This window comes from Neolamprologus brichardi, chromosome 1, assembly GCF_056152115.1.
Source record: "Neolamprologus brichardi isolate AB-2024 chromosome 1, ASM5615211v1, whole genome shotgun sequence".
NCBI lineage: Eukaryota > Metazoa > Chordata > Actinopteri > Cichliformes > Cichlidae > Neolamprologus > Neolamprologus brichardi.
Window position 1 is genome coordinate 43991332 of NC_142104.1, and position 269141 is coordinate 44260472.

Here is a 269141-nt window from a genome sequence, read left to right on the forward strand (position 1 = left end):
TTGTCCCATTTAGGATGTGGCTAAAAAACAAAACCCAGCTCTACCTCTACTCCAGTTGTCCATAACTGATTGGTCTTCAGCAACCCGACTCCAAGAGCAGAGAGGGACTAGAAATACAGAGGGAGATCTTCAAAGGGCGATCGACGTGTTTATTTTTTGCAGTTCAGTTTTATATGAAAATCTGTAAAGATTTTTTATGATAAAATGATTTAGTTAAGGGTTAGGAGCGAAGTGACTTCTCTGAATAATGAAAGACGGAACCTCTAACAAAAGCCACATAACCAATAAGAATTTATTGTCACAAGCACAATTTGTTACACAAAAATTATGGGTCACATTTACACATTTTATACAGATCTAGAACTCAATGTACAATTAACCTACTAACTAAATACCAATAGTTAAATATGCACTCACATTGGACACGATATCATTAAAACCTACACAAAAATGTACTGTGTGAAAGTAACACGAGTCGACATAAAAATCACATTATTTACAACAACATAAAAAAACAAAACCCATCAATTTGAGATCTTTAGCAAAAGGATGTTTGAAGGTTCTCCCATCTGTCTGAGACATTATACAAGCATGTAAAAGCTCCCCCACTACAAAGTTTTAGTCAGTCTCTTAATCGTTGAAAAGATTATAAAGTAATAAATTCAAGTAGCGAGAGCTGAAGAACACCGAATACACTAGTTTATACTGCGCTTTGCTAGGACGGTATGGCGGTTTTTCCCTTTTTAAAGCAGGCTGGTGTGATTAGCAGTTAGCTTCATGAAGTGCACTTCAAGCCTTAGCAACTTTCTGCAATGAGATTTTTGTAAAAAATTTAGTTTTATGTATACAGAGAATCCTTCTATGGGCGCATCGAGTTTTCTTTCTAGAGATTACGACATCACTACATATAGGGTAATACAATAAAGTTGATGAGAGAGCGTTTGCAGCATCAACTGGAGGCGAGCGTCTCATCTCCCGCTGCTGTTTGGCAGAGTTGGTAATGATGTGCAAGAGGCCATTTCAGACAGATGGAGGTGGACATCGTCAACCCTTTATGCACCTGTGATTCTGCCGTTTGTGTGGCACTGAGACATTTTCTGTCATGTTGAGTAGTGATACATGGAAGCTAAAACTGAGGCAAACAGACCCGGTTAAAGTTACTGCCACGCTGGTGTAGAAACTGTCACCGTATAAACGATGACCACAGGCTCCGGATCTTAAACGCAGAGGCAGAGCAAAGATGCCAGACACTTGCATTTTTTCCCTAATAACCAACAGTTGGAGTGTCCACCCTGGTGACAAACTAAAGTGAGAATGTGTAGACGTCGAGGGGGAAACGGCTTTCATTTCCCTCGATCTGTCAATTCAGCATAAACACTTCCCCTGTGATCTCAGTTAATAATTTCAAGTTATATCAAGCACAACAAGATGCTGATTTTGTAAATTATGGTCCTCACAAGAGTGAAAAAAGGAAGAAAAAAAGTGTCCTGGCCAATAACTTGTGGCTGTCAACAGGTATGCAGTGTTCTCAAAATCAGACGGATGCTTTGCTTACTTACGGTTACAAAAAAGGGAAATGAGAAGAGTGCTGGGACTTTTTACAGTCTTCCACATGGATGCAGCTAAAGCTTGTGTCAGTAATGACCATTTACACACAAGTCTGTAAGATAGGAAGTATAAAATCTAATATAATAGCAATCCTTTCTGACAGGCGTACCTGTAATCTGGTTTTGCTAACACTAATTGCAGAAAGCAGTTTTAGACACTTTTTGCGAGCGAACCAAAAACAGAGCAATGTTCTTCACGCCTGACAGAGAGGCGCCTCTCTGCAGAGATGAGGTATGTTCACTGGTACATACTGCAGACCCTGGAGCCTAACCAACAGTGCACTGTACGTTTGTATGTGTGCAAATGACGATGTCCACCCAGACATTCATCGTGACTAACATGGCTGTGTTGGTGATTTAGCTATACAGAAAAACGAGACAGAACATGAGATAAATGCACACATCAGTCCAGTTCTGAGCAGGAGCAAGATGGAGAAAGGCGGATATTACTCAGAGAAGGGCGGGAACATCCCAAGATCAGCAAAGTCCTCGATGTTATAGTTGGCTGTTCCCTGGGTGGGATCTCCAGCCATGGGTAACATGTCCTGCAGAGACACACGGGGATGGAGAGTCAGAGGTTAGAGGTGTGCAGAGGACACAGCTCTTATCAGACATATTACATATCTGTGTACACTGGTCAGCAGCCAGCAGCTGGAAGGCTGACCAACTAAACAGAGTCCAGCAGCAGGACAGTCTCGCTCAGTATTACCTGGAAGACTTCTGTCTGGCTAGGGTTGGGGTGTGTGTGCTGTTCCCCAGTCTGCTGGGAGTGATGCTGATTCTGCCACTGGGACCAGACCTCACTGGGGCGACCCTGGAACTGGGCTCCACTTTGACTGCTTTCACCAGACACATCTGAAAACACATTTATTTATTCGTGAAAACATTTCTGACAGATCCTTTGATGCACAAAGCATTTAGAATAGAATAGAATAGAATAGAATAGAATAATCCTTTAATTGTCCCACAAGGGGAAATTTGGGTGTAACAGCAGCCAGAAAGACAAATATACAAACAAACAGAACAGAAATATTTACATTGAGGACAGTGGTTACCACAAACAGAGTCCTGTACCGTAATTAAATTAAATTAAATTAAATGCAGATGAGAGGCAAACCCTGGTTCTAGTGTGAATCGGTTGATAAAACAGTGCAGTTACAGCGCTGATGTAAACATCTGTTTGTTGGGAGCAGCTCTGTTTGTGCAGTCTGACAGCTGCAGGGAGGAAGGAGCTGCAGAAACGCTCCAGGATTTAATAATGGTAGAGAAGGCACTGACTTATTACAAGATTTAATAAAAATCTTAAATCCAAGAAGAACTTCTTTGACATCATTTGATCGGGATTTGAAAACACTCTACTGTAAATGAACCACAGCAGACCCGACGGCAGTTTTGCTTTTCAGCATCTTTATTGTTCTGGTTGCTGTTTTCCACACAGAGCTGCAGCTTTCCAGCCGCCAGTCGAACACATCACCAACAACAACAACTGACAGGACCAGTACAGACTTTTTATGCTGGTGAGGCGTGAATGCAGATGCCTCCCCTGCAGCGGCACTGCAGGCCACGCCCTGTCACACCTACCAAAGCAGTTTGTGGATGGTTAGCAATATTGTTATCTTCTATGCTAAATACGTACATACAATATACTTAAACAAATATATTTAAAAAAACCAAATAAATCATGTCAATGATCTCAGTTGGCTGTTCGGTTAAAACATTGTTGTTTGATCAAATCTCAATATAATATAAATATATTTAAAAAATCCAAACCCAACAAAGCTAAGCAGCTTAGGTTTGTCTGTTTTGGCCACATGCTAAGATAGACAAGATGCTTTTCAGATAAAGCTCATTTTAGTTTTAGTTTTTTGGAAGCACACATTCTTTGTTGAAAGATTGTTCATTCTAAAAAAGCCCGACACAAACCCCGCCCCCTAATGCATGTTGAGAAATGCTGCTGTTAACAGGAGTATTATTGAAACTCACCAACTATGCTGTTGTGATTTCAACAGAAAAAATAAAATAAATGAAACAATTCTACAAGAAACAAAGAGATTTCCAACGTGTAGTTACATTCTGTGTTTTAATCTAAAAACAACACCACACTCCATTTTAAGCCCTTCACCACAACCTTATTCCACAGGGAGTCACGGTGCCCCCACTACAGGATGAGCATTTATTTGTATTTTCCTGATTTTTCTCCATAAGACGCAGCTACTGTGTTTGGTCAGTTTTTTACTATAGCCCTAGAGCGGCACGTTAATGTTATAGGAAAAAGACCAACGCAACAATTTCAGATAAATCTTTATTTATATAAAGCACTAAATCACAACGACAGCTGCCTCAAGGCGCACAAAGCTCCCGTTACACCCTAAACAGATGGACTCGACATTAACACTGCTAACTACTGATGGGTCGTATTAATCAGGGCAGCATGTGGTGCGCTGGCCTCATAGGAAGAAGGTCCTTAGTTGGGATAGCTTAACTAACCCTGATAAGGACAAATGGAAGAGACTGGATGGACAGGCTTAATCATACTGTGGCATTAACAGCAGTGGATTCAGAAGGAATGATTGTATTATAGTGGATTTTAAAGAGAGATGTGCAACTAAAATCAGACATTTTCCAATGAGGTGTGTTGCATCTACCAAAGATGGAAAATTGAGTCGGAGCTTTGAAAGATAAACTGAATTGTGTTCAGTATCTGATGTCTGATGTCGATTTCAAAGTATTACCCAACTGCTATATTTTATGATGTATGTATTTAAAAATGTATTTTATTTAAACTGATATGGGGATGCTACATTCAGGTAGAGTAGAGTAGTCCACTCTGTGCCTGCATGTGGTGGGGACACTGCAGGACTTGCCTCTGCCCCTTTGGGAGTGTTTAGACCCGTTGATAAGGGTCAGACAAAGATAAGTTTAAAACACCAGTTAAACCCATAACAGGATGGATGTGGATACATTAATGTATATACATCTATAACATATGCAACACTGACACCGTCACTGACTTCATAACCGAACAGGTGCATGAGGTTAAGACAGTAAATCTTTTCCACTAGTACCTACTTGGAGGACTCGCCACGACTCTACTCTGATTGACTTGTTTTCCGTTACAATCCGGTACAACCTAACTGCGTTGTTGTCGTCATAGCAACGCGTATGGATGTTTTTCAAAGTAAAACTGTAAAAATTACATTTGGTAACCACCAAAATAATGCGATACAATGTTTTTTCTATATTCTGTCACTTTAAATAATGAAATCTATTATCAGCCCAGGTGAGCCAACATTTTTATTTTTTTTGTGCTAATATTAAACCTTCATTTCTTGTACCCCACTTAGCCTGTTATTAGACATCATGGCAAAAACCTCATTCATAAGTATTCTGGTCAATAACTGTAATCTTAACACAGTTATTAGCACCTCTGAAGAACCAGCACAGCCATGGTGAGAGTAAGGCTGCGTTCACTCTGCAGGTCTTGATGCTCAATTCCGATTTTTTGATCAAATCAGATTTTTTTGTCTGCTCGTTCACACTACAAATAAAATGCGACAGCAAACGCGCTCTAGTGTGAACGCTCAAAGCGGCCGCATGCGCAAAAGAAGACGTCACACACAACGCGCTCTGTTTAGACCCAGACCAACAGTATTGTTTGACTGATGGCCTTAATATAAAGACTTTGGACTTCACGTTTCCCAATTTTTGCTTTAAGTTATTTTGTTATTTACATAATAATGTAAATAACCTAATAATGATCCTTATTGCTGTTTTAGAGGAGCGCTGCTTCAAAGGATAGCTGCAGATTTCTGTCAGAATCTGCAGATTATACAGTACAAATAAAATGTTCACGTTTCTCCAACGTTGTCTTCCCAACAGTTTCACCGGATGGTCAGGAAGCGTTCGCGATGTCTTCTCAGGCGCTGATAATTGGCGTCTGTCTTGTGTCAGTGACGTAAAAGATGGATTTAATGCGACATGACCATCAAACAGCAGCTTTCTGAAACATCAGATATGTATCAGATTCAGCACCACATACGAAAGTGATAGCAAGCAAGATAGTGATTGAAAATATCGGATTTGTGCCGTTCACACTGTCACACCATGATCGGATATGAGTTGCTTAGGGTCAAAAAAATCGGATTTGATGCGCTTTCGCCTGCAGTGTGAACGTAGCCTAACAGAGCCAAAACCAACAAGCAGCAGACCCACAGAGACCAGGAGGAAACAAGTGCTGCTAATGATTCTTTCACAGCTTTACTTATTGAACCTTTTATGACTGGTTTCACTGGTGTCCGGCAGCCTCGCCTCAGCTGTGGCTACAATGTAGCTGCCATCACCAGTGTGTGGATGTGTGGATGACTGAATGTAGTGTAAAGCGCTTTGGGGTCCTTAGGGACTGAGTAAAGCGCTTTACAAATACAGGCCATTTACCATTTTTGGTTTTCATCTTTTGACAAAAGGATCAGTTCTTGTTATCTAAGATCCAATAAACAGTGTAAATTATACAGAAAGGTGGATTAAAGAAAGGCGGTGTGCTTAAACAACTAGAATAAACGGGAAGATCTTACCTGTTTAAAAAAAATACAAGATAGTAATTTACTGAAAAAGCGGTCGATGCATTGGCATATCAAATGTTGTATACTTTAAAGATGCCAGTATATTGCAGACTGCTGTCAGCTGAGTTCTGTTTTCTTAGTCCTCCCAGTTTAAAAGCACAATCCTGGCTCTGCCTGCACCTGCTCAATTATAAGTTTAGGAAAATGCATCAATTTGTTGGAAAACATAATTACACATTAATGTGTTTTCAAAGAACGTCCACACGTTTCAGGCTTTGGTGCAGCTACAATAATAATACAATATTAATAGACCTACAGATTCTTATTAAACACTACAAACACCACACAACATCTCAGCATGGAAAAAGCTCAGGAAACCAGAACTTCATTGAAACCAAAAACAGCTCTGCTGTGTTATTCTTCTCACTTTTAAAGTGGCTCAGAAAAATACTGATGTCTATGAATGGCGGCTGGGAAAGCAGTCAGACATCAGTCTACTCCTGTTCTGTCTGCACTGTTTTCCCATCCATGTAATTACTTCAAAACCACGACAGGAAATTGAATCTTAATTGAACTGAAATGGAAAACAAGCCATGACAACCAATCATTGTTTTTTCTTGAAGTTGGTAATCCATTATCTATAATATACAGATCTTTTGTAGAATACATACAACATGATGAGCATTACTTGCAATTAACATGGTAAACAGACTGATTCTTATATTGTGCTTTTCTATTCAAAGCGCTCTACACCTGTTCACACAAACCTTCTTCTTTTAGTGCTTTCTAGCTAACATTCATGCATGTTCGTGCTCCCATGGATGCAGAAGATGCAACTTATCGTTAGTATCTTGCCCGAGGATACTTAGCATGCAGACTGGGGGAGCCGGGGATCGAACAGTAGATGATCTGCTCTACCTCCAGAGCTACAGCTCGCTCACGTTAAAGGATCGTGCTAAGCTGAAACTAAAACTACTTGTGGTGTAACTGCATGTAGCCTGTATTGTTTTGCACACATACAGTGGTGTGAACAGGTGTTTGCCTCCCTCCTGACTGAAAATGGCACCAAGATCTAGATTATTATGTTTGGTTCATTATGGAAATGGTTGTAAAGATTTATGCTTTCTTTTGAAATCTTGAAAGCAACTTTAACGATCGTACTTTCATCTCTATGTGCAAATGTTCCACAAAAAAAGTTCCATCAGTAAAGACACTTTCAGACTTTTTCATCTAGTAAGTGTCGGAGACAGAGCGACCTTTCTCTATATGTGTGTCAAAGAAGAGAGTTTGTGAAGCTTTTTAGGATGTTTTTTTATTTAGCTCCTGTTACACTGATAGTAAGTACTTTTTCAGCATATGCTGGTTGCCTAGATACATGCTATAAAAGTAGAAATACTGGTAAAACATTAGTGGCTTAATGTTTGAGCCTATTTGTGAGGTAAGAAATACAACCTGCTCATCAGGGTTAGAAACCTGAAAACATCCTTCAAACTAGGCCTCTAAAATACAGTCGAGGCTCAAACAGTATAAAAGGTTAAAATACAAAGTATTAGTTCACAGTAAGCCAGCTATTCCACTGAATGGAAAGAGCTGCTCCGATTTATCGAGAGCTCAAAGCTCTTCCTGCTACGAGCCACATTTTCCCTCTTCTCCATCCTTCAGCTGCTTCATCTACATCTACACATCTGGTTGAAGAAAAACATATGCTGACATGGAGAGGACAACGGTCCAGGACGTTGGAGCCAACATCACTTCACGCGTCCTATTGGGAGAGGCGAACTATTGGAAACTACATGTGGGACATCTTCAGCACTGAATAATGGAATAAAAGTCTTTCCTGTGATCACCTCAAACCCTCCACTCTTAGTACAAATACAGTAATGACACACCTCCCAGACTCTGCTGGCATGTTAGTCTGTGAACACACTTTAACCCTTTAAGACCTACCATAGAACCAAGTCCGCCAGAGCTTATATTATATGTTTACATGCTGTGGAGCCATTTTTGGGAGCATTTCAAGTTGATATACATCAATACAACCATTATAGCCCAAATTTTAATAATATGTCTGCATTAAGTGCATAGTAATTACATAAATTGCAAAAAAGTGCAATAAACTACAAAAAAATTGAAAATCATTTTGTTTTTTTTAACATATATTTCTAGTTAGAGAAATTTAAGAGGCTTATCCCTCAAAACTGTAAATACAAAAAAGTTGCACAAAATAGTTTCCCACCACAGGAAATTTATTTTGAGTGTCTTCATAGTTTTATTTTTGAAATACACCAATTTTTATACACTGCAGGAAAAACGAAAATAAATATTATAATGCAAATTTGCATCAAAATAAACTATTTCCAGCAGTGCAATATGAGTCCTAAGCATCCCAGAAACCACACAGAAAGTCATAAAGTCAAAGATAACTTTTAAAAACACCAGTATAGGCTCATGAGGCCCTGATGGTAAAAACTACATTTCTGCAAAAATGACGTCACTTCCTGTTTTGGGGTGGCTGTAGCTCAGGTGGCAGAGCAGGTCAGCCACTAACCAGAAGGTCGGTGGTTCGATCCCAGGCTGCTCCAGTCTGCATGCCAAATATCCTTGGGCAAGATACTAACCCCGCGTTGCTCTCCGATGCATCCATCGGAGTGTGAATGTGTATGAATGGTAGATTACTTAGCACTTAGATCAGAAAAAAGTGCTTGTGTGAATGGGTGTGATTGGGTGAATGAATTAGTTGTATAAAGCGCTTTGAGTGCTCAGACAGAGTAGAAAAGCGCTATATAAGAACAAGTCCATTTACCATTTAGGTCACGGCGGACATGCAAAAGTTCGCGCTGATGGACGTAGGAAGTGTTGATCAGCTGATCGGATCAGCAAAGCGTGTTTCTGGAATATTATGTTTTTGTTGCTGCAAGTGCTTTTTATGCAGTTTTTGCAAAGTTATATGTGGAAGGAAACTGTGACCGAGGACAAGCTGATGGCATAAGATGTAAGTACAACTCCTCCGGTTTCATATGCAAAAAAAATTATTGCGCTAGCTCACGTGGTTACAGAGCTACCGGGATTTAAAAATAGTTACGCAAAACAGAGCGTGCTGCTCTGACCGGCTTTAAAGGGTTAATAAGGTTCAGTCACAACAAGCACAAACAGGACTCCTGAGTTTATATCATAAGGTCCTGTATCAGAGAAGCTGTCTGACTTTATCATCTGTAAGCTGTCACAAAGAAGCATTACAGCCTCTCTAACACTTTCTTTCTTTAGCAGCTTCCACTATGCAGAGAAGTCTTTTTTTTTGCAAATTATTTTCTTCAATTACACAACTGAACTGTAGTCGATTCACTTCTGCATTCTATTTTTCGAATGCTTTCAATGCTGAAATGTTTTCAGACAACATCATTTTAATAGGAAGAAAAACCTTTTGACTCAGTCTGGCATTAAGTGAAGATTCATACTGTTATTTAAATACTCTGTGAAATAGTCACTAATCATCACTTAATAACAAGTCAATTTGAAGAAAGTAACAATGAGCTTTTATGTTGTCTTTTGAGAGATGGTGGACTGTGGAAACTCGCTTGCTCGTGTGGAGGGAGGATGGAAATCATGGAACAGTGGGCTGCACCTTTATCTGTACCACATGAAAGGATGTGAACATGCCAGTAAAGACCAAGTTACACATGTAAACACAACACAATGAGAATAAGAGGTAAACAGACGTGCATACCAAAAGCTGTGCTGCGGTTTGTCAGTCCTGAGTAGGCGTTGCCGCTGGGGGAGGAAGTGGCCGGGGAGGACAGCGGACTGTAGGAGGCTGGATCAGTCTGGTAGCTGTGGCCAGAACCAATACCAAAAGGACTGGACTGGGCTTTACTGGACTTTAGAACAAAGACAGAGGTTAAAATCCACCTAACAGTAAGAATAATTATGCACATATCAAACCAGCATATTACTCTCATAGCTCTTTGCACATAAATCTATTTAACACTTCATTTTTTGTTTGTTTATTAATGCTATTTGTATTTGATCTATTTGTACACATTAACCTGCGTCTGTGTGGACAGCAGAGAAACAGTTTCATTGTACAGAGAAATGCTTTTACTTTGCAAACACGACAATAAACGCTTTGAATCTTGAAACAAAGCAAACCAGGGTTGTTTATACATCTATTTCACACATACTGAATACCGACCCTTATAATAAATTTACTTATTTATCCGCCTTTGAATCCAAATTTAGCTAAATGACTTAGTACAAATTATTTTCTATGGCAGTTATACATAAGCCCATTTCACTTTACCAAACTACTGCATATTCTGTTATTTGGGCAATAATTTCCATCCCTAGCCATACAGCGTGTTAGTGTGACGGGTCGTGTGTTTGTCCTACACGACTTTATCAGGAAGTTTTGCCCACTTTACATTCTGGCTTCAATTATTTGAAGTTTGGTCCAAACACAGCATTTTAATTGGGTTGAGGTCTGAAATTTGACTTTGCCATTGCACCTCGAGTTTTCTTTGGGTCCAGCCACTCTGTTAGAAATTGGCTGGTCTGCAGATGTGATTTCATGTTGCATGACCGAAGCTTTAGGCCTCAGACACACGGCCTCACATTTGACTCTGGAAACGTGCTCGACTCAATGTCTGCAAGGTGCTACTGTGCTTGACCTGCACCTGCCATGACGACCAATTATGCTGAGGCCATTAGTGTACAGGAACCGACTGTTGCTGCTGATCAGTTAATAATCTGCCTTTGATCAGCAGCACCTGGCAACTACTTATCCTCTTAGTTCTCATGGTGATGCTTCTCCGTTTTGCCAGTTTTCCTGAGATACATAACGACACAGCGTGAGCTCGTGGGATGATATGTAAGGAGCTTATTGTAAGAGCTTCTGTCTGTTAGCAGTCCCCACAGTGTTCAAGGTATCCTGATCAAATTTGATACGATGGAACAGCTCGAGTTGATTTTCTTTTGGGTGAAAAATGGGTCAAAGTCAAGATCACAAACTAGTAATTACATGATTGTACTTATATATACTGCATCTTTGATACGTATTTGTTCTTATTTAATGTTGTAGCTGCCCAGCGACAGGAGATTTAGAACAAGAGGTCTTTTCTCTTATTAGGTAATGATTGTGATTGTTTCATCCAACAGTGTTTATCTCTTGTATCATCTGGCTGTTTTCTGAGGTGCATGTAGAGAGTGGAACGACCTGACGAGTGTGGCAGTGCATGTGGAAGACGGATGAGCCTATTAAGAAACATATGCTGCGAGTCACTTAGCAAGAATGTGAAACAGAGACGGCAACAAGTCCATCTGTTAACAAGCACCAGAGACTGGAGTCAGGATCAGGGAAACCATGGAAACAGCTGATTCTAGGTATTTATTTAACTTATAAACACTGTGTGTGTGTGTGTGTGTGTGTGTGTGTGTGTGTGTGTGTGTGTGTGTGTGTGTGTGTGTGTGTGTGTGTGTGTGTGTGTGTGTGTGCGTGCCTTCCATTCCACTGTTAGAAATTCCAGCAACCACAGCTATCCATCAGTAATAGAGAGCAGTGTGCTGTATCAGGACAATACGGTGCTATCAGGTCTTTAAAGTGAGGACCTGGTTTCTTAAACTGAGAACTTTGGGTTAGTATTTAGTTGTGAGGGTGAATTTTAGCGCACATAGTCACATAATAATAGTGTGTGCGTGTCAGAGTGTGTGTTACCTGTCCAGAGAAGGGGGGGCGGTTCCCTGACCACGCTACCTGGCCTGGATTAAGCTGCCTGGAGATCTGAGCTAGATTTTGATTGGCTGAACCTGATGGCTGGATGTCGTTCACACCAGGGACATGGATCACAGAAGAACTGCTTACATGAAAACATGCACACACACACACACACACACGAAACAAAAAACAGGTCAGTTACACTCCACCTTTCTATAGGAATACAGTGCAATTGGAACCAGACGATGCTCCCAGTGTTCCCAGTCCAAGGAATGAACCATGTACCATGAACATGTACCTGAAAGTTTTGCCCGAATGTCCCTGCTGAAAGGGAGAACTCTGGGAATAGAGCTGCTGTCCTCCGGCTGTAGAGGAGGGAACCATCATCTTCTTATCGCCCGCTTCACACATGGACAGAGAACAAACAATAGATGATCACACCATGACGTTAATAATGGGTTTGCTGAGTGTGATGAAGCCTCTGCTAACACCTAACTGTGCTGTGCACTTGCAAACTGTCTGCATGTCATTGCCATGAGGCCCTGCATGTACTCAGTTAGTGATGCAGGGAAACAAACAGACGGTGTGTCCCGTTAACAACAGCTGGAGTTTGTCAGGCTGAGAGACCAGGAGCTTTTTCTGTCTGCGCAGGTGATTCATCACTGCAACAAATAAGCCGTGTCTCACTGACCAGCAACAGAAATGTGGTCCAGTTTGTCTTGTTAAACAGCAGATGTGTGTGCGATATTAACATCTTTGTGGGGACCTAAAATTGGAAGTTTACTATAATTGTGGGGACCAAAATCCTGGTCCCTGTGAGTTTGAAAGCATTGTTGAGCCTCAAAATGTTATGCTCAGGTTCAGGGTCAGGCATTCATTTTTGATGGTTAGGGTTTGTGAAAAGCAGCCAGGCAAAGGGTGACATGTCCCCACAAGGATATAAATACACACGTGTGTGTGTGTGTGTGTGTGTGTGTGTGTGTGTGTGTGTGTGTGTGTGTGTGTCATACAGCCGGAGATGCTGGTGTACATGTCAGCAAAACGTGGATCTCTTTCCTGGGAGAACAGGGCTTCTGTCTTGTCGATGTTTTTTCCAGCCTCATGAACTCCACTGCCGACGCTGGCCACGGGGACCTGAGGGTACAGTTTTGCGTTTCAGGCACGATTTAACCAACAAAAAAAATGCAGTAAACACGTATCTCAGGCTGGATGCTGATTGGTTTAAAAGTATATTTAAAAAAACAACTGCAACCTAGACAAAATGAAGACAAGCTGCCGAGGTTTCTCTTATCAAACACTGCAAACATTTTAAGAAAAAAGAACAACGTCAGCAATAGGGCTGGGTTTTTATAATTGATTATAATCGATTATAATCGATTATAATCAATTATAATCGATTATAATCGATTATAAATCGATTCTGGCTTCAATAACGTGAAATCGATTCATTAAAATCCTGAATCGATTTTTTAATATAAACTTATTTTGCCCGAAACGCCAGAATCTCTGGTGAAATCTCACAAAATTTCAACAACCACCAAACAGCTAAAACAGTAAATGAGAGCAGGAACACAGATGCTGCACAGAGACGTAAACACAAAGCGCCGACCCGCCGAAACATCAGAATCAGCGCGCTGACGCCTTTCTCACCCGACGGCCACGGACACAGTCGGGGCTGAAAGCCAACAGCTCGCTGATTCTGATGTTTCGGCGGGTCGGCGCTTTGTGTTCACGCCCTTTATGCGCCGATTCTATAGCTGTTCGTTTGATGTCTCTCCAAACAATAAAAACAAAACTGACTGAACCAGCAGCAAAAGAAGATCCAAACTACGCTTCACATAAACATCGTCATGAATTCACTCTGACTTTTCCTGTTTTGCTTCGACCACGATAAAATCACACTTCATGCACAGCTCTCTCTGTACTGTTTTCTGCATTATTCGCTTGCTTGTTACACAAGTCTACCGTTGGTTACAGCGCTGTCGGCCGACGTTTTTTTTCCGTTTACATACTTCTGAAAAGAAAGCCTCATTTCTGCCGTTCAATACTGAACAAATTTTAACTTTTTAAAATTATTCAAAATGCAAAATGCCGTGTCTCTAATCAAACCGCTCTAACTTCAGAGGTGATGTTCATGTGTTGGTTAATGGTTTTCTTTCGTTTTTGATCACCTTCATGTTTTTCTGTTTTATCTTCAGCTACTTTGACACAAAGGCCTCTGCTGTGATGCTCACACCTTTGATAAAGTCTTGCGTGTGTCAGCTTCATTTTTTTATAGATATAAAAATATGTAAATGTACTGATCTGAATTATAATATTTCTGACTGTCAAAATTTACCATATTCAAATCGAATTGAATCGAATCGAATTGTGGATCGAATTGATTCTAGAAATCAGTGACGATACCCAGCCCTAGTCAGCAACCATCTCAGTTCACCTCACTGCTGTCATGTTTGTCACCTCGCAAACAATGGAAACAGGAAGCCACAAATGTCCGATTTTTATGTAAATCCTTTCACATAAAAACCCTCAAAACGTTTCAATAACTGGGTCTAACTACATCGAATCCCAAAGAAGAGGGTTACCTGGGAAAGATCGTAGGCAGTCAGTCCATCTCTCTGTTGGACCTCGAGCTCTGCCTGCTGCTGTTGTAGCTGCCTGAAAGCACCACACAAACACTTTAGACACATGTTGTACTCACCACATGATGTAATGATCAATTACATCAACTCTAAATTTAATACAATAAGAACAATAGAAATATTCATACAGAGTATAAAGTACAGGCACAGCCAAAGACTTCATATCAGTATTTTAGGTTGTTGACAAACATACAAACATGTTTCTCCTGAAGACTCGAGAACCCTCAACTCAGCGTCTTGCTCTGTTGAAGAAGACCTACAACGAACAGCGAGTCCAAAGGCTGCCAGCAAAATGTTCAGTCACGCAGTGTGTGTCAACACACAGCAGTGCGATTTACTCATAAGTACATTTTGCTAAAGAACATTGTGACTGAGTGACACATGATTTCTTCATGAGAGAATTTGTTAAATAATGATAGATCGATGCTTCCATTATTCTCTGCTTTATGAAAGGAAAACAGAGAATAATCCATCCCAGACTTCATAAAACAGTCATCACGATTGACAAGTGATTGGTGTAAAGAAATAGGATTATACAAACTGCTCTGTAGAGACTTTATCATTATTCAGTTTAGCTCCATCCTCAGGTTAAGGGTTGCTGCACTGCAGCATTATTTGATTTCACTTCAGTCAGAAAGCCTTAATAAACGCAGGATCGTCTCCACAGCAGGAAGAGGAAATACGAGCTGACAAGATGAGAAATAATCATTTCTTCTCACTCAATATGTCAAAAACTGTTTTTTTTAATGAAATAATTGTTAATTTCAAAAGAAAATTAGCATGTTTAGAAACAATGTTAAAAATCCCTTGTTCTGTTACTCTGTAACTAACACCATCGTCAGCTGAAGGACGCTGGTTTGGTGTAACATTGGCTGGTTGAGCATTTATTACATTTATGATAAGACAACATGACCTTGATTGATCTTATTAAACTAGTCTGAATATAACTGACAGCTCCATGCACTCACTGACCAGCCTGAGCTGAAATTAGACCAGTGCAAATAAATTAGATGAACAACACCGACCCACTGGTGCCGTTTTTATCTTTAAAAAGAGAAGTGAGGGGAGTGTCTGACAACACTGTGAACTCCACTCCTCCACATTCCTGCGCTGATGCAGCCTGTCTGCAGAGCAGTGAAGAAACGAGCTAATATTAACCTAACGAGTCCACTATTTACTAATCTTAACAAAGGACCAGTACAGCAGATATTCTGTACAACCACACAGGAGGGCAAAACACAGACTCTGCTTGTTACAGTGAAGAGACCCTTAATGTTTTGAAGGAGCCAGACTTTCTTGTGATGTTTATAGTGATGTTCTCCAGGCGATCTGACTTTCTTTCTGTATTTTTCTTCAGGCAATGGCAGCTTTTTCCACTCATGTTCAGATTTATTTCCCCTTTTGTTAATTCAAATTAAGGAATGAATGACAACTTATCAAAGAACCACTTTTAAATTCTAACTTTAGGCTTTGTAACATTTAGCCTGTTCCAAAAACACATCATTTCTTCCCATTTCCTTAGTTGAGCATCAAGAAGGTGATTCCCAAAGAGCTATAGTCAAAACTAGGGATGCACCGATACCGATACTGGTATCGGGTATCGGGGCCGATACTGTAAAATGTGTGTGTACTCATACTCGTAAAAGTTAACCGATACCAACTTATTTCATAAATCAGAGGGTGGCTTGTCATTTCTGTTGTAGTTTTTTAGATTGGCCACTAGGGGGCCAATTATTATTTTATTTATTATTTATTTAATAATAATAATTTTGTTTGTTTGTTTACAATATGGACACTCAATAATTTAAAAGTTTATTTTATTCGCAAACCTAATTTGTATTTATTTTATTCCAAACAGAAGTGTTTATTTATTATTCTGAAAGCTCGAGACAGTGCCAATAGTTCAGTGATATTTTGTTAAATTACAATGTGGAGACTCTGCAATAATTTAACAGAAGTGCTTATTTTTCACTTGAAATTTTTTTTGTGGTCATTTTTATTAAGATTTTATTTTTTATCGACAGGGAATATAATAAAACCTGTCTTCCAATTCATTGTATTTGTGTGTGTGTGTGTGTGTGTGTGTGTGTGTGTGTGTGTGTGTGGTAGAAGTATCGTTTTTTGTACTCTGTATCGGCAAGTACTCAGATCCAAGTATCGGTTTGAAAAAATTGGTATCGTTGCATCCCTAGTCAAAACGTGTCACGTGTCAGCTAGCTATGCAGTAAAATTTGAGTAACCTGTGCCGATGGAGGACAACAGAAAAAGCGGCAGGCCTAAAACAGTATGTGAATTTCAGGTCCTTAAGGAATAGGAAAATGAAATTCAGCAACAGGACCTTAGAGACACATCTGGTCTTTCAGCTGATCCATCTGCTGTTCACTGAATCATACATTGTGTCAAGGAGCCATTCTTGACACTAGAGCCATCAGGACGGGTCATTTTGATCCCATCTTGCAACAAGATGAGGTCAAAATTTTATTAGCAACTTTAAAAACCCTCAAGGTTACATTAGTAGTAATGTCGTTCCTTGAAAAAGTTCATTTGTTTAATCTAGTTTGACACACTCCCTCATTCTGACTCACTCTGATCGCTCTCAAACTTCAACCCGTGACCTATCAGGCCCTGCAGTAATTATTCATGTTTTATCTAACTACATATATTTATTTAGCAATCACATCCAGCTAGTTTTGGCTCCTTTTACACATATTTTGACACAAAATATGTGTAAACAATATTTTTTTCCATCCACCCCAGAATTCAATAAGTCATGAATGAGCACATTTTAGGCTAAATCATTAAGGAGAGGATGGGGTTTAAATTTAACAGAGTTAAATACACTTTTAAAAGATCAGGGAGTTAAAATGACCCCTGTAGTGGGTCATAAACATGGTGCTTGGCATCTTGTCACAATTGATGAATGCAGGAAATTACCACCAGATTTTGATCTACCACGCAACGTCATCAGGCTTAGTGAAGGCATGACCCTGACATGAAGGCCACAGAGTAATAAAGCTCTTCTTTTACTACCAGTGTTGCTGGAGCTTCAAACTCTTTACAGTTCTCCTTTTATCCCCCCTGATGGTCTTAATACATTTGAATTATTAGATAAATAGTGGAACACAGAAAGAACATACTTCACATTAGTGTTGGTGCAGATGATGTACTCGATCTCGTCAGAGTATGGGTTCTGAAAGGTGAAACTGCTGGTTCGGATCAGCATCCACTCTCTGTTTTTCATCCGGAAACGATACATCACTGACAGGACCTGACCCTTCAATTTCACCACCTACAGAAGCAAGACAATCACAATTTAATACAGCATTGACCGTGTTTTACGGGCGATTGTGGCTCAAGAGTTGGGAGTTCGTCTTGTAATCGGAAGGTTGCCAGTTCGAGCCCCGGCTCAGACAGTCTCGGTCGTTGTGTCCTTGGGCAAGACACTTCACCCGTTGCCTACTGGTGGTGGTCAGAGGGCCCGGTGGCGCCAGTGTCCGGCAGCCTCGCCTCTGTCAGTGCGCCCCAGGGTGGCTGTGGCTACAATGTAGCTTGCCGTGAATGGGTGGATGACTGGATGTAGTGCAAAGCGCTTTGGGGTCCTTAGGACCAAGTAAAGCGCTTTACAAATACAGGCCATTTACCATTTATCAGGTGAGTTGGAGACAAGTGTGTCAGAAAATCAAAATAATATGACAACAGCTTTTTTTGTGTTTCATCTCAGAACAATTCACTTTAAATTTGCAGTTGAGGGAGTGTGAAACCTTCAATTAGCCTTCCTGTTATCAAGCATGTAATTATACCATTTTAGCATGCCAGTATTCACCAGGCCAAGAACAAAAGGGGGAACCTATTTATTCCATCTAAGTGCTTCAAGTTGTCAAGGAAATCAGTTTGATCTGGCAGAAGAATGTTAAAATATATCATTTGCAGCTGTTTTAAAATGTCATTTAATAATAAGGTTTTGAGTTGAGCTGTCGTAGTAATGCTTTCAGTGTGACCCAAGTTTCCTTTCTCTGAGGAAATCACTCGGCCTATAGTCTGAATAATGAAAGCTCTCCAATTCTTCTCAATGTGAAATGCATCCAAGTTGACTTTGGGATGGAGGGAGGCCAGAGTAGCCCAGGATTAGTTTCCACCCCCAACAGACATGGGGAGGAAAGAGGAGACGAAAACATTTTCATCTTGTAAAATCCAGCCATGAAAAACTCAGTGATATGTTGTTGCTTACTGGGGTGTCTCTATCAAAACAAATGCACCACATCACAAAGTGAAATGTACCACATGGCTTTATCAATGAGATCCATCAATAAACCACACGCTCAAAATCAAATAAAGAAGTTACCAGATATCCCTCCCCGTCCGTCCGGTCCCTCCGGCCTATTTTATTGGGCACTTAGAGAATTAAACTTTACTTCATTATGTTATTTAATCTGCACGATCCGGTATCCATTTGTCACAAAGCTGATTTTTAAACGTTGGTATGTAAACACAGAAATAAAGTGACGTCTTTCTCATTCTGTGGTAGAGAATATGGAAAGATTTTCTTTGATCTTTGGAGGTAATCATTATTGATCTCAGAGTCCTCACCCAATAACTTTGAGCAAAAGGCGCTTCTACCCCGTATTTTGATCATTTATTGACGTACGTACATCATAAGCACATATACCCAAATGCAGACTGGTGACTGAGATAACAACACTGCCTGTGTGAGAAGGGAGGGAACAATTAAATTCATCCATTTTGTTCTGCTTATTCGGGGGCTGGTTTGTGGGGGCCTAAGCAAAGAAGGCCGGACCTCCCTCTCCTTAGCCATCTCTTCTAGCTTGTCTGTGGGAACACCGAGGGGCTAACAAGCCAGCCAAGAGATATAGTGTCTCCAACATGTCCGGGGTCTCATTTTTGCTGTTTGGCTGGACCATTCCAGTGTGAGCTGAAGGCCAGCACCTGATGAAACCAACAGAACCATATCAACTGCAAAAAACAGAGGTGAGAATCTGAGACCAACCAAGTGGAAGCCTGCCACTTGACTATGCCTAGAAATTCTGTCCATTAAAATTATGAACAGAATCGGTGAGAAATGGCAGCTTGGCGGAGTCCAACACCCAGTGGGAACGAGTCCGACTTATTGCTGGAAATGCTGACCAAGCTCTTGCAGAGATTGTATAACGGTTGATATATGGCCCATAGCAACAGGCCTAACGTACTCCCGAAGCACCTCCCACAGAATACTTTAAGGGACACTGTAAAACGTCTTCTCCAAGTTCACGACATGCAGACTGGTTGGGCAAACTCCCATACAACCTCAAGTATCTTTGAGAGGCTGAGGAGCTGTTCCAGTGTTACGCGATTTGGACAAAAAGCACATTGTCCCTGAGGTATCTGAGGTTTGACTAACGGACAGACTCTACTTTCCAGCACCCATGCATAGACTTTCCCAGAGAGGTTGAGGAGCGTGGCCCCCCTCTAGTTGGAGCACACCCTCTGGTCCCTGTTATTAAAGATGGGAACCATCGCCCTGTTCTGCCAATCCAAAGATACCGCCCCAGATCTCCACAGAACATTGCAAAGGCGAGTCAACCAAGACAGCCCTACAACATGCAGTGCCTTCAAGAACTCAGGGTGGACCTCATCCACTCCATGGGCCCTGCCACCAAGGAGTTGTTTTACTGCCTCAGTGACCTCACCCCCAGCGATGGACAAGTCATCCCCCTAGTCCCCAGATTCTGCTTCCTCTATGGAAGACGTGTCAGTGGGATTAAGGAGGTCCACTGCCTGACAAAATCCTCAGTTGAGTTGTGAAGTCTCCCAATAGGACGGCAGAGTCCATAGGTGGGGCACCCTCAAGCACCCCACTCCGGGACTACAAGAAGGCCAGGGTTCTCTGAACTGTCATTCAGCACATAAGCACAGGCAGGAAGTCAGGGCCGTTCCCCAACTTGAAGGTGCAGGTAAGAAACCCTATTGTCCACCAGAATAAATGCAAACATACAGGCAGGAAGCCGAGCAGATACCGAGATACCCACCCCAGCCTGCTGCCTCTCACCAAGGACAACTCCAGACTTGGACAGATTCCAGCCTCTCTCCAGGAGACTCTATCCAGAACCGGGTTCCACAGTCCAGGTGTGTTGAGGTGAGCCAGACCTTATCTAGCCAGTACCTCTCAACCTCTCAACCAACTAGCTCAGGTCCTTTCCCACCACAGAGGTGACAATTTATGTCCTAATCACTTGTCTCGGTAGCTGGAGATCAGTCCGCCAGGGTCCCGCCATTGCCAATCACCTGGCATACACTGCACAGACTCCTACAGCGCCTTCAGCTAAGGCCTGGCTCCAGGGCAGGGTAGCAGAATTGTTCCCTTGATTTTTCACTCATAGCGGTCTTCTGAATCGCTCTTTGTCTTGTCCCTCAGCAAGGACTAATTTGCCATGGGAGAAAGCCCCCCCAACAACATAACCGCAGGGATCCCTGGTACACGCAATTCTTAGAGGGGCAATTAAGTTTATCAGAAAAGATTTTGTACAAGTAGTACAAACTCATAATACAATCATAGTTTGGAAGTTTGGGATCTTAACCCTGTTAGAGGTATCGTTAGTGGCTTTTCTTAGTATCCAAATCCATGTGTCCATGCATGTGGAGTGTTTCCTCTGCATCCATCCACAAATGTGCCCCATAGTAGAGAGCGGTAGTTGGAAAACTTACACTTTGATGTTTTCCGAACTTATGTGAACTATGCACCAATGGGTTAGGCCTAGAACTCTGTTAGAGGCAAAGGTTTTAATCACCAAGTCATGATATGATATTCCACTAGAGTATGTAACCTTTCAGAAAATTAAAGTTAAGCCCCTACATGATCACAATCAGTTTTACTTGTGACAGAGAAATGAAAAAGTGGTCGACATAAGCACAATACACGATCAGTAAACCCAATCATCTGCTGAGAGACAGCTTATGGATGACTGTGTCTGTAAAAGAGTTGTTGATGTACTTTGTATTTGTGTGTTACTGGATTTCTCCTCTCCCCATTACTTATCTTAGACTGATCAAGCCTGACCTTCCTGATCAAGTGTTTGTATTGTACTTGTGATAGTGATCAGTAACTAAACACCACAACTGCTGTGTTTCATTGTTTGAGCTAAGCTCAAAGGAAACAGGAACACATGGAAAAATCCACAGCAGATGAAAAAAACGTGTTCGTCTAGAAATAAAACATGTTGGATGACTGATGCTGACAGCTTCATGAATATGATCAATGGATGGATGAGCCTCTAATGACTGCTTCAAAGTAATATCCAAATTTCCTCTAAGAATGTGTTCAGCTGTGTTTATAACCTCCCTGCCAGCCCTGGTAATCTGATGTAAAAGCTTCTTCTGCTGACGGTGAATGAGTACAGAAAGACGTAACAGAAGTGTTGCGTTTAAGGAAAAAGCTACAGCGCAGTCTTACCTGTTGAAAACTTTCTCTCAGGTGGCTCTGGTCTTCGGGATGGCAGAACTCCAGAATATCTTTCCCCAGCAGGTCCTGAAGGACAAGACAGCAGTCAGCTGTTAGGAGCTTATTCTTGCTTTATCAATTATACCAAATTAATTCGGAGTGTATGCATTTCTTTTCCTGGCAGATATTATAGATGTAATTATATTTGAATAAAGTGACTAAAAAGAAAAAATATCAACAACAATATAACAGTTATATTAGAGTGAGATGACCTTCAACAAACAGGATGTGTTTTTGTATCTTAATATAACAAACAGATGACTCAGTTGTATTTCTTAAGTCAGTCAGGAGAAGCAGTCAATAAAAGTCTAAACGGGCTAGCAAGTAGTCGTGAAATGAACGTAAATTCTCTGTTCTCCTTCTTCCTGTTTGTACTTTTGTAAAACAGTTCTCGAGTGTTGTGCTGGGTCACTCATCAATCATCCATCCATTTATTTTCTTAATCATCTTCTTCGGTGACATGGCAGGGCTGGAGAATATGCCTGATGTCACTGGGTGAGAAACAGGGTACATCTTCCAGTCCAAACAAAGACAGACAACTGCATACGCTTAGATTCATACATAGGCAATCGCCCTAATTTAAAATAATCAATGAACTTAACAAGGATGCCTTTGGACTGTGGGAGGACTGAATCAAAGTTAAAATCTAATGGTCACTGTTGGTGACTTACTTATGGAATGCCAGGACTGCCATAATGAATTAATTAAATACACCATTAAATAATTAATTAATTTTCTAAACACATTAATTAATTATTGCCACATTTAAATAATTATTTAATGGTGTATTTAATTAATTCATTTTGGCACAGTTGACTCCTTCAGGTCTCACCATAAATTTATTTTATCTGTCAACCTTACTCATCAAACGCAGGGGGCGGGGTTAACGCTGATCGAGTCAAAACTTTGTCAAACCATTGTTTTTAGCACACAACAACCGGCATGTTGAAACTAACAGGACTGAACTTTGAAAAACCCTTTACACTGCATAAAACACATTAACAACATGATAACACAACTGTCGTCTTTCAGAGCTGGGCGATATAAGATTTTTTCATATCACGATATGTTTTTTTTTTTCATTTCAGGCGATAACGATATATATCACGATATAAGCCAAATAACTATATTTGTAAGATTTAAATGTGCCGTTGCTCACAAGTAAAATGTGAAATAATCAGCAGCTTGTTTTGATTTAAATATTTATTTCCCATAATAGGTTCAACAGGGTAGATGTACTTAAGGAACATGAGACTTTTTCAGATAAATAAAGGCAAATATTGCAAACTACACAAAAGGCAGCCGCTAAAGCGTTTAAGTTTCAAAACAGAACAAACAAAACTACTAAACTGTCAATTCCACTTAGAAACAAAATATTAATTCTAAAAATAAATCTTAGTTTGTTTTACAGAAGAACAGACAAAATTGAGTAACTTTTGTCAATATCAAATAAACTGAGAACTAAAAGGAAATTCTCGATCTGTCCTTGTTGTACAGCTGAGCTTTTCAAACAGTTTAACAGTTACTTTAGTCTGACAGAAGCCGAATGACGAATTAGCGCTTCCAGTCAGAGACTGAGCATGCACCGCTTTATTGGATTTCCAGACTTGCTTTCGGCACATTTACAGTGCGTGCTACTCTGTTTTTGTCAGACTTGAAATAGCAGAAATACCGTCACACTACAGAACTTCTGTGGCTCTTCCGTTCGACAATCTCTCCGGCGTTGGAACCATCATCTGTTTTCTCTTCGGTAACCTTCGGTCACGCTCTCGGTTGATTTTTCTCTAGTCAGCGCACTCATTTCCTCCATTACCCGGACGGCACGGCGGCTGGCTGCTTCCCAAACAAATACACATGTGCGGCTTGGCACTTGTGCTGTACGTAACAAGTCATGTGACGTGACGCTGCGGCTGTGATTGGTTCGGCTCTGCGCTACTTAATTTGGATTGGCTGTTCTTTTTTTTTTAAGAGGACAAGAGCGGTGAGGTCTATCGCAATAGTTTAATTTTTCTATCGAGAAAAAGTTATTTCGCAATACATATCGTTATCGTTCTATCGCCCAGCTCTATCGTCTTTATACGTTTTCAGGACATTCACAGTACAAAGTCTGACCTGAGGCTGATAACCAATGACACTGATGCAGCGTGGATCCACAAAAGTGATGACACCATCAGAGTTGTGACGTGACAGGAACTCTGTGGGAACTGACAGGCCGTTCATATCCATTGAGACTGGAGAGCTGGTCACCTGAGGAAGCCCCACACACACACATTCAAGATTCAAGAAGGTTAATGGGGGTTATTACAACCTTCTATTTGGTGATCTGACTGCCAAACGTGGTAAAGAGAAAAACTAAGCAATTTGTAGTGCTTCAGTGAAAACAAAGAACAAAATATTTATGATTCAATATCAACCAAAAGTTTGAAAAAACACATTGCGTAAAAGTTACAAAATGATTTACATGTCACTAAGTGAAATAAGTATTTGATCCAATATAACACAGCCAGGATTCTGGCCCCCAAAGATGACAATAAATCAATTACAGATACTCCTGATATCAAAATATTAGGCATATACATCAAACTTGATCACAGAATTGATTTCTTTTCCTCTGCGCCACCATGGGCATGACCAAAGAGCCGTCAAAGGACGTCAGGGACAATACTGTAGACCTGCATAGCACCCTGAGCACGCCTGAGCTTGTCTGATCTCGGAGGCTAAGCAGGGTCGGGCCTGGTTAGCATTTGGATAGAAACCGCCTGGGAATTTCAGGTGCTGTAAACTTGGGGGTGGCTTAGGGAAAAATCCCTGGCTGCTCCAGTCTGCATGCCAAATATCCTCGGGCAAAATATTAACCCAAAGTTGCTCTCCGTATGAATGTTCGATAGGAAAAAGCGGATAGAAAGTGCTTGTTGGGTGAGAAGGTGGCAACTTATTCGTAAATGGAAAAAAATATCAAACCAACATCAATCGCCTTCAGTCTAGAGCTCCATGCAAAATCATGGCGCATGAGGTGGGACCACATTCATTAAGAACACTGTTGACCGAGCCGTCAACTTTCAGACCCCTGTGGAACCAGCGTCCAGTTTAGACTGGAGACAGACACCCTCTACTTTTAAGATTAGAATTTAAACTTTCCCTTTTGATGACGCCTACAGCTACGGTTGGATCAGGTGACCCTGAATCCCCATGTTGCTGGTGTCTTCCATGATGCACTCACAAACAAGCTGTGACAGATGGCTGCCCCTCCCTGAGTCTGGTTCTGCCTGAGGCGTCTTCTTGTTTTCCTTCCCAACATTACCAAGTGTTGTTCATAGGGGGTCATTTGAATGTTGGGGTTTTCTATGTGTCATTGTAAGGTCTTAAAACAGAAAATGTCTTGAGGCAACTGTTGTGATTTTGTGCTATGCAAATAAAATTGGATTGAATCATAATGTTGCAGTGTCTGCAAATTCCCCAGTCTCAAGAAGGCACATGAACAGGCCTGTCTTAAGTTTGCCAGTAAACATCTACATGAGTCAGAGAAGGCTTCAGAGAAAGGGCTGTGGTCAGATGGAAGAAAAATCTAGCTCGACCTGCCATGTTTGGAGGACAAGAAATGCTGAGTATGATTCAAAGAACACCATCCCCATAGCCAAACTCGGAGGTGGGAAACATCATGCTTTGGGGTCGTTCTTCTGCTAGAGGTCTTCATTGCATTAAGGGGCTCAGGGGGTTGGGAAGCGTATCTGTAACCGGAAGGTCGCCGGTTCGATCCCTGGGCTCTGTCGTTGTGTCCTTGGGCAGGACACTTTACCCGTTGCCTACTGGTGATGGCCAGAGCGATATGGCAGCCTCGCTTCTGTCAGCCTGCCCCAGGGCAGCTGTGGCTACAACTGTAGCTGCCTCCACCAGTGTGTGAATGTGAGAGTGAATGAATAGTGGAATTGAAAAGCGCTATATAAATCCAATCCATTATTATTATTAAGCAGTGGGCTACCCAGTTTCCAGACCTCACTATAGAAAATCTGTGGCGCTGAAGTTTTGAGCTTCCGTTTGGCAGCCAAGAAATCTAAGTGACTTCAAGAGTTCCTGTTAAGAGGAGTCCAAATCAATCCTAAAATGTGTGTGGCGTGGTGCGGTCTGTGGCTCAGCTGGTTGGGTTCAAGGCTGTTTGGCAGCCAGTCATGCCTCCCGTATTTTAGGAGGACGGCAGAACCTGGAAGGGAGGTGAACTTGAGGAGCAGAAGCAGACAGTGAGAGCGAATGAAACAGCTGGAAAGCTGCTCCATGATGAGTACTGGTATCCAAGCAACCTTAAATAAAGTGTCACATTGGTCAGAGCTTAAGTGCAATGCCGTATGTCCACAGTGTGTAAAGCTGGTGATCAAATACAGGAAACATCTTACTGCTGGGCTTGCCAACAAAGGTTTCTCCACCAAGTACTTCGTCATGCTTCGTTTGGGGATCAAATACTTCACACAGTGAGACGCAAATCAATTTATAAATTCTATGTAACGTGTTTATTCTGTCTCTCTTCATAGCTATTGTTTGATACTAGGGATGTGCTTAACTAATTGTTACTACTGTCACTAGTCGGTACCAAATCTACTATATGTTTAATCTAATTGGGGCGATCGTGGTTCAAGAGTTGGGAGTTCGCCTTGTAATCCTCGCCTCGCCTCTGTCAGTGCGCCCCAGGGTGGCTGCGGCTACAATGTAGCTGCCATCACCAGTGTGTGAATGTGTGGATGTGTAAAGCGCTTTGGGGTCCTTAGGGACTAGTAAAGCGCTATACAAATACAGGCCATTTACCATTTTACCATTTAATTGTTTTACATTCAATTGATGCCCAGTGTCGGAAAAATGAGATTGCAGATAAGAAATGGCTCTGCCATAGCGATAGGGTGAGGAGTTCAGTCATTCAGGAGTCATTGCTCCTCCACATTGAAAGGAGCCAGTTAAGGCAGGTGTCTCCTGGGTAAGGTGTTCAGACCAGGGAGGTCCTATCGGGAGGGGACCCTGGAGTAGACCCAGGACTCAGTGGAGAGAATATAGCTATCGCATACCTGGGAACGCCTCGACAATACAATATAATATTAAAATCAATGTAAACATCTCCCATAAATGAGGATGCTACGGCAATTCAATGAGAATTTAAAATAACCCCTTAAAAAAACGAATGTATTTCACTGTACATTAATTTTAAGTTATTTGTCTAATCAACATCGTTTGCCTCGTTGAATACGAAAGACAATTATATATTTCATGGTGCTGGAAATACCTCCTCTCGCTCCCTGCTCTCCTCTGTTTGCTTCTTGTTTTTGTGCCTGAGTGAAGTCCATCAACTCATCTGCAGGAGTACATCTATCCCAGTTCACTTTACATTGGATCACTCTTCCCACTGCTGAGTTTAAATACTAAAGCTATGCTAGCTAAGCTATGCTAACATACACCTGTGATAAAGCTCTCGGCACACATTATTCATTCAACAGATCGTTGGAGAATTTTATGCATGCTATACATTTACATAGTCTGCCACTTTCTGAACACTTTACAACAATATCACTTATAGTTGCAGAATAATCCAGGAGGGAAGAGTCCTATTCATCTTACAATAACTCAAATTAAGTGAGCTTTTCAGAACAAACCATTCTTTCAAACATTTCTAATGGCAGACTCTACGGCGAGGTGCTTGATTTTATACACCTGTGGACCTGAAAACTCTGAGAGATGTCCATATGGAATACATAAAAACACACAAACACAGCCATTCCTTCCATTTTATCAAAGTGTTTAAATTGTTTGTGTCACCACACACCTGCAGTCTGCCAATAGCCACTAGGCAGTACTTTCCAGTCTGACCCGCCTCTGTGTCTTCTTCTGGTATAGTCATACCTGAGCACAAGAGAAAGAAAAAGAGCAAGGTGTGAAACATGATGTGTGTTTTTTGTCAAGTACTGACGGATCCTTCTGTGGGAAGTGTTTACTCAGGAGAAGAGATTTTTCAGTGCAACAGATTTGCTCTGAAGGCATGGTGATGTTAAGCCCATCATGGGAAATGTCTCTGCCAGCTTAAAGTGATGTGCTGGAGATATTGGTTGAGACTTAGTATACTGTGAGTGCAGTCTGTTTTACTGAAACATGGTTGAATCATCGCCCGACTCCAATGTGGATCTAACTGGTTTCACCCTTATACTGTGTGGTAATGTCAAAGATTGTCTGCAACTAAACTCCCAGTCAGGAAACGGACACCTGATGCTACTGAAGCTCTGAGGGCGCCTGCTCTGAACGTGCTGGTGGAAACAGATAGATTGACATGAACTTCTGTAAACACACAATAATACCCACAAAGACTGTATGCTGTTTCCACAATAACTAACTAGTGACATGAAGGCAATTTCATGTCACTGTGAGGAACCTTGGAGTCATTTTTGACCAGGATATGTCCTTCAACGCACATATTAAACAAATATGTAAGACTGCGTTCTTCCATTTGCGCAACATCTCTAAAATTAGAAATATCCTGTCTCAGAGGGACGCTGAAAAACTAGTTCATGCATTTATTACTTCCAGGCTGGACTACTGCAATTCATTATTATCAGGATGTCCAAAAAACTCACTGAAAAGCCTTCAGTTAATCCAAAATGCTGCAGCAAGAGTCCTGACAGGGACTAGAAAGAGAGAGCAGATTTCTCCTGTTCTGGCTTCCTGTTAAATCCAGAATTGAATTCAAAATCCTGCTCCTCACATACAAGGTCTTAAATAATCAGGCCCCATCTTATCTTAATGACCTTGTAGTACCATATCACCCTATTAGAGCACTTCGCTCTCGCTCTGCAGGTCTACTTGTTGTTCCTAGAGTATTTAAAAGTAGAATGGGAGGCAGAGCCTTCAGTTTTCAGGCCCCTCTTCTGTGGAACCAGCTTCCAGTTTGGATTCGGGAGACAGACACTATCTCTACTTTTAAGATTAGGCTTAAAACTTTCCTTTTTGCTAAAGCATATAGTTAGGGCTGGACCAGGTGACCCTGAATCCTCCCTTAGTTATGCTGCAATAGATGTAGGCTGCCGGGGGATTCCCATGATGCATTGGGTTTTTCCTTTCCAGTCACCTTTCTCACTCACTATGTGTTAACAGACCTCTCTGTATTGAATCATATCTGTTTTTAACCTCTGTCTCTCTTCCACAGCATGTCTTTATCCTGTCTTCCTTCTCTCACCCCAACCAATCACAGCAGATGGCCCCGCCCCTCCCTGAGCCTGGTTCTGCTGGAGGTTTCTTCCTGTTAAAAGGGAGTTTTTCCTTCCCACTGTTGCCAAAGTGCTGCTCATAGGGGGTCATATGATTGTTGGGCTTTTCTCTGTATCTATGAAGCGCCTTGAGGCGACTTTTGTTGTGATTTGGCGCTATATAAATAAAATTGAATTGAATTGAATTGAATTGAATTGCCAACTAGAAAAGGGTAACGTTCAGAGATGGATGGGGAATCGGTGCCATCTCTGGCTTCAACAAAAAGAAAAGAGCCATTTAACCCTTTAAAACCGGTCACAGTGGCATGCTCCGTTTTGCGTAATTATTTTTAAATCCCGGTAGCTCTGCAACCACGTGAGCTAGCGCAATAATTTTTTTTTGCATATGAAACCGGAGGAGTTGTACTTACATCTTATGCCATCAGCTTGTCCTCGGTCACAGTTTCCTTCCACATATAGTTTTGCAAAAACTGCATAAAAAGCACTTGCAGCAACAAAAACATAATATTCCAGAAACACGCTTTTACCGATCCGATCAGCTGTTTGTAACACTTCCTACGTCCATCAGCGCGAACTATCGCATGTCCGCCATGACCTGCCCGAAACCGGAAGTGACGTCATTTTTGAATTTAGTTTTTTACCATCAAGGCCTCATGAGCCTATACTGGTGTTTTTAAAAGTTATGTTTGACTTTATGACTTTCTGTGTGGTTTCTGGGATGCTTAGGACTCATATTGCACTGCTGGAAATAGTTTATTTTGATGCATATGCTGCTTTTTTGCAAATTTGCATTATAATATTTATTTTCGTTTTTCCTGCAGTGTATAAAAATTGGTGTATTTCAAAAATAAAACTATGAAGACACTCAAAATAAATTTCCTGTGGTGGGAAACTATTTTGTGCAACTTTTTTGTATTTACAGTTTTGAGGGATAAGCCTCTTAAATTTCTCTAACTAGAAATATATGTTAAAAAAACAAAAACGATTTTCAATTTTTTTGTAGTTTATTGCACTTTTTTGCAATTTATGTAATTACTATGCACTTAATGCAGACATATTATTAAAACTTAGGCTATAATGGTTGTATTGATGTATAGCAACTTGAAATGCTCCCAAAAATGGCTCCACAGCATGTAAAAATATAATATAAGCTCTGGCGGACTTGGTTCTATGGTAGGTCTTAAAGGGTTAAGGAGCTGATGGACTCAACCAGTTCTTCAACGGATTTGACTACATGGTCACACCCAGTCCCGCTGCTTCTCTGTTCACTGAAACTATGTCTTCTCCTCCTCCTTGCATTTCTAATATGGATCAGGTACTTCCCTCTCACACCTGTGCCTCTTTTACGTCACAGAGGCACGGGTGAGACTGGAGCTGGGAAGCCTAAGCTCTGGGAAGGCTGATGGCCCAGAGGGTGTGTTCAAAGCTGCTTGAGGACTGTGCTTCCCCCCCTACCTGTGTCTACTTCTCAACAGGATCTTCAATCTGACTCAACACTGTGGAAGCATCCTGTGTTCTGCCGGTGCCAGTGTCCGCTTGAACTGAACGACGACAGATCAGTGGCCCTTACATGGCACATCATGAAATCCTTCCTCATCTGGGGGCATTCGGAGCTGATGTGAGAGTTATGTTCTTTGATTTTAGTGCTTTTAATACCATCCAACTAAATATGCTCAAAAACAAGCACACAGACACAAGACTGTATTCCTCTGTTTCCTGGATTACAGATTAGCTGACAGGAAAGCCATAGTTTGTCAGGTTGGCTAACTGTGTTCCACCCACTAAACCCTTTGGTTTTTAATCCTCATACAAAGAGCAGATGAGCTACGTCAGACAAAATTCGAGCAGTGAGAAGTAATCTACTGGCTGACATCCAGCCCATCATTAATCACAAACCCCAAAATGCCCAGACTGGATCAAGGAAGCGCTTTCAGCTTTTCTAATGCATGCACTTTGTGATAGCCAGTTATGGACAGCAGCTATAATATCCTGGATCAGCCATTGTTCACTACTATTTTGCTGTGTCACCACATTTTAAATATTCTCCGATGCTTTAACCCCAATCATAACTAACCAATCATAAAATGACCTTTAAAACATTGTTTTCCATTTCTGCAAATGCCACATGTTTGGATGGGCTGAGATGTTTTGACTGAAATCAGTTCAAGTGAAGCCTTTCATGTCACGTCGTAATTCCAGTTAAAAACAGAAGTTAGACCACAAAAAGGCAAAAATAAAGAAATTAAATCAATTCCTCCTTATTTTTGCCAGAAGTTTGCAAATTTGGCATCTATTTAACATCAGCTTCAAACTGACTTCAGTGACCTCCACATTTATGTTTTATGTTTTGTTTACGTGGACACAGACAGTGAGCAGTATGTTCTCAAAGGAAGAGGGTCCTGGGAGAAGCAGTATACAATAAACCTGCCTATTAACTATAAGCTTAAATATGCAAGACTGGATGTAACACTAATAATGCACCATATAAATGCTATTCTCACTGATGAATGAACTTTGTACTGTGGGATGAAGCCAAATACCTGGACTAAACAACAGCAGGAAATGTAAATGCACAGACAGACAGAAGTTCCAAATAAGACACCGACTTCATCGTCATCTGTGGCTACATTTCTCAATGTTCAGCCAACACCAAACGCACGCTCATTAAAGTGGAACTGTGCGTGTCTGGACGTTTCATAGCGTGTCTCTCTGTTATCCATCTGAAATTTATAAGCGTCTGTATGTCGCTCGATGCCCGATGTATTGTGTCCAGAACATTCCTAAGGAGTATTTTTAGCTCAAGGAAGTGAGACCATATGTCCCTGATTGCAAAACACATGTGAATTATTCCAGTGTGGCCCAAGAACGCTGCGAGGAATTTTGTTGTTTTTATTTGGTGTTGCTCAGTCTCATCGCTCTACTTTGTCATCAATTTAGACACCTGGTTTGAGACCAAGGCAGCATACCACGCATGTGCGTGTTACATTGTAAATACGGGGTTTTCCCCTCATGATAACTTACGGTAATACAGCTGTAAGAAACTTGATTTATGAACAAATTTCATATAAATATACACGGAGTTCGACCAACATTTGGGAGAAGCAGAATTGTTTTTAGCTGGATTGATTTTTTAAAACTCCTATATAGGGATGGGTATCGTTTAGGTTTTATCCGATACCGGTGCCAAACCAGTACTTTTGAAACGGTGCCGGTGCTTAAACGGTGCTTAAAGAATGGAGAACACAAAATTGGTCCAAAAACCTCTCATGTTCAGCTGTTTTTTTGTAAAAAGATAACAATGTTAGCCTTTTCTGCAGCTATGGGGCATATATGGTATCACTCTTGGCTGGAAGCAGCTTAAACAATGGAGAAAACACAAACTTTGTCCAAAAACCTCTCATGTTTAACTGTTTTCCACTTTTTCTTTGGTCATTTTAGCCTTTTTGTCCAGGGTGAAGGGAGCATCTGCCATCACACAAGAAGAGATACCGGTAGCCATCCCTACTCCTATATAAACTTTTGTGTCTTTGTCAATCTTCCTTTGCCTCTTAAAAATTACCACATTACCACCACCACTAGTTGCAAGGAATGAGCAGTGGTTCTCTTTTAATCCTCACTTGGCATCGGACCCAAACCTTCTGGCGTCACCAGTGGTAGTTCCTCCACGGTAGGTCCGTAAATGCCCGTACATGTAAAGACCAGTCATCGTGCGATCGTGGCTCAAGAGTTGGGAGTTCGTCTTGTAATCGGAAGGTTGCCGGTTCGAGCCCCGGCTCGGACAGTCTCAGTCATTGTGTCCTTGGACTAACACTTCACCTACCGCCTACTGGTGATGGCCAGAGGGGCCGATGGCGCGATATGGGAGCCTCGCCTCTGTCAGTCTGCCCCAGCTGTGGCTACAACTGTAGCTGCCTCCACCAGTGTGTGAATGTAAGAGTGAATGAATAATGGCATTGTAAAGCGCTTTAAGGGGTCCTGAAAAGTGCTATATAAATGCAATATATAAAGGCCCTTATTTTAACCATCAATCGAGCTTCTGTTTTTGTTTGCTGCTATTAAAGCTTAGCAATATTAGCTACGACTATCACTGCCTCTCAGGGGAACACCGAGTTTAAAGACAGGTTAACAACATCACTTGCCCAGCTGCAGTTAGCGATCTTGAAAGAGATGGTTAACACTCCTCCTTCATCGTTGGCAGTTTTCAGAGAGCCGGGGTTACATGGTAGGCGCCATCCGAAAACATGATGTACAAAATTAACTTCATGGTGTATTCAATAAGGCTTGAAATTAGTGAAGACCATCAACAGCAGTGTTTACCACGTTTACACAGTCGGGACACCAAAGACAATTTTCAAATTCACACTTTTACACAGTCGGATTTCATTTGAAACCAGATGACTTGCCCCTCGCTGTCTGTTAGGATGAAGTTTCGACATGAAGCACTTCATGTTATAAAGGACAATTCACACTATGGGGCCCTGCTCTCAAAAACTGACACAGAAGTAACACTGTCTGTATTGGATTTAAGAAAGAAGTGCTTAAAAGTAGAGAAACATGTCTAGTGCCATCTTGTGCGAAGTACAACGCGTGACATCATTGGCTGGTTGATTGGCTGGCTGTGGGCAACCAACCAAGGTGCAATCTCCTCAACAATCGAACCAAAGCGGTCAAGTGTCTTTTGATGTTACGGCACATGCTTGAAAAAAAGGCCAGACATGAAAGAACATATGATTGCCTTTATGGGGAAGATCTTTGAGGCAGGGCATGCTGAACCAGCCCCACCACCCACTGGTGAACAACAGTGCTGGTACTTTCCAATCTTTGGAGTTTATTACCTGCGTAAACCAGGCCAAGTACAGGTAGTACTCAACTCCAGCGCTAAGCATGATGGTGTCTCTCTTAATAACATCCTGTTGAGTGGAACCAACTTAAATACACTTTGGCACTTTTAACCCTTTAAGACCTACCATAGAACCAAGTCCGCCAGAGCTTATATTATATTTTTACATGCTGTGGAGCCATTTTTGGGAGCATTTCAAGTTGCTATACATCAATACAACCATTACAGCCTAAATTTTAATAATATGTTTGCATTAAGTGCATAGTAATTACATAAATTGCAAAAAAGTGCAATAAACTACAAAAAAATTGAAAATCGTTTTTGTTTTTTTAACATATATTTCTAGTTAGAGAAATTTAAGAGGCTTATCCCTCAAAACTGTAAATACAAAGAAGTTGCACAAAATAGTTTCCCACCACAGGAAATTTATTTTGAGCGTCTTCATAGTTTTATTTTTGAAATACACCAATTTTTATACACTGCAGGAAAAACGAAAATAAATATTATAATGCAAATTTGCAAAAAAGCAGCATATGCATCAAAATAAACTATTTCCAGCAGTGCAATATGAGTCCTAAGCATCCCAGAAACCACACAGAAAGTCATAAAGTCAAACATAACTTTTAAAAACACCAGTATAGGCTCATGAGGCCTTGATGGTAAAAAACTACATTTCCGCGAAAATGACGTCACTTCCGGTTTCGGGCAGGTCATGGCGGACATGTGATAGTTTGCGCTGATGGACGTAGGAAGTGTTATGAACAGCTGATCGGATCAGCAAAGCGTGTTTCTGGAATATTATGTTTTTGTTGCTGCAAGTGCTTTTTATGCAGTTTTTGCAAAGCTATATGTGGAAGGAAACTGTGACCGAGGACAAGCTGATGGCATAAGATGTAAGTACAACTCTGGTTTCATACGCAAAAAAAATTTTTGCGCTAGCTCACGTGGTTGCAGAGCTACCGGGATTTAAAAATAGTTACGCAAAACGGAGAGTGCCCGCTCCGACCGGCTTTAAAGGGTTAAACTGACAGTTTTATCTTTTTTGTCTTCCAACAGGAGAAGCCTTTTACCTGTGGGGGTATTTTTTCCACAGTCAAGCACAGCAGCACAAACAGCATATTTGATCTTTCGGGATTTGCGACCCCATTAGCAGTACAGGACTAGCTGTGCACTTTGCGAATGGGCCCCAACACCAACTAAAAACGTGACACAGTGAAAGAAAAAAACCCTCAAAATATTATGTTTATGTCCTCAGAACAAAGTTAAGAAATGTTCTCATTTACAGCGAGGAGAACATAAAACAAAACTCATATATTCCCTCAGTTGCGGTCCACATATGCTCCAGTGCAATTAATACATAAATGAGGCTCAAATATGGATCTGATGATGGATCTGCAGCTTCAGTGTGGTCGTTACATGAGATGCAGCTGTTTGTTCATCCACCATCTGCCACTGGGCAATTATCTAACAGAAATGCTTATGGACTGAGTTGGTAATGTGGGTCATTTACTTTAATCAGCCGTGTATATCTGACATTTTTGACTGTGCTTCATGGTTTCACTAACTGGTTTTACTGGGCTTACTTTTGTCTTTTACAGCTGACTTTTAAAAAAGCAGGCTGTTGTGATATCACCGTCGCTCTTCATTTCTGCCATACAGAATGATGCAGTTGAACATATCTGGAACTTTGACGTCTTGAACAGGTAAACAGTGAACATTGGAAGGATGGGACTGCTTCTGTTAAAACACCATCAGTAGTAAGAGCCGACTGAAGCTGTAAAGTTTCAGTTTCAGTGTAAGTCAATGTTACTGCTGAATTGCTTGGACCCTTCTGATCAACAATTTCCTCGTCTTTTGAGCCTTGGTATGTGTTTGTAGGCTTTCATAATAAGTAACGCTACTGCTCATCTCACTCGTGTCTGCGGCCACAGCATACCCAAACCTTTGTGGACATGATCCTCATGTTTTCATGTGTTTCAACTTAATCTGAAGTGGCTCTAACTCTGTTCCAACCACAGGATTGGCTCAGTCCTCCTCTCACTGTCGTTGGACTTTTGTGTTGTCTGTCAGAACACAGAATGATTTGTACTGACTTTATATTGGCCATCGCTCATTTCTATCAAAGAAAATCAATTTTGCAATAATTAAGTTTAACATTTTGTCCCCCAGTCCAGCTGAGCTGTAGAGCACTGAGTATGTATCATTATGGCTGTGACTCACCCAGGTAGAGCTGCTCATCTGCTAATTAAAAGGTCACTTGTTCATTCACCAACAGATGGAACCACCAGCCCTGTTTCCAGTCTGCATGCCAAAGTATTCCTGGGCGAGATACTGAACCCTGAGTGGCTCCTGATGTGTTCATCAGAGTGTGAATGGGTAAATAACATGTTGTATAAAGCACTTTGAGGGCCAAGGTAAAGTAGAAAAGCATAAGAACCTTTTACCATTTACAGTGAGAGTGAGAAAGGGAGGCTAAGACACACAAGCTTGTTCGTATTGTAAACACCCAACTGTCCGCTGGGAAACCCACCAGCCAAAAGACACAGTACAACACCACTCCAGCTGTCAAAGACCTGAGAAGATGTAATGTTTCCTTTGGACTGTATTTGAACATGAACTTGACAGGAAAAAAGGTCTTTTGTCATAAGACACCAAGAAACTGTTTGAACTCTGTAGATACAGAGATACAGACTGAAGTCTTGATCCAGAGCTCAGCAGAGGCCACCACCAGCTCTCACTTTAGTTGAAGTGTGATATGTATGAGTGTGCTCTTGTTTACCTGCAGGGGGCCAGGCTTTGATGTAGCCAGTGCAATGCACCACAGAGTACTGAGCCTCTCCTTCTTTCGAGGGCCCGAGGCCATTCCTGATAAACAAGGGAAAAACCAAAGCATGTTAGCAAGACAGACAGCGCTACATTGTGGTTTCATTTTTCCGTTGAAAGAAACAAGTTTTACACCTAAAAATGAATACAACATAAAGATGAAGCGAGTATTTCTGATATAACTTTTTAGTTCCTTAAAAATGTTCCCACAACTCTGAGTATCAGGTCGCTTTGGTGGAAATATGATTACACTGTTGTATTTAAATCTTTAGTACAAGAAGAACTTGAAGTCTCTGACTCTGTTACAATAAAAGTTACTTTTTAGGAAAATATTTACTGTATGAAGGTCTAGTTGGTAACAGCTACAAAGCTTATGTGTTTATGTTCCATTTAACCCCAGAAACATCAGGAGTTACGCCTGGATCACAACCATGGCCGGAATTAGAGCCTCAAACATACCTGTAGCGCTTTCTCATGTTAGCCAGGCGGTTTAAGGAGATGTGATCCAGAGGAGCACTGCCACATCTGCACACAAACACAGACAACAGTATTACACAACTTTGCAACGACTGCAACAGAACAAAGTGTGCACATCTTGATCTACAGATACCAAAATGAGACAATTACAGAGTACTCACTACTCACAGAGCTGTCGAATAATTCATCCATTGAAACATTTCTGTGCTGATCGTTGACTATTTAAAAGCGGTCCCCAACCCCCGGGCCTCGGACCGGTACCGGTCCGTGAGTCGTTTGGTACCGGGCCGCGAGAGTTGAGGTTCAGGTGTGAAATGTATAGTTTTCAGGGTTTTTATCGGTTTTCAGCGTTATTTTGTTATCGTTTTTATCGTTTACTCAGTTTTCCTGGGTCTTTTCACGTGTGTTATGAATAAATCTTCTTTTTTTCGGTACCGGTACTGGTTTTATTTTGTTGTATTTATCCGCGACACCTTAAAGGCCGGTCCATGAAAATATTGTCAGGCATAAACCGGTCCGTGGCGCAAAAAAGGTTGGAGACCGCTGGTTTAGTATATTAAGCATTTGTTTAAACTCAGAGAAACAAGCTCCTTCAAATGTAGCTCATTGTGGAGCTGATTCCATGCGTAAGTGCAAACCCTTGGCACCAGATTTTGTGAACGCATGTTGTAAGATCACATATTGGAAGACAAAAGTCTTTTCAAGAGTCATCAGTCAAAATTCTGAAGTATTTATATTTCAATACTAAATCAATCTTCAAACCAAGGAAAATTCAATCAATTTGATTTAGTGTTGGAAACATTGGAAACTAATTTAGAACTGAAGGTTTGCTGAACAGCATTAAAGGATTGTTGGAGCTGATGAAGTGTGGAGCCAACAGAATACATCACAGTGTCATCGGCATAAAAATGGAAATTGATACTTGTTGATGGCCCAGAACTGATCCCTGGGGAACACCTTTAACCACACCAAGGAAGCTACTGCCTTCAGTTCTGTTGGAAAGATATTTTTCAAACCACTCAACCACCTGTTCTGTCAGTCCAACACTGATATGTTTTTGCTTTAATAGCGCATGAGCATCAAAAGCCTTCCCAAATAATTATTCTGTCACAAGCCCATGCAGGCCCACGCCTAAAGTTTGCACAATCACACATTACCACCACAACAAAGAAGAAGAAGGAAAACAAAACAAAAAACAGTGCACGGTAAATGGACTGATTCTTACATGGGGAGTTTTTACTGTCCCTGTATACGATATGCCTCCAGTCCAGTGGTCTTTATGCTCGCCACGTCACTTGCGTCTCAAGATGATTTTCACATCACATTCTGTGTCACGACACAATCTTTGTGGTGCATCGGCCGGTCGTGCACATCTTAAATGTCATAACTTGGTGCGCTGTGACACGAGCGTTTTTACCGCCACTTTAATAGTAATCCTACACAGAAGCTACACGGACACACAGAAAGAGATGTTGCAAACTTGATTTTGTGAAAAGACCCACTTGGCTTTCAGCGTTAACTTCTTCATATGGCGATATTGTCTGATTGGCGACACCTATCGTTTAGGAGCGGCTTTATACAGAGCAGCTAATATAGTGCAGCAGATTGACTGCATCTGAGCGATGAAGGCACAGCAGAGAGAGCATTGTGAGGGTATATTAGCAGCTTCAGTCACCTTTTTAGACGTATTCATACGAGCACTTTTTCTATGCTTTCCTAAGGTGTTTCTAATATCTACACACATTCATACTCCAATGTATCGGAGAGCAACTTGGGGTTAGTACATTGTCCAAGTTAGGGATCGAACCGCCAGCGTCCAATCAGCAGACGACCCACTCTACCACCTGAGCTACAGCGAGCATTATGAACTGAGAGTTCAGCAGCAGCATATCCAACATGTAACATCGGTGTCATCTGACAGATGGCATATTCTGCACAGTTTTGGGCACACAATACGCCACTTTACCAATATTTTACAGGTGGATTTCCTACAATAGTCAAAGGAGCTTGCAAAGAAAAGCGTCTGGACTTCTTTAAGTTGCTTGAAGACGTTTCACCTCTCATCCGAGAAGCTTCTTCAGTTCTAAGGTCAAATGGTGGCGAGTCCCAGATATAAACCTGGTGGGAGTTTCCCCCCACAGAGGGACAAAAGGACCCCCTGATGATCCTCTAATCGCCTGAGCCAAGGTGTGAAACTGGGTGTGGGTCCCAATCAGCCAGAGTTTCGGGTGAGTTCATTGTGAAACCTGGCCCCACCCTATCATGTGATTTCCTGAGGTCTGATGGCCCAGGATGTGAGTGGGCGTTAAGGCGTCTGGGAAGGATCTCAAAACTGGATTATAGATGGCAGAGAGTTGGTGTCGTAAACCACCGCCTCCGTTTAAAGATGGTCGCTCACAGTGGACATAGATGCTTCTTTCACTCCTCTTTCAAACCATCTGTCCTCTCTGTCCAAAATGTGAACATTGGCATCCTCGAAAGAGTGACCTTTGACCTTTAGATGCAGATGGACAGCTGAATCTTGTCCTGTGGAGGTGGCTCTTCTGTGTTGTGCCATGCGCTTGTGAAGTGGCTGTTTGGTCTCTCCGATGTAGAGGTCTGGGCATTCCTCGCTGCACTGTACGGCATACACCACATTGTTAAGTCTGTGTTTTGGGGTTTTGTCTTTCGGGTGAACCAGTTTGTGTCTGAGTGTGTTGCTGGGTCTGAAGTACACCGGGATGTCATGCTTGGAGAAAACTCTCCTGAGTTTCTCTGATAACTCAGGATGGAAACGTCTTCAAGTAACTTAAAGAAGTCCAGACGCTTTTCTTTGCAAGCTCCTTTGACTACGATGACCTGGATGACTGAGAACCTTCACAGACATTTCCTACAATAAAATATTTCTGTCGTCATGGTAGTGCCCTTTTCCATCCATATGAACCTTCAGTAGATTCTACTTCCTGCTGTGAAAGGACTGTGTCTGTCATCTGCAGCGATGCCTAGACTCTGCTTCTCTTGCAGACATGGACAAATGGAAAGTCCAAGCAGTCATTCCTGTTATATCTTTTTCAGCCCACTCTAAGTCTAGGGGCATGTGTAGTATTGTAATGTAATGGGAATTCTCTGTGGAGACGTTCACTGACGATGACCTCTGACCTTAGCAGACTTGTGGATACTGTCCAGTGAGTCTGAGCTGTGTGGAGATGCTTCTCACACTGTGGTTGGTGGACGGCCCACTCCACTAACCAAACCACAGGAAGCTCAAATCACCAAATAAGGTAAAGCGTTTTGAAATTTGGACATAAATCGATATTTGCCTCAAAGCTGTTGCAAATGTGCGAGATATGATCCACAAGTGTAAACTAAGATTTGTGTGCACAAACAATAAGTATTTATTCAGCTTTGGATGGAAAATAGTTTGTTAAACAGTTTTACGTGTCGTCAGATTGCTGATTATTTCTGTGTGGATTGAAGCACAAGTTCATTAGTCTTTAAAGGTTACCTACAAATTATTGTACGCATTAGTAAAGTTCATGCTTGTACATCATCTCACACATTTGCAACACTTCTGAGGCAAATTTCTCTCCATAGGTTAGTTTTGCGGATGAACATTACATAAACGAGACTCAATCTAATAAAGGCTCCACAGACATGTTAGCCTGGTGATCGTGCTGTGTTCTCCTTTAGTGCTGTTTCTGCATGTGTCACAGATGCGTTTCAGTGTTTTCAACATGCTGTTTGAATTACGAAGAGCCAGAATAGCAACAGGAAAAAAGTCATCTCGACAGATTTCTGAGAATATAACACACTGAGTCCGTGCAGCTCTCAGGCCTTTGTGACAGATCCAGACCAAACAAGCTAAGAGCACACTCTGGCAATAACAGAAACAGCATGTTAGGGAAAAATGGAAAAGGTGAGGCTTTTCCAAGCTCTCAAAGGAGCCAGTGCTGCTTTCGTGTCATTTCTGCCAAAGGGTAATGAGGGCTGTGGGGCAAACCGAGTCACATGGTGACAGGAAACACAGAGAAAAAGACTAATTTAGAAACAAACTGGATTTGCAAAGAGTCTGAAGCGATGGAGTGGAGAGAATATCCACAGAGGGAAACTCTAATGATCTGTATACAGAACATCAGCCACCTGGTAAGAAAACTCTGAGACAACATTTCTAGTAATATTACTTAAGGATAAAAAGGCATAGAGCTTGAGGATATGTGGTGTGAAAAAGGTTATTTCAAAATCAGGTATGAGCCATATATTGGATTTTTCTTTTGTGGCATTTAGAAGCCTGGTGAGTGCACTTTCACAGCTGACTGGGTACAAATCTAATGTTACAGAATCAACAAGTCATCACTGTAAAATACCTGATCGACAAAATATACACACACTTCCAAGACTTGATTTAAACCCACTGGATCCTGATCTTAGTAAAGTCAGGATATGTTAACAACGTGTCAAACTCAAGGCCTGCGGGCCACATCAATAATACATCACAACAATAATAAAGATTTATTATTATCGTTATGTATGGCCCGGCGAGTTTAGGTGCTAATAACAGACAAACTACAGATCCCATAATGCAGCGCTGCAGCCTCCTTGCTGAACTCTAAGCTAACTGGGAACATTCCTGCGTCAATCAAGTCAAACTTCTGTTATTGTGAAGCTCGCCGCTCACTATGGTGGAGAGAGAAGTTGATTCTGAAAGCAGAGACTGAATATATGTTTACAGACATGCTGGTAAACCCGTGTGTCTTATTAGTGGAGCTAATGTGGCTGTAATTAAGGAATTTAATTTAAGACAGAACTACAAGACAAAACGTCAGGATAAGCTGAAAAACCTAAATGCAGAAACTACAGGAAGTAGACGAGCTAAAGAAGAATCTGACATTTCAGCAGACGTTTGTCACCAGAGCAAAATCACAAAGTGAAGCTGTTGTGAAAGTTTTATTGTAGCAGAGGAGCCAAATCAGCTGGTACCACTCTGAAGAGCTGCAGGATGAAGCTGTGCGACGTCTTGTGTCCAGACAAAACGCAGAGTTTGGCAAATGTGAGCCTGAGCAGAAATACGATTGCTGATCGGGTTTGTGAGATGGCCACTGATTTAAGAACACAGCTGTGTGAAAGAAGCAAAAACTTTACTGCATACTCTCTGTGGATGAAAGTACAGACATGATGGACATTGGACAGCTGACCATCTTCATCCGTGGAGAGGAAATATTGAACATTAATCGATGCACAACGACAGGAAAAGACATTTTTTTAAACGTATGTCAAAGTGTAACCGACATGAAACTGTCCTGGGACAAACAACAGATGGAGCGCCGGTGTCGTGTGGTGAAAAAGTGGACTAGTCAGCAGGATGTGAGTAAAGATGCAGGAGGAGAACTGTACCGGTGAGTTAACAGCACATCACTGATCACACACCAGGAAACGCTGTGTGGTAAAGTCCTAAAAATTGAGCATGTAATGATCACCGTGACGCAAACTGTATTTTATCTGAGCTAAAGGTTTAAATCACCGTCAGTTTCAGTGTGTTATGTGGGAAATAGATTCAGAGTTTGCCGACATTCCTCATCAGGTCCGCTGGCTGAGTCAGTTCATGGACATGTATGAGGGCATTTCAAGTGAAGCCGTCACAGATGCACCAGTGCAGCCTGCCTCACTTTCCCTGCAAGTAATGTTGAACCAAGTCGGCACACCTTGCTGATAAGCTGAGTTCACTGAGTTCACGCGGCACTTTGGTGACTTTGAAGCACAAAACGAAAACTTCAAGCTGCTTCGCAAACCAATAATAACCAAAGGAATAATATTCCCGTCTGTTTTTATTCATATTTAGATATCAGGCCTTATTATCACATTGTCTGTGTTATTAGCAAATCCCTACATTAATGCCCCACAGTGAATCTCTACCTTATCGTGATAAGGTTTTGTCTGTCCCAGCGATCCCAGGGGCTATGCTGTCATTCAAGTTGATCCTGGGTGAGGGACCAGACAAAGAGGGATTCAGAAAAGCCCTATGAATGTAAAATCCAGGGAACAGTTCACCCATCGTGGGATAGGGTTACCAGGCTCCTGCCCTGGAGCTCGGCCTGGGGAGTTTGCCCCGAAGGAGAGCACCTGGTGGCCATGCCTTAGCCTATGGGGCGCAGCCAGGCATAGCCCGAAGAAGCGACATGAGCCCACCCTCCTGTAAGCCCACCTGCAAGAGGCACCGTAGGCAGGCTAGCATCCAGCGGGAGACTGGTGACATTAAGTGGACCATGTTCAGCACATGAAACTGCTTCACTGAGCTGTGGCAGAAATGTGGCTGCTGCCTGTCGTTGTGGTAACCCTAAAACCAGACGGTGGACACTGGAGATGGAGGGAGCTATCATGCTGAAGGAGGAGTCCTATCAGGCTCGTGGGACTTTGGAGGCAGCCGATCAGTACTGGCAGGCCAAGGCATTCAACTACGTTCCTCTGAGGAGTCTGTGGGTGGAGCCTGATCCACTGCTAGGAGCCATTCGGTCCTCATACAACCGTTGCAAGAGTTTGGACCACATACAAGAAATCAGACTCATTGCCAGTGAGTGTTGGACGGCCCTTTGTCACTGATTCTGTTCATAATTCTTATAGACAGAATTGCTGTCTATGAGAAACACCATTTGCATGAAGTCTACCTGAGCAACTCCAAGTCCAATGCAATAAAATAAAACCATAAAATATCATTTGCTGGACTGTTCAATTGGAATTGCGTGAGATGCATGACAAAAGGTCAATAAATAAACCTCACAAGATCAAAGGTTTACACTGACAGGCATGACATTAAGAACTGTGAACAGACTCCTGATTTTTAGTGTTAAGTATTCATCAACAGGAGCAGTGGTGGTGCCATAGTTGAAGGTTTTCAGTGGGAGTGAGCAGGATGGACAACATAAGACATTACAGAGGGAAGGTTGGGATAGTTTGGACATATGCAGAAGAGAGAGAGAATCTACTGGACAAAGGAGACTGAATATGAAGCTGAAGGCAGGAAAAAGGGGAAGACCACAAAGAAAATTCATGGATGTACTGAAAGAGGACGAGTGGTGTGACAGAAGACGATGCTAAAGATAGGGGGAGATTGTGGCAGATGATTGGCTGTAGTGACCTCTAAAGGGAGTCAGTGGAAGAAGCTAGAAAATTCTCCAACAATGTCAAATGTAACATTTTAAGTAAATGAGGCCATTACTGCTGTTCCTACAGCTGTGGTTCTGATTGTGAATTATTATTGTAGAGTCTTTTCTTTGGGGTGGCTGTAGCTCAGGTGGTAGAGCAGGTCATCTACTGATCGGAAGGTTGGTGGTTCAATTCCTGGCTTCCCCCAGTCTGCATGCCAAATATCCTTGGGCAAGATACTAACCCCAAATTGCTCTCCGATGCATCCATTGGAGTATGAATGTGTGTGAATGTTAGCTATGAAGCACTTAGAAAGATGTGCTTGTGTGATTGGGTGAATGCACAAGTTGTGTAAAGCGCTTTGAGCTCAGATGAGTAGAAAAGCGCTTTATAAGAACCATTTACCGTTTACCTTTCAATATAAAGTACCTTGAGTTGCCTCAAGGTACTTGTTGCGATTTGGTACTATGTAAATAAAACATAATTAACTCAACACATCATTCATTAATTTAAAAAAAATAATAATAATTGATAAAAAGCCATTCCTATTTGAAAAAATACACATTTTTGAGGTTTGACCATAGTTTTACATGGACTACACCTCCTGTAAGGTGTCTCATAGGCACATTTAGACAAACTGTGCTGTCAGTAAATAGCTTACCAGTGGTAATAAATAGGGCTGGGTATCGTCACTGATTTCTAGAATCGATTCAATCCACGATTCGATTTGAATCTGGGAAATTTTGACAGTCAGAAATATTATAATTCAGATCAGTACATTTACATATTTTTGTATCTATAAAAAGGAAGCTGACACACGCAAGACTTTATCAAAGGTGTGAGCATCACAGCAGAGGCCTTTGTGTCAAAGTAGCTGAAGATAAAACAGAAAAACATGAAGGTTTTCCTGTTCTGGGATTTTATAAAAATATTCTGCAGTAGATCAAAAACGAAAGAAAACCATTAATCAACACATGAACGTTATCTCTACGTTACGGCGGTTTTATTAGAGACACGGTTAAGCGTTTTGCATTTTGCATAATTTTAAAAAGTTTAAATTTGTTCAGTATTGAACGGCAGAAATTAGGTTTTCTTTTCGGAAGAATGTAAAACGAAAAAGAAAAAAAACGTCGGCCGACAGCCTGTAAACAACGGTAGACTTGTGCGTAACAAGGAAGCAAATAATGCAGAAAACAGTACAGAGAGAGAGAGAGAGAGAGAGAGCTGTGCATCGTGGTCGAAGCAAAACAGTAAAAGTCAGAGTGAATTCATGACGATGTTTTTGTGAAGCTAGTTTGGATCTTCTTTTGCTGCTGGTTCGGTCAATATTGTTTGGAGAGACATCAAACTAACAGCTTCAGAATCAGCGCATAAAGGGCGTGAACACAAAGCCCGACCCGCCCACAGATCAGAATCAGCGAGCTGCCGGCTTTCAGCCCCGACCGTGAGAAAGGCGACATCTCACTGATTCTGATCCGCGGTCGTGCTGTGTGTTTAAGTCTTTGTGCAGAATCCGTGTTCCTGCTCTCATTTACTGTCTTAGCTGTTTAGTGGTTGTTGAAATTTTGTGAGATTTCACCAGAGATTCTGGCGTTTCGGGCAAAATAAATTTATATTAAAAAATCGATTCAGGATTTTAATGAATCAATTTTACGTCATCCAAGCCAGAATCGATTTTAATCGATAAATCGATTATAAAAACCCACCCCTAGTAATAAAGCAGAGCTCTACTCTGCCCACATTGATGTAAAAATCTCACAACAATGACAGATCCCCAACCATTTCTGTGACTGCCTAACTTCTTTCTGATGTGACGTTTATGTGATCTGCTCTGCAGCTTGATTTACATCTTATATTTCTGGTATAAACATATCCATTAACTGCCCCTGTTTAAATTAGATGTTGTTACCTTTTTATAGCTGCTAACACAGCAGGGAGGCTGTTGTGGTTGCAGGATTAGTGACTGTACTCTGCACTTAACAGGCTGCTATTGTGTGGACTAACGCTGCAGTGATTAGAGGGAGGCATAGAGACACATCATTATAACCAGGCTTCCATTTCCTTTCGTCAGCAACCACGACATCTCAATAGATATTACACTGAACGTAAGTCTCAATCTTGGTCTCACCGCTGCCCTGTAGGTCTAAGATGGCCTATTTTTAAAGGGATCCAGGGGCAACGCAGCAAAGGCTACAACAACAAAGCAGAAAAAACAAAGACGCTCCCTTCCTGCTACAATACATCAAACGCTGCTCAGAATCACTGTAACCCATTTCATCTGTGCTTGCTTGCATTTCAACAGATTTCAGTCTCAAGCTCAAAGCAATCAAAGAGCAGATTTGGCCTTACATCAGACTACCCTGCTTTCCCCCAACACTTTAGCATTACCCAAATAAATGACTGATGCAGTGATGAGTAAAAGTAACCAGTTGAAAAATTCCATGGATCACATTTACATCATATATTTAAACAATCTGACAAATAAAACTGAAATCAAACCCAGAGAAACTAGTAAAAGAAATTTATGATCACACTAACGGCCAAGCTAAACTTTCCACGATCTACTCCATAAAGCTTAACCCATTCGTTACTATAATATCATTTTGAATGTCCGTCTTTGTCTTATGTGCTGTGTAATATAACTCTGAGTTCAACGCGCTGTTCTATAGTGCAGTCATGTGTGGGCTGGGCCACAAAGGTCGCAGCTGAAATTTACTTTGAAATGACTAAGTATGTATATTGTAACTTTGTTGCAGTTTATTGTTTGATAACAGCATTTTGGTTATTTTGTAAGTGATTTAAGTGTTAGTCACATGTTTAGTGAGAGCTGTTGATTATAGATTTAATTTTCTGCTAAAGCGGAGCATTTAACAGGTATTTTCATTAGAAAACTGCGTTTCCCAGAATCCTTTGTGGTAGACGAAAGTTACTCTGGGTTTTAGGTAGCAAAGAAAGTTTCGGGAAGCCATTATGTTGCTCTGATGTCGAGAAGTTTATTTGTTGTACATTCCCCTTTTTGAAACCTTATATAAAGACTATCGTTTCTACAACTGATGTCCGATCCAATTTTTTGGCTGAGTGGATTTGCCACAACAATGTATATTTGGGTGGGCCCACTGGAAGTTTTGGCTTTTAGGTAGCCCACAGCACTCTTGACTCTTGGGTGCTCGAAAGGCACAAAATCTAAATCCCCCCCCTGGAAAACAACTTGGTCACACACACCTCATTCGGCATATGAACGAGCGTCGGGAGCCCATGCACATTCTCATGGAGGATTGTTGTCCTTCCTTCTTCACCGTTCCTGTCTTCAGGTCCAGAATTCTCCCTGTTGACACACAAACAACATCTTTAATAATAATATTACACATGTATAGTCTGCAACAACGCTGCCGTGGTCCTGGGTAGGGCTGCCACGATTAGTCGACTAGTCACGATTACGTCGACTATCAAAATCGTCAACGACTGATTTAATAGTCGACGCATCGTTTGAAGCTTTGTAAGATCACAAAAGACGCAGGAATAAGTAGTAGGATTTAAGAGTGTAATAACGGACTGAAACAGAAGATGGCAGCACTGCATGTACAAGGATGCCAGCTGCCGTTAAACCCCGAAGAAGAAGAAGCTGTCCCAGAATTCATAGCGCAGCCCAGCTCAGTTTCCAACAATGGCGGCAGCTACTTAGTTTTAATATTACTCTTATTATTCTTTCTGGGTCACAAAATAAACGTTTAACATATTTTCAGGCGAGAATGTAGCTGTGTAAACCTCAAATATCTGCTCAGTTTATCAAGACACCACATATTTTCAAAAGCGCTCCGACGTTTTCGGAGACGTCTGTTACCCACTAGCTCGATAGCTAGCCGGGGGCTAGGCTAACTAGAGCCGTGAGAACACCGGACCCACCGCTGTCTTTCGCTACTCAGGTTAAACATGATATATAAGTCACTTAGATAACTTAAAAATGTTATTGTTTGGCTTTTTTCAGTATTTTATTTGTTCCTGAGTAAATCGGTTTGGCTGAGATTAAAGTTATAGTTTTTACACAGCTGAATAAACGTCAAGCAGACAGCTGATTATCAGAAGTGTGAGATGCTCGAGAATTTACTCCGGTGTCCTGTTATATTTTAGATAGCAAGGAGTTTATTAAACTTCACCGAAACAATCTGCAGATTTCATTAAAATTTAATAAACTATCATCTTGTCTTTATTTTTAGTTAGCACATACCTTAAACACTTAAAGCTGTAAGCTAATGATAGTTATATAAGAGCAGATGCTGCTGGTGCAATAAGCTGTACGTTTTACGTCCAATGGATGATGATCTGATTAGTCGACTATCAAAATAATCGTTTGTGGCAGCCCTAGTCCTGGGGCTTCTGCCCAGTGTTTTACGTTCGGTCCAGCACTGCTTTGTTTTTTATTTTGAAATCAGCTTTAAAGCTGTTTGTAATCCTGAGTGCACACAGTGTTTCATGATCAAGTGGACATGTAGTTTTATCTATTTATCTCTATTGGAGAGAACTTTAGATTGTAAGTGATGGCTCGAACACAGTGAAGCTAAGGTGTACTTGTGTACTTTTGCTTTGACACCAGCAGTGAGTACTGGCTCATCCTTTATCACATTCAAAAGAACATTTACTGATTTCCTCTGTGGCAATGAACCAAACAAATGGCACTGGGTCAGTTTCTGGGGAGTAGATCCAAGCAGGATCATGAGATCAGAACAGAGTTCATCAATACTGCCATTTTAGCAATATCCAATCAGTCTGTTGTATCTAGAATGACACAGTGTTTTAATAAAGCCTGATTACTCGTCCTGTGACTGACATCAAACCACTTGTGTTATCTAAGTGCACATTAAATCCCTTGACCAATTCTCTTCACTGAGACGGGGCTGAAAAGAGCGACATTCGAATTGAAGGCTTGAAAAGAAAGCTGATTACTGAGACGGACAGAAAAAAAGCTTCACTGACCTCAGAAAGTTCAGTACTTTTAGTGTCCAGAAACCATGAAGCTGACTGGATATTCACACTAGGCGTTATATATTTAATATACTCAATGTATCGGGAGTTTTTCCCACATATGACGGCTTTATCGTAAACATCAAGTATAAAGTGCTTAAGGGGGAAAAATTCACGTGGAGTTTTTTCCCCTCATGCTGCAAATGCATCATTATGTCACGGTCCTGGGTCAGTGACCCAGTGTTTTGAGTTTCTTGTGCCTCTGAGTTTTTTGTATTATGTTCTTAGTTCTCTTTGTTGTCCCAGCTTATTCTTTAGTGTCTTAGTTTGGTTTTCTTGTCTTCTGTTTAGTTCTCTGAGTATTTAGTAGCTGCCCTCTGTGTCTCTTTGTTGTTGGTGTTGTCTGTGTTTCTTAGTTGCTCTGTCTCCCCTAGTCTAGTTTGCGTCTGTGCTAATTCCTGTTTTACTTTGAAGGTCTGTGTCTCATGTGAGTGTATCCTACTTTGCTTCCTTGTCTCGTCAGTCCTGATTTCTCCCAGCTGTGCTCTCCTTCTGTGTCTCATTCCCCTCGTTACTTCCCAGTGTATTTAAACCCTGTGTTTCTCTGATTTAATGTTGCGTCGTCCCTCTTGCTGTGTGGATCTCCCTGTGTGTTTTAGTTCATCGTTTCCCAGTTTAGCTTAGTTTACTTTGTATGCTCGTTTTTCTGTGACCAGCAAATAAAGCTGTGATTTCGAGTTCATCCCCTGAGTCTGTGAGTCCTCATCTCCTGCCTGCCACACAACGTTTCATGACACATTAATTATGTTGGAATTTTTACGATTACGCAAGCTGTTCAAGAGTTACGGTAGTTTAAAGAAGCATTGGACAAACCTCTCACAGTGACAGGTTAGTGGCTTACACAAAGAAAAAGATCGTTTTTATTTCGCTTTTAATTTTGTCTCATGAATTCTTGCTTGACCAACTTTTTTGGTGCTATGATTTTGTTTCTTAAAGGTGCTGACCACAGGAAGTCTGAGTGCAGCTGATGGTAAAAAAAAAAAACACATTTCAATTCATTCAGATTTTGTTTTTATTCAAAGCAGAAAAAAATAATGAAGGGTCAATTTGAATGAGTACAGCAGAGCAACTTTAGGCAGTAAGTGGTTGAAGATAATAGTTTTGGAGGTTATGTAAACATATTGTGATATTAGATGTTTTACACACAAACTTAATGATCCATACAGAAGGTTAAGCACCATAGTAAACGTGGACCAACTCACTCATCACAAACGAACCCAACAACGTCTCAGTTAAGGACCAGGGCAGAGATTCAGCCATCATAAGGTACAACACACCTTCAAACTGCTTTATTCTGTAAGGTATTATATCAGACACACAAATAACCAGCTGATGCCCTGTGAGCAGCACCACATACAACAAACAGGACAAACTAAAAACTACAGGTGCAGGAAGTTTGCTTTGAGCCCTGGGCCAGATGTTACCGGGTGAGCAGCCGGGTCCGTCACAGGGAGGCAGACCATCACTCACACCTACAGTCACTTTAGCACCAGTAACCTAACCCTCTGCCACGCATGTTCATGTCTGCAAACTGCACACACAAACGCCGCAGGAGCTTCTTCCTGTGTAGCAACCGTGCTACCCTTCGAACACCACGCTGCCAACAGCATTTTAATAATCATAATCAAAGACTTCTCTTAAATCCAAGCTGGGAGCTGTTTCCACAAGCCTGACAGCCGAAGGCTCTGCCTTCTGTTTTACCTTTAAAACTCTAGTAAGGAAAAACAAGTCAGACTGAACTCTAAGAGTAAAGTGCTCTGTTGTGATCATATGAGCGTGTGAGCACTTTATCCTTCTGACATCCTCATGTCTGCGTTCTGGGTCACCTGAAGGATTTTCAGGGAGCTTTTAGAATAGTGAGATAACAACAGATGAGTATTTGTTGTATTTCAGCATCGCTCAGAGACAAAAGTATTTGTATGTTAGAAATACTGGCAGGTCCTTGTTAAAGGACATATCCTCATTAAAATGACTGGTGTGTGGTTCTGGGGACTTCCACAAACTGTACTGGGATAAACATCTGTGATAAAATATGAATAGAAAAATAGCATTAATATTTTTGTGTGCCATAATAAAAAAAAAAACTGTACTACGACCTTCTCACCAAAAATAATCAACTCATTCTTTCTGCAGCTACAGACATCAGCAACTCCTCTGGAGGAGTTTTGGTCTACTGGGAGCTGACGCATGTTGTTCAGTCCTTCCACATCAACAAACTGGAAAACCAAGCAGCCACGCACACGACGAGGAGGAGAAGAAGAGGAGTCAATTAAACGTAACCCAGTGACTTCATAGGCTGTGCTTGTGTACGCGTGCATGCTGGTGTGTTTTCATCTGCCAGAGCTCGACACAGGGATTACTGGGTTACGTGGATTACACAGCACTGCTGGGTGCTCAGAGGCTCTGGAGTCAACGCACAGAGCAACAGGCACACTCTGTGGTGATCCAGACTGCAGTCTGAAGGAGGTTTAAGAAAACAACGCTGCCCTCGAGTGGGCAATCCAAGTATTGCAGAGGTTTTTACATTTCAAATGTTACAGTCAGTCTTTCAGCTTTAAATACATCATATGTATGCAGCTCGAATTATAATGTAACACTAAATATAATAACAGCAGATTACAACAATACTTACACAATAAAATACCAGATTTAAACCAGACCTAAACCTTAATAATAGTTTCGGAGTTCAATTTCTAAATGCTAAATTAAAACGCCTTCAATAAATGTTCCTAATCTTAAATGACTTCTCCTTTTCTCCCCATTTCGATTCTTCCTCTGTGTCTAATGTTACAATAATGACACTCAGTTCTGCGAGGTGGCAGATCAGAGGTAGACTGAAGAAAGCTGCTCATCTTCCAAACAACAAGAACCCAGCTGTGATCTCCCTGGGTGACTGTGGAGCTCCACAAATAAATGTCAGCACCATCTAAACCCAAACACAGCTGTAGGACGGTTTCAGTTGGACCTGAAGCTTAAATGGTGGCACGAACCAAAAATGAACAAAGTGAGAAGGAAACCCAAATGTTTGTGACTCGAGCCTCATGCCGCTGGGTTGAGATGATCAGCTGGTCACTTCTGTCGTACTGTGTTATGATGAATCCAGTCTATGACGTACACGTCAACAAATCTTTAGAATAAGAGCTAACCCTTCAAACTGTGAAGGATATCAGAGTGTTACTTATTTTAAAAGGTACGCGTAGTGCAGCCTGACAAGTGGTCATAAAGACGCTCTGCTGCTCAAATCGTTTTACGAAACAACAATGATCAAAAGTACAACGCTCAAGCTGCAAGACTCATTTGTGACGATCTTTCTCTACCTGTCATGGAGTTTTCTGAGGTGCTGAGCTGTTCCCTCAGTTTGTCCACATCATCGGGGTGGACCTGCTCGTACAGAGTGCTGCCAAACCACTCGGACTGGGGATGGTTCAGCACTGGTGTCACCGAGTCCGACACGTAGATGACCCGACCCGTCTCTGCAGCAACCACAAACAGGAAGCCATCCGCCGCCTCCAAGATCAGGTGCTTTAGTTCCTACAGGGAAAGAAAGATTTATTACCAAGAAGCACGACCAAGTAGAGCAGCGGTCCCCAACCCCCGGGCCTCGGACCGGTCCGTGAGTCGTTTGGTACCGGGCCGCGAGAGTTGAGGCTCAGGTGTAAAAATGTATAGTTTTCAGGGTTTTTATCGGTTTTCAGCGTTATTTTGTCATCGTTTTTATCGTTTACTCTGTTTTCCTGGGTCTTTTCACGTGTGTTATGAATAAATCTTCTTTTTTTCGGTACCAGTACTAGTTTTATTTTGTTGTATTTATCCGCAACACCTTGAAGGCCGGTCCATGAAAATATTGTCGGGCATAAACCAGTCCGTGGTGCAAAAAAGGTTGGAGACCGCTGAAATAGACAAAGACAAATCAAGCAAACTTCAACCAAACACACAGTGAAAATGTGTTCAACGCAAATTAAGATGTAGGAAGTAAAAGTAAAAGTTAATAAAGCAAATGTACATTTGAGTAGATATAAATGTTTATAAGAAGATGGAAACTCTTGATTAACTTAAAATAATTACACCTCTGGTAATGCTGAAGAAATATGTTTTCAGTCACAAGACGACTGTCACTTTAAGCTATCGTCATTGAGATCTAGCAGCTCTGTGCTGCTGCTCCATCTGCATGTATGGCCGCAGGCAGGGAGAACAGCAGCAAGGGCATGACTGTCAGTAGATGCAATATTAAAGTCAGAGACAGCATGAAGGAGCTGCTCGTTTCTAGCTTGCACTTGGAATCTCTCACACTTGTTGCCGTCTCTTAATATAGGTGTATTTTCCATTACAGCCATCTTCCTCTTCCTCTCATCTGGTTAGCCATCACCAGTTTGTTTACCGGTATCTGGAAGTCCCACAGGATTAACTTGGTCATCCTCAACCACCCTAAGGGGTGTGTCCCATTTAGACTTCCAGGCCATACTCAGTGCAGATGTTTCATAACACCTGGTTATGGCGTCCTATGTATGCCCTGCCTGCTAGCATCTAGCACCCTGCTCTTATGTGCTGCAGGGACATCGAATGGAGCAATCGTGATCATTTGGCTGAGGGGGGTTCAGGCCTATGCACACAGAGAGAGCATCTCCTTGGTAAATCCACACTTCATGCCGACTTTTGGCTTAAAGTTGTCCTCTGGTGTTGTTGGCCACATCCCCATTGGATTTCTAATGAAGGCTCTTAGTGTCCTTTTGGTCTTGTATAGTTTTAGGCATTCCAGGGTCCATGCGTGAGGAACTGAGTCATTGCCTTTTTTGTAGTCAGTTCAGGCAGTGCACAGGTTGGTTAGTCTAGTCTTAAACTCTTGAAAGTGATAGGGAATACCGACAGCTCCATATTGTTATCTCTCGTCTTCTCAACATGTTTGTGGTTTGCAAGATTTACGAATCTTGAAGCTGCTGCAAGAAGCTGTGACTGCAAGGTGGTTGGTGCCTCTTGTGAAGCTGTAGAGGTGTCCTGTCAGGTTAAGCTTGGTTAAGCATCAGGTGGTTGCCTCCAGCCCTCACTGGAATCACCACCTCCAAATTTGTGGCCGTGGTCCTCAGCCAGAAAGGGTGGAGTGCCCGCTCTGCATTAGTGTGCAGCTGCTACTTCTCCACATCGAAATGAGTCGAGATAGTTCGGGGCATCTGACAAGGACGCCTCCTGCAGGCATGTCCCAGGACACATGCTGGAGTTCCCCTGGATAAACTGGATGAAGTGGCCAGGGAGGAGGAGGTGCTTTGGCTGGTAGCCTCCACGACTCAGATAAGTGGAGGAAAATGGATGGATGGTTGTTTATATCACATTGACAGTATTCTTTGGGAATGGCATAATAATGCATTTGAAAATGAAAGTGGGCTGATTTTAACTCCATCACAAAACACGTTAATTATTGTTTCTGAATCATATTTGTTTATATTAAGTGTTGTTAGTTCAAGGATGATAAAACATCGTGTGATTTTGTTGCGTTTACTTTGTGTGTAAGCAAAATTAAAAACAGGAAGTAGCCACGAATTGTTTTTAATTTAGTAGAACTTGAAATGTTTGTCAGTGGGTAAACAAGTTGTTCTTATTACTGTGTACTCAGAATGGCTACATTGCCCAACTTAGTTATCTTAAGTAAACTTTACTTGGTTTTTTTGAGGCAATGAGTTTGCATAATTGTTTTTTTTTTAGTTCTGGGAGCGAACGAGATTTTACAGCGTGCAGATTTTTGGTCACCGATTTAAAGACGTGCAGTTCAAAGACTTCTTTTAACAAAAGGGGTCTTTGTTGCACAGTAGAAGACATTCAGTATATTTGCTTGTCTCCTTTAACATAGATATGAACTTGAGTGACATCCCATTCTTAATCCTGTCCGTCCATCCTTTGCAGCTAAAACAGCTTTCCACAAGGTTTAAGTGCCTGTTTATGGGAATCTTTGACCATTCTTCCAGGAGCACGTTTGTGAGGTCAGACACTAACATTGGCCAGTCAAGTGGGGGCGATCGTGGCTCAAGAGTTGGGAGTTCGTCTTGTAATTGGAAGGTTGCCGGTTCGAGCCCCGGCTTGGACAGTCTCGGTCGTTGTGTCCTTGGGCAAGACACTTCACCCGTTGCCTACTGGTGGTGGTCAGAGGGCCCGGTGGCGCCAGTGTCCGGCAGCCTCGCCTCTGTCAGTGCGCCCCAGGGTGGCTGTGGCTACAATGTAGCTGCCATCACCAGTGTGTGAATGTGTGTGTGAATGGTTGGATGACTGGATATGTAAAGCACTTTGGGGTCCTTAGGGACTAGTAAAGCGCTATATAAATACAGGCCATTTACCATTTACAGGTGCACACTAATGTTGGAACAGCAAGGGGCCCAAACTGTGGGAGCATGAAATTGTCCAAAATGGACAATTTTCATCCCCACACCATGATCCCCTCTCCACCAAACTTTGCACCGTGTAGTCCGACAAGTACCGTTCTCCCAGCAACTCGTCCATCTGATTGCCAGACGGGGAAGGATGATTCATCGCTCCAGAGAATACGTATCACTGCTCTAGAGACAACTGGCAGTATGTTTACACTCCTGCATTCGACACTTTGCGCTTTGTGATGTATGCTTGGTTTCAGCTGCTTGGCCATGGAAACCCAATCTGCAACACTCACTCTTCTCCTCTACGCTAACCTGAAGACCACGTGAGGTCTGGAGGTCTGTAATGATTAACTCTGTGCACCGCCCACCTCAGCATCCACTGACCCCATTCTGTGATTGTATTCGACCAACCACATCCTTGCTGTTGTTCCCACTTCAACTAACAGTTGACTGCTGAATATTTTGTTGTGATGAAATTTCACAATAAAAAAATATTTGTTCTATGCCCGTTCCACTGCCATCCATCTTTGCTGTGAGCAGCTAGAGCTCTGCTCCTCTGACAGTGCAGTACCTGCTCCGTGAGAAAGGAGGGCTTATAGGCGCCATCGGTAGATGTGTTGCCGGTCCCCCTCATGGATTTCATATGGGAAACAGCCATACGCAGGATGGTCAGCTTATCAGGTTTTCGAGCTAAAGCACTGCAGGTGGGGACCATGTCCGATAGCTCGGTGATGTATTGGGTCATTTTGTTGCGCCGGCGTCTCTCGATCTCACTGTGGTTCTCTCTAAAACAGAGAGAAGATCAGTTACAGGATGGAAGATGCAAGTTGAGAAGCCCTTGCAGCCTCGGGATGCATCTTATCAGGATGTTTTGGAACTTTAGATGAAAGACTGTACAATCTGATCTCAAAGATACGCTTCGCTGTCAAATTATTCTTCTTTATTTTAACAATTCTGTGTTTAAATATTCATGTAAGAAGAAAGCAGTGACAATAACACAGGACACTAACAGTTAAGGACTTCAGTGGCTCCTCCAAGTATTGTTAAGTACTCTATAAAAACACCTATGTGTCTTAATCCTGGACATAATCTCCTCCTCTGACCATTATTATACAAACAGACACCAGTCTGAAACGGCCAGATTAGCTGGTCCCACTTTATTTGGGGAAGACACAAAAACAACCAATGAATCTTTAAGTTGTGTGAATGTCAGCAGGTTAAGCTGCAGACTTTACAGATTTACCAGCAGGTATGGATAGGGATGGGTATCGAAAACCGGTTCTTGTTCAGAACCGGTTCCCACTGTTTCAATTCCTTGGAATTGTTTGCCATTTTTGCAAACGATTCCCTTATCGATTCCAGTCGCCCCGAATGACGTCACCACGTTGCGGAGCGTCATTTACCTGGCAAACATGGCGGCTCAAACGCTAAAAAGTTTGGTTCTACTTTACGAGAATGGATGACAACAGGGCAACTTGCAATACTTGCAAAGTAGATATTTCATTTAAGGGAGGAAACACGACGAATATGTAAAAGCATTTGCTCACAAAACCCGCGATGACCTTAAATAAATGTCATGTTTTTAATTCCGCTCCGGACTCGTGAATCTCAACCCAGCAGCAGCGGTAACGTTTGCACGTCCTCTCCCGTTAATGCGGCAGGTAAATAATCAACTAACAGTGCAGATTATGTTAGCGCGATCTGCCTTATTACAAACCTGCCATTACTGTACATTTAGGTGACCATGATGAGACAGAGTCTGGCTCAGATGCTGGCAGCTCTCGCTGCAGTCTACCGTAGCGTCTCCTTTCAGGCAGGATAGACGAATGTCACCGAGCAGTGACTCAGTTTGTGGTAAAAGGCTTGCAGCCGTTTGCCACAGCAGATGCCCCCGATTTTCGGTAAGTGAATGTGTTTAATTGTAGGCAGGGACATTATTGGATATTCTTGTGTAATTGCTACATAAGAATATTTATTTTATTATTTTACATTCACAATTTTTTTCCCTGGGGACCCTGTGACACCCCATTGAAGAGTCGTAGGTTGGATCTGTTAAGATCTCACTGTTGGGTTTGTAAGGCCATGTTACTCCTAAATTTCTATCTTGTTCAAAGAGAAGATATAAAACAAAGATCTAAGCTAATTGACCTTAGTGTTCTCCTTTTTTTAAAAAAAAATAATCGATAAGAGAATCGATAAGAGAATCGATAAAGAATCGAATCGTTAAACAGAATCGAAAATGGAATCGGAATCGTGAAAATCTTATCAATACCCATCCCTAGGTATGGATATACATAACAATCATGCTAGAGTCCAGTTGGTCGTTTTTATTGACACAGATTCTCATAAAACTCGCAATTCTCTGAAATATTTGGGATGCAGTCAGAAGATTTTGGGTAAAAATTGAAAAATAAATGGATAAAATAAAATACGAGATAATTGCACAATACCAAAATAAAACATACCAAGCTCTGCATAAGCTCAGCATACAAGGGAAGCTCTCGGCTTCGCTTACATCTGTCCCACATGTTGGGAATCCAAGTATGGAAAAAAACATCCTGGAAATCTTGTTAGATGTAACAGTAAAGGTATAACCAGAGTACAACTAAGGCTCTGTGGCTTCAGATCATAGTTATATTTTACATTTATGGTTTGGGTGTGCTCATGAAGAGCGAACAAAACACACAGTGAAGCCAAATCTTAATGCGAGGCTGATAAAAAGTCCGGTTCTTGCTCGTTTCTGTAGCAGAAACGTCGACCATGCTGTGACGCACCTGTGAGAGGAGATAAGACACGCAGAATAAACCTCATGATTCTGGAATTGGCTTTTTATTTCTTATGATTATTTTGGATTATTTTAACTTCGTATGAATTCATTACTGATTTTACTTTTCTTTTTCTCCTAATTCCAGTGTCTAACTTTACCTTTCTGTTTTTAGTTTGTTTGGTTCCCTTTTGTTTGTCTAACAAAGACTTCGTGTTCTACACATCGCTGAGTAAACAATCCTAAATCCCATTATATCCAGGCCACAGGATATAATGCTAAAAGAGAGACTTTGGTGCTGCCATCTTGGATGCGGCGCTCCGATTACCTCGCAGTAAAAGAATGTGTTTATGACCTGATGTTACAAAAACAAAACCTACAAACTGAGTGGGAATTATTAACTCTTATGTCTGTGCTCACCTCTCTCATACTAAAGCACCTCATTGGGTGTGTTTAACAAACTCAAAGCTTCCAATTTTATTTTTAGCCATCTTCTTTTGCTGTGAGCATTTCTAACAACACACAAATGTTTGTGTTGTTGTTCGGATCAAAGTGTCTGTTGATCCCTGCATCAATGGAAATCCTCTTGCTGCCCAGCTGGCTAAGCCTACCTGGCATATCTGTCCTTATCCCCACCAGGATTCTGCTCATCATCATCATACCTGCAGAGAGGAGAGGACACAGCATGTAACACTCTTAACATGTACATACAGGAAAAGTATCAAGAGCAGCTTCACTGTCCATATTTAGCTGCCATGCAACACTTCATTACATGTTCATGATTTAGGATCGACAAAGTCTGACGCACAAAAATGAAAAACAAGATGATTTCTCAGGTCATGTGCGACTCACAAACACTACTACTGCCACGTCAAGGCACCAACGAACTGAGACCAGTTATAATTAAATTAACGATCTTTTTAATTGTTTAATAAATTAAATGAGTTTAACGATCCACTTCATGTTACAGCACGCTAACATACACATACAGTGGGGCAAAAAAGTATTTAGTCAGCCACCGATTGTGCAAGTTCCCCCACTTAAAATGATGACAGAGGTCAGTAATTTGCACCAGAGGTACACTTCAACTGTGAGAGACAGAATGTGAAAAAAAAATCCATGAATTCACATGGTAGGATTTGTAAAGAATTTATTCGTAAATCAGGGTGGAAAATAAGTATTTGGTCAATAACAAAAATACAACTCAATACTTTGTAACATAACCTTTGTTGGCAATAACAGAGGTCAAACGTTTACTATAGGTCTTTACCAGGTTTGCACACACAGTAGCTGGTATTTTGGCCCATTCCTCCATGCAGATCTTCTCAAGAGCAGTGATGTTTTGGGGCTGTCGCCGAGCAACACGGACTTTCAACTCCCGCCACAGATTTTCTATGGGGTTGAGGTCTGGAGACTGGCTAGGCCACTCCAGGACTTTCAAATGCTTCTTACGGAGCCACTCCTTTGTTGCCCGGGCGGTGTGTTTTGGATCATTGTCATGTTGGAAGACCCAGCCTCGTTTCATCTTCAAAGTTCTCACTGATGGAAGGAGGTTTTGGCTCAAAATCTCACGATACTTGGCCCCATTCATTCTGTCCTTAACACGGATCAGTCGTCCTGTCCCCTTGGCAGAAAAACAGCCCCATAGCATGATGTTTCCACCCCCATGCTTCACAGTAGGTATGGTGTTCTTGGGATGCAACTCAGTATTCTTCTTCCTCCAAACACGACGAGTTGAGTTTATACCAAAAAGTTCTACTTTGGTTTCATCTGACCACATGACATTCTCCCAATCCTCTGCTGTATCATCCATGTGCTCTCTGGCAAACTTCAGACGGGCCTGGACATGCACTGGCTTCAGCAGCGGAACACGTCTGGCACTGCGGGATTTGATTCCCTGCCGTTGTAGTGTGTTACTGATGGTGACCTTTGTTACTTTGGTCCCAGCTCTCTGCAGGTCATTCACCAGGTCCCCCCGTGTGGTTCTGGGATCTTTGCTCACCGTTCTCATGATCATTTTGACCCCACGGGATGAGATCTTGCGTGGAGCCCCAGATCGAGGGAGATTATCAGTGGTCTTGTATGTCTTCCATTTTCTGATGATTGCTCCCACAGTTGATTTTTTCACACCAAGCTGCTTGCCTATTGTAGATTCACTCTTCCCAGTCTGGTGCAGGTCTACAATTCTTTTCCTGGTGTCCTTCGAAAGCTCTTTGGTCTTGGCCATGGCGGAGTTTGGAGTCTGACTGGTTGAGGCTGTGGACAGGTGTCTTTTATACAGATGATGAGGTCAAACAGGTGCCATTCATACAGGTAACGAGTGGGGGACAGAAAAGCTTCTTACAGAAGGCGTTACAGGTCTGTGAGAGCCAGGGATTTTCCTTGTTTGAGGTGACCAAATACTTATTTTCCACCCTGATTTACGAATAAATTCTTTACAAATCCTACCATGTGAATTCATGGATTTTTTTTTCACATTCTGTCTCTCACAGTTGAAGTGTACCTCTGGTGCAAATTACTGACCTCTGTCATCATTTTAAGTGGGGGAACTTGCACAATCGGTGGCTGACTAAATACTTTTTTGCCCCACTGTAAACCCAGCATTCAAATGTCATCTAGTGTCAAATTCTACATGAGGCTAGAAAACTGTTCACTAGATTGAGGACATCTTGATTGACCACTCATGCTAAACATTTACTAGAATTTCAGTCAAACAATAGCTCATAAGCAGCTAACAAGCAAGTTGCAAAAAACCCACTAGTGGATATTGTTTCTATGATTAAATTAAGTACACAACATCTGTATAAAAGTCTTTTTAAGTTGTTCAGATTCCAACAAAAACAAAGAAAAGTTAAATAATTAAACTGGTGAATCTGCACCGTCCAACCTCAAGGTGAGTGTGGCAAGAAATGTGACGTATCTGCTTGAGAGCTTGTATTTTGTTTGTCCCCACCCCCCCTCCAAAATAAAAGTGAATTCGTTTTTTCAGCTCGTTTTTTTGTGTCATGAAATAAGATGCAAGGTGAATGAAAGCTGTTGTGTATGGGAGAAAGCAATGATGAATATGCTGGAGTGGAAACAGCAGATGTACGATGTGCAGCGGCACATCCTTTCATGGTATGCCTTTCTCAATCCACATCGATCACACATGAAACGTGTCCATGAAAATGCAGTTCCTCGTGTAGCCAGCAGAGAGCAGCACCTCCTCTCCATCGTCACTGTTCAACTTAACAGATCCTGCCAGCTCTAAACAGCACTGACTATATTTCAGAACTATCCTACACACTCACACATACATTGTATTAGAAGGAACGAATGAAAGACAGGCTGAAATGAAAGGAAATTGTGAGAGGACACTTGAGATGCAGTGAGAGGAAGACTCGATGTGTCCACATCAGCTACAAACAGGGTATCAGGAGGATCCTCAAAACAAAACATGAATTTTTAGAACGATACCTCAAATTAAGCGGCCAATTTAAACCTACTTTGATCCAAGTAAACATTAACAACTCATTGTACCTGCCGATACCCTGAAACAAAAACTGTGTGGTTTTCATGAACTATGTACTAAACACTTTCAGACAGTATGTGCGCCATCTACTGTGAATGTTCTCACCTTGAAAACTTGCTCGGCCCCTCTCCATCTTCATCATCAAAGTCCATTCTGAGAAACAACAACAGGAAACAGAGTTACCACTTCTTAATTCAATTCATATGTTTTTAATAAAAATTTAAAATATTGCATAAACGTATCAGAACAGAGCCACAAACTATGTTTGGAAGACAAATTACAAGCAATTTGTAATTCGCAAGAAGAGGAAAAGCTCCTTAGTCACTGATAGAATTCCTACCAATGGTTGGACAAAGATGGACTCAAAGACAGCGGATGGTAATGAAGAGGAAACGTAGGCAGAAATGAGTGGACTGAAAAGACTTCCACAGCATGTCTTTATCCTGTCTTCCTTCTCTCACCCCAACCAATCACAGCAGATGGCCCCGCCCCTCCCTGAGCCTGGTTCTACTGGAGGTTTCTTCCTGTTAAAAGGGAGTTTTTCCTTCCCACTGTCGCCAAAGTGCTGCTCATAGGGGGTCATATGATTGTTGGGTTTTTCTCTGTATCTATGAAGCGCCTTGAGGCGACATTTGCTGTGATTTGGCGCTATATAAATAAAACTGAATTGAATTGAATTGAACTACCAGAAGGCAACACTGCAGACATTGAGGACAGCTACAAGTACCTGGGAATCCCACAGGCAAATGGGAACCACAAAGAGGCCGCTAAGAAAGCTGCAACCACCAAGTACCAAAGGGTCAGGCAAGTCCTGAGGAGCTGAATGGTAAGAACTGTCAACACCTAGGCCCTGCCTGTGATCAGGTACCCTGCCCCCGCTCCCTTCACTTGTGAACAAGACCCCAAAATACTTGAACTCCTCCACTTGGGGCAAGAATCTGTCCTTGAGACAGAATGGACACTCGACCCTTTCCTGGCTGAGGACCATGGCCTCAGACGTGGAGGTGCCGATTCCCACCGCTTCACACTCGGCTTGAACCGTTCCAGTGTGAGCTGTAGGCCATCACCTGATGAAGCCAACAGAACCACATCATCTGTGAAAAGCAGTGTTGAGATTCTGAGACCACCAAAGTAAAAGCCTTCCACTCGGTGCAGCAGCTTCAGCAATCAGAATCAGAAAGGCTTTATTTATCCCCAGGGGGCAATTAAGATACACCAGAGCAGATGACGCTGAAGGACAGGGCATAAACAGGCAATAAGAGTGAGATAATAAATACACAGAATATACAGTATACACCGTTTTAAAATTAAACTGACTGAATAGGTAAATAAATAACTGTAAGTGAGTAAAGTGTCACTTACAGTTATTTATTCACTTTAATTTGGAGATGCTGAACTCAGGTGCAGACTCAATGTCCACAGTCTCAGATGCTTGTTGAAGCTCTGCCGGGGGTGTGAGTTTAAGATCTAGTGGGCCGGGCCTCTGCTAGGTGCTCCCAGCGCCCTCACTATACGTTTAGCTGCGCCAGGTCTGTCCAGCATCCTTCCCCACCACCTGATTCAACACCCCAGCAGGTGGTGATCAGTTGACAGCTCCTCTCTTCACCTGAGTGTCCAGAACATTAGGCCACAGGTCTGGTGATTGAATTTATAATCATATGACCAGACCTGCGGCTGAGGGTGTCTTGGTGCCACGTGCGCTTCTGTTCAAATACGGTGTTCATTATGGACAAACTGTGGTTTGCAAAAACGTCCAATAACAAAACATTGCTCAGGTTCAGATCCAGGAGGCCACTCCTCCTAATCACGCCCCTCCAGGTCTCACTGTTGTTGCCCACATGAGCGTTGAAGTCTCCCAGAAGGACAACAGAGTCCCCAGGCGAAGTGCCCTCAAGCACCCACCCAGGAACCCCAAGAAAGCTGGGTACAGTGCAGAAGTGCAGGCAACAGTCAGGACCTGTTCCCCAACCAAAGGCGCAGGGAACCAGCCCTCTCATCCACTGGGAGAAACCCCAACATTACAGGCAGCAAGATGAGGGGATGGTACGATACCACCCAGCCCGTACCTTTCACCAAAGTCAACTGCAGACTGAGACAGAGTCCAGCCTCTCTCCAGGAGAGTGGCTCCAGAGCCCAAGCCGTGCACGGAGGTGACAGACTATATCTCGCTGGTAGCTCTGTCAAACTCAGGCACTAACAGGCTCCTTCCCCACCAGAGAGGTGACATGTCTCAGTCACTAGTTTTGGTAGTTGGGGATCGGTCCACCAGGGCCTCCGCTTCTGGCCGCCGCCCAACACACTTTGCTACCAACCCCTACGGCGCCTCCTGTGAGTGGTGGGCCAACAGGAGCATGGGCCCATTTCCCTTTTTCAGGGTTAGGGTTTGCTGTTAAGAATACTTGCTGGAGAATTAAAACTGTTATGCACCCTGCAGGAAACAGAGAAAACTTTAGCTGTTCGTTACCTTGACATCATTTCGAAACCACACAAACACGTTCACATACACTCTGAGCTGAGCACATACAGCAGGAACACCACAGACAGGAGTAAACTGCAACCTTGTGCCATACCTTACTCTCTACGTTGCCTGTGCATGGGTTAAGTGCACTGTTAGTGTAAACTGACCAACTAATGTACAACAAACAGAAATATACAAAGTCTAGAGCGATCGATGTGTATTCCAGATCATTCTTTTAATTCTGTGACGTCCATGCTAATGCAGCCTTCAGTATGAGATCTGGTTCCATCCTAAATCCTTTTTAAAGTTGAAATGACAAATTCAAACAACTTCTTCCATTTTCCATTGGCCACTAGAATATTCTTCATATAAAGAGGTGAGAAAATATCCTCGCACGTTTTATACTCACAGAAACTGTGAATGATAGAACAGTATTAACAGTAGGGCTAGTAGTAGTAGGGCTGCACGATTTTGCATAAAATGAGAATCACGATTTTTTACTTAGAATTGAGATCACGATTCTCTCACGATTTTCTTTCCCAGTATAAATATTTATTGCACTTATTAACTGCACATCAACTTCGTAACAGTTGAGACTGAACATAAAAACAATAAATAAACATAAAAACAACAAATGTCTCACGTTTTGTCGTTGCTGCAAAATGTTGTACTGCTTGAAATTGCGTCTCCACCGTTGCTCGACACTGCGTGTATAGAGCAGGAAGTGCAACAATAGAAAAATAGTTGCGGGACGGCACTGTGTAGCGTTTGTCTAGGGTGTTGATCGTTCTCCTAAATCCCTCGTTTTGCACAGTGTTGATGGAGCCATATCTTTGGTCAGCTGATAAGTGATAGCCTCCGTAATTTCTTTGTGCCTGCGGGAGTTCGACGGGTATAGGGAAGCGCTGTATAAGGTTCCCGTTATTGATGTTTGGGTGGTTGACCGGGACGGATTTCCTCCTGTCACTTTCTCCGTTGTTTTTTCCTGCTAATTTTAGCAGCCAGCTTCTGTATCACGTGGTATAAGGCTCCGCCCATTTGTTGAGCAGGAAGAGTGAGCGCTTGTTTTCATGCAGATTACGTCCCGGATCAAAATGCAGTACAATCGTCGTCTTTTTTTTTTTTTTTTAAATCGTCATTTGGAAATGAGATCGCACATAAGTATGAATCGAGATCGCGATTTTCTAACGATTAATCATGCAGCCCTAATATACTGTTACTTTTTCAGTTAATACAGCTGGACCTCACCAATAGTATCTTGTGTGGAGAAACTATTCTCATAAACAATAAGCTTTCAAAGTTTGAGACGCCCACAATAACTTCTAGGTTTTCATTTAAACCTTGATTGTCTTTCTGGTATTGAGATTGTGGGATGCAACTACGTGAGCACCCATGCTTCTTAGAGAAATCAATAATTATTATCAATAGACACAATGTGTTGATAATTACTATTGATAATGGGAAAATGCTGAACTACTGCATTTTTCCATTATCAATAGCAATGAATCAAGTTCATGTCCCACAGTGGGACCAACTCCACTGAGCAGTTTGCAATTAGCAAGTTTACTGCAGCGAGTTGTCCAGTGAACTGTGTAATCATACCGCTGTGAATTAGAAATACCAACGAGTTAAATCTTGCATGGTTTCAACGAGGATGAGAGGCTTAGCATTGTTCCCAGAAGTGATAGAAATCGCTCTTTGATGGTGTACTCACTGCCCAAATACAGACAAATTTAAAAGCAGAAGACAATAAGAACATTTGTCTTGTCAATAGTTATGCTGCAGTATTGAGGACACTGCGAGAGTCCTAAACCTCAATACAATTACACTGATTGCATTTACTCCTTCAGAATACAGTAAATTTAACACTAATAGAATTTAAAGGACTGATGACCCAACACAGCGTTTTTGATCCTTTAATTTTAAAGCTAATTTCCACAGCATATCAGCAGTAAAGACACTCACCCTCCTGATCTCCTCTTGCCCCCACGACCTGGGACGGCTCCACCCATCCTCACCGGTCCAGATCCAACAGCTCCTGGCATTGAAACTGTCCCTGGCAACTCACTGCCCATTTCTGGAAGATATAACAGAGGGAGGACTAACTATGGTTCTAATCTTAAAGCAATATAATTTGCAGATGTGTGGTGAGCTATAACACTGTTTAGAATAGTATTAGAATAGAATTCAACTTTATTGTCATTGCACATGCACAGGTACAGGGCAACGAAATGCAGTTTGCATCCATCCAGAAGTGCTTTAGTGATATAGATATATTACAATATATATTAGCAATAATATAGATATGTAAGTATATTACAGAAATGGGTCTATTATGGTATGTTATAATGTACACGGTATGAAGTATGTTATGAATATTCTATAACTATAAGTATGTACAGGCTGTAGTGAGTACAAGCTATGTTTCTATGCTTGTGTGTCCTCTGTGAGTGTCACCAGGGTCTCTATGTGTCTTCTCCATTGCTTAATATAAACTGTAATTTGCAAATGTGCATTTAAAGTACTGTAAGATGTGTCAAATGTTCTAAACTACTCACATGTATGTTTACATTGCTTTTATGTTGCAGTGCTGTTAAAAATATTTGTCACACTTTCAGATTATCAAGCACGTTTTTAGACAAAGATAACTTATTTAAATACAAAATATGGTTTTTAAATGATGATTTAATTTATTAAATTACTGCCAAGGGTGGCAGCAAATACTGTAGCTATTTAAATACAACCATAACAGCCACGACAGCAGAGCTGATGAACAGCAGCCCAATTAAAGTTCCTGACATTCACACAAACATGACACAGAGGCTTTTTACCTACTATCATCAAAACATGACACGATGGAAAGACCTCAGCATGAATGTTAGTCTATCCCTCAGAGCTCAGCAGCCTTGGAGAGTCAATATCAGTGCAGTATGATGACTTGTGCACATGGGAGTACATCACCTTATCAAGAAACTGTTGATTTTCCTTGTAAAAAGACTTTTATCATTAGAAAAACCTGTTGTCTTTTTGTATGCTGCAATAGTGGTGCTCTGCCTGAGATGTGCAGATGAAAAAGTAGTTTTCCTTGACCTAACCTAGTTTTTAGTTTTAATGCGCCAAGCTGGCTCAATAGCTGTGCAGCTTTCATGCTACCAGCAGCATGTCGTGATTTTAATCATAGTATTGGTGGCCTACACACACACACACACACACACACACACACTTTATATATATATATATACACATATTAGGGCTGCTCAATTAATTAAATTTTAATCTCGATTACGATCTTTCAACGATCATTAAAAATGACGCAGCCGATTATTAGCCCCTCCCTCGTGCTTTACTCTCGCGCTGCTCCGTGTGGCAAATCGAGCGCACCTCTCTGCATTTCGAACACGTGTCACAACAATTAAGAGCAGCGGTCTCCAACCTTTTTTGCGCCACGGACCGGTTTATGCCCGACAATATTTTCACGGACCGGCCTTTAAGGTGTCGCGGATAAATACAACAAAATAAAACTAGTACCGGTACCGAAAAAAAGAAGATTTATTCATAACACACGTGAAAAGACCCAGGAAAACCGAGTAAACGATAAAAACGATAACAAAATAACGCTGAAAACTGATAAAAACCCTGAAAACTATACATTTCACACCTGAGCCTCAACTCTCGCGGCCCGGTACCAAACGACTCACGGACCGGTACCGGTCCGAGGCCCGGGGGTTGGGGACCGCTGATTAAGAGGACCGAGGGAAGCTCGGAAAGCTAAGCAGAAGTTATTTGGAGAGGAGAGTGACTGCTGTTGGTTGAACAGAGGTAAAAAAACTTGAGTGGTGTGGAAACATTATGGGTTCATGAGTCAGACGTGGATCAAGTAGACACAGTGTGTAAACTTTGCTACAGTGTCGTAGCTGCACCACAGAGCAACACTGCAAAGTTCACTAAACATAGATGTTTACATTTTTCATTTGTTTCTTATATTGCAAACATTTGCACTGTTATCAGTATTTGCACTATTTTATATTATTTTTGACAATCTTTAAAGTCATTATTCAACACATTGTTATTGTTAAATAAATATCGTCAAATAATCGAGATCTCAGTGAAAATAATCGTGATTATCATTTTTGCCATAATCGAGCAGCCCTAATATGTATATATACACACCAGTAAAAATACAGGCTTCCTCTTTTACTCAACATTAAGCTGGTACAGTGTGAGGACCATCTATCGTCACTCTGTGCCTCCACATCTTTCTGCTGCACTCACATTAAGCCAGGTGAAATGGATAAGTGAAGCAAACCTGCCAGTACGGCCCAGTGCACAAAGTAAATGAATTAAAATTTAATACAGTATGTGTTACTGCACCCAGAGATATATACATACACAATCTCACATGCACACAGACACAAACACTGCACTAAATAAAGCAGGCTAAATGTCTCCTCATTGTTGAGTGCCATAACAAAATGATAGAAACCTGATCTATACAACAAAAAGGAACCTAGGAAATTAAAAGCCACTAGTAACACCAGTACAAACATCCCTCATATCAAATAGGTGTCTGTTCTCTGTTTTTAGCCTCCGCCATCTTCTAATCTACTCTTTTCACTATGTTGATGAGACGGTCTTACAGAGAGTCAGTGAGAAGTCTGCAGCTCGACCAGCAGCTTCAGAAAGCCAGAAGTAAAAAAGCCCTGGGGTTAAATCCAGTAATGAGCCTTTGGGGAGACTGAAGGAAATGCTGCCTACTTTCTCCTTTTCAATCACTGCACACCCTTAACCAAGGTTGTTTCTATTCCCGCTCTTCAGTCACGCTTTATTTCTGACCTCCATAGTTTTTCCCTAGCCACAAAGTTTAACAAACAGCCCTGAAAAAGGAGGATTATTACACACTAAAATACCACGATACACGTCTTTCAAGTTTAGAGAGAAGCTAGCTAAATAACAAAAAAACAAATGCTGCTAAAGACACATACAGTGGGAGTGGAAATGATATCCTTAGTTTTAACTAGAGATGGACGATCCGATATTACGTATCGGTATCGGTCCGATACTGACCTAAATTACTGGATCGGATATCAGAGAGAAATAAAAAATGTAATCGATCCATTAAATATCAAAAAAGCACCTCACAAAACTTGCTACACGGCGTAACTCGCCTCATAACCGTAGCTCATAACCTCATAACTCTCCCTCTCCTGCTGCTACTTCAATCATAAACTGATCAATGATCAGCTGATCGTCTCTCTTCTTTGTTTTTGTCCCACTTCTCACCAGAAAGAGGAAACCAGCGGCTGAACAACAGCAGCACGTTTAAGCTTGATCAGCTGTTGTTAGAATTTATTTAATATTATTTCTACACCAGGATCTTTTTCTACAGCTGACGTAACTGTGCAGGGGCGGATCTAGCAAAGTTTAGCCAGGGGGGCCGATAGGGCATGAACAGGGAAAAGGGGGCACAAAGACATACTTTTCTTTCTTATTCTCATTTAAAATGTCGAGCTTTTAATAAATAATTATCTGAATCTTACACCCAAAGTTTTAATCTGATGTAAAATGTATAGAAGTCCATTACTGTATATAGTAACTGTTAAGTCTAATATACCCTAGTAAGCTGTAGTACTTTTTCCTTTGGGAACCATCTGTGCAGTCTGCAGTTCTGTTGAAGAAAGATGTTGAATCTGTTTAATTATTCTTGAAAAATAATTTATTTCTGTGCATTTTTTTTTCACACTGCATCAAATTAAATTTGATTACATAAATTAATCATCATGAGGTGGAGGGTGGTTCCCTATTTATTTTTTTTTGCTGGAGTTTGCAACCCTATTAGTTAGGTTGCTTAATATTTCTGCTAAGTCCTCTTTAAAATAGCAGAATAGGGAGGATGGAGCAGGTTTAAGTTTGATCAGTTTTGCTGAACTATGAAATATTTTGGGTGCAGTGTATTTTTTACATACAGGTATAACAGAATAGCTTTAGTGTTGTTGCTTATTTAAATTTGAGTATAAACTTATACAAAGTGCAGCAAGATATTTAAAAAAAAAACAGTTTTATTGATTAAAAAACAGTTTTATTGATTAAAAAACACTATATCAGATTCATATCGGTATCGGCAGATATCCAAAGTTATGATATCGGTATCGGACATAAAAAAGTGGTATCGTGCCATCTCTAGTATCTACTGCTCAATATGTAACAATATGATCTTGATGATTCCACTCAGCCGCTTACATACTCTCAGCACTACCAGCAGCACATGGGGATGGAAGGTACATAAATAAAAACTCCATTATTTTTCCGTTTCAAAATAAAAATCCCTTAAAAATGACATTCTCTGCACAGGGCTGAGTCACAACTGTTATGATTTAAATAAAATATCCGGCTCATGAACTTTCACATGTCAGAACTCGTGTGGCTATGAAACAAACTTTACTTGGAAGGTTTATGAATTGAATAAATCAAAATCAACTGACCTTAGTACAGGTGTATAACAACTTCCTGTTTTCTGATCACTTAGTTAATGGAAAATGATTTCAGCAATAAATAAGACTAGTTTAACTGATAAATGAACAAGTCAACAAGGTTAAAGATCTGACCAAGGATGGTCTGCTACATTCTAGCAATTACTCTTCTGTGAGCTGCAGTTTCATTTATGGCCTGATTTTTTGTGTCCTCTCAAAGCACACAGACCTCATCAGATCATTTCACTTCTCGTGTTTCTCACCCTCTTACACCAAATGGGTCTGAGCCACAGAGTTATGGAATAACCCTGCAGTGACCAGCCCGTCATTACAGCACATAGCATAACATGAAGAGAGAACAGTCAAAGTCATAAGTTTGCTGGCCTGGACAGTTGGATGCAGCCTCCATACAAGACATCTGCACTGACTGAGATCTTCTTTGACTAAGAATAAGAAGAGTTTTGTTTTGTCTGCTCCCGTCATCTTCTTTTCTTTCGGCTGCTCGATTGACCACATGCCTAGAAGGCACCTCTGTCACACCAGCCCTCTGCATGTAGTCTTCTCTGAGATCTCTTTTCCTTCTGCCTGGTAGCTTCATATTTAAAAGCTTTGGTCCAGTATATCCACTCTCCTCATCTGCATGTCCCTCTGATTTACTCAATTCTAATCTTGTCCATCCTGCTCACTCCCAATGAAAACTTTAACATCTTCAGCTCTGCCTCCTGTCATTTTCTCAGTTCCCCCCTCTTCATCACTCTTGCTTCATCCTTCTGTCAGAAATGACTCCTGAAATCCCTCCACCGTGCCCGTTCACGCTCCTTCACCTTTTTTCTGCAGTTTGTCTGCTGACAGTGCCCTTTCATTGTCTGACAGGACTGTTCATTTTTCATTCTGATTGCACCTCACTTCAACACTCTGTATGCAGCAAAGGTACTAATAACCAGGCAGTTCTTTATTTATATTCCCTTTTCATTTACACTGTCAATGAAGTGACGCGAAGCATTAAGGCCGACTCGTTTCTTCAAGAGTCTCTGTCATCCGCACAGGAATAATGACTTTGCCGCAGTACTTTTTCAGATTACGTCAACTTGAATTCATTTATGCTACAGTGACATATTATGTGTGACAAGAAAAAATTCTTAAGGGTGCTCCACACTCACAACTAGGGCTGGGCCATATCATACCGTTCACGGTGATACCGGTGTAATTTTGGGCAACGATAGGAAAATGAAATATGGCGATAGAATGTGGGTAAACCGCGCATGCGCAGTGCCTATGTTTACATACACACAAGGCGGCGACGCAGAATAAGAAGAGCGAAAGCTGATTGTTAAATGAAACGATGAACCTGAACTGGTTTGTAAAAATGCTGCAGCTTCAGTGGTGGAACTGGTTTAGCTTTCGTCAGATACACAACAAAGCACTATTTTTGGTAGCGCATGCTAGCGGGCCGTCGTTATTACCGTGTTGTTTGGAAAATACGGCGAACTTAAAATCAATCCTTTGATTTTTCTGAAAGTCGACAGAGCCCCTTATAATCCCGTGTGCCTTATGTATGAACTCTGGTTGTGTTTACTGACCTCGAGACGATTTTATGTGCACGGCGCTCGAACATCTGTCAGATGTTTCAGTACGACTTTGCTAAGCTACAAAGCCGCACTGCTTGATGGATTGTTGGAGTATTACGGCATCGTAGGCGGAGCCTCGCGGAGTGATACGTACTGTGCTTCAACATAATATTACCGTATTGTGTGTGTATAACCTCTTTTTAAGTTTTGTGGATATTCTACATGGTTATGCTGAGGATATGTCGGCCAGTTTCCACTGGAAATGCCTTTTGGTTAAACTGTCAGCGAGGAATTTGCATTTGCACTGTTACATTTTTATATAATTTTAATGCACATAAAAACAGCTGCTTGTTTAAGTGAAAATACATTGATGGGTTTTTTGCACTAAAGTTGTGGAGTTGTAAAGTATTTTGTCTAGTGTCAATTATATCGTCAGTTATGTCGTTATCACAAATTTTCAAATGTACAGTGGGGCAAAAAAGTATTTAGTCAGCCACCGATTGTGCAAGTTCCCCCACTTAAAATGATGACAGAGGTCAGTAATTTGCACCAGAGGTACACTTCAACTGTGAGAGACAGAATGTGAAAAAAAAATCCATGAATTCACATGGTAGGATTTGTAAAGAATTTATTCGTAAATCAGGGTAGAAAATAAGTATTTGGTCACCTCAAACAAGGAAAATCCCTGGCTCTCACAGACCTGTAACGTCTTCTGTAAGAAGCTTTTCTGTCTCCCACTCGTTACCTGTATGAATGGCACCTGTTTGACCTCATCATCTGTATAAAAGACACCTGTCCACAGCCTCAACCAGTCAGACTCCAAACTCCGCCATGGCCAAGACCAAAGAGCTTTCGAAGGACACCAGGAAAAGAATTGTAGACCTGCACCAGACTGGGAAGAGTGAATCTACAATAGGCAAGCAGCTTGGTGTGAAAAAATCAACTGTGGGAGCAATCATCAGAAAATGGAAGACATACAAGACCACTGATAATCTCCCTCGATCTGGGGCTCCACGCAAGATCTCATCCCGTGGGGTCAAAATGATCATGAGAACGGTGAGCAAAGATCCCAGAACCACACGGGGGGACCTGGTGAATGACCTGCAGAGAGCTGGGACCAAAGTAACAAAGGTCACCATCAGTAACACACTACAACGGCAGGGAATCAAATCCCGCAGTGCCAGACGTGTTCCGCTGCTGAAGCCAGTGCATGTCCAGGCCCGTCTGAAGTTTGCCAGAGAGCACATGGATGATACAGCAGAGGATTGGGAGAATGTCATGTGGTCAGATGAAACCAAAGTAGAACTTTTTGGTATAAACTCAACTCGTCGTGTTTGGAGGAAGAAGAATACTGAGTTGCATCTCAAGAACACCATACCTACTGTGAAGCATGGGGGTGGAAACATCATGCTATGGGGCTGTTTTTCTGCCAAGGGGACAGGACGACTGATCCGTGTTAAGGACAGAATGAATGGGGCCAAGTATCGTGAGATTTTGAGCCAAAACCTCCTTCCATCAGTGAGAACTTTGAAGATGAAACGAGGCTGGGTCTTCCAACATGACAATGATCCAAAACACACCGCCCGGGCAACAAAGGAGTGGCTCCGTAAGAAGCATTTGAAAGTCCTGGAGTGGCCTAGCCAGTCTCCAGACCTCAACCCCATAGAAAATCTGTGGCGGGAGTTGAAAGTCCGTGTTGCTCGGCGACAGCCCCAAAACATCACTGCTCTTGAGAAGATCTGCATGGAGGAATGGGCCAAAATACCAGCTACTGTGTGTGCAAACCTGGTAAAGACCTATAGTAAATGTTTGACCTCTGTTATTGCCAACAAAGGTTATGTTACAAAGTATTGAGTTGTATTTTTGTTATTGACCAAATACTTATTTTCCACCCTGATTTACAAATAAATTCTTTACAAATCCTACCATGTGAATTCATGGATTTTTTTTTCACATTCTGTCTCTCACAGTTGAAGTGTACCTCTGGTGCAAATTACTGACCTCTGTCATCATTTTAAGTGGGGGAACTTGCACAATCGGTGGCTGACTAAATACTTTTTTGCCCCACTGTATATGGTGATAAATATTTTTGGTCATGTCGCCCTGCTCTACTAACAACCACCTTTGATCATGGGACGAGTGCACAGATCGCCTGAGAAGACGCAACGTTTCCACAGACAGTCGCTGTCTCACTTGGACTGTTGGAAGGTTTGCAAATGATTTGTGTCCAACGAATAAATGTAAACAGATTGCAGAGTCTGTGTCCGTGAGAGAACTCAACTCTAGTTGTGCCAGCTGAGTCGAGTCCAGGCTATTTCCTTGTACAACAGGAAAACTTGCTGAGGACAAATGGACTTTTTAAATGGGAATTCCTACCTGTGTAGACGGCAAAAAACATGTGACTTTCAATGATTTACCACAGTTAATTACTGTATTATCAAAAACAGATTGCTTGTAATTGACTGCTTGGCCCCATTTAATCTCAGACTGTGGAGGGCTCTCGTCTAGGATGACAGTCAGAGCTTGAAATCTGGTTTGTTGCTGATGAAAATGGTTCAGCAGCATCCTGAAAATTGCTGAATGAATCCCAGTGAGTCCTGAAGCTGCTGTGTAACTTTATCATCATTTTGTGGTTGTTTTCCCTTTGAATTGCCATCAAAATTAAAAAAAATTCAACCTATTTAGTAGTATAGACTTTCTTTCTTTACCAAGTATTAATGTAGCAAACAGGTAGAACTTCACATACAACTTATTTAATAAACTGGCAAAATGAGGACAATGTATCAGAATTGCAGTGAAATTTTTAGGACTGATTTGAGCAGCTAACGTCTATTAATGCTGATGCTTAACATTTGGTGCTGCAGTTGTGTCCGTCTGCATATCTGCAAGTATTTGGCAACAACAAGCATGTTGAGAGGGCTTTTTAACCAACTTCCATGCATGCTGCAACTGCCAGAAGCTGACTGGTGAACGGTGGAGTTCACCAGGAATGGGAGAAAATAATACCAAAGATCAGGACAGCATGATGAAAGTGAGACACTGGCTACAGTGGGCACTTTTTATTGTTTTTAGCATTTTGTTTCAGTTCTTTGTATCTTATAACTTCTCCGTGCCTGGCTAAGGACCGACAACAGCACAGGCACCAGTAGCCCACAAAAGGTTGTGCATCATATTTCTGACACCTGATGTTTTCTGCATCAGTTGTCAGATGGACACTCGTGTCCACGCACCGCCAACGCGCCACCGCCGCTGACCCGTAATTTCCCCTCGACTCTGCAGCATGTTTGTGGTCTCTAAAAGTTTAGATATATGGATTCAGCTCACTTGTTTTCACCGTGGCTTGCAGTTACCTTTCAGTTACTTGTTTATTTACCCCAAACCAAAAGGGAATCCCAAAGTGCAGGGGCAGACTTTTGAACAGCATTCCGCTTTGTCCAAGCGGAACATATTTATCGGCTTTCTGTGCGATAAAGAATCAACAGGCTCGGAACAGAGATACACGAATAAGGCGAATGCCGATGTGAGACTGCTCTTCTTTGATAAAAACAAGCATTTAAATATCTTAGAGGCAACACGGAGCATAAAAAGGGCAATGGGGCACGGCAACAATATGCAAAATAACCTTTTGTATCACTGAGAGAGGAAAGCAACGGGCTGGACAGGCAAAGCCACACAGCTAGTAGCTCTACGGGACACGAATCGGAGCAAAAGTATGACAACAAATGGGCATAAACCCGTAAAATCACACAGCAACCACGTCATTTCGACAGAAGTTGGCTGCAAACCTGGGAAGAAAAGCCTGAATGTCGGCTTGGTGGGGGAAGGGATATGGATGCTGGAGCCAGGCTACGGCGGCCTGTCGGAGCTTCGACCTTCTTCAGCAACAGTCGAAACAAAACCCGGCTGCTTTTTCTCCTTTACTGTCGTGAACATATCCCGTTTTATCTCCACCAGCACACTATAGCTGCTCACTTACCGGACGGGTTGACCGCAGCCGGGGTTGCCATGTTTCCTCGGCGGAGAAAAATAACAAAACGGCGGCGATGCAGATGACGCACAATACGGCTCGAAAGCCCCCGTGAGAGACTGTCTCTTCTCCGCGGGATTAGCACGCGAGACTCGGTCTAGCCACCAACTACACATCCGCTAAAGCAGCGGGAAATAATGTGGACTCAAGCAGCTAACAAAGCCCGTCTATATAAATATATAAAGAGAGAGAGACAGATGGGTAGATTTAAAAATATATATGTGACGTATCTTTAATGAAAAAGAGTGGTTTTAATAAAATTCAAGATGTCTGAATGGTAACACCGCGAGACTTTCGACTTGCTTGAATAAATTAATGTTCTACAGTGTGGATAGTGTACGTAATGCACGGTGAAAGCAGGCATCAGTGGTTTCAGTGGGCTTGTTGGGACGCTTGGAAGAATACATTTCCGCCTACGGTTGTTCGCTGCTCTGCCTCTCGGCACCGAGACGTGCAGTCGTGGACTTATCACAAGATCGTCAGTTGTTAAGCTTTGCATTTGTTCTGCCTTAAATATTATCTCCCATTAAGTATTATTGCAGTATCCGTATCACTGCAGGGTCCTGACTGATGTTCGCGCTATATAATACAACTGAACTGAGTTTAACTCCTCATTGGCCTTTTTATATTAAATCAATCAATTTTGGCAAAACCTGAAACAGTTAAGACACAAGTACAGGTCTTATTTTCCCTCTACGCACGGGATAATGCAATCTTCGACAACTGAAAAGATTTCACACTTATTACTGATAATAATTAAGAAAAATAATTAAGAAAAAGACCACCAACACACACACACGGATATATATATATATATATGTATATATATATATATATACATATATATATATATATATATGTATATATATATATATATACATATATATATATATATATATATATATGTATGTGTATATATATATATATATATATATATACATATACACATATATATACATATAGCATATATATGCTGTGTATATATGTATATATATATATATGTATATATATATATGTGTGTATATATATACATATATATATACTTGTAACGGATTTTGTCAACATTCACATTATTTTCATCTACTAAATTACATTAGATGAAAATGATTTCATCAGTAAATAATTAAGTTGAGACGATGTTTTATTGTGTGAATGAGAGAAGTTGGACAAAGTAAACACCTCAGTCTCAGCAGATCCTCTGATACTATTATGATCTTCAGTCCTTACTTATTTCACTGCTTCTTATCTTAAATGTAAAATATGTAGGGACGGAGTGGTAACATTTCTGTTTTTAAGAAAGTTGATTTAACAGTTATATAACAGTTATATACACTTAATGACAACTTCTTTTCTGTAATACTAACACAGCAAAAGAAATTACTACAGTGAGCTTTTAGATGAAAATAAAAATAATATGAAAAGCATATGGATCGTAATCAATAATATTGTAAATAAAGGAACTAAAGGATTGGACTATTCAAATAACTTCCAAATGCAAAATACAATAATCAGTGACGTAAAAAAATTGCAAATGATTTGAATGATTTTTACTCGCTTGGCTAAAGTTCATAACATTTGGGAATCACATATATTCTACCACACTGACAATAAATAACATATTCAATGTTATTGAATGTTATTGTGTAGCTATAGAGACATTCATGAAAAATTAATGCCTTTAAGTGTTTTTCCTTTTGTTATTTTAGTTATATTTACAAGTTTGAAATAAATTATTCACTTCTATTCTAGGGTCAGAATTTGGCATAATGACATAAAAACCTGCTTTTAACAGTTCAGCCTGATGATTTTGATGTACTGGTGCAAGGGATATTTTCTTGGCACACTTTCCACACCCAATTTAGCAATTTTCACTTTAATATAAACACCACCTCCTACCCAAGTGCTAATGCTGACCATCATCTCTATCCCAGAGAGTTCCCATCTTTTGGCTGTTTCCAGCAGGAGAATGTGGCGTAAGATCAAAAAACTCGGATCACCTCTGATTGGATTCTTGAACCTGTCAATGAATTGGCTGCACTCAGATGTCCTCCACAGCCCCTGACCAATTCAAGAGAGTTGGGGAAATTCATGTGAATGTGTAGCTGAACGTTCTGAAGGAAGTGTGTAATGCTATTGTATGCCAGAGTTTGGATACACAACTCTTATTAGATAAGGTGATGTTTTGTTTGCATCTTTTTATTGTTGATCAAAAGAAAAACATAGATTCAGACAAACATCCCCAGTTCATTTAAATCAGATTTAACTTTTAGCCTGATTAAATAATACATCCTCTTTTCAAAGTGTAAATGCACATCATCAAATGGCGTAATTTCTTCAGTTGTAGCATATGACACCAGAGCTTTTGTTGGCAGTTCAGCAAATACAGTGCCATAAATGCTTGCTGCATCTGTTAGGTGGACACACATGCAGCTGCAGTGGTAGGGTTGTGTGCTGCACTCTGCACTGCTATGCTTATAAGACTCAGATGCAGAGCGGAGATGCAGCAGCCACCAGTAACTCTTTCCCCCTGCTCTCTGCCCATCTGCCCCCAACATCATCTTTTCCTCTGCCCTCCCTTTGTACTTCCTTTCCATTAACTTCTCATCCTTCCTCGTCTCCTCATCCACTCCTCTGTCCCATTCCCCCGACTCTCAGTCATAGCAGCTCCTCAGTGCAGAGCAGAGCCGTCCTACCTTCAGCAGCTGCAGGATGTGAGGAAAAGCAGGTAAGAAACCCCAACTGTTGTCAGTGCTGTATTTGAGCAGCACTGAGATGTTTTTTTGTAGAAATTAAGGAAGCAGTGGATTGTAATTGCAGTTCTCCATTCTTATTTCCGTACCAGACACTAGAACAGATGGGAGAAATAGAAAACAGGGGGTGTGTGTGTCTGTGTGTGTGTTGGGGGGGTAGTGAGGGTCTGCCTGTTACACCTGCACCAGCATAGTGTCTATGTCCAAAGAGATTAGGTTAAGTTTGCCTTTGCATTTGTCATTTCTGATGACGTGTGGAATGAGAGAAATACTTGGACAGGTACTCTGGTTAAACTAAAAACTAACCTTTAATTAAGGTTGCATGCAGAAGTCATGAGTGCAGGTCAAAAAACAAAAGAGTGGTGCGTATCTGAAATTAAACATTTACACTGACTGATCTTGAAAGGTCCATTTTTTCATCCGTCACCTGGTTCAAACTATAAATGGCCTTTTTCTTGTTACTGGCTGTTTGAGAAGTCTTCACCTTCCTTTCCAAAAGGTTGAAAACTGCACTCTGTCCTTTTGTAAGTGTTCCAGAATCCATCGCCTCCCTGCGTAAACTCTGTTTCCTTCCTGGATCTCTACAGAAGTTGACTGCTGTTGATGTTGCGCTGCAGATAGCCTGTTCACACTCCTTGTTTCTGTTCAAAATAAAACTCTGGTTTCTGATTTGGCCCTTTCATGACTTACACTACAAGTCAAAAGCTTGGGCACACCTTCTCATTGATGTGTTTTCTTTATTTTTACCACTTTCTACATTGTAGAAAGATAAATGCCACACAGAGTTCCAGTAGCAGACACATCTCTACATCAGCGGTTCAGAGGAGACTGCGCGAATCAGGCCTTTATGGTAGCTGCTAAGAAACCACGACTATGGAAAAGCAACAAGCGAAAGAGATTTGTTTGAGCCAAGAAACACAAGGAATGGATACTGGACCAGTGGAAATCTGTGCTTTGGTCTGACGAGTCCAAATTTGAGATCTCGGGTTCCGTTGTGCGACACAGAAAAGATGAACGATGGTCTCTACATGCATGGTTCCCACCGTGAAGCATGGAGGAGAAGGTGTGATGGTGTGGGGGGGCTTTGCTGCTGACACTGTTGGGGATTTATTCAAAATTGAAGGCACACTGCACCAGCATGGCTACCACAGCATCCTGCACCAACATGCCATCACATCCAGTTTGCTTTGGACCATCTCCATGCTGTGTAAGGACTATTTGACCAAAAAGGAGAGTGATGAAGTGCTGTGCCAGAATGCCCGGCCTCCACAGTCAGCAGACTTAAACCTAGTTTGGGATGAGATGGGCCACAGAGTGAAGTCAAAAGGGCCATTCTCCGGGAACTCCTTCATGACTGTTGGAAAACCGTTTCAGGTGAAGACTTCATGAAGCTTATCAAGAGAATGCCACGAGTGTGCGAAGCACTAATGAAATTTTGAAGAAGCTAAAATATAAATCATGTTTTGAGTTGTTTCACACTTTTTTAATAATAATGGATTGCATTTATATAGCGCCCTCAAAGCGCTTTACAATGCCACTATTCATTCACTCTCACATTCACACACTGGTGGAGGCAGCTACAGGTGTAGCCACAGCTGCCCTGGGGCAGACTGACAGATGCGAGGCTGCCATATCGCACCATCGGCCCCTCTGGTCATCACCAGTAGGCGGTAGGTGAAGTGTCTTGCTCAAGGACACAACGACCGAGACTGTCCGAGCCGGCTCGAACCGGCGACCTTCCGGTTACAGAACGAACTGCCAACTCTTGAGCCACGATCGCCCACTTTGTTTACCACATAATTCCATATGTGTTCATTCATAGTTTTGATGCCTTCAGTGAGAATCTACAATGTAAATAGTCATGAAAATAAAGAAAAAACATTTATTGGGAAGGTGTGTCCAAACCTTTAACTGCTAGTGTACATCTCCAGGTTCAGATAAAAATGAGAGCTTGTCCAGGTTTGGTCAGTTTAGTGCATTTGAGTTTGTACTAATTAGCTCATTTGATCCTGTTGTGCACTAAGCCAGGTTTGGTTTGGTTTTTGGTGGATGCACCAGGTGTTCAAAATAAGGTGTGTTTGTTTTCCATCAGAGATTCGATGTTTGGACGGCTTGAGAACAATGATTGGTGTTTGCTTAGATGAGCTTTAGTCGTGCATCGTTTCTCTTTCCCACATCCTGGTTGTGTTGTGGTGTCATGGTTAGTGTCAGCTGCCTCTGGACAATTCTACATGTGCACAGGAATTTGTGGGGTTGCCAGCTTGTAGGTTGCTTTACAAACCTACTTGTGTAAACGGCACATAAAGACTAGGGGTGTAGTGTTAGTTGCGGTTATGCAGATAGTGGAAAACTCTAGTGGTTGTGCTCTCTTTGATGTTTTGTGTCATCCTGTGCCGTGGCTTCAATCGCAGCTTTTGTTGGCTCTCCTTCTTGGATCCTGTTAGAAAATATACCAAGGAACAGCTGTTGAAAATAGCTGGACACTATGGACTGACGTTAAGGTTATCGTCTTCAAGACGAATGGTTATTAAAGTTTTAGCTGAGAAACATAGTTTGGGTTTAGAGCCAGTAGTTGCTCCTCTGGTGACTACAGGGATAATTTTGAGCAGCAGGAGTTGCTGTTGATGCAGGGACAGTGTGGCCAGGATAAGTTTCATATCAGGACGAACTTGTGTCTCATGTTTGATTCGGTCTTTATTTGAGCAGGTGGCTAATTTGAGGCAGTGGGTGAATTCAAAACAAACTTTGTTGCTCAATAGTTTATTTACTGAGAAAGCTCAGGCCGTTCACTTTGCATTAAGCACAGAGGTTGAACTAAAGTCTGAGTTAATGTTACAGACATCCAGCCAGCACGTTCAGTCCTGGCAAGCTAATGTGGAATTTGATGAGGATTTGTTGGCTAATTTTAATCAGTAGTGTTCTGCTGCAAATACTTTTGAAAGGCCTTTTGATTTATTTGTCTTGTAGTAATTTAAGAACTGAATATCAGAGCACAAAATTACTAATGTTCTTGAAAAAGCAGCTTTAGTCGATGACAAAATATTGACCCACAAGAGTCATGCTAGGGATGTACACGCCCATTGTGACAGGAGAAACCTTAATAGTTGGCATTGTGATAGAAATAGTGTAATAGTGCATCAAAAGCTCTGCAGGCTGGGTTTGATTCAGTTGCACAGTTGATAACTTTTTCATTTAAAACAACAACAACCAGGGGCGATTTTAGCCCATTTTTGGGGGTGCTTCAGCACCCCCAAAATGAATCAAAGCACCCCCAAAGATTTCTTACTTTTTTTTGACAATATTTGTTGTTTGTGTGACACACTATTAAAAATATAAAAAATATACAGTACTTAATTGAGATGGAAGATTTAACAGCAAAAGTTTAGATAACCACCCCCCCCTCCCAAAATGGTTTGTTCCAGCTCGGCTCTCCCCTGCTCTGCAGCGCCGTTGCTGCCAGAGCGATGGTGGCTGTTACGCAGCGGAGCGGAGGGGTAAGTGCCTGGCTTAAAACAGGACATATTAGCTGCATTTAACCTTCAGTTACTCTTTATATAGTTTGGTAGGAGTCAGACCATGTTTCTTTTTAGCTGAAAAACATTACACCAGGTAACCTGCAGTGTTGAAAATGTCTTTTCCGACGATGTTTGCTACCCTACAATCCGTCCTGCTCTGTAGTAAAATCAGTGATATTTGACCGTCCCGTTGCGCCCATTGAAATTTATATAGCCTATTTAAAATCTAAAACTTAACATTATCTAGCCTGCTGTTGTTACTACTGTCCTGTTTGAAATGTAATGAGAGAAACTGGTTATTTTGTCATATGTGCATGTGCCGATATTGAACCCAAGTTACTAACTAGCTAACTGACTGGATGCAGTACAAAGAGGCAGCCAGGTTCATAATGGATATGAGGAAGTTTTTTCAAAAGAAGGAGCCACATTTAGGTAAAAGTGTAAAATCAAATGATCCATCAATAAAGGATAATGTTGGATCAGTGTTTCAATATTTGTATCCTTTATTAGATGTGCATGTGGTTTGGTTATTTGCGTTTTGGTTGAAAGTACACTGAGAGAGGACTTTTTTTTATTAGTGATCTTAATAGTATTTTTTTTTTTAAATCTAATTGAATACAATCTATTTGTGTATGATTGTCAGTCCAAAGAGGGAGAGAGGAAAGAGGAGAACATGAGGAGAAAGTACAAGATCAGGAAGAACCAGGTAAGGAAACAGACAGGGAGTACTAACAGGCAAGACAGAAACTAATTTTACTCATACAATCTGGAAGTTGTGTTCTCCCTATATTAAAGCTGCTATACAGAATCTGCTAAACAAACTGGGTTGTCAGCCCTGGACTGCATTACCATATTGAGCTTCAGTCAGAGGAAGTCGGGTTGCCAAAAACTTTTTGAAGCTCAAGAGTGAGGCTGGTGCCATTCCAGATATGTTAACATTGTACAATCTTCTGGATAATCAGATCTTCCCCAAACTGAAAACTGTTATTCAGGTTGCCCTAACAAACCCAGTTAGCAGCTGTAGCTGTGAGAGGTCTTTTAGTGTCTTGAGTCAGCTCCATACCTGGCTGAGAAGGACCATGGGTCAAAGCAGACTCCAGCACCTGGCTGTGATGTCAGTTGAGAAAGAGATGCGTGAGAGACTTGACCACCAAAATGTGACAGATTTACCAACCTCAAGGTGAGGCGACATAGGTTAAAAGACAAGAAAAAATCTGCAGAGCCATAGTAGTATCTGCAGTAAAGATCTTTTCATATATTGTATACATTGTACCATAGGCCAAGGTCTCTCAATTTTCTAATTTTTTAATAATATTTTGTACATTTCAAGGACTCTTCTATTTTTGGAGTGTATTTTTTATGTATCTATTTTATATTATACATACACATTAAAAGTGAATCTCTGTCCAAAAAATGCACTGAGTTTACTTTTTACTCACTATGAGCATCACTCATTATTCTCCCGCAGTAATTAAGGTTAGGATATGTTTTTTTTTATTCCAATCCATTCTTCTTTAGCAGCATTTAAATAACCTTTATCAGATTTGATGGTTTTGTTACAGACTTTTCAAAAAAGTGTTTTGCTTTTCTTTCAAAAATGTGGGGATTAAATTGTGTTAAAACGTACAAAACAGTGATGTCATGTTTTGTGACGAGGACCCAGGCACAGAGAGACTTGATGAATTTAAGAATCTTATGATTTAATAAAGAAATTTGCAGACTTGCACAGAGAGGGTAAAATTATGATGACTGATAATGGAGATGAAGTCAGCAGACGATGAGGACAGAGAGGAACAGGGGTTTAAATGCACCAAGGAGACATTCAGAGAGAACTCGGGACAACTGGAGACATTTAAGGATGCAGGGACTGACAGAGACAGGGAAGACGTCTCATTATGACGAGTAAAGTTTATCTTGCCTGGATGGGCAGCTCTCTGGGTGCTCAGCACCCCCAAAGCTCTGATCCTAGAATCGCCCCTGACAACAACAACAACAACTTCCTGAGCACAGAGCAAAGCTTAGCCCTGGTGATAAGCTTCTGGCCCTCCTGTCTATTGTAGGATCTCCCGTTCCAGATAAGATTTATGGATCTTTACTCTACCGTATGTTATACAGGCAAGTCTATATCACTGGTTAAAAAAAGGCAACCCAATTGTGCCATGTACATGCTGAAGTTATACCTGTGGTGCATCTGCTAAGATGTGTATGGGGAACTCTTTTTTTTTCTGCTCTTTGGTGGAAGCCAGTTTGGACTTTGTGTGTTGGTGTAATACATTTGTCAGTAACACAGTAATGTAATGCTTAACGTACTCAATTACTTTTATGATAAGTAATGAGTAATGTGCAATGCATTATTTTTCTTGAGTAATGACCCCAACACCTGGCTGTGGCAGATCATAACTCACAAGATGCAAGGGTTTAGATGACCTTATTATATATAGTCGCCTGAAAATTGTGAAACTACAGAATCTAGATGTGTTTGTTAGACGTTTGCCTGCATCCAAATGTATTTTAGGATTTACAAATCTTTCATGGGGACACCATGATTTACAGTATATATAATACATAAACATCTCTATAAAGATTCAAATAAATAATACATAATAATACATTACATAGCAGTTTGGTTTCATCTGCAGCACTGACTGTAAAATGCTTCACACAAGTTGATCAAGTTGTTTTGGCTGGTGCAGGACCAAGAGGTGCTCAGCAGCAGCAACACTCTTTTCCATTTGACACAACAGAAACATTGTTTTATCCTTTTAAACCGAACTTTAACGTTACTCTGTCAACAGCCTATTGTCTAAATCCCGTCCCCAACCTTTTTTTTGCACGGACAACAAAATAAAACGAGTATCGGTACCAAAAATAAATAAATAAAAATATGTATTCATAACACACGGGAAAAGACACAGGGAAACTGAGGTAACGATAAAAACGAATAAAACCCTATAAACCATAAATTTCACAACCGAACCTCAAGCCAAGCCCGGGGGTTGCGAACATGAGAGACCCGACTGCACACGTCAATAATGCAGCGTAATGGAATAATCTCCTGATCCTCGCTAAAGTTATAAACTGCCTCCGGAACCCAGTTAAGGTCCAAAAAATCTATTCAACAAAAACAGTGATGCAGTTCAGTCACCGAGTCTTCTCTGCTGCGTGGAGCAGCCTGTGTCAGTCACCTTTTACACGCACTGCGGTCTAATAAGGACACTCAGCTGTTTGATATCAAGTGTTTATTGTTCCTGAATACAAATATTTTTTAAATATTTATTCGAAATAAGTATTCGTAAAAAAACACGATATTTGTGTCTATCCGAATACCGTATTCGGGTTCAGCTCGCTATAGCCTGAGGAGGCAAGTGTGTTTTTGTAACACGTTAACTCAGCTGTGAACTGTGGAGGGACAGAGGCGCCAAAATGAATGAATTAAATATGCCACGAAGTAATTAATTATTTGTTTAATTAATTAATTAAATTATTGCAGAGAGTAATTAACACCACCCAAAAAATCATCGGCTGCCCTCTGCCAGATCCTCCTGTCTCAGAAAAATCAGGACCATCACAGGTGACCCCCAGTGTTGCCAACTCCTCAGTAAGGAAAATCGCTATTGGCTGTCCTAAAAGTCGCTAGAAGTCGCTAAATGACGTCATCGCCTAATTTGCATAATTGGAGTTGGAGAGAGAAATAACAACGTGGAAGAGACATAAAGTGAGTAAAAAAACGCCCTAAATGCATTTAGTGTTTATTTAGAACTACGAATTAAATTTATTTTAGCAATTATTGTTTTTTTTAATGTCACAATTCCAACCCTGCTCCTTTACCCGGGCTTGGATCGGCAAAAGTGACCCGAAATAGGCGCTCTGGTGGAGTTACTTTGTGTGTGTGTGTTTATAAGTAGTTTTAAACCTGATCCACAAAACAGCATAACAGTAAGAAAAGAACTGACTGCATTACTGTCAGTGTGGGAGCAGCGGCTTCGCTCATGCGCGATTCATTTGCAGTTTGGACGCACAGGTGTGAACATCTCCTGCCCTGATAGCAGCTGGGGGAGGACTATCCTCCACCTGTGAGCGCTTTGGCACGGGTGAGGTGCCCACGGCAGCACCGCTGCTTGTTGAGAGTAAGAGCGATACGCGCTTTCACGTCAAAAAGTCGTCATAAATAAGTCTCCAATAATACCAGAAAAAGTCGCCAGATTTGTCGCTAGTTGCTATTTAGAAAAAAAAAGTCGCTAAGGGGGTCTGAAAACTCGCCAACTTAGCGACTTTCGCTAAGTTGGCGAGTTTTCAGACCCCCTTAGCGACTCTGTCTGCCAAAGACAGAGTAACACGTATGTACCATATAACTCCCACAAGTGCATACAGTTCGACACAACAGAAGCATTGTTTTATCCTTTTAAACCGAACTTTAACGTTACGCTGTCAACAGCCTATTGTCTAAATCCCGTCCCCAACCTTTTTTGCGCCAACCGGACTTTAAATACAACAAAATAAAACGAGTATCGGTACCAAAAATAACACAAGGGGAAAAGACACAGGGTGACCCCTTGCACCCCGCCCACCTGCTGCCCTCTGGTCTGCTCCTCAAGTCAATCAGGTCCCACCTCCAGACTCACTAACAGCTTCTTTCTCTGGGCCATTCAGACTGTTAACAAACACTATCACCCCACACCACACCCCTACCCACCCACATCACCAATCTGAGCCATGGTCTCAGTAACCCTCATCACTCAGGCCTCTCACATATGGACTCTATACTCCTTACTTCTTCCAAGCACATTGCTGTCCATTGTGTGCCTTTCTCTTGTTGTGTATATATTCACAGCGGGGTGGAACACCCATAAGTTTGTTGTACATGTAAACAGGAAACATAATGAGATGCAGACATGATAACACGAGCTTGACAGCATAGGACACACAGACATGAAACATGAGAGACCCGCAGACTTACCATGACGAACAGACGAGGAACACACTGCAGATATATTCAGAGGGAAAAGGGGACATGAGACATGGACATAACGAAGTACAAAAAGAACATGATGGCTGGGGGAAATACACATGATAGATGGAATGGGTCATTTGGGGGGGGGCCAAGTAAGCAAGAGGAGGAGACATTATTGAAACACATGAAGGGGCGACTTAGACACGAGGGAGTCTAATAAACAAAGAACTGGGAAACAGGAGCTTAAGATGACTAAATGAACTTAAACATAATCCATAAACATCAAATATATTAAAACTCAAAGTCTTGTGCTGAAGGTCTTATTACCTTTTGTGATTTTTAATGTCCATTTCATGTTGATTATTTCAGTGGCTGGATCGGCTTCCAGGAGGATAAGCCTGAAGCCATGCGAGCTCCATGCAGGTGGTCCTTTTCCACACCCCCTTTGTTTCACAGCACCTGGGTGTAACGTTGGTGAGTTAGTATTTGCTCCTTTTCTTCTTCATTTTGTCCTGAGCGACTGGTGAGTCCAGCTCAGCCTTCCTCTTGTTTTTACTTGATCATTGGACAGATTTATCTGCTTCAGTCGACTCTTGATTGTGCTCCAGCCTGCAACTGCTTATAATTTATTTTTATACATGTAATAAATATCTTAATATTTAAATGTATCTCACTGGGTTGCATTTTAAAACCTGTGCAGCCCTCTATTTAATTTGCTTAAATATTCCATCTTTATATTTCCTAGGAGTGAAATTCCCCTGGGTGGCATAAATTATTCTGTAGCAATTACACAAGAATATCCAGTAATGTCCCTGCCTACAATTAAACACATTCACTTACTGAAAATCATCTGCTGTGGCAAACGGCTGCAAGCCTTTGACCACAAACTGAGTCTCTGCTCGGTGACATTCGTCTATCCTGCCTGAAAGGAGACGCTACGGTAGACTGCAGCGAGAACTGCCAGCATCTGAGCCAGACTCTGTCTCATCATGGTCACCTAAACGCACAGTAATGGCAGGTTTGTAATAAGGCAGATCGCGCTAACATAATCTGCACTGTTAGTTGATTATTTACCTGCCGCATTAACGGGAGAGGACGTGCAAACGTTACCGCTGCTGCTGGGTTGAGATTCACGAGTCCGGAATTAAAAACACGACATTCATTTAAGGTCATCGCGTGTTTTGTGAGCAAATGCTTTTACATATTCGTAGTGTTTCCTCCCTTAAATGAAATATCTGCTTTGCAAGTATTGCAAGTTGTCCTGTTGTCATCCGTTCTCGTAACGTATAACCAAACTTTTGAGCGTTTGAGCCGCCGTGTTTCCTGCCAGGTAAATGACGCTCCGCAACGTGGTGACGTCATTCGGGGCGACTGGAATCGATAAGGGAATCGTTTGCAAAACTGGCAAACGATTCCAAGGAATTGAAACAGTGGGAACCGGTTCTCAACAAGAACCGGTTTTCGATACCCATCCCTAGTCAGGGCTATTACTCTGGTTAGTTAAGTAGCAGAGGGGATTGTTGATCAGGTTTAGCTACTTTGGTGTTAACAAACTTCACAACAGGTGCACTAGAGAGGCAACAATGAGACAACCCCAAAAAGGGAATGGTTTTACATGCTGCTAACATTGTTGCCCTCCTTATCTTTCCAAGTGTTTTTCACTATTTTTGCCTTTAGTTAGGGTCAGTGTCACGAGCTTAAAGGTTGCACAGATAGATAGTCCAGCTCCTCCAGGATTGCACATCAACACATGGCATTGTCAGCTTTGCTGTGTCTCCCAGCACAGTCTCTATACTGAAGGTTATTTTAACATCCATGGAGATACTGATATCCTCAACATGGCATTTAATTTATAATTCGATGAAGTTGGGTTCTCTCAAAATGTAAAAGAACCCTCCCTCAAGATGTTCAAACTCTACATCTATTCCTTAATCCTTTGTGCAGTTGTGGAAGAAGCTCAGTCCACGTTTGTTTTAGCTTTTACAGCATTGACAGGAAGAGGGAGCACACGGCCCCGGTGTATCTTGGCGGTAGCCAACTAGGTGTTGTCTCCACAGTCAGCCTGGTGCGGGTCAGCAGAGCAGCTACTCCATTACAGTGTGGTACCTGGATCTTGCATCTTTGTGTCAGTTTTGTGTCTTTCAGACTGAGAGCTCCTCTGCTTCTTAGGGTTGGCTTCATTTCTGGCAGGGTGCTGAGCTGGTGGCCATGTGAATGTGCTTAAGGTGTTGGACCACACCGTCTCCCCATGCGCTGTTTTACATATGGAAATGTAAATGAGTGGACAGAGAGTCTTGATGTGATAGAAAGCATGCTGTTATTTTGCAACCTTGGTTCTCTGAGTGAGAAACTCTCTCCCCAACTTTAAGGACACGTGGAAACACAATGAAACTATCAGCGATTTCATGTCTGCACAGCTGTTTTATAGTTAAGCTGTGAGGTGTGGCAGTAGTGTCTTCAAGAATCTTACGAGTTACGCAGTAACCGTACATATCCTGGTTTCTCAGATTCATTTTGGTTGTTCTACTTTTGTGTTTACAAGCTACAGTATTAAAGCTGCTGCATTTGGGTCCTGTCTAGATTTCATCTTTAAATCCTTTTGTTCTCTAATAAATGCCCTGTCATTGTGCTCGGTTGGTGACCCAGCGTTTTGAGTTTTGTTCTGATTTGATTTTCTCATTTCATTCATTCTCTGTTAGTGTTCAGGTTTTGTTCTCAGGGTTTCTAGGTCTTAGGCTTTCTTCCTGCGCCTCCTCTGTTTAGTGTCTAGTTATCCCTGTCTGGGTGCTTTCTCTGTTTCGTGTCCCTGAGTCTGTGTCTGTATCCCAATTCAGGGTCTGCAGCCTCAACGGTCCTCAAGGGCCGCGTACTCAAAGACCGCTAAGGCCGGAAGTGCGAGGCTTGTGAAATGGGACGGTGTAGCCTCTGTTGCGCTGCCCAGGTTGCCTAGCAACCATGACACTAACAGCTGGAAACGTTTCATACAGCTTTGTTTGACAGAAATGAAGGAGAAAATCTTTTGTTCATTTGTTTGTTTCTACATGAGCTTTGATCATTCTCTGATTAAGCTCAGCTATTGAACGGCGTATATTTTAAAGTAAAGGCTTTAAAACCAAGTTAGTACAAACGTCACTAATGTCATAACTTTGCCGACATGTGGCCAACAGGAATGTTTTAATGTTCTTCGTTATTAAACATTTGCACATAAATAAGTGACGTCATGTTCAGTACTTACTTAAAGTTTACTCTTCGGGCACCCCTCATCGTTTTTTTTCGGCAAAATTATCCACACCCACCGCTGCGCTATGCATTCTGGGATATGTTGGGCCACGAAGTCTACACCGCCACGTCCTTAAAATTCAGGGAAATGAAGGACGCATTTGAGGGCCGCATTTCGAGCAGCCTTCGAATTGGGACAGCCTTCGTCGCGTCGCTGTGACGTAATCGGCCTTAAAATGCGGCCTTTAAGGCTGCAGACCCTGAATTGGGACACAGCCTGTGTCTGTAAGTTCAGTCTGTGGATTTCCTGTTTTACTTTGAAGGTCTGTGTCTCATCGTGTTAATTAGGATCAGCTGTGCCTCCCTCCTGTTTGCCATTCCTTGTTTCCCTCCGTGTGTCAGTGTGTGGTTGCCTGTGTTTCCTGGTGTCTCTTCGTATCTCTTTTCATCATCCCGTGTTCTTGCATGTTATGGTTTCAGGTTTGTTCTCTAGTTTTCCCAGTTCAGATTTTGGCTTAGTTCTGTCCTCGCCATCCTCGCTGTTGTTTGTTTTCACCTCCTGTTAATAAAGCTTACTTTTTGGGCCCTTCTTAATAACTCCACACGGCTTGCCCTGCGAACCTTGACATGCCCCTTATTAAATACTTAGATCAGCTGATGAGCAGGTGTTCATAGTTCATGTACCAGACTCGCTGCTACAGGTAATTCGACTTTTACCTTTGCAGCTCTGAAACACAACAACATGTCCTTTAAATATGCTATAAATAAACATTTTTCTTTCCTTTTTTATTTGTTCAGTTTTTAAATAAAATAAAATAAAAAACTTGTGCATAATAATTTATGATAAAACACACGTGTCAGAGTAGAAACTGCTTCTTAGTCTATTAGTCTTTGTTCTGATGCGTCCGTATCTTTTGCCTGATGGCGGCAGTTTGAAGAGATTATGAGCAGAGTCTGAGGAGCCTCCACACATCTATAGTATAACACTCACCATGTCTCTTTGTTGTGCTTCCAGTCAGGTCTTCAGGATGGTAGCATGGTGTGTGGGCGTGTCTGAGGACAGCAGCAGTGAACAGCAGTCATGGAGATGGAAGGCACTGCTGAGCCAGCCTTTGTGGATGTGGACCAGGGCCTGACGTTAGCCTGTGTCGCCTTCCTCTGCCTGCTGCTGATGGCCATGATCATCCGCTGTGCCAAGGTCATAATGGACCCATATAGTGCGATTCCTACCTCCACATGGGAGGAGCAGCTCTTGGATGACTAACAAACTGAAACACATATATACATATCATAACACGAGTGGCACCAACTAGAGTAAGAGGGTAGTGGTGGTTTTTCATTTTTCATGTCACTAAATGACAGTGTGTGTTTTTCTCTAACATGTTGAAGCTCCAGAACACATGTACTGCTGTACAATGGAAAATTGTATAAAATCCAGACATAAACATGGAATTTACACATCAGCAAAGATTGAAGGAAGTGCTGCTATTTGAAAAAACATTGTTGGAGTGACACTAATACAACCAATACAATAACCTTGGCTTTTGTGCCAGGGATGTCTTCCTGAGCCTGACTTCTTGTTTGTGTAATAAACACAGTTAGTATTTACAAGTGGACAAAAACTTGACTGACCGCACATTTCCCTTTACAACATTACAGACGATGATATAAAGAAGAGAATCCTTTCACAGAAGTGGAAACAAAGAAAAATACCAGATAGTGATAACACAAAACTTAAGCAAAGTTTAAGAATAATCTAAAGTATCGTTTTAGTTTATTGCAAGTTTTGTAATGCTGACAAATATGATGTAACTTCTGAAGATATTGGAACAGGATAAATCAAAGTCATCATTTGATGACTGATAATTACATGTAGTCATCAACCACAGTTTATTACAGTTGTACAAAATATTGTTTTTCACTGTTTTTGGAACTTTGGTAGAAATTAGCAGTAGATAATCATGAAGCCATGAGGTTAACCTTATGGACACCTGATTGAGTTTCTTTTTAAAAATTTTATTTATTTATTTAAAAAAAACTAAAATATAGAGATTTGCCATTACTTTGGAGATAATAATAATAATAATAATAATAATAATAATAATAATAATACATTTTATTTATAGGCACCTTTCAGGTCACCTTACAATGACACGTGAACAATAGCATAAAAAACATAAAAAAAATGTATATATAATAAACATGGTAAATAAAATTTAGACATAAACAGTCATAAAAGTATAAAGGCAAGTATAAAAACTGAGCAGGTAAAAATGGACAAAGACAGATCAGGTGTATGCAATTCTAAATAGATGAGTTTTGAGACGTGATTTAAAAGTGGTGAGACAGTGTGAGGTCTCGGGGCAGAACAACTAAAGGCTCTGAAGATAAATGAAGACAGAAAAAACTAAACAACAGCAATGTTTGGTTATTTAAGTTGGGCCATGGGATGGTGTGCTACCTGGTCCCCAACAGCAAAGGGAAAGACACTGAAAACTGACCAAATTTCAGTCAAGAGATCACATGATGTGATGACACGAGGTTAACCATCAACCCTCTGCGGCCCAGGGCATAATTTGCTGTTTTTTTTAAATACTTTTGATCTTACTTTTATATTTATTTCACCTTTAAAAACTATTTGTCTTGCCTTGTTTGCTATAATGTTTTAGCACAACCTCTCATCAATTTTTCATTTTGCCATCCCGCGTTAACACAACTGATCTAAAATCACACATAAAACATAAAATCAGAGTCGGAAAAAACTCACAAACATGTTTAGCGAATCATTTTTTAAATGCAAATATAAATCGAACATTTTTAAAAACGTATGCACAAATTTTGCCAACAGCAAAGTAACATGCTGTTTACCTAAAACTGCAGCCAATTTCTCAGGCGTGTTTGTAGAACCCTTTAAAACGACTAAATTAAAGAACAATCTGGTTTCACGATAAGATGCCACACAAATTTGACCATTTCTGTCCACAACAAGACAGAGGAACAGTCCTGGGTCTAAAAACTGCAGGCCTGACAACAGGTGCATCACTCGTTTACAATCTGCCTTCATCAGTGGCTTCATTGTTTTGACACTCAAAACAAACAAATGACTACACTACACATTAACTACATAAGACAACAATACACACAAACTACACACTCCTAAAACGCTAAATGTCACATGTCAAAATTCGCTATCTTCCTCGCTCGCTCACTCTCTCTCTCTTGCCTGATGTCACTCCCAAAACGTTCCCGTCTTCCAGCCGAATGCCTTGTTTTGCCACATAATTCCAGGGAACGAATACCTAAATAATCATATTTTTGACTACAGGCCAAAGTTTCCAAGTAAAAAATTAAACAAATCTTTCTTAAATGTTGATTAATTCCATGGCAGGTCATGGTTTTAACAAACCTTTGTGTTGGTCCCAGGTCTCATTATTACTATTGAAATGATGGCCTACAAAACTACCTGCAAAAATAAAACAAGTTGTGTTAAAGAACATTAGCCATGATCTCTGTTATGTGCTGACAGTATATCGTATGATTTTGACATATGATGTAATGTTATTTTGGCCATCCACAGTAGAAGTTAAACAAATGCAACAGCCCCAGTTACTTAAATATTCAATGCTGTCATCACATAAGAAAAGGTAGACTAGCACAGCGGTCTCCAACCTTTTTTGCGCCACGGACCGGTTTATGCCCGACAATTTTTTCACGGACCGGCCTTTAAGGTGTCGCGGATAAATACAACAAAATAAAACTAGTACCGGTACCAAAGAAAAGAAGATTTATTCATAACACACGTGAAAAGACCCAGGAAAACCGAGTAAACGATAAAAACGATAACAAAATAACGCTGAAAACCGATAAAAACCCTGAAAACTATACATTTCACACCTGAGCCTCAACTCTCGCAGCCCGGTACCAAACAACTCACGGACCGGCACCGGTCCGAGGCCCGGGGGTTGGAGACCGCTGGACTAGCATACTTTTCTGGACAGAGACAATGGCACTTAACTGATTAAACAAGTTTACTAATAATTTCAAGTACTAGTCAGAACTTAATAACGGACAACGAGATAACATATGAGTGGTTACCAGGCTCTACAGAAAACAAATTGCATTACTGGAGCTGTAGGGTCAAAGGTTTTTAAGGTTTTCACCAATACTAACAGATACATTGTAGCAATTTCAGTCTTTTAAATATGACCCTTGCAAGTTGACTTATGGAGATGAAAAGCCAAATCACCAGAGTGCCCCTTTATATCACTTATTACACAAATACAACATAACGAGGCCTTTGAATATTACTTTCGCTATCAGCCACATGTGAAAATTTTATATGTTTTTTTAAATAACTCTGACTTGACAGAATTATAGCTTGTTTTTGATGTAGTGTCTGTGAAGATGAATGCTCAAACAATCTGTAGCCTTTACAACAGCAGTCTTGCTTGATTATGTGCTGATGCATGTTTTTATAGGATTTCCTCTCCTGGTGGTGAAGGAATGCACACACCGTATCCATGCAAACTCCAAAGCAGAGATCGAATGTTGTCAGATGTGTCCCGGTTTAGGGCGGTATAGCACTGACAGCTTTGCCTGCCTCAGCCACTAGTTTAAAATAAGCTGGGTGTTCTTGTTGCATATGTCTGACTTATGTTTGTGCATAGACTGCATTTATCATGTATGAAATGTAAGTTGCATGTTATGAAGTGCCTATGCTCATAATAAACAACAGAGGAGCCATTTAATACAGAGTTCTAGATCCGCTCCTCAAATCCTTTAAAGTCCTCGGACAAGTTTTCATTCGGGTTTCAAAATTGTGTAGTGTGTTTCTCCACAGACAGCCATCTACCAGAAAAACATATTCATACTCTGATACATGCATAAGAGCAACCTGGGGGTGGTATCTTACCCAAGGATATTTGACATGCAGCCTGGAGCCTCCAGGGACTGAACCTCTAACCGTCCAATCAGTAGATGACCTGCTCTACCTCGCATCCCAGAGTCTGAGGGCTGCACTCTATAGGCATTAACTACTGGTAGAACTGGTCATCTACCACTGAGGGGTTAAGTGTCCAGCTACTACAGTAGGCATGTCCAAATATCTTTGGGCAAGATACTGAAACTGAGTTGCCCTTAATGCATTTATGTGAATGTGTGCGCGATTGTTAGTTATTATGCCTTCTACCAAGAAACAGATAGGCAACAAACTAAAAGAAAAACACAGATGATTACTGACAGGATCAGGTGATGCTGCAACATTTTGCGACAACCGATTGGATATTTACTTCATTTCAGTTCAATGTTATTTATATAGCGCTAAATCACAACAACAATTGCCTCAAGGTGTCACGAAGTGGGATGGACTCAAGCGCAGACAAGGCAGCTTACTATACAACACCAGGTGCAAAGATATACAAGTGAGAGGGCGGGGGGAATCCAGGGCACAGGGAAATCCGGGAAAGGAGCTCTTCACACACGAGGGACTTCACAAAAAACACAGCACACCAGCAAGCCCGCACACCAAGGCTTCAGGGAAACGGAATTCCTGTTTACAGACAACGAGGGATTAATCCAAAGGGTCAGCGATACGAAAAGGCAACAAGAGACTAGTACTCCGGAGCTTACTACTGAGGTTACTCAATAGTCCAGCAACGAGATGTTTCCAACCACTGCCTTAAGTAGTGGATGAGTTTAGGTGATGAGCCTCAGGTGTGTGATTAACTTCAGGTGCGAGGGCCAGGGGCAGGAGCCCGCAATGAGCTCCGCCCTGGCGAGACACGGCAAGCGTGAGAGAGGTAGATGTAAACAAGAAACATATGTAGCCAACCTGAGTCAGCCGGGCAGACACGGGGACCATGACACAAGGTGCTTTATATTGTAAGGTGAAGGTCCGGCAATAATACAAAGAAAACAGATGAAACCCCAAGGATCATATCACCTCCATGAGCAAGAGTTTTGGTGATAGTGAGAAGGAAAAACTCCCTTTTAACAGGAAGAAACCTCCAGCAGAACCAGGCTCAGGGAGGGTCCGTTATCTGCAGAGAGGCCTAGTAACACATAGTAAGTGAGAAACGTGACTGAAGAAGACACATTCAATGCATCATGGGAATCCCCCAGCAGCTTACATCTATTGCAGCATAACTAAGGGAGGATTCAGGGTCACCTGATCCAAACAAAACTAAATGCTTTATCAAAAAGGAAAGCTTTAAGCCTAATCTTACAAAGAGCATCTGTCTCCCGAATCCAAACTATAAGCTGGTTTCAGAAGAAGAGAGACCTGGAAACTGAAGGCTTAATATGTGCGTTGAAGGACATATCCTGGTCAAAAATGACTCCAAGGTTCCTCACAGTGTTACTGGAGGCCAAGGTAATGCCATCCAGAGGAAGAATCTGCTTAGATACCAGATTTCTAAGATTTTCAGCACTGAGTACAATAACCTCAGTTTTAACTAAATTAAGAAGCAGAAAGTTAGAGGTAATGCAGGTATTTGAGTCTTTAAGACATACCTGCAGTTTAACTACTTGGTGTGTGTTATCTGACTTCAAGTTCAACCTACAACAGGAGCTGCTAGTGATCTTCTGCGCTGCCATCATCATCATCATCCAGTCTATCCTGTGCCCACTACTCACTGTCCAGTTTGGCTCAGCTACGAAGCAGGACAGGAACAGACTGCAATGGAGAATCAGGTCTGCAGAGAGGATTGTCGGTACTGATCTTCCCTCCATCCAAGACCTGCACAGGTCCATCTCTGCAGACCCCTCACATCCCGGAAAACTATTCAAACTGCTGCTTTCAGGCAGGTGTTTACAGAAACCAGCAGAGACAGTTTCTTCTCTCAGGCTGTCACTCGGAAGGACACTGAAATAACTCACTGCTGTATCATTCAGGTTGTATACCCATATGCACAATGAACTACACAGTTTTGCATTTACAAGCTATACAAACTTGTGTGTATAGTATCTTAAGACTTTCTGCAACTTGTTTGTTCTTACTTTTTATCTGCTGGAGTCAAAGTTCTTGTTAGTAGCTCCAACTTTGATTATTCTGATCCTGACATGGTGAGCTCAGCTAAAGTAACGGTCTGGTTCTTATGTAGTGCTTTTCTGCTCTACCTGAGCCCTCAAAGCACTATATACAACTTGCCTCATCCATTTACCGCTGCTCCATCCACCACTAGGGATGGGTATCGAAACCCAGTTCTTGTTGAGAACCGGTTCCCACTATTTCAATTCCTTGGAGTTGTTTGCCATTTTTGCAAACGATTCCCTTATCGATTCCAGTCGCCCCGAATGACGTCACCACGTTGCGGAGCGTCATTTACCTGGCAGGAAACACGGCGCCTAAGCGGCTCAAACGCTCAAAAGTTTGGTTCTACTTTACGAGAACGGATGACAACAGGGCAACTTGCAATACTTGCAAAGTAGATATTTCATTTAAGGGAGGAAACACTACGAATATGCAAAAGCATTTGCTCACAAAACACGCGATGACCATAAATGAATGTCGTGTTTTTAATTCCGCTCCGGACTCGTGAATCTCAACCCAGCAGCAGCGGTAACGTTTGCACGTCCTCTCCTGTTAATGCGGCAGGTAAATAATCAACTAACAGTGTGTATTATGTTAGCGCGATCTGCCATTACTGTGCGTTTAGGTGACCATGATGAGACAGAGTCTGGCTCAGATGCTGGCAGTTCTCGCTGCAGTCTACCGTAGCGTCTCCTTTCAGGCAGGATAGACGAATGTCAGCGAGCAGTGACTCAGTTTGTGGTCAAAGGCTTGCAGCCGTTTGCCACAGCAGATGATTTTCAGTAAGTGAATGTGTTTAATTGTAGGCAGGGACATTACTGGATATTCTTGTGTAATTGCTACAGAATAATTTATGTTATACTTTGTTATTGCTGCAGAAGAATATTTATTTTATTATTTTACATTTACAATTTTTTTCCTGGGGACCCTGTGACGCCCCATTGAAGAGCCGTCGGCTGTGGATCTCTTAAGATCTCACTGTTGGGTTTGTAAGGCCATGTTACTCCTAAATTTCTATCTTGTTCAAAGAGCAGATATAAAACAAAGTTCTGAGCTAATCGACCTTAGTGTTCTCCTTTTAAAAAAGAATCGATAAAGAATCGAAAATGAAATTGGAATCGTGAAAATCTTATCAATACCCATCCCTAGTGATCACTGTTTCATACAGCAACATATCAACAGCAAACAGACGTTATACTGAAATATACAGATGAACTGTTAACTTAGTTACGAAGTTAAATTAGGCACCAAACTAAAGGCTGATGGCAGCCTTCCCACTTTCTGTAATACCTGAAACAACCGGCAGTAAATGTGTATGAATGTGTGTGAACGTTGGAGCATGTGTGTAGAAAAAGTGTTTGTATAAAACGGTGTGAAAAAGTGAAAGAGGCAAGTTGTATAAAGCACTTGGAGTGTTCACAAAGAGCAGAAAAATGTTATACAAGAACCAGAGCAGTGAGTGATTTAAAGTGAAATAAAATAAAAAGTATTATAGCAATAAAACTGTAAATGACATTTTGTTGACGACAAAATGTATAAAGACTTCAAGACTTCAGCCAATAGAGAAACACATGAAGGAGGAAAATGATCTGATGGAGACTGGAGAAGATCAGCCAGATGGACAACAGGTGTGGCAGAAACCAGGAAGCTCCACCATGAAGGAGAATCCCGGCACAGCTTGAGACGTGCAGGCAGGGAGATTAAACAACAGCAGCAGACCAGCATCCAACTATAATAGTATTAGTAAAAATGCACACATGAAAGTGCTTTTCACAGATCAATAAAAATGTACATGGGCCAATAAAACTCTGAGCTGAGGGGCTGTTGGTTGGACAGCGAATTAATATTAACATTAATTATTAACATCTACACCATCACAATGAGTCATCTTCAGCAGTATAACATGTTGCAGCAGAGCACAGGGCAAACTTTTCTTTACTGCAGCATCCACATACTCCTTTAAAGCACAAGTACAGACACAGACTCACTCATTCACTAACACTTACACATGCAGAAACACATGCACAAAAATACACACATGGACACACACAGGAGACAAGTATACCTTATTTTATTTGACATTACTGCACATTTGATATGCCATGAAAATACACTGAAAGGGTTCGTTTTTAGTTGTTGTATGCAGTTGAACTATTAAACATTGGTTTCCATTTGAGAAATTGCATTATTATTATTATTATTATCATTATTATTATTATCATTATTATCATTATTATCATTATTATCATCATTATTATTATTATTATTATTATTATCATTATTATCATTATCATTATCATTATCATTATTATCATTGTCGTTATTGTTATTATCATTATTATTATTATCATCATCATCATCATCATTATCATTATTATTATTATTATTATTATCATCATCATCAATATTATCATTATCATTATCATTATAATAATAATAATAATAATAATAATAATTATTATTATTATTATCATCATCATCATTATTATCATTATCATTATGATTATTATTATTATTATCATTATTGTTATTATTATTATTATTATTATTATTATCATTATCATTATTATTATTATTATTATCATCATCATCATTATTATCATTATCATTATGATTATTATTATTATTATCATTATTGTTATTATTATTATTATCATTATCATTATCATTATCATTATCATTATTATCATTATCATTATCATTATTATTATTATTATCATTATCATTATTATCATCATCATTATTAGTAGTAGTAGTAGTATTAATTCCGATCAATTACTCACAAACACACCTCTCTAACTAACCATCCCCTGACATTTCAGAAGACGTATGTTATTATTGGGAATGTTCAAACGCTCCCTAACTGCTGGTATTTTTCACCTTTTTGGTGGCTCCGTAATGTGCTCACAGTCTCCTTGCAAGCTCGTGATGATCCTCAGAATTACCTCAGATCCAGTTCACAGAAAAAGAAACTTCCTGTGTCTTTTAGACAGCTTTCACAGAAACAGGGTCTTCTTTATCTTTGGTTATGTGATATTCTCAAGAACTTCTTATAGACTTCAGCAGGCACAGACAGGTCCACTCGTGTCTCATTATGACTGAAGAACAGGTGGAATCTGTCTCCACTTTCAGGTTTCTGGGTACCCATATATCAGCCGCTCTCACCTGCATGCACTACACTCACCTGAGTCCATCAGCAGCTGCACTTCCTCCGTGTCCTCAGGAAGAATGACCTTGACCAGAAGCTGCTGCTGGCCTTCTACTGCTCCTCAGTGGAGAGCACACTGTCCCACTGCCTGGATGGTCGAGGTAAGTGAAATGCAGGGAAGGATTTCCTTGCCAGGATGATAGAGGATGCATCAAGACATTCCAGTCTGGATTACAGCATTTGTCACTGGCCTCTGTATGGCGCCAAAGAGCCTTGTGTAATTTGCTAATTATTTGTAATCAATTTAAACTTTCATGAATACCTGGACCCTATCAATGTTGCACAAGTAGTCCAACAAAATGCCTCCAGCAGGCCACTGGTGTGACCAAACAATGAGAAAGACATTTCATGAGGGTGGCCTGAGGGCCCCGTGCCCTCTACTGTGTTCACTGCCCAACACCACAGAGTCTCATTGAGATTTGAGAATTGGCAGGTCCACCATTGGGTCCTGGGTTCCTCTTGGTGCATAACAGTAGCCAGGACAGGTGCATCCTCTAACACTCAGAAAAACACATTTCAGATTTTACTTCAAGTTAATTAATTAATTAATTAAACAAAAGAAAATGAAAGAAAGAAAACAGAACAAGGTTTTAGGCTTTATGTGGTCAGACTTTGTTTCCAGGTCAACATGTGATGTCACACAACATCATGTGGCTGGGACTGGACCAAAGACCTGGACTGAATTAGCTTTCAAACCGAGTGGATTTCTGCTACGTGTCTATCAGCATGTTACCCTCAGCAGCTCTTTTTCGTGTATTTTTCTATATATACTTAAAAAACACATTTTCTAGTCCTGTCAAAGGGCAAAACCCCATCTCCACAGAGACTGTGTCAGCCCCCAAACAGACAAAAAACAAACTAAAAACCAGCAAAAAACAACGTAAACAATCGCAAAGAAAGAACAATACAGTATCCACATCTGAACCAAAGAGTAAAACAGTGAAATGTGGATTATGAAATATTAGGTCTCTATGTACCAGCTCACTCCCGGTGACTACTTGGCGGGGCCTGGCGTCTGTTGCTCGGTCAGGCCTCTTCCGGGGCGCGGGGGGCCTCTGGGCCTGTGGATCGGTTCACTCTGGCACAGCTGGCTGTCGGCAGAGCCGGCGGGCACGCCACTGCAGCCCCCTCTAGCTTCTGCTCCGTGGCTACTGGGTGACCCCTCATCTGGGGCTCTCCTCAGCTCTTCCCAGGAGGGTGGCACTGATGCCCCTCTGGTGGTCCTCCTTGGGCTCTCACACTCTGGGGCCTCTCGATGTCTGGGGCCTGGATCTCCTCCATGCCTGCTTCATGCCCTGGGGGACAGGGCTATGGCTCTCTACACCCTCGAGCAGACCATTACATGGGGAAACCTTTTGAATACAAGCGCGCTGATCTGTGAGAGATCTGTGATCTGGAGAGGCTCTGTGTCCTGTCGGTGGCGCTGTCACTTGGTGTTCGCTCGCTCGCTCTGTGGTATAGTATCGCTTCCTGTTCCTGCTCAAACACAGTGGTGTTTCTGAGTAGCTTATTTGCTTAGCAGTTTAATTAACAACTTTTAAATACATTCTTTTTTCACAGTATAATCTTCACGTGCTTCATCCGAAGCACACTTTCTGTGTACTCACTACCTAATTTATAGTATTCACTCACTGTCTCTGTACTGTTTCGCTAGCTTAGCTCGTAGCCGACCCGTTAGCACCATGGCTACTTCACCTGTCCTTTCTGCACTTTCTTGCTCATTGTGTCAGATGTTTAGTTACTCCTCGGCCTCCTTTAGCAGTAATGATATCTGTAACAAATGTAGCATATTTGCAGCTCTGGAGGCCAGGATTACTGAACTGGAGACCCGGCTTCGCACCCTTCTCTCACCCTCAGCTAGCCAGGCCCCTGTAGCTGGTGCAGCCGAAGATAGCGTAGGCCCCGCTAGCTGTTCCCCGGCAAATCCCAAGCAGCTGCGGAAAGACGGCTGGGTAACGGTGAGGAGGAAGCGTAGTCCTAAACAGAAGCCCCAGGTACACCACCAACCCGTTCATGTGTCTAACCGTTTTTCCCCACTCGGTGACACACCCGCTGGGGGTCAAACTCTGGTAATTGGTGATTCTGTTCTCAGACATGTGAAGCTAGAGACACCGGCAACCATAGTCAATTGTCTTCCAGGGGCCAGAGCAGGCGACATTGAAGGAAATTTAAAACTGCTGGCTAAGGGTAAACGTAAATTCAGTAAAATCATAATTCATGTCGGCAGTAATGACACCCGGTTACGCCAATCGGAGGTCACTAAAATCAATATTGAATCGGTGTGCAACTTTGCCAAAACAATGTCGGACTCTGTAGTTTTCTCTGGTCCCCTCCCCAATCAGACCAGGAGTGACATGTTTAGCCGCATGTTCTCCTTAAATTGCTGGCTGTCTGAGTGGTGTCCCAGAAATGATGTGGGCTTCATAGATAATTGGCAAACCTTCTGGAGGAAACCTGGTCTCGTTAGGAGAGATGGCATCCATCCCACTTTGGATGGAAAAGCTCTCATTTCTAGAAATATCGACAAATTTATTAAACCCCTCAAAATATGACTATCCAGAGTTGGGACCAGGAAGCAGAGTTGCAGTCTTACACGCCTCTCTGCAGCTTCTCTCCTCCTGCTATCCCCCCAAAAACCCATCTCCATAGAGACTGTGTCTGCTTCCAAAAAGACAAAAAACAAACTAAAAACCGGCAACAAACAACTTAAACATTTACAAAGAAAGAATAATACAGTATCCACATCTGAACCAAAGAGTAAAACAGTGAAGTGTGGATTATTAAATATTAGGTCTCTCTCCTCCAAGTCTCTGTTAGTACATGACTTAATAATTGATCAACAAATTGATTTACTCTGCCTTACAGAAACCTGGTTGCAGCAGGATGATTATGTTAGTTTAAATGAAGCAACACCCCCGAGTCATTCTAACTACCAGAAATCTCGAAGCACAGGTCGAGGGGACGGTGTGTCAGCAATTTTTCACACCAGTCTATTAATTAATGAAAGACCAAGACAGACTTTTAATTCATTTGAAAGCCTGATGCTTAACATTGTCCACCCCAGCTGTGAAACTCAGAAACCAGTCTTACTTGTTATCATCTATCGTCCACCTGGGCCTTACACAGAGTTTCTGTCTGATTTCTCAGACTTTATATCTAATTTAGTTCTGAGCTCAGATAAAATAATTATTGTGGGTGATTTTAACATCCATGTTGATTCTAAAAATGACAGCCTCAACATGGCATTTAATCTGTTGTTAGACTCAATTGGTTTCTCTCAAAATGTAAAAGAACCCACCCACCACTTTAATCACACTCTAGATCTTGTTTTAACATATGGCATAGAAACTGAACATTTAACAGTGTTTCCTGAAAACCCTCTCCTGTCTGATCATTTCTTGATAACATTTACATTTACAATAATTGATTATGCAGCAGTGGAGAGTGGACTTTATCAAAGTAGATGTCTTTCTGAAAGCGCTGTAACTAAGTTTAAGAATATAATCCAGCCACTGTTATCATCGTCAATGCCCTGTACCAACATAGAGCAGAGCAGCTATCTGAACGCTACCCCAACAGAGGTCGATTATCTTGTTAATAATTTCACCTCCTCACTACGTACGACTCTGGATACTGTAGCTCCAGTGAAAACTAAGGTCTCTAATCAGAAGTACCTGACCCCGTGGTATAATTCTCAAACACGTACCCTAAAGCAGATGACTCGTAATCTGGAGAGGAAATGGCGTGTCACAAATTTAGAGGATCATCATTTAGCCTGGAGAAATAGTTTGTTGCTTTATAAGAAAGCTCTCCGCAAAGCCAAAACAGCTTACTACTCATCACTGATTGAAGAAAATAAGAACAACCCCAGGTTTCTCTTCAGCACTGTAGCCAGGCTGACAAACAGTCAGAGCTCTTTTGAGCCAACCATCCCTTTAACGTTAACTAGTGATGACTTCATGAACTTCTTCACAAATAAAATTTTTATCATTAGAGAAAAAATTACCAATAATCATCCCACAGATGTAATATTATCTACAGCTACTCTTAGTTCCATTGATGTTAAGTTAGACTCTTTTTCTCCAATCGATCTTTCTGAGTTAACTTCAATAATTACTTCCTCCAAACCATCAACGTGTCTTTTAGACCCCATTCCTATAAAACTGCTCAAAGAAGTCCTGCCATTGATTAATTCTTCAATCTTATATATGATCAACCTATCTCTAATAATCGGCTATGTACCACAGGCCTTCAAGGTGGCTGCAGTTAAACCTTTACTCAAAAAGCCATCTCTAGACCCAGCAGTCTTAGCTAATTATAGGCCAATCTCCAACCTTCCTTTCATATCAAAAATCCTTGAAAGAGTAGTTGTCAAACAGCTAACAGATCATCTGCAGAGGAATGGTTTATTTGAAGAGTTTCAGTCAGGTTTCAGAGCTCATCACAGCACAGAAACAGCTTTAGTGAAGGTTACAAATGATCTTCTTATGGCCTCTGACAGTGGTCTCATCTCTGTGCTTGTCCTGCTTGACCTTAGTGCAGCATTCGATACTGTTGACCATAATATCCTATTAGAGCGATTAGAACATGCTGTAGGTATTACAGGTATTGCACTGCAGTGGGTTGTATCATATCTATCTAATAGACTCCAATTTGTGCATGTAAATGGAGAGTCCTCTTCACACACTGAGGTTAATTATGGAGTTCCACAGGGTTCAGTGCTAGGACCAATTCTGTTTACATTATACATGCTTCCCCTAGGCAGCATCATTAGAAGACATAGCATACATTTACACTGCTATGCAGATGACACCCAGCTCTATCTGTCCATGAAGCCAGATAACACACGCCAATTAGTTAAACTGCAGGAATGTCTTAAAGACATAAAGACTTGGATGGCCACTAACTTTTTGCTTCTTAACTCAGATAAAACTGAGGTCATTGTACTCGGCGCTGAAAAGCTTAGAAATATGGTATCTAAGCAGATTCTTACTCTGGATGGCATTACCTTGGCCTCCAGTAACACTGTGAGGAACCTTGGAGTCATTTTTGACCAGGATATGTCCTTCAACGCACATATTAAACAAATATGTAAGACTGCGTTCTTCCATTTGCGCAACATCTCTAAAATTAGAAATATCCTGTCTCAGAGTGACGCTGAAAAACTAGTTCATGCATTTATTACTTCCAGGCTGGACTACTGCAATTCATTATTATCAGGATGTCCAAAAAACTCACTGAAAAGCCTTCAGTTAATCCAAAATGCTGCAGCAAGAGTACTGACAGGGACTAGAAAGAGAGAGCATATTTCTCCTGTTTCGGCTTCCCTTCATTGGCTTCCTGTTAAATCCAGAATTGAATTCAAAATCCTGCTCCTCACATACAAGGTCTTAAATAATCAGGCCCCATCTTATCTTAATGACCTTGTAGTACCATATTACCCTATTAGAGCACTTCGCTCTCGCTCTGCAGGCCTACTTGTTGTTCCTAGAGTATTTAAAAGTAGAATGGGAGGGAGAGCCTTCAGTTTTCAGGCCCCTCTTCTGTGGAACCAGCTTCCAGTTTGGATTCGGGAGACAGACACTATCTCTACTTTTAAGATTAGGCTTAAAACTTTCCTTTTTTCTAAAGCATATAGTTAGGGCTGGACCAGGTGACCCTGAATCCTCCCTTAGTTATGCTGCAATAGATGTAGGCTGCCAGGGGATTCCCATGATGCATTGAGTTTTTCCTTTCCAGTCACCTTTCTCACTCACTATGTGTTAATAGACCTCTCTGTATTGAATCATATCTGTTATTAATCTCTGTCTCTCTTCCACAGCATGTCTTTTATCCTGTCTTCCTTCTCTCACCCCAACCGGTCGCAGCAGATGGCCGCCCCTCCCTGAGCCTGGTTCTGCCGGAGGTTTCTTCCTGTTAAAAGGGAGTTTTTCCTTCCCACTGTCGCCAAAGTGCTTGCTCATAGGGGGTCATATGATTGTTGGGCTTTTCTCTGTATCTATGAAGCGCCTTGAGGCGACATTTGTTGTGATTTGGCGCTATATAAATAAAATTGAATTGAATCGAATTGAATTGATCCACACAGGTGTGCACTGTTCATAGACATAAACTACACCTCATAGGCTGCTATTTCCAATCACATTGTGTGCTGTCTGTCCTGCTTGCTGCACAACAACATTCAATATTTACTGCTGTTTACACTTAGCTAGATTAACGCGATGGTGTTGTGTTTAGTATGTTGCTTTGTTTGTTTTTGCTTGTTTTCTCTTTTTCTCTCATCAGGTGATCTAGGAGATTTTTTTCTCTTCTTTCTCTTTTTAAGTTTCCTTTCTCACTGTCCCTCTTCCCTTCTGTTTTTCTTTTCCTTCCTCTTTCTTTCTCCCTTTCCTATCCCTCACTCATGTCTGTCCCGTCTGTAACTACTGAAAATAAAATAAAATAAATAATAAAAACAAAGGTCGATCAAATGGACCAATACGGCAATGCCATGATGATCCATTTGGCAAAATAAATCCATTGGGTCTCCTTGTTGGTCTTCAGACAACAATTCTGACGGTTAAAGAACCAAATGGGACAGGCAAAAAAAAAAAATTAGGTCTCTCTCCTCCAAGTCTCTAGTACATGACTTAATAATTGATCAACAAATCGATTTACTCTGCCTTACAGAAACCTGGTTGCAGCAGGATGATTATGTTAGTTTAAATTATTTAGACCAAGACAGACTTTTAATTCATTTGAAAGCCTGATGCTTAACATTGTCCACCCCAGCTGTAAACTCAGAAACCAGATCCTTACTTCATCTTACTTACTATCATCTATCGTCCACCTGGGCCTTACACAGAGTTTGTCTGATTTCTCAGACTTTTTATCTTTTTAGACTTTTTTTTTTTTAATCTAATTTAGTTCTGAGCTCAGATAAAATAATTATTGTGGGTGATTTTAACGTCCATGTAGATGCTAAAAATGACAGCCTCAACATGGCATTTAATCTGTTATTAGACTCAATTGGCTTCTCTCAAAATGTAACAGAACCCACCCACCACTTTAGTCACACTCTAGATCTTGTTTTAACATATGGCATAGAAACTGAACATTTAACAGTGTTTCCTGAAAACCCTCTCCTGTCTGATCATTTCCTGATAACATTTACATTTACAATAATTGATTACACAGCAGTGGAGAGTAGACGTTATCACAGTAGACGTCTTTCTGAAAGCGCTGTAACTAAGTTTAAGAATATAATCCAGCCACTGTTATCATCGTCAATGCCCTGTACCAACACAGAGCAGAGCAGCTATCTGAACGCTACCCCAACAGAGGTCGATCATCTTGTTAATAATTTCACCTCCTCACTACGTACAACTCTGGATACTGTAGCTCCTGTGAAAACTAAGGTCTCTAATCAGAAGTACCTGACTCTGTGGTATAATTCTCAAACACGTAGCCTAAAGCAGATGACTCGTAATCTGGAGAGGAAATGGCGTGTCACAAATTTAGAGGATCATCATTTAGCCTGGAGAAATAGTTTGTTGCTTTATAAGAAAGCCCTCCGCAAAGCCAGAACATCTTACTATTCATCACTGACTGAAGAAAATAAGAACAACCCCAGGTTTCTCTTCAGCTCTGTAGCCAGGCTGACAAACAGTCAGAGCTCTTTTGAGCCAACCATCCCTTTAACGTTAACTAGTAATGACTTCATGAACTTCTTCACAAATAAAATTTTTATCATTAGAGAAAAAATTACCAATAATCACCCCACAGATGTAATATTATCTACAGCTACTCTTAGTACCATTGATGTTAAGTTAGACTCTTTTTCTCCAATTGATCTTTCTGAGTTAACTTCAATAATTACTTCCTCCAAACCATCAACGTGTCTTTTAGACCCCATTCCTACAAAACTGCTCAAAGAAGTCCTGCCATTGATTAATTCTTCAATCTTATGTATGATCAATCTATCTCTAATAATCAGCTATGTACCACAGGCCTTCAAGCTGGCTGTAGTTAAACCTTTACTCAAAAAGCATCTCTAGACCCAGCAGTCTTAGCTAATTATAGGCCAATCTCCAACCTTCCTTTCATATCAAAAATCCTTGAAAGAGTAGTTGTCAAACAGCTAACAGATCATCTGCAGAGGAATGGTTTATTTGAAGAGTTTCAGTCAGGTTTCAGAGCTCATCACAGCACAGAAACAGCTTTAGTGAAGGTTACAAATGATCTTCTTATGGCCTCTGACAGTGGACTCATCTCTGTGCTTGTCCTGCTAGACCTCAGTGCAGCGTTCGATACTGTCGACCATAATATCCTATTAGAGCGATTAGAACATGCTGTAGGTATTACAGGTATTGCACTGCAGTGGTTTGTATCATATCTATCTAATAGACTCCAGTTTGAGCATGTAAATGGAGAGTCCTCTTCACACACTGAGGTTAATTATGGAGTTCCACAGGGTTCAGTGCTAGGACCACTTCTGTTTACATTATACATGCTTCCCTTAGGTAGCATCATTAGAAGACATAGCATACATTTACACTGCTATGCAGATGACACCCAGCTCTATCTGTCCATGAAGCCAGATAACACACACCAATTAGTTAAACTGCAGGAATGTCTTAAAGACATAAAGACCTGGATTGCCACTAACTTTCTGCTTCTTAATTCAGATCAAACTGAGGTTATTGTACTCGACTATGAAAATCTTAGAAATATGGTATCTAACCAGATTCTTACTCTGGATGGCATTACCTTGGCCAGTCAGACACTATCTCTACTTTTAAGATTAGGCTTCAAACTTTCCTTTTTGCTAAAGCATATAGTTAGGGCTGGACCAGGTGACCCTGAATCCTCCCTTAGTTATGCTACAATAGACGTAGGCTGCCGGGGATTCCCATGATGCATTGAGTTTTTCCTTTCCAGTCACCTTTCTCACTCACTATGTGTTAACAGACCTCTCTGCATTGAATCATATCTGTTATTAACCTCTGTCTCTCTTCCACAGCATGTCTTTATCCTGTTTTCCTTCTCTCACCCCAACCAATCACAGCAGATGGCCCCGCCCCTCCCTGAGCCTGGTTCTGCCGGAGGTTTCTTACTGTTAAAAGGGAGTTTTTCCTTCCCACTGTCTCCAAAGTGCTTCCAAAGGGGTCATATGATTGTTGGGCTTTTCTCTGTATCTATGAAGCGCCTTGAGGAGACTTTTGTTGTGATTTGGAGCTGTATAGATAAAATTGAATTGAAAAGTGGGATTTTAAATCTTTTAGAAACAAACATGATCATCAGGGGAGATCTCATTTCATCCGTTTTGTTTTCTTCCATATGACTGGTTTATTTCCTCATACTCTCACCTCTCAAAGAGTTGGGGTCCTAGAAGAAATCTACAAAAATTTGTGAAAAGAAAATGCTTCATTGCTCTTTCCTACTTTTATCTGGAAATGTACAATATGTCCAATCCTGGTCCAGATTACAGAAGTTTGAGTATTCCTTGTGATGTTAAAGGTATTATTTTCTTTCTAACCTGGATTCAGTGTAACTTTGGGTGAACACATCTGATTCTGATCTTCTTATATTACCTGAAACCTTGCTTACACAAAGCAATAATGAGACAGTGTGTCATGACGCTGTTTCTTCTTCACTGCACACTGATGCAAACACACAATCACCACCTCCAGACAGCTTTTTTATTAATTTTTTATTCAGCTCTTCAGAAATGATTGTCAGATTTTTGGAAGCAGTCATTCTTGCATCATCATCTTTACCCTCTATTCAAGTTTACCAATTCATCTTTTTCCTATCTTTGGTCATATCCTGTTCCACTGGAGTTTCAGATAATAAGGTCAAAATGTTTACAAGTCCTGAGCGCCAAAAAAATCAGAATGACCTGAACATTTACATTTAACCATTTTTAAGTTCTCTGTAAGGTGACATAGAGAGATAATATATTCATCTCAGATCAACGGCTATGGAAGTGGGGAGTTGAAGCTCCAGTTGGATCATTCTGAATGCAGCTGTGTTCCTGAGGTGGCTGAGTAATGACAACAAGACAACAACACAACAACACAACCAAATTTAAAATGGATGATTTCATCATAGAGGGGATACATCAGTAACACTGATCCTGGTACAGCAGTAACATGGTGATATGATACAGGACAATCTCTCTGCTGGATGGTTATTTCATTATATATCAGTAACAAGGTCAGAAATCTGCATTCATTCTTTACTAAAGCCCATAGTGCCCTTTTAAAGAGAAGAGGAGAGTGAGGGGGAAGGTCCATGTTGCAGTTTTCCATTGTTGTTATCAAAGCCAAATACTTGTGTAAGTAGACATCTGTTTTAGAGCAGCAAAGCTGGAAGGATTGTTCCCTGGCACGTCCCGAAGCCCACCCTGTAGCCATCTCCTTCACAGTAACCTAAACAGAGGAAGCCATCGGACACGTATATGATCAGCGTCATGATGCTGTGTGAGCTCGAAAGCTGAATTTCTGTTAAGCAATATAAAAGTAAACCTTTCTCTACTTCAGTGAGCCATCTGTTTGTAGCCATGCATTTGTTTAGGGCTGTGCGATATGACCAAAATCTCATATCCCGATATAAGACATTTATTGTCCTGACAACGATATGTATCAGAAAAATTTAGATTTTCTGCTAATTCTGTGAATCTCAGGCAGCTCGACTTGCATGAAATGTTTCCAGCTGGGCGTCGAGTGTTTTGACCCATGCATGAAACGATACATTTTTAGATATAAGTTGTAAAGGCCACTTATATCCAAAAAAGCAAGAACTTTAAGACATTAATACAGCCACTACAGTGACCATCACAACGCTGATAAAATGTTGCTGTAAATAGTTTATTTGCAACACCATGAAACAAACGATAGCGTGATATGAAATGATGGATGTTTTCATATCATCATCCGAGCCGATATCGTTATCTCAAACAGCCCTACATTTGTTTATGTATTATTGTTATTATTTAACCCTTTAAGACCTACCATAGAACCAAGTCCGCCAGAGCTTATATTATATGTTTACATGCTGTGGAGCCATTTTTGGGAGCATTTCAAGTTGCTATACATCAATACAACCATTACAGCCTAGATTTTAATGATATGTCTGCATTAAGTGCATAGTAATTACATAAATTGCAAAAAAGTGCAATAAACTACAAAAAAATTGAAAATCGTTTTTGTTTTTTTAACATATATTTCTAGTTAGAGAAATTTAAGAGGCTTATCCCTCAAAACTGTAAATACAAAAAAGTTGACCAAAATAGTTTCCCACCACAGGAAATTTATTTTAAGTGTCTTCATAGTTTTATTTTTGAAATACACCAATTTTTATACACTGCAGGAAAAACGAAAATAAATATTATAGTGCAAGTTTGCAAAAAAGCAGCATATGCATCAAAATAAACTATTTCCAGCAGTGCAATATGAGTCCTAAGCATCCCAGAAACCACACAGAAAGTCATAAAGTCAAAGATAACTTTTAAAAACACAAGTATAGGCTCATGAGGCCCTGATGGTAAAAAAAAACTACATTTCCACGAAAATGATGTCACTTCCGGTTTCGGGCAGGTCATGGCAGACATGCGATAGTTCGCGCTGATGGACGTAGGAAGTGTTATGAACAGCTGATCGGATCGGCAAAGCATGTTTCTGGAATATTATGTTTTTGTTGCTGCAAGTGCTTTTTATGCAGTTTTTGCAAAGCTATATGTGGAAGGAAACTGTGACCGAGGACAAGCTGATGGCAGAAGATGTAAGTACAACTCCTCCGGTTTCATATGCAAAAAAATTATTGCGCTAGCTTACGTGGTTGCAGAGCTACCGGGATTTAAAAATAGTTACGCAAAACAGAGCGTGCCCGCTCCGACCGGCTTTAATTAACTATTTGTTTTTAACAATAATAATAAAATATTGAAATACACTTTGAAACTGAACAGATTCCTTTCATAATGTTCAACAAGTCCAAACTTCAGCTGCAAAATTAAGGTAAGAGTTTATCTGGAAATGCCTGAAGCACCGAGAGTCCGACAGTGTACCAGCATGCAGTTATGTTCTTCAATCCTTGTGTTTTGTCTATTGTAGTTAACCTTATCTTTATGTCCATGTTGGCATTATGTAAAGATGTAAAACTCTTATTGCTACTTCTAAAATATTGTCACATAAATCCAAATGATATGAAGTGGAAAGCGTACGTTTTAAACAGACCAACCTGATATAGTGACTTCATCTCCATCATTCAAGAAGGTTCTAGTTCCTTCTCCTCCCAGGTCAATGTTCTTAGATCCGTTCCACGACAGCTCAAGCATGGAGCCAAAGCTCTCTGGATCCTGCCATGAAACAAACCAGTTAAGGACAATGGAAAAGCAACAACGCTCAGTGTGAAAAGCCCACAAGAGAATTTGTTAATGAGTGATATTATGTAATCTAGCCTACAAACTGAGAACTGACAGACAAAAAGGTACACATCACAGTCATCAAGTCCTAAGCATGTTGTGCATGTGGACACTCACAGGTCCACTGATGGTGCCTGAAGCGAGCAGATCTCCTGGGTTGACATTGCAACCATTGACCGTGTGATGGGCAAGCTGCTGCTTCATGGTCCAGTACATGTACTTGAGTCAGAGACACAGAAATAAAACATTAGTGAATTCAAGATGGGGACAGTCATGGTATGCAGCGGCACAGCACGCTTTTCTACTGTGCACCTTATTTTTTATGCCTTTTTACTGCAGCTTCCTGCAACGCTCAGTCGTCAGACATCAGCCTGAACCTGGGCTTTACTTCAGATTCGACCGACATTATCCCACCTGAGATTGTGCGACCACCCAGCGCTCTGTGGTACACTGTCAGAAACAGCAAGAAACACAGACAGCGGAGGGGGATGGAGAACTGATTATCATATCCAGCGTCAAAATAACATCCTCATCCTCCTCATTAATGACAGATCCCTCACAAACATCCCTGATCCCTCGGTGGAGTTACCCGATCAGACATTACACTACCAGGACCGCAACAAAGACTCCTGTAAAGGAAGGGGTGGGGTGGTGCTCTGTGCTTATGTGCTTCAGGACTGGTGCCATAACAATAGGATTCAGTCACTACTCACATGTCAAATAAGTGCAGGCCCTTTAATTTACCTCACAAGCTAACGGTGCATCACACAGCAGAGAGAGCCCCGGAGAGAGTCCATAGTCTTGTTGGGACTTTCAAAAGTCATGTTTATCTGTTCAAATTCCAACAACATGTTAAATGTCCTTGAACTAGCTGGTGTTCAGAATATAGCCTGAAGCTGAATGTCTATAAAACAAAAGAACTCATAATAATGATGCATTTTATTAATTTATTAATTATTATTATTATTATTAATTATAATGGACTTCAGGAGGTACAGACTTCCACTCCCCTCTCATAACAAATGAACGGGTGGAATCTGTCTCCACCGCTAAGTTTCTGAGCACCACATCTCTGCTCATCTCACCTGGACCTGCAGCACAAACCCATTGGTAAAGAAGGCCCAAACTGGCTGCACTTCCTCGGTGTCCCGAGAAAGAATAACCTGGACCGAAAGCTGCTGCTGGCCTTCTACAGCTCCTCAGTGGAGAGCATGTTGCAGATGGTAATTAACACAGCCCCAAACTCGTTGGCTTTCCTCTGCCACCCCTGGAGGACATCATCAGATCCTCCTGTCTCAGAAAAACTTGGCCCATCACAGGTGAATCCACCCACCACCTGTTTGACCCACCACCCTGGTTGGGACCACAGTCAGTCAGGTTCCACATCTCCAGACTCACAAACAGTTTCTTCCCCAGAGACATTTGGATTTGGGCAACCCTTACAACTCATGCCACACAAATATGGACTCGATACTTCCAAGCACATGGTTCTCCAGTGTGTGCCTTCCTATTGTTTTCTATATATTCCTGTTGACTGTATATATTTCACCTGTTTGTTATTTATTCCTGCTGTTTTTCTATTTACCTTTTATTCCTATACAGTTAGCATCACCCATAATTTTGTTGTAGATTTACATTGGCAATAAAGGGCTATTCTATTCTATTCTATTCTATTCTATTCTAAAAGAGAGCGACTGAAACTTTTCCTCCATTCTCCTAACGAATAAAGGCCAATCCTTCCTTTTGCAGTCTTCTGACCAGCTGAGAGAAATGAAGTGAATTGCTACAGCTACACTAAATAGATAAAAATGTCAGAAAACACATTTTACACAACATAAACATTTACCAGAGAATTGGTCTTTCTAAAGAACTCACGGACTTTGAGTGTGACTGTAATAGGATTCAAATCAGTTCAGAAAAATGCCCTTATTCCATGTCTGGAAAGGTTCTCCAGGTTCTCCAGGTTCTCCAGGTCATTGTAGTCTAAGAAACTTGGTAAGAAAAGCGTCTGAACGTCTTTAAGTTTCCTTGAAGACGTTTCACTTTTCATCCGAGAAGCTTCTTCAGCTCTAAGAACAATTGGTGCAGAGTCACAGATTTTAGGCCCTATGGGAGTGTCCCCCCAAGAGAGACATGGACCCCCTCAGATGAGAGGTGAAACGTTTTGAGGGAAACTTGAAGTAGTCCAGACGCTTTTCTTACCAAGCTCCTTAGACTTCCCTTATTCCGTGGCCAATTTTATGTTGTTTCTTTGCTGCAGCAACTCAAGTTGTCAAGTTAAATCAAAGGATTGCTGAGAGCCGAGGCTTTAAATGACTCAATAACTTCAAACCTCTGGCATTAACATCAGCACAAAAACTGTGCTGAGAGCTTCACAGCATGGATTTCCATGACTGAGCTTCTGTTGCATATATAATGTGTAGATGGCTTACTACTTTTGTTTATACATGCTGTTTTTCTTTAGCGGTGATCACGTGCAGCCAAAAATATAATAAAATATAATCATTTAAGAATAAAAGCAACCATAAAATGCTGGCAAAACAGGCACAGCTGAGACAGCAACACGTCAAGTCCTCTTTAATAATCTTTAATTGTATTTTATATAATAAGGTTTTTGTTTAAAACATGCATTAATATTGTTGTTCTGGCTCTGCACCCATGAATCTTACCTTAAAGTTTGATCTGCAGATGTTCACAGCTTCAGCCATGCCTTTGCCTTTAACAACAGAACAGATATTCATTTCAAAACATGTTACTCTCCTAACCAAGAGCATTATTATAGTGAACTAAAACTAAACTAAAAATGTGGGGAAAACTGAAATAAAATTGCATCCTTCCATCCATCTTCTTCTATTTAGTAGAAATAAGAACTATCCTTAAAAAAAAAATTTATAAAAGTAATTAAAGCAGCATTGTGTACTTTTAAAATAACCAAGTTCAAATGAAAGTATATAATAAATGAGCTTATTTTAGGGTTCGGTCAATTGTGTTTGTTGCCTGACCTGGACTGTCAGACTGTCAGTGTGTTTGTTGCAGGTTCAATTCTGAACCTCTGAAAAATTGGCCTCTGACAACTTCCTTTATGTTATAATAGCAGAGTAGACCTGACACTTCTAAAAGCAAACTAAAATAAAATGTTTTGACTAAAAAGACTAAAAGCTGAACTGAAAAGAATAAACTTACTCTGGAAACGAACTGAAGCTAAACTGAAGGGAAAACAAAATCTCCAAATGAAACAATAATAATAATAATAATCTAGGATCAAAGTTATTGTAGTCTTGTAGTTTCTCATTTTTATTTTTGTTTCATTTGGAGATTTGGTTTTCAGGCAACCACCAGTTTACAGTAAATACAGAAATAATGCTTTACACCAGCCCTTCCCAAAGTCAAGCGTCCTGCGGCCCACTTAAAAACCAGAAACTCCAACGGGGTCGACCCAATCTTAAACTTTTAAGGCCAGAAAATTCTCATTTTTTGAAAAAAATCTGATCAAACTACGAGAAAAAAAATTGTATTTCTTTGAATATTTTATTCCCAAAGCAAACAGCAGAAGATTGTTGTCTATTAAGTGCTAATGCTACCCAGTCGTTTGTTTAGGCCAATATGTGACTCACCTGCACTGGGACAGACTTCAGCTATACATAAACACACCCAACGACAGTGAAGTTTACAACTCTGTTATTAACATTCATTAAAGTATCAACAGTATGTAAAAGGTTGAATGAGACTCAGGATGCTGCCTACTGCCTATTGAAACATCACAAAAACTCTATTACTATATATTACTTAACACTGGCAGGGACAGGGCTACTCCTCATGAGAGAACTTGACCATGAGTACAGTTGATATCATGCTAGTTTGTTGATGGTACCTTTTAGTGAAACAAACAGATTAATATTGAAAGTGTACGCATCACGGTGCTGCAGGTATGGGAGGGGTTCTGGATCCTGTTGGAAGACACAAAATACAAAGCTGAAAAAGAAAAGTGAGCAAAAAGAGATGAGAAAGAACATTTTCATTTCACAGGTTAGATGAAAGAAAAAGGTTGTGAGGTGATGTTAGATGGGAAGGTCTGTCTTTGCTCTAATTCATCGCAAAGGTGTTCAATCAGGTTGAGATGAGGACTCTGTGCAGGTCAAGTTCTTCCTTGTCAATCTCACCAGTCAATCCCATCGTTATGGACCTTGATTTGTGCGCTGCTGCAGTCATGTAGGAAGGGATCAAGTTGGGAACATGAAACTGAACATGAATGACTTGGAACGCTGAAGCATTAAGAGTTCCTTTCACTGGAAGTAAGGGGCTGGTCCCAAAAAGCCCACACCATAATCCTCCCTCCTTTATTTGGCACAATGGCAGTGAAGCACCACTCTTATGGCAACAACCAAACCCAGACTCCTCTATCAGACTGACAGAAGCACGGTTCATTACTTCAGAGACACATCTCCACTGTTCTAGAGTTCAAGCTCCTGTTCTGCTGATGGGTTGAGGACCTTTAGCGCCTCGTCGAGCATTATTTTAATTAATTTGTTTTTTTTTTGCCTGTCCTGTCCAGCCATCAGAATTATTGAAGACCAAGAAAAATGCCCAATCGATGTATGTTCCCTAATGGACCATTATGTATTTGCTAAACTGGTCTTGATTGACTGGTCCACTTGATTAGGTTTTTCTTTATTTTAAGTTATGACTAGAAAGAAGATTAAGAAGAAGGAAAGTGAAGTTGGGGAGAGAGTTAAACGAATGAGAGGGGAATAAAGGAGAAGACGGGTAGAGAGAAAGGACACTGAGAATATACTCGACCACCTGCTGGAAAAAAACAACCAACAAGAGAACAACACAGCAGGGAAACCACGGCAACAACCAACATGAGCATAATAACAGTAAATAATAAATACTGAGTGTTGAGTACCTGTTTCTACACCTGTATGAACACTTGTGTGTACACCTGTGTCAAAAAGTGGGTGTGGGAAGTCATAGCCCCGCCCCCTAAAGAAGCAGGCATGGAGGAGATCCGGCCCCGGACATCTGGAGGCCGCCCAGAGCATGAGGACCACCGCAGGGGCAATCACACCACCCACTCAGAAAAGACCTGAGAAGTGTCCCGGACAGAGGTCACCCATCAGCCACTGTACAGAAGCCACAGAGCCCAGAGGCTCCACTGGCAGCCGGCTACGCCACCAGGAGTGAGCCAGTACTCACCCAGTTGTAGGCATAACCACCAATGCACCGGCAGCTGGGGGCACCAGCCACTGGGAGGGTGTGTGGTGGGAGGGGCCTGAGATGAGAGAGGTGGAATCTGAGACCTGACCTAACACCTAGATATAGATGAACAAGCTCACACAGACACAATGATCCGTTCCCACCCTCATGCACACATACACAAATACTCACTTGCCCAACATGGACCCACACAGAAATAAATGTAGTACACACACTCCCCTCGACATACTCTATGCTCCCCGGTCCAGGCACAAGCACCCCAGAGGAGCAATCCCATGGACATGGTTCCCTTTACGCTGGGGTGGAGAAAGGAAAACCACCCCAGGTCCTGCAACAGCAGGGAAGCCCACAGCCCAGACTCAGACCAGCTTCTCCTCCCAACCCTCCACCCCAGATGGCAAACAGAGAACGGGGTGTGTGAAGAAAGGAAGCCCCTTCCTGGAGTCAGCTCACCCCCTGACCCCCATGTGTGACCCGTTCCCTGATACCCACCAAGGACAGTGGGTGCCTGGGCCCATCCAGACTGAGGCCTACAGCAGCAGCACCACCAAGCCCCACAGAGCCTGAGGAAGCCCCATCCAACCCAACAGCAAACTACACCCATGCAGTTAACTCTGCATAAGACAATAGACGCCCAAGTTCATCTTTTGACTCGATGCTATGGTCTGATTCAAATGTGCTCCTTAATTATTTTGGAGCGATGTACTACATGCCCCTACATGCCCCTCGTCTTTGTTGTTGTTAATTGAGAACCTTGTGTTAACCTGAATGGCGTTAGGCTCAGCAAAGGGTAGCAGCGCCTCCATGGGGACGACCCAAGGTGAAATAGTTGTCCCAAAATTCTTCCCCAGGAAAGGTCCCAGTGGAACATACTCCCAGGCCTGGATGTCTCTAGCTGAGAATAAACACAAGTGAGAGAAGAGAGAAAATTAGGAAGGTTTGCAGATTATTCAATCCACTCTTGTGGCAAAGCTTTAATTTAATAAGTTGTATTCCTGGACACAAATTTCCACCTGGACCAGGTGACCCTGAATCCTCCCTTAGTTATGCTGCAATAGATGTAGGCTGCCGGGGGATTCCCATGATGCATTGAGTTTTTCCTTTCCAGTCACCTTTCTCACTCACTATGTGTTAATAGACCTCTCTGCATTGAATCATATCTGTTATTAATCTCTGTCTCTCTTCCACAGCATGTCTTTATCCTGTCTTCCTTCTCTCAACCCAACCAATCACAGCAGATGGCCCCGCCCCTCCCTGAGCCTGGTTCTGCTGGAGGTTTCTTCCTGTTAAAAGGGAGTTTTTCCTTCCCACTGTCGCCAAAGTGCTGCTCATAGGGGGTCATATGATTGTTGGGTTTTTCTCTGTATCTATGAAGCGCCTTGAGGCGACATTTGTTGTGATTTGGCGCTATATAAATAAAATTGAATTGAATTGAATTGAAAGTGCATAATTATCAGTTAATACAAGAGTGAAAATATGGTTTTCCATTCATAAAACTTTGTGTTCTTCGTTGCCACATTGACAAGTGTATACTGAGACTTCTTTATAGTCTACACGTTGCACAAAATATACGTCCAGATTAAATATCTTTGTTTCCAAATCATGCAGAGTGTAATGATTTGTGTATTTATGTGAGTGAACACAAACAAATACATGGCCTTGTCATGTTCAGCCATGAGAATTGGTAGTGAGGGACAATTCATCCATTCTATTTATTTATGAATCGATTTTTCAAGGGACATTTCTAAAACACACGCACATGTTTAGTCTAAGTAATGTTTTATATTTACTAAAACAAACTGTTGAAAAGTTACATTTAATCTTGATCTTGAAAGGTTAGTATATACAGTTCATACCTGGTACCATAATTCATTGTTGTTTCATATTTTATTCAATTCACTGATCCTCAGATTCCACTTCCTTTAGAACCTGATTCAATCTCACAACATTTTAATGTTTAAAATTACATCTATAACAAATCAGTGATTAGAAATATATATTTTTCATTAAATTAAGAAACATTTTCTACAATTTACAGCTGCAGTGGAGACTGTCTCATTAAACCGTCTAGATGATCGTTTGGTTCAAAGTTGCATTGGCGACTGTGATACCAGCATGGCCGCCTACAGGTTTAGTTTTAATGAAGATGGTTCCTCTCATGAAATGTAGCTGCAGTTCATAAGTAGACAGTGGATTTTGTTTAAGTATATATTTTCACAAACAATGACTCAGATGGCGCTATGGCAGTGTAACAGGACTGTTACTTGCGAAGAGTAACTGACTGTAGCTCAGGAGGTGGAGCAGCTCCACTAACTGAAAGCTTGGTGGTTTGATGCCTGGCTGCTCCAGTCTGCATAGCAAATATCCTGTGGCAAGATACTAACCTCAATTTGCTCTCTGATGCATCTATCAGATTAAAAATGTGTGTGAATGAAAGTACTTTCTTTTTCTTTTTGGCTTACTTATTCTTTAATGTTCAAAAAATGTATGGGTCCATTTTGAAATGTTTGTTTCGTACTGGTTTAACTCGAACAGTACTTTGACTGCAGGCATTCTTGGTTCCTGGCAGGAGTACCTATCATACATTTGCATTCATGCTTGCACATAAACCACTACACTGGACTCTGATGTGTCCCTCCATACCTGCCTCCCACTGGTCGTTTAATGTTACTATAGATGTGTGACGTGTTTGATTGTAATGATTGTTATTTAACCCTGTCATGCATGAATTATGACAACCTCAATCAGGACTTTTTTCATCTTTTCATGCCTAAAGATGAATAAAAATACTTAAGAAAAAAAATTCTGATTGAGGTTGTCATAATTCATGCATGACAGGGTTAAACCATCTTCTGTTACTTCAAGTCCTGTAGTGCTCTTTATCAATCCATTATTATTATTATTATTAAATAATGACCCATCAAGGACTGAACAGAAAATGAAGCCTATCCATAGGTTCAGTAAGGAAGATCTTTCCTGGTTCTTTGGCTGCTAGTCCATCATTTACTTCACTACCCGTTTCCCTCGCTGTCTAGCTCAGTACTGTCATCATTACTCTATCCAGTCATCTTCTCTGAGTCAATCAGCCTCCACTCTGCATGGTTTAAATCTGTGCTCTCCGTCATTCAGCCTCTCATTCCACTCATGAAGGTCGGTGGTTCCTTGGCTCCCCCTAGTCTCATGCCAAATATCCTTGGGCGAGATATTAATTTGCTCTCAGATGCATCCATCGGAGTAGGAATATATGTGAACGTAGTTAGTCAGCACTTAAAATCACAGAAGAAAGTGCTTGTGTGAATGGTGCATGTTGTGCGCCAGGGGAATCATTCAATTTATCTTTAGCATTCGTGCAACCCACCACCTCCCAATCTCCAACTCGCAGGCACCTCAGTCAGAGCTCAGGCTCATCTTCACCAAAACCAGCATCTAGAGTCCAGGTTGGTTCTGCCTAAATCACTGGAGTCTAATTGTCAAATGCATTCATTTCTCTATGTCAATCAATCATGTTCAGTTCTGTCAAATCGTCTCCTTAATGAAATAATTTCCAAAACTTAAAACCCAGAAGCATGACACAGTAACACAGTGTTCCCAGAGGTGCTAAACACTGTGAAGCTAACAAAGCAACATATTGTGGCATGCAGAGGAATCTTAACAAGGAAGCTGCACGCAGAGACTGAGCTTGCTGTTTGATCCCAAGCTTGTAGGAAAGAAGCTTTAACATTTGCTGATGCTACACTGTGCTTCGAGTGTCAATAACAGCATAACAGAACTCACTTATGGTCCTGCGTTCTTTCTATAAAACAATAACTGTCAGTGACTTTGTAATGCAGTATAATCACAATATTTAAGATATCAGTTAAAAGTAACGTAACCGCAATGAAACAAGAACATCTAAACAGCAGCACATGTCCCAAGGCATGATGGGAGAGAACTGCTCCCCCAACACGCCACGACATGCATGGCAATAGTTTTAATGTGTCTTCTTTCAGAATCTTTTTCTTTTCTTGCACACAGGTACATTTCATTGCCTGAGCTTTCTCCACTTAAAAATATACTTTATAAACAAGAAGAAAGCATTGCATTTAGCTTATGTGCAGTTCTATAGGAGAAGTTTTAGATGGCAAATATTCATAGAAAGTCTGTGGTGAAGTCTGCAGCCTGATCTCCTGAGGGCATCAGCAGTCATGTATAAAGTAAGAGTGACATCAGTTCAGCTTCAAGCTGCATATTCAGCAGAAATGTCACAGGCTGAAAAATCTCTTACCACTGTACTGTTAGGAGGAACAGCTGGGGACTAAAGTGAAGAGTCCAGTATACACTAGTAAGACAGGATGTGCTTGAAATATCAGACGTCCAGAGAATATGTTCCCTAACTTACAAGACAACTCCCTACTTACTGGATATTTTTTAGAGTAAATTAAAGTAAAATTCAAAGGTTTTGTACATTTAGCTTTTTATTGTTTTTCTACAGCTTGTATCTCTCTGACACTCAGACACGAGAAGGCCTGGCTTACAATCTCCGCTCTGATTCACTCAATCTCAGCATCCACGGACCTGTGATTTCACATGGCCCACCTGTCAGGGGTTTTGAGTTTATTCTGTATTTTTGAGTTGCTTGTGTAAGGTTTGTGTTATTCTTATTTAGGGTCTAGTTGAGTTGAGCCATTACTATCATCTGTCTCCTTGGTTTTTGTGTCTTGTTTCTTGTCTAGTCCGTCATGTGTTTTAGGTCTGTGTGTTCCATATTGTCAAGCTTGTGCTGTCATGTCTATCTCCATGTTTCTTGTTTTATTTTGAAAGTCTTGTGTTTCTATGTTCAATGAACATCTTGGGATAACAAAGCAGCAATATCTGCTCCTGTACTTTAGACACGTGGGATTCATGTAGCCTCTCTCAAAGTACCAATAAAAGACAAAGCTACAATAGTAGTTGTGTTGAAAAGGCAGAAGTAACTCACCCAGTGTTGTGCAGAAGACTACGGAGTGCATACATATTAGACTAAACTGCAGACTTGGTTTGTTGCGACCGTAAAGATGTGGAGGGTGGAAGTTCATGACTTATTTTTTCACTTTACTTTAACCGGAAATAAAAAGGAACTTTCAGTTACACTTTTAGTAGCTATGAAAATATGAAAACAGCTTGCAGCATTCATAGCATGTAAAATTACATTCTATGAATATAAAAGGACAATTAGCTTTTACAACCAGATACAATGTGTCATTTGAACATAATTGAGTCTCATAGGTGTTCTTATTGAATAGCGTCACAACCATATGTGAAATGTGAGATTCTGTGTAAACCTTAGGTGTGTAGTTAATTTCAGAATGAAGACAGTTTGGCATTGCAGTTGGTGGCGTACCAATGTGTTCTCTAGTAACGTTTTGGGAGTCTCCCCTTCTTCTCCTGCAGATGATCTACTATAAACATTCCCATTTCTGTTGCATAGTAAAACCATCTTCAAGCATTTACAACATGAAAATGTTGGTGTGGTGTATTGTTTAGAAACTCTTACCACTCCAGTCATTCATGAGCACCATTCCAAAGATGTGTTCATGGGCTTTCTGGATAGGAATGGGTTCCCCGAGCGGATTACCTCCTCCAACAAAGAATGCCTGATCACAAACAGAAGCAGTTGTGAATATGAAAACAACTAAATACTGAAGTACAATACTGAATATTCTGACCAGAGGAACTCTGATCTTTCTCTCAGTTAATTCAGATGTTGAAATTAAATGAATACAATTACAAATAAAATACACCTGGGCTGTTAGATTAAATAAACACATTAATCACCATCTCCAGTTCAATGTCCAGCTTCTTAGACGGGCCAAACACTGGGGGTTTTGCTAAAAAGAAGAACAAAGGCAACAGTTATCGTCAGCTATACGAGGTGAGACTGTGCCAAAGCTGCTCAAAGTCACGAGCACATCACGCAGTCATATTTGTGGACAAGTAAATGGTTTCTATACAGCATATGATTGAATTTAGATGCTAAAGATGCATTAATTGATATTCTGATTACTAATAAAACACAAATTAGTTAAGCAGCATACAAACAAAAATAAAATAAAGTTATTGAAACTAGATCAGGGAAAGCCTTGAGGATTTTTAGCACTTATATGATGATGTAATTTGGATCCTTTAACTCTGATTTGGTCCTTCGGGGTAATATAGATCAATCGAATTTAGTTCACTTACTGGTCTCTAACTTTGCGTCTTGCTGAACATATAGTATAAAGTGATTTATCAAAACTTTTTTACTATTTGCTGCTGCTGTAAATTCCTTAGCATTAGATATCACTGCTGATTCGTTAAATTAGCACTGATTTAATTTACTTATCCTGTTTGATGAGTAAAGGTTTACATGAAATCTTAAGATGTAAATGGTTTGATTTCACAAGACTTGAGACTACTTTATTACTTATTACTTGTTATTCTGTTTCTTTTTAATTCTGTTTCTTTGTCATTCTGTTTCTTTCGCTGAGGGAACATGTGCACATAATTTCGTTCCACCTCATGTAAACATGTGATGCGAATGACAATAAAGAATCCTTGAATTATAAGGCTCTTACTCTGGTCAGGCCTCATCTGGCCTGAAGGGCGGCGGATGGGAGTCCCAGAAACAACCACTGATGATGCCCGACCATGGTATCCCACAGGAAGCCTCAACCTGCATAATACAGAACCCAAGTTACTACAACAAGCTGCTGTGCCACTTTAAGTCTGCAATGTGTAAAATGGATAGGAAATTGATTTCTGGCAAATAAGCTGCATCATTTCCAGTTATCTTCGAAATGTACAGTTAGTGACAACAAGAAGAAGATAAGGGTGAAGGCATAACCTACAGAAATGAGACAAAGGCACTTATAGCTGAAGATGAAATATTAACCATAGTAAATAATGACTCATTTAATTATGTAAAAAAGCTCAATGTACGCGAGCGTGTGGGTAATTCTTCAAAAGATATTCCAAAAACAAGCATTTTTAGGCATGTAAATAATGTTGAATACTAAGAAATTTCAAATCACATATGTTGCCAAATGGCAAAAAGTCTGACTTTGAGATGATAAAACTCACGGTAACATTTCTGTTTCAGCAGCATCGATCGTTGGTCATGTTCATATTTTGATTCCTGGTTTTCTGGATTTAAATGTTTTCTGAATCATATTTTCAAAGTGTTTATATGCAATAAAATCCAAAAATAATTTTGCTTTAGTAACTTTGACACAGTAACATCTGCTGTAATATTTACACAGATTACTGTGGTTTACAGAAATACTCATTTTGGGCATGTCATTTTCAAGCAGTAACCTCAGAAAGACTGTATGGGCGTTTAGTTTGGCAGGTGTTTTGGTAGCAACCAGGGACCCTATACAACATGTTGTGGTTTACCATTTGCCCTTTGGAGCTTTTACATTGCTTCATTTTATAAATGAACTGTTAAAATGAAGTGTTAGGTAACTTTATGCAACCTTCACTGCCTGAGATGAAATTATCCAGTACAGTGTGTCAGATTCAGAGGGGCACACACTTATACTTGGCATCAGTCCCATGAGAGCTCACGTGTTCAGTGGGGATTCCTGCAAGTCCACACCAAAGCTCTGAAGTACAAATTAATTAGGCAAACCTTGTAGCGGCCCTCAGTATACCACAGTTTGTGGACAGTTTGAGATGATCTCTTTTAATATTACTACACATTAAGGCCTCCCAGTCAGCATTTTCTTCATTGTATCAAGTGTTTACTGTTGGTTGGATTCACAGTGTACCAGTTTGGCATCAGAGCATTCTCCTTTCCCCGGAACATGATCCCAACATTAGTGGCGTGATCTCTGGAGGAGTAGAAGTCCGTGTAGTCTCCTATGAAAAACAGACAGTTCATGAATGGCATGGATGCTTTCTTTAACAAATATTTGCAGGAGCGGTCTGCATGCCTAGGCACTTGATTTAGTGTACCATTTCGAGATTAAGTATAAAAAAGCTTATTTTTGTTTGTACTCTCTGCCTCCTGCATTCTGGGTCCACTATATGGTTCTCCACCCAGTTATATTTGCTCTGTCACAGCTGTAGTAGGCTCATTATTTTCAGCTCAGTAAAAATGTGTTCTGAATTTTACAAGTGTCTTGAGCCACTCCTATAGAACCAGCAATGTGCTTGTAAAAGCAAAAACAGCATTATCTGATGTGTGTGTGGCGGGGCGTGGTTTACGATGCTGCTGCAGGTGCGCTTGATCCACCTGCGTGGCACCATTACGCCTCGCCTGCTTAAAAGTTTGGAGATGTGGTTAACAATGTGGTTGTTGGTGTGTTGAGCTGGTAGCGGGCTAGCTGCAGCTGTGTGTGGATGTATAGCAACCGTGTGAGTGTTAATAAAGTGTGTTGAAAAGCATGTTTATGCCATCGGGTCGGCCACGGTCATTTACAGTGTGAAATTAATCAAAAAAGGCTTTGTACACAGGTGTGTTTATATATGACATCAGAGCAATGCAGAAGGTGCTTGCAGGCACCGTTCTTCCCATTTTCTTTGGAAATAATGATATTTCTACATGACCTTGAAATTTTGAGAGGAAGTTTATATAAACTCGTCAAGCACAACATTAAACTCAGACAGGTCAAGTACAATGACATTAAATCACATTAACTCAAGTTTGATAAGCGGTTAAGAAAATGTATTCATGAATAAATGGTGTATACAAGTGTGTATAAGTGCACTCTGAAGTTCTTTGGGCAGTCAGTAAGATTTAAAGACTAGGAAAGTGCTGCAGCCAAGAGATTACAAATGACTCACTTCCTGCGTCCAGACTCAGCAGCTATGATGCTGCCAGAGACCCACGTATGCAGTTTAACAACCGTGTTTTGCCTTTGCTATCAGAACATCATGATAGTGTGATTACCTGACAGACAAGGACAATGAATCCACATTTTTGCACATTTTTGGCCTGTGGTCCTAAACTTTTGATCAGCTGTGAAACAGCCTGTTTCAATTTAAGTGTTGTTTTCAATAAATTGCTCCAAAAATATTTTGTCTCACTCCCAATTCTGCTTGTTGCATGTTGAAGCTCTACTTGGAAACTTGTTTTACAATGCCATCTCTTCAATAATCGTGCAAAATATGTTTGTTTTTTGCCATTTTTCAAGTTTACGTTTACGTTTAATCGTGACTGTATACAAAAGCAAGTCCATTTTCATACAACAAAATCTCTGATAAGAGAAGTTTAGGTGAGGCTTACCAATGTTTGCAGGAAGGTGCATGATGACTGCACTTTGATGGATAAATGCTCTGCACAGTCAAAGGAAAGAGGTGGATATTAGCAAAATAAGCTTTCTCAAAAGAGGATACACACACTTATGGACATAAAATCTCCTGAAGACTAAATAATGCAAAGATAAGTTTTGCTTTGTTATATGTGGCTCAAAGGCGATTAAACAATACAAAACTGCATTTACAAATACAGAGACACTTGTAGAGTGCAAACAAATCCAGAAAAAAAACCCTTAATATTCTGGCAGCTTTGCACCAGAAAAATATCTGAAAATAACAAAACTTACCATCACATAAAACTATGGAAATTTTCTGTAATTTAAATACAATAAATGTGTGTGACCTTGTGGGATACTAAATTAGACTGCAGTTGTTTTAGCTTTAAATTTACTAGAATCACAGACTTTGTATATTAAAAATAAATGTAGTAGTAGTATTAAAAACAATGACATTACCTGTTAATATGGTAAAACACTGTTCTAACACAATTAATCAGGCCTCTAACAGCAGAAAAGTTATTAGTTGGGCTTTATTATGTAATTTTATGTGAACATTTTTGTACTTTTTATCCATAATTAATGCAATAACATTCTGTACTGCCCATTAAACAAAAGTCACAATATTTTTATTAAACTGGTACAGTGGTTTAAAAATACAGCAATCTACTGTTTATTTTTATACATCTGTATAATAGGTTTTTACGTGTATTCTAGCATAAAGTTCATGGATTTACCCTTTAAAAATTATCCTTGTTATTGTAATCATAATATATTGTTAACTACAGATATTATAATGCACATACTGATCAATATGAATATTGAAAGACACCATTTTATCACTTTATATAATTTTTTCAAAAATGAGAGAATAATGAGATTTTGTTTTAAGTGCCATCTCTTCAATAATTAGGACACACTTACTTGCTTTGCCTCAGCATTTAATTCTGTTAACAAACAGACCACAACAGAAAACTTCTAACAATCTGTCGTAAAAAAACCAAAGTGCTTTGTTCAAATGGCTGTTAATGAGCCATAAAAAACAGCAAGTAATTAAACCAGGGGTACACTAAATTTAGAGTCACACTGAATATGGAAAGTTTTCCTGGTGCTGCAGACACCTAAAGATATTTAGACACGTGCAGACAGCAAAGTTATTTTTCAGTCTAGTTGACAACAGGCATAGTTTCTATGGTGGTCTCGCTCTATCATTAGAAAATAACCACTACAAACTTCACTGGTGGTGGATAGTTATATTCTGAGTACACCACATCTCCAACTTCCTCACCTAAACTGTTAAAACTAGGGCTTAAATTTTGGGCGAATATTCTAAATACCATTAGTAAGTAAGTAAGTAAGTAGGTAGGTAGATAGATAGATATGAGCACTGTTGGTGCCTCAATTCTTTTCCTCCATCCTGGGCTATAATAGAAAATGCAGAGTCCCAATAAGCAGCAGTCTGCCACCTGCTGGCAGCTGGCTCTTTGCAACAGTGTCTAGTGTTGAAGTGGCAATTTAAAGGGATGCACACTGACTATTGCCCTAATTAACATAATTTCATCTTAATGTTAATAAACCAAAATAATCTGTGTCCTTTTTTTTCACTGCCGCAGCAGGACGGTGGTGCTGCACACCTCACAACCCTGAATTGGACAACTGGGAAAACACAGATGGTATCTTATTTTTGTTTACTGGAAATTTGAAACATGTGTTTCCCTTCTTTCCCACCTGAAATACTTTTACCATATTATGTATTGTCATCCAGATGCTGTGAAAGAGCAAATCTAATATATTCATAATTCTTTTAAACCTAACTATTAGCATTTTGCATGTGTTTCCAGTTTATTCCAGACTTCCTGATTCTTTCTGATTCGTGTTTTATTCAGTTGTCATTGCCATGGTATTAAATTGCTGCTTATTACACCAAAACTGCCAGTTGTTTCCTGGTCATCACTATTCTTTAAGCTTGTTTTAAAAGCTTATTAACATGGGTATTAATGTGTTATTAAATAGAAGCAGTTTTGGATTTTGTAGTTGTTTCCGACTTGTTACATAGAAACTACCACAGTTGTTTCCACACTTTTTAAGCTTGTTTTAATATGTTATTAAACCGGCAGTTTTGCGGTTTCTTTCATTTTGTTACTTTACTGTAACCACTTTATCACCGAGCTGTATTTTCACATTGTTACCCCCAGTTTTTGGGCACTAAAAGTTACATAAAGTTACATATGTTACATAAATTTATGTGTAATATTACTCAACTGTAACCACTGTTGCAACCATTGGATATTAAGTGGTCATTACTTTGGTAATTAAGTGGTAATAACTTAGAAATCACCACATTTTTATGTTCCTGTTTCTGCCTTGTTACCCGACTATTACTACTTCATTACAGAGCTGTAATAGAAAGTGCTAACAAACATATGTATTTTCTAAGAGAAAAACAACACAGTAGCCTGAGGATGAAGATGCAGTGTACACTATGCTTGTACACTCCTGTAAACTGTAAACAGACTGACCTGCTCCGAAGGCTCGTATCATGTCTCAGTGTGCTCTCATTGGCTGACAGCAGCATTTGCACTGTCCTTCTGGCTTCCCTCCAGGCCTCATAACCCAGAGCCATGAATGCATTCAGTGTAGGCTTATAGGGACACAGATAAACGTATAGGATGTGACTAAATGTACACAGGAAGCACATGATCACTTCCTGCTTTGTCTATTGTACTGTGAACAGTAATGACAACCCTTTTGTTCTAATGAAAGCTGCTTAATTAATGAATATACTTTAAAATATTTCTACTGTCCTGTAATTTAGGATATCTAATATATCTGATCCACAGAGTTCAGAATGTGATTCTTCCTGACTGATCTGTATACAAAGGAAAATATAAATATTTACATGAGAAAATATTTGCTCCCCTTTCTGTTTGTCATATTTGTCCCACTTACATGTTTCAGATCAAATAGATTTTAATATTTTAATACATTTTAATATTATAGAAAGACAACCTTAGTAAATACAAAATAGGTTTTAAATGATGATTTAACTTATTTAAGAACTGCCACCAATGGCAGCATTTAAAAAACACCATCATCATTTGAAAGGTTATTATGTTTTAAGAATGCATATTTGTCTTTCTAAATGATGTTTAGGACGAGAGTCTGTCATGTTACTAACAATGCCAAATGTGTAAAATCTGAAGCTGCAGACTTGCTGGAATCTTTATTTTCTTGCCTTTTTTAAGGCATAAGATTGTCTATTAAAGATCTGATCTTTAACTGACACAAAAATTAACTTGCTGGACTGTATTGATATTCTACTGTATGATGAAGAGACATGTAGTATGGCAGTAATACAGTGGCTTGCAAAAGTATTCAGCCCCTTGAACTTTCCCACATTTTGTCACATTACAGCCACAAACATGAATCAATGTTATTGGACTTCCAGGTGAAAGACCAACAAAACAGCTCCAGCTCAGTCAGATTAGATGGACAGCGTTTGTGAACAGCAGTTTTCAGATCTTGCCACAGATTCTTGATTGGATTCAGATCTGGACTTTGACTGGGCCGTTCTAACACATGGATATGTTTTGTTTTAAACCATCCCATTGTTGCCCTGGCTTTATGTTCAGGGTCGTTGTCCTGCTGGAAGCTGAACCTCCGCCCCAGTCTCAAGTCTTTTGCAGACTCCAAGAGGTTTTCTTCCAAGATTGTCCTGTATTTGGCTCCATCCATCTTCCCATCAACTCTGACCAGCTTCCCTGTCCCTGCTGAAGAGAAGCCCCCCCAGAGCATGATGCTGCCACCACCATATCTGACAGTGGGGATGGTGTGTTCAGAGTGATGAGCAGTGTTCGTTTTCCACACATAGCGTTTTGCATTTTGGTCTCATGTGACCAGAGCAGCTTCTTCCACATGTTTGCTGTGTCCCCCACATGTTTGCTGCGTCCCCCACATGTTTGCTGTGTCCCCCACATGTTTGCTGCGTCCCCCACATGGCTTGTGGCAAACTGCAAACGGGACTTCTTATGGTTTTCTGTTAACAATGGCTTTCTTCTTGCCACTCTTCCATAAAGGCCAACTTTGTGCAGTGCACGACTAATAGTTGTCCTATGGACAGATTCCCCCACCTGAGCTGTAGATCTCTGCAGCTCGTCCAGAGTCACCATGGGCCTCTTGGCTGCATTTCTGATCAGCTCCTTGTTCGGCCTGTGAGTTTAGGTGGACGGCCTTGTCTTGGTAGGTTTACAGTTGTACTCCTTCCATTTCTGAATGATGGCTTGAACAGCGCTCCGTGGGATGTTCAAGGCTTGAGAAATCTTTTTGTAGCCTAAGCCTGCTTTAAACTTTATCCCTGACCTGTCTGCTGTGTTCTTTGGACTTCATGGTGTTGTTGGTCCCAATATTCTCTTAGACAACCTCTGAGGCGTCACAGAGCAGCTGTGTTTGTACTGACATTAGATTACACACAGGTGCTCTCTGTTTAGTCATTAGCACTCATCAGGCAACGTCTATGTGCAACTGACTGCACTCAGACCAAAGGGGCTGAATAATTACACACACCCCACTTTGCAGTTATTTATTTGTAACAAATGTTTGGAGTCATGTCTGATTTTTGTTCCACTTCTCACGTGTTCACCACTTTGTGTTGGTCTTTCACCTGGAAGTCCAATAACATTGATTCATGTTTGTGGCTGTAATGTGACAAAATGTGGGAAAGTTCAAGGGGGACGAATACTTTTGCAAGCCACTGTATTTCGTTTACTGAAATTTTGTTTAGTTAATGTCAGATTAAACAGGTAACCTGTGTTATTGGTTAATGTTTAGACTCACCTGGTCAAAGACATCTTGATGTTTGGAAAGCACAGGTCCAATAAACAGAGACTTCACTGCACTGAGGTCTAGGATCTGGTCCCCAATCGCAACACCAATGCGATGTCTGGGCTTGGGAAGCACATACATCCACAGAAATACACGTGACTAAATATTATCTACTATGCTTTCACATACATCATAGTTCCATCAGGGCAAAAGGCTCCCTTTAATGCAAGTAACAGTTCCCTACTAATGCCACTGTTCTCTCTTCACATTAGTTTAATTCTCATTGTGTCCTGTAGATGGAAGCATTGTCATCCAACCCCACTTGTAAAGGGACAAGTGGACCCATACTGAATGTATGCATGTGTGTATGTACGTATGGGGTTGAGGTTTTTCATTCAATTTTAATCAACTCTCTTTGTCTGTGTGACTAAACTAGTGTTTGTGAGCAGAACATTCCCATGGATCAGGTTTTTACTTGGAGAAAAAGAGGCTCTGCTGTCATCTCTATCTGTTACTAAGGTTACACAATATTCCTTCATTATAATAGTAGTAAAAAGCAAACTACACTTACATTGTCAGATGTAGAGAATATTCCATAAGGAAGGTTGTGGAAGGAGAAGTCAGAAGTTGGATCTACAGCTATGAAGGACATCTTCTCTTTGGCAGCTGGATTCAACTGAAGCTGACTGACTAACCAAAAGACTGAGCACTAAGCTCTTCCAGATGTTTAACTTTAGAAAGGCCCCACCTCCTACTGGACAGCCAATCACATGTTGCCTAGAGTATCCACCTCTAGCTAAGGTCCCTGGAAGTTAATGCGAAACAGCCACATAATGACTCAGCAAAACTGTAGCCTCGTCTGTTGGTGGAGAGAGGCGAAGTTTCTGCAGCTTAGTAGAAAATGTTAAAGATCTCTCAGGTGTTAATGTTAAAAATGACCTGATTAACTTTGAATGAAAAAGCCACAAGTAAGTAACACTTATATGATCGTGACAGATGCCATCGTTATTGTTTTAGTATTATTGATAGAAAATGTGTCGTCAGTCTTATAGAGTTTAAATAAAGTGTTACCAAATGTTTTTAGTTCAATAAAGTTCACACATAATTTGCTTTGATGTCTATGCTTTCCATCAGGAAGATAAATGAATGAGTTTGAATGAGTGGCACTTCACAGAGGCAATTACTTTGTGTTTAAAACATTTAGTCCCAAAAGTTGATGTGTGTAGTTCTCTGGTAGTGGGTCAAACAAATAAACTGAACTACACAATGATAGTCTAATACAGTGAAAATATAACAGATAACACCAAATCCCTTCTTACCCTCATTAAAACTGAAGTTTTGTGTAATCATACGTGCATTTAGATTTTTCTTCTCCATGAACAGACTTTCACTCGTCTGTTGTATTTATTGCTGGATTGTCTATCAGGAGTTTCAGCCCAAAGGAAAGCAAAACGTTTGGGCTTCAAATTTTATCACAAAATTATTTTGCCAGTGGTGGTCAAAACGTCTGCGCTTAAATCTTTCAATCCCCCTTCCTCTCACAAACACACTCTCACACATTTCCCTTTTAAGGTTTGACAAATTGACACACTCAAACAGAGAGCCTTTTCTTAATGATGAACTGAAAACAAAGTGAAGTTTATCTCTCTTGTCACTGTTTACACGGTTTCCCTGTCAGATGGATCCCTTTGTCAAGTCTGTGTCTCTGTGTTTTGCTTCCTGTTTTACTTTGACAGTCTGTGTCCTGTGTCAAATGTCTTCTGCTTTATTTCCTTTGTCTCGTCAAATTAGCCCCAGCTGTGCTTACCTCCTGTTTTCCATTCCCCTGTTACTCCCTGGTGTATTTAAGCCCTGCGTCTTCTGCCGTTTGTTGCTTGTTCGTCTGTGTTTTATCCATGTTATATGTCTCCTCTCAGGTTTTTGGCTGTATTACTTTCTGTAACTTCGTTTTGGGACGTTCTGCTTCTGTTTGTATCTCATCCACTGTAAATAAAGCTCCCTCAGATAAAGTCAGTGCCTTCAGTTGGTCCTTTTTTCACCACTCTGACATTCATGCTCATGATGAGTGTATTTAAACTTTTGATCACAACTATAAGTTGTTGTCTCTGCAAACACATGTTTCCATTAGTCTTAACTTTCAGTCTAACAGGCAGAAATACCTTCCTGATTTCTCTCATTGTGAAATAACGATCAGAACAGCAGCTCCCTGCACACAAACATGTGCAGAAGCATGTGTTGTTTGCAGAGATGCTGATGTGAAGATAATATTTCATATGAATCTCATAACAATAAAAATAATAACTTTACTGCATTAAAGGGAATACAAACAAAACAATAACTTGATAGTGAGCTGCTGCATTCATACTGACCACTGCTGATTTCTAGCATCCTGTTTCCCCGTCATGTTTTTTCAACAATCACTACGATAGCGACCTCGTCTCCTGTGCATTACGTTCAGTTTCTCTTCCCTTTGTCGCATTAGATAGATTTAGCTCAATTGTGTTTCCCCAGGTGTCTCTACTTTGTAGTCATTTTCTGTTGTGTATTTAAATCCTCAGTTTTTTTCTTCTTCATGTCCTCCTCTTTGTTTTTCTTTTTTTGTTTTGACCTGCGTTGATTATTTTCTACTCAGTTTATACCCCCCTTAATTTGAGTCCTGCATTTGGGTCCAACTCCTGCCTGCACAGTCCTGAGAGAAGGATCCCAAAGGACCCAGCAGACTCAGGTTTGCTAGAGTACAGTGAGGAACTAGGTGAGGACACAAGTCTATCTCACTGCAGCAGCAAGTGTCCTCCTGCCTCCTTTCTGGCGAAATTATAGGTTGAAGAAGAGGAGCCTGCTTCCTCTGTTTCTGCTGCCCCAGTTTCATTGGCTCCATCTTCCCAACAGAAGCAATGTTCTTGCCCCCGGTATACAAAATTGGACCCAAAAGCACACTTAAAACACTGTAAACTTTGAATTTAGTCTTTTATTTAACACAGGGATTTCTAAAGCAAAGTAGAGAGCTAGTCTCACTGGACGGGGGGGCACTGCAAGGGAGAGGTGAGTTCATTACGGAGTTTTTGATGTGAGGAGTGATATTGTTCAAGGAAATAAGGCGAGGTTTTCTCACTTGTTGTTAGAGCGACGTGGACAGGATGGGGCGGGTGATTCTCGAGGTGCATGAGGGAAGCAATTTGTCTGATTTCTGATCTTTCCTTTCTAGAGCGGAGGTGAACTAAGGCGTGCAGGAAGGCAGGTACGCAAGGTTTCTGAGCGGCTCAGAGGGAAGTGCAGTAGCAAAGAGCAGGTGTGCTACAGGCAGGCAGCAAGCGTGAGGGGATCAGCATCAGAGGGGATCAGGTTCTTGGCTGAGATGAGCGACTGGTTGGAGCGTAAATGTAACACTAACGATCTGGCAGGGAGTGAAGCTCTGAGCTGGTTTTAAATACTGCCGTGCTGATTCTGTCAATGAACTGCAGGTGAGGTGGACCTGGAGTCTGAAGCTGGAGCTGAAGTCAGCGGCTGTGTCCGAATTCAGGGGAAGGATGCTCATAAGGACACTACCTACCTACGTCACAAGGTAGTGTCCTTAGACGGACGGGTAGTCACGAAGTGAGCGGCTGTGGACAGCCCCCTTTTTTTCTCCATAGAAACTTTATTGAACAAACAATGAGTATCCAACATAACAGACGGGCTGTGGACAGCCTCCTAGCCTTCAACTCCGCCCTTACTTGCGTGTTTTTCCGTCGCTAGCGCCACAGCGCGAAAACTTTAAAATGGACCCAGAAATGTTGCTCCGTTGTTTGGACAATTTTAATTCTCGAGGAGCTACAAAAACATTATCGTCGCCACCTTTTGAGCGCTCTTTGAATTCGGACATTGCCTCCAAATGTTGCATTGGCGCATCCTTCCCCTGAATTCGGACACGACTAACCCTCGCAGAGAGGTAGGACGCATTTGTCGCCACATTTTGAGCACTCTTTGAATTCGGACAGCCTTCGCCGCGTCGCTGTGACGTCATTTCCTCCAAATATGGCATTTTAAGCATCCTTCCCCTGAATTCGGACACAGCCAATTTCTCTCTTGTGAGAGAAATGGGAAAACTACTCCAGGAAAACCAAAACACATCCGATTATGACAGTAGGTGTTACCACTCTCAACTGCTTTCCAGCCTGTGCCTGCCTCCAATTGCATCAGCCAATGTCAGGTCTCCGTGACCCAATAGAAGTGTGAATGAAAAAGACTTGTGCCTCCATGGTCACTCTGAGCCTGACAGGATAAAGATGGGCTTTTATTTCTAGTTCTGGAGAAACAAAAACTGTTCTGTGTGATGCTATCCCAGCTGAGGTAATGACTATGATTTCTATTTTTGAAACCAACAATATTGTGCTTGCTTCTGAGTTTTTAGTTTCCAAGCCAGTCAGTGTCAGTGGGTTAGTCAGTGTCTTCTCTGTTCATGAGTCAGTTCACTTGAGAACTGAGAAAGATGTGTTTGAGCTGGCCAAATAATAAAGGTACAGATGTTTGTGCTACTGTTGCCACAAATAGAACACTACCTGGTGTTCTTGTGTCGACAGGTAATAAAAAGAATGTGGAAAGAATTGTGTTTTGTCTTCCCCAGCTGGCTCACTCTGATACTTTGCCCCAAGACTGCATATTCTGTTTCTGAGCTTACCCCATCAGGGACTTGTGCAGAGTCTATTCCCCAGCTGGGATTCCCAGTTAAATCTGGAGCATCGGTGGATCCCATGCCAGAAAAGCCACAGTCGTTGTCACCTGTAACGTTGGTTGCCCTACCGAGCAGCCATACCCTCAAGCGCCAGCTGGGTGTCCCACCAAGCAGCCCCAGTCTCTTATGTCTCCAGAAAATCGTATCTGTCCTGTGTTCCTAGAGTTTTTCATCCTGCCTGTTTAATCCACTTCTGAGCCCATAGGGCATGTGTCACCTAACCCTGTGGGTTCCCTCCTCTTTCTGTCATAGCCCCGCCATCGCTGCCAGGTCTCTAAGGGGCATGTCCTCTACGTATGTATGTGTATGAAAAAACAACAACAACAACAAAAAATGTTGTTGACCCATTAGCCCACTAGTGCGTTGACCCACCAGGCAAATGCCACATTACCATCCCATTCCTGGCTTCATGGATAGATAAAGCTGGGTATCATCTACATATGCATCATCAGGGCGAGCCAGGGATGTCCCTGCAATAACTTAGAGCAAACTCTAAGTTATTGCAGAGATTACTCCACTGTAAGTGGCAGCAACTACCCAAACACAAAATTCTCTGTTTTCATGTTTGTGCATTAGATGGACGTGTGGAGTTTACAAAATTTGGCAGCTGTTTTATAATTATTCTCGATGATCAAGGTGATTGCAGGAGTCTGTGTTTTGGTGGAATTCATGAGGGAACCATAAATCCTATGACACTGGCTGAAAGAGGACAACACTGGTTACATTTTGATGCGTGTGTTATGCATGGAGCTCAAAAGGTTTGGGCATGAAACAAAAAAATTATTAGTAATTGTATTACATTGGCACACACAATTATCAAAATAATAATTTGGATAAATTATATACAGACATTTTCTAGTTGAGTTATTGCATTGAGACACTCAAACTTTCTTGTATGCTACTGATGATAAATTGTATCAGAAGCCAATAAGACCTGTCAGGTTGTATGAAGAGTGTAAGATTTGCTTATTAGAAGTGCTGGGTGCATGGTATATATCTGGAAACAAAAACACATGGAGACCAAGTGTTTAACCCTCTCAGGCTCAAATTAAATTTTTTGTTGCTAATGCACAACCAAGTCCTGCAGTGGTACTTCTGAGTAAAAAAACTCATAAAATATGTATGTGGGGTAATCAGGTTGTTAGTTTTTAACTGTTGCAAATCGGCAACGCCTGCCTCGAGAGGGTTAACAGTCATCACTGGAATTCTATTTTGATACATTAATACACTGACATCCTGTTCACACAGTAGTAACAGTCATAATTCAAGCTACTGTGGCAACCACATGATACAGAATTATGTATACTGATGAAAACTATCATTTTATACAAGCCCTGGAAAGCAACTTTAATACTTTAAGGTCAAATATAATTTGGTTAAAAATATTATAAAGTGAAACAAAATGTAGAGATTTTGTCAGTCACTACATGTCCATGAATGAGAGAACTAGATAGATATAATTTATTAGGTGGACATGTTAAACAAAAGCTTGTTTTGAAAATGTTCAATTTAACTTTTTATTGGCAAAGATAAGCACTGAAAACTTAACAGCATTACAAGAAGTGATTAAAAGAATAAAATGTAAAACAAGGTAAACAAAACAAACAAAAACAATGAACACAGCTCAGGCAGGACTGATCAACCTTCAGCTCTAACAAACCACAGACAACAGTTTCTTATAGAGGTGCGTTTGCATTGTTCCACTTTAAGTAGCAGCGTTAGACATTTAGCTTTTCATTGTTATGCTGAAATACTCGTTTTCACACGTCGAAGTGTATTTGTCTGGTATATTAACCAGGAAAACAATATGATGTAATGAACATGTTTTATTCACTGCTGGTATCACTGCGGTCCTTCATAGTCATTTCTAGTTCTACTTGGAGTGTTTTCATTTCATGCTCCTGTAGACTTCAACTTGTGTTCATGAAATTCATTAGCCAGCTTTTCATGGGTTGTGAGTCTTCAGTTCCTGTGAGCAGTGCTTGCAGACATCATAGCTGCTGAGGATGTGGAGGGTAAACTGCCTTGCAACTCTGTCCATTTGGCTTCCACCTACACACAAGAACAGTTTATATGATCAAATGAACAAATTAAATGAGACAGTTGTTGATGACCAACAATGAGAGAAAGGCTAAATCGGTGCATTAATATATTCAGTTCAGGTGTGCGTGATCCCTCGTCTGAACTCTCGATCTGATATGTTCTCCAAAGGTTGTTGGTTCTCCATTATTCCTGTCAACAACTCATCCAACTGCTCCGTCTGCTTATTTGCAGGTCCGCCAACACTATTTCTGCAACAGTCTTTTTTAAGTTTATTTGTATATTCTTCCACAAAACAACTTGATCTAAAGCAGCATTGTAAGTCTGAGCTAAAAAGATTTTTCCCGTATTAGTATTCTGGAATGTGGCAAGGTGCTAGAGATCGCAATTGTCTATCCAGGCTAGTTGTCCTGACCCGAGCGAGTGTCCAGCGTTTTTCTGGTTTGGCTCTGCTTTTCTTGTGTCCACCCATTGGAGCAGACCCTGGTTCCACACCTGCATCTCTACCCGTCGTCCATCAGCAACAATCAGCGTTTGTCAGCACGGTTGTAACTACATGGTGCTTGTTATACAAGTGTTGCCTTGTACCCACTCCTGTGTCTTTATGCCTCTCAACTTACCTGTAACTCAGTCCTCTGGATGCTGGTCACTAGTTATGTTATGTCTGACATGTGTGTGTGTGTGTGTGTGTGTGTCCATCTATAGATAGATAGAAAGCTTAATGTGGGTATTCTGTAATTCGTACATCATACATTTACATATCTGGTATGTAGCACACATGTAACACCACAGCAGGGCTGCTGTACATTGAATAACCAACAGATGTCAGTACTTTCAAATGAGCTGTTAAAAAGGGCTTCGTGGGATCTGCCTTTTGGCAAAGCAATTGGCTGGAAAGATTAGACACATTCCTCATGCTAAACCTTCCAAGTAAGCTTGCAAAATCATTCTTTGGAAACTCAGCTGCTCCCACCTGCCTGCACTCCTGCTTGCTGCACCATCGCTGGACCTCTGGAAACAAAAGGTTGTAACTGCAAGCTCACTTACGTCGTCAGCCAGACGCTCACTCGGTCATACTCTCGCCTAGAGCAAACTCTCATCCACCTACAAGTAAGGCTTCATCATCCCAACTCTTACTTGCCTTCAGTCATCCTCACAGAATTAACTATTCTCTCCCTCTGTTCCAGTTGCTTCCTCAATGGGGACTCTCACCACCACACCTACAGTTCATGTCACTAATTTGAATAAGGCTTCGTTTAAATCACAACCTAACTGTCCGTTGAGTCTGCTCTTGGGTCCACAGTTACAGTGTAGCAATAGATGACAGTATCCAGGGTCAGGGATCCATTTACTTTGTATCAAATAAATGTTTCAGAACCAATATTAATGTAAAGCCATTTCTGTTTTAATGTATTTTGAAAAGAGGTCTAAGTGATTAAAGTACTTATTGTGCATCTGGAATCTAATGTGGACTGGACCATTATTTACATGATCAATACCATGTTGTGTTTAAAAGCCTTAAAACTAAAAACTGAGCTGTTATATCACTGATTAATAAGGGAATGTATCAAGGGAGCTAAGGGCTATTTCACCACTGATTTCTATATCGCTGGACTTCTTTCAGTAATCATAATTAGCAGTGTTGGGAAGGTTACTTTTAAAATGTATTCCATTACAGATTACAGATTACATGCCCCAAAATGTATTCTGTAACGTATTCCGTTACGTTACTCAATGAGAGTAACGTATTCTGAATACTTTGGATTACTTAATATATTATCATGCTGTTTACAACTACATGAATGTACTATTGCTGTGATTTATTACTGTTACTGAAGGTCCGCGGCTCCGAACCGTAGTAAAGGGACCTCTGGCTAATACGGTGGGTTCTGTGTCGGCTCGTAGCCGAAAACTAGCTTTACTTTGTTGTCTGGGTCAACTTTGCTAGCAGAGACAGAGAGAGGCGTTGAAAGGCTGCTCCAACAGAACTTATTGTTTCAGAGGAAAACACGAACACGGTGTACAGTCGAGTCTTAATAGCTTACTTACAGCTGGGCTCATCAGGCACTCTTCTTGGCTGCAGTGGTTATTATTATATTTACATGCTTCCAGCTCCCGTTTCTGCTCGATGACAGCTCGTACTTTTCCTTTTTCTCCCTCCCTCGCTCACGGACACATAACGAGTATGGCAGTCCATTCTCCCTGCAACACGGACTACACTGCCCATGATGCTACATTCTTTAGAGCTATACCTGTAGCATTCTGCCTATTAGCTTAGCACAACAACAACAAAAAGGCCTCTCTCACCCAGGAAACACGCAGAGAGAGAGCGTCACCCTGTAACCATGGCAACCGTGACGCTGCCGCCTGGAACAACAGAACGTAGCTGTCAAACAAAACCCAAACAGTCCTGACCCGCCACAATATGAAACAGGGAAGTACCGCCGTGTAATCCATTTATTTCAACAAAGTAACTGTATTCTAAATACCACCTTTTTAAACGGTAACTGTAACGGAATACAGTTACTCATATTTTGTATTTTAAATACGTAACGGCGGTACATGTATTCCGTTACTCCCCAACACTGATAATTAGTAACAACTAATCATTCAAAAGAATGCAGGTTAAAGGGATTTCCATATGAACAGACTCAAGGGCATATTTTATATACAGCAAATGCAACAAATGAAGCAACTACCTGCACTGTTCTCACACATATAGGACATCATACAGATGCTGTGTTAGGAGGCCAGCAGGCTAAAGACTGTTTAGTGTTCAATTCTTGATGGGTAACTTCTACAAAACTTTAGAGCTGGAGTGCATCTGTTGAATCATTTAATTTTGTGTGTTGATTATATAGGTTGCCTCCTCATGGGGCAGCTGTGACTTAGGAGATAGAGTAGGTCATCTAATCCAGAGAGTGGTGCTTCAATCCTTGGCTCCTCCAGACTGCAATTCAAAGTATCTTTTGTGCATGTGTGACTGTCAGATGAGGCTCGAAATAAAACGTTTTTTGAGAGCACAATTAGAATATAAAAAACTATTTAAGTATAATTTATGCAGTTACTCCTAAAAACTCTGGTTTATGTAGTTTTAAAAATGATCTCCTTTTTATTTGTATTTTTACTGTTCAACAATCACATTTTTCCTAAGTTGCTACTCTTTCGTTTGTTCATCCCGTCTATGCAAAGTTTTCTCCTAAAAATGAAAAGCAGAATACAAAAACCTTTGACAATTATCAGCAATTCTCCCCACTTGAAACCACGTGTAGGGTTTCAACCCACGACACTTTCCAACAGCTTTGCCGGCCAATGAGAATAGAGAGATTTCTCGGCCTCGGTCGCCTTAAGCTTTAACGGACCCAATCTCACGCGAGTGGAGGCGGACTCCAGCTGTGTGGGCGTGTCCTGCGCTGCAAAGTAATTCCAGCCTGAGTTACTGAAGCTTCTCCTACTTTGGAAAAGTAGAGTTTCCGACCTATGCCTCGCTAAGCGCTTCAGTTTCCTCAAAATAAAGCACTTTTAGTTTTTCCTTCTGCGCTGCTTTGTTTTTATCATGGTTAACAGCCATGTTGTCCATCTGCTCTTTCTGCTCTGCATCGGATTTACTGGTAAGTACAACAGCTCTTACGCATGAACTCATTGCCTTGTACGACGGCTGACACAGGGCAGCTGAAGAAATGTCTTTCTGCAGTTAAACATCCAAATGTTTCTCACCTGTTACTCGCATTCTGTTACGAATAGTCGAAGGCTTTAGATTCTTGAGCTCCACAAACTGAGCTCGGGTGTTGAACATGTGTGCTAAGAGTCAGGGAGCACCGGAGCAGACTGTTTCCTCACTCAGACTATTTTTGTCCAATGTGGTCGCTGTTTGATGGAGGCTGTCTCTATCCACAGCCCAGTCTGAGCTGGAGACAGATGAAGTAATTCCCAGGCTGCTGCATGGCCAGGAGGCGCACCTATCCGACCACACTGCCCGCACCCTGCAGCGCCGCGGTCAGCGCTCCCTGGAAGGACGCTCGGAAGCAGAAAACATCATCGTCTTACTGCCCGCTTTCGGAAGCAACCTGCATTTAAATCTAACGCGGGACAGCACGTTTCTGTCCAAGGACTTTGTAGTGGAGGAGAGGTACACGGGGAAAAGCGCTGTGGTGAACAGCTTATCCACGAAGCAGCTATGCTTTTATTCTGGAGCCATCATTAACCACACAGACTCTCTGGCATCAGTTAGCACCTGCGGTGGTCTGGTAAATGTGTGCAGTTTCTCTTTGTGTGTGTGTGTGTGTGTGTGTGTGTGGACTTGTTAATAGGTGTCCTATGATTCAGTTCAAGCAGTTGGGGTCATATTATTCATTTTCATAAAACTGAAGACTACGTTACAGCAAACTGTGGGACTTCAGTCGACTAGTGAAGCACCTCTGAAGCATGATTTTGTAACAACTGCTAATCTCTTAAACCCCACTGACCTGATGCTGGATCAGTCAGTTCAAAGTCGCACACTGCAGCTTGATGCTAACTGCATATTAAGGGCTTGGCTAAACACTGTAATTCAAGTTCCACTCAGCAGGTCTCAGCTGCATCTCCTCAGTGAGTCAAAGATTAGCAACTTCCACTGTGAAACATATCTGTAAGCTGAGCGAGCAGGCCGGGAGTTAAGACTTTGTGTTTCTTTCATGCTCTGTGTGTGTTGAGTGGTGCTACGTAATCACTTTGTCCACATGTTGATTAGTGACAGAGGAATGAGGCGATTGCTTCAGTCTTAAAGTATTGCAAGGAAAATCCTGCCGAACTACAAAATACTGGATTTTAAATAGTCAAATCTGTTAATTGAGATCAGTCGTTTGCCAACATCCATCGGAAACGTTCACTTTAAAATGTTTTGAGTCACTTACTTTTACTAGCTATAGCAGTCTGATCTCTGAGGCACTCGTGGAGGAATGGGGTGGGGTTAGTGTTTGGTATTTTGATAATACTCTTATGTAATGGGACTGTGCAGGTAGGGGTCCGGGTTCAGCCCTGGACTCCTGGATTCAACAGCCTGAGGTCAGTTCTTTATTTTCTCTGTATAGCCTTAGTAGCCACATTAAACCCACCTACACCGAATGAGAAGATCTTTGTCCAGCAGTGAACAGACACGTAGTGTGTTCATATGGAAAAACAGAGACTTTGGCAGCTGCAATACATGAACTTCCAGCCTCACATCCTCCTGTGTTAGCTTATTGTGTGATTCTAAATCGGTCAGTAAGACCAGAAACACGTTACTCACTGTAAATGTGTGCTCACATTCACATTACATTACATCTGACTTACAAGCAAACCAACCCTAAATGGGTTACCTGAGGGGATGATGACACAATATCACTTCAAAGTTAAATTTTTCCAGGACAAGCAGCTGGACGAAGGTTGGAGAACAGGTTAAAATTCCCATTAAAGACGCCACAGTTCAGTTAGCACTGCTTTTACTACTGGAAGAAATTATGTTCCAAAGTAATAACACAAAAGTTGTAAGCAACAAAGCAGAAATGCAATCTGCATGAAAATGTTTCAGTTGCTTGTCCAGTGTTTATAAATGTATTGCAAACTTCATCCATGATTAGTGTTTTGTGGAAATTGGATAAAAACTACCGGCTGACTCCACAGGGGGACTGTGAATGGTTTGCATTTGTACAGCGCTTTACACATTCACACACTGGTGATGGCAGCTACATTGTAGCCACAGCTGCCCTGGGGCGCACTGACAGAGGCTGCCGGACACTGGCGCCACCAGTAGGCAAACATGGGGTTAGTATCTTGTAATACACCCCTGCCAGGTTCCCAGTTTATGGTGTGGCTAACAAATAGAAGAAGTGAGCTGGTAAATTACAACCAACGACCCTTTTGTGCTGTTAGGTGAGAGTGCTAACCACTGCCCACTGTGCTGAGAGAAAGAGAAACAAAAATGTATTTATTTCTAAATTGGGACCCATGGCAGTGGATGTTAACCATGTCAAGCTCTGGGACACGTGTCAGTTCCACTTTACTGTGTATATGTGTATGTGAGATGGCCTGGCCTACACACACGTGCACAGTTGATTTAACCATGTTGCTCAGTTGATCTGGTAGTTCAACTGTTTGTGGTTGGATACATTCCATAAGAGTGCGAGCCCACTTTGCCCTGTGCGACCAAGAAGCATAAATGAGACTGATATCTGCAGCCGTCTGTTAGGTCTGCTTGGATTATTGTTTGCTGCGTTTCTTTCTTCTATTTTTTTAAACATGTATTCAAAATTCATCAGTGCAGAGTAGACAGGATGGAGGGCAAGGGAAGACCGAGCAAAAGGCCACAGATCGCACTCAAACCCCGGCTGCTGCTTTCTAGCAATAAGGCATATGGGCACACGTTTGACCAGTGACCTAAACTGGTTCCCTGTTTGCAGTATGTTTGTTCTGTATTTGCAGTAAAGATGAGTTTGTTCCTTTGGTGTGTGACACTTGTTGAAATCAGATCATCCCACATAACTTGGATAAAGCATTACTTGGGTGATCAAATCTCCTTCAAATATTCCAGGACAAGGAAGAAGTGGGAAGGTGTTTTGATGAGAATTAAGGTTTACTTGAAGTTTGGCTGCAGGTCCCTGCCTGCTTTCAGTTGGATTTTTTTCTGACTCACTGACTACTGGGGCTTTTGTGGACCTGTCCAGTCCTTCTTGTTCATCCAGACCTTCCTCACTGGCTGATGAAGACTCCTCTCCCTAGACATTGAATTACAAAACAGTTCCTGGTTGTTGGTGATTCGTAACTGTTGTGAATCCAGACCCTTGGCCAAAGAATTTCAAGTCAAGCAGACTCAAAGTGTACAGTTGGATAAAATGTCATCCTCCTGGGTCGAAGTTACAAAGTGTAGAAATAAAAATAAAATTTCTTAGTGCCGATTTAAAAGAACAAAAAACAAAACTAATTAATCTCACAATTTTTCTGTAATTAATCGCAATTACTTGACCAATAGCCTGCTTGCAATTACATTTTTTCAACTTTATATTTAAGCTTGTAACAGACATTTATGCAACATAATGAATAGAGGTGGGAATCACCATACATCCCACGATACGATATTATTGCAATTTTTAAAAATATTTTGCGATATTCAGATTCTGTACATAAAGGTAAACTTTATCAATATTCATTTTCTCTAATATCAAAGTCTCACACTCAGTCTTTCTCTCATTTCAGTTTGATTGTTGACAAACTGAACGGTTTGTATTACAGTCTAGTCCAACTTAACTGAATCAACCATCTGGTACAATTATAGCTATTCTGAACTATGCAGTTTATGAAAACTATGCAGCCCCTTCAGCAACTGAAGAATTTGAAAGTAAATTAAAACAAAATATAATTTTACATTAAATAAAAAAGTTTTAAACTTAATTAAAATAAAACATGTCTTAAATTAAAATAAGTAAACTGTCATGTTTATTGCTGCCAAAAACAAGTTAAACACATTTGGACAGTGAAGGAATGTCAGGATTCTTGCTCAGAAAAAGGATCAACATGCTCTGAAGTCAGAGCACAAAAACCTTTTTGTAACAAAATATCAATTTCTGCTGTCCCTGTATCCATACATTATTAGCAAACAAAATATCACCATGCTACACAGTATCCATTTTCCCCCACCCCTAATAATGAAGCAGAATAAACACAAAGAATGTTAAATGCTTAAATTCAAAGAGAATTTGAATAGTTTCAGTCTTTTAACACAGCTTCTCTCCTGTGAAATACAACTTTTTAAAAAACCCTATATACTAATAGGTAAGTATACACTCATATATAATATATATTAGTGCTGTCAAACAGTTAAAATATTTAATCAGATTCATCACAGGGTTACTGTGGATTCATTTTGATTAATCACAATTAAATATCATTTATTTTTATTCTATATTAATCGCATTTCATTTTGCGTGAGCAAACAGAAAAAAGGAAAATATACGAACTTAACATGTTTATTGAACATCTTAAACCTTCATGTAAACAAAAAACTCTGTAAACATTTATCCTCTCTCTCTGTCACTCTTGGAGAGGCTTCAAGTCCTTGAAACGAGGAACCAAAGCGATGTAAAGCGCCTGTTCTCAACGACATTAACAGGTCTGCAGTTTGTTGCAATCCACTTGGCATCAATCAATATGTCCGAGGTCGACTTACTGAGGCCTCGATGCTCCGTCAGTGGTTTGTTGCAAGCTGGGTGACACGTTAGCCAAAGTGCTAGCAGCATCCTGACTAACGTAGGCTTCGCTTCAATGTGATATTTTAAGCTGGAAGTGCTTCGGTGAAAAGAAAATTCCTTCTTGCACAATGTGCAAAATACTTTATGTCGGTCGACTGTTCCATCTTGTTATTTATTAATACTGAAATTTCCCATCGAGAGCGCCAATGTGTGTTTATCATCCTCCATATTGAGTTGATTGGTTCAGCTGCCCGACACTTCCAGATCAACAGCCCATTTGCACATGTGCGAGGGTAACTCTACTTGGACAAACTGCTCGAAATGCGTTAACAGAAACATTTCAGGGATTTTGAGTCATTCTGCAGCAATATATTAAAAAACAGTTTTATTGATTTAAAAACACACTATATTGGATTCATATCGGAATCCAGATTTCTCCAATTTATCCAAATTTCTGATATCGGTATCGGACATAAAGAAGTGGTATCGTGCCATCTCTAATTTTGAGTCATTCTGCACTCCAGATGCGTTAATTGCGTTTAAAAAATGTAGTGGATTAATTTGTGTTAACGCATTAATTTTGACAGCACTAAAAATTTCAAATACAACAATACAGAACTAAGATAAACTAAGAATAAGTACAGCAGTATTGTAATTGAATAGAAATAGAATAAAAAATAGAAAAATGAGAATAAATAAACACAAGAGTGGAACAGTGTAATATGGAATAGTGCAAGTATTGGAAGTGACAGGAGAGTGTTTTATGTGTGATGGAGGGCAGCATGGTGTTGGTATTGGCCAATCTGGCTGACCTGCTCCTGATGCTGCAGAGTCATCTTCCGGATGGAAGAGGAGTAAACAGTTGGTGGGAGAGGTGATGCGGGTCAGCCATGATGCTAATGGCTTTACAAATTCAGTGTGAGGTGTAAATTCCCTGTAGACTGGGTAGAGAGCTGCCAATAATGCGCTCAGCAGGCCGCACAGTCCTCTGGGGCTCTGTGGTTGGACGCGTTTCAGTTTCCATACCAGACTGTGATAACGCTGGTTAAGACGCTCTCTATGGCGCCTTTGTAGAAGGTGTTAAGGATAAGGATGGGTTTGGGGAGGTGCACCTTCAGTCGCTTTTTGCTTGAATTTCTTAATCCCCTGGGGTCTAGTGTATAATTGCCCATTTGTGACCTCTTTTGATTTTACCTTTGTCTGAAATTACAGTTACATTTTCATTTTGACATTCTGTGTTAACACAATCGATCTAAAAGTACACGAAAAATATCAAATTTAAATTACTTATGAAGTTTTTTTTACTGTGAAAACCACAAACATGTTTCTGTTTACATTTTCACAACTTGAAATGCAAATATAAACAATTAGGCGTCACAATAAGATCCAAAAAATAGTTTCTCTGCATCACAAAACAGGGTTTGCATTGCAATCTGCCATTGGTCACTTTTTGGCTAGCAGCTGTGACATTCACTAGTGCCCTTTTTGTTCTGACTTCACACTAATTAACATAAATGCGACACTATATACTCCAAACACGCTAAATGTCACAAATCTCTCACATCTCAAAACTCTCTCGCTGCCGTCACTCCAAAACTTTTCTCTCTTCCTAAACAACTAAACGCCACATGTTGGCATGTAATATTTTTGATTGGTTGAAATTTGTAATTTTGTTTTACACCAATAGGAAAGAAATGTCATGGATTTTTTTTCTTTTCTTAGAAAATGCAATTTCTACTGTATCTTGCCACACTAAACCTGATATTTATTTGTCTTGTTTTACATGAGCTATCAACACAATTTAAAAACTGTTGTGTACATAGTTTCAACTCTGCACTTTCAGCACAAGTTGAAATGGAAACTCAGTGTGGGTGCATCTTGTTGCTATGTCATCTTGAATGGGTCATATGATTTGGGTGTGTCCGTTGATCCCAGAGGGTAAATCTAGTTAATCATGCTCCGATAGCTTTCAGAGGCACTCCTTTGGGTGAGGTTGGTCAGAGGGCTGGTCAGCTCCACGAAATTTGGGATGAACCTACAGAAGTAATCAGCCAAGAACCGCTGCATCTCATTTTCTTTTTGGTCTTGGGATGAGAACAGGATGCAACAGCTGGAGTCTTCTCCATCTGCATCTGCACACTTCTGTGGGTTGGTGGTGAACCCCTGCAGCACTGCGGCATCTCGCTGCATATGCTTCGCCCAGGTGTCACTGCAGATCATGACATCATCCAGGTACACAGCAGCATGTTGATGCAGCTCTCCATCAGACACTAGACAGAACTGGTAAAAACAAGCGGTGGAGAAAGCAAATTTTCTTGTAGACTTTGGAGTCAAGGGAATCTGCTACTAGCCAATGATCAAGCAAAAAAAAAAATACAATAGCAAGGTGATTAATACAAGGATTTAGTACAACTGCATGTATATCTGATAAAGCTTAAGTTGGATCATATACACATTTGACGTGATGTGTCACTAATAAAGAGGAAAACCTTTTAGTAATGGCTAAAGTCTGGGTCAACAAGACTGAAGGTATCTTGCTGCTCAGCAGAGCTTTTGTGTGATTTATGCATGAATGCTGGTCCAGTGTATATATAGACTGCATCCAGCTCAAAGCCAGTGAGAACTCGAAGAGTTATATCGGCAATGGAATCGAATTTCCATCCATAACTCCAAGGCTGTCTCCTCGACAATAAGCTCTTCCCGGCAGTGCTGGCTGTGGAAATTGCTGAGGTCTAATCTGGGTATGGTGGTCTTGGTTGTTTTGAGGTATGCTGCAGCACCGATGGCCTTGGTTGAAGCATCTGAGAAGGTACAACTCTGGTCCAGTGAGTAGAACATTGTTCAGAGAGATGCCGCTGTTTTGTGCGAGTCAAAGGCTACGTTCACACTGCAGGCGAAAGCGCATCTAATCCGATTTTTTTGACCCTCTGCGACCCATATCCGATCATGGTGTGACAGTGTGAACGGCACAAATCCGATATTTTCAAATCTGATCTGGGTCACTTTCGTATGTGGTCCTGAATCCGATACATATCTGATGTTTTAGAAAGCTGCTGTTTGACGGTCATGTCGCATTAAATCCGTCACTGACACAAGACAGACGCCAACTATCAGCGCCGGAGAAGACATCGTGAACGCTTCCTGTCCATCCAGTGAAACTGTTGGGAAGACAACGTTGGAGAAACGTGAACATTTTATTTGTACTGTATAATCTGCAGATTCTGACAGAAATCTGCAACTATCCTTTGAAGCAGCGCTCCTCTAAAACAGCAATAAGGATCATTATTAGGTTATTTACATTATTATGTAAATAACTTTATAACTTAAAGCAAAAATTGGGAAACGTGAAGTCCGAAGTCTTTATATTAAGGTCATCAGTCAAACAATACTGTTGCTCTGGGTCTAAACAGAGCGCGTTGTGTGTGACGTCTTCTTTTGTGCATGCGGCCGCTTTGAGCGTTCACACTAGAGCGCATTTGCTGTCACATTTTATTTGTAGTGTGAACGAGCAGACAAAAAAATCGGATTTGATCAAAAAATCTGAATTGAGCATCAAGACCTGCAGAGTGAACGTAGCCAAAAACTACTCTGATCTGGTCTGGCTTTCTCGGTTCATAGACCACGTGTTGGTAAATGCCAGCACTCTGTGGAGGTGAAGCTCTGCATGGTTGTCAAATACTGCATTAAAGCAACAAACTGCTCTTTCTTGCTTGGGTTGTGCTCTAGGGTGTATCTAAGAAAAGAAAGACAAGTCACAGCTTGCTCTCAATTGTTTGGCAGAGGTGGCCTTGGAGATTAAACGGAGGAAACTGTGTCCCTCAGCCTCCAACCTTCAGACAGAGCCCCCGAACAGCAGCCTAACAGTAGCAGAGGAGCTCAACAGCTGTTTGAGACCGCCCCTCCCTAGCACCTCCTGCCCCCCACCTCCACCCTACCTGGTACACTTCTCCTCTCCCTGCAGGAACATGAGGTGAGGAGAAGACAGAGCGGTGAAGCCCAGGAGAGCTGCCAGCCCCAGCAGCATCCCAGTAGTTGCGGTCGAAGCCTGCGTGCACCAACGGGCAGTGATCCTCACCTGCCTGTTCAACCTGTCTGACTCATGCCACTGTTCCCACCCGTCTGAAGGCCTCCACCATTATTCCCACCCCACAAAAGACTGCAATAGACAGCTTCGATGATTACAGACTACTATAGCCCTCATGCCTGTAGTCATGAAGTGTTTCGAGCAGATATGCGTCAGCACATCAGAGACTGCCTACCACCCTCTCTTGACACCCACACATTTGCTTACAGAGCAAATTGGTCCACGGAGGATGGCATCACCATCACCGTGTGGAGAAAAGGAAGAGCTACGTGAGAATGCTATTCATGGACTACAGCTCACAGTGTAGCTGTGTGGATGGGGAGGAGGCACAGTCCATTTATCAGTCTGACAGCTTGTGCAAGGTAATGGTCAGATTATTACCTGAAGACTAAAGCTATAAGCATAAATCCTTTCTTAAAAAAACGAGCCATGAACTAACTAAAAGTGAAACATGAACGAACAACTCACAAACTGTGTAAAATACCCAGAACCATGACATTATGGTCGTGTCCAAATTCATGGGCTGCATCCTCCTGAGGACCCGGCCTTCGCGGTCTACGTGGGCCGGGTCCTCAGAAGGTCGGGTAGGCCGGAAGTAAACGGCTGTGAAATTGGACGGTCGAGCCTTCTGATTAGCGTCACCGCTGTCTCGGTGGAGTTTAATAAACTCAGCCGTCTGCTCCTTGCTGTCTAAAATATAACAGGACACTGGAGTAAATTCTCGACCGTCTCACACTTCTGTTTAATCAGTTTTCTGTTTGACGTTTAGTCAGCTGTGTAAAAACCAAGGAGGAACCCACCCGAGGGATTAATAAAGTTTTATTTTATCTAATCTAATAACTTTAATCTCAGCCAAACCGATTTACTCACGAACAAACAAAACACTGAAAAAAGCCCAACAATAACATTTTAGGTTGTCTAAGTGACTTATATATTACGTTTAACCTGAGTAGCAAAAGCGATCTGAAAATGATGAGTTGGGCCGTTCTCGGCCGCATCAGTGACCCTCGAGCTCCTGGCTAGCTATCGAGCTGGTGGGTAGCAGACGTCTCCGAAAACGTCGAAGCACTTTTGCAAATATGCGATATCTTGATAAACCGAGCAAATATTTGATGTTTACACAGCTACTTTCTCACCTGAAAATATGTTAAAAGTTTATTTTGTGACCCAGAAAGATTAGTATGAGTAATTTTAAAACTTAGTAGCGGCCGCCATTGTTGGAAACTGGAGTTTGGCTGGGCCGCGCTATGAATTCTGGGATATGGTGGGCCACGAAGGACACACCCGACCCATCCTTCAAATTCGGGGAAAAGGAGGACGCATTTGTCGGCTGCATTCGGAGGAGTCTACGAATTTGGACAGCCTTCGGCGCGTCGCTGTGATGTAATCGGTCTACAAATGCGTCCTCAGGAGGAAGCAGCCCATGAATTTGGACACGACCAATGTCTACCCTTTTAAGCTTTGTTCTGGCATGTTCTTCAGTACAGAAATGGCAAAGAAAATGTTGGTTTTCCTTATTGAGATGCAACTTGACATTTTCATTAAAACTGGATTTGGTGATTATTTTTATGATTAGAAAATCAATGTATCCATGTTGTAGACAGTGGCACTTGCTAATAGCACCACTTTAGCTCTCTCTATCATCAGTTCTTTTATTTAAAAAAATCTAAATACTGATATGTGATTCTAATTGAAGATCATATAATCAGACTTATTTGGTTTTGGATTGATCAGGTTTTAGTTTATATTGTTTGATGTTGCTCTATCAAAGCCAGAGATCTTGACTCCAATGCCAAAAACTTTAATTTTGTCTAGTTTAGTTTAATATGCTCGTTTGGTCATTTGCTAGCTAATCAGAAACATCCAACCTTTCATGTATGGCATAGCCACTCACTTACATACTGGTAATATTAACATGAGGCAGAAGGTAGGTTATTAAAGTGCTACAAATCGACATGTAGTGACAAAGAATGGGAACTGAGAACCGGTTCTTGTAGAAAACCGATTCCCAGTAGTCCAATTCTTTGGTATTGTTTGCCTGCTTGTCGATCCCACTTATCAGTTCTTGCACTTCCACAGCAATCAGCTGATTTCAGTTCGCGTGTCAGAGGAGAAAAATAGCAACGCAGTCGAGAGCATGGAAACACAAAAGGACGAGATAAATGGCAAAGGGGAAAACTGCATCCAGGACAGAAACGGCCTCATTATGCTGCTAACACAACTTCGTTTATTTGGAAGCATCGGCCAAGACAGCATGCTAATGGTAAGCTAGCCATGAACCCAGAGCGAAAGCTGAGTGCAAGCCAAAAGCCAGATCCTTAAGTTCAACAAGTAAGAAGCAGATGAGCAGTCAGGCTGCAGCCTCTCTACCTGTTCATGTTTCTGATCGCATGTGCTGGTTTATCTTTGCTTTGTGTGGTCAGCTTTGTATTCTACTGAGAGAAAGATCTTAGAGATGGATGTCCTCATCAGGAATTTGTGTTGGTGTGTGGGGTTGGAGCCTCAGGTTTATGTTGTTAAACGCTGATCCTGATACAGTGTGTTTTAGCTGTTTTACAGAGTAACGTGAAAGATCAGATTAGATGAAACTCTCCTCCAGAGAGGAGTTAAACAGTCTGATGGCGTGTGGGACAAAGGAGTTTTTAAGTCTGTTGGTTCTTGTCTTTGGGAGAAGCAACCTGTCACTGAACAGACTCCTCTGGTTGTTCATGGCCGTGTGCAGAGGATGCCCAGCATTGTCCATAATGTCCAGCAGTTTCTTTAGTGTCCTTTTCTCTGTCACTGACACCAGAGTGTCCAGCTTCATGCCGACCACAGAGCCAGCCTTCCTGATCAGTTTCTCCAGCCTGGATGAGTCCTTCTTTGCTGTGCTGCTCCCCCAGCACACCACAGCATAGAACAGTACTCCAGCAACCACCGACTGGTAAAACATCCTCAGGAGCTTCCTGCAGATGTTAAAAGACCTCAGCCTCCTGAGGAAGTACAGTCGGCTTTGACCTTTTTTATACAGGTGCTGAGTGTTGCATGACCAGTCCAGTTTGTTGTCCACCCACAGCCCGAGGTACTTGCATGTGTTGACCACCTCCACCTCCTCCCCCTCTATCTGAACCGGCAGTGGACCTTCTCTGGACCTCCCGAAGTCCACAACCAGTTCCTTGGTCATTGAGGTGTTGAGTTGCAGGTGGTTTGTGTGACTCCATGTGACAAAGTTCCTCACCAGACTTCTGTACTCCTCTTCCTGATCATCCCAGATACACCCCATGATGGCTGTGTCGTCTGCAAACTTCTGAATGTGGCATAATTCAGAGTTGTAGCAGAAGTCAGAGGTGTACAGGGTGAAGAGAAGAGGGGACAGCACAGTTCCCTGTGGTGCTCCTGTGCTGCTGACCACAGTGTCAGACGTGATGTCCTTTAGCCTGACGTACTGTGGCCTGTCGGTGAGGTAGTTGGAGATCCAAGCGACCAGGCAGGGGTCCACCTGCATCCTGTTTAGTTTTTCCTGGAGCAGACAGGGCCGATGGTATTAAAGGCACTGGAAAAGTCAAGAAACAGGATCCTGACCGTGCCTTTTCCCTTGTCCAGGTGTGAGTGGGCTCTATGCAGGAGGTACAGGATGGCATCCTCCACTCCGACATCCGCCTTGTATGCGAACTGTAGTGGTTTCTCGGCATGTTGTACCTGTGGTCGGAGGAGGTTGTAATATTTGCAATCATGACTTTTTTGAGTAACGACTCCAACACAAAAAACACGCACAAACATTTAAACCACAGCATGATTTCATTTGCAAGAGAGGAATTTCTTTATTGCTACTTCAGGCGACTGTCCAAACAGAGCCAAAGAGAACCCAACGACAACTGATAAGAGACTCGATACAGAATCGAAGTGAAATCGATAGTCGCTGAATTCTTATCCACTTTCCATCCCCAGTAGTGATGAGACTGTGATAAGAATTAAACATAGGTGATTCAAATCTCTCATACTTTAAAAACCCTCACAAATTAGGTTGCTGAATGTCTTCTGGGCCATTTTAGTTGAATTAAAATGTATTGGGGAATAACAACACAAGATATTTTTTTGGTGCCAACAGGACTGAAACCTGAACTTTGGTAAGCAATAGGGTAGGGTAGAGTCTCTTTATTAATTAATTCATTGATGTTTTTGTATTTATGTTTATTATAGTACATAGCGAAATGGTAAGCAAGCTACATTCACTTCATTTTATAAGACAAAGTATTCAATTATTGGCAGGACGAGCACCACTGAACAAATATCTGCATAGTGACAGATTCCAGGGACCCCAAAATGCAACTGCACAAAAATTGATAATAGCAAAATGTATTCACAAACAGCAATGTACACATACACGTAATGTAGTCTTTAATTTAGTTTAATGCTAGTTTCAGTCATTTTGCTAGAGTACTGTTGGGGAAATCTAGTAACATGTATATACATATATTTTTTTAAGAATTTGAGTATTATAAAAAAAAGATTTCTCTATAGATTTTGATAATATTGGTACTCTTCGCAGTTCATATATCAAGTTTTATCCAGATTGATTAATGTGTCTAGCACAGGTTAGGGAACAGATGCTGCGATCATTGTAGTGAGATTAATTTGTACCCATGTAAGTTCAGCTGATGAACAACTTGTGACTGAAGTTTTATTTCTTCATTAATTGAGACAAAGGCTGCTGGGGGCTTCCTATGATGCACTGAGGTTTTCCTTCACTCATCTCTTTTTACTCTCTGTGTGTTTATACCACATTGATAACTAGTGAATAAAGGCCATCTCTTGCTCCCTCCCCTCAACCCCAGTCACTTGCAGCAGAGGGTCTTTACCTTACAATATAAAGCACCTACAGGCATCTATTGATGTGATTTGGTGTTATATAAATAAAATTGAACTGAATTTAGAGGTTTTGTCGTGATGTCTTTTGATGTCTGTTTTTGATCTAGCAGGTGTCTGATCCAGAATGATCTTATGGGAGACAGTACAGTGATCTCATTTTGCTTACGTGGCATATGGCCTCCCTCGCTGCGTCTTGTCCTGCTGGAGTTTTTATCCTCTTGGGAGATTGTTAGCAAGTGCTTGGTTATAGGAAATCATTAGCTCTCTCTCTCTTTCTCTCGGTTAGTGGCTATACCTTGGTCCATGTGACTTGAGATCACTGTTTTTGTTATTTGACATTTTTGAGAACAAATTCTCATGTACATGGACAAATGGTCAAGATGTAGGTGTGCATGGTTGCTATCCATCATTCTTCACTGTACACTGTAAATAGTATCTTGACCCTTTAAAGCCGGTCGGAGCGGGCACGCGTGTTTTTAAAAGTTATGTTTGACTTTATGACTTTCTGTGTGGTTTCTGGGATGCTTAGGACTCATATTGCACTGCTGGAAATAGTTTATTTTGATGCACATGCTGCTTTTTTGCAAATTTGCATTATAATATTTATTTTAGTTTTTCCTGCAGTGTATAAAAATTGGTGTATTTCAAAAATAAAACTATGAAGACACTCAAAATAAATTTCCTGTGGTGGGAAACTATTTTGTGCAACTTTTTTGTATTTACAGTTTTGAGGGATAAGCCTCTTAAATTTCTCTAACTAGAAATATATGTTAAAAAAACAAAAACGATTTTCAATTTTTTTGTAGTTTATTGCACTTTTTTGCAATTTATGTAATTACTATGCACTTAATGCAGACATATTATTAAAATTTAGGCTGTAATGGTTGTATTGATGTATAGCAACTTGAAATGCTCCCAAAAATGGCTCCACAGCATGTAAACATATAATATAAGCTCTGGTGGACTTGGTTCTATGGTAGGTCTTAAAGGGTTAAAGCTGTGCTAGTTAAACCTTACCTTTGGCATCAGGTAACTCTACAGATATTAGACAAAACAACTGGATATTACCATATAAATAAACTGTATTTCAGTGTAATAATGTAAAAAAATATTGTACATTATTGCACTGAAAAATTTTATATTCTCACAGTTACAGTATAACTTAACCCATTTCTCACTTGCTTTCGCTGTGCAGCACTTGATAGGTTAAATCAAACTTCAATTTAATCTCTTTAAAAGTATTGAAACTCTGAGAGAAAGTTTTAAAGTACCACACATCCCTCCAAATACAGCTATCTTTACATACTTTGCATAGTTTTGATATATTTACTCTCCAGTAACTATGACTGGTATCATATTCATATGTTGATGGAGCTGTAGAAATCCTTTAATCCATCCTCCAGACCACATTCTGCTGGCTAACATCATTTGTTAGTCCTGAGCTTCAGCTGGGAGTGGAATGTCTGCACAAATGCTGGAACAGGCTGAGCTGTATTTTATGGCATACCACACCATTATAGTCAGAGGAGGCCTGTTTATAGTAAATGCAGACTATAATTGTCCATTGTGTTTATACTATGCTAAACCTTATTCTGTTTTACTGATTTGAAGCCGTTCAAAATGGAAAATAAAACTGTCAAATGCTTCTTGAAAAAATCTGTAATACTTCAAACTAAACAGGATTGTGTAGGAGGCTAACCAATGTAGTTAGCTCGGCTATTAAATGTGAATTTCTATTGTATACTAGTAGCACCAAATCAGGTGATCAAGAAAAAAGGGTTACTATTAATTAGGGATGGGAATAGTCCAATTCATTGGAATCGTTAGTCTACCTGCCTATCGATCCCGCTTATCGGCTCTTGCACTCTCGCTATGATCAGCTGATTGCAGTTTGTGTGTTGAAGGAGGAAGATGGTGGCACAGTTTTCAGCGTGGATATAGACATTACTTTTATTTTTATTGGATAAAAGCGTGAGACCATGAGAGATGGTAAAGTGGAGACTGCTCCAGGACAGAAACAGCTGCATTATGCTGCCAACACAACTTCAGCTTTTTGCAAGCACCTGCACAGGCAGCATGCTAACGCTAAGCTAGCCAATAATGGTCTTAATGTGCCTCATGACAAGCCTCTCAAAGGACTTCATCACAATGGGTGTGAGTGTAATGGGTAGTCGTTGAGGCAGGACACCAGAGACTTCTTTGACACAGGAACGATCATGGTGGCCGTGGTTGAAGATGTCAGTGAGGAAATCTGCCAACTGCTCTACCTCCGTGGAAGAGTGATCAATCTATATCAGCAGCCTTGCGTTGGTTAAGTCTGCGAAGTGTTTTTCTCACATCAGCCGAGGTCAGTCACATAACCTGGTCATTGTGAGGAGGGGTAGTCTTCCTCACCATTATGTTGTTCTGAGCGTCAAATAGGGCATAGAAGTTCAGCGCATCTGGTAGGCAGGTGTCACCATCACAGGGAGGTGTTGGCCTCGATGCCCTGCCGTATGTGCCGCGTGTCGCCGCTGTCCTGGAAGTGTCCGTGGTTCGACTGCTCTGTACGCGTGGTCTCGAGTCTTTAGCAGCTCACCCACCTCTGCAGCCATCCACAGTTTCTGGTTGGAGGGTATTGTGATAGCCTGGAAGACAGTGACATCATCAATGCCCTTGTTGATGTGGCTGGTCACCGATGATGTGTACACCTCCAAGTTGGTGTGGTTGGTTTGTTGCAGCCTCCCTGAACTTCTGTGTCAGTGAGCTGAAAACAGTGCAGAGAGAGCTGAGTGAGCAAGCGTTTGAGAGCTTGGATTTGCTCTTAGCCTAGCACAGACCCCGGCGCATTGACCGCGCTTCCGTTTCCTCACACATCGCTTTCGGCGACCCATCCCTCGGCCACTGGCATCAGGTGATGCCGAGGACTGGATGCCTGGTTTCCGTAGCAACCTAACGACACACAGCGCTTCTGGTCCTGGTCAATTTTTGTATGATGAGTGTTTGCTGTTGGTAAACACGAACAACCCTCGTTCTGGTGTCCATGTGGCTCAGGAGTCGTGATGAAAAGGTGATTAAAAAGCCAATTAGTTAAACCACAGGAATTTCTTAAAGACTTAATTACCTTCAAGACCTCTAATAAGAAGGAATTTTGTCTTATTGATGAGCAATAATAAATATTAAAAAGAGAAAAATCAGTTTTCAGAAGTTTTCAAGCCCAATGCTTCCTTCAGCAGTGCCGAAACAGGGGATGCAGAGCAGGCGTGTGTCCCGGGAACCCTCATTATCCTGATGTTTTTCCTTCTTGATCTGGCCTCTAAATTTTCACACTTGTTCTCCAGAGAAACAGCCACATCTGCCAGGTGTCTTTTTGTGTTTATCATCATTGGACATTTTTGAATCACACTTAATCTGGCCCCAATCCAACGTGTTAACAAACTTTTTGAATGTGGGGAAAAATTGAATTAACATTACAGCAAAATGTGAACTCTTCTCAGAAATTACTTAAAAAGTACAAACAAATACCTGCAATTATTTTAACATTCCAAAATTTTACATTATTTTTATTCTGTTTTTATTTTAAAAATGTAGAAATAATAGAGCTCTTTCAAATGTAGTACTTTGTTATATCTTCACTATGTTGGAATTATTGGTTGTAATAATAAACAATGTAAATTTACAATAAATACAACTTTTAAAATCGTGCTTTTCTTGCTCCAGGACCAGATTTCCAAACACAGTCATAATAATTTCAAGTATTTGTCTTGACAGATGGGTTTTATCCAGATGGGAGAGGAGAGCCTGTTCATCCAGCCTGCTGTTGTACAGGACCCATCCCAGTCATTCTCCGGTCTTAAACACCAGCTTCTGCGGCAATCACGTTCAGCCAAGACCAAATCTGGTCTAGATTTTAAGCGGTCCAACTACTGTGGGGCTGTACAAGGTGAGTGACACGTCGAGACTGGATAGCAGAGGACATATGGTTATAGTGGCACTGACAGCAGAAGTGTTTTAGAATGATAGTTCAGGAACTTGGAGGAGGTGGACAAGATGATTGGTCACGGTTAAAATTATAAAAATGCATTCATGTGTATGTGTTTTTCCAGGTACAGCACTGTTTAAATGTACATTCTGTTAGAACACTCTAAAGCAATGACAAAAGCTAACTTTTCAAGTTTGAAATTTGTGGTAATTTACGGAGCCCCGCAGGGGACACGGGAGAAAAAAAAATTAAGATGAACTTTTGCGAGATCTCGCAAAACAAACTCAGGATCTCGCAAAAGTTTTAGCCGCATTCTTCGGAGGCCGCCAGCTCGAAGCCGACCGGGAGGTCGAGGCACGATGTGCCGGGAAAGCGGTGTTCCTCCCGGCTGTAGTAGGTCTCGACCTCCCGTTAGCTTCGAGCTAGTGGGTGTCAGATCTCCGAAAACGTCGGAGCACTTTTGCAAATATGTGATGTCTTGTAAACCGAGCAGGTATCTGACGTTTACACAACTACATTCACGCCTCAAAATATCTTAAAAGTGTATTTTGTGACCCAGAAAGAGTAATATTACAACTAAGTAGCTGCCGCCATTGTTGGAATTCAATTTTTGCGAGATCTCGCAAAAGTCCGTCTTATTTTTTTTTTCTCGCATGTCCCCTGCGGGGCTCCGTAGTAATTTGCAATTGGGGGAAAAAAATCGATTCACCAGAAAAGACCAAGAAATTGCAAGTGATGAAATTACAGCAATGAGAAGTCCTTCTTAGAGAAATATGTGTAATAGCACTCAAACCACTTTAGACAACATGCCGCATTTGCTCAAATTAGTGAATTCATATAAGCACGTTGCCTAAATGCTTCTTATGTAAACATCCACACACTCACAGTATCTTGCCCGAGGCAGCACTGCTGACTGGCTGCCAGGGAATCAATCCACCAGTTTTGTAATTAGTGGATGACCTGCTCTTCCTCCTGAGCTACAGTCACTGTAGGGTTTTTCATGAGAGAACACAAATATGCTCCAATTATACGTTTTCACCATTTATTATCAAAACAGTTAGAACTTTAATTTAGTTTTTCATGTTGCCATGGAGCTTCTCTCTCTGGCTCAGAGACAAAAGGCTGCCGCGCCCGGGCACTGAACACGTTTCTATTGCATGTCACAAAAACACAACGATAACATGATTGGTGGAAACAGTTTGGGGCGGCCTTGGGTCTGATGTCAGCTCACGTTTCTTCTTCTGCAACTTTCTGGGCATCTCCTTATTTGGAAATGCACTTCGTCCTTCTGCCAGCTACATTCCCGTTACCATGACAACCACCTCTTGCCCTCCAGTCAGACCTGCATTTAACACATGAGAGGAAGTGTCCTATTTCAGTATCCTCCTTCCGGTTTCCTTGATCTCATCCTCACTTTCCAGGTCCAGCGTACTCCAAGAGTGGCATCTTAACCTGTTTATTTAAGAATGAAAGTGCAGGATACAGGATACCACACTTTTTACGTACAGGGGAGGTGTGCATACCTAACACCTCCCTGTTCTGTACCACCCTCAGTCATGTGAAAACAAATTGTTCAAACAAACCTGCAATGGTATTTTCAGAGTACAGTAGACTTTATTAATGCGGTACAGTTTTATGGAAAGTTACCCAACAGTATGAATTTAAATCCATTTGCAACTTAATTAAGAATAACACCAATTTAGATCAAAATCTTTATTGAATCAAGATCAAAATTAAGAAATCATCTTAACCACAAAACCAGATTAGGTCAGCGCAGGTATGGTTCATATGCAAACAGTCAGAGTATAAAATGTTTGAATCTTTAAACATTTTCCTCAGTTTTCTCTGAGTAAAACTGCAATAGCAATTTCTGGTGATGTTCAGTAACAGTCTTGAAGTATCAAGGAGACAGTCGTGTTCTGTAATGTGCAAAACCAGAGTTATGAATTTGACCCTCTAACATGTGTATGCTGTTCAAATGCCAATGCTGCAAAACAAAAACCAAACTCAAACTGCAATTACTCCACTTGAAAAACTGAAAAAGAAGATCTCGAACTGCTTCTCTGTTCAGTCGTGTTTTGTAAATTGACTCTTCTTAGAATAATGAAAGTGTCACGGTCGACAGCGGGACTCAAGCAGGTTGACGTTCCAAACACAGTTTATTTACAACAGCAGTGCAGAATATGTGCAGTGAGGGGAAAATCCAGGGTCCAAGGGTCCAAAGGTCCAAAGGGAAGCTCTCTCACACTCGCTCTCGTCTCCACGTCTCACACACGTCCACGCAGCAGGAAGGTCACAGGTCCGGGGAGGAAAACTATCACACAAGAGAGAGAAATTACTCAAAGGTCACAAAGTACTGAGAGGATCACTAACGAGTCTCGCACAATCATCCAGCAACGAGAAGATCTGCGTCCCAGCCTCAAGTAGTGGACAGGTAACGACAGCTAATCGCGAACAGGTGTGTGGGCCAAGGGCGGAGCCCACAGTGAGCTCCGCCCAGGCAGAGCGGTGAAGGAGAGGGAGAGAGAGAGAGAATACAAAACACATGTAGCCTTGCAGGGCCGGCTGGGCAGACATGGGGACCATGACAAAAAGATAATGCACTGTTGCTGGGTGTTTTTTTTTTTTTTTTATTAAAATACATCATTGTAATTCACTTGTAAATGGACTGGTTCTTATATAGCGCTTTTCTACTCTTTTCTACTCTTTTCTACTCTTTTCTACTCTTCTGAGCACTCAAAGCGCTTTATACAACTTGTGCATTCACCCATTCACACAAGCACATCTTTCTAAGTGCTTTCTAGCTGACATTCATACACATTCATACACATTCATACTCCGATGGATGCATCGGAGAGCAATCCACTCATCCTTTAATGGATGTTGTGTAAACTATTTCTGTCAGATTTAACCTAAGAACCTGAATTTTGTGTAATTACCAGACAAAACTTAACACAAGTATAAAAAAAAGTATTTTTCATAGTTTCATCGAAACGATTTTATGTACACGGCGCTCGAAAATCTGTCAAATGTTTCAGTACGACTTTGCTAAGCTATGAAGCCGCACCGCTTGATGGATTGTCGGAGCATTACGGCTATCGTAGGCGGAGCCTCGCGGAGTGATACGTACTGTGCTTCAACATAATGTTACCGTATTGTGTGTGTATGACCTCTTTTTAAGTTTTGTGGATATTATACATGGTTATGCTGAGGATGTGTCGACCAGTTTCCACTGGAAATGCCTTTTGGTTAAACTGTCAGCGAGGAATTTGCACTGTTACATTTTTTATGTAACTTTAATGCAGATAACAAACAGCTGCTTGTTTAAGTGAAAATACATTGGTGTTTTTTTTTTGCATGAATAAAGTTGAGGAGTTGTAAAGTATTTTGTCTCGTGTGAAGTATATTGTCAGTTATATCGTTATTGCAAATTTTCAAATGTATATTGTGATAAATATTTTTGGCCATATGTGGCATGTGTACCTCGGGAGGAAATCTCTGAGCTTGTTCGATCTGTGTCTGAGATCTTGTGAAATATTTTTGTGGTATAAAAACATATATTTTGTGGCGCCTCCCTTGTCTCCTAAAACTCCACCTGTCACCATGATGAGTGGGGCTTGCATGGGTGGTTGCTCAGGAGTTACACTTGTGGAAGTGAGCTTGCTGACAAAGATGGATGTAAAAGTGGAGCCTTATGTTCGGGCTGTAGCTGCTGGTCTGACCTCAGTTGCTTTGAGACTCTGGCTTTGTGTTTGTGTTGATTCTTCCCTTTAACAACTGTTTGACACATTATTGTCATCGGAAGAGCTCTTGTTTTATTCATGTCAACTTTCCTTGAGCCCCAGGTTTCCACACGTGTTCCTCTTTTGCTTTTTGATGCAGGGCTTTTGTTACATCATTAGTTGGGACTTGTGTTTCTGGATCGGTGAAAATCAATCCTCCTTTTCCCCGTTTGTTTTCCATACTTCATCTCGGGGTCTTTCTAATTTAGTCTGTTTCTTGTTCTTTACAAAGCCCTTCAGCTGTCTCATATTGCTGGGAGATTGTGTATTCTTTATTCTCTGGTCTCATAATGAATCAAGTATTTCTCTTTTTTATCTCCAAATAATTCTCTATAACACATCCTGTTGACTGAAGGCGCACTTTTCTTTGATCATCTTGACTTGCACCTGACGAGTGTTTCTTAACTTTGTAAATAAAACCTTGATTAGACTCTGTTGCCAACATAGATATGGACCGCTGAAAAACACAATGGAGCACTTAGATAACTTTGGCTGGTCCTTGAGTGTGATGATATGCTCAGCTCACCAGAACAAGCCAAAGTGTTGGTCATTAGAAACATTGAACTGGGCAAATACTGATGTTACTCTTACACTGGCGGTATGAACAAACGTGACACACAACACACCACATGGCACAAACTGAAAGAATTTCATCTGAATCGGACAACAATAACAATTTAATTCAATGGACTTCTGTTCATGATAAACTGAGAACATTTCAATACACAGACCATAATGTTGTGGACTTGGAAATGGATATAGACCCAGAAATAATTTCTTCTACAACATCTGCTGCTACTTCACTGATGAACGGTGTCACACCATCAACACGGAAAACAAACAATCAATAATCCATTTAATAGCAGACGTCTGTGTGGCAATTTCAATAATATAAAGCAATATTTTAATCAATTCACAAAACCATTTGGGATTATTGCCATATCTAAAACATGATCAATGCAGAGAAACGACTGGATTTTGAACTGGAGGGGTTGAATTAATTATAAGGTGGTGAAAAGTACGACAACTACAATTGATTACTTATTAGAACGTTTATAACAACTGAAGTTTATAAGGAAAAAGTGAAAAATGTAATAATTAGCTGTTTATATAGAGCACCAGGCTGAAGCATACATGTATTTAATGACTTCATGTTTATCATGGTGATTTTAACACTGATCTGCTAAACGCGAATAAGCATAAAATTACCAATGAATTTTAAACACTACATACAGTCTGAGTTTACATCTTAAAATAACCAGGCCAAGCAGAATTACACCTCATTATGAACCTGCTTCTGTTGTTTAGGTCAACTGGTCAAAATGTGTTGGCCTTTGCCAGAAGAGTGGATTAATAAAGGGAAACCAAAAATGCCAGCTCTGCTACAGTGGGACAGGGAGGGGATGAAATGTTTAAGTGTGTTTCTGGGAAGGGATGACTTCCAGATGAAGAAAATTGGAAGGGTTTACTAAAAAACTGGTGAGATCTGCTGGACCCGAGCCCACTGCTTGTCTCGTGGGTGCCTCTATGTGACACACAGCTGTCTTATAGAGGGAGGACCTTGGTTTTTAATAACTGCGCAAAGCAGTTATTAAAAACCACGTGAGGAGCATTGACTATGACAACCATCTGTAGAGCCAGGAACCAAATAATGACCATCTACAGCATTGGTGTCAAACTCCAGTCCTTTAGGACCAGTGTCCTGAAACTTACAAGTGTCCCTGCTACAACACACCTCAATAATATTAGTAGGTCATTTGCAAGACTCTATAAAACACTGTAGATCAGGGTGCTGAGGTGGCAATTCAGCCATTGAATTCATGTTACAGCTGCTCATGAGTGAATGAACATGGTGCAATAAAAAGTACATTTTTCTAAACGCTTACATTATTCTCCAAGAAGGCTGGGTACTCAAGACCGGTTCCCCCGACCCAAAGGCGCTGGGAACAAACCTTCTCATCCACAGGGAGAAACCCCAATATACAAATACCTACCCCAGCCTGCTGCCTCTCACCTAGGGCAACTGTAGACTGAGTCCAGCCGCTCTCTCGGAGACTGGTTCCACAGCCTAAGTCGTGCGTTGAGGTGAGCCAGACTATATCTAGCTGGTACCTCTCAGCCTCACGCACTAACTCAGTAACCCTGTCCTGGGCAGGGTGAATTGTTCCCTTGGTTGTATACTCATAGGAGTCTTTTCGGTCTTTGTCTTATCCCTCACAAAGGACAAAATTGCAATGGGACACCCTACCAGGGGGAAAGGCCCCCCAACAACCTAGCCCCTGGGATCCCTGGGACACACAAACCCCTCCATCACAATAAGTGCTTAATAATAACAATTCCATGTATCCAAGTGGAACCTATTTAAACGTGAAAAGTGCTTCCTTTATTTGTGCTGTACTGGAGCAGAATGCCATACATACATAGTGACATAGTGATGAGAATAACGGCATTATTAGTAACGCTGTTACTAATGCTTTAAATGTTTCAGCTTTCAGTAACTAGTAATCTAATTACTATTTCTATCACTACAACGTTGTTACTGTTATTAACAAGGTGCGGATGCGTTACTACTGTTTTCTTTACTTTTTCAATACTTGGTTGAAGCTGTCTTCAGCTTATTCAGAGTTAGGGGTTGAAACAATCGCACGTGTGCTGCTGATTGGCTGAGAAAGAAAAGTAATCATGTTAAACAAATCACATGACTTGTTTAAGGTGACATAGTAACAAGATGCTATGTCAGCCCAAGACAAGCCCGAGTCTCTATTTTTGTGTTAAAAGTGTGGATTTCAAACTATATGCCTGTTTTTTAAATTGTGTTGACAGGCCATGTAAAACCAGAGTCATGATAAAAAATATAGACCAGCGGTCCCCAACCCCCGGGCCTCGGACCGGTACCGGTCCGTGAGTCGTTTGGTACCGGGCCGCGAGAGTTGAGGCTCAGGTGTGAAATGTATAGTTTTCAGGGTTTTTATCGGTTTTCAGCGTTATTTTGTTATTGTTTTTATCGTTTACTCGGTTTTCCTGGGTCTTTTCACGTGTGTTATGAATAAATCTTCTTTTTTTCAGTACCAGTACTAGTTTTATTTTGTTGTATTTATCCGCGACACCTTAAAGGCCGGTCCATGAAAATATTGTCGGGCATAAACCGGTCTGTGGCGCAAAAAAGGTTGGAGACCGCTGAAATATACAATGTTGATGTGTTTACTGTCTAAGGATAGCGCTTGTGACCAAAAAAAAGAAGTACCATATTGACCAATCAAAAATGATTTGGCAACATGGCAAGAAGAGAAAGAGAGAGAGAGTTGAGATGTGAGATATTTGTGATGTTTAGCGTGCTTGGATTGTGTAGTTATTGAGTTGTCTTGTGTAGTTAGTGTGTAGTGTAGTCGATATTTTTGTGTGTGTGTCAGAACAATGAGGCGACTGCTGAATATCACAGTCGCTGCCAAAAAGCCACCAAAGGCAGATTACAGTGTAAACGGTGTCTCCAGGTGGAAAACAGGAGTGATACACCTGCTGCTGTCAGGCCTGCAGGTATCACACTTGTGATGAGGTCCATCATCTTATAGTGGACAGAAATGATTTTTTGGAGTGGCACAAATCATTTGTGTGGCATCTTATTTGATGTAGAACAGCTGATTGTTCTGTAAATAGTTTGAAATGGTTATATAAAGAAATTCCTTGGCTGCATTTTTAGGTAAATAGCTGCATTTAACTTTGTTGTTTGCAACACTTGTTCATAATTTCTTAAAGTTTACAATTTATCTTTGCGTTTCAAGTTAATGATTCATTAAACATGTTTGTGGTTCTTACAGTAAAAATAGAACCTTTTTCTACTCTGATTTTATGTTTTTGGTCACCAATAGTTACTTTTCCTAGTAATTAGTTACTTTTATAATATTGTAACTGAGTTACTAACCCAGTTACTTTTTTGAAAAAGTAACTATTAACCAAAACTAATGACTTTTTCATAGTATTTTGCCCAACACTGATACATTCTTACATGCTTTCCCTCATCATTCATTCTGCAGAATAAAACAGCAAATATAAAAGTCTAAATACAGTTGTGCTAAAAAAGATATTTCATTTGTCGTGTGATATTGATTATTGTAATATGTTATGCTAGTGTTTTATTTACCTTATATTTCAGGGAAAGAGAATACAACTTTTAAAAAGTTATCATTAAACTATTCACAATTAGATATTGAACATTTTAGCAGGCGTACAAATCTGTTGAACAGTTCTCCCAATTCTAGAAGTTTGGTCCAGGCAATATCAGGCTCTTTTTCAAAGGTTGCACTTTTTCTACAAAACATTACATCTCTTTATTATTATTATTATAAATTATCAAAGTGTTCGTGTTTAAGTACGGCATCTTTTCAAATCAAAGACACTGAATCTAAGATAATTAAGTTTTAAAATGTTTATTTGGAAGTTGTTTCATAGGATGTAGTTATTTTTTAAACGATTTGTACAAACTTCTGGCATACTGTTTTTAAATGTAGTCTTCCTTTTGTGGTAGGAAGGAAGGAAGAAAGTAGTTCAAGAGTGAATGAGGAGGGTCGTGGGAGGAGAGATGCCATTCGCCTGCACGAAGTCTACACTCTGGAGACGGTGGTGGTAGCAGATTCGGACATGGTCCAGTACCATGGTGGTGAGGCCGCACAGAGGTTCCTATTGACTGTTATGAATATGGTAAGATTTTTAGAATCAAACACTGTTTTTGACTTCCCTCACTTGAGTTTAAGTCAAACCTAAACTGTTTATTCAAATACATATAAGTGTTTATTTAAATACAGAGACTGATACATAGGGCTGCACGATTAATCGTTAGAAAATCGCGATCTCGATTCATACTTATGTGCGATCTCATTTCCAAATGACAACGATTAAAAAAAAAAAAAAAAAAAAAAGATGATTGTACCGCATTTTGATCCTGGACGTAATCTGCATAAAAACAAGCGCTCATGCTTCCTGCTCAACAAATGACGAGGGCGGAGCTTTATACCACGTGATACAGAAGCCATCTGGCAGGGAAAAAACAACGGCGAGCACGTGAAACTGCCCAAGGGGAGAAAACACCATGAGCGCAGAGGAAACGTTTCCTGATGGCGGTGAGAATGACAACCTCGCTGTAAAATTACTTCCAAGAAAAGGTTCTCGTTGCTCCGTGTGGAAGTTTTTTGCCTTCAAAGACAATGAGAGTCAAAAAACTATCATTTGCAAGCACCGCAAGGTAGCAAGGTAACACTACAAATCTGTATCACCACCTCAAACGTCACCATAAGGTGCAATATGACGAAGCTGTAAAGGCCAAGAAAGTGACAGGAGAAAATCCGTCCCGGTCAACCACCCAAACATCAATAACGGGAACCTTATACAGCGCTTCCCTATACCCGTCGAACTCCCGCAGGCACAAAGAAATTACGGAGGCTCTTACTTATCACCTGACCAAAGATATGGCTCCATTAACACTGTGCAAAATGAGGGATTTAGGAAAATGATCAACACCCTAGACCAGGGGTGTCAAACTCAAATGCACAGTGGGCCAAAATTCAAAACTGGAACAAAGTCGCGAGCTAACGTTAATATTTATTGAAATATATTTATTCCTCCAGATATAAGAATGAATCTTTTCTTATGGACTCAAACATGTTTTGCTGAAAAACTGAATATGGAACAAGCAAAGCTTAATACTAAACAATATATATATTAGCTGTATAATATCAGTAGGCCAGCTCTAATAATAATTTGGTATGGCTTTGCGGGCCAAATGTAAATAGGCTGCGGGCCAAATTTGGCCCGCGGGCCAGAGTTTGACACCTATGCCCTAGACAAACGCTACACAGTGCCGTCCCGCAACTATTTTTCTATTGTTGCACTACCTGCTCTATACACGCAGTGTCGAGCAACGGTGGAGACGCAATTTCAAGCAGTACAACATTTTGCGGCAACGACAAAATGTGAGACATTTGTTGTTTTTATGTTTATTTATTGTTTTTATGTTCAGTCTCAACTGTTACGAAGTTGATGTGCAGTTAATAAGTGCAATAAATATTTATACTGGAAAAGAAAATCGTGAGAGAATCGTGATTCTCATTTTATGCAAAATCGTGCAGCCCTACTGATACATTTCTAAACCAGTACAAATGTTGAAAGAAGTTACTCTGTATTTAATTTGTGAGCATTTAAGTCAACTTCATTAAAAAACCATCACATGGCAGCAGTAGAAATAACTTTTTTAGTGTTTGCCAGTATAACTGTCTTAAAGTTATACTGAAATTTGCCATTTCAGCCTTCTTACTCGTGTACTGTTTGGTCTCATACTTACAATACCACCTTGGAAACTTGGTGTACTTTTAACCTTGGCGTACTAAACTCAGAAACCCAGTGCACTTTAAATACAGATCGATTTTCCTAAATTCTTATACAATTTTGTTGCAGAGGGACATTATCATCAGGCGACTTTACACACTCGAGTGTGTTACCCTTATACTCACAACATTAATGCAGGCAACTACACTCTCTTACACGTAGAGCCAATTTAGAATCACCAGCTAACATGACAAGCTAGTCGTGTGTTTGCACCACTGCACAACAATGCTGCTCATAACCAAATGAACAAACCCCAAATCTTTTAAAGTACACAACCAGTTAATATCTGTTTAGGCTTTGTTAGGTAGAGTTGTTTAATTTATGTCTGATAGAGAAATGTGATGTTGATGTCAACTATCTAATCCAAGTGGATTAAAATATTCATTTGCAATAGTCAGTTTGTTTATGTGCATTAGCAGGTTATCATCCATTCATGCATTATTTCTAATGGATGTTATCAGAAAATTGTCCCATAAATTTTGACATTCACTCAAGTATGTTGATGATTTGTTTCCTTTATATGACTTTTCACATGGTTCAGTTGTTCTAATTCTCCTTCTTTCAGGTCTACAATATGTTTCATCACCCGAGTCTCAGAGTTAGACTAGACATTCGAGTCACCAAGCTGATGCTGCTTTACAACCGCCCAGTAAGTCTGACCTTTCACCTTCTTTGACCCACATTAAAATTGCTTTCAACTAGGGCTGCCACAAACGATTATTTTGATAGTCGACTAGTCACAGATTATTTTTGCGATTAGTCGACTAATCAGATCATCATCCATTGGACGTAAAACTACAGCTTATTGCACCAGCAGCATCTGCTCTTATATAACTATCATTAGCTTACAGCTTTAAGTGTGTAAGGTATGTGCTAACTAAAAATAAAGACAAGATGATTTATTAAATTTGAATGAAATTTGCAGATTGTTTCGGTGAAGTTTAATAAACTCCTTGCTATCTAAAATATAACAGGACACCGGAGTAAATTCTCGAGCATCTCACACTTCTGATAATCAGCTGTCTGCTTGATGTTTATTCAGCTGTGTAAAAACTATAACTTTAATCTCAGCCAAACCGATTTACTCAGGAACAAATAAAATACTAAAAAAAGCCAAACAATAACATTTTTAAGTTATCTAAGTGACTTATATATCATGTTTAACCTGAGTAGCGAAAGACGGCGGTGGGTTTGAAAACGATTTGCCGGGAGTCCGGTGTTCTCACGGCTCTAGTGAGCCTAGCCCCCGGCTAGCTATCGAGCTAGTGGGTAACAGACGTCTCCGAAGACGTCGGAGCGCTTTTGAAAATATGTGGTGTCTTGATAAACTGAGCAGATATTTGAGGTTTACACAGCTACATTCTCGCCTGAAAATATGTTAAACGTTTATTTTGTGACCCAGAAAGAATAATAAGAGTAATATTAAAACTAACTAGCTGCCGCCATTGTTGGAAACTGAGCTGGGCTGCGCTATGAATTCTGGGACACAGCTTCTTCTTCTTCGGGGTTTAACGGCAGCTGGCATCCTTGTACATGCAGTGCTGCCATCTTCTGTTTTAGTCCGTTATTACACTCTTAAATCCTACTACTTATTCCTGCGTCTTTTGGGATCTTACAAAGCTTCAAACGACGCGTCGACTATTAAATCAGTCGTCGACGATTTTGATAGTCGACTAATCGTGGCAGCCCTAATTTCAACCCTAACAACCTGAGTTTCATAAGTTTGTGACATTACCTCTGAGGAGTGTGTGTGTGAAAAAAGAAATTAAAAAATCCCCCTTTTTCTCTTTCAAAGCAATCTGCCCAAACTTTACAGGCTTTTTTCTAAAGTTCATCTATGCAAAGATTTATTCTCAAGGTGTCTTGTGTGCATCCTTTGAGTGTGTTAAAATTGCTCTATGATGACATTTTTTCACTTTTATAACCCTGTTTTCTTAAAATGTGGTGCACTATGTATACAATTCAATGATCACATATAGTGTAACTCACTATCTTTGATTCCAGTTTGCACAAAGGCAACAAATGGCAGCAAAATTATTTATTTTGCACATGTTGGTATGGGATATTGTATTTGTTTTAAATGTTATATACTTATGTGGTATGTAGCTTTTGTCGCCATGATGCCAGGTCTCTCTTGGAAATGAGATTTTTAATCTCAATGAGATTTTTACCTGGATAAATAAAGGACTAATAAAAAAAGCACACATACTGTAGTCCAGTTGGTTGGTTGGTTGGTTGTTTGCTGCTAATAGACGTACATTAGTTTATGTAAGCTAATTAATAACAACAGCCAAAACTAAATGGAATATAAAGAGACTAAAACTATAATTGGGTTTCGGGGGTCACTTTGGTATTCCCCCTGGCTGCAACAACGAGTTTCATGTTAACAAAGGAAGAATAGGCCGTCCACGTTCAGTTCTGTCCAAGTGGGTCTTCGTTGTTTGGCTAGTGTTAGCATTTATTTTTATCTTTAAGGCTATATACCTCATAATTTGCGTCACACATATGGTTCATCCTTTACTGCACAAATGTATGTCATATCAGGTAGTTTTTTGTTTTTTGTTTTTTTTGTTTTTTTCTCTTTGTTTCTTCTCGCTAATATCCTCTGCCTGTAGCAATATAGCCAAACCTTTTGTGCTAAATCTACCATCCAATTTAAAATGAAGACATAATCCCATATTGTGGGGGTGGCTGTAGCTCAGGTGGTAGAGCAGGTCATCTACTGATCGGAAGGTTGGTGGTTCGATTCCTGGCTTCCCCAGTCTGCATGCCAAATATCCTTGGGCAAGATACTAACCCCAAATTGCTCTCCGATGCATCCATCGGAGTATGAATGTGTGTGAATGTCAGTTAGAAAGCACCTAGGAAAAATGTGCTTGTGCGAATGGGTGTGAATGGGTGAATGCACAAGTTGTGTAAAGCGCTTTGAGTGCTCAGAAGAGTAGAAAAGCGCTATATAAGAGCCAGTCCATATTGGTCGTGACAATCTGCACTCCACATAGTCTTAAGTTTATTAAAAAAAACACAATAATTAATATAAACAGCATTTCAAAACCTTTAGATAAAACCTTAAATGGTCTTGCTCCTGCTTATGGGTCATCCCACGGTCAGAGCTTATTGCACCAAGATTAGAAAGATCTCCCAAGTGACCTCCGAAATGCATCAACTCTGACTGTCTTTAAATCATGTAAACAGTGTGACTGTGTATGGGATGGGTTTCAAGTAACTCTTTTATTTTTCTGTTACAAAAATCTTTCGTTATAAATGTTCTTTTTTTTTTTTTCTGCCTGTCCCATTTGGTTCTTTAGCCGTCAGAATTGTTGTCTGAAGACCAACAAGGATACCCAATGGATTTATTTTGCCAAATGGATCATCATGGCATTGCCGTATTGGTCCATTTGATCGACCTTTGTTTTTATTATTTATTTTATTTTATTTTCAGTTGTTACAGACGGGACAGACATGAGTGAGGGATAGGAAAGGGAGAAAGAAAGAGGAAGGAAAAGAAAAACAGAAGGGGAGAGGGACAGTGAGAAAGGGGGGGAAAAATCTCCTGGATCACCTGTTGAGAGAAAAAGAATAGATATCAGGTAGTTTTGAATGCAGACTGTTACACTATGAACCCCTGTCAGGTATGTGGGTGAGGGTTGTGATACATACAAGAAAACAGGGCCATAAATGCTGGTGTTTGGGAATGCATTTCTTCTACAGGCCTGACCAGAGGACAAGAGGCAGTTGCCATGGTGATGGCATTGTTGCATGCAAAGGTTTCATCTCTACAAAAGGAGATGTTCAGAAATGTGTAGAAGTTGAAACGTGAGCCATACATGAGGTCTAAAGGCTTTCCTCCAACTTTTGACCAATCGTTTTAACATACACACAGATAAGATAAGATAAGAACTTTATTTATCCTGAGGGAAATAATTTTGTCTGCCCAGGTGTACCAGCCTTTTGTCTCTGAGCCAGAGAGATGGAGGTCCATGGCGGCATGTAAAAGGAATCTGAAATCCTAACCGTTTGATAATAAATTGGGAAAACTTGTAATTTGAGCATATTTGTTTTCTCTCTCATAAAAAAACAGACAATTCTGCGCCCAACATGGGGCTTGATTGAGTTGAGGAGAAGATCACCATTGGCGAGCAGAATCGGAGCGATGTTGATTTGAGCCTCGCCAGATATTCTGAACCGAGCCTAACCGGTTGCTCGTGAAAGAAAATGGGCCTAATAAAAAGGTAGGCAGGATTGCTGTTATTGAAGCATAGTTTTAACACTAGTTACATTGAAATGGAAAAATCTACCTGTTAGCTGTAATGCTCAGGTTTGTAAGCACTCTCCTCCACAGTGTAAAGCAGCATTGAGCAGAATCTCAACAACCTGGTGTCTGACACTCTAAATTTAGTAAAAAGGGGTCACTCGCTCACATTTGGGCTTTGCTTTTCCTCACTTCTAATATGAAGTAATCCATTCAGGGACATGACTCGAGGGGTAAAAAAGGTCTTTAGGAAAGTTGTGGCATCTTTTCCTCTGAGTCTGTTTTTTGTTTTGCTTTTTTCATCGCATACATCAACCTCTTTTCTTCCCCAGTCGTGCTTCAGTAAGAAACAGAGTTATGTTTGTGGTGTGATGTGCATGTAGTAAGCTGTTATGTTGTTATGTTAAAGATTATTGTATTGCATAAAATACTGCTTATGGCATCAGCTCAGTACACGCGACCAGACCAGAGTCTCCAGCTTGTCGGTCCCATGAACCACCTGATTCAAACAGGCTCTCGTCCACACGGTGCTCATTTATAAAGTGCTTTACAAACCTAAATATTACAGCTAACAGGTGGATTTCCCTGTGTCTGAGAAGCACTTACTGCTAAAGAGACAGACTGAAATCATTGGTTTCTTAACATAAAACTCATTGTTGCAGCCAGGAGCGGTGGAAAAGTGACCTCCTTAGACTGCTTTTAGTTTTGGTGTCCTTATTTTCCCCCTGAGTTGTTGGTGCTTTTGTTAGTTAACTAATATGAACTAATGTTTGTCAGTTGAACCCAATCAATCAACCACCCAACCCAGTGACATCACATTGTGTACTGGCACAAGATGGTGCTAAGCATCTTCTTAAAATCCTTAAAAAGTAAGTGCTGAAAATGAAATTTATAAAAGTCAAAGGAGCTTGCAAAGAAAAGCGTCTGGACTTCTTTAAGTTGCTTGAATATGTTTCACCTTCATCCGAGAAGCTTCTTCAGTTCTAAGGTCAAATGGTGGAGAGTCCCAGATTTAAACCTAGTGGGAGTTTCCCCCCACAGAGGGACAAAAGGACCCCCTGATGATCCTCTAATCGCCTGAGCCAAGGTGTGAAACTGGGTGTGGGTCCCAATCAGCCAGAGTTTCAGGTGAGCTCATTGTGAAACCTGGCCCCACCCTATCATGTGATTTCCTGAGGTCAGATGGCCCAGGATGTGAGTGGGCGTTAAGGCATCTGGGGAGGGAACTCAAAACTGGATTATAGATGGCAGAGAGTTGGTGTCGTAAACCACCGCCTCTGTTCAAAGATGGTCGCTCACAGTGGACATAGATGCTTCTTTCACTCCTCTTTCAAACCATCTGTCCTCTCTGTCCAAAATGTGAACATTGGCATCCTCGAAAGAGTGACCTTTGACCTTTAGATGCAGATGAACAGCTGAGTCTTGTCCTGTGGAGGTGGCTCTTCTGTGTTGTGCCATGCGCTTGTGAAGTGGCTGTTTGGTTTCTCCGATGTAGAGGTCTGGGCATTCCTCGCTGCTGTACAGCAAACACCACATTGTTAAGTCTGTGTTTTGGAGTTTTGTCTTTCGGGTGAACCAGTTTGTGTCTGAGTGTGTTGCTGGGTCTGAAATGCACCAGGATGTCGTGCTTGGAGAAAACTCTCCTGAGTTTCTCTGATGCACGTCAAGATGATGGTCTTCCTTAAGCCATCTTAATTTTGGTGTACCTCAGGGTTCTTTTTTGGGGAACTTACTATTTCTGGTTTACATGATCCCTCTTCAGCACATTTTGAGTGCTTTTAAAGAGGTATCATATACCTGCTACACAGATGATATTCATTTATACATCCATTTTAAGCCTAATGAGGTATTGAATCTGCATGTCTTACACAAGTGCTTAGGCTTTGTAAAAGGCTGGATGGATAAAACTTTTCTTCAATCAGGAAAAGCTGAAATTCTTGATTGTGCTCCAGAAGAGCATACTACTCCAATAATGGAAACTCTTGGTCCGTTAGCCTCTTATGCCAAGTCTTCCATCAGAAACATCGGGGCAAATTTTGAGTCTGGTTTTCCTTCAGATGTTCATGTTCATACTCTGGTTAATTCATGTTTATATTAGTTACAAAATATTGTTAAGCTAAGTAATATCATCCCACAAACAGACTTGGAAACTGTTATTCATGCTTTTGTTTCTTCAAGATTGGATTACTGTACTGTACAGCGCTATACAAATACAGGCCATTTACCATTCATCATTTACCTGCCTAAACAAAGCATCATTAGACCATCTGCAGATCCAATGAAATTCAGCAGCGAATGAGAAACAAAGTAATTGAGACCTCTTAGTCTGGGAAAGGCTATAAAGTCAAAACATAGAACAGTGATGAACCTTCTCAGGAGTGGCTGGCAGAGCAAAGTTACCGCAGTAGTGCAGCGGTGACTTATCCAAGAGGTTACAAACGACCCCAGAACAATATCCAAAGAACTGCAGGCCTCACTTGCCTCGGTTAAGGTTGGTGTTTATGACTCCACCATAAGAAAGAGACTGAGCAACAATGGAGTTCTAAAATGAAAAAGGAACATGAAGGCTTGTCTCAATTTTGCCGGAAAACATCTTGACGATCCCCTAAACGTTTTTGGAAATACTCTGTGGACTGATAAGATAAAAATGGAACTTGCGTGTCCCTTCTAAAACATTATGGTTATGCAGGGAAGATCCCCAAACAAGTGATCCAAGGAAGCTTCCTTACAGCAGACGGACTCACATGCTGTTCTATCCTCCTCACTGGCCATTGAGTTTTTGAGTAGGTTATCAAAGCACCTATTGGCTTCGCCTTCAGCCAATTTGTTGTGTCAAACCAACTAGCCTAATGACATAATGTTCATTGTGCATAAGTCCCAATTTTTTTTCATTATTATCAGAATTAAATTAATTAAGTGTCTTTGTTCTCCAGGAAAAGCTAAAGGTGGGCCATCATGGAGAAAGATCTCTGGAGAGCTTCTGTCACTGGCAGCATCAAGAATTTGGTGGGCCTTGGTACCTTGGTACCAACCATGTTCCCGGTGGAAGAGATGATATCCCTCCAGTGGACAGTGCTGTATTGGTCACCAGGTATGCAGCTATGAACTGTATTAACCCTTTAAAGCCGGTTGGAGCGGGCACGCTCTGTTTTGCGTAACTATTTTTAAATCCCAGTAGCTCTGCAACCACGTGAGCTAGCGCAATAATTTTTTTTGCATATGAAACCGGATGAGTTGTACTTACATCTTATGCCATCATCTTGTCCTCGGTCACAGTTTCCTTCCACATATAGCTTTGCAAAAACTGCATAAAAAGCGCTTGCAGCAACAAAAACATAATATTCCAGAAACACGCTTTGCCGATCCGATCAGCTGTTTGTAACACTTCCTACGTCCATCAGCGCGAACTTTCGCATGTCCGCCATGACCTGCCCGAAACCGGAAGTGACGTCATTTTGTGGAAATGTAGTTTTTTACCATCAGGGCCTCATGAGCCTATACTGGTGTTTTTAAAAGTTCTGTTTGACTTTATGACTTTCTGTGTGGTTTCTGGGATGCTTAGGACTCATATTGCACTGCTGGAAATAGTTTATTTTGATGCATATGCTGCTTTTTTGCAAATTTGCATTATATTTATTTTTGTTTTTCCTGCAGTGTATAAAAATTGGTGTATTTCAAAAATAAAACTATGAAGACACTCAAAATAAATTTCCTGTGGTGGGAAACTAGTTTGTGCAACTTTTTTGTATTTACAGTTTTGAGGGATAAGCCTCTTAAATTTCTCTAACTAGAAATATATGTTAAAAAAGCAAAAACGATTTTAAATTTCTTTGTAGTTTATTGCACTTTTTTGCAATTTATGTAATTACTATGAACTTAATGCAGACATATCATTAAAATTTAGGCTGTAATGGTTGTATTGATGTATATCAACTTGAAATGCTCCCAAAAATGGCTCCACAGCATGTAAAAATATAATATAAGCTCTGGCGGTCTTGGTTCTATGGTAGGTCTTAAAGGGTTAAAGCTTCTTAGAACTTCACGGTGAGGAAGAGAGCTGTCATGTTATTGAGTCTGATTGTTGTTCCCCGTCATAGCAAAAATCTGAGCATTATATAAATGTGACTCTGCAGTTCCCCCACTCCCCAGGCCAGACCAGTGCCATAGAAGATGGTGAATAGAAAAATCTTGTTCTATTAGGGTCCAATCATGTGCTGCCTGATACTTATAGGCAAATACACCAATGTCTTGCCAGCATTTATGTTTGTGTTTGCTCAGAGATGTGTTTGTGCAGAATGATAAATACTGAATAACTCCCACTGAGGTGAGACAGTGAAGAAGCACGTGCTGTCTTGCCAGTACATGCAGTCAGCAGTGATGACATAATTAAACACTTTTAACCACTGGGTTTGAAATCTTATGTCAGGACCTGCAGAGATGCAATACAACTCAAGTTTGTTGGTAGCATAAAATCAACTTCTGTGAGAGATGCTGAGACATGCTTATTCTGAAGAACAGCTGCACAAAGCGTGTGCTTACCGGCAGCCATTCATATATATACTGGTCCTCAATCATGTCAACGTTTGAGATGTGACAATGTTTTCTGTTTGTAACCCTTAATGCCATGAGGTGTAAAAATAAGACATGAATCTCTGCACAGAACACATGCAATGCCCTTTCAAAGCAGGTTGCTCAGGAATGTCAGCTGCTCTGATGATGAGTGCGTGGCACCAGAATCTATCCTACATTCAACATCTTTGCCAGTAATTATCAAAGTATAAGTGAGTCGTGTGAGTGTTTTACATAAATACCAGTCAAAGAATCCTTCTGCTCTAAATGTTTAATTGTTGTCTGTATCAGTGTAGGTGTCACTTCTGATACCAAGTTGTTGTGCATTAAAGAGTGGGTTTTATTCTTGCAAGAAGGAGTTCAGTCAGCACACGGCACTTTGGCGTTGTAGTGAAGAATTCAACTGAACAAAGGAACCGGGCTCTACTAATATAGGGTCCCCCCTAAATCTTTATTACCCTAGTGCCTGTCAGAACTGCCCAGAGGCAGGAAGCAGGATATTGCTTCATTAAAAGAGATCCCATATACTTGCACTTCTCCGATCGACAGGGACAAGCATGATGTTGGCACAGGAGAAAGAAAGCCACATCTTAGTAACAAAATAATCTTCTAGAGTCGTAGCATTGATGAATAAGCAGTTAATTTAAACAGCCGTCATGTTTGCTTTGTCCACAGTGCTGCAGTTAACTACATAAATACACAGACACAAACAACCATACAACTCAGACACACTCATGTCTGATTACACCTTCCGGTCCCCAGTAAACCACGCACATTCTCGCTTCGACCGTTTTTAGTTAGCAGCTCCATTATGAAGGATATCACAGACACTCATATTCATAGATCAATATCAGCGGTGCCAGTGTCTGCCTCTCTAACACAAGAAACAGTCACACCACCAATTAAGAATGGAAGACTTAACACACCAGGTTCATTTGGAGAACTTTGGACATGGTCATAAATCTGGAAAATGTTTGTTAACCAGTTAAAGCTAAAGAAAGAAAAAAAACTCTATTAAGGATTCGACTGGGAGCCTTACTTATAACCTATTTGGTTCATTCTTCATCGATTGGATCAAAACACTATAAGGCTTCACAAATGCTTGTGCGTTAACTAACCATCCAAAGCTTCCCGCTAGAAAGAGGTGCCACGCACGCACACACACACGCACGCACACACTCTTACACATACGCGCACACACGCACACACACGCGCACGCACACACACGCGCACACACACACGTGCACACACACGCGCACACACACGCGCACACACACGTGCACACACACACACAAACGCGCACACACGCGCAGATTCTGTACATAAAGGTAAACTTTATCAATATTCATTTTCTCTAATATCAAAGTCTCACACTCAGTCTTTCTCTCATTTCAGTTTGATTGTTGACAAACTGAACGGTTTGTATTACAGTCTAGTCCAACTTAACTGAATCAACCATCTGGTACAATTATAGCTATTCTGAACTATGCAGTTTATGAAAACTATGCAGCCCCTTCAGCAACTGAAGAATTTGAAAGTAAATTAAAACAAAATATAATTTTACATTAAATAAAAAGTTTTAAACTTAATTAAAATAAAACATGTCTTAAATTAAAATAAGTAAACTGTCATGTTTATTGCTGCCAAAAACAAGTTAAACACATTTGGACAGTGAAGGAATGTCAGGATTCTTGCTCAGAAAAAGGATCAACATGCTCTGAAGTCAGAGCACAAAAACCTTTTTGTAACAAAATATCGATTTCTGCTGTCCCTGTATCCATACATTATTAGCAAACAAAATATCACCATGCTACACAGTATCCATTTTCCCCCCACCCCTAGTTGTTTCCCAGTTTCACAGTCTCATCACAGCTTGTCAGTTATTTATTTTTTTCCAGTTTATGTTTAGTTTTAGTTTCACCCCACATTATCTTGCCTTGTATTCATGTTTCTCTTGTATTAGCCCAACAAAGGCTCGCATTTTGTTCAAGCATTTGGGTCCTCCACTCATGTGCCATACGGTCTGCCCACTGGACCGTGACATATCATTTTTCTAGCACAATCCATATTAAGTGTAAATGTAAATGTACTCTACTTTAATGTTTTAACTAATCTCAGTAAATCAGTGTTGTAAATTCTTTCTTTTCTTCTTTCAGAACAGATTTCTGTGTTCACAAAGATGAGCCATGTGATACTGTGGGTGAGTACCACTCACTCACTCAACTGACATTAGACATACTTGAACCCTCACTATAATCACAGAACTCAAGGGTTCAGCGAGAAACCCTGCCACCTGCATTTCCTTTTCCCTCATGCTTTAAACATTTGATAAAATTGAACCATTCATTTTCATGTTTTCCTCAACTATAAAAGTCTCTGTAATACATCGAGATGAATGTGGAAGATTTCTTTGTGCTTCTGTCACGTTGATTATTTCTGTTGAAGGAACATGTAATGATAGATAATAGTAAACTGTAGGACCCCAAACCTCACACTGAGTTCTTTATAATCACATTTATTTCACTTTACCAGAAAAAACAAGCCTCCTGCTTTGGTCTCTTCACACAAGAACAAGTGTCCAGTGTGCAAAAGCTCTCATTTTATTTCATTTTACAATTCCAGTTGCACAGTTTATGTCATCATTATTGTGAGTATGACTGGCAAAGATCAGGCTTACAGACTTTTGAGTGACTGAAAAGTCTGACCAGAATGAGTATACTGTAAAATGTGATCGTCATGTCTTCTCCTTTAATAAGAAGACATGATGACAATTCTGACAGTTGTCTTCATGGCAAGACAAAACATTTTGAGTTGAGTATTAATATTTCTCTGATACTGGATCTCAAAGCATACAAAACACTGTCAAAACTCTTTTTCAGAATCAGAATACTTTATTAATTAAAGAAATTAATTGCTCCAATAATAAGAACAGTAACAGAAATAAATTAAATAACAGAATATTTTACAAAGTTACAAAATAGAATATATATACACCTGTGTGCACACAGGTGTGCACACAGGTGTGCACACAGGTGTGCATACAGGTGTGCATACAGGTGTGCACACTGTCTTCCTTGGCTGCTGCCTCTAAGCATATCATGCATGTTCGGTCTAATCTGCGCTCAGTAGCATCCAGTATTTATTATTTATTGTTACTTGTGCTTATCTGGGTTGTTGCTGTGGGTTCCCGACTGTGTTGTTCTCTTCTTGCCTGTTCTTTTCTGTTTTTTTTTTCAACAGGTGATCTAGAAGATTTTAGTGTCTTTTCTCCCTGACCCTCTTCTGTTTTTCTTTCCTTCTGCTTCTCTCGAGGTTCTTCCCAACTTCTCTTGTCTACGTGTTTCCCTCTCCTACCCCCCAGTCCTATTCCCTTCTGTAATATTTTAACAATAAAAAAAATAAATTAATTAAAATGGTCCAGTTTGATTATAGATGATATATTGATATAAGGCACAACATTAAGACCACTGACAGGTGAATTGAAAAAAAAAGAATATCTGATGGACATAGCACCTGTTGGTGGGATCTATGAGGGAGCCAGCTAACAGAAGAATGAGCACACATGAATCAAGCAAGGATTTAAGCAAGTCTGACGATAGTCAGATTGTAATAGAGTAGGTCAGGGGGATTTTCAAAACTGCAGCTCTTATGGGTGTTAATAGATATATCTGTCAAACGGTCTGAGGAAGGAACAATGGTGAACCAGTGACAGGGCCAGCCCAGGTTCACTGATGTATGCATGCAGTGAAAGCTGGTCTGTGTGGTCCAATCAAACAGGTAAGCTACTACAGCTCAAATTGCCCCAAAATTGATGCTGGTTCTGATAGAAAGATGTCAAAATACAAAGTGGATCACACTTTGTTTGTTGCATATGCGTCTGCATAGCTGCAGAACAGTCAGAGTGCCCATGCTGACTCCTATCAACCACGATAAGCTGCTGGTGGGAAGTACAGTGTGGTCAGCCCAGAAGCTCACTGTGCTGCCAGCTCTGTGAGCCATCACATCACTGTTTGATCAGACCCCAGTCAGAATATATCACTGATATATTTATTTAACAGCACTGTGGATCACAGGTCTTTGTCTGTGGGCTTCACAGTGTTTGGCCTTGTGTGCATTACTATTAGGTTGCTGGTAGACTTCACTGACAGAAGGAATGTGTATACAGTGATTTAATCATTTAATCAGTACATCACAAGAGCAGCATCAATAGAGGACACATACCACCAGGGTCTTCAGGAGCGCCAACATGTGACCTGCGTTACGGGCTACGTTAACTTCTGTGTGGATAACACCGTACCCTCCAGGACCGTGCGGTGCTTGTCCAACAACAAACCTTATACCATCAGCTCAAGGGTTGTCAGGTCCTGCGCAAATCAACTGTGTGGGGTCTTTGAGCACATCTTCAACTTCAGTCTGAAGGTTATGGAGAGTTCCACAGCTCTGAAAAACCTCTTGTGTGGTACCAGTGCCAAAGACCCCACGTCCCAAGGACCTCTGCAGGCTTGGACTCCGGCCTGTAGTTGTAGGACCTCTGCAGCTACAGGCCGGAGGCTCTGACATCCCACCTGATGAAGACCCTGGAGCTGCTTGTCCTGGTTCAGCTTCAGCCCCTGGTGAGCTCATCACTGGACCCACTTCAGCTTGCCTACCAGCCTGGCACTGGAGTGGATGATGCCATCATTCACCTCCTACATTGTTCTCTCACCTGGAGACCGCTGGGAGCACTGTGAGCATCATGTTCAACACTAGAAAAACCAAGGAGCTGGTTGTAGACTTTCGCAGGAACAAACATCCTCCACTGAAACCACTGAACATCCAAGGCATGGACATGAAGCTGTGGACAGCTACAGGTACCATGGTGTTCATCTGAACAATAAACTGGAGTCACAATTCAGATGCTCTTTACAGAAAAGGGCAGAGGAGGCTGTTTTGCTCTTTTGGAGTGTAGGACCGACTCCTGAAGACCTTCTATGACTCTGTGGTGGCCTCAGCCATCTTTTACGATGTGGTCTGCTGGGGCAGCAGCATCTCTGCTGGGGACAGGAAGAGACTGAACAGGCTGATCCGCAGGGCCAGCTCTGTTCTGCCCTCTGGCCCCAGTGGAGGTGGTGAGTGACAGGAGAATGGAGGCTAAGCTGTCATCCCTGTTGGACAACATCTCCCAGCCCATGCAGGAGACTGACAGCACTGAGCAGCTCCTTCAGTGACTGCAGCACCCACGGTGTGGGACGGAGAGATTCCACAGGTCTTTGCACCACACTGCTGTCAGACTCCACAACAAAGACAAAGATGACCACACACATGCAGACAGACACACACATCCAATACACCATGGTAGCCTAGTCCTGTCTCCCTGATGTGCAATATTACCAAGTGCAATTTTTCTGAGGCAACATAGTATTTTATTCTAGTTTGTATAGTATGTTATTCTATTTTATCTCATTCTATTCTATTGTTTTTTTTCTTAATTTTTGATGCTCTTAACTTGGTACTGTCCACTCTCTGTTGTGACCAAAACAAATTTCCCACATGTGGGACTGATAAAGGTTTATCTTATCTTATCTTATCTTATCTTATCTTATCTTATCTTATCTTATCTTATCTTATCTTATCTTATCTTATCTTATCTTAGCTTAGCTTAGCTTAGCTTAGCTTAGCTTAGCTTAGCTTAGCTTAGCTTAGCTTAGCTTAGCTTAGCTTAGCTTAGCTTAGCTTAGCTTAGCTTAGCTTATGGCAATGCTGTGAAATGAGTAGCGCCCTATTATTCCATATCCATGTAACCAATTTCGGCAGTCAGGGGATATGACAGATCTTTATACTTTTCAAATCTTGTAGTCTTAGGTTTGTAGTGCATTCTTTGAATTCTGAATGTGTCACGGTGAATGAATATGATGCTATGGCATCAATTAAACAGGGACCTGTGACAGACATGTCTAACACAGATTGCTGTGTTGCATTAAATAAATGGGTACAAATTTACCTTTTACTAAGCTACTGAACTGACGAGACAGAAAAACTGATCCACAGTAAGCTGTTTTAGGTAAAACACTGCTTTATGACCTTTTAAACTTCACTATACTAACTATTATACTAACTATACTAACTGCTCAAACACTGTCAAACATTAAAACACAATCCTAAGTGTAACTCATAAAACTCATTGTCCTTTTACTGTATTACAGGTATTGCTTACCTGGGTGGTGTCTGCAGTGCAAAGAAGAAGTGTGTGTTAGCTGAGGACAATGGTCTCAATTTGGCTTTCACTATTGCTCATGAGCTGGGACACAAGTAGGTTCAAGTTTTAAACAATTGTATTGTAATCAATATATCCTGTTATTATCCTGCATTATCTTTTAAAAATGCTGTAAATCATAAATGGATTAATACTTCTTCTATAACACTTTTCTGTACAAGTATCAAGTTTGATGCCCCTCATCTCTTTCTCTATCTCTATATCATAAGGTCTTTTATCTAACACTCTCCTACATACTCACGCTCCAGTGGATGCATTCGGGGAAAGTCTAGGTTTAATATAGCCTAGACTATATTAATATAGCGCCTTGAGGCGACTTGTTGTGATTTGGCGCTATATAAATAAAATTGAATTGAATTGAATTGAATTGAATATCTTGCCCAAGATACACATAAGATACACAGGGACTGTAAGAGCTGGGAATTGGTCCACCATCTTTTCACTCAACAGGAAACCAACTCTACCATTTCAGCCACAATTGTTAAATGTATGCATAACAATTAAAATCATGCACAATGCATATTTTCAAGCTACAGTATGTGGGAAGTGTAGCGTTCTTCAATTTCTCCCACACCCAGCAATGGTCGCGTCCTCAACTGGGTGCCCCACCCCATCCAATTGGCCTACGTGCACCCATGAGCCCTGGAGACGCAGACTAGACATCCCAATGTGGGCGGACTCACCCTACACAGCAAGGTGGCCACAGCACGCTATTTGGTTCATATGCAACCATTGCAAGAGCTGCAAGTTGGACTTCTTTCCGGTGGGTGTTGGACTCCGCCAATGCTGCCCTCGGTCACCGATTCTGTTCGTAATCTTTAGTCTCGTCTCTGCCATAACAAACAATGTAGTTCTGTTGGCTTCATCAGGTGGTGGCCCACTGGAGTGGTTTGCAGCAGAAATGAGAATCAGCAGCTCCACGTCTGAAGCCAAGCTCCACAGCTGTAAAAGGGTGGAGTTAAAGAATCTCGGGGTCTTGTTCACGAGTGAGGGGAGAGGGTAGCGAGAGATCGACAGACAAATTGGTGTGGCGGCTGCAATGATGCGAATGCTGTAACTGTCTGTTGTCGTGAAAAAAGAGCTCAATGTAAAAGCGAAGCTTTCAATTTACTGGTCGATCTACGTCCCCACTCTCACCTGTGGTCACGAGCTTTGGGTAGGGATCGAAAGAGAATGTGTGTACAAATGGTGGAAATGAGCTTTCTCTGAAGGGTGTCGGGCCTCTCCCTTAGAGATAGAGAGTACGTCAGCCATCTGGGAGGATAGCAGAGTGCAGCCTCTACTCCTCCACATCAAAAGGAGCGACTCGAGGTGCTGGAGGCATCTAAAAGAATGCTTCCTGTGTGCCAACTGGGTAAGGTGTTCCATGTCCCAAAGTGAATAGACTCTGGGGAAGACCCCGAATGCTGTGTATAAATGGATTTGTATGGCTACGTCCACACGTACACGGGTATTTTTGAAAATGGAGATTTTCCGTTTTCGTTTTAAAAAATAATCCCGTCCACACGTAAAGGCAGAAATGAAGGAAAACGCTGCTAGGAACATGCCAAAGCAACAGGTGGCGCTATATTCCTAACCGTGCAGAAATGTTGGCCAATCAGAAGTCTAGAAGCCTCGGTGGGAAAAAGTAAACAAAGCTGGGGCATAGAAGCAGAACCGAGTCGTATGTGTGGAGGGACAGTAACTGTGTGTGTATATGTAAGCATTTAAACACTGCAGAGACAATTAACAGTAACAGTATTGTAGAAATTCATTTCACTGAAACAATATCGTGGCGCACAGTGTGACGTCAAAAAAGGTGCACACCTTTGACGCTGCGTTTTCTCCGTTTTCTCCGTTTTTCTCGTCCACACGTAAACACAAAAACGGAGTTTTAGAAAATATCCACCCTGGCCGGAGTTTTTAAAAATCTCCGTTTTCAGTGACCAAAACGCCATTTACGTGTGGACGAAAGGTGCAAACGCATAGAAAAATCTGCGTTTTCAAAAATACCCGGGTACGTGTGGACGTAGCCCCAGAATGCTGAAGAGATTTTTCTTGGTTGCCCTGGGAACTCCTCGGCGGGACAAAGAAGCTACAGGAGGTAGCTCGGGAGAAGGGTGGACCCTGGAGAAGTGGAAGAAAATGGATGGACGGATGGTATCAGTGAATGGTGGGATGTAGTTCAGCAGTCTTGTAGGAATGGGATCTAAAAAAACACGCTGATAGTTTGGAGGAAGTAATTACTGAAGTTAACTCAGAAAGATCTATTGGAGAAAAAGAGTCTAAATAAATATCAATTTAAAGTAGTTGTAACATCACATCTGTGGGATTGTTATGAGTAATTTTTCCCCTAATGGTTAAAATTTTATTTCTGAAGAAATGAATGAAGCTATCATGAGTTGACTTTAAAGGGATGGTTGGCTCAACAGAGCTCTTTTTGTCAGCGTGGCTACAGAGCTGAAGACAAATTGAGGGTTCTTATTTTCTTTAATCAGTGATGAATAATAACATGTTTTAGGAGGGCTTTTTTTTTATAAAGCAGCAAACTGACTTTCCAGGTTAGCCCTTTAAAACCGGTCAGAGCAGCACGCTCCGTTTTGCGCAACTATTTTTAAATCCCGGTAGCTCTGCAACCACGTGAGCTAGCGCAATAATTTTTTTTGCATATGAAACCGGAGGAGTTGTACTTACATCTTATGCCATCAGCTTGTCCTCGGTCACAGTTTCCTTCCACATATAGCTTTGCAAAAACTGCATAAAAAGCACTTGCAGCAACAAAAACATAATATTCCAGAAACACGCTTTGCCGATCCGATCAGCTGTTCGTAACACTTCCTACGTTGGAATAGACGTCAGCTCGAACTATCGCATGTCCGCCATGTCCTGCCCGAAACCGGAAGTGACGCCATTTTCGCGGAAATGTAGTTTTTTTACCATCAGGGCCTCATGAGCCTATACTGGTGTTTTTAAAAGTTATCTTTGACTTTATGACTTTCTGTGTGGTTTCTGGGATGCTTAGGACTCATATTGCACTGCTGGAAATAGTTTATTTTGATGCATATGCTGCTTTTTTGCAAATTTGCATCATAATATTTATTTTCGTTTTTCCTGCAGTATATAAAAATTGGTGTATTTCAAAAATAAAACTATGAAGACACTCTAAATAAATTTCCTGTGGTGGGAAACTATTTTGTGCAACTTTTTTGTATTTACAGTTTTGAGGGATAAGCCTCTTAAATTTCTCTAACTAGAAATATATGTTAAAAAAACAAAAACGATTTTCTATTTTTTTTGTAGTTTATTGCACTTTTTTGCAATTTATGTAATTACTATGCACTTAATGCAGACATATTATTAAAATTTGGGCTGTAATGGTTGTATTGATGTATATCAACTTGAAATGCTCCCAAAAATGGCTCCACAGCATGTAAACATATAATATAAGCTCTGGCGGACTTGGTTCTATGGTAGGTCTTAAAGGGTTAAAGCATGATCTTCTAAATGACTGAAGTACCATTTCTTCTTTCCATCAGCATGGCTACAGTTTTCTGCTTTAAGGTGCACGTTTGAATGTTACGCAAGGAAATTAACTACTTCTGATGTGAGGCTTTCTTTTCTGCAGGAGTTACAGAATCTAGAGTCAACACAGTGAAGATGTAAAATTGTCAACAAGATGATTAGCCCATGTGGGAGTAGAGTTCATACTGCTGCTCTATACTGTGTAGGCACAAGCCATTAAAGAAGATAAGAGTGGACGAATTTTATCCTGAGATGTAATTACAGCACTTTCTGAAAGACTACTGTGATGAAAACTGCTGCTGTGTAATCCATTATTGTACATTTAAAGGAAATCAGGAAATGATCAGACAAAAGATGCTTTTCAGGAAATGCTGTTAAATGTTCAGTTTCTGTGTCACAGGTCAGAACAAGATCCACAGTAAGATTAAAGTTATGGGCGGGTTCTTTTACATTTTGAGAGAAGCCATTTGAGTCTAATATAGATAAACTTCTGTGTTGAGGCTGTCATTTTTAGGTTTTCAAATGAATTAAAACTCTTAGCTGGAGTGGAAGATTATTGCCACACCAGCTCGTCGGGCTGTGATTCAAGGAGAATTCTGCTCAAGCATTGGTTCATTTAAACTAAAATAATCATATTGCTGTAACTATACACGTGCACATGACCTGACAGAAAGCTGACACCACATTCAGCTGGGAGTCATGTATAAAAGCTTAAAGAAGCTTTGTGGCTGTTCTAAGTACCACAGAAGTCATTTCAGTCAGCAGCTCTCTTCTTCTTTGGGGGCCGGGAAAAATAATGAGCTGCACACACTGTACCTCACTGCAGTCTATGAACATGCACAGCAGGGCAATGGTGTTACATAAGTGTGTGTGTGTGTGTGTGTGTGTGTGTGTGTGTGTGTGTGTGTGTGTGTCACAAAGGTGTCAAAGCACTATGATGTTAGTATAAACTTTGAAAGGTACTGTATGGATGTTTTAATGCACCGTGCTTATTACGGATCATATCCAATAGAAAGACCCAAATAAAATAGATCACAATAGTTATTTCATGTCAAAAACACATGAAATAACTGTGTTTTTGACAAAACAAAGCCAAAAACTTCACCTAAACTATACTGACCTTTGAAACCTATACTGCGATATTCTCAAGAGTTCTTTAAGTGATGATTATAATGTAAAAAAAGATGTAGTAAAAAAATAAACAGGACTGAAAATCCCTTTAAAATGACTATTTTAATGACATATATGTGGATCAGCTTCACCTGTGTGAACACTAAAATTATACAGCTGGTAGACGTGATCTATTCCCTCTGATCTGAAGGCATCTTTTGAAGTAGAAGAGGATGTGTTTAAATCCTGAAATGTAATTATGTGTCGCTTTCATTTCACTTCAGGAAACAAAGTCTGCGCTTGCACTTTATTGGTTTCTGAGTCTGTGCCAGTTGTGTCGACTTGGTTGTTGGCTTGAATTTGCAAATGTAGGTCACAGCTTTGAATGGAAACACAGTAACTTTGCCCAAGTGAAGCTTTTCACATTTCAGCACACACTCTTTCCTCTGTTTGTTCCTCTGTCTGTGCACAGATTAACTGTGAAACAGAGGACATCTCTGACTCTTGCACATCATATATTTCATGTGTACTGCTGTAGGATGAGCTTCTGGGTGAAGAGGATTCAACACACTGCGCTGGTTTTCCATTAAGCTGTGTGTTCTGTAGTTATGTGGATACATTTAGTATCAGTCACATTGACACAGTTCTTTGTCCAATGCAGTAAATGTAAACATGTATTTTTGTTTTAAATGGAACTAGTTTTACAGTATAAATACTGCACAGTATTTTGTAAAAACTTAAAATTATAAAAGAAAAAAAACCATTCCATGTTAAATTTGGGTTTTTTGAATTTGAAATTGTGAGCTTCTTAAAAACAACAATGTGATATTCTGAGACATATGGCACAAATCAGAATTTGATTTGAAAATTTGGGAAATTTAAATGATGAAAAATATATTAGTAAAAATGCAAGTTATTGCAAATTATTTAGGATTTAGGGGTTCGAAGGTTAAAGTGAGCAGGGATACTGTTAAGCAATGTTCCCTCTAAGCTGTGCGAGTGCGCACTGCTGGCACGCTCTCTGCGCACAGAAAAAATCTAACCTGAATTGAAATTAAAATTAATACGTTAACAATTCTGTTTTGCAGTGTTAGTCAGTGACTGGCTGCTCCCGTATGGGATCAGAACGATGCCACCTTATCCCACAGTCCAGCCAATGATGCGATTCACATTCGTATATACGCAGCTAATCAACGTCGACAGGCTATGACAGCGTCCTTATGTGCCGACACCGGTGTTTTAGCAAAGCGGCTGATGTGGAGTGAAGCCACGTTAATGACAACGTGTACAACCATTGGAGATGTGAGCAGCACAGACGAACAACTGACGGGAAAAGTGTGGACTTTATACCAGTTTTTAAATTGTGTTGATCGGCCGTAAAACCAGAGTTATGATAAAATATCTGCAATGTTTGTTTTTCTTCCTGAATACTGTCGTTGTTTATATTTACTGCAGGAAGAAACGGTGAAAACTGCGTTTTATAAGGAAAACGCTCCAAAGCTCCGCCTGTGAGCAAAACCAAAAACGCCCCCACCCTTTCTTATTGGTGGAAAAATGTACCATGTCGACCAATCAAAAAAGGATATGGCAACATGGCATTTAGTTGTTTAGGAAGAGGGAGTTTTAGGAGTGACGGCATGTTTTGAGATGTGAGAGATTTGCCACGTTTAGCGCAAATCTTGTGTAGTTAGTGTGTAGTTAGTGTATAGTGTAGTCAATAGTTTTGTTGTGAACAATGCTGTAAAGCCAAGCCCATTATATATTAATGATTTGAATACTCGCTTGTGTGAAATCCCAGAAATAAACCCCAGACAAAGTGATTCTGTGAACTAAGGTGTAGGTCTGTTAGGTTATGTTGTGGTGATCCTCGGGTTGGGGGATGGGTGTTCATACTGGAGTGCAAAATTAAAACCAAGATGGACAAGAAAAGTTCAAAGCCATCAGTTGCTCAGTTTAGAAAAAAGAAAAGAAGAGGAGGAGAAACAAAAGATGCAGGTAAGCAGATGTGTGATTGGATAATGGCAGGTCATCCTGAACCAATCAGAATCAGAATACTTTATTAATCCCTGAGGAAATAATGTGGGTTACAGTTGCTCCAAGAAGAAATGGTAAAAATAGTAACAGTAACAGACTAAACTCCAAACAATACATTATGTTACAGATTTTAATATTAACTAGTCATTGTCAGTTGTTGATTTGTCCTGTTCTCATTGTATGACGAATTATGATGGCTGTTTGGTAGCTGTTTGCATACGATGCATACTCTCTCTCTCTTCATATGTGTGTGTGTGTGTGTGTGTGTGTGTGTTTCTCTGGTGAAATTCAGTATGGTTCTGACAAGTTTTATGTTAATGTGCAATCCTTAATGTTTTTTTAGGTAAACAGCTGAAAAAAAACGTTGTTGTTTGCATAACTCAGTTACCTTTTTGAAGAAGTAACTATATAATTAATTGCCCAATGTTGGTCATTATTTACTGTATTTTGCAGACAGAGTTACAGACTCTCTCCCAGACCACAGACTCATAATACAAGTCAGAGCTTTATAAAAAAAAAGAAAGTTGTGTTTTCAAAATTGGAGTTGAAGTTATTTTTCCTTCCAATAGTGTTAACATGCTACACAGGAACAAGATTTTTTTTACATTTTCATTGTAAGTGGGCTAAAGCCGTTAATTAAAAGTAGTCTAACATAAATGCTGTAATTTGATTACTTTAATAAACCATGCAACTTGGATTGGATGCTGGCGTGACCACAGTGCTCACGTCTGCTGTTGCTCACAGTGGTCCAAGGGACGCTCAGTTTGTGTGTTCACACAGACACGTGAAACATTAGAGGGAAAATCGCTGTTAAGTAAGTAGTTAAGTTAAGTTAAGTAGCATTTTGCAGGACGTAGCTGGTTAACTACCTGAGACAGAGAGGAGAATGTCACAGGCTCAGACCAAAAGACAGCTGAGCACAAGGGCGAAACAGAGGAATCTATGGTAGAAGTAGAAAAGGATAGGTCTTCACATATCCTTTGGCAGAACCTTTGACAGGTGTGCAGGATCATATTGCGTGCATATAGCTCTCAGGAGACTTGTCTTTGCAATCTGTGCATATGTTTCATTTTGAACAACCTTTGTCCTGTATAGTGTGTTCTGTGGAGAATTTTGTATTATATATGTTGTAAGTTGGTGGCTTTTAGTCATTTTTAAAGTGTTTCAGCATATTTGTGTCCAGACATTTTGATCTGGACTTTGATGGAGAAATAATTTATTCTATTTATCAGTGCAAGTGTATCATTGGCTTACTGTCTAGCCTAGATAAAGCCCATTAGCTCATAATGTACTATGAATGGAGTGGGGTTTTTTCTAATCTTCTGCCAAGGACTATTTTAAGGTCTACCTATGGGAGTGTAGGATCTTTGCCTGACTAATGATGGTAGCGTTCATGTTTGGAGACCTGAGGATTGAATGTGATTCTTAACATGCTGACTGTGGTGCAGAAAATGCTTCAGGTGTGATCAAGTACAAAAATTGGGAGTTTGGGAAGTCCAGGATCATCTTCAATCTACTCTATGTATACTATCCTGTCTTTTCAGCATGGGAATGAGCCATGATGATGACCATGCCACCTGCATTGGCTATTCCCATATAATGTCTGGTGAGTGGGTGAAAGGAAGAAATCCCAGTGATCTTTCCTGGTCGTCCTGCAGTCGCAATGACCTGGAGAATTTCCTCAGGTACAAAACACAAGTTGGAAAGTCTCTCTTCTCGAGTTACTGTTGTTTGTTTACATAGCTAGCTAAAGTCTTTGCCAAGGAATAGTGTCTTGTCTAAAAAGTCAAGTTACAATGAAAATAAAAAAAGCATGCATTGTGGATGTTGATATCATCAATTACCACCTATATCTCTTTTCAAAAGAAAAACTAATTCTGTTTAAATATCCCTGCTGTAAATGCCTCTTGTGAATGGGACAATAAAAAGAGAATTTTTTTGAAGTAAAATTGTTTATTGTTAGCAAACCTGATCAATGTCTCTTTTTGATATTTCAAACAGATCAAAAACCAGCTCCTGCCTCCTTCACACAGACCTCAGGAGGCGTTACCAGGTCCAGCTGCCCCCCAAGCTGCCCGGCATGCACTACAGTGTGGTTGAGCAGTGCCAGATCCTGTTTGGAACCAATGCAACCTTCTGCAGTGAAATGGAGGTACCATCCCATTGCACCTGTGTATAATATTTGATATATTAGGCAGCTTTTACTGAAGGAGGGATTTTAAAATTTCAGAAATCTTCCCATAAATAGCAAAACAGTTTAATGGTTTTAACTCTTCAGAAAGTACTATTCTGACTATTCTCATAATAAAAATAAGACACCTTGTCCCACGCTTCCCGTTTTGTGCTTTTGGGTGAAGCAATAACAAGCCACCATCCTTTTAAATTAAGTTAACCAGGGGAGTTTTCTTTGTGCTTGGATACAGCATTCTCTCACAGTGAAAATTTAGATTTTGTCTATGAGTTATAGCAGGAGAACTAACTGTCATAATCAGTGATGATCCTCAGTTTGACATAGAAGTTCATGGAAAATTTCAGATCCATGACAGAACAGCACATGAGCATTCATAAGCTGAGAAAACAGAAGATTTGGGGGGTGATCTAAGAGAAACAGCACAGTAGGTGGTCCAGAGGATAGCGAAATATAGTTATGTTTCTCCTCTGTATGAATTAAGTTCTGCAACATTTTGAGCACACCTCATATATTTAACTTGTCTTCTTTAGACTTGAAACCAACCAGATTATCAATTTAAGATGACATAGCAACAAGAAGCTAAGTCAACCCAGAGTCTCTGTGTTAAAAGTGCAGACTTCAAACTACATACCAGTTTTTAAATCGTGTTGATAGGCCACATAAAACCAGAGTAATGATAAAAAATATATGCAATGTTATTTCCTGAATATTATCGTTATGTTTACTGCAGGAAGAAACGTTAAAAACTGTGTTTTCTAAGGAAAGTGCTTCCAAGCACTCTCTGCTTGTAACAGGAACAGAAAACAAAAGAAAAAAACACCCCTTTCCTATTGGTGGAAAAATGTACCATGTTGACCAATCAAAAAATTATATGGCAACATGGCATTTGGTTGTTTAGGAAGAGGAGGAAATTTTAGGAGTGACGGCAGCGAGAGAGAGAACGAGTTTTGAGATTTTAGAGATTTGTGACGTTTCGTGTGTTTGGAGTGTAGTAAGCGTGTTGTGTAGTCGATAGTTTTGTTATGTGTGTCAGAACAATGAGGCGACTGCTGAATTTCACAGTTGCTGCCAAAAAGCCACCAAAGGCAGACTGCCTCCAGGTGGAAAAACAGGAGTGATGCACCTGTTTTCAGACCTGCAGATATCAGGCTTGTGATCTGGTCCATTATCTTATAGTGGAAAGAAATTATTTTTTGGAGTGGCACAAATCGTTTTGTGCAAAACACCTGATTGTTCTGTAAATAGTTTGAAATGGTTGTTTTTAAAAACGCCTTGGCTGCAGTTTTAGGTGAATAGCAGAATATAACTTTGTTGTTTGCATTTCAAGTTATGAAAATGATTTGTTAAACATGTTCGTGGTTGTTACAGTAACTTTCTTCTACTCGGATTTGATGTTTTTTTGTCTGATTTTAGATCAGTTGTGTTAAGACAGTATGTCAAAATGATTAAATAACTGTAAATTCAGACATGTGAGGTTGATACCACGCAAGGCAAGTTTTTAAAGGCAAAATGTAGAGGTAAAACCAAAGTAGTCAAAAACTGCCAGTTATACCTCGGGATGGGTACCGGTATCTGACATAAACGGTAGTAACCAGACCGAAAAGCAGCGCACATTTCGGTGCTATTTTTTCCTGAGCTGTGATACACTTTAGATTCTAGCCAATCATTTTACGTTTCCGAGGATAGTAGGCGGGTCCAGGTACGTACGTTCTTTTAGAGCAGAGCTACAGATTAAAAATGTCCAAGACGAAGCGGTCAAAGTCTGGCTGTACTTCACAGCAAAAGATGCAAACTCAAACGCATAGCGTTTTTTTAAAGCCGAGAAATGCGCCGTATTTGATAGCTTGCTGCGAGACCTCACACCGAGCACATCTACTGCGGGTGTGGTGCCTGTTATCGGACCTGGAGTTAGCAACATCCCCCAAAAACCCGAAGAGGAGAGTCCTGGCCACTAGCCCTGCCAGTGTAGCAGAAATGATGAGGATGATGATGCAGCAGCAGCCGTTCTTCTCTGCGTGAGTAGCTTAATGTTGTTCGTGTGTAATTTACGTTGAGTAGGCTAACCACGTTATTACATTAATGCATGTAAGGTGAACTAGCAAACATCATCATAGCTACATGCGGCTGTCTTCTTGTTTGATGGCAGATACTCCCTTCACCCTGGACAAAAAGGCTAAAATGACCAAAGAAAAAGTGGAAAACAGTTAAACATGAGAGGTTTTTGGACAAAGTTTGTGTTTTTTCCATTGTTTAAGCACTGCTTCCGGCCAAGAGTGATACCATATATGCCCCATAGCTGCAGAAAAGGCTAACATTGTTATCTTTTTACAAAAAAACAGCTGAACATGAGAGGTTTTTGGACAAGGTTTCTTTAAGCACCGGTTCGAGCACCGTTTAAGCACCGGCACCGTTTCAAAAGTACCAGTTTGGTACTGGTATCGGATAAAACCTAAACGATACCCATCCCTAGTTATACCCTGGACCCCAGAGGGTTAAACATTTGCGTTAAACATAACGCAACAGTTCAAGAAACCGTGTTTGCCGGACAGGGCCCCGTCACCTTTGCAGGGTGGGCAAACCCATGGTGGTTAGCACTGTTGCTGCACAGCAAGAAGGTCCTGAGTTCAAGTCCACCATCAGGTCTTTCTGTGTGGAGTTTGCATGTTCTCCCCGTGTTTGCGTGGGTTCCCTCCGGGTACTCCGGCTTCCTCCCACCGTCCAAAGACATGCAGCTTGTGGGGATAGGTTAATTGGATAATCCAAATTGCCACTAGGTGTGAATGTGTGAGTGAATGTGAGTGCGAATGGTTGTCTGTCCCTGTGTGTTGGCCCTGCGACAGACTGGCGACCTGTCCAGGGTGGACCCCGCCTCTCGCCCTATGACAGCTGGGATAGGCTCCAGCGCCCCCCGCGACCCTGAAAAGGAGAAGCGGAAGCGAATGGATGGATAACGCAACAGTTGCTTTTCCTAGTAATTAGTTACTTTTATAATATTGTAACTCAATTACTAACTTAGTTACTTTTTTGAAGAAGTATCTAATAACTATAACTTATTAGTTATATGGTCATGAAAGTTTACATATTAATGATCAAGGAACTGACCTTGCAACCCATTGTTCATTCAGTGCTGCTAGTTTCAGTCATTGTGCAAAGGTACTGTATATAAGGATGGGGAAACCTGCAGGCAGCTGAGACTGAAGCTGAGACTGAAGACTTAGATGAGTGACGAAACGTTTCTCCCATTGAATGGGAAACAAAACCATTTGTTTTCATTGGAAGAAATGAACAAAATTAATGGTTTAAAAATACTGTATGTATAAAAATCTTCCTCTCACACGCTGGGGGATGACGTGCATGTGTTCAAGCTCGAGTTGTGGGGGAGACTGGTCCCTTTTTCCTTTTCTTTTTTCTGTCTAATATATATTTATTATCTTGTCATCGGCAGTAGATGCTCATATGCTTTGTTTTTATTGTGGAATGTTAACAAGAAGTTTTGTGTTTACTTTACTGACTAAAACGACAAGAGAAAAGAAACAATATGTTTTGAAAGAGTTTGGTGGTAAATTAATCGAAACATTGAACATATTATGTTAACACCGGCATTTATGTGGGAATTCATGTTGTCATCTTTATGTCTCAGCACCTTATGTGTGCTGGGCTGTGGTGCTTAATAGAGGGAGAGACATCCTGCAAGACTAAACTGGATCCTCCCCTGGACGGGACGGAGTGTGGGGCAGACAAGGTAGGACTGTTTTGCTCAAAAACTATCTGCATCCATTCACGAATCCTCAGAGCTGTAGGTCGTTCAGGCCAGTAGCTTATATTGCCTGTTAGCTTGAATAAATTACGAATAAAGTATTTGTGAAAACATCTTAATATGTTTTTGTCAGTGGTGCAGGGCAGGCGAATGTGTCAGTAAGACTCCCATCCCTCAGCATGTGGATGGTGACTGGAGTCCATGGAGCCAGTGGAGCTTGTGCAGCAGGACGTGTGGTACTGGAGTCCAGTTCAGACAGAGGAAATGTGACCACCCTCCGTACGTCACCAGTTTGTCTGTGTATTTGCTTACTAATATTACACATTCACCTACCTGAGACCAGAAAGCAAAGAGGGGGCATTTTGTTATGATTTCAAATTTGGTCTCATTAACATCACAAGTATTTGAAGTGTTTTTGGTTTTTTGTTTGTTTTTGTTTTTGTTTTTTGTCCCGTTTGGATCTTTAGCATCAGAATTGTTGTCTTAAGGCCAAGAAAGATGCCAAGCGGATTTATTTTACCAAGTGGATCATCATGGCCTTGCCATATTGGTCCATTTGATTGACCTTTATTATAATTATGAATTTATTTTATTTTCGGTTGCTACAAACGGGACAGACATGATGGGGGATAGGACAGGGAGAAAGAATGAAAGAAAGAGGGAGAGAAAGAAAACCAGAGGGGAGAAGAGACGGTGAGAAAGGGGGGGAAGAAAGAAAGAAAAACAAACAAAACACCTGGATCACCTGTATGGAGAAAAAAAACAGAAGAGAAAACAAACAACAACAAAAAAAGAGCAACATAATAAAAACAGCACCATCACAATAAACTAGCTAGCAGTAGATAACAGTAGATACTAAATATTAAACGCTATTGTGCAGCACGCAAGATAGACAGCGCACAATGTGCTTTGAGGCAGCAGCCAAGAGTACTACAAGTATTTGAAGTTAATATATCTGAAAAATTAAAATATTGCAAAAACTTTTCTTTTGTAAATTAATCTCAAAGGTAAACTTTAACATATCTCAAGATTTACTTTTGATTTTAATTTTGATGGTTTTATCCCACAACAATTCAAAAGTAAGTATGCCCAATGATTAGAATATTTCATGAGATCAGTCTACAAAGGATTTATAGTACCGAAATGTCCAATTTCTGAAAAATGTATTCATTTATATATTACACATGCTGACTGTGAAACAGAAACACTGCAGCTGCTGATTAAGACCACAAGCTCATATAAAGTGTGGTCACATAGCAAGGGTCTTTTTGCAATCAGAAGAGGTGTCCCCTTGCTGGCTATTAAAAAGAAGTATGAGGTTTAAGGCACTTTGCATGTATTAATCTACTGAATAACTGCTTTTAGTACTAAAAAGCTCCTTACAGGCATTATGAAACATATGTGATGCTTACATGTGTTACTTTAATACTAACGCTCCAGTCTTCTTGTTTGCTAAACTAAGTGTTCACACTGTTTGTGTTTGTGTGTTTGTGTGGGCACAGACCTGGTCCAGGTGGGCGACACTGCCCACAGGCCAGTGTGGAACACAAGGCCTGTGAAGCCCCTCCCTGTCCCAAGGGGTCACCCAGCTTCAGAGACTTGCAGTGTCTCTCCTATAACCAACAAGCCAACAAGAAGGGCGGCATGCTGACTGCTATTGTTAATGATGGTGAGTTCCATAACGTCGTACTGCACAGTACTGAACTCATTACAATCAGTGCCTTTTTCATGCCTTTCAATAGTGTGTAGTTTGTAAACCTCTGAAGCACAGCAGTTTATAAATGTGTCTGGAAGCATGTCTGGGCATCAGATGTCAGTTTCAAAACTATGGCAATGCTTCTCAAATCATATATTGTCATGTGTGGTGCTGTGGCGGAGCTGAATCACAACCAGACGGTGTGGAGGCCTCTGGCAGAGACAGAGCTACGCAGTGCACACCGTCCACTCAGGACACTTCTCAGGCTCGGACAGCAATGCCGAGTAAGTAGCTGGCTGGATAAGCTCGCCCGATTCCCCAGCAGACGACGGAGGAGGCTGGGTTGGCTTGCCTGAGCTCTCAGCGGAGACAGGAGGGTGTCAGCTGACGCCTCTCTGGACCCCTGCGGCTGCTGCTTGGCCTCGTCCACCACAGCTGGAAAACTCAAAAACCAGTCTTATTTGTGATCGTCCACCTGGGCCTTACACAGAGTTTCTGTCTGATTTCTCAGACTTTTTATCTGATTTAGTTCTCGCTCAAATAATGCTAAAAATGACAGCCTCAGCACGGCATTCGTTAATAGACTCATTTGGTTTCTCTCCAAATGTAAAAGAACCCACCCACCACTTTAATCACACACTTGTTTTAACATACGGCATAGAAACGGAACATTTAACAGTGTTTCCTGAAAACCCTCTCAGACAGGAGAGGGTTTTCAGGAAACACTGTTAAATGTGAAGCATTTAACAGTGAAGCCAACAGAACCACATCATCCGCGAAAAGCAGAGATGAGATTCTGAGGCCACCAAAGTGAAAGCCCTCCGCCACTTGGCTGCGCCTAGAAATCCTGTCCATAGAAATTATGAAAAATGTTTGTGAACCCAGTTCACCATGCCATTAATATTTCTATTATTTCGAATTAACACCGGCTCAAAATCAGACTTGACTGTTTTTATTAGTTCACATCATACTAACGTCATACATGCATACATCTTACTACTGGATTTTGTGTGTGTTTAGATAAGCCATGCATGTTGTTCTGCAGCCCAGTGGGCCGAGACGTCCCAGTTCTGATGGCTGACAGAGTAATGGACGGGACTCCCTGTGGACCGTATGAGGTGGACCTGTGTGTTAATGGAAGATGTCAGGTACATATGTATCCAATATTGCACATAAGTAATGAAACCACATACAGTTTGATCTCTTTCCATTCGTGACTTCTGTCTTCTGGGGCCTCCCAGCTCTAGATACATTCAGTATGTCACTCACACACTACACCAGCTGAGCGCATAGCTGGACTGGCCATTGGGCGTACCGGTGGGCCGATGGTGATTTTTCATTTCTATGTTTGTTTGTTTTTGTAACGGTGTAAAGAATGAAAGGTGGTGGATTAGCTCATTGGTCACGATCAACTCTGGACTGGAGAAATTACAACACATCCGTATTGAGGTGAAGAGGAAGCGATTTGTCCCGGACTTCAGCGAGAATGAAAAAAAAGACACAAAGCTGGAGTTATTCTGTCTTTGCTGCACAGCTGCCTCTTCTCTCATTCTCCCCCCTCCCTCTCCTATCAGCTGATCGGCTTTCCTCTCTTGTTTATCGCCCACTTTGTGCCAGAAAGAGGAAACCAGCGGATGTCGCGCTAAACAACAGCAGCACGTTTAAGCTTGATCAGCTGTTGTTAGAATTTATTTAATATTAATTTCTAGTATCAGCTGATGTTTGCTGGAGCCACAGCTGTAAAGCTGCTGGTCATGATGTCGGTTTGTTAGTTCAAAGGCTTTATGGTTTTTCCTGTAATACCTGCTGGTGTAGTCTGTGATTTTTGTCCCAGTCCAGCTAATTGGGTGGTCAAGGCGCAGACTCCCAGCACATCATTTTCAACCCCCTGCGGTCTTTCACTACTTGGGTTAAACACGATATATAAGTCACTCAGATAACTTCTAAATGTTAATGTTTGGTTTATTTCAGTGTTTGATTTGTTCCTGAGTAAATCGGTTTGGCTGAGATTAAAGTTCAGCTTCATAACTGGACCGTTTTATTCAATTTCACCCGTCATATTATGAAAATGTTTCCTCCTGAATTTAATTTTTTTTTTTAATGTTAGATTTAATTCAGAGTCAGCTGTTTAAATAAAAAAAGAACATTTTACATCAGGGGATATGACGGCACACTTCGGGTGTCATTGTTCATCATTACGTTTGTTGCAGAGAAACCAGCACAGGGCTTTCATTGATTTAACGTTATGGTGAATTATATATTTTCATTAGAGATGGCACGATACCACTTTTTTATGTCCGATACCGATACCAATCATGAATCCGATATAGTGTATTTTGTAATCAATAAAACTATCTTGCTGCATTTTGTATAAGTTCATACTCAAGTTTTAAAAAACAAAACACTAAAGCTATTCTGTTATAACTGTATGTAAAAAAAACAAAAAACAAACAAACATCTGCACCCAAAATATTTCATAGTTCAGCAAAACTGATCAATCTAATAAACTTAAACCTGCTCCATCCTCCCTGTTCTGGTATCTTAAAGAGCACTTAGCAGAAATATTAAACAGCCTAACTAATAGGATTACCAACTCCCATCAAAAACATTAGGGACCCCCCCCCCCCCCCCCCCCCCCTACCCTCTACCTCACAATGCTTAATCAACATAATCAACTTTAATTTAATGCATGTGTAAAACAAATACACAGAAATAAATTATTTTTCTACAATTTTTAAATGGATTCAACATCTTTCTTCAACAGAACTGCAGACTGCACAGATGGTTCCCAAAGGAAAAAGTAGTATAGCTTACTAGGGTATATTAGACTTAACAGTTACTATATACAGTAATGGACTTCTATATATTTAATCAGATGAGCATTTTAGTTAACATTAAGAGAATTATTATTTATTAAAAGTTAGTCATTTTTAATGAAATAACAAATAAAAGTATTTCTTTGTGCCCCCCTCTCCCTGTTAATGCCCTCCCTGGCCCCCTGGCAAAACTTTGCTAGACCCGCCCCTGCACAGTTACCAGCTGTCAGCTACTTAGAAAAGGATCCTGGTGTTATTTGTCTCTCAGAAACAGTTCATAACTTCAACTCATTCATGTCACCTAAAAGGTAAACCTGTTTCTCCATCACCTGTTCAGCTCTGATGATTCAGTAAGGACATCTCCTGGTTTCATCTTCATCGTTCCCTCTCACCACATATCCAAACCCACATCATGACCAGCAGCTTTACAGCTGTGGCTCCAGCAAACATCAGCTGATACTAGAAATTAATATTAAATAAATTCTAACAACAGCTGATCAAGCTTAAACCTGCTGCTGTTGTTTATCCGCTAGTCTCCTCTTTCTGGCGCGAAGTGGGCGATAAACAAAAAAGTAAGATGGGAAAAGCCAATCAGCTGATTATTGATCAGTTTCATAATTGAAGTAGCAGCAGGGAGGGAGGAGGAGAGAATGAGAGAAGAGGCAGCTGTGCGGCAAAGACAGAATAACTTCAGCTTTGTGCCTTTTTTTTCATTCTAGCTGAAGTCCGGGAAAAATCGCTTCCTTTTCGCCTCAATATGAAACTCCAGTCCAGTTGTGGCTCCATATATCAGTTGTTAAGGTAAACATTGAAATACTATGCAAACATTCAGAGATGCACTTACACACTTGTTTTACTCTGGGATAGTTTTCTCTGAGATGAAATGCTGCGGTTTGGAAGCAGGTAGCGAGGCTCCAAATGCTCCACCAGACCACTGACATCAGCTCTATCACATACTGCTCTGATGCGCTGAGCTGGGTTAGGCCAAGTAGCGTTTTGTGAGGTAATTTTGTTATACTTTGGATCGGATAACGTTTTTTATTCCTCTCCGATATCCAATTCAGTAATTTAGGTCAGTATCGCACCGATACGTAATATCGGATCGGTCCTTCTCTAATTTTCACGTACTTTACATTTGTTTTGTAGTTGTGTCTTATTTTGAAATAAATATTTAGGAGTTACCATATCGACCAAAGAGCTTTAAGGGGGAGAGAGGAGGATGTTACTCTCAATGTTGTTGGCGCATTTCAGGAGGACACTTCTAATAAAGTTACACAATTACACCGTGAGTTTGCATTGATTATTATATTTTCAAAATACCACAGTTTTTGTTTTGGTCGTATCATTTTATTTTGTTGTATTTATCCGCGAAACGTTAAGGCCGGTCCGTGAAAATATGTGTGAAATATATGAAAACGGTGTGCCGGGAGCCGCGCCTTGACCACCCGGTCAGCTGGTGGGTAACAGACATCTCCGAAAACGTCAGAGCACTTTTGCAAATATGTCTTGATAAATCGAGCAGATATTTGAAGTTTACGCAGCACCGTTCTCGACTGAAAATATTTTAAAAGTTTATTTTGTGATCCAGAAAGAGTAATATTTCAAACTCCACCTCTGCGCGTTCCTCCGCCACTGCCTCGTTTGAGTTTTGGACGAAAGCATTCTGGGATATTGCATTTCGTCATTTCGAGCTGATTGGAGACCAAAACAACCAATCAGATTTTTTTGCATCCAAGTCTGTGATTGGCTGGTTTTGTGGCACAAACATAACGGTGTAGAGAAAGAGTTGAACGTCCACGGGCAAAAATGTTGAGAGCGCGAGCAACACATTGCGAGCGAGCGCAAATGCAAACACTGAGCGAGAGGGGCTGCTGTTGTGTGTGTGAATAATAGCAAACACTGAAATACATTTTCTGCACGCAGCAATGAAGTTTGTTCACTCAAATTCAGCTTTTCTTCTCTCAAAATAAATTTCTCCTCAAAATGCAACACTTGCACCTGCAAATTGTTTTTACGTGCGCTCAGAATAGTGGCACAAAAATAACGCCATAGTGGGAGGCTTATTTTTAAAAAATCCTGGCATGTGAGTAATGGCATGCTAGGAGAGAGGCAAAGAAATAGATTAATTAATACTGATCTTTTTTTTAATGGGCTGCATTTTCTGTTCTTTTTCAGTCCTAACAATAAAAACAACAAAAAGACCTCAATTATTTACTGTTACATTATGGGTAAATTAAATAATTTATTTCATCTGTTAATATTGTGGTAAACTCATTCCATGCTAAAGGTAATATACAATCCTTTTGGCGAATGCTGCATGTTGACCTAAGGATATAATTTTACATATGCATACAAAGATGTACATTTTAATGTACTTCCTCCATTTTACAGTTGGGTTTTGTTTTGTTATGGACAGAAAATCGGCTGTGACGGCATCATTGGCTCATCTGCTAAAGAGGACCGCTGTGGTGTTTGTAATGGAGATGGACGGTCCTGTAAAATAGTGACAGGGGACTTCAACCACACCAGGGGAATGGGTGAGTGTCGAGCTAGTATGCTGCTCAGATGTTTTTTTGTAGTTCTTTTTGCGTTTTGTAACAAGTACCCAGTCTTTGCCATTGACTCCTGATTCGATGTGTTTTGATGGATTGTTTAAATTGATTCTTCCAAAAGCAATCCTAAATAAATATTTCAGGTGAAACCAACATATTCTAATGTTTTCTGTTTATTAAAATTTTACAATGGTATATTATAACATGATGGATGTTTCTGTCTTTGCATTTGCTTCTTTTCCAACACAACGAGATGCAATTTAATTTTAGCTCACCAGTTACTGTAATAGTTGAGAGATTATTAGATGTTTATTATTCCTAGAATCGATTCAATTCCGATTCACAAGGTCCTGAATTGATTCGATCCGATTCGATTCTATTTGAATCGGGTAAATTTTGCCTCAGACAGTCAGAAATATTATAATTCTGATCACTTATCAGTACATATCTATATTTTTGTATCTATAAAAAGAAAGCTGACACTTGTGAGACTTTATCAAAGGTGTGAGCATCACAGCAGATTCCTTTGTCGAAGTAACTGAGAATAAACCACAGAAAAACATAAAGGCGGTTTTCGTGGTCTGGGCAGAGTTGGGAGTTCGTCTAGTAATCGGAAGGTTGCCGGTTTGAGCCCCGGCTCGGACAGTCTCGGTCGTTGTGTTCTTGGGCAAGACACTTCACCCGTTGCCTACTGGTGGTGGTCAGAGGGCCCGGTGGCGCCAGTGTCCGGCAGCCTCGCCTCTGTCAGTGCGCCCCAGGGTGGCTGTGGCTACAATGTAGCTGCCATCACCAGTGTGTGAATGTGTGTGTGAATGGGTGGATGACTGGTTGTGTGAAGCGCGTTGGGGTCCTTAGGGACTAGTAAAGCGCCAGTGCAAATGCAGGCCATTTACCATTTAAAAATATTGTGCAGTAGATCAAAAACGAAGTGAAGCAGAGCAAAGTTACAGAGGTTTGATTAGAGACACATCTAAGGATTTTGCAATTTTGCATAATTTTAAAAAGTTTAAATTTGTTCAGTGTTGTACAGCAGAAATGAGGCTTTACTGTCAGAAGTAAGTAAAAAAAAAAAATGGCGACACCGTAGACTGGTGGGTAATGAATAAGCAAATAATGCAAAAAACTGATTTTTAGATGGGAAACTTCCTGAGAGAGAGAGAGAGAGAGAGAGAGAGATCTCTACATGAAGTGTGATTTTTATCGTGGTGGAAGCAAAACAGCAAAAGTCAGAGGAAATTCGTGACGATGTTTATGTGAAGCGAAATGTGAAGTGTAGTTTGGATCTTCTTTGGCTGCTGGTTCACTCAGTGTTGTTTGGAGAGAGATAAAATATCTCTCTACAAATTATTGATCGATATCGATAAATCGATACTCAAAACCCCCACCCCTAGTGTTTACCCCCACACATTTAAACACTCCCCTCAAGCATCTGCGTACACACCTACACAACCACACACATACCCTTTTTTTTATATTTTAGTGAGGACATCTAATTGACATAATAGCCGCTTACCCTAAACCTAACCATCAAAAATGAATGCCTAACCCTAACCCTAACTGTAACCCAAATGATTAGATGATGCTCACCGGCTGCGAAAACCAGCCTTCCTTGACACCACACCCTGAACCCACTGCTCCACTCCTCCCCTGCATAGAAGCCACCAACCACACTCCGCTACACACCCCCACCACCCAACTTAGGGCGTGGGAGAGGAAATCTGCACTGCTTCCTACACCGGACCAGATCTAGGGCACCCTTTCGGCTAAGGTCTGTCAAGGGGGCTGGTCACCTCTGCAAAACGGGCACGAACTGGCGGTAGGAACCGGCCAGCCCCAAAAACCGCCTCACCTCCTTTTTCGTCTTAGGACACGAGCAAGATGCAATGGCTGCTGTTTTATCCATCTGTGAACGCACCTGCCCGCTTCCCAAGTGGTACCCTAAATATTGTACCTCAGTCCAACTTCACACTTCTTTGGGTTGGCCGTGAGTGCCACCTGCCTCAGGGACTCCAGGATTGCGGCCACCTGCTACACATGCTCCACTCTGGTGTCGTCATGGATGATAACATCCTCCAGGTAGGCGGCAGCATATGCAGCATGCGGATGCAGCACCCGGTCCATGAGGCACTGGAAAGTGGCAGGGGCTCCAAACCAGCGTACAAACCATATTGGGTGGCCGTTTTTTCCATAGACAAAGGAATCTGCCAGTAGCCCTTGGTTAAATCCAGCGTCGTAAAAAGTAAGTAAGGAGTCAAGGAGCTCATCCATCCAGGGCATGGGATAAGCATCAAACCATAAGACTAAGTTCACCTTGCAACACAGAACTGTATAGACCCATACTTCTTCACTAAAAGAACTATGGGGCTACAGCAAGCACTGTGCAACTCTTCTATTACTCCCAGCTTAAGCATTTGTGCCAATTCCTTTTGCACAGTCTGTCTCTTGTGCTTGGAGAAGAACAAACCGCTCTGCAAGCCGCTGTTGCAATGCAGCAACATCCACTCTCTGGGCCTGTGTGAGATGGTCATCTCAATGGAGGGAGGCAGGAATAGAGGAATTCAGCACCACTGACCACAACTGTTCTCTTTCCTTAACCACGCTAACCAGAGAAGTGGTTTCAGCCTCTCTTCATGGTTTAAGGAGGTTAACGTGAAATATCTGTGTGGTTCCACCTCTGTCTGACCATACCACCTCATAGTTTACGTCCCACATTCGCCGTGTGACCATGAAAGGTCCTCCCCACTTGGCGAGTAACTTAAAGTTAAAGACGGGAGGAATACAACCCTTTATCTCCTCGTAAAAATTGCCTGAATCTAGCCCCTTTTTTTGTACAAGCGCTGCTGATGTTCCTGGGCCTGGAGCAAATTTTCTTGTGACAACCTCCCCAAAGTGGGCAGCTTTGCTTGCAGGTCCAGGTCGTACTGATTCTCCTTTTCAGCCAGCCTCTGACCTTCCTCCCAGTTTTCTTTAATCAGGTCCAACACCCCCCGCGGCTTCCTGCCGAACAGTAACTCAAAGGGAGAAAATCCTGTGGAGCCCTGGGGCACCTCCTGCGCTGGAAATAACAGAGGGTCTAGCCAGCGATCCCAGTTACGCGAATGAACTTATGGATCGTGGATTTTAGCACTAAAAAAGGCAGCATCTACCACCCTCAGACTGAAGTCTGAAGTCCGAATAGATTTAATGCCCAGTAATGCATATAGCTCTTTTAGTGTGTGAGACATGAACAACGTGACCTGGTCAGTCAGTATCTCTTTCGGGATATCAAATGGCGGATGATGCCGAGGTCAGCTGCGAAGCTATGTTGTCTGATTCCCTCGAGGCTAATGACGAGCTACTCAGCGAATCCTCTGAGGGAGCGTCGGAACATCCCGTCTCGGACGAGGATGACACAAGGGGCCGATTGTGATAACCCCGGCACACAGTCCCGTGGCATGGAGCTATTTGACGTTGCAAAATGGGCAGCTGAAAAGCTGGCGATCCCATGGCCCGCGGTGACAACGGAGACCTCCACCTCACAATACGAGGGTAAAAGGCTCCCCAAAGCGAAGCGTACTACTAAGCAGGTACTGCCGATTTTCCCCGAATGCACAGACGAAGTCACACGCTGCTGGGCAAAGCCATTCTCGTCACCCAACCCCGTGCAGGAAGTGGCGGTGTTTGACTGCGCTGGAATGAAGGAAAAGGGCATCTACCAAATTCCCACAGTGGAGAATCTGGTGGCTTTTCATCTCCACCCAAACCAGAAACTTTCCATGTCACCTGGTCCGTCCCTGCTGTCCAAGGCCGAACGCCTGCAGTCCTCCCTGGCTGACAAGGCGTATAAATCAGTTGCCACCACCGTTAGGGCATTGAACGCCTCATCGCTCCTGCTAGCCTACTCGGCGGAGCTCCAGGACCAGGCTGCTACAAACCCGGATGCTAGCGAGCTGTGGGAAGAGCTGGGCGTTGTTACAGACCAGTGTCTCCACCTCACTAGAGCAGCAGTACAAGCGGCGGGCAGAGCTCTCAGCATCACCGTCCTACAGGAGAGGGCAAGATGGCTGAACTTCTCGGGGCTTTCAGACAGAGAAAAACGTGACATTCTGGATGAAAGCATCGACCCCGCTGGCCTTTTCGGGACCGCCGTTGCCACCATGCAAAGACTGTGCAAGGAGAGAAAGAAAGAGGGAGAGGCCCTGCAGCTGTGTCCCCTCGGAAGACCCAGGCTGCGCCCCTGCCTCCACCCAGTCGCCGCACGTTCACTCAGGTCACCAGCCGGCGTGCCGATGTTTAGAATCCCTCGCGGCGCAGCCCCGCAGGTCGCGGCCCAGGGTCCACTGGACCCACTGGCCCAGGAAACATGTCCCTGCTGCCGCTCAGGGTGCCCCACCACCAGCCAAGCAGTCGGACCGCAAGAAGAAGCGGACTGCCTAACATCCCCCACGGGGAGATCGGACCCGGACCAGCCCGGGCTCCAAGTTCACTCCAGGGCTCAGCTTCGGAGCCCGTTCGGAGAGGTGTGTTCTGCCTCCAACTTTTAGCGCCTGGGACTCGAGTTGGATCCCACAGAGCGCATTTCAACAAAGAGATGGCGAGACACTGTTCAGCTGAATCAAGCATGTCTGTCTCACAAGACACACTGTTTATTAAAAACTTACCCGTTGCATCCAGGCATGTTGCCAAGGGCACGGGAAAAATGTGTGAAAAACACAGAGATTATGTTGAAAAACATAATGCCCCCACGCACCCAGACACCACCGGGGTTGATTCCCTCAGTGGTGTCCGGCCCCATGAGCACTGGTCAAGCGCGGACCGCCCGCCCGAGTCAGAAATAACGGGGAGAGAGCACACCAGGTTGACAGTGGATCATCTGATGGCTCTGGGTTTCACCATAAACTACGAAAAGAGTGTCCTGCAGCCAGCTCAGGCCATCTCTTTCATAGGAATAGCTCTAAACTCCACCTCGTACAGAGCATGCCTCTCTGTGGACAGAGTAAAAAAAATGCTGTCACCTGCCGGCATTTTTCAGGAGGGAAGATATCTCCCATTCAGAAGATGCCTGCAGATGCTGGGATTAATGGCGTCTTCACCGACTTCCACTAGGCAGACTGCATATGAGGGAATTTCAGCGATTGGTTGCATCACTGAGACTCAATCAAAAGCGCCATACCCACCGCCATATCAGAGTGACAGCAGACTGCACTGCAGCACTCCACTGTTGGAGAAATCCCACATTTCTTACTCAGGGGGTGTCACTGGGGGCTGTCACCACCATACATGATGTTTGCCTAACAGACTGTTGATAAAATAGCATGAGACATACAAAAACAAACAAAAAAGAGCACCAAATGGAAGAGCTCTGAGCTGTTGTGTTTGTCCGCATCGCCATCTTGGTATTCTTTCCACCTTCTACTGATGCACTGTACAAAGTATTATAACATCTTGCATATAAGAGTGTGATGTGGTTACTCCACTGTTGGTGATTACAATGGCCTGCAGTGGGTAGTAAAGTACCTGAGTGCACTGTTGGTATCTAGCCAGCTACCATCAACAGCCAACTTGTTTATCACGAGTGCAAACAAGAAGGGGCTCAGATTCCTGATGTACTCTCACTTTGTCTGTCACTCTTACCTCACGTCTCACCGCTGTCTTGCTGTCTCATACTTGTCTTCTCTGCCACTCTTGACTTCCTCATGCAGCACCACAGTTCTTCTCTTGGCACTCGATCATATGCTTTCTCTTGATACACAAAAACACTGTGTGGCTTCTTCCCAGTTCATCTATACTTCTCCATCAACACTGTCAAAGTCAGAATCTGTCGTTCCCTTTTTCAGTATTAAGCCATACTGCTTCTCACCAAAGTGCTTTATGCTCTTTTTTAAATGCAGAGGCATACACTGCATCATGCACAAACCTATTGCAGTTGTTACAATATTACAGTATTTCAGTCACATAATACATTACAATATAAAGCGCCTTGAGGTGACTGTTGTTGTGATTTGGTGCTGTATAAATAAAGTTGAATTCAATAATTGATTGATTGATAGATTGATAATACTTTATTCACCCCGAGGGAAATTGGGTTAAGGCTGCCAGCTGTGCCAGCGCCATCTTACCCTTCTGACCATACATACATTACACAAAAATCACATGGGGAATACAGGTCGGAGAGGTATAACAATGGAAAATGCACAACATGAGGAAAGACGAGAAGAAGGAAGAACTCCCCCTAGACCAGTGGTTCCAAAACTTTTTTTGCTGGGCCCCCCTTTGTTTTACAAGAAAAATGTTCGCGCCCCCCGCGCACGCGCGCACACACATCCTCCAACCACACACACCCATATTTTGCTCCATTGCGGTTTATTTCACACCTCAAACATTTAGTAAACAATTAAGCAAATACAAGTAATCTGCAATAAATTACAGCAGGGCTGCACGATTTTGCATAAAATGAGAATCACGATTTTTTTGGCTTAGAATTGAGATCACGATTCTCTCACGATCTTTTCCAGTATAAATATTTATTGCACTTATTAACTGCACATCAACTTCGTAACAGTTGAGACTGAACATAAAAACAATAAATAAACATAAAAACAACAAATGTCTCACGTTTTGTCTTTGCCGCAAAATGTTGTACTGCTTGAACTTCCGTCTCCACCGTTGCTCGACACTGCGTGTATAGAGCAGGTAGTGCAACAATAGAAAAATAGTTGCGGGACGGCGCTGTGTAGCGTTTGTCTAGGGTGTTGATCATTCTCCTAAATCCCTCGTTTTGCACAGTGTTGATGGAGCCATATCTTTGGTCAGGTGATAAGTGATAGCCTCCGTAATTTCTTTGTGCCTGCGGGAGTTCGACGGGTATAGGGAAGCGCTGTATAAGGTTCCCGTTATTGATGTTTGGGTGGTTGACCGGGACGGATTTTCTCCTGTCACTTTCTCGTCATCCCTGACGTGCTCTCCGTTGTTTTTTCCCTGCCAATTTTAGCAGCCAGCTCCTGTATCACGTGGTATAAGGCTCCGCCCTTGTCATTTGTTGAGCAGGAAGAGTGAGCGCTTGTTTTCATGCAGATTACGTCCCGGATCAAAATGCAGTACAATCGTCATCTTTTTTTTTTTTTTTTTTAAATCGTTGTCATTTGGAAATGAGATCGCACATAAGTATGAATCGAGATCGCGATTTTCTAACGATTAATCGTGCAGCCCTAAATTACAGGAAGTAATAAAATAAACTACTAACTCTTTTACGCTACGTCCACACCTACATGGGTATTTTTGAAAACGCAGCTGTTTCGTCCACGTACACGGCGTTTCAAATCACCGAAAACAAATTTTTTTAAAACTCTTTTTTTGCGTTTACGTGTGGACGAGGAATACAGAGTTGGTCACAATGTCAAAGGTATGTGCCTTTATTCACGTCACGCTGTGGACACGTTATTGTTTACGTGAGATGAATTGCAGAATTGCAGAAAGAGACAAAATACTGTTAATCTGACTGTCTGCAGGTTTTACACACAGTTACTGTCCCTCCATTTACAAAGGCAGAGGCGTCACGCTGTCATTATTTTACATGTTGTTTTTTCCTGTGTAATAATATTCAACATTGATATCAATACATTTTTCAAAAAATGCCTCTCTGAGCAAAATGGGTTCAAAAACATAAACAGCTGTTGGATCCTGTTTGTCTGTGATTTGAACCGAGGGAACAAATCGTGACAGGATCAGCCTGATGTTATTTGTATCCCGCTGTAACTTTACTGTATAAAGAGCAAACTTCTCCAAAATGTCAGGAGTAGTTAGTCATTACAACAAGTGTTTGTGAACTACAAATCAAGAATATGGGATCCTGTTTAATTTGAAGAGCCCAGCGCTGCTCCCGACGAAGGGAAATCCTGCAGGGAGACCTACCTCAGCACTTGTGCAGGTGAAGCCAAAGGGAAGATTTGCTTCACCATATTTTCTAGTCTTTGGCTTAGAATGAAGTTGGTTTGGAAACATATTCAGCGATGCTTCATCTCCTGCTTTGCGATTCTGTGGGCGCCCCGTGCCAGCAGTGCCCTGTCGGTGGCGCTGTCACTTGGTGTTCGCTCGCTCTGTGGTATAGTATCGCTTCCTGTTCCTGCTCAAACACAGTGGTGTTTCTGAGTAGCTTATTTGCTTAGCAGTTTAATTAACAACTTTTAAATACATTCTTTTTTTCACAGTATAATCTTCACGTGCTTCATCCGAAGCACACCTTCTGTGTACTCACTACCTAATTTATAGCCAAAGTATTCACTCACTGTCTCTGTACTGTTTCGCTAGCTTAGCTTGTAGCCGACCCGTTAGCACCATGGCTACTTCACCTGTCCCTTCTGCACTTTCTTGCTCATTGTGTCAGATGTTTAGTTACTCCTCGGCCTCCTTTAGCAGTAATGATATCTGTAACAAATGTAGCATATTTGCAGCTCTGGAGGCCAGGATTACTGATCTGGAGACTCGGCTTTGCACCCTTCACTCACCCTTAGCTAGCCAGGCCCCTGTAGCTGGTGCAGCCGAAGATAGCGTAGGCCCCGCTAGCTGTTCCCCGGCAAATCCCAAGCAGCTGCGGAAAGAAGGCGGCTGGGTAACGGTGAGGAGGAAGCATAGTCTTAAACAGAAGCCCCAGGTACACCACCAACCCGTTCATGTGTCTAACCGTTTTTCCCCACTCGGTGACACACCCGCTGGGGGTCAAACTCTGGTAATTGGTGATTCTGTTCTCAGACATGTGAAGCTAGAGACACTGGCAACCATAGTCAATTGTCTTCCAGGGGCCAGAGCAGGCGACATTGAAGGAAATTTAAAACTGCTGGCTAAGGGTAAACGTAAATTCAGTAAAATCATAATTCACGTCGGCAGTAATGACACCCGGTTACGCCAATCGGAGGTCACTAAAATCAATATTGAATCGGTGTGTAACTTTGCCAAAACAATGTCGGACTCTGTAGTTTTCTCTGGTCCCCTCCCCAATCAGACCAGGAGTGACATGTTTAGCCGCATGTTCTCCTTAAATTGCTGGCTGTCTGAGTGGTGTCCCAGAAATGATGTGGGCTTCATAGATAATTGGCAAACCTTCTGGAGGAAACCTGGTCTTGTTAGGAGAGATGGCATCCATCCCACTTTGGATGGAGCAGCTCTCATTTCTAGAAATATCGACAAATTTATTAAACCCCTCAAAACATGACTATCCAGAGTTGGGACCAGGAAGCAGAGTTGCAGTCTTACACGCCTCTCTGCAGCTTCTCTCCTCCTGCTACCCCCCCAAAAACCCATCTCCATAGAGACTGTGTCAGCTTCCAAAAAGACAAAAAACAAACTAAAAACCAGCAACAAACAACTTAAACATTTACAAAGAAAGAACAATACAGTATCCACATCTGAACCAAAGAGTAAAACAGTGAAATGTGGATTATTAAATATTAGGTCTCTCTCCTCCAAGTCTCTGTTAGTACATGACTTAATAATTGATCAACAAATTGATTTACTCTGCCTTACAGAAACCTGGTTGCAGCAGGATGATTATGTTAGTTTAAATGAATCAACACCCCCGAGTCATTCTAACTACCAGAAATCTCGAAGCACAGGTCGAGGGGGCGGTTTGGCAGCAATTTTTCACACCAGTCTATTAATTAATGAAAGACCAAGACAGACTTTTAATTCATTTGAAAGCCTGATGCTTAACATTGTCCACCCCAGCTGTGAAACTCAGAAACCAGTCTTACTTGTTATCATCTATCGTCCACCTGGGCCTTACACAGAGTTTCTGTCTGATTTCTCAGACTTTATATCTAATTTAGTTCTGAGCTCAGATAAAATAATTATTGTGGGTGATTTTAACATCCATGTTGATGCTAAAAATGACAGCCTCAACATGGCATTTAATCTGTTGTTAGACTCAATTGGTTTCTCTCAAAATGTAAAAGAACCCACCCACCACTTTAATCACACTCTAGATCTTGTTTTAACATATGGCATAGAAACTGAACATTTAACAGTGTTTCCTGAAAACCCTCTCCTGTCTGATCATTTCTTGATAACATTTACATTTACAATAATTGATTACGCAGCAGTGGAGAGTGGACTTTATCAAAGTAGATGTATTTCTGAAAGCGCTGTAACTAAGTTTAAGAATATAATCCAGCCACTGTTATCATCGTCAATGCCCTGTACCAACACAGAGCAGAGCAGCTATCTGAACGCTACCCCAACAGAGGTCGATTATCTTGTTAATAATTTCACCTCCTCACTACGTACGACTCTGGATACTGTAGCTCCGGTGAAAACTAAGGTCTCTAATCAGAAGTACCTGACCCCGTGGTATAATTCTCAAACACGTACCCTAAAGCAGATGACTCGTAATCTGGAGAGGAAATGGCGTGTCACAAATTTAGAGGATCATCATTTAGCCTGGAGAAATAGTTTGTTGCTTTATAAGAAAGCCCTCCGCAAAGCCAGAACAGCTTACTACTCATCACTGATTGAAGAAAATAAGAACAACCCCAGGTTTCTCTTCAGCACTGTAGCCAGGCTGACAAAAAGTCAGAGCTCTTTTGAGCCAACCATCCCTTTAACGTTAACTAGTGATGACTTCATGAACTTCTTCACAAATAAAATTTTTATCATTAGAGAAAAAATTACCAATAATCATCCCACAGATGTAATATTATCTACAGCTACTCTTAGTTCCATTGATGTTAAGTTAGACTCTTTTTCTCCAATCGATCTTTCTGAGTTAACTTCAATAATTACTTCCTCCAAACCATCAACGTGTCTTTTAGACCCCATTCCTACAAAACTGCTCAAAGAAGTCCTGTCATTGATTAATTCTTCGATCTTATATATGATCAACCTATCTCTAATAATCGGCTATGTACCACAGGCCTTCAAGGTGGCTGCAGTTAAACCTTTACTCAAAAAGCATCTCTAGACCCAGCAGTCTTAGCTAATTATAGGCCAATCTCCAACCTTCCTTTCATATCAAAAATCCTTGAAAGAGTAGTTGTCAAACAGCTAACAGATCATCTGCAGAGGAATGGTTTATTTGAAGAGTTTCAGTCAGGTTTCAGAGTTCATCACAGCACAGAAACAGCTTTAGTGAAGGTTACAAATGATCTTCTTATGGCCTCTGACAGTGGACTCATCTCTGTGCTTGTCCTTCTTGACCTTAGTGCAGCATTCGATACTGTTGACCATAATATCCTGTTAGAGCGATTAGAACATGCTGTAGGTATTACAGGTATTGCACTGCAGTGGTTTGTATCATATCTATCTAATAGACTCCAATTTGTGCATGTAAATGGAGAGTCCTCTTCACACACTGAGGTTAATTATGGAGTTCCACAGGGTTCAGTGCTAGGACCAATTCTGTTTACATTATACATGCTTCCCCTAGGCAGCATCATTAGAAGACATAGCATACATTTTCACTGCTATGCAGATGACACCCAGCTCTATTTGTCCATAAAGCCAGATAACACACACCAATTAGTTAAACTGCAGGAATGTCTTAAAGACATAAAGACTTGGATGGCCACTAACTTTCTGCTTCTTAACTCAGATAAAACTGAGGTCATTGTACTCGGCGCTGAAAAGCTTAGAAATATGGTATCTAACCAGATTCTTACTCTGGATGGCATTACCTTGGCCTCCAGTAACACTGTGAGGAACCTTGGAGTCATTTTTGACCAGGATATGTCCTTCAACGCACATATTAAACAAATATGTAAGACTGCGTTCTTCCATTTGCGCAACATCTCTAAAATTAGAAATATCCTGTCTCAGAGTGACGCTGAAAAACTAGTTCATGCATTTATTACTTCCAGGCTGGACTACTGCAATTCATTATTATCAGGATGTCCAAAAAACTCATTGAAAAGCCTTCAGTTAATCCAAAATGCTGCAGCAAGAGTACTGACAGGGACTAGAAAGAGAGAGCATATTTCTCCTGTTTTGGCTTCCCTTCATTGGCTTCCTGTTAAATCCAGAATTGAATTCAAAATCCTGCTCCTCACATACAAGGTCTTAAATAATCAGGCCCCATCTTATCTTAATGACCTTGTAGTACCATATCACCCTATTAGAGCACTTCGCTCCCACTCTGCAGGCCTACTTGTTGTTCCTAGAGTATTTAAAAGTAGAATGGGAGGGAGAGCCTTCAGTTTTCAGGCCCCTCTTCTGTGGAACCAGCTTCCAGTTTGGATTCGGGAGACAGACACTATCTCTACTTTTAAGATTAGGCTTAAAACTTTCCTTTTTGCTAAAGCATATAGTTAGGGCTGGACCAGGTGACCCTGAATCCTCCCTTAGTTATGCTGCAATAGACGTAGGCTGCCGGGGGATTCCCATGATGCATTGAGTTTTTCCTTTCCAGTCACCTTTCTCACTCACTATGTGTTAATAGACCTCTCTGTATTGAATCATATCTGTTATTAATCTCTGTCTCTCTTCCACAGCATGTCTTTTATCCTGTCTTCCTTCTCTCACCCCAACCGGTCGCAGCAGATGGCCGCCCCTCCCTGAGCCTGGTTCTGCCGGAGGTTTCTTCCTGTTAAAAGGGAGTTTTTCCTTCCCACTGTCGCCAAAGTGCTTGCTCATAGGGGGTCATATGATTGTTGGGCTTTTCTCTGTATCTATGAAGCGCCTTGAGGTGACATTTGTTGTGATTTGGCACTATATAAATAAAATTGAATTGAATTGAATTGAAGCAGTGTCCAAGCGTTTTGTTTTTTGTTTTGTTTTTTTCCCCTTTTCATACCACGCAATGGCTTTGCACCCCCCCATAGGGGGCGGGCCCCACACTTTGGGAAGGTCTGCCCTAGACTGAGCCTCAACAGGGAGATCAGTTTGAGAACAGAAAAAAACACCTCAGCACATGAATCATCACATCTCACAGCATAGAAGACATAAGCTTCGAAGGCGTTTGGGGGGGGAGGGGGGGTGAGTGTAGGTCTGTGTCAGTGTACATGCGTGTGTGTGTTCTGTGTGTTCTGTGTCAACGGAGAGAAAGTGTCCCTTCACCCGGTTAAGCAAAAGTCAACAATCTTCGATCAACGCGGACGGCCTTGAAGGAGGAACAAAGAGTTCTGACAACAATCCTGTTATCATGGAGATTTTTGTTGTTCCAATCAGCTTAGACCTTGGCAGGCCTTCAGCTGGCGCCAGTGGGATAGCCGCATGAGTGAAGATGGATGATTTGGGTTTAGTGCGAACAACTGCATCCAATTTTTACAGCTGCTCTAATGTCCGTCACTGGTCACCAATTCTCTCAATTCCTGTTGTTCTTCTCCAAGATCTTATCCATATTGCGTTCAAAACACAGTCTGAGTACTCACAGCCCTGCCCATCGTCTGTCATGTCGGCCAGCCTTGTGGGATTTTAAACAACTGTAGCCGCTTCTTGTTCTTCGATAAGCCAGGTCCGAGCCAGCTCCAATCAGCCAGAACTCTGTTATCATGGTTCTGAATTGGTAGATGTCGTTCAGTGTCCTCCATCGAGAGCGTCACCAGACACACGACGCAACCGACCATCGAGTATCCGGCAGCAAACGTCTCCGCGGGACAATCAGGCTCTCCCAAGCCCAAGAAGATGTCAATTCTGTTACGGGACCAGTTGATCAAATCCACAATTCTTTAGGTTTTAGAGAACAAGACTGAGAAACTCTTTGAGGGTCAGAGAATAAGCAAGACTATACAAAAGTAGAGTGGGGTGGGTGTGATGAGTTGTTCATGATGGAGAGAAGTTTGCTCCTCTCCAAATTTTGACCAATGAAGCTTCCATCCTTGCGGATTAATGTGTTGATTCTGGTGCCCTGTTTGGTACTTATGCTATTTGAGTAAGCATGAGTAAGGAACTAAATTTATCTTTAAATAGACAACTCCGATGTAGACAGAAATAACCAGCCCATCCCTTTTTGCCCACCTTCTGCTTCTGATAGTTTTTCTGTCCTGCTTCTGTGTCTCCATCAGGCTATATCGAAGCTGTGGTGATCCCTGCAGGAGCTAGAAGGATCAGAGTAGTGGAGGACAAACCTTCACATAGTTTTTTGGGTAATGATGCTTGTGTTTTCCAGATGACTTTGTGGTTCTTCTCAACAATGCCGCTCACTTTTAGATACGCTGAGACATTAGATACCAGAAATGTCTCTTTCCAAAATAAAAGCTATACTATACGCTTCTTCTGGGCTATATTCTCAGCAGCATATTAAACATATCAGGTCCCCATAAGGAGAATCATGTGCTAACGGCTGTCTAAATGACTCGGGTAAAGTTTGTAGCATGCATGCTTGTTGTTTTTGTCTGCTTCCACTTGTCTTTGCACTAGGATGATGTCGGCGTAAATGTGCAGTCATATTCGTTGTGTTCCCACTAGTGCTGTCAGCGTTAATCTGAAATGAGGTTAACGCCACAACACGGCAAATCACCGTTAACGAGCTACCGCGGATCGCCCCGTGCGTGGGGCTGGACGGCGTCAACACGTTAACGAGCTAACTGCGCTAACACACTAGTTCCCACCAATGTAATTGAGCATTGCGTGGCACATCCAACATACTGTTTTACTTTAGTCCATGACGCGCTTACCTTCAGGGTCATACGTCACATGAAAACCAAAATAGTTCCAAACGCCAGATCTGAATGAGGGTGGGGGAGGTTCAATTTGCCATGTTGCAACGAGCTTAGCTTCTGTCTCGCTAGCTTGCGCTATGCTCAGTGGATCTGCACTCGACGGTGCAGCCTAGGTGGAGTAGTCAAACGCAGATCCACTGAGCGCTCCAACACAGACAGCATCGTCAGAAGAAAGGTTGATCAAATAAATTAAAAATTTTGTATTGTTCGATACATATGCGTACTGAACCGAAAGCACTGTATCGAACGGTTCAATACCGATACGAGTATCGTTGCACCCCTAATAGATATATATATGAATAGATATATATAGATATATAGATATGTGTGTGTGTGTGTAACTTCTTGTATCTTACTTATAGCTCTCAAAGACTCAAGTAAGAGGTCCATCAACAATGACTGGAAAATTGAACTTCCAGGAGAATTTGAGCTGGCTGGAACCACAGTGCGCTATGTTAGAAGAGGAATATGGGAGAAGATGTCTGCCAAGGGACCCACTAAGACTCCTTTATATCTAATGGTAAATTGATTTGTATTGCTACTCATGGAAACAAACACACACACACAGATACACTACCAGTAAAAAGTTGACTGGTAGTTGAAAAGTTAGACGCATATACTGATTTAATGTTTTTTCTTAATTTTAGATTCTCATTGAAGGCATCAAAACTGTTAATGAATACATACAGAAGAATTATGTAATAAATAAAAAAGTCTGAAATAACTCAAAACATGTTTTAGATTTTAGATTCTTTAAAATAGCCACCCTTTGCTTTGATTACTGCTTTGCACTCTCTTGGCATTCTCTTAATGAGCTTCATGAGGTCGTCACCTGAAATGGTTTTCCAACAGCTTTGAAGGAATTCCCAGAGATGCTGTGCACTTGTTGGTCCTTTTGCCTTCACTCTGCGGGCCATCTCATCCCAAACCATCTTGAACGGGTTTAGCTTAGGTGACTGTGGAGGCAAGGCCATCTGGTGCAACACTTCACATCACTCTTCTTCTTGGTCAAATGGCCCTTACACAGCCTGGAGGTGTGTTTGGGGTCATTGTCCTGGTGAAAAATAAATGATGGTCCAATTAAAAGCAAACCGGAACCAATGATGGCATGTCGCTGCAGGATACTGTGGTAGCCATGCTGGTTGGGTGTACCTTCAGTTTTGAATAAATCCCCAACCAGCAAAGCACCCCCACACCATCACACCTCCTCCTCCGTTCTTCACGGTGGGAACCATGCATGTAGAGACCATCCGTTCACCTTTTCTGGACTGCACAAAGACGCGGTGGGTTGAATCAAAGATCTCAGATTTGGACTCATCAGACCAAAGCACAGATTTCCACTGGTCTAATGTCCATTCCTTGTGTTTCTTGGCCAAAAGAAATTTCTTCTGCTTGTTGCTTTTCCTTAGTCGACATTTCTTAAAGGCCTGATTCACGCAGTCTCCTCTGAACAGTTGATGTAGAGATGTGTCTGCTACTGTGTGCATTTATCTGGGCACTAATCTGAGGTGCTGTTGTGATTTCTGAGGCTGGTTATTCAAATGAATTTATCCTCAGGAGCAGAGGGGACTCTTGGTCTTCATTTCGTGGGGCAGTGCTCATGTGAACCAGTTTTAGTGTAGGGCTTGATAGTTTTTGCGACTGCACTTGGGGACACAAAAAACCTCTAAGTTTTACCAATTTTCTGGACTAACTGACCTTTAATTCTTAAAGTAATGATGGACTGTCGTTTCTTTTTACTTCACTGATTGGTTCTTGCCATAATATGAATTCTAACAGTTGTCAAATAGGGCTGTCAGCTGTGTACCGACCTGACTTCTGTTCCCAACCGCATTAAGAAGGCAAGAACAAATGAACCCTGACAAGGCACACCTGTGAAGGGAAAACCAATTCAGGTGACTACATCATGACACTTACTGAGAGAAGGCCAATGGGTTTGCAGCACTGTCAACAAAGCAAAGGGTGGCTACTTTCAGGAATCTAAAATATAAGAAAATATAGTTATTTATTCATTTATTCTTTGCTTCATAATTTCATATATCTTGAATTCACATATTTGTGATATAGATATATATATATATATATATATATATATATATATATATATATTTTTTTTTTTTTTTCAGTGTATCTACCACTGAATCAGAGGAGTTTTTGTTATTAAGCCACTTAATGCTCACCTGTTATTCATTCAAGCATTAAAAAGGCACCCAACTCCAGGGTTGGACCAGTTTTATAACCCTAACAGACAACTTGGCAAATAAACAATTATAAATACCATTTTAGCCACTTTATAGAAGGACAGAACACAGCCATGTTGTTACTATATTTAAACAATTCAAACAGAAACAGCAGTCTTCCTTTGACTATGGTGGTCCTATCTCAGTCCATCAGCCAGTCTATCTGCATCCCTCAGATTTTGTCAGTCTTTTTAAAGATACAAGTTATGTCTCTATTGAAATGGATTAGGCATTTGAGTTTTACCTTTTTAAATAGCCACCTTCCTTCTGGTGCAGCTATAAATCTCTGACGCGCTTTATTATTAAAGTTTAAAGAACAGAAAAGAAAAGTTTAAAGAACAGCTATACACTTGACTGGGTTTAGCAACAATATTTTACAGCTAGAAAAGCAAATAAATGTAGAGAAATTTGGTAAGCTATAGGTACAACTTCCCTTGTCTTTCAATCCTTCTATGTCATATTAACAGGTTCTCCTATTTCATGACCAGAGCTATGGGATCCACTATGAGTACACAGTGTCTTTAAACACAAGTCAGAACAGGAGCAGTGAGGAACAAAGGGAACCAGAGTATCTCTACATCTGGACACATAGCAGCTGGCAAGACTGTAATGTCCATTGTGGAGGAGGTAAGCTCTCTACTTTATTTGGTTTGCTTTGTGAAACAAACAAAAATGAAGTAATACAGAGGAACTGACACAAAAGGATGAAGCTAAACTGCAAACTACCAGGAACTGGGAATATAACTAATCAGGAAAATGCTCAAAGAACTATATAAACAAAACTTTAACCAGGAACTAAGGAAAACAAAAACACGATTCAATTAACGAATAAATTTACAAATTAATTCAAAATAAAACAAAACCAGACAGTCCACCAAATCAAGACAGTGCGTAAACCTTCACAACCATGACAACATATGTGCGTACTGTAGACTTGATAGACCCAAATTAGGCAGGACACATTGGAAGGATTTTTTGGGTTTGAAAAGCCACAGAGACTCTTTGTTTAGACAAAATGAACTGAACTGTTCCGATACTCCTGACACATACGGGGTCACTAAGGGTTTTCACTTTGATGGCAGTTGTCTTTCTTCTCTCCTGCATTGCCTGGAGCTTCTTTAGGTGCCTTCTCACCTTTGAAAAATGCCCAGCTTAGATTAACACATTTATAGCCCATTGTTTGCCAGTGCTGCTAGTTTCAGTCACTGTGAAAAAGTACTGTTTATAAGCATGAGGAAACCTGCAGTTAGCTGACACTGAAGACGTCACTTGGATGAGTGACGTTTCTCTTAGAGCAAGGGTCAGCAACCTTTCTGATGATGAGTGCATCTAAAATCCTCAGAGGTCAGTGTGCCATATGATTGCATTAGCAATAAATGTAATAACGCTCTATATTAACAGTTACACACTATATAGAACCACTTTCTAGAATCATATTTGTTCGCAGATGTTGGCAGCTATCAGCGAATGGTTATCAGCTATTTTGAAACACAAAAAAGACTTTTTATCCATAACAGCAAATAAACTGTACAACAGAAAGGTTGATGTAGAGTAAAATTCTAGTATCACTGTATGTGAATGGGGGAATGTGGCATCTTGCATACCCTTGCATAACCCTAACCCTAACCCAATAGACTAGAAAAGCACTAAGCACTAAGTCCAACTAGTTAAAACTCAGACACTACTTTATAATATAAAGTAGTTAATATGTTGTTATTAAAAAGGTGTTGCATTTTCCCCCTTAAGTCCCTCACTCAATTCTCTCAGCCACTCTGATTTTTTTTTCTTCCCCTCTTTATTTATAAAGTTTTGCACATGTAATTTGACATATCAGGCCCAATACAGCAAGCACTAACTGATATAAAGACATATATCAAAACAAATTAGGCCATTAAGATTCGGATGATAACAATAAAACAGAAAAAAGAAAGAAACTGCCACTCTGATTTTTATGGGTACCTCAGCAGAAATGGGATAAAAAACGTCTTATTCCCGGCTCTTTTCTGGTATTTTATAACGTGTGGGATAAGGTATAGCGCTTACACATATGTGTGTTTGTATGTGTGTCTGTGTGTGTTTTGTACAGGAGAGAGGAGGACAGTGGTTTCATGTATGAGGATAGTCAACAAAACTATGGAGGTTGTCAACAATAGTTACTGTCAACCTGAAAACCGACCGCAACCGCAAGTACGTCTCTGCAACATTCACCCCTGCCAGTACCGGTGAGAGAGAGAGACACACACACACACACACACACACACACACACACACACACACACACACACACACACACACACAAATAGCCATTGGAATAGGTACAGTATGACATAATAGTTATACATTATTTAGCCCATTTTTAGAAACTCTTTTGTTACAGCAGTGATGATGTAGTTGTAATAATAACATAACAGAAGATACAAATAACAAAATATGTATACTTTCCTACAAAACTCAGTAATCACACGAAATCTCAGGTCATACTTCATTTTCTCAATCATTTTTAGGCCATATTCAGACTGTAGTTCGATCAGTCAATCAAGCAATTTATTTATAAGCAGATTTAAAAACCCACACAGGATGACCAAAGTGCTATACAAAGTTGGTTATCAATAGGTCAATGTTTTGGGGGTTTTAGGAGCATTCATTGCACTATGAAGCACAATAAGTTGATGAAGTAATTTCTTTTTGTGTCCTGTTTGTTTTCAAAGATGAAAACCAGCACAAAGAGACTTCACAGCAATCACCATGGTGATTCGACTTTAGAAAAATCAATCAATCAATCAATCTATCAAAGCTTTATTCACCACATGCAGGTTGCCCTGCAGTGAAATGGACCCCCCCCCCCCCCCCCCCCCGACCTTACACACACAACACAGACATTACATGGGGATACAAGTCGGAGATCGATAGCGTTACAGAAAAACACTGAAATATACACTACAATGGGAAAGTACAAGAGGAAAAAAAGAGACCTCTACTCATGCTTCCATGGTAGGACAGCATGAGAACAGGAAACAAAAAAACTCCTCTGCACAAAAAGCACATAAATGTCCACAGGACAACTTTGTGAAAGACATGACAAGCCACAGGATTGGGTGGGGGGTGAGGAGTAATACGAAGCGAACACAGCAGCCGCCCTGCACAGCACTACCATTCCAGCGCGGCACATAGACCCGCCATGTTCCCCCGCAGTGTACAAGCATCAAAGGCGTTTGGAAAGGGAGGGGGATGAGTGAGTGCTTATCAGTGTATATGTATGTGTGTGTGTGTCCATAGTTCAGCTGAGACAGTGTCCTTCGCCCTGCCAGGCTAAGTAAACAGTCTTCCAGCCAACCCAGGTGGCCTTGCATGGAATGGGAAGGAACAGACTAAACACAGTCGTTATCAGGGTGTTGTTTTTCGGCTCCAGCCTCGAGACCGCCGCTGGCGCCAAAGGGGTATCCGCATGAAGTGATGGTGCTTTTTACTTTAGTGCGAACAGCTCATATGAATTTCAAAGCAGTTCTACAGTCCAACACTGGTCTCTCAATCTCCCGTTGGAGAGCCGCGAGCTTCGCCATACTTGCGTTCTGTGATGTTGTCATTTCTTGTGCTCAAGGAGCCGATTCTGAGAACTCACGGCAGTGTGCCTCCCCGAGATGTCATCCAATTTGCGCCCAGAGATGTTATTCCGAGCTGGCCCTTCCGAGATGTATCCAGTCTGCAGTCAGAGATCTTATTCTGAGTATTCACGGCAGCCGTAGCCTCTCCAAGATCTTATCTGTGCTGCACTCAATGAGCCCATTTTGAGAAACTCACGCCTCTCCCATCATTTCAATCCCAGCGGGCAGCCTTGTGGGGGTTTGAACAGCCGGTTCCGCTTCCTTAATTCTTCAATAAGTCAGGGCCAAGCCAGCTCCGATCCGCCAGAACCCTGTTACCATGGTTCCGAATAGGTAGATATCTTCAGCACTCAGGCTCACCCGAGCCCAGACTTCTCGTTGAGAAAGGGGTGTCAATTGCATTTAGGGACCAGTTGATCAAATCCATAATTCCTCTTTTAGGTTTTATTCAATTCAATTCAATTTCAATTCAATTCAATTTTATTTATATAGCGCCAAATCACAACAAAAGTCGCCTCAAGGCGCTTCATAGATACAGAGGAAAAACCCAACAATCATATGACCCCCTATGAGCAGCACTTTGGCGACAGTGGGAAGGAAAAACTCCCTTTTAACAGGAAGAAACCTCCGGCAGAACCAGGCTCAGGGAGGGGCGGGGCCATCTGCTGCGACCGGTTGGGGTGAGAGAAGGAAGACAGGATAAAAGACATGCTGTGGAAGAGAGACAGAGATTAATAACAGATATGATTCAATACAGAGAGGTCTATTAACACATAGTGAGTGAGAAAGGTGACTGGAAAGGAAAAACTCAATGCATCATGGGAATCCCCCGGCAGCCTACATCTATTGCAGCATAACTAAGGGAGGATTCAGGGTCACCTGGTCCAGCCCTAACTATATGCTTTAGCAAAAAGGAAAGTTTTAAGCCTAATCTTAAAAGTAGAGATAGTGTCTGTCTCCCGAATCCAAACTGGAAGCTGGTTCCACAGAAGAGGGGCCTGAAAACTGAAGGCTCTCCCTCCCATTCTACTTTTAAATACTCTAGGAACAACAAGTAGGCCTGCAGAGCGGGAGCGAAGTGCTCTAATAGGGTGATATGGTACTACAAGGTCATTAAGATAAGATGGGGCCTGATTATTTAAGACCTTGTATGTGAGGAGCAGGATTTTGAATTCAATTCTGGATTTAACAGGAAGCCAATGAAGGGAAGCCAAAACAGGAGAAATATGCTCTCTCTTTCTAGTCCCTGTCAGTACTCTTGCTGCAGCATTTTGGATTAGCTGAAGGCTTTTCAGTGAGTTTTTTGGACATCCTGATAATAATGAATTGCAGTAGTCCAGCCTGGAAGTAATAAATGCATGAACTAGTTTTTCAGCGTCACTCTGAGACAGGATATTTCTAATTTTAGAGATGTTGCGCAAATGGAAGAACGCAGTCTTACATATTTGTTTAATATGTGCGTTGAAGGACATATCCTGGTCAAAAATGACTCCAAGGTTCCTCACAGTGTTACTGGAGGCCAAGGTAATGCCATCCAGAGTAAGAATCTGGTTAGATACCATATTTCTAAGCTTTTCAGCGCCGAGTACAATGACCTCAGTTTTATCTGAGTTAAGAAGCAGTTTTAGAGAACAGACTGTGAGAGAGTGTTCCAGGGAAAAGTAATTAAAAAACACAAGACAAGACAAGGACATAAGAAGCTAAGCAGGGAAGATAAGGGAGAGGAGAGGAGAAGAAGTGCCTTCGCTGAGAGCCAAACAATCACCGCAAAGGATGGCTCACTTTATCACAGTAGTGGGCTGGGGTCAGCATTTACTCAGCTTTAACAGCACTCTGGGTTCTTGGCTAGGTTAGCATTAGCATGCTGTCTGTGCAGGTGCTCACGAAGAGCCGAAATTTTGTCAACAGTATAATGCAGTAGTTTCTGTCCTGAAGCAGTCTCCACTTTACCGCGCTTGTTTTTGTGTTTGTTGTTTGTGCAATAAAAAAAAAAAGTAATGTCCAGTTATTGTACTCCTCCGACATGCGAACTGAAATCAGCTTATCGTAGCGAGAGTGCAAGAACCGATAAGCAGGATAGATATAGGCTGGCAATCCGGTTCTCGATTCCATCACCATCACTAACCGTTATAGCTCTATAGAGCTTGGGGGCAGAGCTTTGACAGTGCAGGTATGGACATTGTCCACTCAGACTCAATGTCCCCAGTCTTCCGACTCGCATGCTGTTGAAGCTTTGCTAGAAGTGGGAATTCTCACAGACCAGGGTCTCTTCCAGACTTTCACAGTGTGCTCTCACTAACCATGGGGCTATTTCCCACATATGCATGGAAATCCCACAGTAGGAAAGTGACCCAACTGGGGACAATGGAGTCCCTACCCTGAGTCTGACCCTTATTCACGGTGGGGCCCAATAGCCCCAATCCTGGTGAGATAACACAATCTACTTTTTTTCTCCACCGAGGTGTCATTGTAATTGCATTTTCAGAGCACTAGATGCTGCAGGTAGTTTTGTAATTTAGGAAAATAACTTCACCCGAGTGATGACAGAAATGATCAGTTCAAGGTTTCACAATGGATATTCTATAACCCAGTGTTAGAGCCCACAGGTGTGCCGTGAAACATGATCAGGTGTGCCATGGAAGATCATCTGGTTCCACCTGATTAGTACTGTAAGCGATCAGCGTAATGAGCATTCTCTTCCACTAGAGGACAGCACAACTACCTGTTCTAATTAAATGAGTCACGCCGTAAGACGACGCAGTGCGTAATAGCAATAGATAAATACAGCGGAACCCCGGCTTACAAAGACCCCATTTAACGAAAAATTCAAGTTACGAAGGCACTTAACGGCAATGTTTCTGCCCGAGGTACGGCAAAATGAAATAGATAAAATAGAAAATTAAAAAAAAAAATAAAATTAAAGTCAATAATGTTATGTACATGTACACGTACGTATGTATCCATTCATACGTATGCTTTCTTCAACCTCCGCCACCTCCACCAAGAACTTCATCTTCAGCCAGCATCGCCTCACTCAAAAGGCGATGGAAAAATTTGCTTCGACTTACGAACATTTTGACTTGCGAAAGACCCTCTGCAACAAATTAATTTCGTAAGTCGGGGTTCCACTGTATTTGAAAAGAAAAAGTGTTCAGTCTGACCTGAGTCCTGGAGAAAACTGACTCAGATGAAGACCCTAGTATGAGCAGTGGTCAGAAGAAAGCAACAAAGGTCTACTGGGGACAAACCGAACCAAATCCACTACGCCTGGTGCACAGGGAAAAATGATCAATATGCTTTCTGTGACATCTTTGTTTGATGCTGTGCCCTGTGACTTTCATAATGTGAAATATGTGCTGTGGCTCCAAAAGGTTGGGAAACACTGCTCTAACCAGTGGATAACATCACAGAAGTTACATCCTTGTTTGTTCTAAATTTAATTAATCCTTGTTTGTTCTACAATTCTACAATTCAATTCAATTCCATTGGTATGAATGAACTCAAAATGTAAACAACTGATATTTTTCACAGGTGGATGACAGGTGAGTGGGGGCCTTGTTCTGTCACTTGCGGTAAAGGTCATCAGCAGAGGGAGGTGTTGTGTCTTTACCACCTACAGAATGGTTCAGTCATCCACACCAGGGACCTGTACTGCCAAGGAGGAAAACCTCCTGTTTTACAGGGCTGCGAGGGCCGCCTTTGCCTCACAGCGTGGGAGGCTTCAGAATGGTCCAAGGTATGGCACATGCACACTTTCTGTACTTTAATTTTAAGAAAACATGAAACTGTAAGAAGAGCCCTTAAGAGTATACCGGATGTATTTAATCTGTAAGATTAAGTGCATCCTGTAAGAGGTGTACTGATTTGAAAACTGAATCAAATTCCTCTCCCAGAATATTGGCAGATGCTTCTGTAAGCATCTGCCAGATTCCTTCAGATGTAATTTTGCTGCAGTGTCAAGAATGCAAATGTTCATGTCAGCTCCTTTAAGTAGCATAGGATCAAAAAACCCTTGGATTTTAATCTAACAGAATCAACTTTTGGAGATTTACTTACCTGGATGATTGAGACTGCATCAAGACATTTCTTTCTTATTCTTTTCTCCAGTGTTCATCAAATTGTGGTCAAGGTGTCCGCAGACGTACAGTGTTGTGTACAAACCCTCAGGGTCTGTGTGATCCATTGTCCCAGCCAACTCAAGAAGAATATTGTGAGGACTTCTCCAAATGTTACGAATGGAAAACCGGAGACTGGTCCAAGGTATGACAAAAGCAAATTCATATCTACCTATTAGGAGAGCAACGATACTCGTATCATTATTGAACCGTTCGATACAGTGCTTTCGGTTCGGTACACATATGTATCGAACAATACAACATTTTTTAATTTATTTTATCAACTTTTCTTCTGACGATGCTGTCTGTGTTGAGCGCTCAGTGGATCTGCGTTCAACTACTCCGCCTAGGCTGCACTGTCGAGCACAGATCCACTGAGCGATCTAGCAAGACAGAAGCTAAGCTCGTTGTAACATGGCAAATTGAACCTCGTTTGGAACTATTTTGGTCTTCATGTGACGTATGACCCTGAAGGTAAGCGCGTCATGGACTAAAGTAAAACAGTATGTCGGATGTGCCACGCAATGCTCAATTACATTGTTGGGAACTAGTGCGTTAGCGCAGTTAGCTCGTTAACGTGTTGACGCCGTCCAGCCCCACGCACGGGGTGATCCGCGGTAGCTTGTTAATGGAGATTTGCCGTGTTGTGGCGTTAACGTCATTTCAGATTAACGCTGACAGCACTAGTGGGAACACAACGAATATGACTGCACATTTACTCCGACATCATCCTCGTGCAAAGACAAGTGGAAGCAGACAAAAACAACAAGCACGCATGCTACAAACTTTACCCGAGTCATTTAGACAGCCGTTAGCACATGATTCTCCTTATGGAGACCTGATATGTTTAATATGCTGCTGAGAATATAGCCCAGAAGAAGCGTATAGTATAGTTTTTATTTTGGAAAGAGACATTTCTCTGTAATATGTATGTAATATGTATGTATGTATGTATATATATATACATACATACATACAGTGGGGCAAAAAAGTATTTAGTCAGCCACCGATTGTGCAAGTTAAAATGATGACAGAGGTCAGTAATTTGCACCAGAGGTACACTTCAACTGTGAGAGACAGAATGTGAAAAAAAAATCCATGAATTCACATGGTAGGATTTGTAAAGAATTTATTCGTAAATCAGGGTGGAAAATAAGTATTTGGTCACCTCAAACAAGGAAAATCCCTGGCTCTCACAGACCTGTAACGTCTTCTGTAAGAAGCTTTTCTGTCCCCCACTCGTTACCTGTATGAATGGCACCTGTTTGACCTCATCATCTGTATAAAAGACACCTGTCCACAGCCTCAACCAGTCAGACTCCAAACTCCGCCATGGCCAAGACCAAAGAGCTTTCGAAGGACACCAGGAAAAGAATTGTAGGCCTGCACCAGACTGGGAAGAGTGAATCTACAATAGGCAAGCAGCTTGGTGTGAAAAAATCAACTGTGGGAGCAATCATCAGAAAATGGAAGACATACAAGACCACTGATAATCTCCCTCGATCTGGGGCTCCACGCAAGATCTCATCCCGTGGGGTCAAAATGATCATGAGAACGGTGAGCAAAGATCCCAGAACCACACGGGGGGACCTGGTGAATGACCTGCAGAGAGCTGGGACCAAAGTAACAAAGGTCACCATCAGTAACACACTACAACGGCAGGGAATCAAATCCCGCAGTGCCAGACGTGTTCCGCTGCTGAAGCCAGTGCATGTCCAGGCCCGTCTGAAGTTTGCCAGAGAGCACATGGATGATACAGCAGAGGATTGGGAGAATGTCATGTGGTCAGATGAAACCAAAGTAGAACTTTTTGGTATAAACTCAACTCGTCGTGTTTGGAGGAAGAAGAATACTGAGTTGCATCCCAAGAACACCATACCTACTGTGAAGCATGGGGGTGGAAACATCATGCTATGGGGCTGTTTTTCTGCCAAGGGGACAGGACGACTGATCCGTGTTAAGGACAGAATGAATGGGGCCAAGTATCGTGAGATTTTGAGCCAAAACCTCCTTCCATCAGTGAGAACTTTGAAGATGAAACGAGGCTGGGTCTTCCAACATGACAATGATCCAAAACACACCGCCCGAGCAACAAAGGAGTGGCTCCGTAAGAAGCATTTGAAAGTCCTGGAGTGGCCTAGCCAGTCTCCAGACCTCAACCCCATAGAAAATCTGTGGCGGGAGTTGAAAGTCCGTGTTGCTCGGCGACAGCCCCAAAACATCACTGCTCTTGAGAAGATCTGCATGGAGGAATGGGCCAAAATACCAGCTACTGTGTGTGCAAACCTGGTAAAGACCTATAGTAAACGTTTGACCTCTGTTATTGCCAACAAAGGTTATGTTACAAAGTATTGAGTTGTATTTTTGTTATTGACCAAATACTTATTTTCCACCCTGATTTACAAATAAATTCTTTACAAATCCTACCATGTGAATTCATGGATTTTTTTTTTCACATTCTGTCTCTCACAGTTGAAGTGTACCTCTGGTGCAAATTACTGACCTCTGTCATCATTTTAAGTGGGGGAACTTGCACAATCGGTGGCTGACTAAATACTTTTTTGCCCCACTGTACATAAAAGACCTCCCAGCCCATTGTTCCTTCAGTGGGCTGGTTTCAGTCATTATGCAAATGTCCTGTTTATAAGATCGGGGAAACCTGCAGTCAGCTGAGACTGAAGAAGTCACTTGGATGATGACGAAACGTTTCTTGAAACGCTACGTCCAGATTAACAGAATCAACTTTTGGAGTAAAGAGCTAAAGTTATAGCAGTATAATGTGGTTGTTTCTGTTCTGGGGACAGTTTGCAATTTACCATTGTACTCTCATCCTTTTGTAAAGTGATGTCTATATCCACGCTGTGTGGAAATAATCTGTGTTTGAAATAATCTACCTCTGTTTAAAACAATGCTGTTAAAAGATGAATAAATTAATTCCTACTGTAGTATTTCCTTGCTCTTAAGAGTTCTCACCTGTAAAATGATAATTTTACTGTTCCATTTAAAAAGTTTAGTAAAACCTCTGCAAACTGGCACTTTTCATTTGCTGTTTCAGTGCTCATCATCCTGTGGAAAGGGACTGCAGTCACGGGTGGTTCAGTGTATGCACAAAGTGACTGGTCGACATGGTAACAACTGCTCTGTGATGCTGAGACCACCAACATATCGATCCTGTCACAGTGGGAACTGTGATGAGAAAATTAATGCGAATACCATCACCTCCCCTAGGCTAGGTGAGACACTGATCGCAACTGCAGTTTGCATTTTTAAAGGATAAAGAGATGTTGCACACAGTACAGATTCACCTTTACCTACTGAACAGCTAAAGCTTCCTCAAGTTGTAGAACACCAAGAAAACAGCTGCTTTGTAGTTTAAAGAACTAAGAGAGACAGAGATTAATAATAAGTACGATTTAATGCAGAGAGGTCTGTTAATGCAGAGGTTCCCAAAGTGTGGAGCCCACAGAGCCATTGCAGGCGGGGCGCGGTATGAAAAGAAAAAAAAAATGAGGACACTGTCACCATAATTGACAGGTTTTTTGACGGGGCTCCCACACAAAAGCAAAGCAGGAGATGAAGCATCGCCAAATATGTTCCCAGGTGGTGGTGGGGGGGCACGAACATTTTTCTTGTAAAACAAAGGGGACCTAGCAAAAAAAATTTGGGAACCACTGTATTAATGCATTTTGAGTGAGAAAGGTGACTGACGAAGAAATACTCATGGGAATCCCCCCACAGCCTACACCTGTTGCAGCATAACTAAGGGAGGATTCAGAGTTACCTGATCCAGCCCTAACTATTTGCTTTAGCAAAAAGGAAAGTTCTAAGCATAAAGAGTCTGCAACTGACTGCTCTTTTATTTGTGTTACCTGTTGAAGTTCAGTGTCTGGCTGTTGGGCTAGTGTCAGCAAACACTCGGCTCTAGCGTCACTCTGGTTTCTTGGCTAGCTAAGCGTTAGCATGCTAGCTGGCTAACTTAGCATTAGCATGCTGCCTGTCCAGATGCTTGCAAAGAGCCAAATGTGTGTTTGCAGCATAATGGAGTTGTTTTTGTCCTGGATACAATTTCCACTTTACCATGCTCTTATCCATTTGTGCAATAAAAATTAAAGTTATGTTCCCATCCATACTGTAGCCTGAACCAGTGAGAATTGAAATCAGCTGATTGTAGTGCTAATGCAAATTGAACCGGTAAATGAGATTGATAACAGTTCCAAGGAGTTGGACGACTGGGAACCGGTTCTCAATTCCATCTCTACATGCATATGTACTTGAGTGACAGTCCATTCTTTATTTAACATGATGTTGTCCTACCCTATGCAGCTATAATAGCTTCAACTCCTCTGTGAAGGCTTTCCACAAGGTATAGGAGTATGCTTATGGGAATTTTTTTAACTATTCTTTCAGAAGCTCATTTTTCAGGTCAAACAGAAGGCATGGCTGTCAGTATATATGCTCTAGTTCCTAAAAGTGTTCTATCTGGTTGATGTCAGGACTCAGTTAAGTTCTTCCACACCAAACTGGCTCTGCGAATGTTTCTATAGACCTTGCTTTTTGCACTGGTGCACAGTCATGTTGGAGCAGGAAGGAGGCATTCCCAAACTGTTCCAACAAAGCTGGTAACCTGAAATGGAGAAGCGTGATTCAACACTCCAGAGAACACGCCTCTACTGCTCTACACTTGGTGGTGTAAGGCTCGACCATAGAAACCCAAACTGTTATTGAGCTAATCTGAAGACCCCATGAAGTTTAGAGGTCTGTAGCAACTTTGCAGAAAATTGGCTGCCCCTGCGCATTATGTGCCTCAGTATCCACTGACCGGGATGCTGGCCTAACACTTCATGGCTGAGTTGCTGTCATTCACAGTCGATTCTGCTTTGCCACTAACTGTGGAATATTTAGTAGCATGGTGCTGTGATGGGATGCACAGGTGGCATCCCATCACAGCACCATGCTGGAATTCAATGAACTCCTGTTTGCAGAAGCATTCTGCATGCCTAGGTGCTTAACTTTACACGCTTGTGGTTATGTGGAAGTGATTAGAACATCAATTATTTAGGTGGGTTAACATTTTTGGCAATATAATTTAATTACAAGCCAAAGTAGTATAATGGGGAATTAAAAGAAATGCTTAGGAGGACATTGTTAGAACTTAAGTAAATATTTTTGACAAAAATGGAATGATCCCACTCAATTTGTCACTGGTAAAAAGATACGATTGATTGCTGGGAAGGCATTGCTAATGAAGTACACTTTTATTAACATTTAACAAGACTCTCACATCTCCTAAATATACTGAATTGCTGCTTTCTTCTCTTCCACCCCAACAGCTGCTCTGACCTACAAGTGCTTGGGGGACAGGTGGACAGTGTACTGTCATGTGATCCGGGATAAAGACCTTTGTCAGGACATGAGGTGGTACCAACGATGCTGTGAAACCTGTCGGGTCTTTTATGCCAACAAAATACTGCACAAGCGCTAATAACCAAAAGCACATACTCCCTTTTAAATGTTATATAATACTGATAAATACAGAAAATCTTTGGGTTTTTTTATTTAAAACAAAAAAAGGTAAGTATACATAAATGTATACTGGAAACAAGAATATGTAGCTTGTAATTTTAATGCACATTAGAAAATATCTGATATTTCACTTGCTGTAGACAAAAACAAAGAACAAACTTTATTGTACGCAGCAAGTGACAAATGTGTGTTGTATAATAACCTGGCAGGTCCACTAAACAACATGTGATTCAGAGTCAGCATGAACTTTCCCCTCTCCTTCTTTTGTATTGTTTCTGTTATATAGCAGATTTCAAATCATTGGTCACTTTTTTAATGTTTAAGTAACATTATGTAAGTATTAATAAATTACTGTAATATGTGCCTATGATCAGGAGCCATTGTAAAATACTGTAGAACTCTACTGAATCACTCCGGCTTATAATAGAAGACACACTGATCTTACTCGGGTGTTTTAAAGCTAATGTAGCAGATGAAAACAAATTCTGGAGCTCTGGTAGTGTTTGGTTTGCGCTCAGTCATTCTCCACCACCCTAAGGGGGTTATTCCATTTTGACCTTGGGACTTCTAGGCTTTATTTGGCACACATATCCCTGTATGCTATGCCAGCCATGCGGTTGTGGCATTCATGCATGCCCTGCCTGCTAGCATCTTGGGACCTCTTTGCACAGCCTGCACCTGAGGTCTTGCCTGGTGTGGTAGATCCCAGCCTCTATCAATCTGGCTTGTTCCTGTGCAGACATGATTAGTGCCTCTGTGCCTCTACTTGCTCTTCTTATTTCTCAAGTTACTGCTGCCTGAGATATTCAGAGCTGGTTGGTTTTGGTGATGGTCACACCTTGAGAGCGTACTTCACGTAATCTTGGTAATCGACCAAAAGGGTCCAGTTTTCCAGCTGCCATACTGAACACCTTGAACGCATCAGTTTTTTTTGGGGGGGGGGCTTGGTATCCATCTCAGAGGGTGGGGATCACAATATCTCGTCCTGACCTAAAGTCCTGGCTTCCCCTCGCCGTAGCGTTCATGTACCTCATTGATCTCTAGTTGTGATAGCAGTTGCTGTCAATTGTGATCCTGGTAGTTTGTGTTTTTTATAAAGTTGTGCAAAGGAATTAGGTCAGCTAATGTTTTTTAGTTTGATAGTAAGATTTTACAATTCAATCATTTAAACTGCCTGCAGTGATCAGGAGCAAGAATATTACGGAGCCCCGCAGGGGACATGGGAGAAAAAAAAATTAAGCTGGATGGAGATCTCGCAAAACTAACTCGGGATCTCGCAAACATTTTAGCCGCATTCTTCGGACGCTGGCTCGAGGCCGACCAGGAGGTTGAGGCACGATGTGCCGGGAAAACGGTGTTCCTCCCGGCTGTAGCAGGTCTCGACCTCCCGTTAGCTTCGAGCTAGATCTCGAGCGAGATCTCGCAAAAGTTTTGCGAGATCCCGAGTTTGTTTTGCGAGATCTCGCAAAAGTCCGTCTTAATTTTTTTTTCTCCCATGTCCCCTGCGGGGCTCCGTAGAATATAACTATTTCACTAGCAGTATCTGATTAGATGCACCAAGACCTGATGCTAGTTAACCTGTATAGTTGCATATAGAGCCAAACACACGTCAGAACCAGTATTTGTTGTAGACACAGCTGACAGTTCTGTTCAACCTGTTCAAACCTCACTGGTGCTGCTTCTTCCTCTTTTAAAATTGCCAATCAAACGTTATAAGCGCGTATTTTCCTCAGTATAAGGTGCTCAAAAGAACATCAGTTACTAGTGTGATTATTATCCAGATAAAATAGCCAGATATAATATTTTTTCTCAAATGGCCAAAAAATGTAATACTTGATCAATTTCATGGGGTCTTTAATGCTTTTAGCTGTAAGACTAGAAGGTGCTGTATGAATGCCAGTTCATTTCCCTTATATAGTCAGGGAGAACACATGCGTGTTGGTGTGTGTATCATCATATGATAAAAGTTCATAAACGTGTTTTACAGTTGGTTGAATGGTGCTATCTTATAACTTCACATTTGTGGAATTCAGATGATGTCCGTGTATGATCCTCACAATTAATGGCTGTCTGCTTTTATTTGTTGGTGGATTGATACCATTGTTTTGACAATACTTTTTTTCTTATGGTATAAATATTCTTTTTTATTCTTGTACTGTTCTTTGTTAGTTGCACATACACCATGTTTGATTAATAAAGTTTCAATAGAAAGTGTTTTTCACCGTGCTGATTGAGAGCTGGGTATTTGTGTATGCATGCATTTGTTTGTATATTCATGCATAAAGACGTGTCATAGATGGTTAATTTAATAAAATGAAAATTATACTTTCTATGAAGAATACTGTATGTAATATTAAAAATATTTTATGCTGTGATTTAAGTATCTTTTATATTTATGAACATTTTTGCCTGAAACTTGATTAAAGGTTTGTGACGTGCAGCTGAAAATTCTGAAAAAGCCTAGAAAGTGCTCTTTTTTTAAGACTAAATGTAAATCTTGAAATTTGACATTTTTTCATATTTTAGAATTCACTTATAAACAGTGAGATATGCTGGAGGTAGAAACTGCATTTTGTGTTGACTTGTGTCTAACAATTACATTTTTTGCTGATCATCAATTTATGTGTGATAAACATATAAAAAATAGGAAATCAGGAAAGGTTCAAACACTTCTCGACACGCTGTCGGTCAACACAATGAGTATATAGGGTAAAACGTAGAGGTGGGAATCACGATACGATATTATGACAATACTTAACTCACGATACGATATTATTGCAATTTTTAAAAAATATTTTGCGATATTCAGATTCTGTACATAAAGGTAAACTTTATCAATATTCATTTTCTCTAATATCAAAGTCTCACACTCAGTCTTTCTCTCATTTCAGTTTGATTGTTGACAAACTGAACGGTTTGTATTACAGTCTAGTCCAACTTAACTGAATCAACCATCTGGTACAATTATAGCTATTCTGAACTATGCAGTTTATGAAAACTATGCAGCCCCTTCAGCAACTGAAGAATTTGAAAGTAAATTAAAACAAAATATAATTTTACATTAAATAAAAAAGTTTTAAACTTAATTAAAATAAAACATGTCTTAAATTAAAATAAGTAAACTGTCATGTTTATTGCTGCCAAAAACAAGTTAAACACATTTGGACAGTGAAGGAATGTCAGGATTCTTGCTCAGAAAAAGGATCAACATGCTCTGAAGTCAGAGCACAAAAACCTTTTTGGAACAAAATATCGATTTCTGCTGTCCCTGTATCCATACATTATTAGCAAACAAAATATCACCATGCTACACAGTATCCATTTTTTCCCCACCCCTAGTAAAACGTGTAAGATGCAGGTACACCGTCACGTGTACACGATTTGAGAGGAGAAAAGAGAAACAACCATCCTGCATCCTTACATCTGAGCAGCTGTGTGATTTTTATGTTAACAGTGTCCCAGATTTGTGACCCACTTGGTGACAGAAAAGTGTCAGGCTGTTTTTAAGTCTTGTTTAAAAACACACTTTTACTCTCACAGTACTGAAACTGCGATCCAGTATTTGTGTTTCAGTCTTTGTAATTATGTTCTTTAATTATTGTTGTTCATGTTTTTGGGTTTCTTTAGTTCTCAGTGATCTTATTGTGTTATCTCAGCCTGTGTTTGAGTCTGTGTTGTTTACCTCCTGTAAACAAGAATGAATTATTGATCCATTAATTAATTAATTTCACAAAAAAGAATTAAACTCTCAATGAAAACCTCGTTTCAAAAACCATTTTCTGATTTCCAAAATCGTTTTTAAAACAAAATTTTAAAAAGACAAAAGGTTAATGGATTTTTTTTTTCTTTTTAAGAATAGCTGTCAGTTCTCCTATTCCTTATATCACTGCCCTCTGCCAAGACCGGAGATGGCACTACTGATTTAAGTTCATTTATTTTAATATGTGAGTGCATAGATTCATTCTCAACTGGACATAAATGATGATCAAAGACAATGTGTGGTTTTATTTTATTTTTTTACATGATGCTTGTCTTTATTAATTCACTTTGAAAAGTAATACTCAAAAGTTGGATGCATGATGAATTCATCAAAACCCAGCCAAATCCCAACAAAGTCTGCTAAATGTCACTGAATGTCGGGTATATTCCAATCAGTACAGTTTAAGCATTCACTGCACCTGCAGTACCTGAGTGCTGTGATATATGCAGTAAATGGTGTGGAAGAAATTTTCACAGAGATCATAAAGTAATTAAATCAATTAGTAATTAAGTAATTAAATCACAGCTCATAGTTTGGTTGTTTATTTTCAAATGTTTTTTTCTGTCTGTTTGATGACTCCTCTGAGAGATGAGGACACACCCACATTTGTGTCATACCACAGTCATGTTGTCCTCCATAAATAGCAAAAAGCTTAAATAAATAGATGATTTTATGCTTACTGACATCTAATTTAAATAAAGCAAATTCAGAGAAAGTAAAAATATTTGTACATTTATAAATAATTCAAATATAGAATAGAGTTAAAATAGCTCACTAAATGTAACAAGAACTTTAGTTTTTAACATCACGTGCTAATCAAACGCTAATGTCGATCACTGCATATTGATGGCACAAAATACATATTATTTATTTTAATGGTTTTACTGGACCAGCCCACTGCAGATCACATGTACACTGCATATGGTTACGGAACAAAAGTTAGTGTGACACCACTGATTTAAAATCAAAACAAAAAATCAAAACAGCCACAAACAACCCCAAACAACCTAAACGCACTATTTGTCAATAATAATGAGACATGTGTGACACTTTTGTTAGTATATTTATTAATTTTTCTACACTGATCACTGGTCAGCAGTCACAGATGTCAAGTGTAGCATCCTGTGAAATAATAGTGTGAGATCGCAGACGGCATATTGTGTTGATGCTAAGTGTAGTTACATCATTCTGAGTAGAAACAAAGAACCGCAGCGATCACAGCATTACCGAGTCTGTGAACGGAAATACGACTCTCCGCCTTCAAAATAAAAGCCCGAATCCTTTCAACGCGGTTCTCCAGGTACTACAGTCACATGTCAAAGTGATGTTGTTACTGCAAAACAACATGAAGGAAGCGATTAAATAGTGTAAAGATGGGGTCTCTGTGTCAGATAAATCTGCTATAATTAAGCAAAGTTAAACTGAAATACAAACAAACAAATAGATGAATGCATTAAAAACACTGATGACATTGCTGGAAAGAAGATAAATCAAACTGCTGATGCAACTCTTGCTGCTAATCAGAATTGTTGCTTCTAAGTGAAAACGTTTTTTTGTTTCTGTGTTACTTCTCACGCTTTTACTCTGAAAGCGGAAACCAGTGCTGTTGGTGTCCAGTTAATTTGATAGTACTCAGTCTTCGCAGAGCAGGCAGTTTAAATTTCCACGCAGGCCCTTCGCGACAGAATCACAGCTGTAGCCAGCAGTAAACCAGGAGGGAAAAACGTAGGTCAGTGGATTCAGTACAGCCCGCTGTGCGTGGGCAGGAGCGTGGATCTGTGTTTAACATTTAAACCAACCGGGACAAATGTCGTTGTGTTCCCAGTTAGCTGTGGTCACGCATGTGGGCTTTGGTTGCTCCTCTGTAGGCTGGCGGATCATGTAACGGGCTGAAGGCGTTTTCTGGATGCTGCGCTGCGGATTCACATCCAGATGATCCTCCACTCATTTCCCCGTTTTTTGGCTCTCTAACGAGCGACATGCTGCTGCGATCCCAGCTGATCAGATGATCCTCAGCTCTGCTCACAGTGAGTCAGTGTAAGTGATTTTTGTACAAATACAACCAGGGGCGGATCTAAAGAAATCTTCTTAGGGTGGCATAGGAATCAAATGGGGTGGCAAAATCAAAGCGATTTCTTTACATACATTCTGTAATATGCATTTTATATGGTTTGCACATTTCTTACTGTAAATTTCTAAGTTAATTTGTAAATTTTGTAGTAACCTGTAAATTGTAAATACTGAAAAACTTTTTTTCTGTTATTTAATGGTCGGGCATTGTACAGCTACAAGCATTTCACCCCCATGTCATACTGTGTATGGTTGTGTGTGTGTGACAAATAAAATTTGAATTTGAATTTAAAATACATCAAATGCACTAAATATACACGTTTCATAGGTTCTTACTTTGTTTAGCTCAAACAAATGGAAAATATCAGTTACATAAAACAAGTGAATGTAGATCTTATGTACTGTATAGCCTGTATAATAAATAAACATAGCCCAATAAGTACAAAATTCAGAAATCTACACAACATGAGGTGGTTTAGTTAAATTAGAAATAACCACGTGGTTGCAAGGTTACATTTACACAAAATCTGCACATCATGAAAAGATTTTTCACCTGAAATTTAAACCTAATTTGTCATAATTTATTGAGGGCCAGGGTATAACTGGCTACTTTTCATTTTACCTTTGTATTTCACCTTTAAAAATGGTTTATCTTGTCTTGTGTGGTATATTTTATTTCAGCACAGTCTGAATTTACAGTTATTTTTCATTGGCACACTGTCGTAATATAGTATTGGCACAATAATCTAAAATCACACAAAAAACACAAAATCTGAGTAGAAGAAAGTTGTATTTTGTTACTGTAAAAACCACAAACATGTTTAGTGAAAACTGTGAATTTTAAAAACTGCACAATTTTTGCATACAATAAAGTTATAAACAACTGTTTTTCTAAAGATGCAGCCGATGCCTCGGGTGTTTTTTGCACAACTATTTGAGCCTACTACTAAAACTAAAATTACACAACAATCAGGTGTCACAATAAGATGCCACACAAATTATTTGTGCCACTCCAAAAAAATAGTTTCTGTCCACCACAAGACAGAGGAGCACATCACACTCCTGAAACCTGCAGGTATGACAACAGGAAGTGCATCACTCCTCCTGTTTTCCACCTGCAGACAGCGTTTACACTGCAATCTGCCTTTGGTGACTTTTTGGCAGCAACTGTGATGTCCAGCAGTGACACAAAACAATGACTACAGTATACACTAACTGTACACTCCAAACACGCTAAATGTCACAAATCTCAAAACACACTGTTGATGTCTCCTCTTTCTCGCTCACTTGCTCTCACCATCGTCACTCTCTCACCTTCCCAAGGTCGACATGGTACATTTTCCCACCAATAGGAAAGTAGTGACGTTTTGTTGTTGTTGTTCATGTTGTTGTTTTGTGCTGTCCTTAGAAAATGCAGTTTTTACAATTTCTTCTTGCACAAAACGTGATGATAGTATTCAGAAAAAAATTTCTATATATATTTATATTTTTAAACATAACTCTGTTTTTACATGGCGTATTAACACAATTTAAAAACTACTATATAGTTTGAAGTCTGAACTGTCAAAGGAAATTGAAATGACGACTCCGTCAGTCTGCATCTTAAATTGGTCATGTGATTTGGAGGCGATGACGTGAGACCCCACAGGGTTAATACCGCACACCTTCATTCCCTTTCTACAGTGTTGAAATCTAAAATCTCATCGTAATAAACAACACTGTCATGTGCAAAACTACAATGGCACAAGGATGACAAGAGGTTAGTTGCCACCGCAGTAGATCCGCCCCTGAATACAACTAAAAACGTGAAATGTTGATTTGTATTTATTTATTTATTGTGATGGATATGTCACTATTGCTGTTATTGTCAGGTTATTGTAGGTTATCAATTGGATAGGAAGGAATTGTGTGAACTTTTTCGTCCATTATATTCGTTGTTGTGACTGCGGCCTGTCTGCAGTGTGACTGTTGTCTCATTTCACAGAAAACCAGATCAGCACAGATGAACATTTGACTGTATTGTTTCCAGGTGTCGAGCCTCTCCTGAGGAAGAACCGATTCTTTCTTCCTGCCATCCAGCAGCCATGGACTCCCTCCCAGAGTATTCTCTGTTCCTGGTTCGGATCCTGGAAGAGTTGGACACCAAGCACACCACCGTGTCCTACCAGGACCTGTGCAAGTCCCTGTGTGCTCGCTTTGACTTGGTGCACTTGGCCAAGCTGCGCAGTCTGCTCTTCCACACGGCCTGCCTGGACCCTGCCTTCCCAGCCACCCTCTTCAAGGACAAGATGCGCTGTTCCACTGAGGACCCGCTGTCCAAAAAGCTCATGGTTGCAGCGGACATTGTCACCATGTTCAATCTGATCCACATGAATGGAGGAATAGCCAAAGATAAGCTTCCTATAGTTCAGAGAGCCACGTTTCACAAGAGTCAGTCCGTGGAGTTCTGCAGGTCTGACAGTGATCACCTGAAGTATCAGGACTGCGACAGGGGGGTCGGTTATGAGCACATGGATCACCCCAGGGAAGGGCGCCATCACCACCACTCTCAACAGCATCCTGTGGCTCAGAACGCCCCTCCCTGTGCTACTTCCTCTGATTGCAACAGCCGGCAGCGCTTTCTCGTCTCCTCAGGACCAAACTTCCTCCTGGGCATGAGGAAAGACATGAAATGTAGAGCAGGCTCTCTGGACAAGCTGCATCATCTGCCTCAGTACTCCAGCAGCAGTCCACCATCACCACCTTGTGAAATGCAGAGCACCTACTTTCCTATGGACATAGACACTGAGTCCACCACTGACCAGGAGTCCCTGCAGAACATGGGACATCCAGAGCCCTTCTCTCTTCACTCTTGCATCCAGAAGAGAAACGATTTTAAGAAGGATTCTCACAATTTTGTGGCTTTTTCACCACAGGTTTGTGTTTTTGGGGTGCTGTTGAAAGGAATTACTGAGAGAGATGTCTATAGGGAGACGGCCAGGTGACGTGATGGTACACAAGTTTAGTAAACGAAATGGAAATTTGAGTTTCATTTGAATTGAATAGTCTATTGGAGATTCACAATTTAAATATACTAAATTATACCCTAACCCGTGTTTGTATACACACAAAAATGCACACAAACACATAAACACATATGTAAAACAAACTTTAAAACATTTTTAAAAATTTGAAGGCAATGTTATGGGCATTTTATTTATGTCCTCTGAAATGCAGTGATGAAAAAAAAACAATAATATAAGGTTGTTAAAGTGTGACCCACAGGCCGGCGGCCTTGATAATATGTTTTGCTGCTCACTAGTTTGATGGCCAAAGAACACAATACTATGATAGGACACCACAAGTATTTCTCCTCAACTCTGACTCTTCTGCTTTAGCAAAGTAAACATTCCTCACACTGACAAATACAGCTGGTGTCAGGAAATGTAACAGCCAATAAAATATTCATTGTCACAAAAACAACAAGTGCTAACCTAAGCCTCCAAATTTTGAACAGACAAATTATAAAGAATATGCAAGTACTGAGTGAGTGCATTTTTCCCTTTGCGACCCTTAATCATATGAACTGACTGTGTCGAAAATGTTTTGCTTCTTTTAGAATTGTGAACCAGTAAAGACAGGAAAGTGGGAGAGTGGGTGGACATGCAGCACAAGGCCACAGGTCACACTTAAACCTGGGCTGCTGCCCGCCGGTCATGTGGCACGTGGTTTCCTGCTCACCGACTGAGCTAAAGTGGCACCTTGTGTACAACACACACGAGAGTGTTTTAATATTATTTTCTCACACTATTATCAATACCTGCTTTGATTTAGTGAATAATAGTGTTATCTTAATAATCTCACATCCCAAATATTCTAAATGAACTAAACATGAAAGATTCAATGTCCTGTCAATAATGCACACACATAGCATAATAAAAATGTCATGTTTCGGCTGTGTGAAGGCAGGCAAAAAGGTGGACCCAAGAGCAGGACTCACGGAGGCACAGGTGAACTCAAAACCCTCAGCTTTATTGAGGAAAAGCAGACTGAACAAAGAACTCACTAGACTTGAATGCAAATAAACTAGCAGGAGGGCAAACAGAACACACACGGGGGGGTAAGAGGATGAACAGACGTTAACGACGCGACACTAACACAAAGACACACAGGGCTTAAATACACTGAGGCAGTAATCAAAGGATGAGAGACAGGAGGGGAACACACCTGGGGAAAATCACAACTGACGAGGCAGGGGAAACCTGAACACACTCACATAAGACAAGGACCTTCAGAATAAAACAGGAAACTAACAGACACAGAGAACCAGACAAGACACCACGGACAGACAGAGGTACATATGGGCAGAGAAGACTAAGCACAGGCAACCTAAACTAAACATGAGGGCAAAATAGCAAGACCTAAACCAGAAATAATCATCATCATCATCATCGGATAGCTAAAGGAACAGAACATAATTATAATCAAAACAGTATCACCAGAGAATAAGAAATGATCCATAATGCAAAAATAAACTAAAACATAAGAAACTCAAAATGCTGGGTCGAACCGACTCAGGACTGTGACAAAAAATGTTTTGTATACGGTTTTGTACAGTTTATTGAGACAGATGTTCCTGACACCTCTATTGTCTTGTAATTAAAGTTGATTCATATGCTAACAAATAGTAACATAATGGATGATGTGACTAGATTCTCTAACCGAAGATCAAATTAGTCCATTTGTATTTTATAAATCAGTCATTGCCCAGATTTCTCTGTAGTATTGTGTTATTTCATGATTCTAAACTTTCTTAATCCCCGAGTTATGAGTAATAATTGCTGCATTATTGTGCCTTTAAGCCGACTCCATCTTTGTCTTGGTTATTGTTGCAGGTCATCACCAGTGAGTGCAAACAGGGCAGCAAGGCTGCTGAAGGATACCACAATAGGGAGTTACGTAAGCCTGCTACCTTCTTCAACCGTAGCTTCGAGCTGCCCTACAGTAACCCATACTTTGAACCGCCACTTAACTCCCCACTACAGGACAGGCGGAGGGTGAAGCACGAGAGCCTGGATGACTTACAGGTGTCAACGTATTTTGGTCCAACCACCGTCTCTGAGTGTGTTAGTAGCAAGAAGCACATTAACAAAGCCGGGAAACAGCCAGCATGGCCCATGAAGAGCCTCAGTCTCAACGCAGAAGAGGGCCCTCCTGTTTCAGAAAGGATTTTTCAAAGCAGCAGACCACTCAAAGAAAATCATCAGTGTAACATTATTACCACTGAGAGTGAGCAATATTTTCACACCCCGATGCAAAAGGTGTCAGCGTCACCGGGCTTTGCAAAGAAAAGTACTGAAATAAAACCCAAGGATATATCACTGATGGGTAGGGGACCTGGAGGTCTGGACAATGGAGACGTAACCAAAAGGTTTGGGGACAAAAATACGAAGAATGCATCCTTTCAAGAAGGGGAAAGCGCCTCTAGTGTTGGAACACAAACTGAGCGGATTGAACAGAAGAAGCTAAAAGAATACCAATCCAAGTATAACGACAGCGAGAGATTGAAACGCTCAGTTGAGGAGTGCGAGGTCATTAGTGATGACATAAGTGATATTTTTCGTTTTCTGGATGATATGAGTGTTTGTGACTCTCTGGGCGTTGTTCAGTCATCATGTTACAATAGTAATGGGTCTCTCTCTCAGGTAACATTAAAGTCAGAAGGCGACAGCTCCCCTGAATGCAACACAATCAAATTAGCCAAGTCTAAGGTAGACCGCCTGTTCCATTCACTTGAAAACACTGATGATGAGCTCAAAACAAGCGTGTGTAAGCTTGTGAGGAGAATTGGTGAGATTGAGAAGAAGTTGGAGTCTCTGTCGGGGGTTCGCAGTGAAATATCCCAGGTACTTTCCAAGCTCAACAAACTGGATGAAAAGATCCAGGAGCCTGAGGCCAATGGGAGGCATGGGGACAAAGCATCATCGTCATCATCCAGGTCCAATGCCACACCGACAAAGGCTCAACAATACCCACATCCACATTTCAACAGTACTGCTCGTTCACCTCGTGTTTACCAGTGCAACACCACTGGTCACAATGTGAAAACAGACAATGGATATGTTGGAGAGTGGTGTTGCTCAGATGGGAGTAATAGCAACACTCTTGGGATTAAGGCTGTGAAGAAAGGCATGCTATTCAGAAGGTCTTCCTGTTCGCTCAACGAGGAGCCCATGGCAACTGAGTCGAAGGTTGCTAGCATAACCAACTCTCTACAGGACCGGGGGACTGTGTCCTACTCCTGTCACCCTGAGGACAGAGACAAGGATAGGCATCGGAAGGTTAAAGAGGTATGTGTGTGTGTGTGTGTGTGTGTGTGTGTGTGTGTGTGTGTGTGTGTGTGTGTGTTTGTATAAAGAAACACAAATTTAGTAACAAGAATTTTGCATGCCACTTGTAGATTATATGGAATCATTTTACATTGTATTCACAGAGCATGACACAGAGTTTTTAAAGGGAAACAATCTGGAATGTATATTGTGTCCTGGAGTTATCACTTGTATGATCAGACAGAATATCGGATCAGTAGGTTTATAAATATAACTGCTGATATTTGTCGACTTAACCAAATGCACATTTTTGTTTGTATCTGTCATTCTTCTTGTGAAGGTAATATTAGATCATGCATTATGCTGAACTGGAGATAGTATAAGAAACCAGTCATTGTTTTAGTCTTGGCTGCATTTTGGTCACCTTAACAAGTAGAGGTGGGAATCACCATACATCCCACGATACGATATTATTGCAATTTTTAAAAATATTTTGCGATATTCAGATTCTGTACATAAAGGTAAACTTTATCAATATTCATTTTCTCTAATATCAAAGTCTCACACTCAGTCTTTCTCTCATTTCAGTTTTATTGTTGACAAACTGAACGGTTTGTATTACAGTCTAGTCCAACTTAACTGAATCAACCATCTGGTACAATTATAGCTATTCTGAACTATGCAGTTTATGAAAACTATGCAGCCCCTTCAGCAACTGAAGAATTTGAAAGTAAATTAAAACAAAATATAATTTTACATTAAATAAAAAAGTTTTAAACTTAATTAAAATAAAACATGTCTTAAATTAAAATAAGTAAACTGTCATGTTTATTGCTGCCAAAAACAAGTTAAACACATTTGGACAGTGAAGGAATGTCAGGATTCTTGCTCAGAAAAAGGATCAACATGCTCTGAAGTCAGAGCACAAAAACCTTTTTGTAACAAAATATTGATTTCTGCTGTCCCTGTATCCATACATTATTAGCAAACAAAATATCACCATGCTACACAGTATCCATTTTTTTCCCCACCCCTATTAACAAGCTTGTGTGTTGTGTCTTACTGGTGACCCTGGTGTAGAAACATTTGATTGGCCTGGACAGACCTCTAACTGATGGAACACCTTTGGCATGAATCAGAGCAGAGACCGTGAGTCAGGCCTTCTTATCCAACATCAGGCCCAGGATCCTCCAGCAGTCACCAAGCTCGGCCACCAGGCCACAACCAGGCTTCAGTAGCCCAGGACCAGGCTTCCTTATTAGCCTCCAGCCATTTTTGCAGAAGACAGACCGACTAGGGTTGTGGACAGTAAACGCCCCTACTTTTCCCTTCACAAAGCATCTTATGTTTTGCCCCTGTGCCTTGTCATTTCCACATTATCAACTGATTGGCATCACAAACCAACAAGGTCGGCCAATATCAACAATCTGCTTGACATTCTCCAGTAACACACTTTTGTGGTGTCCGACTAGCGTAACAATCAAGAGGGGAAAGGTTTCTATTGCTTCCCTCTAGTGCTGACACATCTAGCATTCCTTAACAATTGTGAATTGTGGAAGCCAACTGTGAACTTCTTGCTAAGCAACAACTAAACAGGTTAACTGTGTTTGTTTATATCTTAATTGAACAAAGATGGGTACAGTCTCTGAGGATGATATCGAGGGGATTAACAAATGTCTATATTGTATGTCAGGAGAGTTTTCTAATGTCTCCAGACAACAGAAGTTGCTATTGCAGTATACCCGTGTGAATGACTTAATAGTAAGTGGACTGGAAACAGAATACAGTATGGCAGAGCTGCAGAGGAAGAAGCTGACATCTCTCAGCTCTTGGTACTTCTTGAGCTTCTCATGTTCCTTTTTCCTGATGTTGCTATCACTCAGGATAGCTACATCGATCACTATCTTCCTCAGCTTGTTTACCATTACAATGTCCAGTTGGTTAGCCATCACCAGTTTGTGTGTCTGTAAGTCTCACCTGATCTTAGCTCTGTCATTCTCAACCACACTAGAGGACGTGTCCCATTTTGACCTTGGGACTTCCAGGAAACACCACAGATGTTCCTGTATATTATTTTGGCCACTCAGTTATGTTGCACATCTTTGGGGTCTTGCCTGGTGTGGTAGACCCCAGCCTCTGTGGATCTTGTGTTCCTGTGCTGCCGTGATCAGTGCTTCTTAGCTGTCTTTCAGTCCTCGTCCAGCCACTTGATGTCAGTGTCTTCAATCTCCACCTTTGGTCAGCTGATTATCTGATCACTGGCAGGGTGTAGGTACTATGATATGGTGATGTGATATGTTACTGTGAAGTCTTTAACATTAGATGTGGCCTCTTTGTATGAGGAGAAACATTTTAAATTCGGATTTAACAGGTAGCCAATAAAGAGAAGCCAGCATTAGAGACATTTGCTCTCTGTTTCTAGTCACTGTCAGTACTTTGCCTGCAGCATTTCAAATCACCTGAAAGGTTTTCATATAGCCTCGAATTCTCCCATGAAGGTTTTTCAGCATCACTCTGAGTTAGGATGTTTTTTTAATTTTAGAGATATTGCACAAATACAAGAAAGCAACCCCACATATTCGTCTAATATGCACATTGAAGGACATGTCCTGGTTAAGAAATGACTCCAAGATTCCTCACAGTGCTGCTGGAGAGTAGGGTAATGCCACCGTAGCTCGTTAGAGTTTGTATGCTTTACTGTTGCTGTTCTATAATTTGGAAACTAAGAATTGGGAAACTTTCTGATATACCATTTCTTCTGATTATCAGTTTGGCTGATTTACAAGTACTCTTTCAAGAATCTTTGAGATTTTTTGAGAAAGGAAGGTTAGAGATTGGTCTATAACAGGGGTGGACAACTCCCGGCCTCGAGTGCCGGTGTCCCTGCAGGTTTTAGATGTGTCCTTGATCCATCACAGCTGATTTAAATGGTTAAATTTCCTTCTCAACATGTCTTGAAGTTCTCCAGGTAGAGGCCTGGTAATGAACTAATCATGTGATTCATGTGTGTTGACCCAGGGTGAGATCTAAAACCTGCAGGACACCGGCACCCGAGGCCTGGAGTTGCCCACCCCTGGTCTATAATCAGCTAAGATGCTGGTCAAGTGATGGCTTTTTATGCAATGGTTTACTGCCAGCTTAAAAGCCTGTAGTATGCAGCCTGTTAATAGAGATAGACTAATCATATTCAAAACTGAAGTATTCATTTTTGTAGGATTCATATTATTGCATTACTTCTAGGCTAGACTACTGTAATTTGTTATTATGAGGATTATGAGATAAAAACTCCCTGAAAATCCTTCAATTGATCCAAAATGCTGCAGCAAGAGTCCTGACAGGGACTAGAAAGAGAGAGCAGATTTCTCCTTGTTGGCTTTTCTTCATTAGCTTCCTGTTAAATCCAGAATACAATTTAAAGTTCTTCTCATCGGCTGGGGGATGTGTGTAAGTGCTACTGTTCAGCAGTGGGGTGTTTGTGTCACGTCCCCCACCCAACAGCACTCTAGTTTTCATACAGTAAGTCATCCCGTATATACACTCACACTCCACAGCACACTGTGTCACACTCGGCCAGGTACGGGGGTCTACAGGTCGTTTGTGGGGCGCTGTGGCTGCGTCCTGGCTGTTTCAGAGGGACATCTCCTTACCGCACCGCCGGGGGGATTGTCAGTGTGTGCGTGTATGTCTTTGTGTGTCATTAGTGGGTTCGTGGGTATTATTAGTCCTTTATTCAGCCCGGTAAAAATCTCATTGAGATTAAAAATCTAATCTGTCTAATCACATCTGTGTGTGTGTAGCTGGGTTTTTCCTTTCCACTGTTGCCTAAGCACTTGCTCAAAGGGGGATCAAGTGATTGTTGGGGTTTTCTGTTGTCTTTGTATTCTTGTGGGATCATGACCGTGCAGTATAAAGCACCATGAGGTGATTTGGTGCTTTATAAATAAAAGTGAATTTAATTGAAAAGTGAACTTTTCTGAGCATTCTTGTAGGAATGGTGTCTAAAAATTGATCATTTGGAGGGAGTGAATATTGAAGTTAACTCAGGAACATTTGTAGTGCTGAAAGTATCTGGACGTATCTGTGAGATGGTTATAAATATTTTTCTGCAGTGATTAAAATCTGCTGTGTTTATCCTTCACTGTTTTCTTAGACAGATCGAAAGCGTCAGTATGAGCTCCCCCAAGTGCAACGACTCCAAAAGCAATCAAAGGATTCCTACCTGACTGAGCAGGTGTTTTCACCGCATCACTTCAACCCTTCTGTCAAGGCCCACATGAAAGACAGCTCTCTGTACGCTGATGTGAGGCTCACCAGTCCATCAGCTGGGATACGTGGCCAGCCATCCTGGACCATTGAGGAATACAAACGCAATTCAGGAAAGAAGGAAAAGCAGCTCACTGCTCTGGACCTGCAGGTACAGTTCTGGGCTCTGCATACATATTGCATATTATTAAATGTCGAGCAACTTAATTTCTCGACATTTCTCGACAGCATGAGTCATGCTGCTATCAGGCTTCTGGGGGTCCTTCTATGATCCACTGAGCATTTTTCTCCACTCACCTCTTTTCACTCATTAAATTCTGACTTCTATCTCATATAGTTTGTGTTTTACATACTTATCACTTAAAATCTTCACAAAAATCTGCATGTATTATTGAAACCATTTCACTTCAATCCCACCAAAAGCAACAAGAAGTAGTGGGTATAGCTGCCCACTTGGAATTACCCCTCATGACGCAGAGAGCTTCGACTGATGCAACTTTATTCTCTCCTCTTTAAACCACCGACAATATGACACCGTGAAAACTATAAAGATGCACAAACAAATACCATTAAACATTCAAGTAAAACGTGCAGAAATGTTCACATTTTACTATAGAAAATTATTTTGATTAACTCAAATAGTAACATTGACATAAATCAATAGTTTTTAAACTATTTATGTTACAGCATTTAATAAAATGAATTAACGACAACCTTTCTGCCTCTTAAATACATAAACAATCATTTGCATCATTAAACCTCTTTCTGCTTCCAAGGGTGCTAATCATGCTGAACCAGCTAGCCAACCTCCTCCATGCACATCTCTTAGCCAGTCTTTCCACACCACAAACAAATGACATGCATATACAGTAAAAAACGAATTCAACCACATTGAGTAAACTTTCAAAGTTATAGCATGTGACAGATAAATAAAATACATAGTCTTGCATGAGTATTTTCAAAAAATAAAGGTTTTACTCACTCTGAAGCACGTGTTTGTGTCGTTCCACTGAGAACAGAAAAGGAAGTCTGACACAATAAAAGAGGAAGTGCTAAGGTACTCTTCAAAATAAAAGCGCAAAGTAAAGTGGCTTTGCCGGCATTTACAGTGGGTAATGAAATCTGTTGGAGTTTAAAGTATCTAATTTTGTTTTGTTTTGTAATACAATCACATTATGATATTGTCCAATAGGAGCCAAGAATCCTGGCCATTAATATTCAGCACCAAGTCCCAAAAAGTTGATTCTGTTCATCTGGATGTAGCGTTTCCAGTGGGAGAAACATTTGGTCACTCATCAAGTGACTTCTTCAGTCTTCAGCACCAAGGACAGTACTTTGACAAATAAATTAATTAAGACCATACACGAGGAGGTCTTGCAGCTTTGGATGTATAGAGTGGCACACTTAAGGCAGCTATTACTCCAACCGGAGATACAATCCTTGTCATAGTTAATACAGGGTTTTTTATCGTACCCAGGGGTGACCCAGAAAAAGAGGTGTGTGCTGTGCTTTGAACAGACAAAAATTGATTTGTTCCGTGCGATTACCAGAAAGGGAGAGAGTGACTGTCATTTTTAGCATCTACGTGGATGTTAAAATCACCCACAATAATTGTTTTATCTGAGCTCAGCACTAAATCAGATAAATAGTCTGAGAAATCAGACAAACTCTGTGTAAGGTGGACGAGTACAGGGAAGTGCAGTAGTCCTGTTCCAGTCAGGCAGCCATTTATTTTGCTCCTTCGTCCAAAGGAAGGCTGCTTGGGTGGTCTTCCAGAGTGGAGGTTGGTAACCTATGGAGGCCTCAAAAGGTAGCAGACCAGTTGACCAGCAGGTCATGCAGTTTTGGGCGTATTCCAACCAGGCAAGCTGCATGGTCCGGTTGGAATTCCAGCTCCTGATTGACCTATTCTGTCTGGTCATTGGTATGAGGATGACCTTTGTGTCGAGTGTCAAGCAGAATTCCTTCCTGGGAGGTGAACTGGGGGCCGTGGTCGGAGACTATGTTGAGAGGGATCCCATGGAGGTGGAAAATGTGATCTGTGAGGAACTGAACGGTTTCCACTGCTGTGGGCAGTGGAGGAAGGGCAACGAAATGAGCGGCTTGGAGAAAGGACTGACTGTAGTGAGCATTACCATACTTATCAAACACACTTCGAAACTTTAAAAGAATCTCTTCATAAGGGAGATGTTGTTATCCAGCAACACTTATCCAACTCACTGGTGAACACTTTGAGAGTGGGGTCTCTCTGGTGGTTCTGGTGGGTAGTCCGGGCGAATGAGGTGAGCAGGTGGAAGCTGTAATTCATGAGGAGGGTTAGCAATGGGTGGTGAATTTAAATGTATGGTAATGACAGATAATTTTGATATCATACATAGTTTATCTCCCCACAAACACACAGAGTTTTAAAATAAAACCCATAAAATAGTTAAAGATTGAAAACATAATTTCACTCTTTAAGTAATTTAAAGAATATGAGCTTTTCACTATTCATTCAGACTTTTATAGTAATAAGCCTACTGGAAGCTCTGGATACCAGGATTGTTGATTTAGAGACTCATCTGAAAGCCTGATGCTCAGCCTCCTCCACCCCAGCTTTGTTACCATCGATGGTCCACCTGGACCTCACACAGAGTTTCTGTCTGACTTCTCACTCACAATAAAACAGTTATTGTGGGTGATTTTAACATCCAGGCAGATGCTAAAAATAACAGCCACAACACGGCATTTAATTAAAAATGTTGTTTTTTTAAAGCCAAATGAAAAACATCCCTAATTGTTATTTATAGTCTTTGTGTCTTTCATCAGACCCAGGAGTCGTTAAACCCCAATAATCTGGAGTACTGGATGGAGGACATCTACACCCCAGGCTATGACTCGTTGCTCAAGAAGAAAGAGGCAGAATTTAGGAGGGCCAAGGTGTGTAAGATTGGAGCACTGATTGCAGCTGCTACTTGCACTGTGATCCTGGTCATTGTTGTTCCAATTTGCACCATGAAATCATGAATAAACGAGAAAGGTGGTAGCCATGCACAATGGATGTTATACTTCTACCTGTAGGTGTTTTCTTTTTGTGGACCAGTAAGTGCAAAGCAAACTGAGTGACAGCATGAGAATGTACGACTTTACATTGTTTTGTTTTGTTGTTTTTTGTTTTTATGGTGTTTACATCTGGGAGTATTGCCAATGTAGAAATATTAAGCTTATAAAATCAGCAAGTGCATAATATCTATCTATCTATCTATCTATCTATCTACTAGGGGTGCAACGATACTCGTATCTATATTGAACCGTTCGATACAGTGCTTTCAGTTCGGTACGCATATGTATCGAACAATACAAAATTTTTAATTTATTTATCAACTTTCCTTCTGACGGTGCTGTCTGTGTTGAGCGCTCAGTGGATCTGCGCTCGACAGTGCAGCCTAGGCGGAGTAGTCGAACGCAGATTCACTGAGCGCAGGGCAAGCTAGCGAGACAGAAGCTAAGCTCGTTGCAACATGGCAAATTGAACCTCCCCCACCCTCATTCAGATCTGTTCAACTATTCTGATCTAGTTCAACTATTTTGGTTTTCATGTGACGTATGACCCTGAAGGTAAGCGCCATGGACTAAAGTAAAACAGTATGTCGGATGTGCCACGCAATGCTCAATTACATTGGTGGGAACTAGTGCGTTAGCGCAGTTAGCTCGTTAGCGCAGTTAGCTCGTTAACGTGTTGACGCCGTCCAGCCCCACGCACGGGGCGATCTCTCGTTAACAGAGATTTGCCGTGTTGTGGCGTTAACGTCATTTCAGATTAACGCTGACAGCACTAGTGGGAACACAACGAATATGACTGCACATTTACTCCGACATCATCCTAGTGAAAGACAAGTGGAAGCAGACAAAAACAACAAGCACGCATGCTACAAACTTTACCCGAGTCATTTAGACAGCCATTAGCACATGATTCTCCTTATTGGGACCTGATATGTTTAATATGCTGCTGAGAATATAGCCCAGAAGAAGCGTATAGTATAGCTTTTATTTTGGAAAGAGACATTTCTCTGTAATAAACTCTTTTTTCCAAAGATGAGTGATTCCTCGATCAGATAGATTTATTTTATTACTTTGTTGTTTCAGCAACATTAAATTTAAAAACTGTACTTTTGAGTTTAAATATATATTTATAATTTTAATAAATGACAAATTAAAAAGGCATGAACATTTTTTTGTATCGAAAAAATATCGAACCGTGACACCAAAGTATCGAACCGAACCGTGAATTTTGTGTATCGTTGCACCCCTACTATCTATCTATCTATCTATCTATCTTAACGATTCTAGTTCATTGTAATGCTCGATGGAAGGTAGTTGATGTAATTGTCCATCTTAAACAACTACAGCACATGATAACACAACTGTTGTAATTTTAGCCAACATATAGCAACTTATGATAGGGTATATATTTTTTATTTTTCATATGATTACTGTACTTTATTTTGTTCAAAGTTATTTTTTGATTAATTATCTAGTAGTGAGAATTTATCTTTATCAATAAAAACAAGCATTTTGAGTAATGACATTTATGCTACACATTTTTCTAAATAGAAATATGTATGTTCTTTAGCCTAAGTACAGTTATACTCCAAAGTAGATGTATGACTATGTACAGTATGACTGTACAGCCAATGTGAATGTATTGATAACTTTTAGCCTACTTGTGAAGAATGAGAATTAAATTTGAATGTTGCTGCAGTCTCCTCCTCTTTTTCTGAATTGTGACCAGCCAAAAGCACATTTAAATAAAAAACCTGTGGCTTTGTTCATTTCTTTGCAGGCATTTTTTCAATGAATATTTCTACATCAATGTCCTAGCTAGCGAACTCACCTAAGAGGATTAAATGGGTTGGACTATTAACTGGACCAGCTTCTTTAGTGAAGCCAAATGTGTAAACATAACAGAACAGCTGTAATGTTGTAGTCCAATGAGCACCGACACATTTTATGGTGGACTACAACATTACATTACAGATGTTCAACTGTTCAACTTATTGAACAGTTGAGCTAGCAGAACATTAGTTCTGCTAGCTCAACTAGCAGCTAGCAGAACATTAGTTCTGCTAGCTCAACTGAAACAATTCACATACATTCGCTAATCTATTGCAACTTCCTATCCAAACTGCTTTGCAACTGATCTCCACTTAGACCCAAGCTTTTCTGCCAGATACATATTACTACAGATGAAATTATCAGTCTACTTTTGACTTTACACTTTTTTTTAATTCTGTACATTCTGTTCGTTTAATTTATTGTAAATATGTAAAATATTAGTCATTTATTACACAAATGGATTAATAATTAATGCAATACCCTCACATTTGTTTGAAACTATAAACTTAATTTGAATGTCATCCACCCATTGAATGGCTTTTTCCACAGCCTCTAAAAGCAGCCACACGGGCAGACAGATAATATATTACTGCACAATATGTGCTGAAAGCATGTCCATTCTGCCCGCCATGATAGCAACTTTTACAGTTTCATTGAAACTTTCAGTAAAATATGAAAAGTATTTATTTTTACTTAGAGACACAAAATGAACATATCCAGTATTCATGTTCTGTATAGGTGTTTACTCAGCAGACCCCTCTGGCTTACTGGCTTTACTTTTGTCCGTGATCAGGACATCAGCTTCCCCATTCTTAAATACTTCGTTCTAAATAAATGGTTGTGTTTTAGATCCTCAATGCAAACCATATCAATCTGCTGGAAACCCAGCTCTAAGCAGGCACCCACTGTGTCGTGTTTCTCTCTCTTTACTATCTATTGCTTTGAACTCGGAGCTGCAGCAAACTGTGAAAGTCTGTAAATATTGTTGAGATTTGAACCAGCTTGAAGTGTTAATTGAAAAATTATTGTAATAAAAACAAATTCTTCTGACTGTTAATGGATGTGTGCTTTTCTTATTCCTACACTGCATTCATACCCGAGAACACTTCACCACTAAAGAGGAAATTATCCCTCCTGTCAAAACGGTGTGCTTCCACCAACACAGTTACACAGCCTACTCATCTCAATCATCAGTTCATCGCAGAACTGTCAAAGTTGAATTGCATAGGATGCTGTACTGTAGTAATGTGAGACCCATTGGGAATCTTGGCCATACTGAACATACTTAAAAATAACAACATATGATCTGAACAGTCTACAGCTTTATACTGATGAGTGTTTCGAGTACGTCATCATGGGGAAACCAAACAAGACAGAGACTCCCTCCAAAAGAACAGGTACTCCACCCACAAAGAAAAGCCGCCAGGAAGACTCCCTAGATCTGGTCTCTCTCCACAGACAGTGACATGGTCGATATTTTGGAATCTATAGATAACAACCTGTTCAGCTTTGACACAAACCTCGACCAATCGTGGTCAAATGTAAACATTTGAAACAAAAAGAACTGGTGAAGAGCCACAGCAGGAACTGAGAGGAAGGGACTTCAACGACCAGTTTCCTGAGGGGATCCTGGAGCAACGCACGGTCCTGATTTGAAATAAGTTGTCCAAGGAGGCTCTCATGATGTCATTGCAGTTGATACTCTATATGTTAACAGTCAACTTTATCATGACCAGAACACCGCTCCATGGCTGTGCTGATACTGTGTCGAACGCCTTTTTCTAATTCTCCTTTCATGTCTATTATAGACATATCTGCCTTTTCCTGTTGTTATTGCTGTTGATTTGAGATCATTTCAGACGTATTCTTGGGTGGCTGGACTGTGCGATTTATTGCACAATTAAAGCACAGATACACACACACACATTACAAAATGTGTAGTTCATATACTAATATAAATTTTGTATATATGGACCAAATTTCAATCTCTCCTTTTGTTAAAGCCTTTTTCACTTTATTTTCGGATCAGTCTGACACCACACTAACTGGAAGAGATTTCAACCTGTTACTTAATCCAGAAATTGACAGGCACAGTAGAGCAATGAGTCGAAGGAAGACACTACAGACATTCTTAAATAATACATACATGATTTTGGTGTTAGCAATGCTTGGCGTCATATGACTGTAAGGTTTTTCTCTGTATGTATTACCGTAGGGTTTACCTTACAATAAAAAGCTCCTTGCGGCGACTGTTGTTGTGTTGTTGGCGCTGTGTAAATAAAACGGAACTGAACTGAATTGTGACTTTCAGAACACCTCCACAACTTCACTACTGCTAGGCAATATCAGACAATTAGGTACAAACTTTTCCTTTTGGCTTTCAGACTTGGTAAAGCTGAATCACATTCCTCACATATAACAGTCCATACAGAATCACACACAGTAGAGCAGGGATACTCAACTTCATTTGGCTGAAGCTCACATTTGGAAAACGAAGACGCTGGGGACCAGTTAAACTACATTCTTCATAAAATGAGGAAACTTTGAAAAAGGCTGATATAGCTCATTCTCACATTTTTATCTATTTTATTAGCACCATTGCAATTCACCAGTATATATTTTTAACCATCTTTAACAGCATAGCTGGAATTTTTCCTATCGTTCAGACAAATATTGCACAAATTCATAAACACGTACAACTATTAACAATTCTTAGAAATAGAATGGACATAGTGCAGCTCTTTTAGTGTAAAAGATATATTAAATGCGTTGATTCTATTGCCTGGGGTGCAGGCTGTGCAAAAGCTGTGCCTGGTGTAGACCTCTGCCCTCTTGTACTCAGAGCTTGTTCCTGTGCTGCCATGATTAGTGCCTCTGTGCTTGTCTTTCAGTCCAGCTTTGTCCAGCCACTTCCTCTTTCTGCTGATGTTATATACTGTGCAGGGGCCTGCCTTCCTTTATGGCTCTTCCTCTTGCTCCACCTCTTTCATGGGTTTCTGCTGCCAGAGGTATTTACTTAGCACACGGTCAGTTGTGGCCATCTTCATGATGTATTCTTGGATGTTTGTTGTCTCATCCTGGACAGTGGTTCTGACACTCACTAGTGCCCAGCCTCCTTCCTTCTGCTAAGCGTACAGCCTCAGGGTGATGGACCTGGGGTAAAACCCTCCATGCATGGTAAGGAGCTTCCTTGTCTTAATGTTGGTGGCTTCTATCTCCACCTCTCCTCCTTTGGCCAGCTTATTATCCCAGCAGGGTATCTGACCACTGGCAGCGTGTAGGTGTTGATAGCCTGGATCTCCTTCTTACCGTTCAGCTGACTCCTCAGAACTTGCCTGACCCGCTGCAGGTACTTGGTGGTTGTAGCTTTCCTAGCATAGCACAATCCGCTCAGTTCTGGCTACCTTCCCTCTCTTTGTTTCCTCTAACTACATTTTGTCAAGGTGTGTAGTGTTACCACTATGCTAGAAATGGGCAGTTTTACATTTTGTTGTTGTCCAAGACAAGGACATGTTGTTCAAGTTAAGGACAATGCTGGACAATTCAATTCAATTCAATTCAATTTTATTTATATAGCGCCAAATCACAACAAAAGTCGCCTCAAGGCGCTTCATAGATACAGAGAAAAACCCAACAATCATATGACCCCCTATGAGCAGCACTTTGGCAACAGTGGGAAGGAAAAACTCCCTTTTAACAGGAAGAAACCTCCGGCAGAACCAGGCTCAGGGAGGGGCGGCCATCTGCTGCGACCGGTTGGGGTGAGAGAAGGAAGACAGGATAAAAGACATGCTGTGGAAGAGAGACAGAGGTTAATAACAGATATGATTCAATACAGAGAGGTCTGTTAATACATAGTGAGCGAGAAGGGTGACTGGAAAGGAAAACTCAATGCATCATGGGAATCCCCCGGCAGCCTACATCTATTGCAGCATAACTAAGGGAGGATTCAGGGTCACCTGGTCCAGCCCTAACTATATGCTTTAGCAAAAAGGAAAGTTTGAAGCCTAATCTTAAAAGTAGAGATAGTGTCTGTCTCCTGAATCCAAACTGGAAGCTGGTTCCACAGAAGAGGGGCCTGAAAACTGAAGGCTCTGCCTCCCATTCTACTTTTAAATACTCTAGGAACAACAAGTAGGCCTGCAGAGCGGGAGCGAAGTGCTCTAATAGGGTGATATGGTACTACAAGGTCATTAAGATAAGATGGGGCCTGATTATTTAAGACCTTGTATGTGAGGAGCAGGATTTTGAATTCAATTCTGGATTTAACAGGAAGCCAATGAAGGGAAGCCAAAACAGGAGAAATATGCTCTCTCTTTCTAGTCCCTGTCAGTACTCTTGCTGCAGCATTTTGGATTAGCTGAAGGCTTTTCAGTGAGTTTTTTGGACATCCTGATAATAATGAATTGCAGTAGTCCAGCCTGAAAGTAATAAATGCATGAACTAGTTTTTCAGCGTCACTCTGAGACAGGATATTTCTAATTTTAGAGATGTTGCGCAAATGGAAGTACGCAGTCTTACATATTTGTTTAATATGTGCATTGAAGGACATATCCTGGTCAAAAATGACTCCAAGGTTCCTCACAGTGTTACTGGAGGCCAAGGTAATGCCATCCAGTGTAAGAATCTGGTTAGATACCATATTTCTACGCTTTTCAGCGCCGAGTACAATGACCTCAGTTTTATCTGAGTTAAGAAGCAAAAAGTTAGTGGCCATCCAAGTCTTTATGTCTTTAAGACATTCCTGCAGTTTAACTAATTGGTGTGTGTTATCTGGCTTCATGGACAGATAGAGCTGGGTGTCATCTGCATAGCAGTGAAAATGTATGCTATGTCTTCTAATGATGCTGCCTAGGGGAAGCATGTATAATGTAAACAGAATTGGTCCTAGCACTGAACCCTGTGGAACTCCATAATTAACCTCAGTGTGTGAAGAGGACTCTCCATTTACATGCACAAACTGGAGTCTATTAGATAGATATGATACAAACCACTGCAGTGCAATACCTGTAATACCTACAGCATGTTCTAATCGCTCTAATAGGATATTATGGTCAACAGTATCGAATGCTGCACTAAGGTCAAGAAGGACAAGCACAGAGATGAGTCCACTGTCAGAGGCCATAAGAAGATCATTTGTAACCTTCACTAAAGCTGTTTCTGTGCTGTGATGAACTCTGAAACCTGACTGAAACTCTTCAAATAAACCATTCCTCTGCAGATGATCTGTTAGCTGTTTGACAACTACTCTTTCAAGGATTTTTGATATGAAAGGAAGGTTGGAGATTGGCCTATAATTAGCTAAGACTGCTGGGTCTAGGGATGGCTTTTTGAGTAAAGGTTTAACTGCAGCCACCTTGAAGGCCTGTGGTACATAGCCGATTATTAGAGATAGGTTGATCATATATAAGATCGAAGAATTAATCAATGGCAGGACTTCTTTGAGCAGTTTTGTAGGAATGGGGTCTAAAAGACACGTTGATGGTTTGGAGGAAGTAATTATTGAAGTTAACTCAGAAAGATCGATTGGAGAAAAAGAGTCTAACTTAACATCAATGGTACTAAGAGTAGCTGTTGATAATATTACATCTGTGGGATGATTATTGGTAATTTTTTCTCTAATGATAAAAATTTTATTTGTGAAGAAGTTCATGAAGTCATCACTAGTTAACGTTAAAGGGATGGTTGGCTCAAAAGAGCTCTGACTTTTTGTCAGCCTGGCTACAGTGCTGAAGAGAAACCTGGGGTTGTTCTTATTTTCTTCAATTAGTGATGAGTAGTAAGCTGTTCTGGCTTTGCGGAGGGCTTTCTTATAAAGCAACAAACTATTTCTCCAGGCTAAATGATGATCCTCTAAGTTTGTGACACGCCATTTCCTCTCCAGATTACGAGTCATCTGCTTTACCTCCCACCCAGTCCGTGACATGCTGGCTAGTCACAAGAGCATGTTCAGTGAGACTGAGATTACCTAAATGCAAAAGGCAGACACTGCAGTGTTAGGGAGGACCCAAACACAGACAACGAGAGGCGGGCTAGATTGAACTGAAAGAAATCCTTCATTGGTCAATTAATAAACAAAATAACAAGTGACTAATTGGAAGACAACACTATACAGTGTTTAAAATGTGAATGAAAGTCTCACCTGATGATGGTAACAACCCATCTGCTTATGCAAAGAAATCCAATAATAGATGTCAATAAATTAAGTTATATGTATTAATGGGAAAAAGTATTTGCACCAGGAGCTTCTTGATGGCTACCAAAAGCTGGTTGAGGTTATTGGGGGTATCAAGTATATATATTTGAGACTGTATACATACATTTCACATTGTGCATATGAGAGAGAAAAAATCCTAAATAAATTCTAACTTGTACATCTGATTTTTTTTAAAGTAATTAAAGAAAAATGAACTACACAAAAGAACACTTCAAATAAATAATTAAAAGCCCCCAAATTACTATTATATTTGTGTTTATGATGACTTTATGCAAACCTATGACCAGAGGTGGCTGTTTTTCAGCAGTTTGAGCATGTGACTTTTTTTGTCTTAGAGGAAGTCATTGATCATCTAAGACCTTCTAATTCCCCACAGGATATTCTTCCCTCTGACCTTTTCAAGGAAGCTCTTCACGTTATTGGGCCTAGTATTTTACTTCTATTAAAATGCTTCCCTGTCATTACCAGATGCTTTCAAACATGCTGTTGTGCAACCCATTATTAAAAAGCAAACTCTTGATCCAAATGCTCTTTCTAACTACAGGCCAATTTCTAAACTTTCTTTTATGTCCAAAAGTCTGGAAAAAAAGTTGTGACATTTGTGAAGAGTTCCAGTCTGGTTTTAAATTTCCTCACTGCACTGAGACGGCACTTTTAAGAGTCATCTTCTTCTGTCGACTCAGGTTCTTCTGCTGTTTTAATTCTTTTGGATTTGAACGTCGTCTTTGACACAGTTGATCATAATATTATTTTATCAAAACTTGAACAGATCTTTGGTCTTAAAGGCACAGTTTTATCGTGGTTTAAATCATATCTATCAGAAAGGCAGTGGTCTGTTTTCGGTCCCGCTCTGTTCTCTTTATACATGCTGCCTTTGAGATCTATTTTCAGAAAATACAACATTGTCTTTCACTGTTATGCTGATGACATCCAAATTTACTTCCCCTAAATCGGATGTCTCTGTCCCACTGCAGTCTCTGTTTATCTGTCTATATGTTGTTAACCTCCTAGGATCTGACGTCCAAAATACTACATTTTACTCCACAAGTGCCTGATATCCACTTACGAGGACATTATGCTGCTACTGTTCTATCAAAATTGTAAACGAATATCCTCATATGTGGCTCTGATTTTTATTAGAAACAAAAATTAGGTAAAAAAAAAATCTGGTAATTCTTTATTTTTACATTCATCGGGTCCCAATCAGCCCAAATATCAAAGAGAAATTAAAAATGCTGCTGAGGAAGAGTTCGGGTCTTAGGATGTTAAAGACAGGTTAACACAGACTTTTCTTACCCTAAATGAAAATAAGACTGCGGTTATTGTTTTTGGAAGCCATACATCTTTGGATAAGTTAACTGATAGCTTTGGTCCTCTTGCTTGTCATCATACCCACGATGTAAGACAGGCTGGGTTTTTATAGACTCTTTTAAATTAGAGAAGCAAGTGTCCACAGTTGTGAAAAACAGTTTTTATCAGTTACATGAATGGTAAATGGTCTGTATTTGTACAGCGCTTTACTTGGTCCTAAGGACCCCAAAGCACACTATACACAGTCATCCACCCATTCACACACACATTCACACACTGGTGATGGCAGCTACATTGTAGCCACAGCCACCCTGGGGCGCACTGACAGAGGCGAGGCTGCCGGACACTGGCGCCACCGGGCCCTCTGACCACCACCAGTAGGCAACGGGTGAAGCGTCTTGCCCAAGGACACAACGAGCGAGACTGTCCAAGCCGGGGCTCGAACCGGCAACCTTCTGATTACAAGACGAACTCCCAATTCTTGACTCTTGATCGCCCATGAAATTGCCAAAGCGATTTCATGGGCCTAGAAAAAGCCCTAGAAAAACATATTCATGTAGATTGGACTACTGTAATTCTCTCTATTTGGGTCTTGATCACTCATCTCTCCATCGCTCACACTTAGTCCAAAATGCTGCTGCACGTCTTTCAACAGCTGTTAGAAGGTTTGAACACATCACTCCAGTTTTAGCAAATGTACACTGGTTCCCCGTCCATTACCATATTGATTTTAAGATTCTTTTACTTTAAGTTTTAAATGGTATGGCGCTAGTCTAAGTCTAAAGCATGAGGAGATCAGGCCTTCGCAGTTGCATCGCCTAGACTCTGGAACAACTTGCCACTTGATATTCGTACTTCCGAGTCTAGACAGTCTTGGTGGTCCAATCCAGTCAAATCAAGTCTTAAAACTCACGTTTTTATGTTGGCTTTAATTAAGTTCAGCTCGAGTACCATCAGGCTTGTTTTATGTTTTCTGTTAAATATATGGTTTTTGCCTAAGCTCACATTTTATTTTTCTGTATTTGATTTTCTGTTGTTTTCTCTTGTTTATTAACTAATTGTGAAGCACTTTGCACAACTTTGTTGCTTTTAAATGTGCTATAAAAATAAAATCGATATTGACTGATATATTACAGGTTACCCTAGCCATAATAAAAGCCTGCTGTCCAGGCTACGAAAAGCATCCCAGAAATAATAAGAGCCACGATCAATAGGGGAGCTATTGTTAACAGGAGGGACTGATAGAACCTGCAAGGCTACTCAGGTTTCTTCATATCAGAGTTAGCAGAGAAGACACCTGGACTTTGAGCTAGTTAGCACTGGGCAACTAATCAACTTCCTTTATAGAGGTTTCGTGGGCTAGTATGTGCTTTCTATCTGAGGCAGACAGGGCTCACAGCCAATCCGAAGAACTGTGCGGTTGGACAGAGGAAGATACAGTATCTAGGGTACCACTTGGGACATGGGCAGGTGCACCCTTAGATGGAGAAGAGCGCAGTCATTGGCTGAAGACCTGCATCCCTAGACCAAAAGTGGGGTCATGTGGTTCTTAGGGCTGGCTTATTGTTACCACTGGTTCATGCCGAACTTTGCAAAGCTGACCAGCCCCTTGACTTGTCTGATTCGAAAGTGTGACCCAGATCTGGTCTGGTGGACAGAGCAGTGCCAGGCGGCATTCATGCAGGTGAAGGAAGCTCTCTGTGGGGAACGCCAGCTCCACACACCCAACTTCTCCCTGCTTTTAATTCTGCAGACTGACACCTTGAACAGAGGGTTGGGGGGCATTTTGGTCTCCAGGTAACTATGAGAGCAGGAAACCAGGTACAGTACGAGGGAAAAGGAGTGCCTGACCATCCAGTGGGCGGTCGACTAGCTTTGGTATTACCTCCTGGACTGCTCTTTCACCCTCTGTTCAGATCACACTCCTACAGTGGTTGAGCCCCTCGCAGGAGGCCAGATGGCTCCCCAGCCTAACTCGGGCAATGGGGGTATGTGGCAGGGTGTGGTTTGTGGCTCAGCTACAGGGGAGGGGTGGAGCAGTGGGTTGTCAGGGGAACCTGACCCATGTGCCTTCTTGTAACATGCTCTCCCTGTATGAATGGGATGCTGGGATCTGATAGCAGGGTGGCGTGCTGCACTAGAGAGAGGCAGCTGGCAAACTGTACAAGCAGAAAAGTGAAAAAACACTGGACAGGAAAAGTGCCTGTAATGCTGTATGTGCTGGATTCCTTCTATCACAGGAAAACTCCCATGCACCCTCAAATATCCTTGATAAAGGGCTGGTCCAGTGATCTTTCAGCAGTAGGCGTCTGAAGCAGTTCATCTGTCCAAATGGTTCAGCTACTTCATTACTGCCGGTTCATACGACAGTACACACTTTAAGCCTTCCTTTGCTTTATTCCATATTCATTTGTGTCAGCATTCCTGCTGAAAATGCTTTGTAATGTCTGTGCACGGCTGGCGTTCCTATTTAGGTTTATGCAATGCTATACAAGCCAGCGGATGACATTACTTTATTTCTATTCATGTGCGTTGCTACCGATGTGCAGCAGTGCTGCCGCCCCCCTTTCCTCCCATTACCTCTTTTGTGTCTGAGTTAAAATGTTGTGACCTTTTCAAATCATTAAGTCTTCCTGTCTGCCTGTTTTATGGCCTTTCCCCATACAAGTCTGTTTCCCAGCTGCTGGAGACTTTGTGACAAGCTCCAATGAGGAATGTCAACATTTGTATTTCTCCTTAACAGGCTGTAGTTTTCCAAACTAATTTTTCTCCCACAGTTAATTATTGGGCCATGCTGGTGACAAAGGTCTCATTGTGGTTTCATTATCTCCTTTAAAGTTCATTTATAAACAGCAAATAATCTAAACCCCAAGGGAATTTATATAAGTGCAGCTCTTCCATTCCTCACATCACAAGGAACAGTAAAATAGTTGTACTTATATGATGACTTTTATTTATCTTTGAGGTTACAAAGGGTATTTCCCCTGTATTTTTGTCCAAGAAGAGAAAAAAACAAAACAACAAGAACAAATAAACCCCTTCACTACAATAGGGTCACAATTCACGGAGGAAGTCTGGGCAAAGATAATAAAATAGATTTTTTGAGTATGTAATGATTCAAGGTCTTAAGTTAAAGGTCATGCATTCGAGTGTTTTAATAAAAGCAGGCTGACGTCATCATATTGCAATATGAAAATAGACAGACAATAGCGTGTTGTAATTTAAAAAATGTTTAAAAAAAACATACATTTTGGTACAGCGGTCCCCAACCCCCGGGCCTCGGACCAGTCCGTGAGTCGTTTGGTACCGGGCCGCGAGAGTTGAGGCTCAGGTGTGAAATGTCTGGTTTTCAGGGTTTTTATCGGTTTTCAGCGTTATTTTGTTATCGTTTTTATCGTTTACTCGGTTTTCCTGGGTCTTTTCACGTGTGTTATGAATAAATCTTCTTTTTTTCAGTACCAGTACTAGTTTTATTTTGTTGTATTTATCCACGACACCTTAAAGGCCGGTCCATGAAAATATTGTCGGGCATAAACGTGGCGCAAAAAAGGTTGGGGACCGCTGGTTTTGTATATCCATTGCCTTTTGGGGGGAGTTGTGCTCTGTTGGTCCTCTTGTTTGATTCAGGGTTTTTTTTTTAGAATTGGGGGGTCGGGATATGGTTTTGTCCAACTTTTGTTTTAGTACATCAACAAAAGAGAAGCAATTTCAGCAAAATTACCAAAATACATGTGGTCATATTTTAGACATGACACTATACTTTTGAAATACTTGAATGATATTCACAAATCATATTTAATTTCCATTCAATGTAAGTTAAAAAACTGAAGTAAGACTGAGGTTAAAATTTAATTGAATTAGAAAAAGACAAACGGCTCAAAGCATGAACTGCATATCCGTGGTATCCCATGGTACTGAGTTTGATGTTTGTCACACTAAAATGTTTCAGATCATCAAACAAATTGAAATATTAGACAAAGATAACACGAGTAAATACAAAATGCAGTTTCCTGAATGAATGTGTTTACTATTAACAGGGAAGAAAATTCAAACCTAGCTCTGCGTGAAAAGCTGATTGCCCATCTTGTTAGAACATAAATTAACCGTCTTTGGAAAATTGAGTCTCTCGCCACACACAGACCTGATTACTGCCACACCTGTTCTCAATCATAAATCATTTAAATAGGACCTGCCTCACAAAGTGGAGTAGACGCAGAAACAAGTTTGTTTTTTAAAAGTTAGAGTGCATTCAGAACCAGGCTTTAAGACTCTGAACAGGTGCAACAAAATCAACCCCAACAGCTACACTTCAGATGGAAATGTGAGAAATGCCTCTTGATATCAGAGAAAACAATTTTCATTAAATTACTGGGTGAATTTGCAAGGGCATGGACAGGACCACCTCACACAGGAAACACTTACACCTTGTTGGGAGAAAGAGGTGTATGGGCTCAAACTGTGGTCATAAAT

The 269141-nt window shown here is 41.1% G+C and overlaps 5 protein-coding genes across 9 annotated transcripts; 3 read left to right on the forward strand and 2 right to left on the reverse strand.

Annotated features, from left to right (window-relative positions):
* Nucleotides 1-278: 278 nt before the first annotated feature.
* Nucleotides 279-76964, reverse strand: arnt2 (aryl hydrocarbon receptor nuclear translocator 2). 2 transcript variants are annotated; one of them, XM_087842971.1, is made up of 20 exons: nucleotides 76615-76964; nucleotides 66569-66680; nucleotides 62251-62298; nucleotides 59246-59296; nucleotides 56442-56655; nucleotides 52832-53045; nucleotides 47718-47820; nucleotides 37362-37427; nucleotides 36859-36944; nucleotides 27808-27884; nucleotides 24120-24254; nucleotides 21960-22034; nucleotides 17653-17804; nucleotides 14459-14531; nucleotides 12884-13007; nucleotides 12172-12274; nucleotides 11874-12012; nucleotides 9891-10041; nucleotides 2317-2462; nucleotides 279-2152 (listed from the first exon to the last, which is right to left on the reverse strand). In XM_087842971.1, the coding sequence occupies exons 1-20, from the start codon at nucleotides 76643-76645 to the stop codon at nucleotides 2054-2056; spliced, it is 2199 nt and encodes a 732-aa protein (XP_087699097.1). In that variant the 5' UTR covers nucleotides 76646-76964; the 3' UTR covers nucleotides 279-2053. The 2 variants fall into 2 exon arrangements, with proteins under 2 accessions (XP_087699097.1, XP_087699101.1); XM_087842975.1 differs by lacking the exon at nucleotides 59246-59296 and having other exon boundaries at nucleotides 76615-76962.
* A 15212-nt stretch (nucleotides 76965-92176) lies between these two features.
* On the forward strand, nucleotides 92177-92364 carry ctxnd1 (cortexin domain containing 1). Its single transcript, XM_006804179.2, has one exon. The coding sequence runs from the start codon at nucleotides 92182-92184 to the stop codon at nucleotides 92362-92364; it is 183 nt and encodes a 60-aa protein (XP_006804242.1). The 5' UTR covers nucleotides 92177-92181.
* Nucleotides 92365-111005: 18641 nt separating this feature from the next.
* Nucleotides 111006-133750, reverse strand: fah (fumarylacetoacetate hydrolase (fumarylacetoacetase)). The gene is made up of 14 exons (XM_087842979.1): nucleotides 133602-133750; nucleotides 133043-133153; nucleotides 130729-130850; nucleotides 128182-128231; nucleotides 126722-126812; nucleotides 125528-125625; nucleotides 124749-124801; nucleotides 124468-124567; nucleotides 119720-119850; nucleotides 117610-117685; nucleotides 116408-116454; nucleotides 113856-113957; nucleotides 113555-113672; nucleotides 111006-111747 (listed from the first exon to the last, which is right to left on the reverse strand). The coding sequence occupies exons 1-14, from the start codon at nucleotides 133680-133682 to the stop codon at nucleotides 111671-111673; spliced, it is 1257 nt and encodes a 418-aa protein (XP_087699105.1). The 5' UTR covers nucleotides 133683-133750; the 3' UTR covers nucleotides 111006-111670.
* A 9478-nt stretch (nucleotides 133751-143228) lies between these two features.
* On the forward strand, nucleotides 143229-238116 carry adamts17 (ADAM metallopeptidase with thrombospondin type 1 motif, 17). Of its 2 annotated transcripts, none has more exons than XM_087842988.1 (23): nucleotides 143229-143392; nucleotides 143679-144028; nucleotides 160665-160836; nucleotides 169180-169352; nucleotides 171598-171681; nucleotides 178218-178375; nucleotides 182010-182053; nucleotides 186036-186141; nucleotides 194296-194436; nucleotides 194753-194903; nucleotides 198583-198684; nucleotides 198833-198978; nucleotides 200202-200368; nucleotides 201416-201543; nucleotides 205628-205748; nucleotides 219731-219811; nucleotides 220750-220907; nucleotides 223095-223254; nucleotides 224714-224849; nucleotides 229761-229965; nucleotides 230337-230489; nucleotides 233400-233577; nucleotides 235675-238116. In XM_087842988.1, the coding sequence occupies exons 1-23, from the start codon at nucleotides 143338-143340 to the stop codon at nucleotides 235824-235826; spliced, it is 3321 nt and encodes a 1106-aa protein (XP_087699114.1). In that variant the 5' UTR covers nucleotides 143229-143337; the 3' UTR covers nucleotides 235827-238116. The 2 variants fall into 2 exon arrangements, with proteins under 2 accessions (XP_087699114.1, XP_087699119.1); XM_087842993.1 differs by having other exon boundaries at nucleotides 223116-223254.
* Nucleotides 238117-241268: 3152 nt separating this feature from the next.
* On the forward strand, nucleotides 241269-255631 carry minar1 (membrane integral NOTCH2 associated receptor 1). 3 transcript variants are annotated; one of them, XM_087843003.1, is made up of 5 exons: nucleotides 241269-241664; nucleotides 243727-244612; nucleotides 246572-248026; nucleotides 252156-252419; nucleotides 255077-255631. In XM_087843003.1, exons 1-5 carry the CDS (start codon nucleotides 241633-241635, stop codon nucleotides 255272-255274), a joined length of 2835 nt encoding a protein of 944 aa, XP_087699129.1. In that variant the 5' UTR covers nucleotides 241269-241632; the 3' UTR covers nucleotides 255275-255631. The 3 variants fall into 3 exon arrangements, with proteins under 3 accessions (XP_087699129.1, XP_087699135.1, XP_087699137.1); XM_087843009.1 differs by having other exon boundaries at nucleotides 241269-241654; XM_087843011.1 differs by lacking the exon at nucleotides 255077-255631 and having other exon boundaries at nucleotides 252160-252356.
* Nucleotides 255632-269141: the final 13510 nt, after the last annotated feature.

Coding starts and splice junctions, on each gene's coding strand:
- fah (XM_087842979.1), bottom strand. CDS start 133,682: ATGTCCTTCATAGCTGTAGATCCAACTTCTGACTTCTCCTTCCACAAC. Junction 133,154..133,601: donor TATTCTCTACATCTGACAAT/GTAAGTGTAGTT, acceptor GTGCTTCCCAAG/CCCAGACATCGCATTGGTGT. Junction 125,626..126,721: donor AATGCTCTGATGCCAAACTG/GTACACTGTGAA, acceptor TGTATTATGCAG/GTTGAGGCTTCCTGTGGGAT.
- ctxnd1 (XM_006804179.2), top strand. CDS start 92,182: ATGGAGATGGAAGGCACTGCTGAGCCAGCCTTTGTGGATGTGGACCAG.
- arnt2 (XM_087842971.1), bottom strand. CDS start 76,645: ATGGCAACCCCGGCTGCGGTCAACCCGTCCG. Junction 62,299..66,568: donor GGCAAGAGGAGATCAGGAGG/GTGAGTGTCTTT, acceptor GTTGTTTCTCAG/AATGGACTTTGATGATGAAG. Junction 27,885..36,858: donor CAAAGCCTGGCCCCCTGCAG/GTAAACAAGAGC, acceptor TCTTGTGCTCAG/GTATGACTATACCAGAAGAA.
- minar1 (XM_087843003.1), top strand. CDS start 241,633: ATGATCCTCAGCTCTGCTCACAGTGAGTCAGT. Junction 241,665..243,726: donor TCTGCTCACAGTGAGTCAGT/GTAAGTGATTTT, acceptor TATTGTTTCCAG/GTGTCGAGCCTCTCCTGAGG. Junction 252,420..255,076: donor TCACTGCTCTGGACCTGCAG/GTACAGTTCTGG, acceptor GTCTTTCATCAG/ACCCAGGAGTCGTTAAACCC.
- adamts17 (XM_087842988.1), top strand. CDS start 143,338: ATGGTTAACAGCCATGTTGTCCATCTGCTCTTTCTGCTCTGCATCGGA. Junction 198,685..198,832: donor CGGAGTGTGGGGCAGACAAG/GTAGGACTGTTT, acceptor TGTTTTTGTCAG/TGGTGCAGGGCAGGCGAATG. Junction 229,966..230,336: donor AGGCTTCAGAATGGTCCAAG/GTATGGCACATG, acceptor TCTTTTCTCCAG/TGTTCATCAAATTGTGGTCA.